This window comes from Carassius gibelio, chromosome A5 (assembly GCF_023724105.1).
Source record: "Carassius gibelio isolate Cgi1373 ecotype wild population from Czech Republic chromosome A5, carGib1.2-hapl.c, whole genome shotgun sequence".
Taxonomy (NCBI): Eukaryota; Metazoa; Chordata; class Actinopteri; order Cypriniformes; family Cyprinidae; genus Carassius; species Carassius gibelio.
In genome coordinates this window covers 16,388,383-16,603,151 of record NC_068375.1, presented here as the reverse complement: position 1 = coordinate 16,603,151, position 214,769 = coordinate 16,388,383, and the positions used below count along the sequence as shown (strand labels likewise).

At 37.3% G+C, this 214,769-nt stretch overlaps 15 protein-coding genes, 2 long non-coding RNA genes and 1 pseudogene across 46 annotated transcripts; 7 read left to right on the top strand and 11 right to left on the bottom strand.

The window, feature by feature from the left end:
- Positions 1-16,080: 16,080 nt before the first annotated feature.
- Positions 16,081-18,113, bottom strand: LOC127987880 (uncharacterized). The gene is made up of 3 exons (XR_008161460.1): positions 17,756-18,113; positions 17,194-17,260; positions 16,081-17,023 (listed from the first exon to the last, which is right to left on the bottom strand). It is a non-coding gene; the product is annotated as an uncharacterized LOC127987880 (long non-coding RNA).
- Positions 18,114-20,163: 2,050 nt separating this feature from the next.
- LOC127998275 (lysosome membrane protein 2) lies at positions 20,164-33,998 on the top strand. Its single transcript, XM_052592097.1, has 13 exons — positions 20,164-21,125; positions 24,397-24,557; positions 25,484-25,631; positions 25,758-25,952; positions 26,457-26,548; positions 27,033-27,152; positions 27,229-27,407; positions 29,019-29,137; positions 29,486-29,559; positions 29,655-29,706; positions 29,791-29,943; positions 30,460-30,507; positions 30,835-33,998. The coding sequence occupies exons 1-13, from the start codon at positions 21,003-21,005 to the stop codon at positions 30,964-30,966; spliced, it is 1,596 nt and encodes a 531-aa protein (XP_052448057.1). The 5' UTR covers positions 20,164-21,002; the 3' UTR covers positions 30,967-33,998.
- A 4,744-nt stretch (positions 33,999-38,742) lies between these two features.
- On the bottom strand, positions 38,743-50,926 carry LOC127998259 (serine/threonine-protein phosphatase with EF-hands 2-like). The gene is made up of 19 exons (XM_052592095.1): positions 50,380-50,926; positions 49,506-49,562; positions 49,349-49,366; positions 49,196-49,204; positions 48,697-48,824; positions 47,330-47,384; positions 47,060-47,235; positions 46,853-46,967; positions 46,722-46,768; positions 46,448-46,614; positions 45,574-45,610; positions 44,149-44,298; positions 43,713-44,060; positions 42,566-42,751; positions 41,088-41,230; positions 40,807-40,913; positions 40,538-40,701; positions 40,356-40,443; positions 38,743-39,450 (listed from the first exon to the last, which is right to left on the bottom strand). Exons 2-19 carry the CDS (start codon positions 49,555-49,557, stop codon positions 39,110-39,112), a joined length of 2,331 nt encoding a protein of 776 aa, XP_052448055.1. The 5' UTR covers positions 49,558-49,562; positions 50,380-50,926; the 3' UTR covers positions 38,743-39,109.
- Positions 50,927-51,189: 263 nt separating this feature from the next.
- Positions 51,190-54,645, bottom strand: LOC127998243 (N-acylethanolamine-hydrolyzing acid amidase). Its single transcript, XM_052592094.1, has 11 exons — positions 54,383-54,645; positions 54,040-54,204; positions 53,796-53,919; positions 53,637-53,727; positions 53,476-53,552; positions 53,172-53,344; positions 52,946-53,008; positions 52,792-52,858; positions 52,545-52,573; positions 51,949-52,015; positions 51,190-51,550 (listed from the first exon to the last, which is right to left on the bottom strand). Exons 1-11 carry the CDS (start codon positions 54,556-54,558, stop codon positions 51,539-51,541), a joined length of 1,044 nt encoding a protein of 347 aa, XP_052448054.1. The 5' UTR covers positions 54,559-54,645; the 3' UTR covers positions 51,190-51,538.
- Positions 54,646-55,126: 481 nt separating this feature from the next.
- LOC127998187 (flavin reductase (NADPH)) lies at positions 55,127-57,687 on the top strand. 5 transcript variants are annotated; one of them, XM_052592092.1, is made up of 5 exons: positions 55,127-55,231; positions 55,702-55,863; positions 56,600-56,801; positions 56,906-57,070; positions 57,339-57,687. In XM_052592092.1, exons 2-5 carry the CDS (start codon positions 55,726-55,728, stop codon positions 57,494-57,496), a joined length of 663 nt encoding a protein of 220 aa, XP_052448052.1. In that variant the 5' UTR covers positions 55,127-55,231; positions 55,702-55,725; the 3' UTR covers positions 57,497-57,687. The 5 variants fall into 5 exon arrangements, with proteins under 5 accessions (XP_052448052.1, XP_052448051.1, XP_052448053.1 ...); XM_052592091.1 differs by having other exon boundaries at positions 55,131-55,231; positions 55,699-55,863; XM_052592093.1 differs by lacking the exon at positions 55,127-55,231 and adding an exon at positions 55,413-55,544.
- Positions 57,688-59,730: 2,043 nt separating this feature from the next.
- LOC127998171 (long-chain-fatty-acid--CoA ligase ACSBG2) lies at positions 59,731-69,528 on the bottom strand. The gene is made up of 15 exons (XM_052592088.1): positions 69,417-69,528; positions 67,068-67,152; positions 66,826-66,923; positions 65,934-66,211; positions 65,737-65,825; positions 65,474-65,594; positions 65,017-65,097; positions 64,586-64,735; positions 64,278-64,445; positions 64,007-64,188; positions 63,692-63,925; positions 62,689-62,906; positions 62,253-62,392; positions 61,668-61,911; positions 59,731-61,354 (listed from the first exon to the last, which is right to left on the bottom strand). Exons 2-15 carry the CDS (start codon positions 67,136-67,138, stop codon positions 61,278-61,280), a joined length of 2,151 nt encoding a protein of 716 aa, XP_052448048.1. The 5' UTR covers positions 67,139-67,152; positions 69,417-69,528; the 3' UTR covers positions 59,731-61,277.
- A 1,324-nt stretch (positions 69,529-70,852) lies between these two features.
- LOC127998097 (uncharacterized HIT-like protein Synpcc7942_1390) lies at positions 70,853-73,535 on the bottom strand. Of its 5 annotated transcripts, XR_008170960.1 has the most exons (7): positions 73,379-73,535; positions 73,083-73,220; positions 72,819-72,923; positions 72,657-72,729; positions 71,873-71,929; positions 71,314-71,442; positions 70,853-71,218 (listed from the first exon to the last, which is right to left on the bottom strand). XR_008170960.1 is itself a non-coding variant. In XM_052592086.1 (5 exons), the coding sequence occupies exons 1-5, from the start codon at positions 73,490-73,492 to the stop codon at positions 71,127-71,129; spliced, it is 588 nt and encodes a 195-aa protein (XP_052448046.1). In that variant the 5' UTR covers positions 73,493-73,535; the 3' UTR covers positions 70,853-71,126. The 5 variants fall into 5 exon arrangements, 3 of the variants coding, with proteins under 3 accessions (XP_052448046.1, XP_052448045.1, XP_052448044.1); XR_008170954.1 differs by having other exon boundaries at positions 73,083-73,535; XM_052592086.1 differs by lacking the exons at positions 71,314-71,442; positions 71,873-71,929 and having other exon boundaries at positions 73,083-73,272; positions 73,365-73,535.
- A 1,622-nt stretch (positions 73,536-75,157) lies between these two features.
- Positions 75,158-116,750, bottom strand: emb (embigin). Of its 7 annotated transcripts, XM_052592083.1 has the most exons (11): positions 86,504-86,651; positions 86,348-86,417; positions 83,942-84,058; positions 82,027-82,062; positions 80,019-80,078; positions 79,120-79,309; positions 78,878-78,960; positions 78,652-78,785; positions 76,317-76,605; positions 76,193-76,226; positions 75,158-76,067 (listed from the first exon to the last, which is right to left on the bottom strand). In XM_052592083.1, exons 3-11 carry the CDS (start codon positions 83,973-83,975, stop codon positions 76,007-76,009), a joined length of 921 nt encoding a protein of 306 aa, XP_052448043.1. In that variant the 5' UTR covers positions 83,976-84,058; positions 86,348-86,417; positions 86,504-86,651; the 3' UTR covers positions 75,158-76,006. The 7 variants fall into 7 exon arrangements, with proteins under 7 accessions (XP_052448043.1, XP_052448042.1, XP_052448041.1 ...); XM_052592082.1 differs by having other exon boundaries at positions 86,348-86,581; XM_052592081.1 differs by lacking the exons at positions 80,019-80,078; positions 82,027-82,062; positions 83,942-84,058; positions 86,348-86,417; positions 86,504-86,651 and adding exons at positions 106,775-106,834; positions 116,563-116,750 and having other exon boundaries at positions 75,163-76,067.
- LOC127998160 (uncharacterized) lies at positions 94,550-96,693 on the top strand. The gene is made up of 3 exons (XR_008171016.1): positions 94,550-94,638; positions 94,809-96,113; positions 96,264-96,693. It is a non-coding gene; the product is annotated as an uncharacterized LOC127998160 (long non-coding RNA).
- On the bottom strand, positions 98,725-100,369 carry LOC127998144 (uncharacterized HIT-like protein Synpcc7942_1390; annotated as a pseudogene).
- Positions 116,751-132,679: 15,929 nt separating the features above from the next.
- On the top strand, positions 132,680-135,216 carry cplx4b (complexin 4b). Its single transcript, XM_052592075.1, has 3 exons — positions 132,680-132,895; positions 133,325-133,412; positions 134,632-135,216. The coding sequence occupies exons 1-3, from the start codon at positions 132,831-132,833 to the stop codon at positions 134,860-134,862; spliced, it is 384 nt and encodes a 127-aa protein (XP_052448035.1). The 5' UTR covers positions 132,680-132,830; the 3' UTR covers positions 134,863-135,216.
- On the bottom strand, positions 135,170-147,550 carry LOC127997969 (mucosa-associated lymphoid tissue lymphoma translocation protein 1). 3 transcript variants are annotated; one of them, XM_052592072.1, is made up of 18 exons: positions 147,370-147,550; positions 146,366-146,590; positions 146,101-146,267; positions 145,665-145,786; positions 145,444-145,591; positions 145,165-145,343; positions 144,794-144,893; positions 143,267-143,341; positions 142,577-142,600; positions 142,469-142,492; positions 142,158-142,361; positions 140,606-140,783; positions 140,439-140,510; positions 140,217-140,344; positions 139,845-139,994; positions 139,491-139,648; positions 138,725-138,850; positions 135,170-136,949 (listed from the first exon to the last, which is right to left on the bottom strand). In XM_052592072.1, the coding sequence occupies exons 2-18, from the start codon at positions 146,512-146,514 to the stop codon at positions 136,491-136,493; spliced, it is 2,463 nt and encodes an 820-aa protein (XP_052448032.1). In that variant the 5' UTR covers positions 146,515-146,590; positions 147,370-147,550; the 3' UTR covers positions 135,170-136,490. The 3 variants fall into 3 exon arrangements, with proteins under 3 accessions (XP_052448032.1, XP_052448034.1, XP_052448033.1); XM_052592074.1 differs by lacking the exon at positions 147,370-147,550 and having other exon boundaries at positions 146,371-146,499; XM_052592073.1 differs by lacking the exon at positions 143,267-143,341 and having other exon boundaries at positions 135,708-136,949; positions 147,370-147,549.
- A 1,368-nt stretch (positions 147,551-148,918) lies between these two features.
- Positions 148,919-158,116, top strand: prlrb (prolactin receptor b). Of its 2 annotated transcripts, none has more exons than XM_052592069.1 (9): positions 148,919-149,124; positions 150,899-150,989; positions 151,161-151,293; positions 151,929-152,098; positions 153,225-153,406; positions 154,120-154,261; positions 154,477-154,576; positions 154,987-155,056; positions 155,383-158,116. In XM_052592069.1, exons 2-9 carry the CDS (start codon positions 150,899-150,901, stop codon positions 156,046-156,048), a joined length of 1,554 nt encoding a protein of 517 aa, XP_052448029.1. In that variant the 5' UTR covers positions 148,919-149,124; the 3' UTR covers positions 156,049-158,116. The 2 variants fall into 2 exon arrangements, with proteins under 2 accessions (XP_052448029.1, XP_052448031.1); XM_052592071.1 differs by having other exon boundaries at positions 148,920-149,124; positions 150,918-150,989.
- Positions 158,117-159,056: 940 nt separating this feature from the next.
- On the bottom strand, positions 159,057-167,593 carry LOC127997847 (selenocysteine insertion sequence-binding protein 2). Of its 9 annotated transcripts, XM_052592063.1 has the most exons (19): positions 167,487-167,593; positions 167,277-167,407; positions 166,737-166,823; positions 165,312-165,486; positions 165,162-165,231; positions 164,865-165,082; positions 164,677-164,758; positions 164,171-164,286; positions 163,951-164,088; positions 163,690-163,725; positions 163,479-163,574; positions 163,230-163,353; positions 162,975-163,138; positions 162,638-162,794; positions 162,370-162,544; positions 161,136-161,356; positions 160,892-161,046; positions 160,649-160,805; positions 159,057-160,209 (listed from the first exon to the last, which is right to left on the bottom strand). In XM_052592063.1, exons 3-19 carry the CDS (start codon positions 166,754-166,756, stop codon positions 160,088-160,090), a joined length of 2,226 nt encoding a protein of 741 aa, XP_052448023.1. In that variant the 5' UTR covers positions 166,757-166,823; positions 167,277-167,407; positions 167,487-167,593; the 3' UTR covers positions 159,057-160,087. The 9 variants fall into 9 exon arrangements, with proteins under 9 accessions (XP_052448023.1, XP_052448019.1, XP_052448026.1 ...); XM_052592059.1 differs by lacking the exon at positions 167,277-167,407 and having other exon boundaries at positions 167,446-167,591; XM_052592066.1 differs by having other exon boundaries at positions 162,370-162,541; positions 167,277-167,588.
- Positions 167,594-168,343: 750 nt separating this feature from the next.
- mfsd10 (major facilitator superfamily domain containing 10) lies at positions 168,344-174,303 on the bottom strand. Of its 2 annotated transcripts, none has more exons than XM_052592057.1 (13): positions 174,209-174,303; positions 173,292-173,518; positions 172,405-172,501; positions 172,187-172,290; positions 171,488-171,646; positions 171,197-171,385; positions 170,773-170,881; positions 170,553-170,664; positions 169,915-170,023; positions 169,694-169,784; positions 169,544-169,591; positions 169,057-169,146; positions 168,344-168,870 (listed from the first exon to the last, which is right to left on the bottom strand). In XM_052592057.1, exons 2-13 carry the CDS (start codon positions 173,436-173,438, stop codon positions 168,767-168,769), a joined length of 1,359 nt encoding a protein of 452 aa, XP_052448017.1. In that variant the 5' UTR covers positions 173,439-173,518; positions 174,209-174,303; the 3' UTR covers positions 168,344-168,766. The 2 variants fall into 2 exon arrangements, with proteins under 2 accessions (XP_052448017.1, XP_052448018.1); XM_052592058.1 differs by having other exon boundaries at positions 174,137-174,258.
- Positions 174,304-176,320: 2,017 nt separating this feature from the next.
- LOC127997795 (4-hydroxybenzoate polyprenyltransferase, mitochondrial) lies at positions 176,321-180,647 on the top strand. Of its 2 annotated transcripts, none has more exons than XM_052592055.1 (8): positions 176,321-176,435; positions 176,627-177,121; positions 177,212-177,378; positions 177,620-177,741; positions 178,738-178,823; positions 178,921-179,054; positions 179,142-179,330; positions 180,275-180,647. In XM_052592055.1, the coding sequence occupies exons 2-8, from the start codon at positions 176,815-176,817 to the stop codon at positions 180,413-180,415; spliced, it is 1,146 nt and encodes a 381-aa protein (XP_052448015.1). In that variant the 5' UTR covers positions 176,321-176,435; positions 176,627-176,814; the 3' UTR covers positions 180,416-180,647. The 2 variants fall into 2 exon arrangements, with proteins under 2 accessions (XP_052448015.1, XP_052448016.1); XM_052592056.1 differs by having other exon boundaries at positions 176,377-176,435; positions 176,713-177,121.
- Positions 180,463-196,820, bottom strand: gldc (glycine dehydrogenase (decarboxylating)). Its single transcript, XM_052592050.1, has 25 exons — positions 196,407-196,820; positions 196,109-196,187; positions 191,105-191,240; positions 190,637-190,801; positions 190,387-190,464; positions 189,784-189,931; positions 187,550-187,746; positions 187,367-187,463; positions 187,182-187,287; positions 186,951-187,090; positions 186,776-186,856; positions 186,586-186,683; positions 186,344-186,428; positions 186,213-186,254; positions 185,949-186,091; positions 185,562-185,637; positions 183,930-184,055; positions 183,327-183,476; positions 182,916-183,028; positions 182,684-182,822; positions 181,917-182,028; positions 181,745-181,840; positions 181,486-181,658; positions 181,066-181,146; positions 180,463-180,984 (listed from the first exon to the last, which is right to left on the bottom strand). The coding sequence occupies exons 1-25, from the start codon at positions 196,680-196,682 to the stop codon at positions 180,847-180,849; spliced, it is 3,075 nt and encodes a 1,024-aa protein (XP_052448010.1). The 5' UTR covers positions 196,683-196,820; the 3' UTR covers positions 180,463-180,846.
- mboat4 (membrane bound O-acyltransferase domain containing 4) lies at positions 195,088-202,025 on the top strand. Of its 3 annotated transcripts, XM_052592054.1 has the most exons (4): positions 195,088-195,781; positions 200,504-200,534; positions 200,611-200,835; positions 200,913-202,025. In XM_052592054.1, exons 3-4 carry the CDS (start codon positions 200,657-200,659, stop codon positions 201,844-201,846), a joined length of 1,113 nt encoding a protein of 370 aa, XP_052448014.1. In that variant the 5' UTR covers positions 195,088-195,781; positions 200,504-200,534; positions 200,611-200,656; the 3' UTR covers positions 201,847-202,025. The 3 variants fall into 3 exon arrangements, with proteins under 3 accessions (XP_052448014.1, XP_052448013.1, XP_052448012.1); XM_052592053.1 differs by lacking the exon at positions 200,504-200,534; XM_052592052.1 differs by lacking the exon at positions 195,088-195,781 and having other exon boundaries at positions 199,985-200,534.
- Positions 202,026-214,769: the final 12,744 nt, after the last annotated feature.

Genomic DNA, 214,769 nt, shown 5'->3' with positions numbered 1-214,769 from the left:
GCATGCATGTGTGAAGTGATGTTTAATAAAACAACATAAGGGAAAGTCGTTTAAAGAGTTTAATGAACAGCTCTCCCTTTAGAGCATGATGATGTGGAGCTTGCTGTGTTTGAGCCACTGATCCTGTTCTTCCGTGCATCCTCAGAGAAGACCGTGCTGAGAAACTACACACGGGAGATGAATAACTGATGTTTTCTCCTTTTGTGGTCTTGGGAAATGTAAGCAGAGTATCTGTAATGGTATTACGATATATTGTGTAGTGTCTGATCACCCACCAGATAGAAATTTGACATTACGATAGGAATACTGTGTTCAACTTGATGTTGTGAGCTGTCTCATCCCTTTGGAATGGGATCAGAACCAAAATCAGAAACGTGCTCAGCAGGAGAAGAAATCACTTGATTGCGATGGATGTTTTACAGTCTTCAGAGTTGAGATTTCACATTGTGCTCTTCTTGATGGTCCATTTTCTTTGTTGGTATGATTATGGACAGTTCTCATTTCATGCACATATCAGGATCCAGGACATACAGCACCTGATCAAATAGCTATTGAAAAAGTTGAATACATTTGTATGCATTCTCTATAATGTTCATTACAATTAATATTTCATGTTGCATTTGCCAAACATTTTTTTTGCTTTTTCTTCACTCATATTTAAAGCTGTTGTAAGAGATTTCTTCACCACTATAGCAGCAACATTTGGAATTGCAAAACAATGACCCTTTCTAAACAGGTTTTGCAAATACTCCCGCCGTGGACTCTTTTCACATTTCCCTGGTTCTCAGAAGAGGAAGTGATCATTGTTGAGTCAGTCATACATATAGTCATGAAGACAAATGTAATTTTTAGTGTTCCCATTTGCTCAGAAAATGAAAAAAAAGAGGGTGGCGGAGATCCACTGTTTAATTTCCATTACTTTCCAAGAGAAGAAAAATATACAAAAATGTATTACGCTGGTCAGAAGAGGAAAAGGTGTCAAATATACCATCACTACCTAAGCAACTTAGAAACCCCATTGCAACACTTTTAGTTTTAGTGATTTAATACAAGGGTAAAAAAAACAATGTAAAGCAAAAAGCCGTGGTTTACAGTTAATTTATAACAGCTAAGGGGCATGGTTAGGCACGACGTCAAGCATAGTACCTAAACCCCCCTAACTGTTATAAATTCACTGTAAACCACAGCTTCAGTGAGGTTATTGTTTTTATAAAATGGTTATTCCATAATATACATAGTAAGGTTTCACAGAATAAAACAGAGAAAATAAAGTGTAATGATATATATGTAAAAACATTCTTCCACCAAACAATGTAGTTCCTCAGGAACAGTAGTAGTTCCAACAAAGTGGTTGCTGAGCAACACAGAGAAGTAAACAAAGGTGGCCCAACCAATCAGAATTAATGACCGGGACTATCTGTTTTATAAATGGTATTTTAAAATGTCCACTGCATGACAATATTTAAATATATATTTTAAAAAAAAAACTGCAAAAGATTCAAAATATTCTGAATTGTAAAATTGTAAAAAAATGTGTCATTTCATAAAATGTGGCCTACTTCAGTCATCTTTGTCAGCTAATAGGGGTGTTTTATAAGTGGTAAAAAAACAAAGTCACTTTAACATGATTAGATTTTTTTTTTACGTGTTAAAAAAAAAAAAAAGTTTTATACAATAATATGTGATTACCTCTGGTGTCATACCGCTCTCAATATGGTTTGAGTTTGTGCTTAACACATTGAACTCAAGCTTGACTTTGGTTCTGCTTTGAGTAACACACTTGATTTTTACTCGGTCTCTTCTGTGGAATTGCACTGAACAAGCGCGATTCAGCTACCCAAAAGACTGTAGGGTCCTCTAAGAATCGTGCTTGTTCAGTGCAATTCCACAGAAGAGCTCTATGTGGACTGTTGGGTAACCATCTCTAAAATCATCCAGGACTGGAAACAAAATGCACCATTTGCGACTGTCTAATGACCCAGATAACTTAGGTTCCTTTTTCGGGAACTCGAGCTGCGTCGAAAAACGCTTTGGGGAACGTCCCTGACGAGACCGACTCTGAATATCGTGTGCAATCTGTCCAATGGACGGGCGTGACATCACGGAGCGGGGTGACGTAGCGACCAGGAAGCTATATAAGCACATGCCGTGCAGCTGGCTTCAGCTTCGCTCTGTCAGCAAGCGCTCTGTGTGTGCATGTTAAAAAGTCTGTCCCGTTGGTCCTATTTATAGTTGTCTGTCTCTTAGCCGTTAAAAGATCGCTAATACAGCTCAATAATGCCAAAAGCAAAGCAAAAGACCAAGTATTTAAAGGGCGATTCCAAGCCACGTTACAGATTGTGTGTTCCTCCCTGCTCTCGCTACATTACGAGCGGGGATACACACAGTCTGTGCGTGTCTTGCCTGGGATCGAAGCACGCTGAGTCGGCTCTCGAGGGGGCCGACTGTCCGCATTGCGAGCGATTGCCAATGCGGACGCTTCGATCCCGGAGGGCTCTCTTTGAGGAGGGAGCCTTCACCAGCGTTCCTCGCGGTGCTGGCCCCGCTTCTGCCGAGGCAGAGCGGCTGCTGCACTCGTGGGGTTCGCAGGTGGATCTGTCAGAGGGAATGGAGACGGGCCAGTCCTTATCTCCTTCCTCATCTGCCAGATCAGGCGCCCAAACTCTGGGTTCGGAAGCACGCTCGTCGGTTTCTTCCCCCCAGGGTGAGGGATCAGCTCTTCGCCTCTCTTCCTCCGAGGAGGTTGATGTGGAGACTGTTGCTGGGGATTCGCCACCCCTGTCGCCCCAGTATGAGGAGCTGTTGGAGGTGGTTACACGTGCAGTTGATAGATTAAAAATCGAATGGCCTGCTGAGAAACATACTGAGCCGCAGAAAAGCAAGCTAGATGAACGCTTTCTGCGGCCGAGGCAACCACCTCCACGCCGGAGTCTACCATTTTTTCCCGATCTCCATGATGAGTTATCGAGATCGTGGAAGCACCCGTATTCGACCCGCCTCTTTGGCCCCGATTCACTATATTATGGCAACGTGATGGGGCTGGGAGAGCGGGGTTATAGGACGTTGCCACGGGTTGAACAGACGCTCGCGGGCTATCTGTCACCCGGCTTGGCATCGTCCCTAAAGGCTCCGGCGTTGCCCACTAAGCCGCTGCGAGTTACATCATCGCTTGTGGGCAAAGGTTATGTGGCAGCAGGTCAGGCTGGGGCTTGCCTTCACACCATGGCAGTCCTTCAAGCTTATCAGGCCGACCTGCTGGGAGATATCGATGAGGGAGAGGGGATTAAGTCTGAAGATATCGAAGAGCTTAGAAAGACCGCTGATCTCTCCCTCCGCGCCACTAAAGAGACCGCTCGCGCGATTGGGCGGTCTATGGCAGCCTTAGTGGCCGCGGAGAGGCATTTGTGGCTGACCCTGTCAGAGATAAAAGAACGAGACAGGGTCTGCCTCCTGGACGCCCCGCTTCAAGCCTCGGGCCTGTTTGGCGACACAGTCAACACTGTCGTCGACAGGTTCCAGGAGGCACGCAAACAGGCGGCGGCGTTCCAGAATTTCCTCCCTCGTCGCTCTCGTGGTGCATCTGGGCGGGAGATCACCACGCCACATACCGGCTCCTCATACCGGGAAGCGCAAAAACAGAGTGTCGCCGCTCGTGTTCCCCCACGTCGGGACCGAGGGCCCCAGCGACGCGCTGAGTCGGGGACTTCCAGAGCTAAAAAGCCCGATTTAAGAACAGTTATCGCCCGGAAGTCCTCGACGAAAAGATCCTGACATCAGGGTCCAGAGGGTAGCCCCTACTGGGGTAGAGCGCGGTCCACCTCAGTATACGGTGCCCGCCTCACCTCAGTGCCCTCAGGAGGTCGGTCTGCCAACCCTGCCAGAGCTTCAGGGCGCAGCGGCCTCCAGCGATCACTGCTCCCAGTTATTTCCGCCCGTGAGCGCAGCGGACCTGGGATGCTCGCCGCCCCTTCGGGGGCCTCTTACACCAGAGGTCAGTCTCGAGAGACTGATTCCCTTAGTAGATTATTTAGCAGCGTGGAAGCTACTGCCAAATGTATCTCATTGGGTCCTGCGTACAATAGAAAAAGGCTATTGCATTCAGTTCGGTCATCCACCACCGAAGTTCAACGGGGTTACACCGACTGTGGTCGGCCCCCGGCAGGCTCTGGTTATGGAACAAGAAGTGAATACCCTATTAAGGAAGGAGGCCATCGAGGTGGTCCCTCCTCTAGACAGGGAATCCGGATTTTACAGCCGGTATTTCATAGTTCCAAAGAAGGATGGGGGGTTGCGCCCGATCTTAGACTTACGTCACCTGAACCGCTCAGTTATGTCACTGAAGTTCAAAATGCTCACTGTCAAGCAGGTTGTAGCTCAAATCAGATCCGAGGACTGGTTTGTCACCATAGATCTCAAAGACGCATACTTCCACATATCCATCCTTCCACAACACAGGAAGTATCTGAGGTTCGCTTTCGGGGTCAAAGCCTATCAATATCGAGTACTTCCCTTCGGCCTTGCACTCTCACCCCGCACGTTCACGAAATGTGTAGATGCGGCTCTGGTATCCCTCCGTATGCAGGGCATCCGCATTCTAAATTATATCGACGATTGGTTGATCCTAGCTCAATCAGAGCAAATGGCGGTTCGACATCGAGATGTCGTTCTCGCACACATGGGGGAGCTGGGTTTGAGACTAAATGCCAAGAAGAGTGTACTTTCTCCAGTTCAGAGAACCACCTATCTAGGCGTAGTGTGGGATTCGACCACGATGCAGGCACGTCTGTCTCCTGCTCGGATCGACTCGATCCTCACGTCAGTCGAGAGAGTCAAAGAAGGCCAGTCACTCACTGTCAAACAATTCCAGAGATTGTTAGGGCTCATGGCAGCTGCGTCCAACGTGATACCCTTTGGCCTGCTGCACATGAGACCCCTACAGTGGTGGCTCAAGTCCAAGGGCTTTTCCCCGAGGGGAAATCCACTTCGAGTTATCAAGGTCACGCGGCGATGCCTTCGTGCCTTAGACATGTGGAAGAAACCTTGGTTCTTGAATCAGGGCCCGGTGCTGGGAGCTCTTCGTCGCCGTGTAACGCTAGCGACAGACGCGTCCCTCACCGGTTGGGGTGCGGTCATGAGTGGCCACCCTGCCCACGGTCTGTGGAGTGGTCGCCATCTGACATGGCACATCAATTGCCTAGAGATGTTAGCAGTCTATCGAGCATTAAAATATTTCCTCCCAGACCTGAGAGGTCACCATGTGTTGGTGCGCCCCGACAACACATCAGTGGTCTCTTATATCAATCACCAGGGGGGTCTGCGTTCACGCCCCTTGTACAAGCTGGCATACCAGATCCTTCTCTGGTCCCAGGGCAAACTCCTCTCGATCAGAGCAGTGTATATTCCTGGGAGATTGAATGTGGGAGCAGACATACTGTCGAGGCAGGGGCCGAGGCCCGGGGAATGGATGCTTCACCCCGAGGTGGTGAAGCAGATATGGAGAGTGTTTGGCAAAGCTCAGGTGGACCTCTTTGCGACTCAAGAGACATCGCAATGTCCCCTCTGGTTCTCTCTAGTTCATCCAGCTCCTCTGGGACTGGACGCTATGGTACAGACCTGGCCGAGGCTTCGTCTGTACGCTTTTCCCCCTATCGCTCTGCTCCCGGGAGTTCTGGCGAGAGTACGCCAGGACGGGGTCCGTCTGTTGTTAGTAGCCCCGTTCTGGCCGGGCCGAATATGGTTCTCAGATCTAGTCTCGCTCCTCGACGGCTCTCCGTGGGAGATACCGATCAGGAAAGACCTACTCTCACAAGCGCAGGGCACGATAATCCACCCTCGCCTGGAAGTGTTCAAGCTGTGGGTGTGGCCCCTGAGGGGGCACAACTGTTAGCAGCTGGTCTCTCAACCGAGGTTGTTGAGACCCTCCTCCAGTCCAGAGCTCCCTCTACGAGGAAACTGTACGCCCTGAAGTGGAAACTCTTCACTTCATGGTGCAGAGATCGCCACCTTGACCCTGTTAACTGCCCAGTTGGTACAGTTCTGGAGTTTTTACAAGCTAGGCTCTCTGCAGCGTTATCCCACTCCACCTTAAAGGTGTACGTGGCGGCCATAGCTGCTTTCCATGTCCCTTTCAATGATCAGTCAGTGGGTAGACACCCCCTAGTTACACGTTTCCTCCGCGGTGCGCTGAGGCTAAGACCTCCAGTACGGTCCCTTGTTCCCCCCTGGGATTTGGTTGTGGTTCTAGAGGCTCTTTGTAAAGCTCCATTCGAGCCAATACAAGATATCTCAGATAGACATCTGACACTCAAAACTGCCCTGCTACTGGCAATCACCTCACTAAAAAGAGTTGGAGATCTCCAGGCCCTTTCGGTGGCCCCTACTTATCTAGACTTTGCCCCTGGTATGGCCAAAGCATTCTTATACCCTCGAGCGGGTTATGTTCCAAAGGTTCCCTCTGTTACACCACAGCCTATCGTACTGCAGGCCTTTTGTCCTCCTCCCTTTCGGGAGCCAGACCAAGAGAAGCTAAACTGTATGTGTCCAGTGCGAGCACTCGACGCATACGTCCACAGAGCTGCCCTGTGGAGAAAATCCGACCAATTGCTTGTTTGCTACGGTCCTACTAACAAGGGTTCTCCTGCCACCAAGCAGACCCTTAGCCGTTGGATAGTCGAGGCTATCAACGTCTCTTATGAGTCCTCTGGTCTTCCCCCTCCTTTGGGGGCCAAGGCTCACTCTACTCGGGGTATGGCGGCCTCCAAGGCCTTCTCAGCAGGTGTGTCCCTCGTGGACATCTGCAACGCTGCGGGGTGGTCCACGCCTTCTACATTCGTCAGATTCTACGATCTTGATATGCGAGCCGCTCCGGGCTCTTCTGTTCTCTCGCCTCAGCTGTGCTCTTCGGATACACACTAGGCAGGGATTTGGTAGTCTGGCAGCGTGGGCACCTCGTTCCCCAAAGCGTTTTTCGACGCAGCTCGAGTTCCCGAAAAGGAACGCCTCAAGGTTACGTATGTAACCCTAGTTCCTTGAGGGAACGAGACGCTGCGTCGCAGAGCCATACTCCCGGCACCCCTGCCGGCGCTTGCTTCCCTACTCGAAGCTGAAGCCAGCTGCACGGCATGTGCTTATATAGCTTCCTGGTCGCTATGTCACCCCGCTCCGTGACGTCACGCCCGTCCATTGGACAGATTGCACACGATATTCAGAGTCGGTCTCGTCAGGGACGTTCCCCAAAGCGTTTTTCGACGCAGCGTCTCGTTCCCTCAAGGAACTAGGGTTACATACGTAACCTTGAGGCGTTTTTCTTCTCAGATCCCTGAGATATAGAATTCTTAGCTGTTCCTTAAACCTGAAGACAATGACAAGAATTGTGTTCATTGCTTTTATGCAGTATCAGATGAGCTTTATCCGATTTACTTAAGATTTACTTTTGTATGCTAAATGTGTCTATAGGGAAAAGAAAGAAATATATATATTTTTTTCTGTATGTTGTATGATTCCAAATAAATAAATAAATAACGTGAATATGCTATGTTGTATTTGTTTGTTAAAATGTTGTTGCTAATTTTGATTGAAGCAATAACAATAAAAAAAAAACATTCTCCAAGCCTGAGTTGACAAAGAAAGTTGATGATCAGCATCATGGTACCAACAAAGTCGGATTGGAGAGGTTTGGTTCTGTCAACTCAAAACTAATCCTGTAACTCTGAATTTGTTCAGCTACCATCATGGAACAGGCCTCTCAGTTTCTATGGCAGCACAACAGACAGAGCTCTGGTTCTTGTAGTTCTTTAGTGACTCCACTGAAGATGAGAGTGTTTAAGCCACAAGAGGGAGCTTTGTGATAACTGATTACAGATGAAATCGCACAATTTGATCAAACCCTTATTACAGAACAAACTTTTGAATTCCTGAATTTGTATCTACAAACCACTACCTTTGTTCTCACTGAAATTGTTCACTCTAATTTCACTTTTTAAATGTATTTTTGAATGTTTATCCTATGAGTGCCCTGAAAAGTTTATATAAATGTAGCATTTGTTTATTTTCATTAATATTAACAGTCTTTTACAATATCCCTAAAACAATGGCCCTTTTATACTTGTATTTTTTGAAGTGCAAAGAACAGGAAGAGAAGGCAGTGGAACTTGTGAGTAAAGAGATGTTTTTGACATTTGTAAATAGTTTTGCATCGATTAGCTTGCTCGAATTACTCTCTGCATGAATGATTTGTGTTAGCAGGATGTGGAAACAGCAACAGTGAGATTCTGCTAAGGAACCTTCTGTTGGCTCCATTGTGTTCCAATCTCCCAAATGTCATTAAACCAATGATCCATCAGCTCAGTCAAACTTGACAAAATAAGTAAAAAAAAATATTTCACAGTAACTATGTTGAAACTGGGCACATGATAATGGTAAGTAAACACTTACGAGGGGACAGTTAACGACTGTGGGGATGCTCAGAGGATGTCCTTTTTTTCAGGCAGTGCAATGATGTTTATGGAACAACTGTGGAAAAATACTGTCTGGCAGGTTTTTCCAAACATTACAATGATGTCCTCAGCATGAGGAGATCTAAACATTCCCTTTTTAGAGTAATTAAAATCTTTAGAAGTGGCTCTACATTGGATACTTGGGAAAAGTAGCACTGTTAGAAATCAACATACAATTCTGGCAATGTGTCAGCTTATGTTTTGAAATATGGAAATAAGTGCATTAAGTGTTTAGGGAGTGGAGAATCCTCTCTAAGAACGAGTAACAGGAATCAGAGATCTGGCAGGAGGCCAGAGCCCTTAAGCAGAATGTTTTATATGTTTTTATCCCTAATGGTATCTGTTTGCCTAGATGAAAGGATCTTCTCACACATAGCTGTTTCAATCTGAAACGTCACTTAGAGCTATTCTTATACTAAATGTAAAATTATGCACAAATTACTTTGATTTTCTTTTTTCTGTGGATAACAAAAGAAGATATGTTGTGTCTCAGTGTTTTTGATGTTGTTGTTTTAGGCCTCATTGACTTTCTTCTTCAGAGTTCATCAGAAGAAAGAAAATCCTTCAGGTTTGGATCATCAGCGAGCCCTACTTGGAGGATTAATGGCAGAATTTTCATTTTTCAAATTGTATTTTTGTATTGCAAATTGTATTTACCCTCAGGCCATCCAAGGTGTTGAGGAATTTTTCCTCTCCATCGGATTTGGGGAAATTTAGCATTAAATCACTTGCTTACAATGGATCCTCTCCAGTGAATGGGTGCCATCAGAATGAGAGTCCAGACAGCTGATAAAAACATCACAATAATCCACACGACTCCAGTCCACCACTTAATGCCTTGTGAAGTGAAAAGCTGCATTTTTGTAAGAAATAAATAAAACAATGAAGGCACTTTAACTTTAAACTGTTGCTTCAGCCAAAATACTAAAAGTCCATAATCCTCAATAATGAAAAAGTTCATCCCCTGTCGTTTTCTCACATTGAAATCCATCAACATATTGGTTTAGAACTGTTTTGGACAGTTTTGTCTGTAAACTGTGCTTGATCTGTTAACATTTCAGACAAGATTACTTTTTTTACTGGAGAAAGCAATATTATGAATAAAGGACTTGTGAAGTAAAAAGCTGAGTGCTTATATTAAACAAGTCATTAATTGATGGACTAGAGACGTGTGGATTACATGCAGATGTTTTTATCAGCTGTTTTTACTCTGTTCTGACGGCACCCATTCACTGCAGAGAATCCACTGGTGAGCAAGTGATGCAATTATACATTTCTCCAAATTTCTTCTGATAAAAAAAAACATATTTGGATGGCCTGAGAGTGAGTAAATTCTAATCAAATGTATATACAGTATTTTTTAGGGTGAACTATTCCTTTAAATTACAATATGCTTCCAGTAACTGATAAGGAAGTTGACAACAATTTTAAGGTTCATCAAACTCCCTTTCCTTTCCCAACCAAAATGAGTGAGTAATGTAAGCTTGTCTTGACATCTGCAATAATCTGACGCTACAATGGAAGCTCTTTTAAATATTTGTAAGTGTAAACAGAAAGTAAAGTTAAATGCTGTGTATTTGTTCTGCACGCACTTACAGCAGAACAGACTTCTCAGGCTGTTCAGAATTAACATGATGGCGTGACTGATTCCAGGAATCCGTGTGTTTTGAGGGTGTAGCCCGGTGACTCCTATACAGCCAGCAAGGACTTGAACCTTAGAGCAAATCCCTTTCATTCCATAGTTTATTCATCTGTTTGAACTTACACTCCTTCAGCTATGAATATAATTATATACATGTGAATATAATGAATACAGCAAGTACATTACACTACTGATCAGTAAGGGTTTTTGATATTCAGCAAAGATGCATTAACTCGAAAGTGACAGTAAATTTATGCATTTAGCAATGATTTTATCCAAAGCAACTTACAGTACAGTCAGGCTAATATTCTTTACCTAACATGTGTTCCCTGGGAATTGAACCCACAACCTTTTGCACTGCTAATGCAATGCTCTACCACTTGAGCCACAGGAACAGTATAAAGTGAGGACATTTATAATGTAACAAAAGATTTATATTTTAAACAAACTTGCATCATGGTTTCCACAAAAATATTAAGCAGCACAACAGTTTTCTGAAGGATTACTCAAAGATCATGTGATGCTGAAGCCTGGAGTATGGCTGCTGAAAAGTCAGCAGTGACATCACAGGAATAAATGACATTTTAAAATATGATGCAACACAAAACTCTTGTTTTAATCTGTAATAATATTTCACAATGTGTACTGTAGTTTTGAACAAATAAATGCAGCCTTGGTGAGCCTCCTTTCAAATCATGACCACAAACTTTTGAATGGTATTCATTAAATTGCCCATAGTGATTAATTATGTTTTGAATCGCGGGAGTCAAATATGTAAAATGTCTTTAAATGAGAAGTGCTGGAGCAGCAAGAGCAGGAATTTGACTATATGTGAGAGTTTTCCCCTGAGTGGGAAGCTTCTTTCATTTGCTCGGACTTAGAAGAAATAAGCCGAACAGAAACAGTGCTAATTGTTTACAGAGTCATTTTCCCCAGGGTTCACGGCTGCGGCTGAGACAGTTAAGAGTGGGCCGCTCACAGGGGCAATGGAATTTCCTCAGAGCCAAACCCTATGAAAAGTATTTATCAGAGCATGTGATGTGCCACAAACTGGGGAGCTCCAGCTTCCCACAAAGGACCAATGCCTTATGTAAGTTTTGAGACAAAACACAAAAGGAGGAATTCTCCCTTTGATGCTCTGTGTGTTAAACGGAGAGCCAGTGTAGAATAGATACCAAACTGCAGTTTAACCTGTTTCACTTTTTTATGTTCACAGAGGCTCCATTTATTTGAGCAAGAATATTTTAATGTATTTTTTCCACGATGACAAAGCAGTCATTACTGCGATCTTCAGAAATCATTCTCTCCTGCTACTCTGTCCTTGAAAGTTGTTTGCTAGTTTGATACAGGATAACACAAATCATCAGGGAAGGTTTAGCAGGCAATCGACACAAAGACAAAGAAAGGAAACATTAAGGATGGGAACATACAGTTTATTTATTTATTTTTTTTCAAATGAAAAAGTCAAACGGTCCTCCCAGAAATGTCTTTTCCAGACATTCAAGGTAGAGGAATTGTTCTATTGTTTTCGGTTTTATAAACATATAAAGTACATCTCTCCTCTGGGGAGCATTCAAATACTTTAAACAGAACTTGTGCACTATTTATACTTTACTTCAAATCGGTAACTCTACCATCAGTGATTGTTGAAAGATGTTCATAATAGGTTATTCAAGTATATTTTACAAGAAAATTTTGTTTCATTTTTTATACCTTCATTTTTCACATTTAATTTGATGCGTTAACTTGCCATTTCTTTGTAATTGTTTAATTTACTAATAATTTCTGAACAGAAAAATGTACACACTTTTTCTTTTTTTTTTCTTTTTTTTTTGCATGAGTAAATATGACTTTAATACTGAAAGACCAACCTGATAGTTTTACACCAAGTCATCTGGACCTGTGGTCTGTCCACATCCACCTAATCCCATCATTCCTTCTGTTCAAACAATGGTTCGTTTTAGTTGTGTAACTTCTCTCTCAGCTGTGAGACTAGATTCACTATACAAAGAACAATAAAAGACTATACAAAATCAAATGGTAGGCCAATATTTTAAAGCCCATGTTGCCATTTTATTGATATATTAAGGAATAATTTATTGCAATGCTTAGTGAAATTGCTTCCCTCTGATATTAATTCTGTTTTCCATCCTATTTCTCATTTTTGTGACAAGCTCAAATGACCCGTGTTGTTAAAGGGGCCGTTTGTGGCCTCAGTGAGCTGCAGAATAGAATCTCGGTAATATAAATTTGGCATTCTTTTCGTCCCATTGTACTTAAGAGGCAACATTAATCGCATTTCCTGAAAAGGTCTGGCTCTTCTCACTACTCCCACAGTCATTCCTTAACTGTGCTCTGCACCAGCCCATCCTGGACCGTGCCAAGAGCCTGTTAGGAGCACATTGTACCATCCTGTACAGAGCTATATTTCCACCCTGGATCCCAATGGGAAATCCTGTGTGATTGATGAGACTTCAAATAGTGTTTTATGTGGTAGTAGTAAAACAACTGAGCATATAAACACTGAAAACAATGGGAAAGATAATGTATATAACACAGATAAGGTTAATAGTTTTTTATGGTAGATTAAATGACACATTTGCATGATACCAGGCTTCCTTGTTATTTGCAAACCAAATGATCTGAGTGGAGGAACTAGTTTCCACAACCACCGTTTTTTTTTTTTTTTTTTTTTTTTTATAGTTTCCCTGACACTTATGTTCTTTACGACTGTCCAGCTGTCAGGTGGCCACTGTCTCGTTTACAGGCAGTTTTCCAACCTTCATAAATAATTCATCTAATGGTACAAAGTGCACCTTTTTATGTAACACAGACGAGCAAAACTGTACACTAAATAAACTGGCTAAAGAGATATTTAACGTCAAAAATGAAAATTCTTGTTGTCATGTACTCACCCTCATGTCATGCCAAACCTTTAAATATGGAGGCCAGTTTCTGCTGCACAATTCAGAGAACAAAAAGTCAAAAAATTGCAAGATATAAACTTTATTCTAAAGAAAATTACATTTTGAAGAATGTTTCAACCAGCCCCATTTCACAGGGAAAATATACCTGTTTTATGAGGTGGTGATTTTGTATGAATTTGAATCATACAAAACCATATGATTTTTAGAGGGAAAAAATTTCAACCCTAAAATATACGAATTAGCCACATATTCACCATAATCTAAAACAGCTACAAATTGCTGTGAGACTGTGCTGTTTAAACTGCTTTTGTTCATTCAATGTAAGATATAGAGTCTAAAACAATATTAGATATTTTTCTGCACACAAATACTAGAATATATATATACACACACACACACACACAGAGAGAGAGAGAGAGAGAGAGAGCTGGGTAGTAACGGATTACATGTACATTACATTACAGATTCCAAATCTCAAATACTTGTAATTAGAGTAAACTACTTTTTAAAATACTCGTAATCTACAGTTAGACTACAGACTACAGTTACATATTATTTACACAATGGTCATAAGTTGTTCACAATTATTGATTCTCTTAAGTTTCCTTTTTTAACGTTTATATTTTTTCTAAAAAACCTGCTGCTTATACAGTATACGTTCGTGATTCTTCTAGTTTTTCAAGGTGGAGAGGGGGAGGGGTGTCAGAATCACGCTCAGATGAAATCAGCAACAAGATCATGGAAAATAGCTGGGAAAGCAGCCTTTAATCACTGGATCTACAGACATGATTTAATTGTAAAGAAAGACACTGTTCAGTGTAATCTCTGCCTGCCACGGATTCATTTGCTGTCCATGGAAATCTTTGACCTAGCATGTTATTGCTGGGAATTTCATGTTCTTTAATATATTTTTGTAATGTAGTTTTTTCTTCGTTGTTACTACCTTATGCACATATTCATATTTGACCTAGCAGTGATATTGCTGTTAATTTTTAATGTTTTTCAATATTGTTTTTTGTAATGTAGCTGTTTTTCTAAATGTACTTCTAAGTAAATATGCTTCAAAATCATAAGATGTGATTTTGTTTTATTCAGTGTTACTAGCAAACACTACCAGCAAGGTTAGTGTTACTATTTTTTCAAGTATTAACTGTCCATACATTACACTTGAAAAAGAAGCTATTGTGGCTCTTGTTGGTGAATGAAATATATATTTTTGGAATATATTTTTGTCTTTTTATCATATTTTCAAGTTTAGTTTATTTATATAGCACCATTTAAAACAGCAGTAGCTGACCAATGTGCTTTACAGCATCAGAATAAAATAAATAGTTAATAGAACATCAAAATGGCAAAAATAAAATCACAGCTTAAAACCAAAATTACATCCACATTTAAAATATATAACAAAATTTAAGAAATAAAACCAGAATTGTCATTAAAAATCGAGGGACATTGAAAGCAATGGAGAAGTAATGTGTTTTGAGTAAAGATTATGACATGAGATTTTTATCTGTCAAAATAGCACAAGATTAGGCTAATTCAGTATATGAGATATCAAATAAGGGTAAACACAAATGTAATCTAAATGTAATCCAAAAGTAATCAGATTAGGTTACCAAAAATGTGTAATCTAAGAGATTATATTACAAATTTTGTCAATTCATAAGTAATCTACCCAGCTCTGTGTGTGTGTGTATGTGTGTGTGTGTGTATATATATATACATATAAATAAATATATATATATATATATATATATATATATATATATATATATAAAGTCATACAGATTTATATCTTGTGGTGAACTATCCCTTTAAGGTGAAGCAATAGCTTTTCACCATTTCAGGTAGGCGTACAAAAGATTAAGGAGGATCTCCAAGAGCTGGACTATAAGCACTCTGCTTTAAAGTCTAGTTTATGAGGCATTATTTAAGTGTTGTTCCTTCCCTGTTGTTCAAACTTGTCCTGCTTTTTTTTCCATATGCAGACGTGCAGCACCCAGTGAAATATATAAATGCATCGTTGTGAAAGGAGGGGCAGACAGAGAATGTGACTGTCTCACTCTTGTGCCAGAGGTCATGTCAACAGACCAACAATCACAAGCTCTGTATCTTCACTGAAGAGGATATACGTAAGGAAATTATGTTCGGCCATAATCCATAGCGGAACATATTTAAACTCCTCTTTACATAAAAGACCTTTGTATTTTCTGAATAGTTGTATTATTCACATTTTGCATTTGTACAGTTCAGGTTCCAACAAAAATGTTTTGAGCTTCGTCCACAAGTGGGTTTCGCAAAAAGAGCAGCTTGAATAATGTGAGAAATTGCATCAAAAATATATGTTGTCTGCTGCATTGCATGATTGCAACACGCAGTGTAAAAAGTGGTAAAGTGGACAAAAAAATAAAACACTGCTCTCTGCTAATCATATTTATGAAGTAAAGAAACGTGGATGCACTGTTACACAAATCAGATTTTACAACGTCATATAGTGCAACTTTGCAGGTAATTAGTGATTTATTTATCCATTCCAGTTAAACACTTAAGATATGGGATGGCTTTGCTTGCTACTGCTCAGCACAAAGAAATCTTTTATTAAAGCGATTTTAGATAAAGTTTAGTTATAGTCAGCATGCCAAAACCTACTGACTTACAAAAGGAAACTTTGATTCAGCTTTTGCAAGACAATCACGATTTTGTGATGTATTTGTTATTCTTTCTTTTCTACTTCAATCTGTGGTCATTTTGAAACATGTAGAAAATGTAGAAACAACACTAAACAAATAAATAAGTAATGTTTTCCTAACACTCTCAAACCCTTCCTTTTCCTGCACTCAACAGGATGCAACTGAAAGCAGTTTGCGTCATTGACACACACGACATGTACAGGAGTCTTCAGACAGGCAAGGATGAGCATGAATACATGAAAATAGATTTAAAATACAAAATACTGTGTGGAAAAATTTATTTAAATACAAATACAGTGTTTTGTATTTTGAAAATACTATAATTGCATGTGAAATTGGCCATCCAGTGTAGGCATCCCTGTAAACTGAAATCTATCTGGACCTGAAAACAACCGAACATTTAGATGTGTACTACTGCTTAGAAACTTGTGTCTTCATTTTACATATACCTCTTCCCTTCCCTGCCCTGTAGGAAACACAAACCATTTTTGATTTATTTCATGTAAAGTTTATTTTGTTGTATATATAGTTTATTCAAATTAGAAAGTTTATGTAAAATGTAAATATTAAAATTAGAATTCGTTTAAATAGCATTTAACACTATTTGTTCAGTTTTTTTTTTATATATAAAACCAAAAGTTAAAAAAATAAAGAAACAAACAAAAACAAACAACAACATGTACATAAGTATTCACAGCCTTTGCTCAATACTTCGTTGAAGCATTTTTAGCACCAAATTAGAGCCTCAAGTCTTTTTGAGTATGATGCTATAAGCTTGGCACACCTTGGGCAATTTCTCCCATTCTTCCCCGTTCAATTGGGTTCAAGTCTGGGCTCTGGCTCGGCCACTCAAGGACATTCACAGAGTCGCCTGTAGCCACTCCTTTGTTATCTTGGCTGTGTGCTTAGAGTCATTGTCCTGTTGGAAGATGAACCTTCACCCCAGTCTGAGGTCGTGAGTGCTCTGTAGCAGGTTTTTATCAAGGATGTCTCTGTACATTGCTGCATTTTTATCTTTCCCTCGATCATGACCAGTGTCCCACTCCCTGCCGCTGAAAAACATCCCCACAGCATGACACTGCCACCACCATATTTCACTGTAGTGTAGGTTTGGGTCTGACTACTCTACCGTTCAGGCCTGATTGGTGGAGTGCTGCAGAAATGGTTGTTCTTGGAATGTTCTCCTCTCTCCACAGAGAAACGCTGGAGTGACCATCAGGTTCTTGGTCATGTTCCTGACTGAGGCCCTTCTCCCATTGACCTCCCCTGAAAAAACAACAACCGATTGACTATCAAAACTGATTGGCTAATGCAGTAGTTTTATTGTTTCATGTTAACTGAAGGCAAATCTGAATGATGCGCTATTTTAACTTTAATAAACAAGTATAATTGACCATGACATCCACACCTTCTCTTATTTCAGAAAAGACACTCACCCAATGCTGAATGGATCTGTACAGCTGCAGCTCACATGATGAGTGTTGGGGTTGGGGGATGTCTGAACTGGTGACACACAAAATCAGCACTCTGATTAAGACATTGACTGGCACAAATATTTTATGTATTTTGAAAATACAAAAAAAAAAAAAAAAAAAAAAACTCATTACTTTCCCCCAAAGGCTTTAAAATTACAAAATTATATTTTGTATTTCAGATATGTATTTTAAACACATATATCTGAATATAGCATTCCTGCAGACAGACACGTAAAAAAATGCTTCTTTAGTTGATAAAAAATAAAAATAAATTGCAACTTTTTATTTTAAAATTGAGTAAAAACCCAAATAAAATTAAAAAATTGTTAAATTTGTCAGGTTTAGGCAAGGAGGAACTCAAGTGCAGACTGGGATCTCAAAACAAAGGGTTTATTAAATACAAAAAGGGGAAAACAAAACCCACGAGGGGGAAAACACGGAGCAAGGTAAAGACTAAATAACTAAAACAGGACTGGACTGACAAGATAAACAAGGACTCTAAATACTAACTATAAACACTCACGGTAATACAAGGACTTCAGCGGGTACAGCACAATCTCACACACAATCACAATTGTAGAACACCGTTGAGGTACAATCACAATGACAAATCTTAGGGAACAATTCTCATCAGAGGTACAATGAACCGACGCAAGACAGAGCACACTAGGAAAGCTAAATAGGGGAACAATCAAGACACGACAGGTGGCACAGATGGGACAATCAAGACACGACTAGGTTAACAAGGGGGGCGGGGCAAGGGAACGAGACAACACAAGCACATGGCCCAAAGGCAAGGCCATGTGCTTGTACACAAAACACGGGTCTGTCATGATCCTGCCTCAAGACTAGGAAAAATCAAGGACACGAGGGCAGAATCATGACAAAATTAATATATAAAATCGCACGAGATAAAAATTCACAATTACCTTATTTTTTTATTCTGTGATGTAAAAAAAAAAGCTGTGTTGGAACTTTTAATTTATTTTTTATTCTGTATCAGAAATTGTTTTCCATATATATATATATATATATATATATATATATATATATTAGCATAAATATTATAGTTTAATAAATACATTTCTTGCATTTGAATGATCGTTGTGGATAATAAGAAACTGAATTAACTGATTACATATGTTTCGGCATAGTCCATTGAAAAGATTGCTGAAACTAAATCTACATTTGCTATAATGCATTAGTGCTGTCAAACTATTAATTGCAGTTAATCACACCCAAAATAAAAAATGATGTTTACATAATAGGCCTATATGTAAGTGTGCTGTGTGTATTTATTATGTATATATTAATACACACACAAACATGTATTTCAGAAAAATAGGTTATGTTTATTTAATAAATATATGTATTTTTAATAGAAATTATATGAGTATAAATATAGACATGTAAATACATGTAAATATTTTCAAAATATGTACTGTATTTGTGTGTATTCATATATACGTAATACATATAAACAGTACACACACATATATTACATATATAAAAACTTTTATTTTGTATACGATTAATCATGATTAATCATTTGACAGGACTAGAAGAGATATAGACTTCTGGTGCTTATAAAGGTTTGTTTTCACTTCTCTTATTTTCACAGATGGTTTCTGGCCTGAGCATCCTTAACTCCACAAGAGAGCTTTGATAAAAGTCACATCAACTCACTTGAAGTACAGGCAAGTTTTTCATCAGGTTTGACATCTTACAGCTGACTTTGTCTTTTATCAGTAAATTCACAACAGTTCAAGAGTAAGTACAATTAAAGTAAAGCCATAAAGTTTATGATTTTACTATATCACAGGCAGATGGTTTTATTTGTCAAACACAGGTCATTCAATAAATTAATCTTTCTGAGAACTGCATTCATTGACTAGTTAACCAGTGAGGGTATTTCTTTCTTTCTTTTTTTATCGGAATTCTGTTACATTTGTAAAAGAGAGCTTAACTTAACCCTGGTTGATGCAGGCATTTTGATAGGCTAGAGGAGGGTTAATCTTAAGAATACAATTTCTTTATAGACTTTATGGTTTCAAGAAGAATCTTTAACATTCATAACATTCATGGAACCTTTCCATTGTACAAATACGAAAAAAAATGCATATATCTAAATGTTCTTCACACTAAGACCATACTTTTAAGAGCTGGCTTTATATATATATATATATATATATATATATATATATATATATATGTATATCCCTGCAAATACTATGTTCAATTGTCTTACAACTCTGGCATCGACTCACCATGTTTAAAACATGGCAGTCTTGCGTAAGAAAGCCAATGTATGTTTATATCTGTTACATGTTATAATAAAGTAGTTGTCTCTGAGTTATTTTCCAGTCCTTTTAAGGGTTATAATGGGTAATTCAGTTTCCCCTAGTTTTCTTCAAGTCTTTAATTATTCCAGTGATGCAATCAGCAACTTTGGAAACTACACCCATTTCCAGTGAATTACACTGACACTGATAAGCTTATTTGGCTTTGTTATATAAAATCAACAACAGAAAAAAAATTTAAATGCATACTAAACATGGCCAAACCTTTGGGGTTATGATTTAGGGTAGCCTATAGGTAAAATATTACCAGCTTGATCACCAAATCATAACTAATCATCGTAGTGCCAAAAGGTTCCACAATTCTTACAAGGAGCTTTATTTTCTGTGGTAGTGAAAATCAAACTCATGCGCTGGATTAGACCAGCAGATTTCCAGCGTGCTTCAGTGCTGCAGGCGCCCTTTAAATAAACTCCGCCCCGAAATCGGTCGATCAAATTCGGCATCACACTCCGGAGCCCTCAGCCAATCACGTTCGTCCGGGGGTGGTCTTAGAACGGTGGTCCGGGAAGACGTCATCCAATAGAATCGCGAGCTCCTCGGACAAAAAGGATGCGACCGTCATCGCTAACCGCGCGAGCCGCCCATTATTCATGTTCATTCACACGAGATTTAAGGAGACACGACAGTAGATAGCGGACCTAACGGTCTCGCCTCTGATGTCTCTTAAAAACACAAAAAAAAAACGCCCCGCTGAGTTGTACCGTCTCTTCCAGTGGCTTCGTCAGCGCAGTTTTATTGTTTTTGAGACAAGTTTATACATTTTAACCGCACATATATCCCCCCCAAAAAACCTTAATGTACTATATATTAATACATTAAATGCACTGCTAGAGTGTTTAGGATTAGGCCAGATACGAAGTTGTACAGCTTTACATCGAAACGTGAATTATATCTGACGTTCTGCAGTTTAGCTGTTAGCATAACACTTATTTGTTTGTTTGTTTTTCTCAGCCTGTAACGTTAGGTTGCTAAGCAGCATATTTATTTTGTCGCTCTGACATGCAGCACATAAATCCGTTTTGAAAACCCCTTTAATTTGTGACCTCAGCTCAGAGGGAGGGGTTACACGCCCCTCTGTCTAAAAACGGTTTCTCTTGCTTGGCTGTCTTATTTGAACTATTGAGGGAGGAGGAGAAGACACCCGGTCCTCTGCGTTTAGAGCCGATAGTCTCTTATCTCCGCATCCGAGAAACACTCCCGTTAATCGCGCATCACCGGGATCGTGTGTCGGACCTCCGAAGATAGACAGAAGGGGGGAAAAGACTCTGGCTTTGAGACTATCCGAAAAACGGAAAGATAACGGGAGTTTCTCGAGTAGAAGTTCGGAACAAGAGAAAAACAGATAGAAAGGCAGAACAGTATTATTATCCCCCCTTCAAACCATCCAGTTTGAAAGATTAAAAAACAAAAATGACTAGAAGATCTTGTGCCATTTACGCCACCGGAATCGTGTGCGCTCATTTGCTCATTTTGGGAATCGCCCTTCTGGTGGCTCAAGTCTTCCAAACAATGATTCAAGAACGGATAAAAAAGGTAAGTCTTTCATAAAGTGTTTAATGCCACGAAAATCGCGCGTTCTGTTAAAACCCGGCTTTTAAAGTGATTCCGGGCTGCTGCTGTTGTCCTACACAAGGCTTCTGTGTTTGAGCATCACGCGGAGTTACTAAGGTCACTTGTAATGTAAGCATTGCTAAATCATACAACAAACGAGTCTAATAATGTCATATCAATCTCTGGACTGGTTCTGTTCGCGGAAGGCAAGTTCATGTTCTTCCTCTCGGTCAGATTCAGACTACACCATTTCATGTTATGGACACTCAAAACATGTCATTTGGCGATTTAATGCCCCCTCTCCAGGTGGACATGATGTTAAATTACCGTGATGTAATAAACGTGTTTTTGTTAGTAATCCTGATGATTAAAGTTAGCTGTATGTGACTGCAAAACCTATCATCATATTGCGGAAAAGACCTTTCCCCCCGTCTCTCTCTCTCTCTCTCTCTCTCTCTCTCTCTCTCTCTCTCTCTCTCACCTCAGCAGAGTTGTTGTCTGTGTGTATGAATGAAATGCTTCCGTTGCACGATGCCGGAGGAGTGCATCCCTCTTGTTTAATGTAATGTAACGCGGAAGGTTGTTGATTCGCATCGCATGTTAAATGCAGGGGCTGTGGTGTTGTGGTGTGAGCTGTATGTGTGGCTGTGGGGGAGGGTCTCCGTCGCTTCTCCTTGGAAATCTGACCTCCACCCTCAGTATTTTTAACCAAGTGTAGTATTCAGTGTTCGGTGTAAGGTATTCCTTTAACCTGGGATTCATCGGTGGGTGTTAACATCGCTGGAAATGTTTAGCCCTGTATTGACAGTTGATCCAGAGCCTTATAACTGACCTTCACGATAAACTATTTCACCTTTAATATTCAGCAAGTCATGTCTGGCACTCAAACATCTCACATGTTCTTTAGACAAGAGCCCTTTTTCAAGCCCTCGGGTGATCTGTGTGTGTTTTTGAGTTGGGCGTGGAGTGGGTGGCATGTTTCAGGAGCTCCTATATACATGTGAAGCAGTATGTAGCTCTGAGGCAGTTTTTCTTAAGAGCGTTTCATCTCTTTTGACAGGTGAAACTTCCCCTTAGCTCAGGTTAAAATACAGGCTTTGACATAATGTATTCATTCCTTGCTGTGAAATAATGTTTGCACTTAATTCATTCAAATCTGCCTTTCTGCAGTGTAAGGACTTTGGTACAACATGGTCAGTTATGTAAATAAAGAAAACCTTTCCAGTTGCTCCTACCATCATAAGCAGAAGACCGGATCTGGTTATCTGCTTTATTGGCATTTTGTAATGTTAACAACTACTTCCCCGTAAAGGACAAATGATCTCACTGTATAAATACAAACATTTAATGTTTTTCTTACCTTGGCAGGAGTTGCTGGATCAAGGCTTTGACCATTTTGACTAGTTTGATGTCCACTGGGACCTTCAAAGATCTCTCTTCTCAAGGTTGCTGAACACAGCAGTTGTGTTTGGAGGTTGCTGCAGTAGTTTGTTTTCTGTAATCATTTTTTAAATAATTCGTACTAATATTCCAAAGAATAGTTGTAAGAAAATCTGTAAAGAATGTACTGTAGTCATGTACACTACCATTCAAAAGTTTATGGTCAGTCAGATTTATTTTACATTATGACAAAAGATTGCTCTTTCAGACAAATTTTCTTTCTATTCATCAAAGAGGTATGAAAAACATGACTTCCACAAAAATATCAAGCAGCATATAATTTTTCAACATCGATAATAAGAATCAGCATAAAATAATGAGTTGTGAAGGATCATGTGACACTGAAGACTGGAGGAATGGCTGCTGAATTTAGTTTTGTCCTCACATCACAGTTTTTAAAATATTATTTCACAATATTACTGTATAGCCTGTTTGGTTTAATAAATATAACTTTGAAGAGCATTAGAGACTTAAACTTTTAAAAAAATCTTACCGACTCCAACTTGGCGTACTTGGTAAGGTGTGGGCTGGTGGTTTCAGCCAGTGGAACTTGAGCTGGTGTCTATAAGCTAAAATACATAGCTTTTTTTAAGAACAAAATCATTCATTTTCAACCAGATATAATTAACAACTTAAAATTAAGCAGAAATGAAAGAAAAATGCCCTGACTTACCTCCTGAGAAAGATTAGAAAAGAGAGTCAGTGTGTGACGCAACATAATCTTACTTTAAAGAAAAGCTTTATTCTGATTTCGCTACACATGATTGAACGAGTTGAATAGCTGCACATTTTTTTTACTGGTACTTTACTTTGTAGTAAAGCTCAGGGTTACTCCTAATGACAGAGAACCCATTCAGAGCTTACATGTGAAAAGATAAAAAGAAAAAAGACTGGTTTACTCTTAAATTATATGACCTGTTTGAACAAAGACATTTTTTGGGGGGGGGGGGGGGGGGGTCATAAATTAATGTGTCGTTTGTCATGAATCGACTGGTTTCAGATCATAACGCAGATCACATGTAATAACGACTGATTTTAAAACAAACAAAACTACTATTTCAAATCACTTTCCTGAAAGCACCTTTCAGATGCCGAAGGTCCAGTGTAGATCGGGGATGTCTGTTGTTTTGAAGCCGCTGTTCTGCTACACTGCTGAAGTCATGGCTTTTGATGTCAGATAGTGTTATCTGCATTCTGCAGTCAGACCTTCTGGTTGTTATGAGTTTGTCACGAGTCACCCTTTGGAGACTCGTTTTGTCTATTACAACACAATTTTGTGCTGTCACATAGCCATTAATGACGTTATTCTGAAAATAGTTTGTCATTTCAAAATGAACCTGAAATGTTCATGTTCCTCTTTCTGAGTTCAGATCACGACAGTCAAGAAGTGAGAAGTGTGACTGCTGAAACTGCTTTCTGATGGAAAATTCAAATAGCAGAGAAATGTGTTTGTGCTGCTCTCGTGTGTCGTGGATGGCTGATATTGATGTTTTTCTTCCTCTTTTATAACTCTGAATCAGCTTGTACTGTCTGCTGAGGTCTTTCCTCTTTTTTTCCCCTCATCCCAGCACTCGCTTTACTTCATGTCTGCAGTATTTCTGTCATAGCAGGTCATTGACACTTCACCTAAATCTTTTTCTTTAGTCAGCATTCAGCTTTTGTGTTCTTTCTTCCCTAAATTATATTGAAACTCAGCTTAAACACTGAGTTTAGCCTTTTTAAACAGACAGCATTTCCTGGTCTTTTGGTTAATAATTTAAATTATTATTATTATCTCTCTCTTGACCGCTGACTCTGACTGTTTCATTCACAGGAGATCACACTGGCTGAGAACAGTAGAGTACTGGACGGCTGGATAAATCCACCACCACCTGTTTACATGCAGTATTTCTTCTTCAATGTTTCCAATCCAGATGAGTTTTTGGCTGGAAAGGAAAAGCCCAAAGTCACTCAAATAGGACCATATACCTACAGGTGATTTACCAGTCTTTAAATATAATAAAAATGCAGATATTCATGTTCATTTTCAGGCTTTTGGGACACTTGAAGTGTTTCGTTTTCTAAACGATAATGTATGATGTCAGCGGCACTCAAGTCTAGAAATGACTCATTCTGTTCGTATAAAACAGGAAACTTTTACCTACCTGCTTCAAACTAAATGTCAAATATTTGTTAAAATTATATTTTTTGCAAACTAAGTGTTTTTTACATTACATTTACATGCATGAAAAAAAACTAATCTTTTACGTGAGCATCTAAGTGCATCATAATAATAATAATAAAAAAAAAATGATAAACCTTCACGTTTTCTGTTCTCTTATCATTCTCCCGTCCTAGCTTTTTAGTATTTTACAATGACTGAAACCTTATATAACAGGCACTTCTAACGTTTATTGCCATGTTATGATAAATCGCCTGTTGTATTCCTCAACTGTAAGTGGCTTTGTATAAAAGTGTCTGGCAAATGAATATAAATGTAAAAAAAAAAAAAAAAAATTCAGTGACAGTAAAGACATGAGTAATGATAGAAAAGATTCCTATTTCAAAGAAATGCTTGCAGTGAAAGAATCCTGGAAACAAACTGTCATTGTGTCCACAAAAATATTAAGCAGCGAAACTCTTTTCTGCATTGAAGATAATAAGAAATGATGACTGAGCACCAATTGGGGATATTAGCATAATTTCTGAAGGATCATGTGACACCGAAGCCTGGAGTAATGGCTGCTGAAAATTTTACTTCGAGAAATGAATTACATTTTAATATATATATATTTTACAGTAGTAGTGTAATTTTACAGTTTTACTGTATTTTTGATCAAATACATGCAGGCTTGGTGAGCATAAGAGACAGTTGCCCATTTTCGTTGTAAATTAAATAAAATTCTTCTTTCTGTTATCAGGGAATATCGACCAAGGGAAAATGTCACTTTCCTAGAGAATGGGACGAAAATCTTTGCCACAAATCCCAAAAGCTTTGTGTTTCTCCGTGACATGTCAGTGGGAGATCCTGAGGTTGACCGTGTGACAACAGTTAACATTCCATTCATTGTAAGTGGGGTTTTGTCATTGGCACTGACAAATTTAGTCAGCCCAAATGCCCACAGCACTTGTTTAATTGATTTAACTGATCCAAATGCAAAGAATTTGCTCTGAATTCTTTCCCTCTTGTTTCAGGCCGTGATGAACGAGTTAAACTCCTACCCCTTCTTTCTGAGGTCGTTTGTGTCTATGTGGATGAGATCCTTGGGCATCGAGGTGTTTATGAATCGTACAGTTCATGAGGTCCTGTGGGGTTTCAAAGATCCACTGCTGTCCAAAATCCACACCATGAGTCCAGACGTGGATGAGCATTTCGGCCTTATGTACAATGTGAGAATCTGCCGTTTTGTCATATTCAGTGCTTAAGTCAGTCTAAATGGAGATTATATGTGTTCTAAATGGGTCATATATCTGTGCAACCAACACAAAGTAGCACACACAACCTCTAAAGTACATATGTGATCAGAACAGGATAGGTCAGTGAGGTTATCATGACCCTGTCCGTCATAAACTGCAGATGTTGACCAGTGCATCAGGCTTGACACAGTGGCCTGGTTTACTCTAATGGGTTTTAGACTTTCTTCAGGGATTATATGTGTAGAAGATTTAGGACAGATATTAAATATCTGCAGTTTGTGCAATAGTAGGTGTAATGTCAGTGCCTCGAACCATTAATAAAACATTTAGACTTTGCATTAATATCATGGCCGTCAAACAACTTACTTTCCTACTTTCTGATGATTTCTAGACATCTTTACCCTTATGTGACTTTTCTTATTATTTTCTGCTCATGGTTATAACATTATATTAAATACAATTGATGTGCTGAAACAGAAAAATGGAACCCATGAGGGTGAATTCGTCTTCCACACTGGAGAGAAGAACTACATGGACTACGGCAAGATTGACACGTGGAATGGCATCAGGTACCTCAGTGCTTGCGTAATCCGCATTGCCTTACTGACATAGTGACAATTCTTTGGAAATTGGGCTAAACACAGCATGCCTGCATTAGATGCTAGATAAGATGAGTCAATAGTATAAAGTCTAGGAACAAAGCTCCTGTGCTTCTCAGTTACCCCATATCCTGATTTAAATTGACCCATATCCCAATAAATACAACTACAAAACACTTTGCAGATATATATACAATGGGCCAAAAGTTTGGAATAATGGCAATTTTTTGTTGTTGTTGTTGCTGGAAATCATGATTTGTTTTTCAGGATCCTTTGTTGAATAGAATTCTCAAAAGAATAGCATTTATTTTAAAAAGAAATCTCTTATAAACCATTATAAATGTTTTCACAGTCACTTTTAGTCAATTTAATTGTGCTCATTTTCTCTCTCTCCTTTTCTATTCTAACCTGTGGCAGAAAGAATGGTCTCATCTTTTCATTTTCTCATTAACAGTCAGATGAACTGGTGGTCGTCTAACCAGAGCAACATGATCAATGGTACCGATGGCAGTGTCTTCCACACCTTCCTGTCCAGGAAAGAGCTCCTCTACATCTTTGCTGCTGATCTTTGCCGGTAAGCAACATGTTTTAACACTTACCATGTACTTGGTTACTTGTACATGGTTACTTATGTTCTTTATTACATGCAGATCCATTCATTTGGGTTACGTGGCTGACACAGAAGTGAAGGGCATCCCTGCCTTCCGCTTCGCCCCTCCTTCAGATGTGCTCGCGCCCCCGGATGAGAACCCCAGTAACGCTGGCTTCTGTGTGCCTGCTGGAGATTGTCTAGGAAAAGGAGTCCTCAAAGTCAGCGTCTGTCGGCAAGGTGAGCCTGTTCTGGGTCACACCACACCTTAGCTTCAGGGCCGTCGTGTTCGTTGGAGCAGGTTTTTACAGTGGGAAAGATGTGGGATGTTTTTTTTAATTACATAGGGAAAATAGAGTAACTTCTTAAATAAGGCAATTTGTTGTACAACGTAGAGTAATCTAAGTGTGCTAAAGGTTTTGGTGCCCTGAATAACTGGTCCAGACTGAGATTAAACCAACAGATCAAGCGTGTGCTTTCAGTATTGAATTTTAGGGTTTCCCATTACTGATAGGTGGCCTCGTAACCCGAGTTCAAGTTAAATCAGTGTGCTTTTGTTTGCTCACTCTTGGACTATGAAAGGGAAATCAGAGTTCAGCGCTTAATGAATAACGTTTAGTGCAGTTTTATGGCTCAAGCACTTGATTTGCTGTAGGTGTTCTCAGACAGATTACTCTATCTCAGCCTCGATTGTTTCCGCCATAAACTAGCAGGCTTTTATTATTACTGAACAGAAGTAAACTCTCACTTTTATCATGTGAGGGCTCATGATAGGAAACAGCTGTCGAAGTTTGCACATACTTTGATTAGTCAGCATTCCTAGAAGGGTTCAAGACGGTTCATTAGTGGTTACATTTAAAGTGTTATTAAGGAATGGGGTACTGGATATAAATCAGAGATATGTTACATATTATTCTTAGGTAATGATTGTCTAAGCACTTAACAGTATTTTGTGTTCGTGATGGAAGTTCAGGTACTAGCTGTCTTGTTATTGAGTATGTGCTTTAAAAAGAGGATGTTTTAATTTTCTGTTAGTGTGCATAAAAAACCCCAAAAGTCCCAGAAAATGCCTCATTGTCATTATTTTATAGAATGGAAAATGTCAAGAAACATAAGAAGTCAAATCGGAAAACTGCAAATTTGCAGTCTGAACAGTCACCTGCTCCAGTGATGCTTTTTTTTTTTACTTTTTTGATCATTTACATGTCTTAATGACTTACAAACATAAGCATTTGTATTTGGAGAAATATATTTACTTTACCGTTCAAAGGTTTGGGGTCAGTAAGATTTCGTTTTATAGAAATTAGTACATTCATTCAGCAAGAACACATTCAGTTGTTACAATGTTACAAAAGATTTCTATATTAATAAAATGTTGTTCTTTTAAACTTTCTATTCATTAATAATAATAATAAAAAATGTAAGAAAGCGTAAGGAATAGGGAATAATTTATACATTTTTAAACATATTTAAGTATAAAATATGCTATCATTTGCCATCATTTTTAAGTATATGAATTTATAGATGTCGTGGAGTTATGTTATAGCTAAAAATTTGCTAACAAATTTGTTGTAAATTGAACATATAAATCTTATTTTTCTGTCTTTTGTCACACATTTTTTTTGTGTGTGGCATGGCCAGGGAAAAATCTGAACTACTGGCTTAGTTGGACAAGCATAAAACATTTTTTTTTATGATCTTTATGACCAGACGTTAGAAATGCCGTAGCTGATAAATAAGTCGTAAAGAATTATTTCATATTCATAGAGCTTTCCTAGATGGTTGCACTGCATGTGAGTGATAACTAATCTGAATTAAGGAACAGCAACTAATTCCCCCTTCATTATACAGGTGCACCCATTGTTGTGTCATTCCCTCATTTCTACCAAGCTGATAAGAAGTACATCAGTGCCATTGATGGAATGAATCCAAACGAGGAAGACCATGAAACGTATCTCGACATCAACCCGGTAAGCAGTGCAGAATTTTTTTGATTTTCACAGCGACAGCACTGATCTGTTTGTGCTCTTGTGGTTTATAATCTGAAAGTTTTACACACCCGTACTTACCATAACAGGAAAAAATAAGGTGATTCACTCTGGTAACAACCACAAGTGAATGTGAATGTGAAACCAAACCTACTTAACTCTCCCTAAAGTCCCAGCCATTGTTTCTGTAGCATGTCGTGACGGAAAATATACTCATTTAGTTGCTGTTTGATGGATGGTTTCGGGTGGAACAGATCATAGAGACTGTGTAATGTGGTGAACATTGGTTGACTTTGAATAGTGAATTAACCCTTTGGCTCTCTTCTGCAGACCACGGGGGTTCCCATTCGTGCCTGTAAGAGAGCTCAGCTCAATGTCATACTGAAGAGAGTCCCTGGCTTTCCGTGAGTAAAATTGCCCTCACGAAAACTATTAAAGAATGTTCTGGAATGGGGAAAAAAACGGCTAATGAGACTTTTTTCCATTTTTTCCTTTTCAGCAAAACAAAAAACCTGAATGAGACAATTTTCCCCATCATGTATGTCAACGAGGTGAGCTTTCATGTCATCCTTGCTTCCTTCAGAAAATAAATTTTTCTCTTCAGAGAGGTCATTTGTTTTCTGCTGAATTTTCAGACCGCAACTATCGACGATGATTCTGCAGCCCAGATGAGGACGCTCCTGCTGATTGTAACAATGGTGTCCAACTTCCCAGTCATCATTGTGGGACTGGGGGTCATTTTACTTGTGGTCCTGATCTTCCTCGTCTGCAGGAACCGCCAGAGAAAGGTAAATACAATTTACGACCTCATCAGCTTATATATTGCTTAATTAAAGAGTAGAAATGTCGTTTGTAGCTCAATGATACCTTTCCATGGGATGATATTAATGGAGTAACAGTTAATATTTTCTAGAAATGCCGGTCTGGAAAAGCCTTTAATATCCCATCAAACCTTACACACCCTAGACTAAAGTCAGTTAAATGAGTCACTCACCTTGACGGCTCTAACCCTAGCTTTAATACCCGTGCATGCACCTGCATGAGGGAATGCATGTGCTCTAGTGAATGTATTACTTTATATAATGTGTTCAGTTTTTTTTTTTCGATTATACAGTATTTATCAGTTGGGTTGGTCAACCATTGTTATGGTTCAGTGGGAAAAACTTTGGTTTTTCTCATTTATATACTAATGTTCAAAAGTTCCTTTATAGAATTTATGACTTGAGATCTATCATTGTTGCACAATGCTGTTATGCTTTCATTTCCAGTAACATTTTTCCTCCCCTTTTTTTGTTCCAATTCAGAATGAAGTAAAACGCATTGATTTTACTGAAGCTTTTCATTCTTTTGCTGTAAGTCTTCATTTTCCCTTATACACACATTTTGATTTCATTTTGTTCAAATTTGCTTGTTGTATCATTGTATTTGGTTATTTTGAGCATTATGAGTGACCATTTAAGTTTTGTATGAATACCTTGTTTGTTGTTTTTAAATAACTTCTATTTCTGCAAGTCATCTTCATTGCTTTTCCTGCATGATGATTGTAATGAACATCTGCAGTCTCTCACAGCATTAGAGTAGATGTTTAGCTACATAGTCCATAGTGCTACGTGGTTTCATGTTGACATCCACATGTTTTTACCAATGCACACGCTAATGGTCCTGCATGTTCTGTACAGACGGCGAAAGACGAAACGGCTTACACTCAAGTGAGCAACCAAGCAGAGGATTCCCCAGAGAACCGGAACAATCAGCCGTTGAGGAACGGATCTTATATCGCCATGTCCCCAGTAGAGGGGCAAAAGTGTTGATGAAGAAGACTGGTGGAGTCTCACCTGAGGACATCACGGCGATCCTCCTCACCCTTTTTATATGTTAGTTTTCACTGTGCGATTCGTTTTCGGGGGCCAGGCCCCGCACGCTCACCACCGTTTGCCGAGGGTCACTTATTTGACTCGTGACTTCTTTCTTTCCTTGAGCATGGCCTTTTAAACTGCCATATCGTCAATCAAAACGTATATAAGCTCAAAGCACCCACTTCAGTTTCGAACAACCGTCTCTGGCTTTCCAGAGGCTTCTGTTGCCTAGTCCCGAGAGGCCTGAAACACACTATCTTGCCTTTTGAAAATACATATATGCATCGCATGCTAACAGAGTCCATAGTTCCTGAAGGGTCATAAACCCTTTCAGCATGAGAGAGCTTTAAAGGGTTAAAACCCTGTGCTTTTAAAGTGTTTCAGATCTCTTCCCACACTACTGTATACAGGTCTACACAGGCAGACCTTGAACTAACACGGCTCTTCATACGTCAAACCCTATGATAATGAATGGATATCGGTTTACCTCCTCTAAGAGTATTGGAGAGCTGAAATATCTAATATGCTAACAAAACACTGGGTCTTATCCAGAATGTGTGTGTGTGTGTGTGAGTGAGAGAGAGTTTGTGTGTGTAATTATATGTGTGTGTATCTCTGCAGGCATGTCAGTGCTTGCATGTTTTCGTCACACTGTGGTGAACTGCTCTGGTGGGTCACCGTCCACCGCTTGGCACGATGCAGTGTCGACAAGTGGAAACTAGTGACTTCAGCGGTTCTCTCCATTTCACAGTATTTTAGTCACATTTATTCTGACGCCAGAAACATTTCAGTAATGATGGCTGTTAAAAGAGTTCAGACAGTCTCCTTTAAAGCATCGTAGCTTTTAACACACATGTAGAACACTTACAAAGTGAGACTTGAATTTTTCTGCCTTACAAATACTTACGAACACAATGTGATTCTGCCGCATAGAAGTAGTGGGTTTATGGTGGAACTAGTCGAAATGTCAGACAGATATCAGCGAATCAGTGGCGACTACAGGGAACTACATCCCTCACTTTTCACAGCAAAACACATCTGTTCTGTAATCTCGAGAGCACAACTACAGTCTGCTGAGCCCACAGTCTAATCAAAGAGGAAGGGGGGTTAAAGGTCAAAAGTTTTTTGAGGGGTTATCGGTGAAGTTTGCACATTTTTTCTGTGCTCTAACCCTCAGTGGGCGAAAGAGACTCTAGCACTTGAATCACTGCTTGTGTCTATTGAAATTTATTAACCGTTTTGCTTTTTTTGGAGCCTTCTCTATTGCTAAAATATGAATCGAGGCCATATCTTAAATCAACTTGAACAGGATGTGGCAAAATATCACTAAAGACGAGTCGTCGCCTGCATCTCTGTTTGTCCAAATGAATCTGTCTGGTTATCAGTCTGAAGGTGCCAGAACCCGTGTGTGCAGTTACACTCGGTTGTTTTAAAGTCGTATGTTTCTGTAAATCATTCCTGTTTTGGTGACACTTGCTGGAATGATTGACGTTTGTTAACTTTTACTTGATGTAAACCATCTGTTACTTATTGCGTCCGTGTTTTTTCGTGGATTGCAGTGCACATTGTTGCATATTTGCCTGTGCCATGGAATTAGCTAATCTTGAAGATTTAGTGCAAGATTTAAACTGGAAACACTGTGTATTTGCAGTGTCTGTCTTATGCAGCTGTATGTGAACAAAACATTGAGGGAAAGGATTTCAAGCTTTAGTGTAATGAACTTCCAGTCCGTTACAGCGGCTCTTTGAGTTTGGTCATCAGTGCAAATAGTATATAAAGTACCTGCGCCTGAGCCATTACTATAGTTTCCTGATTCCTTATGGTGACTTTTGCCCCTATATGCTTAACCAAAGATTACATTGGTTTGGTAGATAACTGGTCCACACAGAGAGCTGTAGTGCCATCGATTTCCCATTTACCGGAGCATTAGAACCTCATTGCATACAGGGGCAAATAAAGAAAACAAACAATTGAAAAAGTCACGAAATATTTTCCAGAGCATACTATGTGAGTTTGTAATAATGTGATACAGCAAAGAACTTAAGATGTAAAGTGTTGCCACACGTGCAAAGAAACTCTCAGTATTATGTATTGACACAGCAATACAATATGTAAGAAGCAAATTTTATAATAAAGTAAAAAGGTTTTGTAATCAGACAGATAAATATTTATGTATTCATATGTTCAATGGTATGTACATTATCTGAATTTTTAAGGTATTTTCTTTGGTCTCGTTCATTTCTGTATTTTGTAATTATTTTGTAATATTACAAGTGGGGTCATGACATTTTTTTTCCCCTTAAGATTTATGAAGTAGAACCAAGTGAATATTGTCCTAAATTGGAGATGGAACAATGTATGTGGTTGTAAAAACTGTTAACTTTGATGGAGAAAGGCTTGTGTTGTATCTGTGGGATGTGAGCCTATCGTGTGTAATGATCTCCTGTTGTACAACTATCTCAAGCTTTCAACACACTGTTTGTCCAACTGGAATATCAAAGGGAAGGCTGAGTGTCTTCGAGTTCCACTGGGGAAGATTGCCATAGTGCCATGTCGGGTACAAGGGAAATTTCCAATTGCAATCGAACCTTTTTTTTCTTAGATGAATGATGCCCTCCTTCAGGGATGAGCTTTTAGTGCCATATCATCCTTGTTTATTTCACTTGCTTTAGAAGCAACACGGTTAAGCAGTGTAGCCATTGTTATTTGTTTTATTTCCCCCCTCGGCCTTCATTTCAGGGCTGCTAAATGCCCTCACAACAACTTTTGAGGGTGGGCTTAAAAACACTGAACACTTCATAAAGTCCTTCTGAGATGCATTGTGGTTTTTGCTGCTGAGAATGACAATCCTTATGCATATTAGGTGCAAATTCATTTCAAGTAAAATTCATGTTTAGTTTTGATAATTTACTCCGCACAAATCTTTCTACAATGCTTTTGTAAACATTTTTAGTGTTATTTGCAAAAAAAATAAAATGTTGAAATTTTGTCTGCTTTCCTGTCTGATTCATTTACAGAAAGAGGGACCTTAATAAATATACAAAATTTGTATAAAAATATATATTATTTATATCATATATAAAAAAATATATAATTTATTTGTTCAAAGTAAAAACTGTTATACTGTAAAATATTATATATGTGTGTGTATTAATTTCCATATACTGTATATATTTTCTGCAGACATTCTAGTCACACGATCCTCCAGAAATCATACTAATTGCTGCTCAGAATATATATAAGAGAAACTATCATCAATGTTCAAAACAGCCGGGCTGCTAAATATTTTTGTGAAATGTGTTTATTTAAAAAAAAAAAATAGAAATCATGCCTAAGTGAAAAAGCATAAATCAATACATATATAATCCAGTGTCATACTGAAGTCTACAAAAGCCTCTACTATTAACGTTCTAGGGTTTGGACTGACATCGTGGTGAGAAAGTAAAGACAATAACGATTAATATTCATTTTTTGGTTGATCTCTTTAATGAGGAAAAGCATGGCCAAATTATTCAAATCAGCATTAGCTGGAGATTTCATTTGTTGTTAATGTGACCTTTCACCAAACCCCAGATGAAGGACTTGATCGTTTTGTCCCTCGCGAGTCGACACCTGATGGCCTTATTCAAGGTCTTTAGTTTCAGATGAAATGAAGCAACACTTCTCCTGACTCCTGCGTCAGTCGAGTAACCTAGATGTAAAAAGTTCTTGGCCGTTAACACAACCAACCCATTTGGCCACAACTACAGAAAAATGTTGAAACTGTGGTGATAACCTCTGATAAGAAAGTGAGGTACAGTGGGAGGTCTGACGAAACCTGACGGAAAAACGAGCTTTCCGTGATATGCAGTGACTCACAGCAGACATGTGAAGACTAGCGCTGTTTGATAAGCTTTAACGTTACTTGTCCATGTCTTCACCACCCACCCACACACACAGTCCCTCTTCATGTTCATAACAAAAGTACCGAGTGCGAACAAGCAGACTCTAAACCTGTTTTTATACAGTCTATGGTCTAACTTCGTCTGAAACCACAGTCTTTGGGTCATTATACGAAAACGTGCCATTTCCCACTTTTAATGTTTGATTTTCAAATTTCTGTTTTGAAAATCTTTAAGCCCCTTTTTGGATTAAGTAGATCCTTACCTCTCAGGAAAATGTGGCGTGCCATCTCAGGCTATCTTATTTTTTTCATTTTTTTCATTTAACTAATTTAAATGTGTGTTTTTGGTCAACCCTGTTACCAACATATTAATTACTTTTTGAAAAGGTTTTAAATACATGTATAGAACAAATCTGATATACTGTGGAAGATATACTCCCCCTTGTTACATTAAGAGTGTTTGTGAATTGAGAATATTGAAAGTTTTATTTTTTTAAGGGGATGAATACGTTCATTTCCAAATTACACTCTCCCAGCATCTTCTGTTTTAAGAAAAATGTATGGAAACAAAAATTAAACACCTCAATTCAATTTTGAGTGGATTATTAGCCTCTCTTACTAAACATTTACAATTAATTGATTACATTTTTATTTACATTTTTTAAGTTATATTAGAATATTATACAAGTAACAGGGTTGACACATCAGTTACAGGGTTGACAACAGCTACCGTATTGATTATACTGCTTGTTTGAGTTACAATTATGGTTGTAATGGAGTCTTAATTGGACATTCATAAACCTTTAATTCAACATGACTAATCAGCATATTATGTACACGGCTCTATTGAGATATTTTAGCATAAAAATGATGAAAAACCGAAACTTATCTGTTTGCATGAACTTTAACTTTAAAATGTTTTAACTGTTGCCCCGCCTTCTACTTCTCAAACCTCATACTTTCTATGATATTGTGCTGAGAAAACACAGATTTACCCATTCTGTGTTGGTAGTGGCGTGTACCACAGTTTGCTTTGCCAATTGAGAAACTTGATTGGTAAACGGTTTGCCAGAATATACCCTGACCCAGATCTATCCCGTTAGTGAAGCATTGGTTTCCACACTGGTTTCATTAAATAAATAAATAAAGGAAATTATTATTTTAAAAGATTCACGAATAAGAATCATCTGTTCACGAATTGGATCGTGAACTTGCATTACCGAGCCAAAGATGATACTGAACATTTCGAATGAATAAAGAAGTTCATCTGTAAACCACATAAAGCTATTGTTTGACTTCATAAACCTTTATTTTATGCATGCTTCGTATGGATCTGTTGACTGAATGCATAGTGTGATTTCTAGGAGAATGTTTGTGTCGTTATGTGCTTGTAACGGGAAAAAATCAGTCGCGGTATTGTTTGAAATCCCCAAACTTAAATATTAAATTAATAAATTACATCAAAATAAAAGTAATCACTGGTAATCTAAAATAGTTTTCAGATGTTACTGTAATCTGATTACCCCTTATTTAAAATGTAATTTTAACGAAATACAGTTACTCATATTTTGTATTTTACATACGTAACGCTGTTACATGTATTTCGTTACACCCCAGCCCTGATTATTTATGATTGTGTAGCATACTGTAAATGTAAGTAGTTCACATGCCATCAAATAATCATACAAGTCACACAAGCTTGATTTATTTTTTGACAAGAAAACTTTTTCAAACTATTTGGATGGAGTGCATGTATGGAGAGTATCCCAAATGCAAACTGAAAAGCTTGTTAATTTATTGACTTCTCATAATAAAAAAAATAATGACTTTTGATTTATAAAGCACATTTATAAAACCCAATGCACTTGTGTGTATCAGTATAGATCAGTAACCTCAACATATTTTAGCCTATCTATCAGTAGAATAAATAAAAAAACATGATTTTTAGGGATAAAAACTGTAAAAACATGTATATTATGTATACTATTTGTAAGAAAAGTATGTCTGTTAAAATTCTCAGTCATCCAGGTCATAGTTATCCAAGAAGGGTTGGCTCAGGGGTGACAACCCCACAGAGGTTAAATGCCTGGCACTCCCCATCAGTCATTTAGAAATGAAGAAACCCCTTGGATGAGAGGCAATAGCTTCAAATATGGACGTACCTAGTCCAGTTGCCCTTGATTTAACCCTTCTTGTGTATACAACATGGGTAAGACACACAAAAGCGTACTTGGGTCAACCCTCTTACCCTGGAATGGTTACAGGGTTGACGGTAACAGGGTTGACGAAAAAGGTTATTGCCGGCCATTACTAGCCATGAGGTATAGGTAATGACACTACATTACGTGCCTTAATGAGAGGCTTAAATATTATCATATATGTAAATTTTTAAATATGTACAAAAAACTTTTTAACATATGCTTTTCTGGTAACAGGGCTGACACAATGAGCGTGTCCCTGTCTTTCAGACATTACATAACCTCAAAGAAAATTCATTAAAAAGAAGAGAACACTTACTTGTCTTCTACCATCAACTTCATGAAAGTCAGATAATGTCACTTCCTGGAACTGATGCAACTTTTGGAACAGTCCATTATCTTTAAAGAGGTGTTTTTATAAAAAGTAACAGGGTTGACGAGAACCTAGGGACCCGACTAAATTGTGTGTTTTTTTATTTTATTTGACACGTTAAGAATAAAATCCATTTATGACTAATGAACTGACACTTAAGGCTTTATACAAGTATATGTTTTTTTATGATAGTTTGACTTTTTTGGCCTCGATAGCAAGTAGAAGTAGAAAAATCTTACTGAGGGACAGGCCATTTTCAACATTTCTTCAAGATGCTTTGTACAAAAATGTGATTAAAATCCTTTAAAAACCAAAGAAACAGAAAATAATTTATTCTTATATTATGAGACATTATGGAAACTAAAATATAAAATATTCCATTTCTTTTATGTTTTATTAAGATTTACAGAGCTTTTTTTTCCTGAGGGACACAAAATGGCACGTTTTCGTATAATGACCCCTTTACACAGACACCTCCTAGTGGTGAATCGCAGTTAGGTCTATTCATAATCAGGAAATACCGCTAAATAGTTTATCTGAGACTCAGATGTGGGTTGAGTGGAAAAAACCTTATTATATGGCGTTTGTAACCATATATGACGTAAAATGTATGAGCAGAGCTGGGTCCCTTACTGATAACAAGTTAGGCCTACATGAAAAAAACAGTAGTTAGTAACATAATCCGGTATGTTACATAGGCAATATTAGGTAATACCAGACTACTTTTTGATTACTTCGATTACTTTTGACCTATAGCTCGTTTATCACATTGATTTAGGACAACCGTGTAAAAAAGCAAAGAGAAAGAAAATGTATTCCATGTGTTGTTATTAACAACATGAACTGCAATAAATGTTAGGCCTACATTAGGACTACATCAAGGTTTCCTAGAGTATGCGTGTATGATTTATATAGGCTATATATATATATATATATATATATATATATATATATATATATATATATATATATATATATATATATATAAAATATGTATGTATGTGTTTGGGAATGGATTTTAGGTCATAGAATGCTTAAGAAACATGCAAATAGGCTATACTCCGTCTATCCTATGTTATTTTTAATAACAAAACCCTACCAAAATCCTTCAGTCAGTGTGTGAGAAAGGACAGCACCAGTCTGTTTTTTGGGTGGTCTGTTTTCTAGGACAATGCCTTTTATTTGCTTACAGCAACAGATCACAGAGCTCGATGTCAACATACCTCTTATTATAAACACACTTGCTCTTAAAACCCACAGAAAAGTTGCAGAAAAAGACGTTTTCAAACATTTACTTGCACATTCACACAGACAATAGAACAAATAGATTATGTCCAACATTTAGTCTATATAGTCATGTCATGGAGTATTATCAAGATACTGATCGCTGATTTTGATACAGAATATGTTAATAAATTTGTCAGAGACAATGAAGGCAAACACTAGAAGCCTTTTTATCTTATTTTAGGGGAGATAAAACCAAATGCATAAATCTTTGAAATATCAGATAACATTTATTATTAAGCACTGAACATAGGTGTATTCTAAACCTGCACCATTAATTATTTTTGGTTAAGAGAGGAGCATTAAAGTCTAAAAGGTTTAATCTGGCGTCAGGGTTAAATACCAAGGGAAGGTTATAATTTATAACAGATCTTCAGTCTGTGAAGCTGGATTGTCTACAGTCTGCGAGGTTAGACATTGTGAAATCTGTGGAGCTGTAGAGTCGGCTGTCTGTGGGGTTTCCATCTCCTGAGGAAGGCTCTGAGTGTCCTGCTTGAGCTTTAGTAGACTTTGACCCCTCTCGAGTCTGCTTTTGTCTACTAGCCGGAAAGCCTCCATAAACTCATCAATGTCAATGCTACCGTCATTATTTGTGTCGGTGCTGATAACCAGCCCGTTGATGACCTCGTCAGAGATCTCCATTTTCAGATAGGCACTGAGCAGCTTCAACGTCTGACGGAAATCCTCAAAAGTGATGAGACCTGGGAGAAACGCAAACACAGGTCATGGGAGTGTAATATTCAAAGCCATCCAGTTACATTTTGTCTGTTCTCAGCAGGAATTATCTTCAACAGGGAAATCACTGCGCAATCACTTGACCATTCGCCAGGAGTCTGATTGGCTGACCTGTCACAATGCTAAATCTGTCCTCTTTGCTCTGCGATGTATTTTTCACTAAGGTGAGAGCACCATGGCTCGTCGGATGTAGCAACAGTAACTAAGGGGGGCAGGTCTTTGCAAAAGGTCAATTGACAATTCTTATTTTAGTAAAATATTGCAGTGGAAGAATACTCCATCCCTCCCCTTCAACCAATGAGAATTAGCAAACAACAATGATCTCTTTCTCATTCAAGAAGCCATTTCACTCAGAAATATAGGCCACAATATATGTAAAATGGGTCATTTTTATGAGTTTATGTCTTTTTGAACATTTATTTAAAAAATACAGTAACACTTTAGTATAGGGTCCAATTCACACTAATAACTAGTTGCTTATTAGCATGTCTATTATTAACATATTGGCTGTTTATTAGTGCTTATAAAGTTCATATAATGCATGACATCCATAATCCTACCCAATACCCTAAACTTAACAAATACCTTATAAACTACTAATAAGCAGCAAATAAGGAGTTAATTGAGGCAAAAGTCATAGTTAATGGTTAGTTAATAGTGAGAATAAATGAGTGGGAATAAATGAGTAAATAAATGACTGAGAAACGTCTGGCATATACGTCACCAGAGAGAAGTCTGTTGTTTTCACTGGAAGATGACATTTATGTTGATCAAAAAAGCATTAAAAATGAAACCTACATGGATGAATCATTCACAGTATGATCTATAATGATAAAGAGCTATTATTATTATCTGCATATATTTTTCATACCTGAATTATCGGTGTCCACTATTCTGAAAATGGTCTCTAGTGTGGAGCGATGTCTATAAAGTGTCTCCAGCATAGTCTGTTCAATGTGCTGTAGACAGAACGGAGGATAGCAGTTACTGCAACATATTCACAGCCATTCTGCATTACAAACACAGCAGACGTGATCAAAAGAGCTGCTTTACCTGGGATCTGGGCTTTTTTAGGGCGAGATCACGGAACCAGCCTTGATAGTCCAGCTTTCCTTCTTTGGTGCTGGACAGTAGCTGAGGATGAAGCACTTGCCAAGGCAGATCCAGGTGAAGAACTCGCTCGATTGCACTCGCCCAGTCATTCAAACAGATCAGTCCTGTTGGGTCGAAGATCATTTATTTAGTTAAGAAGTGGTAGTGATATCATCATAACAATAGGTGTCAGAATATTGAATGCACATTTTATAGATAGTTGTGCTTACCTGTGTTCTCCTTGTCAATCTCTTGAAAGGCACTGAGGAGATCTGACTTGTGCACAAACAGTAGCTCTCGTAGGGCTTTGAAAGCTGTATGCTCTGTGCGTTTTACACTGAAAGAACACCAAGGAGCCAGAAAAATGACAATGAATCTCGAACACAACATCTGCTGTAGTTTTTGCACCAAATCCTACATCAGTACCAGACAATACATTTCAAATTGTGAATGAAAATCCTTCCTCTAGTTCAGTCTAGTTCAAACGGCTGATGGTATCATGTCGATTTACCTTTGTGGAAAGCTCAGTCCTCGGGTCATATGGGTGACCTGATACTGAACGAAGTAGGGCACGAGATCTGGACCCAGTCTGACGAAGGCTCCTCTGTTACTGCCAGCCTCATAGTAGTTAGAGGCTGAAAAAATGGTCAGGACCTGAAAAAAACATGGAGGGACAACCATAATCAACCTAATCAAATCAACCTTAAAGGGATCCTCCACCCCAAAATGAAAATGTTGTCATTAATCACTTAACCCCAAACCCATAAAAGCTTTGTTCGTCTTCGGAGAACAATTTAAAACATTTGGGATGAAAACCGGGAGGCTTGTGACTGTCCCATAGACTGCCAAGTAAGTTACACTGACAAGCTCTAGAAAAGTATGAAAGACATCATCAGAATAGTCCATCTGCCATCAGTGGTTCAGCCGCTGTTTCTACGTGTATTTAGCTTTGATTTGAAAGAAAACAGAGCATCCTTGTGACGCAGCTGATACAGAAGAGCATACGCAGCATACAGTGATGTGGAGAGACACAGAGACTGTCGACAAAGGAATTGTTGAATAAAGTCATTACTTTTGTTTTCTTCACTTACAATAAGTATTCTCGTCGCTTCACAACATTACGGTTGAACCACTGATGACAGATGGACTATTCTGACCATGTCTTTCATACTTTTATGGACCTTGACAGTGTAACTTATTGGCCGGCTATGGGACAGTCACAAACCTCCCGTTTTTTTCATCCAAAATATTGTGCTACGAAGAAAAAAAAACAAAGCTTTTATGGGATTTTTTAAAACATATGACAATTATCTTGATGTTCTCCTAAAAGAAAGGGAAAAATTTCTAAGGAGAACTCCTGATTTCCTGCTTATTAATAGTTAGCGAGATAGTTGTTAAGTTTAGGTACAGGGTAGGATTAAGGGGCCTAAAGTACGGTTATGCAGAATAAGCCATTGATATATGCTTTATACTGTAGGTACTAATAAAGGCCAGTATGTTAGTAATATGCACACAAAGAAGCAGGTAGTTTATAGTGAAAATTGGTTCTTAAAAGAAAGTGTTACATTGAACTCTTTATCTCTCTTTATATTCTTTTCAAATTGATTTTTTAGGAGAAGCTTTTGAGATGCTTATTATGCTTATAATACATACTGTACAGTAAATGAGAAGTAGCATTCCTTGAGATATGAAAGGGCAACCTCTGCAGATTAATTTTACTCTGAGCTCGGCTAGAGAATAACTACTTTACTCACGGGTGTCCTAAAAACACAGTGTCCTAAAAACTGCTTTAAATTAACATGAGCTAAAATTAACATAAGTACATGAAATGGCTTCAAATGAGTATGTTCATATAAATTCAGTCATTGCCTTACACACATCTAAAAACTATCAGAAATAACTCCGCTTTAATATTAGCCAAACTGACATTATCATTATTATTTTCTTCTCAAAAGTCTGTCTGAGGGCTCATGTCACTGCATTCCTCACCTTACGATTGTGGCAAAACTCGTATCCGTCCTGTTTGCACTCGTGTGAGCGGATGATGAGCTGGAGATTGTGCCTGTTCAGAAAGTCTTCTGTGACATCAGGACCCCAATAACAGCCTCCACCACGGACCTCATTGGGAATGCAACCGTCCTGAGACATGGGGTCACTCCACAGCAGGTCCAAAATCTGATGGCACACAAGAGGAAAATGTAAAACTATTTGCTTTGCATTTAAAGCAAACGTTCCAGATTAAATGGCAAATGTATCCCACTAGTCTCATGTTACATTTTTCTTGTGAATATACTTCAAGAACTTACTTCTATTTTTTGTGTGTGTGTGGGGGGGGGAGGGGGGGGGTTGCATTTTAACATTTATTTAGTCTTTTCCAAAAGTTTCCATACATTAAGCGCAGTACTCCAAATTCAGTTTGTGTGTTTATACACTGAGGGATGAGTTGAAATGAATGCTGCAAAACTATACATGTATTGTGTTGGTACAGTTGTTCTTGACCAAGAGCCGGAGTCCACAAATTAACCTAAAATTATTTTAAATAGTCTTAATATTAAAAAAGCTCAGACAACTACAAAAATCAAGCTATTTCGTTTTGTAATTTCTCTCCTCAAAAACTTTATTATTTTAAGAATTATTAAAAAAAAAATTTTGACATGGAAAAGTCATATAAATTAATAAATCTTGGGCCTTTTATACATTTTATAAACATGTTTATTACAAATTTTTCTAGTTACACTCTTAAAAACAAGGATTCTTTATTGGCATCTATGCTTGAAGAACCTTTAACATCCATGAAATCTTTCCTTTCCACAAAAGTTTTTTATTCTTTATTTTTACAGTGGTGAAAAGTTATTTTAGGAAATGTTTACTGAACCAATAATGTTTCTTCAATGAAAAAAAAAAAAAATCTAACTTTTATTTTGAAGAGAGTATGCCAGGCTCAAAAAATATTTCATCAGGTAGAAATTTTGAGCAAAAATATTTAATTATTTTTATAAAAAATGTAAAAACTCTGTATCCTTAATACTTTAATATCCTAAATCCCTAAAGTATTAAGTATTAAACACTGTTCAGTAAATCACAAACAACTGGAAAAGTCATTAGGCCATAGTTACGGATACTGGTAGTAGCCCACCTGTTTCCACTCATCATTGCTGTTGTCGGTGAACTGTGATGAGTCTGGTTCAGAGTCAGGCGACAGAGCAGTGCTCAGTATACTGTGAGACTTGCTGAAGCTGGACAGACTAAACTCTGCTTGTCTACGACGAACCTCAAACTCCCCCTCAAGCGTCCGAGCCATGGTGCTTGAGAAGTCTTGAAGGGAGCGTCTCTGAAAACTGTCCCGAGCACCAAACGGTTTGGGAAAGGTCAGCGAGCCCATTGTATTCTTACAGAGGACCGTCTCAGGTAAACGCTCTGAATTCGCATATACATTAATACGTGATGGAGTCTTCTTCTTAGGAGGCCTCAGAGAAGACACATACTATAGAAGTACAATATTTTTTAACATCAGTTATAAAAGAGGAGATGTTCATGCTTTTAACAACATGTTAACCGTTCGTTGGACTCACTCTGTGTCTGTCCACTCGAGCTATCAGAGCGAGATCAGTGGTGTCTGAGACTCCTCCGTGGACTATCAGCACCCGCTGGTCGATTACTGTCACTAAAGGCAGCCAGCTGAAGATCTTCTGGAGCAGCTTGAGAATACGCCTCCCATGCAGCTTAATGTGATTGAACAGATGAGAGATTTGAGGAAACAAAGCACATCAAATAAACTGCCCCATAATGTGAAGGTTAGAGCAGAAACAAGGCAAAAGAACAGAGCAGAACACATTACTGATTATGTAATGAGATATTATCATATTGCAGCAGAGTTATTATCATTGATTACAATTTAAACTATAATAAACATAAACACTTGAAATAAAATTCATTGAAAAAAATCTTTCATTTTATTGCAAAGGCAATGTTACTCTTCTTTTTTTTTTTGGAGTAAATAAAAACTTAATAAAAACTACATAGACAAAAAAAAATAATAAATATTGAAAAATGTAATATATTTCAAAATATGAACAAAGCTATAATCAATGCCACTGACCTTAAATCTGCCAAAAAATAAATAAAAATTGACGAAAGATTGTCCTATTGCTTAACCTGCATTTTCTTTACTTGAAACCTCTATATATAACACATTTTAAAAGTAATTTTAATGCATTAATTATGCCTTTTAATACACCTTATAATGCCCTGATAGAATGATCTCATGAATAAACATTATAATACTCATCATTGAAAGTATCATGCATTAAAACACATTATACTAGATAAACAAACCTTCAAAAATTATAATGCATTTTAACTTTGGTTCAAATTATTTATGAAAAGATATAATGTATAACAACAACATACATTATGAATACTTTTATAATGAATAATACATAAAGGCTTTGCCAATTTTCTTTTAGAATACTAGTATAAATACAGTACAAATGACTCATAACTGTATATTATTTCCCACTAATCACATTTCAATCAAACGTTTATTTGATTTCCAGCTAATTAACAGCCAGAAGTTCTTTAAAATTCTAATATAATACCTTTCCAATGGTATGAAAATAACTCTGTATCCGTTTATTCAATTTCCTTCTAAGGTGTCATAATATGCAGTCAAAGGTTTGTTAATTTCTAATCTAGTTAGTTAACAGCCACCGGTGAGAGAGAGCACATGAAGTCTTGAAGCCTGCTTGTTGTAATCCTCTTACCGAGGACTGACCCACATTAACTGTGTAAATAACTGCAGGATAACTGACCAGAGTGTCCTCTTTTAAACTGTAAGTCTGAGCTGGCCACTTTCTGTTAATAGGTGCTGTTCTTAGAAGGAAATCCCTTACTGTTTCATAACAGAGATAAACGGCTAACACCACATGCTAAACAAACTCTGAGGAATTACCGTGCACAGACATTAGATGTAACGTTAGGCCTAATTAATGGCCTACCTTGTATTTGCTCAGTACTTCTTTGGTGAAGCCATACCTTTGAAGAGAAAACAACATGTTTTCACAAAAACAGAATTCAAAGTGGAAGTTTTTCTTGTAGAAAAAGGGAAATAAATCAGAGCATTTGATTCAGATGAAAACAGAATCTTTAGTCTTATTCATTTTCTTATAGGTCTGATGTTAAGTGTTGATTATCATATTATAGTATCACCTTGTGACCGATCCTCACAAATATTAGTACGCTGACTCATCTAGACCAGTGATTCTCGAAATGTTTGACTCCAAGGGTCTCCTTTGTCCATGACAGTATTCAAAGGGCGCTCTTTCTAATCTGATATGTACCTCTGGTACTTCTGTTGTACACCGTAAAAAAGTTTCGAAAAACTAAATTATTCTTAAATATTTATTTGAAGTCAATAAAAGATTACTGGAGTATATTTAACATGACAACACTATTACAATGTGTTTCTTTGTAATTAATTGTGAAATTTACTAGGAATTTCTGACTGAAAATTAAAAAAAAAAAAAAAAACATTTTTAGATTATTTTTAGTGTGTTTTTTCTAGCATTTTAATTAAGATTATGTTAACATAAAAGTTTAACTTTATTGTGGACCCCTGGAAGTCTGCTTATGCCCCCTAGTGGTTACTAGAGTGGCTTATATGAAACTATTTAGTAATTCGGAGTCTATAAAACATGCATGTATGGAACGGCAGTGGAGAAGTAAACAGACTCTTAATAAAGTACTGGTATCGTTTGCTTTAAACTTACTAAGCTTGGATACTGCAAAATACAAGTACTGTCCAAAGTTTTAAGAGTATCTTATATAGTGTGTTAGTGAATACATGTGTTCAGCACATACTGTATCCATTACCTCAGATTAATGATGTGATCTTCATGGTTTCCTCGATTAAGATAAACATCTCCAGGATACACAAGCAGGAAAGCAAACAATATGAGCAGAATCTCCATGGAGTCTTTGCCTCGGTCTACAAAGTCTCCGTTGAAAACATAAGGTTTCTCCAGTGACGGCATTCCATTCTGGAAAAATAAACACCCCCCAAATCCATAGGAACAGATATATTAAAGCCATGCTTTATCAGGCTAACACAATACTGTAGCTGAGAGTAAAATAAATGAATGCCAACCTTGTAAAATATTAGTAGCAGGTCTTCTAATTGCCCATGTAGATCACCTGTAATAAAGTTAATCATTTTATTTAAAAGGGGCATTGAATAGTGTTTTAATAACAAATAAAAAATGTGTCAGCCACTCTCACCACAAATGGTTATTTCTTTGCTATGGCATGTAGAGACTCGATTGATATTTGGCAACACTCTGAGCAACCTCCATGTTTCCAGAAGAAGCTGAAGAACGTAACGAGAGTGAAGCTGCTGCTTGGAGAAACCAGAAATATGAATGGTTAAAGGCATCTGATTATCTTATACATAAACATATATTTCATGCATCCTCGTGGAACACCTACTTGTTTGTTTTTAAAGGCCTCTACAAGATCAGCCACCTGGTCCATATCTAAAGGAAAGGTTAGTCGTGGGCCAGCGTAAATGTCTGGGACATCAATATTGGTGAAGCTGAAGTATCTCTCCCACTCTGCATCTCTGCAAACCTCATTTTCTCGGAAGATGTGTGAGATCAGTTTTCCTACATGATAAAACATAAAGCATGTGTTCAGCATGGATACATTTCTGGGGAAGGTTTTATATGTTATGTGTTTATATGCAGAAGCTTTGATTACGTTCACTGCTTGATCGAGTGAAGTTATCCATCAGGTAACCAAGAAAATTGTATAACTGTGTGAGAAAGTGAGAAAGAAATGTATTTGTCATATATTACATTCGTTCACCGTTTTCACAGTTAAATTAAGTAAATTCATTCAAAAATTCCAAGCTTGCATGTTTTGGATAGACTATCCATGTTTTGATATTTTTGTCAACCCTGTTACAGACACAAGCATTACTGTATACAAACGTTTTGATAAGAACTATGCAATAGTTTTTTTCACATATGTATGTGTGCAGCATTTGGTTCTAGGAATTTCAAATTTTTGATTTTTTGAAAATATATTTATATTTGTCATTCGGATTACCAAGAATATACTCGTTTATTTTGGAGGGTGACCACGTCAAATAAGAGAGATATTTAAAAAAGTGCTTTAAAATAAAACATAAAAAAAGTTACAATGGAAAAACCTGAAAAGTCTGAATCAAATATAGTTTTTAACATTTTTATAAAATGAATGACGTTGACGTAAACAGGATTGACTTCAGTCTGACCTTAAGGTCAGTAACAGGGATGACAGGACACACATTCTTCAGCATACAATGCACATATTTGTTTGCATAATATTGTAAAGTTTTACTGTTTTGTATTGCATTATATTGTGTGATATATTGGGTTACATATATATATATATATACATACTGTTATATTGGGGAGGGCCTTACTGCTCTTGTTTGTCATTGCATTTACATGGATGCATTAGTGACAATGAGTTATGGGAAAAAATATTTTTACTCTATCTCATCATCTTAAACCAGTTATTAACAACACATTTTTGCCTTCATTTTGCTAAATAAGAGTCCTGCTGGAAAAGAAAAATCATAGTGAGGGACAAGCCAAAACCCCTATCCTTAATTAGTACAAATGCTATTTAGATTATTTAAAATAATATTTCATTGACTTTTTTGATGTTATGTTGATGTAATATTTTTGAAAGAATACATGGTATTGTTATGCTTTTAAATCACAATAATTTTTGTTGTTGTTGTTATATTAATTCTATGCTTGATTATTTCATAGGGACGCAAAAGGCACCCATTTCGTGGAATGACCAAAAATAACTAGAGGTTTGTCAAAGTACAGTAAACAGTAAATAGATTTGCACTACAAACCAGTGTTTTTTTTTTTTTTTGGATTATGATAATGAATTCAAATAATATGATAACAAATACCTGTTTGCAATATCATGCAGCAAAATAGACTGTTTTTGTACAGGTAAAAAAAACAGCTCCACAGCATGACACCGTAAGCCTCACACATTCAAGTTCCAAATGGCCTCACCTGCTCTCGTGTTAAAAATAGCGTTGAGAATGGATTTCTTACTTTGATCTGGTCTTGTAGGTCTGCGTACTCCATGGACTGGAAGATGTTCCAGGTGTATCTGCGTCTCATTTCCATGCGAGCCGCATACTGTCGGTACCAGCGCTGGATCAGCACAGCTGCCTTTATTGCTTTCAAGAGAATGCAAAAGAGCTCAGAAAGGGTTTTTCCTTTTGGTTTAACTAAATATAATTAAACCATTTTGTTATAAGTGCAATAGTATTCATGTCGAGCTTCTAGATTTACACCCAGTAGAGTATCATTTGAGATATTATTATTTATACACACACACAATAAAATGGTGTAAGATTAGATTTTTGCAAAGTAAATTTCACAAAATTACCAAGAAACAGTAGTTAATATATTTAAAGATTTAAATAGTAGGCTGTTTTCTTTTCCTTATAAGACAAATTTTTACTGTACTGTAAGTCTTATAACTGTACAGGATGTGCTACCCAAAACAGATATCACAGTAGTCATAAAAAAGATGAGTTTTGCTTACTTATGGCCGCTGTAGATTTGCATGAAAAGAAGAAAGGTTGAGAAAGTAAATTAGTTAGCCTACTTATATATTGACATTGCACAGAATTAATTGACAACCATGTTGTCATAAATAAGGTTTTACACAAGCTTTGCTGCACTGGTAAAAACTCACCTGGGATGGCATGTCCATCTGTTTTAAGAAGAAGAAGTCTTTAGGTCAAGTTATATTCACACTAAACAGTCTTCGACTAAACAAAACTCACACAAACATACATATATTCTTTGAATTACACGAGCCATTCATATAAATGTTATTGTAAACATTTTACCTTTATCAAATCGTCTGTTGAATTTGCTGGTTTTTGTGGCACCACACCCCATAGCTTCTGATGAAGGTAGAAAATGTCAAGTCAAGCACTTTTATTAAGCACTTGTATGACACTTTATGAATCAAGCACATTGAATCGTATTTTATATATTTATTTAATACAAATTGCATTACAAAAGTATAAATGCACAATATAAAAAAAAAATGTAAAAAAAAAATACTTTTTTCGATAGTACACAATTTACACAATACATTATTATATTATATAATATATTATTACATACTATAGATCAGACCAAAAAAAAAAGAAATACTCTGGTAAATCATATCAGAGATTTGATGATAATAAAAAAACTGTACAATATTTCAAGTTTGTTGCATGAACACCAAATGTCATGTTGTTTCACACGTTAATGAGATCCAGAGAGCGAGTTACTCTGGCTTCATTGTTCTCTCGCACTGGCTTCAATCTTCTTTACAGAGCAGACGACGTCAACACACACCTGTGACTCTGTGAAAGACCCTGCCTCACTCTAAATCACCCAGACATCTGTTATTCATTCATAGTGTTTAAGTTTAAGAACCTGAGTAGTTATCTCACAACTTTTTAGTTAAGTGGAATAAGTGCTACTGCTATATGAAAAATATTCTATTAATTATACATTTATAATTTTTCTTTGTTAGTAACATAATTTAACACATACAAAATCTTGCCTATTTAAAAAAAAATGGTTAAAGATTTCATTATAGATGACCATTAAATTAGTCATAGTACTTTGGTACCTTTTCTGGGCATTTCCTTGAATTGAAATGTACTGATGTAACTGATGTAAATAGTTTCAGCAAAACTCTGTCTTTAATAGTCCAAATCTCACCTGGTGGGTTTCTCTTTAATCAAGGAAATCCCAAAAGATTGATTTCCACAACATATCATCCAAAGGAATGTATCCACCTGGAGAACCCCATCGGTGCTTGAGTTAGTCAATGCAAATAGTAAAAATGGAAATAAATCAGCTTGTGAAGACACAAAGAAAGCAAAGTCACACACTTCCCCATGTCCCCCGAGAAACCTTCAATGTCCTGAGCAAAAATCCATTATTTCATTCAAAAATAAGAGAAGATCTTGTGTCAAACTCCCGGGGCCTTCAGTAGGTGTGTGTTTGTTTCTCTGCGTCTTAACAGTCTTCATCTGTGTAGCTGAATTAAGTCAACTAGCCCTAAAGGGATTAGGGCTAATAGCTTGATTCGACTTGACTGGACTTTGTAGGAAATAGCACTTTCAAAGGAAACAGATGGAGCAGTCTGGGGTATATTTTTAGCAATAGTCAAAAAAAAAAAAAAAACACTATATGTATATATTCTGTACATTTCCTACCATAAATGTATCAAAACTTAATTTTTGATAAGTAATATACATTGCTAAGAATTCATCTGGACATCTTAAAAGATGAGTTTCTTAGTATTTAGATTTTTTTTTTTGCACCCTCAGATTCCAGATTTTCAAATATACAATCCTAAGGAACCATACATCAATAGAAAGTTTATTTATTCAGCTTTATAATAAATAAATCTCAATTTTGAAAAATGTACACTTAAGACTGGTTTTGTGGTCCAGGGTCACATGTTACAGAAGCATACATTTGTGTGTTGAAAAAACAGAGCAAATACTGAAATGTGTCACAGTATTTCTAAAATGTAAGTCACTTAATATTAACTTCTTGTTTATTAAACATTTATTAAAATCAGTCCTACATTTACAATCTTTTTTTTTTTTGGAATGATACTTTCCAAATAGACCTGTTTAAGTAATCTGATTCTTTTTTATTTATTTTTACTTTTCCTATTGCAACAGGCTATAGGTTTTATCACAAAAAAATGTCAGTTTTTTTTCCCCAATATTGAGCAGCCCTCCATTTCAGATATTAAAATACGACTCATTCCATTGTGAAATGCAGAAGAGAAGAAGAATTTGTTGCACAGAACTAAGCTGGGTGAAAAGTCTGGCGGAGCTGGTCAAGAGAACGTCTCATTCCTTCACACGCACGTCTGTGAACAGAAAGGAAAGACCATTAACTGTATTTATGAAGAAAAGAAAATCTGAAAAAGATAATGTCAGTAAGCCACAGTTCCTAGACTAATGATTGCAAGATACAGAAGTTTCCAAAGCATAGAAAAGATTCCTGTGCTTGCTCCTTGCAACAGCTGACAGACTGATGTCAGCTGAGGGTTGCAAAACCCCTTAATGTCAAAATGATATCAGAGAAGCTATAGCAAACTCTTACATTAGGAGAGAAATATTGCTTCATTCAACAAAAACACTTATGTTAACAAACCAGCCAACTAGACTTCATGAAAGAATACCACATGACACGATGGTGGTACCATATGTAAAGTGAATCTTATGTTTTATGTTTTAAAAATCATGTATTAATGTTTGTTCTTACATCTCTGACAACTGTTGTATACTTCTCAGGAGTGCCGGCACTCATGACGGTCGTATAAACAGTGCTCCTGGAAGGAAGATCATACTCACATTAAAAAGCTTTATTACAGAAAGCTAAAGACACCTCTTTCATAAACACTTAACCACCCAACAACTTTAAACTAATGCACAAACATCAGTGTACAAAATGATTTTCAGGAAAAATAGTACTCGGATATATAAATAGATATAGAGATGAGTTAAGAATCAGTGTTGAGTTGTTGGGCACCAGACATGAAAGAGGGCGAGAGTTCAACAGAGATCAATGCTTGGACTGTTCAGATTTACAGCTGATTGGCTTCAACAACAGAGTCTCTGTGAAATATTAAGTGTGAATAGTAGTGTGAAGTCTTCAAATGACGGGTTTCTGCAAACTCTCCAGGAAAATCCTAAATTCTGCATTGCGATGATTGTTAGATTATAATATTATAACTTCAGTGAGGAAGTATGATCAGATTTGAACGACCACATACGAGAAATGAGCACTCTATGTGAGACCGCTACACAATCATAAAATATCACGTGATAGGTGAAATGCTGCATTACTGTCCTCCTTACCGTTTACATACTGGATGCACCGATAAAACCTGTAACAGTGAAAATGAAAATGAATAAGTCAATAAATTATGTAATAAGAGTGCATGCTTTCACAAACCTGGAAATCTCCAGAATCCAGAAATTACTTCTATACTGAAAACATTTAAAATTGCGATAATAACATTTTGTAGTATTAACAGAGTGGGACAGAAATAAATGCCATAATCTATGACAATAACAGGCAGCAAAAATGGATTTGTCCATATACCTTATACAGAGAATCCATACTAATATGGTTTTGACCAGTGGCATTCAAAGCTTTCATGGCCACATCTCTGTAAAAAAGTCCAGGGGATGTTAAAACCATCTGTGAAATAATCACCTCACATTATGTTATTGATAAAAATGTACTGTGTGCTTGCCTTCGGTCATCCTGTTTAGGGGCGGGAAGCCAGTGGTCATAATTGGTTTCAACTCTATACCAGCTAAAACAAGCAACAGTAAAAATCACAGGTTTAGTAATGTAAAACGCTTCAGGAAATACTAGCATTATATGAACGAGAGCCTACTGTTGCATCATCATCACTTTTTGGCTTTCATTACAACAATTGTAAATTTTGTCATTTAAAAACAATGGTTTCTGCATACTTTCCCTGAAGTGGATCCAGAGGCCAGATGTCGGCTGACCCGCTCCGGTCTCTGGTGATGACCATACCCTCACCATCATGAACACCACCCAAAATGTAATAAACATCTGTGATGATCGGCACCTTGGCCAGTCTCACTGCTGCATCCTGGAAATCCACAGCTGCTTCCAGAGTCTAAAGAGAATCAGTGATATACAGATTCATTTAATGCGATAAAGTCTCTTAACAGCCAATTAGTAATTATTGCACCAGTACTTTGATATACTGAATTTTATTTTTTATTTTATATACATTGGTTCCCTTACCTCTCGCACTAGCCAGCTAACTGGAGAACTTTTTAATAAAACTGCTGAAATTACATTCTCCCACCAATGTCCCTTACCTGTAAAAAAATATATATGTAAATTAAAACCACAAAACATCCACTACACATCTCCCTTTTTTTTTTTTTTTTTTATCAACCTACTGCGTTGGTTGCCAGACACTGTGAACTTGTTGGGGCTTTGTCCTGTCCACAGCCCAACATAACCAGCAAAAGTGGTTCCTCTGTATGCCACCTGAAGAAAAACTACTTTCAGATTCAAGAGAATAATGTAATGAAATATAATATAATAAACACTATTACCTTTCCATTTTTAATAAAAAGTACATCTAGAGTAAGATTTCTGAGCACACTGTGGGGATAATCCAGGTTTCTGCCATGGTAAATATTGCCCTTTGTATCCTGAGTTACAATACTGGTGCAAAAGCTAAAAAAAAAGCAAAGCAACCACAATGAATGCTGAAAACAAATTGACAACTAATACGCTTCAAGTGAGGTACTGTAGGCTACTAAAAAGTGTAGAAAAACAGTCAACCTATATACTTACGCAGATACTTCATAGGCAAAGTTCAACAGCACAATATCTACAATGTCAGCGCCATAGAAGGATGCCATGCCCCGTATTTCTCCAGCATAGGGCAGTGGGATGTATTTCTCCAGAGCCTTCACTATAGGTTTAACTGCTTCATGAACCCATTTGGGAACAGTTGAGCTGCAAGGGAATGTGTTTAGGACGTAAGTGTGCTGTGGATCAGTGATGACAAACAATGAATAAATGTACACTAAAGATTTACAAAGTTCAAGAACATGATTTATTTAAGGTAAGATAGCAAAGGAAAGCAAGGTTTTCTCGTGATGTGCGCTCGGTGTTCAGACTGTCTGAATCTTACTCGATCACTTCAGACGCAGCTTTTCTCAAGAAGTCGATGTCATACAGGTTCTTCAGAGGAGCCCATCGCTGAAAGTCAGGCACGTCCAGACTGATGTTGACCACTGGAGGAGAGAAATCAGCTGTCGACACGCAGAAAACTGTCACGCCGAGAAACACACAGATCTGTAGCTTCATGGTGAATAATGAACACTAACTGTCCTTGTGATGGTGACATTTGAATATGCGAAACCAAAGACTTCACACCGTTTCAAACTTCTGCATTTGAAAACAAGGAACTGAAATGATTGTGGCAGTCATATTAACCACCAGAGGGAGTCGAGTTAAGACTTCTGCGCTTCACTAAAGTCCCACAGTGTGAAATCATATTCAACTGTTCAATAAAGCTTTGCTGTCAATAAAGATTGTGTTAATGAAGTTTGGTCCCTCCGATTAATGTGTTTCCAAATACTGGAATCATTTCGGACAATATTCGCCTTGATTTGGCAAGGCGTACGTTATATTTGAAGATTATAATTGGATCCTCATTTACAGATTTCTGTGGTCACAGTCTGAGGAAACGGGGTATTTTTTTGTGCACAACAGCACATAAAAATCTATTTTTGCTGCAACTTGCACTTTTAAAACTTTGTTTTAAAAGGAAACCAAACGTTTTCTTATAATGTCATGTATTAATAATGTATGAAGGTTTTTTTTTTTAGAGAAACATGAATTTGGACCTGATAGGACGCATACTCGTGCGCATGCGCACTCGTGTCCACATCTGTGAAAGTTAATAAACTGCACGCATGGGTTTACTGTTGCTGCGTTGCCAGAACTTGTCACCCACACAAGCACGAGCGATTTCAGAGTGAGTTTGGTAGTTGTTTGGCATATATTTACTGATGTGTCTTTTTTGCGATTCATGTTGGATGAACACTGGGGTCTTTACACATGTTGCTGATCAGCTAGATGCGGCACTGTTTTTTTTTTTAAAGGTGTTTTGTGTGTTGACGACAGGTGTAAATGCTTTATTTGGTGATGCTCACATGTTTCAGACCATTTACAAATATCTATCCTCGGCTAAAAACACACTTTCGGTTTGAATGTGTCCTCAGATGCATTTCATGTTGTTGTCGTTGAGGAGGAGTCTTGAGATAACAAATGTCATTTCCGGACATTTGGTAAGCAGGTTATATCACAAGCAGGAGATCATTCAAACAAAACTAACTTTTTGCGAAGTTACACGCAAATCCAGAAACCCTCTTCATATTTTTAGCCCTTTCTCTGCGGTTTTGTGCAAACGAGTGTGTTATAGCAGCACATTTTCTTGTTTAGCAGGAATATAGGGTTCTGTCCGGAGTAATGATGAAGATTGCAGTAGTTGGCGCGACTGGTCAAACCGGGCAGCAGCTGGTCAATCAGGCTCTTCAGCAGGGACACTGCGTCACTGCCCTCGTCAGAAACCCGGCGAAACTGACGCTAACGCACGAGAACCTCAAGGTAAATAGTAGTAGGAAGGTTTATGCTCATAGTATATATTGTTATTCTTTTTGAAAATGCATGGTGAAATTAAGAAATACTTTAATTTGTACTGTTACATTGATCATGAATTTGTTCCCAGGTGCAATTGGTTGGACTGCAGATTCACAATAAAAAAGGCTATGCATCTAAATTCATTTGGCAAAGTCCTTTATGACAAAATGAATCTTTCATGTGAAGTATGAGTAAAATAGTCTGAGTTATTCATTAGCTCTTGGTTTTTCTTATCTAGCTGACTCAAGTCTGCACATTGCTTAAATGACTGTTTACTTTAGGATTGGAATAAAATTAACCAGTTCTTAGTCACCAAGGTGACTGTTTTAATGCATAACTTATATGCAAGTTTTTGTTTTATCTTTTATTATAGTTGTTATATGAGTTTTTGTACAGTGTCATTGAAGAAGACGGCTACAATTTAGCATAACGGTCACAAGGGTGGCATAAAATCTTAATGTGTTTCGTTTATGGGCTGATATCATCACATGATTTGCTTGCTCCACACTTTTGGGCAGGAAGTCAAGATTTTTAAGGACAATTCCAAATGAGTTCAACGTACTGTAGATTACATTTCATGTGTTCCAGTCCAGGTGATGCACATTTTGTCACTCAGATTTTCAGTATTCACTTAGAAGCTGTATACCACTAGGATCCAGCCTCATAACCTTGTATTGTTTAACCGCATGCCTTCGTGTGATAGGTGGTTGAAGCAGACATTTTCTCAGAAGACAGCCTGAAACTGCACTTCAAAGGTCAGGATGCTGTCTTGTCCTGTCTTGGCTTTCCAATCTCATTTTTACATGGAGTCACTGGCTACACTCAGTCTATGAAGGCAGCATTGAATGCTATGCGTGAAGTCAAAGTCAATCGAATCATCACCATGACCTCGTGGTACACTGACCGTAAGTGCAGTGTTTTTATTATGGATAGGTATACAAAACAAAAAGTCTTTTTGTCTGATCGTTTGTCTGGTGTAGTAATTGGATTGCTATGGCACTCTTCACAGCAAATTCAGGCTCCAATTCTTCCTATTTCATCCGCTTCATGTTGCTTCCCATGATCAGAAGTGTTCTGAACAACATGTATGAAATGGAAAACCTTCTTAAGCAGACTGAAGACATCAACTGGACTGTTGTCCGGCCGCCTGGTCTCAAGAATACACCAACAACAGGTGAGATTTATTAATAAAACATCAAATCCAATTTAAATAGTTGGGTTTATGATACATTTTAGTGCTTTAGTATTTTTATATACATGTAATACTATAATACATTTTAGTGCGTTCTTCAGTTGTTGTTCGATTTTTACATTTATTACTATGCAAACTGCTTATTGACAAATAAATCATTTTTGGAGGTTTTCTTTTGCTGCGAAGCCATTAGGTTTCCACACATTTCAGTGCTTTAAATTTGTGGTAATTTGTCTTGTTGTTTTCAAAGCCAATGAGTTCCTCACTCATGAAGGTTATTATGTCCCTGATGAAAATGGTGCGCCAATCGGCCAGTCTGTGTCACGAGGAGATGTGGCTCGTTTCATGCTCTCTCTACTCAATAACAATGCTTGGATGAAGAAAGCTGTTGCTATCGCCACCAAATGAGGAAAAAATATATGAAAAAAAGCTTGTAAAAACATTAAAATGAAGTTGAAGAGCAAGGAAATGACAATACACTGCATGTGCTCTTTACTTCTCAAATATACTGTGTATGAAATGTGAAATTACATTTAAACAGCCGTATTTGTAACAAATAAATTCACTCATTTATAATCATTAATAATATCAATATCAATGTTGATTTCCTGCATGACAAAAAAAAAAAACACATCAAGCCTTATTTCTTTTTGTGATGTCCTTTCCAACAATATATAACTGACAAAACATTATAAACATCATTAGGAAAAGTTTATTGACTTGCTATGCTATAATCCTGTATAACAGAACGTCTGTTGTTATTGAATTTTATATTATCATTTTTTTTTTTACTTTTTTATGTTCATATATGTATTACATATCTGTAGATTTATTTACAGTACACTACATTCAGATTTTACAGTTTATATGGATTTTATGCAGTTACACTACATGAATAAGTGGATGCTCAGGTTAAAATCATGACTATATTTAAATGTTATACAAAAGGTATTTAACATTCAAATATATGTTAAATAGTACACCAGCACACTGATTTTTGCCCACTATTAACCATATAGTTGTAATCTAATGAACTACTTGCTGAAATAGACTACAACAACATAACACAATATATTTAGAGAGAACCTGTAGTTCCTGACACAAACCACTATAAGGCTTTCACTGTGCCCGAAGACACTGGGTTTGGTGAAGCAGCCAGTTCAGCATGGACACACACAAATCTGATTTTTGGAAACAAATACTTGTTGAATGATGACCTTTTCTGCTGTTATTGCTGAATGTTTGTTGTTGAGCAAGTGAATTCATTAAATTGTCCTTTAAGATGCAGTCTGCCATTAACTTTATGCAACTGATGTCTTATGACCACACGAGTGCAGTGTTGGACTGTTTTTAATAAACCACTTGTATACCCTGCATATACCTTGAGAGTATATGCATCAAGGCCTACATTAAATGTCATAAGTTAATGGAGTAAAAAATGACCAATAAAATTAAGAAAATAATTTTTTGTGTCATCATTCATATTTTGACAATAAATGTATTTTTAAAAATTAGAGGAAGAAAAGCTTTTACATTTTAATAGAGCAGCCTGAACATTCTGCTAAAGATTAACTTTTTTTGATGCACAAAAGTTAAAAATAATTCTTACTGGTTTCGAACGACATGAGAATAAATGATTACAGAATTTTTATTTCAGGGTCAACTATCCCTTTAAGACTTGTGTAAGATTTCAGTAAATAGATATGTGGTAATTTTGTAAGTAAATGAGCTAAACAAACGAAAGTCATTTTTGGGGACAAAGTTTTTAGGCTGGTCTGGCTATGTTGCAAGAGTTAAAGGCAACCAGCTCACTCCCATGAGAGGAAGTTCCAGAGCGATCCAGAGCCAGTCTGTTCAGTTACTAAAACTGCTCAGGTCACATGAGTGAAGTATGCAACCTTTGACCTAATTAGTATTATATTAGTATTAAATTAATTTAAAACACAAAGACTTAAGACGGTGAGAATGGATGTAGTTGAATATCGTGTGTAAGTCCGGTTTCTGATGTCATCTACTGCCCAGGGAATATAATGAATGAAAAGGTTTCATTTCCAGCACTTTTATTACTGCTGAAGTTGTGTAAGGTGAATGGACGACTTAATTTGATTGAATGTACTGTACGTAGATAGTCATCTGAGGACTTTGTCCTAAATGGACAGATATCATGTTTGATCATCAGAAGAGCAATAACCAGGCTGAGAAAAATGATTAATATGATAAATTAATGTTGAATGGATAAGTTAAATAATTGGGGGACATGATAATTATTTATATTTACATATTAAAATATTGAGGGAAAAAATAAGGTTACTAAAACACAATACGAATCCAAAGTCGTACAGCACATTTTTTTAATTTGAAAAGTTTATTATTTTATTTACCAGCCAGGTCATGGTAAATTATTATGAATATATGAATAATGATTCAAATAATTTCAAATAATTTAAAAGAATATAAAAAAAAAATAGCTACCCCAGGTACAAAATTAAAAATAAATGAATTAATAATTTTTTTAGCTTAAAAATAGCTTTGATGCTTTTGTCCCGTGCATCCGATGGGCCCTTTTCTAAATAAATGGTCACATGATAAAAATTATGCACTACCTGCTTTCGTGATTCCCTTTTGCAGTGAGATTTCCAAAGTGTTTTGACATTTGCATTTATTCATTTAGCAAACACTGCTTTACAAGGCGTCATAAAAATGAAGACTATAGTGATTCATTTTAAAGAGGCAAAAACACATATTACGAGTGCTGATACAAAGTTTCAGACAGTGTTCAGAATAGTACAAGCTTGGAAGAAAAAGTGTGTGTTTGGGGGGGGGGGGGGGCTTTTATGAACAGTGAAAAGAAACAGTAGTTGCATAAAAATAGGCAGAATAATGATTAAGAGCTGTAAATTTACTTCGATGTCATTGTATATCCAAAAACTAATCTCTCAGCTACTTTGCATACTTCACATATCTTCTGTATCAGAGGAGATACTTTACTTACGGTTCATTGGCTTCAACAGCTGCATGTGACACCAGATATGTTCAATTGTTATAAAAGAACTTCCAACAATTGGTAATGCAGAACACAAACAAGATCAGTCTCAATGAAACTGTCTGAAAAAAGTGAACAAAAGAAAACGCTTTTATGAAGGGATGAGGTTTCTTGCTTGTATTTCTGGATAACTTCAAAACTGGTTCGAAGACAATATAAACAATCCCTGAGGGGCGGGGTGGGGTTAAACCACAGTGCCTACAGTGTTGTGCCTCATCAGAGAGATGATTTTTGTTTTGTTTGGGAACAGACGCACACAGGCATATCATCACGAGGTTTCCCTGTGCCTACTCACACTACCAAATATCCCAGAAATGTAGATAAAGAAAAAAAAATAGATTATCACATGGAGTATCAATGGAGTTTAATAGTTATTAATAATAATTTATTATTTACTTCTATACTTCAAAACAATCTCCGTTCTCATGAATATTCAGGGTGCTCTGTGGATGGGCACTGTTGCACATTAAATTTATTCTGCCAGTGATGTATACAGGAAGTATGGAATCCTGTTTTCACCTTTTTATCTCACTTTTTTTTTTTTTTTTTTTTAAATGCAAAATATAATTCTGAGTTTTTATCTCACAATTCAGTTTTTTTTTCCAATACTCAATGTGCTGGGTGAATTGTGAACAGCAAGAGAACAAACAATTGTCCCACATTTCTTTACAGTTACGCTGTAACTGTCTGAAGTACTAACAATACTCAATATGCAAGCAACAGCAGGTCTATTATCCTCTACAGATCATATGAGACTCAATCTAAACCTATTTTCAATCTAAAACTTTGTCTATTTAGACAAATTGACTTCACATGCCGGTTGTAACAACAGTAATATGCACAGTAATTGCATAGTAATATCATTTACATACAATCAACTCTGATTTCATATATTGTACAGAATATACAGAACCAGTTATAATGACAAATAGCTATAAAACTGATCAATTGCAACTTTGCCGAAGCTAACAAATCTATTGGTATAAAATAATGTAAAGTCTGACTTAGACCAATGAGATGTTATAATAGTGAGGTCCACTGGAAGCCCTGGAGTGAGCAAAATACAGATTACTGATCAGTGGCAAAAGAATATGATCCCGTTGTAGTCTGCAATTGAATTCCCACAGTTTCATTTTGGTTCTTCTGTTATTCACTATAAAATTTGTTTATTTCTTCTTGATACATTTTACTGACAACAGGCCTTTTGAGCTTCATGGTTGGACCTGAGGAAAAAAAAGAAGAAAACAATCCTTCACATTCACATCTAATAGATCCATCAGCCAGTTTACTATAATTATGAATTAAGGAATGTGGTTAAGCAGCATGGCAGCAGGTTCTGTAAAGACCTTTCATTAAAACGTGAGACCAACTGACACAAATGCTTCTCATAGTTGTGTCACACTGACAGATGCAAGTGCGTCTGCAGCATTTTACAAGAATTTAATAATGATGGACATCTATACATTAGATTCAGTTTGTCAAGAAACTCTCCAGTTCTGTTTAATATCCATGTCTATATAAAGAAATAACACTCACCAAGTTCTCCGCCAGACACGGAGAAGTCTCTTGAGAGGATGGTCCACTTTTGGACTCTCTGGGCATTGGATGTGGCGTTGGCATTTACGCAGTCTATGCCTTCCTGGATGACTTTGTAAATGGCCGGTTCTTTTTTGTTAATGATTTCTGAGACTTTGCTGGCAATTACACCATGCTGCCGACAAAACTCCACCGCTAATGGAGTCAGCTCATCTGTGGGGTCTCCATTGTCATCAACGTTACACTAAAAATAAAACACATTCCTTCTGAAAAATGGCACATTAGCTAAGTTTTTTTGGTGGTATAAATGTAAACATTTGGTAAAATGTACACATTTATTGGTCTCATTAAAAGAACAGTTCACACAAATATGAAAATATGCTTAAAAAATATTCCCCCTCATGCCAACCAAAGTATAGGTGAGGTTGTTTCCTCACTGGAACTGATTTGGAGAAATTTAGCATTACATCACCTGCTCACCAATGGATCCCCTGTGATCCTCAATAATGCTAAATTTCTCCCAATTAAAAAATTAAGAAACGAGTGTAATTTTATTTTTCTTTTATTAAGTAAATGTAGACTCACCTTGAGTGTGAGTAGCATAGAGAGAAACTTCTTTTTGTCCCCAACCAGCATGGCATTGCTGACGATTGACACCTCCTCCTTTAGGGCATCCTCAATGGGGACGGGTGGTACATTTTCTCCACCAGCAGTAATGATTAATTCTGCAAAAATAAGGTAATTAGATATACACATGTATAAATTAATATTGGTTGTTACACTGTATGCATTTATCTTAGATACATTTCTGCTCACAGTAATACTGTATGAAAGTTGTCCAAAGGTAGAGAAAACGACAATCTACCAATTACCTAAAGAAATCTATACCAATCATAGAATCACACTGAGCAAACTGTACCAAAATAGCTCTTAAGAGCCTGCTCACTGCCATGAAGCACTGCAACTGAACTGCAATTTAAGCACTGCAATTGAATATAATCTACAACATGTGTATTTCTACCTTTTATCCTGCCGGTGATGTACAGAAAGTCATCTTTGTCGTGTTTGCCCAGGTCTCCTGAGTGAAGCCACCCGTCTGCATCCAGTGCCTCCTCAGTCTTGTCTGGCATGTTCAGGTATCCCATAAACACATGCCTCCCCCAGAAACAGATCTCACCGGTTCCATCTGTATCCGGCTTGTCTAACTTAGTTTTGCAGCCAGTCAACACTTTACCACAACTGAAGGAGAACAGAACATGATAAAGCTTTTTTCAGAAGTAACAATGACTTTCAGCCAATTGGTGGATGTTTGAAGTCATGCTCACACGCGTGGAATTCATCACTTTAACATGGACATGTTGGAGGAATATGTCAAACTTTTTCTTGGTCCTTTTTGAAGAGTAAGAAGATTTTCTCTCTTTCTGTTCCAGCTCATTCACTGTGAAATAAATTTTCTATAGAATCCTCTCCATGTATTGACACTTTTGGCCTAAAGACTTTATTTTCTTTGACTTTTGAATAATTTTGAGTTTTGGGAATAATATGACTTTTTTTTTTTTTTAAATGTATTTGTATGTTTCTAAGTTTTTAATATAAATTTAACATTGCCATGTTCATGCTATTATAGTATTATTATTATTATTATTATTAGCTTCTTTTGTGTTCAACAGAAGGAATAATCTCATGCAGTTTTGAAACAACTTGAATATGATGATGACAGATTTTTTTCAATTTTGGGTCAACTATCCCTTTAAGTTTACAATTAATATTTGGGGCTACTTTAACTAGAAAACCAAAACAATCAAACAGTGCCTTTAGAATCATTTAAAGGCATAGTTCATCCAATGCTAATGTTTACTAAAAACCGTGTCATTCCAAACCCACAAGCAGTTATTTTCCTTTATGAACACAAAAATTGTTTCTCTGAAGTGAAGTGAGTATATCAACACAAATTCCTTTAAGGCATCCATGTAATTTCAAATACTGCATGTGTGTTAATATAGAAAGCACATCGCGCCTCTGACCTCATAATGTGATAACCCTCGGCACAGGAGACGGAGTGAGGTCCAGTGCTCTCGCTCATGCCGTACAGCTCAAAGATGGTGATGTAAAGACTCATGAAGTACTCCAGTGTGTCTTTGGTGATGGGAGCTGCACCTGTGTAACAGGCCTTACAGCGGTCGAGGCCCAGAGCTTTTCTTACATTCTTGAAAACAAGGGCATTCGCCAACGTGAAGCCCCACGGCACTGAGGAATCACTGTAAAGAAATCAAATGAACTTTGGGATTCTTTCAAAAGATTCAATTTATGATTGACTCCATGGTTCCTTTAAAACGCACCCATTCATGGCATTATAGCTAGCTTGAAGTCCGATCCCCTTGGCCCAGTCTCCAATCTTTTTCTTCGTAACGGACGACTTTGCACCAGCAGATTTCATTGCTTCCTGCATTTTTTCCCAAACTCGGGGAACTCCCAAAAAGCTTGTGGGACGCACATCTCTCAGAGTGTTGGCCAAGGAGCCCTACAGTGATTTAGACAAAGATATATATATATTTCCAAAAGTAAACAGTGTAAGCATCTTAAAATTCAGCATAAAAGCTGGATTTTAACCTTCAGGGCATCTGGCTCGGCGAAATTGGTTATGGCGGCAAACCTCATACAGATCCACATGTCATGGACCTGGGCTGCCACGTGACTCAAGGGCAAGTAGCTCACGATTTCCTCCTCAGCCATATTCAGATTGGTCATGAGACCTGCTGCAGTGGCTGTCCAAGTGATCTGGATGGAGGAGGGATGAATTTAAGAGACACCACTAATTATCCCATCAAAATAAAAAATATTAACGTGGTTAATTAAATTTGGCATTGGGCGTAAGTGCTGAGAAAGTCACTTTATTTGACACTTTAAGTTGTACTCACATTATCTTGGCTGAGCATGACCCCTTTGGGATTCCCTGTGGTGCCTGATGTGTAGATTAATGTGCAGCACTCGTTGGCCTTTTGACTGTCTATCAGCGCATCCAGCTCGGCTTCAGAGACACTCTCCCCCAACTTCATAAATTCAGCCCACTGAGAGAACATCAAATGAAAACACATCAGGAGCACTGTTTGATTAGTTGACGTATTGAAAATGCATTGCTGTTAAGATTAATTTTACTTGACTGGCTTTTTGTGAAAAACAAAACAAAAAACATACTGAACATACTGATACTTCCTCATTTGGGAACAAACATTACTCACCTGTAATTATCCGTGAACCTGCATTATCTTTATTCTCTTACATGTATATGTTTTGTGCAACCATTTGGTATTCAGAGGCATTTTTATTTTATTATTTGGCAAAAACTTACTGTATAGACATTTGGTAACTTCTGCTCCAGTTCACCCTTGTACTGAACAATAGCCTTCAGATGTGGCAGCTGATCTCTGACCTGTGAGAACAGTGAAAGAAAACTGATCAGTATTTTATAAGAAGATTCAGCCATTCGTTTACATATTATTGTTCTTTTTTTAATTACATTTTCATAATGATACATTAGGGTTAATATTTAATGCTTAAAATCAGTATTAATTCACAGACATTTCACTCACTAACATCAGTGAGGATTAATAAATGCTTCAAAAGTATTGCTCATGTTAGCTGTTGTCAAATAACTATTGTCAACGTTCAGAACCTTTATATATTTCTATACTAGCAATTCTGGATGATTTTTTTATTGCATTACTTCTCATATTCATGTCTTTCTACAGTAGGTTGAATCTTGCATTGATAATCTACTAAATGAAAGCGGTTCATTTTTAAACTACCTGGAGGATTTTGATCAGTTGTTTGTTGTTTTCGACCACCAGAACATTGGCTTCACAGTTATCAGCGACATACTGGCAGGCCTCTGGAGAGTTAGTTGTGTATATCCCAGTGGCCAGTCCCCTGAGACAAAACAAGATATGTGTTGAGAAATCTAGACAAAGCTATCCCACATTCCATCAAAACGTTTTCTAAAGTCTTTTCCTCATTCTCTAACTTCAAGTAGATTAACTATTAAAAGATTAAATGAATTCTCAGTCAATACCCTGCTAGGATACATCCGACGTCTGCTATAAACCATTCAGGAGAGTTGAAGCCCAGAATGCCGACTCCATGGAATCGCTCCAGGCCAAGCTAGAGTACACACAGAGCACAGTGACTGAATATGCAAACACAATTCTTCACCTAAAGCTCATTCATTCAAAAATTAATTTTAAAAGATGAAAAGATGTGAAGTCATACGCTCAGAAAGCTTTTGGCTGCCGCTCTTGCATGTTGATAGTACTCCTTATAGGTCAGAGTGACCCATGTTCCTTCCTTCTTTGCACGGAGGGCAGGATAGTCTCCGTACTTCTGCACTGTACCCAGGAACATCTGATGGATGGTCATCGGAGGTTCTGAGCCGAGTCCCGATGTCTCCATCCTCAGTTTGACAGGCTTGTCTCTGGCCGCGCTCCACAGCTCCTGAGCTGGAGCGAGTCGCACACCTCCAGTCGTCAGTGGTATAGCAGGATTATTGCCTTTTTGATCGGGACAGCAAGGACACACAGGAGACATGATTCTATTTTAAAAAGGGCTTCTGAAAGGTATTGCAAATTTACAAATGAAGCTTCTGCACGCTCTTTAAGCAAGAAGAGATCAGTCCATTCAGGCACCTGCCCTCGTCTGCTGTCACACACGGAGGAACAAACAGCTTATCAAGAGTACACAAATAGGTCAGGTTACTGACAGGGTATGGTGTGTGTTTCTCACCAATCAGGTTCCACGTGTGTAACAGGTTAAAAATATGAACAGAACAATTCAAATTATTACTAATTATTACTAGGATGGTATATTTGCATACTGTGGACTTCAAATCTACAGACTGCACACTGAAAAAAATTACATTTTAAAGAAGAAAGACTTAATTAGTACTTTTTTGTAAAACACACTCAACTAAACATTATGTACAACTTTGAATTTTTTTTTTTTTTTTTGCTGCAGCAACATTTATAAATTATATTATTCTTTATGTTATATAATTCTTGTTTTATTTGTGTTTGTGAATAATCTATTCAGAAACTCTTCAGAATTTATGCAAAATAGTTGTATTTTTGATATGCAAACATATTGTGAACATGCATGTGAAGACTACCTGTGTTTCTCTTCATTACAGAGAATGAACAATCTCCATTGGGTTGGTCTTTGGAGTCATGAAGGTTTACGGTCTGATATTCACCAGTTTTAGAAGAACTAGCAAGACAGACAAATGATACATGATAACATAAAATATACATCGATAAAAAAATACAATAAAAAAGTCAAATAATCAAGTACCAAAATATTGGACGAGGACAGAAATGACATATTTCATTGATTAAGTCTAAGTCTACATACCCTTGACTATCATTTCCGGAGACAGGAATTTCCTTGGAATCACTCTGTGATATACACTCATCGGCAGACATTGTATAGTTTGAGTCTTAAATGACAACAAAATAAAATGTTATTACAAAAGCTTGAGTTCACAAAGTAGCGACCAAATACAACAAAGAAAAAGCTATAATATAAATGAAAATATTATATGTCTAATGTCTTCTATTCAGTCAAAAGACTCCAACACCAGTGGATTCAGAATGTAATTTATCTTTTATATGTACCCCCTGCTCTTGCAAAATACTAAGCAATATGTGCCAGTGGATAGAGTGCCAGATGATGAAAGCAGCAGACGAGAGGTTACAGTCAATGACTAACCTTTCACCAACATTAGGAAATTCAGATTAAAGCACTATTACGTTAAATAGTCTAATGTGCAAATCTTTAAATTTAGAATTATACGTGAAAAAAAAATACATGTGTTTGCACACGTTTAGTCTTACAAAATATCTGCATTTGAAGTTTGTATAAGTATGCCATCTAGAGGATGTCTAAGTAATTATTACAATTTAAGGGATAGCTCACCCAAAAAATTTAATTCTGTCATCATTTAATCCCGCTTCACTTGTTCCAAATCTGTATGAATTTCTTTCTTCCGGTGAACATAAAGAAGATATTTTGAAGAATGTTGGTAACCAACCTGTTGACGGTAACCAGTGACTTCAATAGCACCCCCCCCCCCCCCCACACACACACACACAATGGAAGTCAGTGGCTACCAGCAACAGTTTAGTTACCAACATTCTTCAAGATATCTTCATGAAAATCATACAGGTTTGGAACAACTTCAGGTTTAGTAAAAAGACGATGACAGACTTTTGGTTAAACAATTCCTTTAAGTTGAGTAGATTGGACATTGCATTTTTAGAAGACACACACACACACACACACACATACTGTACGTACATACAGTGTGTGTGTGTGTGTGTGTGTGTGTGTGTGTGTGATTGTGATATATTGGGCCAGTGAGCGAAAAAGAAAAAGAAAAAAAAGATACAAAGATAAATAATAATTAATGGCATTTTCTTGAAATGTTACAATTCCATAACAGTTAATTCAAAGAAAACGAATAATTATTTTTTCTTTTTTTTCTGTAAAATCCTGGGAATTACGCCTCAAGCAGAAGTTCATAACTTGACTACTCAAGATTGCAAAAGGACAAAGTTCATGATAATTACAACACAAGTGTGGACACATCATGATCTGTGCCCAACTGAACTTGCCCACAGATGAGAAAAACCCTGAGAATGACACAGTTCATTACTGACAAGGACAATGAAATATTCCTAACTAATCTTCTGAAATAATTTAATGGTTTTAAGGCATTGGATCCTAATCTGTATTTAAAGGTATGGGAGTGGAGGTGTCAGGTTCAATATTCATTAATCCACATGCGCAGCTTTTCACAAAACACCATGATATTGTTCTACTGAATCAAAAAATTATGCATAAATAATAATAATAATAATAATAATAGTAAAACAATAATAATAATCACAGGAAATGGAAATGCACTTGCTTGGAAATAAGCTATCATGTTAATAATATGATAATTCTGCAACAGTTTGATAACATAGTGACACATAACCACCTTATGACAAAGAAGGAAAGGAGAGAGCCTTATTTTTTTCTTTCTTTCAAGAGTATGCAGAGAATGGGGCTAGCTATCACACTTTCTTAATCCTGTGAATATTTCTTAGGCTGGATTTCATTTTAAAGTCAGTTTCTGTATAGGCACACCTTAATGTTTTGACAAGAAAAAAATATATTGGACATCTACACTGTTACAGCAAAACAAAACATGTACCACAGATACAGTAGGCATAGTGTCACACTATATTGGGTAACGCACAGTGACCATCAAATTATGTAGATAAAAACTATGAATAATATAACAAACAGGTATCAAAACAGTTTTGGCCCACAGATAATCTCATTAGAACATTTTATCTAGCCTATTTATAATATGTAAAAAGCATTTGACAATTGCCTCAACCAGACATTTGAAAATATTTACCTTCTGAAAAATAAATTAAATTAAGTATACCTTGTAACAATTATGCTATATTAAGCATGAATACATTTCACTCAAAATATCACCCAGGCTACGTTCAATTGAACACCTAAATAGTAACCTGAATAATCACTAGAAATCTATAAATATTAGCCTGTGACGGTTTAGCTCAAGAACACTTGCAGAATAAAAGGAAATGTCATTCGTATGATGAGTTTGGAAACATATAATCTTTCTAACATAGGCTATACATTTACTGATGTAAAAAAAAGGGGGGGGGGGGGAAGCTGACTTACATGTTCCCAAGGTTTTTTTCTTCTTTTTTCTCCCGTCAGTGCTTGTTGTTGAAGGCTAGGAAGGTGTGTAGTTTCCGAGCAGGTGTGGATGAAACACAGATTTTGCCCTATGCACAGCTACATGTTTCTCATGTGAAGTAAGAACTTAAATAGTGTGTCTACAATTCCATTCAAAGCCTCACATCATGTCACGTGACGCGCGGAGCAGGTGACAGAACTTCATTCTAGTAAACAAACGATTTCATCGTCACAGCACCATAAAAATACATAAATAAAAAATAACTGTCAACGAAATTTAATGTTGACGTTTAGTAAGTTCTTCCTTTTTTAACAACACACACAAAACATGTGAATGTCTTTCGCAGACCTCAAACTGAAATTAAAGAAATTTGATAATATCTGGCGTGTCATGTAAATATTTTACAGCTGATATTTCACTACAATTTGCATTCTAAAATAACTTCCTATTCAACGTGCATTGTATAGCATTTGCACGAATGCTTGCCAGACAACAGCAGATTTCTGTAGGTATTAATATTCATTCGTTCATGTTTGCAGACCTGCCTCTGTTATAGTGATAGTGAGACAAGTTCAATTCAGTTGTTTATTGATCAACACGTTGTTCATTCAGATTGTTACCTAAGCTCCAAGTCCACAAATAGATAGTGTGAAAGACCAGAGAGGCTTTCCAGCAGATAAGACAGTTGTAGACATTTACTGTACCATTTTGCAACCTTCATCTAGTAAAAATCCATATGCCAGATTACAATATTACATATTTACCACCGTTCCAGAAATAACAATGTTTTGTTAAATGTAGATCGAATTAATGTTTTACTCTGTGGTAATATGTTTTAAACTAAATTAGTAAAGGCTCAAAGCTGTTTGTTTCAATTATTAAGATTACTATTTTTCTGAATTATATTTTTCCTTCTAGTCAGCACAGACATGATTTGATGCCTGAACTGAATGGATGCTTCTGATGTTTCAGCAAATAGGATTAAAGTTCAGTTAATATATAAACAGTCACGAGTGACCCAAAGAAACCGGCCTCCTGGCCACCAAGGTCCCCTGATCACACCACCTGTCACCAGTGAACAGCTCTACAGGATGACCTTAACTGAGGCCTTCAGATTGTAGTTTTTATTTCAGCACATCGTTCAAATGTGTCTTGATGGTATAAACAAATTGATGTGTACTTCAAATCATGTACAGTATTCAATAATTTGTATGCAACCTGTCCCATTTATGCAAGAATGTTCTTTTCAAGGAATTTGTTCAGCTTCCATTTCATGATTAAAACCCATTGTGCATTGTTACTTCCTTATTTATATACTTCCTATTATTCTTTTCAGTACATTATACGCTGAACATGTAGCACCCATTACGCTGAACACGTAGTACCCATTGTGCCCATATTAACCTGTGAAACTTGCAAGCTCGCCAGAATATTTTTATTAACCAATGATGACAGTAAACAACAGTAAAGGTAACCCAACCCAGTTAAGTGCAGTTTACCCAACAGCTTGTTAACATTAATTGCAGAATGAAAGCCAAACTCTTGTAATGAATAAAAAAAACAGTATTACACTTTATTTGACAAACATTTTTTGATAATATCCAACAAATTTCCATTTTGTACTGTTTATCCATTATTCTCATATCTTCCAAAAATGCAGAGCATTACTTTTATTCTGACAGTAGGTCCATCTATCCTGGAGGCCACTTCATTTGCCGTCCCCCGAGAACATGAATGTGAAGGTGATACACAGACTGCGCCCCATTTTTACCATCATTGATGACTGTAAAATAATAAGAACAGATAATTAAGTATTATATATATATATATATATATATATATATATATATATATATATATATATACACACACACTCACCTAAAGGATTATTAGGAACACCTGTTAAATTTCTCATTAATGCAATTATCTAATCAACCAATCACATGGCAGTTGCTTCAATGCATTTAGGGGTGTGGTCCTGGTCAAGACAATCTCCTGAACTCCAACCTAAATGTCAGAATGGGAAAGAAAGGTGATTTAAGCAATTTTGAGCATGGCATGGCTTTTGGTGCCAGTCGGGCCAGTCTGAGTACTTCACAATTTGCTCAGTTACTGGGATTTTCATGCACAACCATTTAGAGTTTACAAAGAATGGTGTGAACAGGGAAAAACATCCAGTATGCGGCAGTCCTGTGGGCGAAAATGCCTTGTTGATGCTAGAGGTCAGAGTAGAATGGGCCGACTGATTCAATCTGATAGAAGAGCAACTTTGACTGAAATAACCACTCGTTACAACCGAGGTGTGCAGCAAAGCATCTGTGAAGCCACAACACGCACAACCTTGAGGAGGATGGGCTACATCAGCAGAAGACCCCACCAGGTACCACTCATCTCCATTACAAATAGGAAAAAGAGGCTACAATTTGCACAAGCTCACCAAAATTGGACAGTTGAAGACTGGAAAAATGCTGCCTGGTCTTTTGAGTCTCGATTTCTGTTGAGACATTCAGATGATAGAGTCAGAATTTGGCGTAAACAGAATGAGAACATGGATCCATCATGCCTTGTTAACACTAGGCTGGCTGGTGGTGGTGGTGTAATGGTGTGGGGGAAGTTTTCTTGGCACACTTTAGACCCCTTAGTGCCAATTGGGCATCGTTTAAATGCCAAGTTCTACCTGAGCATTGTTTCTGACCATGTCCATCCCTTTATGACCACCATGTACCCATCCTCTGATGGCTACTTCCAGCAGGATAATGCACAATGTCACAAAGCTTGAATCATTTCAAACTGATTTCTTGAACATGACAATGACTTCACAGTACTAAAATGACCCCCACAGTCACCAGATCTCAACCCAATAGAGCATCTTTGGGATGTGGTGGGACAGGAGCTTCATGCCCTGGATGTGCATCCCACAAATCTCCATCAGATCAAGATGCTATCCTATCAATATGGGCCTACATTTCTAAAGAATGCTTTCAGCACCTTGTTTAATCAATGCTACGTACAATTAAGGCAGTTCTGAAGGCGAAAGGGGGTCAAACACACTATTAGTATGGTGTTCCTAATAATCCTTTAGGTGAATGTATGTGTGTGTGTGTGTGTGTGTGTTTGCTTGCTCTTTCTCCCGGACTATTATTTTATATGTCAAGCTTTAATATAGTATTTATATAGATGCTAAATGAACCCAATTTTAAAACAAAGGATATTTTACTCACCAACTCTGTATCCTTCGTCCAGTCCTTCTTTCTTTGCTATGTTTTTGGCCACTATCAAAAGATGACCCAGAAGCTGGATGGAAAAGGTCAAGATCTTAGAGGTGCGTCATCCTCTGTAATTATTAAAGCTAGAAACTAATCAAAAGTGTATGGCAGACAAACCGATGCATCATCATCGTGTGCTTCACTGATCTTGGGAATGGGAATCCTTGGAATAACCAGGAAGTGCACAGGAGCCTGGGGATTTACATCTCTGAAAGCTAGACACTGCAACATTACACGTGTTATATTACATGCAAACTGACATGCAATGTTCATTTATAATATGCATGAAACTTAACAAAAAGTCTGAATTACGATGAATATTTCATTATGTTACTTAATATATTAAGCAAAAGTCCTAAAGGCTTGTGGTCTGTAACACACCTTGTCATCCTCGTGAATTATATCTGCAGGGATAGTTTTGTCAACTATTTTAGAAAATATAGTGGGTTCAGGTTTCCCGTATTTCTTGCTGGCCTCCTTTGCCAAGCGAACCTCATCGCGTGTGGACGAGCAGAAGGTCTGATATAAACAAGCAAACAAACAAAACCTCAGCAAAAGCATTTCTGAACGTCTAAAACATGTGCAGAGCAGATGAAGGATTCTGCGCGCTTTAAATTCAGAGCATTCACAGACCGCGCTAAACTCTGACAGCGCGAGCATTACATAGAAATAAACACCTTCACGGGTAAGACACGCCGTAAATGATGTCCAAGGGGCAAAACCTGCCGGGTAAATAAAATACAGCGGGTCGTCATTACACTGTTTAATGAAAAACGGCGTCTATTTTCCATGAAAATCCCTCTCTCACGTGCTGCTGCTGAGGTTTTGTTTACATCCGATTCTCAAAAGTTATGTGGTTTTCAAAATAAAAGTCTCCAAACTACTCAGGGTTCTTAATTATGCACATTATGCCCTTTAACATCTTAGTGAGATTTATAATTTGTGTATTAAATAAGCATAATATGCTTTCATTCAAATGCATATTGAACATTACAATTTTGCATACAAATACAAAACTTGTGGTAGTGCAGTGTTTCTAAACCAGGGGACCCCCAATAAATCTTATACTACATCATAGGGAAATAGCAACTAGCTGAGCCACTGCTGTAGTGCTCAGGCTCTTGTGGCCAGCGGTATATCAGAAATTAACCAACGATTTTCTTCAAATTTCAGCACAATTGCTCAATAAACAAAAGTAAATATTAAGTGACTTAGATTTTAGACACAACAATTCTTGTTTTTGTTGTATCTCGATAATGAAAATAGTTCCAAATGAAGCCACAGCAGAACTGGGGCCTGTTCTCCGTACATTACTAACTCAGTTTGCTGGATTTGACTGTTGATGATTTGGCATGGTCTTGGATTCATTGGTTCTTCGAAGCTCATCCATTGCAAACTCAAATTTTATTGATACTGATTTAATTTGTTTGGTAACAGCCATATTGCAAACTCAAATTTTGTTGATACTGATTTCATTTGATTGGTAACAGCCATAGTGTCTGTTTGAATTTACTGATGTGAGAAATGTAAATGTAAGACACAAAAGTTGATGCATACATTTAGTTAGATTAGAAAAAAACATCAATAAAAGGTAAAAAATCTATTTAAACTTATTGGAAAGGTTAATTTCTGTTGCTCCTGCTGACTAGCCACATCACAATATGAATAATATCAAAAGTTTTGGGAGTCAGCTGTCCACAGTAGTCTTAAACCTGCCAAGGTACCAGCACAGTGACATGCTCAGCAGAATATTGTCTAATTATCGTTATCAACAAAAGTCCAGAAAACATCCAGATACAATTTAATTTTGGTCATCGCACACCCATAGTTTGAAGTTTAAATCCATGACAGTATGCTGGAAATAAGTGCATGCTGTTAGACCTCACAGGTGCCAAACTGGAAGATCCATGCTGCTTTGGTCACACATAGTTTCACATGGTCCCCGATTGGTTCCTCAGGGACAAAATGAGCAAGAGAGGCCTCTTTGATCAGGTCGAGGTGTCACTGAGAGCCTGTTTGCATGGACAGGGGTGCAGGCGATGTATCAAGGTTAGTGGTTCTGTAAACTTTAGATTTTTTTTCAATAGTTCCAGAATTGTACCCAGGTCAGGTTAAGAGCAGATTTCTATTGAAATGATCCATTGTTTTCACAGTTGTAGGACACAGACATGCATCAACATGTATGCTTTTTTAAAAACTAAATATGTTTTGATCTGCCCAGGTTTTTGGAGTGAAGAGGACGTGAGGAGGCCTATTGTGTCTCATGGTGTCATCACAGACTAGCAGGAAGAACTTATGCTAGTGCACAGAAAGTATGCGTCTGTATGAGGGAATCACAGATGGAGACATTGTGGGCTTGAGTGATGTCATTCTTAAACTGCTGCTGCAGTTTTTATTGAACAAACCACAGTTTTGAAATTGTTCTTCATGTCAATAAACAATATATGGAGTTGCATGTTATTTTTTTTTTCATTTAAGTTCAAGAACTTGTGTTTAAAGAAGATTTTGTGCTCAAAATAGAACTGAGAATTAATATTACAAATTTTTTGTTGAAGAATCAAATCAGTCATATTTGTATTTAAAGGAATCAGGAAACAAAGAAAATTGTCATTTACTCGCCCTCATGTCATTCCAAACCAATACGATTTTTGTTCATCTTTGAAACACAGATGAAGGCCATTTTTAGCTTTGCTTTTTCTTTTCCTCAATTGAAGCCCAAGCAAAAAAAGCTTTCATGCATTACAAAGTACAAAAAGATATCATAAAAGTAATCTGTATGAATGAAGCAGTTTGTCCAAGTCTTCTGAAGAGATATGACTACTTCATAACCTCATTGGTTCTTGTGTGCCAAGCTCAACTTCCTTTGACCTTTGTGTATGTGTGATCAATGTTTATATATTAATATATATAGCCGAAATGAAAACTTTTCGTTATATGAAGCAATTTAATACTTTAATAAAGTCTTCAGAAAGAGAATCAGTTTTATCTTTAGTTGACCTTTATTATTAATTGACTTCCAAAAGGTCATATGAACACTTAAACCTTAGTAATAACACTACTGTATATTGAAGAAAACATGCTTTATATTTTTATGATGGTACACTGAGAATGTAATTACACACACACACACACACACACACACACACACACAGTGTGTGTGCACAGTGTGCGCGTGTGTGTTTGTGTGTGTTTATGTATGTGGCTGTGGCAGAATTAGTTTAGGAAAAAAGATTGCTTATTGCCTTATGTGATTCAGGCCACATTACATAATCAAATTTTTTTTTTCATCTGTTAAAATGAAAACATCAGGGCTGCAGTTTTCTTTGTCTTGCTGTGTTGTTCACTCCATTGTTCTCATCACCAGCGCTAGAAAGAACATTAGCATCATCACTGCCAAGGTCTGAAAAACCTTCAAGCAAGTCTAACTTAATTTTTAGGAAATATATTCAGTGAATCTTTAAAATCATATGAACTGATCTGAACACACTTACAGTTTGCTGGTTTGTTCTGAGCAGACATCATTCTCTGCAAATCAATAAATTATTTGTTAATTTTCAATGGTGACAGATCTGAATATGCATGATTATTCCTCATATTCATTAAAGTTTACTGTACCTCCTGCAGAAGAGTTGTCCTGTTGTGGCTTTTTGCATTTTTCCCAAAGCAAAATCAGCGTGACCAGGACAATGACTTCAACCACTATGGCAATGAAGGGTTTGAGAGGCTCAGTATAAGACAAGACCTTCAGCTTGACGTAAGACTCCCTGGGTTTGATATCAAACTCAGCGCTGCATATGTACTTTCCAGAATCTTCTTCAGTCAGATTCAGAACAGTCAGTTTTGTATCACTTCCATTAATAACGATCTTGTAGTTCTGAGGGTTTGCAGTAACATTGATGAGGACCTGTGAAGGAAAAAACACTGATATGAATGTTGTTACTGTTAAAAGTGTAACTATTAACAATCTTTTTGAGTAAATGAAATGAAATTTGTAGCTGGAAAACTTGAAAAAACAAAAGGTGTTTACTTATGCACTATTCTATGATGTTGAAAGTGTGGAATTTTGATCTGTGTCCCGAAAGACGCACTATACACTGTGTACTCATACACTATGTTCTTATGCACTATGTACTCAACCATGTAGTTTAGGAATTATCTTGTCATTCATAATTGGAGTCTGATAGCCCCTCCCCCTTCACAATGTAATTAAAGCTGCAACAGTTGAGTGCAAAGTCTCCAACATTCCAATCTTCGTTTTTTTTTTTTTTTTTTTTTTTTTTTTTTAGTTTTTTAAGTGCATCATCTGGGTGTTTAAAGTGCACATTTACTTTTTGGATTTTTTAAATTTTCATTGTGAACACACTACTCACACTATTTATAACTACAAAACATCATAGAATAGTGCATTAGTACAATATTTGGGATGCACATTAACAAAACAATACTAACAATTACTTGAACTACAAAATAAAAGCTTTAGGACTAAATAAGCAAATATCAATTAATATTTTAAAAATAACACTGGATATGATAGCCCCTTTACTGTGAGATGACGTCAAATTTAAAGGGTTAGTTCACCCAGTAATCAAAATTATGTCATTAATAACTCACCCTCATGTCGTTCCAAACCCGTAACACCTCCGTTCATCTTTTGAACACAGTTTAAGATATTTTAGATTTAGTCTGAGAGCTCTCAGTCCTTCCATTGAAACTGTGTGTAACCAGACCATCTTGAACCAGTTCATCAAATCGAACTGAATCGTTTTAATCAGTTCGTGTCTCCAATATGCATTAATCCATAAATGACTTAATCTGTTAACTTTTTTAATGTGGCTGACACTCCCTCTGAGTTCAAACAAACCAATATCCCGGAGTAATTCATTTACTCAACAATACACTGACTGAACTGCTGTGAAGAGAGAACTGAAGATGAACACCGAGCCGAGCCAGATAACAAACAAAAGATTGATTTGTTCTTGAGTCAAGAACCGGTTGCATCGGTTTTTGGTTTTCTTAAGAAAACGGTTATCCAGTTCTTTTGCGCTCGAAGTAATGGCATCATTGGCGATGATTGCCCTTGATTCAAGCCTTCGGTTTACCCGCACCCATAACATTAGCACAGAATCAGTTCAGAATCAATCATCAAAAGAACCAGTTCAGTTCAGACGCTCTGTGTGTCGGTCTGTTTCACGCTGTATCACACATGCTCAGTATCATCAGCTCCTCGGTTCTCGAATCGGACGCGTCTGACAGAAACGGTTCTTGACTTGAGAACGAATCAATCTTTCTTTCATTATCTGGCTCGGCTCGGTGTTCATCTACAGTTCTCTCTTCACAGCAGTTCAGTCAGTGTACTGTTTGAGTAAATGAATTACTCCGGGATATTGGTTTGTTTGAACTCAGAGGGAGTGTCAGCCACATTAAAAAGTTAACAGCTTAAGTCATTTGTGGATTAAAGCATATTGGAGACGTGAACCGTTTAAAACTATTCAGTTCGATTTGGTGAACTGGTTCAAGAAGATCCGGTTACATCAAGTGATTCGTTCGCGAACCGAATATCATACGCAGTAGTGAACGCGCTCACAACAGACTCGGAAGAGAAGACCATGCTGAATAAAGTCGTAATTTTTGCTATTTTTGGACCAAAATGTATTTTCGATGCTTCAAAATATTCTAACTGACCCTCTGATGTCACATGGACTACTTTTATGATGTTTTTCTTACCTTTCTGGAGATGGACAGTATACCGTACACACAGTTTCAATGGAGGGACTGAAAGCTCTCGGACTAAATCTAAAATATCTTAAACTGTGTTCTGAAGATGAACGGAGGTCTAACTGGTTTGGAACGACATGAGGGTCAGTTATTATGACATCATTTTGATTATTGGGTGAACTAACCCTTTAAGTATAATCTTAATACAATCCCATGTTCCTCATTTCTCGTTCACCTTTTCGGTGTCGTTTGCCTTGTACCAGTTCCAAGTGTTTGGTGTGTGTTTGAGTTTGAGTTTACATTCAAGTACAACTGAATCTCCGATGTAGCTCACTACAGGCTTGTTTCTTGTGCCTTTTATTGCAGGAACTTTAGATAAAAAAAGCAAAATGGATATATGATGGATATTATTGTATAAACCAATTAAAACAACACAATGTGTACATAAAATGACAACATACCATCTAATACAAATGTAACTTTTGCCTCATTTTCTCTGAAGTTGCAGGAATAGTTTCCCAGGTCTCTGGCCTCTATACTGAAACTATGAAAAAGGTTAAACAACTTAAAGCAGTGTTAAGTCATTGTTTAGTAATACTGAATTTCTTGTTTTACTCCTATAACATGTCTTATTACTTATTTGCATTTTTCACATTTACTAAAAATGACACATGATTATTTTCTTGAATAAACAACCACTTACGTCCTTTTAAGGATATACTGTTCATTGTTTCTATTTACAGATTCTTCAGAGTTTTCAATTTCTTGTCCATCTTTAGTCCAATAGCCAGTAATGTTTGGAGGGTTATTTGGTATATCAATAAGGTTACATAAAAGCTCGATTTTTTGGGGTGTCAGGATTGCAAGCTCTTCAATAATGACTTGATTTTGACCTGTATTCCGAGAAATTATAGCCCAATCAGCAAAACAAACTTCTGCAGTTATGTACAATTCAATGGATTGTCATTGTTTATCTTATTACAAAATCATAAATGCACATTTTTTTTTTATTATAATTCCAACAAAAATTAAAATTTGCTGAACATTTACTCATGGTCATCCAAAGTTAAGATGAGTTTGTTCCTTTGTCAAAACAGATTTGGAAAAATGTAGCATTATCACTTACTCATCAATGAATGCTCTGCAGTGAATGGGTGTCGTCAGAATAAGAGTCCAAACTGCTGGTTAGAGGACTCATATTTTAGCCAGAAGCAACAGTTTAAAGTCAAACACATCTTAATGATGGATTTGTTTATTATAAACATGCAAGTTTTCACTTCACAAAATGTTAACTGATGGACTGGAGTCATGTGGATTACATGTGGATTATTGTGATGTTTTTATCAGCTGTCTGGACTCTGACGGCACCTGTTGTTCTGACAGCACCCATTCACTGCAGAGATCGGATCCACTGGTGAGCAAGTGATGCAATGATACATTTCTCCAAATCTGTTCTGATTTAGAAACAAACTCAGCTACATCTTAGATGGCCTGAGGGTGAGCACATTTTCAGCAAATTTTCATATTTTATTAATTTGTACTTATAAATGATGTCAACTGCATACTTGTCCAGGGTAATAAGATATTACAAGGTAACCATACCTATGGATACAGCTTTCTGTCTTGTAATTACAGGATCAGACTGTGGGGAAGGGGATGACTCTAAAAAAATAAAGAACAAGAAAATAAAAAGACATGCCATTGGACTTAGCACTGAATAAACAACACTACCAACTCACCATTCTGCTAGAGAGTAGTGTATGAAGGTAAGATGACGTCATAAAGAATTTGCATAGGCAGGGTAGTATTTGTGGAAGTGTACATAAGACTGTAAGCATAAATTAAGTTTGCATGCATAAGAGAAGCTTTGTAAAGGTGTAAATCGAGTTTCAAAGCGTAAGAAAAAATTATTTGCAGCATTTTAGTGTTACGTGTAAACTGCAGCTTCATGCTAACGCAAAATAAATATGATGTGCATGCTTCTGATAGGGTTGGGTACCGAAACCCGGTACCAATATGACACCGATCTACCTATGGACCCGGTATACACTGAACCGAATAAGAACTCAGATTTCGTTGCCTCATTTTGGTGCCTCTTAAATGCCTGAGTTCTCGGTTGAAATATTTGTCCTGATTCACTGAAATGCACACAAGAAGCATGAGCGAAGCTAGGCTTTTTTAGCGGGGCTATAGCATTTAGCTCCATAAACTGTACACAAATTTGCGATCGCTTCAGAATCAGTCCACTTAAATTTGATATGAAAACGGCGGCAGACCGGTCTCCTCCCCATCTTTCAGTGCGCTCTTAAATTTACAAACCGCTGCAGAGCAGCGCGAGTGAACTCAAACACAAACAGAGGACACAAGGTATGTGTTTATCAATACATTGTTAGAATATCTGTATCTGTGCAGTTCTTTGTCATAAATACAGTTTACAAAAGGTCACGAGGGAGCAATTGGTTTCTCATCCATTATAAAAATTTCCCTCTGTTCACTGCTTCATCACCCCACAGTCTTAGAGTAAGGGAAGCTTGGGAAATGAGGGAATCCAAGGAGCGAGTGAATGCTATGGATTTATTTTAAATCTTTTTAATGTTCTTTAGTGTACTGTTTGAGTAAATGAATTACTCCGGGAAAGTGGTTTGTTTGAACTCAGAGGGAGTGTCAGTCACATTAAAAAAATTAAGAGCTTAAGTCATCTGTGGATTAATGCTTATTGGAGACGTGAACCGTTTAAAACTATTCAGTTCGATTTGGTGAACTGGTTCAAGAAGATCCAGTTACATCGAACGCGCTCACAACAGACCCGGAAGAGAAGACAATGCTGAATAAAGTCGTAGTTTTTGAGTTATTAATGACATCATTTTAATATTTGGGTGAACTAACCCTTTAAGTACAAATTTTCAGTACTCTTTCCACCACTGATAATTTAATAAAAAAAACATGAAATTACATCTATGTACATCCACTAGATGGCTGCAATTATCACTCGGTGACTCATTAGATTCATGTGGAGACATTGAAACATCATCATTATAACAAAGATGTTATACAATAAGAAAATCAATGAATGTTTTTCAAAGTGTAACCTTTTTTTGTACTAAAGTACCATTTTTGCAGTGATGTTACAATATTCTGACAAATTATGTAACAGAGAGGATTTTTTTTATATACAGATGTTTATGTTGTAATATTCATGTCATTATACAGATCTGTGTCCTCATGAACCATCATGACAGATCACCAGAGTTACACATTGTGGATGTTTTAAATAATCCTGAACATCACAAAAGAGTTAATGGCACACAGTCATTTTTGCAATGGACTACAATAAGCTTTTTATTTATTTTTCTTATTTATTTGTTTATTTATTTATTTATTTATCTATTTTTATTTAAATTTCATCATAAACTGCAGAAATAGCAGTGTATTAGCAGCATGAGGACCAACACATAAATGATGCTGGGTGAAGATGAACGATAGCAAAATATGGACGTGAATTATCAGCAAAGAGACAAATGTGTGATCCTCGGGATCCTTGCAGACGAACAAACTACTACAACACTATTCATATTTAATAAATCAAATGTAAATCAGTACAGCACAATACCTTGAGTAAGTCCAGAGTGGATGAAGGATATCAGCACTAAACGCAGAAGAAACAGATATGAATCATTTCCATTGGTTCAACACAATGCAGATCACAGAAACATGTCTAGAGTTTCAACTGAAAGTGTTTCTCTGTTTTGATGCTCCATGAGAAGCAATGGTGATACATAATAAAATATAAAGAGAAAAAATGTAGAACACAAATAATTGGTTATTGTCCAGCAGTGTATTTGATTTAACCAATTAAAAGAGATTGATTATTAAAAATAATAACATGATCATTAGATTAATTTATACTATTTATATAAGTACTATTTATATAATTCATGTAGTAAAACACTTGTACACTAAAACACACATTACAAGCAAATATGAACATTAATGTGATGATTGTTTCTCATCACTGATTCTTCAGTGGAAAGGAGACCAAACCACATCTCAGGTCAAAGCATTTCTGAGACACAGCCTCACTTCCAGTGTGACTCGGAAAACATCAACTCCACCCTCCACCCACATGTTGTGTGTTCAGGACATTTTTAACCAGAGAGAATTTATTTATTTATTTATTTTCAAAAATACAAGTTAATGTTATCACATTGGTCTGACTTTGAGCTTCACAACAGTTTTGGGAAAATTTTCCCCCACCTTGTTACACTTGTGGTGTTCCGGGTCAAAAATGACTGGGCTACAAAATAGCTTATAAATCTCTCATTATGCTCTATGTCACTAAATATTAAATTCAATATTTTTGTCAGCTTGTGTTCTTTCAACTGGGACAGACTTTGTATTACAACTGATCGATTGCAGGCATCGTTGATCTGAGCCTAAAGCACATTATAGTGTGATAAACAGTGCACATTATTTTCATATTTTATTGCTTAATGACAAAATTATCCACAAATAATGCCTTTTTCTCTCAAAAACTGAGATGTATGAGCTCACGATTAATAACACCTAATCAATCAGTTCCAAAAACAAATACAAATTCTGTCCTAATTGAAGGAAAACAAGCTGACACAAATACTGAATACAATATTTGGTGATAATACAGAATCATTTACAAGCAATTTTTGAAAGGTCTGCCTTTTTAAAATTGTTAAAGGGTTTCAGCAGAACAAGGGTCAATTGTGACACTATAGCGGCTGTGAAAAAAAATGTAACACTAAGGTTGTTTTCACAAGAAGTATATTTAATTAAACCAAACTCAGTTCATATAAAGTAAACCAGAAAGTGAACCAGCGGCATATTATTATATTAAGTATATTAAGAAACAATAAATATGTTGTTCAAAATGAAGACCGAACACACTTTCTGAGTTTCAAGTGTTAGTGGAACATGTTCACATGTTAATGATGAACTACAGCTGTGGTTTTTCATGATTCAGATTGGATGAACTAGCTGTGGTTTCTCTGCTAAGTGACGGAGAACTGAGTTCCCACATCTGCTATGATGTTGAGACAAACCGTTTATAAATAAGAGAAAAAGTGTCTCAGAAAACAGAAGTTCGTTCCGAGAAACATTTGAGCATCATTTTTTTTTGGCAGATGTGATGTGTTTGATAGATTTTCAGAATTAAAAGTGATAGAGAAATGTATGTGTTTTGGTCACTGTTCTCAAAACTCATATTAAACAAATACATCTGATTTACCTAAAACTTCCTGAAATAGGAAGAATGTGTATAATACCATGTCCACAGAGACTCCATCTTTCACACGAAGCACAGATAAATAAATGCTCTCTGAAACTCTGTATCAGATCCACACGTAACATATCATCACATTAATCTGAACAATAAGAAGACACAAACAGCAAGACTGTGGATTCATAGACCCTGCTACACACAGCACATTCAATAATCTTCAGCTGAATACTGTATTAAAATCAGAAGATAGTGTAGAATATAATGAAATACTCACAGAGTACAAGAGACAGTGCACGTCTGGACCCCATATTGACACAGTTACAGACTGTTTCAACAAAATCAGACGCTTCCTGGTTTTCACACTTCAAGAAGAGATGAGGGAGGAGAGAAACTACACAGAAATACATGAAATAAGAAGAAAACTAAGTGCATTAAAGTTGTTTTTCTCCTTGAAAAGAGAAAGTCTTCAGTAATAGTTCTCACACTGCTTTGTTTTGCTCGTTCACACTGCCAAAGCCTCACAGATTATGGACAGATCAGAAAATACCAAGTAAACCATGAGATGACTTCTAATGTAGTCCTGCTCATGTAAGGCCCGCTTTTATCTGAGCTATTCTCTCATCAACAATTACAGCGGCTCGATTAATGACAACTAAACTACTTTTACACAATGATCGATGTAATGAATAATTAATCCAATGTATCTGTCTTTTAAATTCTGGCATTATCTGAATATTTTAGTGCATTAAAAACATGATTTCTCTAACATGAGGTGTTAAAAATCTGAAAATACTGTTGTCACGAAAGTATTGTTGTATAAATCACCATTAGGGCTGGGATAAACTATTATTTTTTAAACGATTAATCTAGCGATTATTTTTTCGATGCATCGATTAATCTAACGATTAATTTTTCCAGACAGATTTGATTTCGATTATCTCCCCATTAATAGACTACTAACAATTTATACATGTTGATTTACATATCTGAATGAAAAATATATGAATTCCTTAAGATTGCAATATATGTTTATTGCTCTTAAAATTACAATATAAAAGACTGACTAAGAATGCATAACTTTGCACTTGTATAGAGATAGCATTCAATAAAACCTTGAAGCCTTGAAAACAATAGCTTACTGAAACAAGCTTACTGAACACATAGGGCCTAGCTTACTGAAGAAAAAAGTTCTTCTTTCAGATGAAAATAACAACAACTTGATGTCTAGCATTCAATAAAAAGGTCACCCAAAATACTTGTTTAGAGCAATTGAAAGAATACAGTAACCAATGTAAACTTGAGGGCTTTAAGCTAATACAGAGAGTGCTTTTCCAAATAAAAAAATAAAATAAATAAATAATAGTGGGAGCCAGCAGCCTGTCATGGAGAAAATAAAAATCTCTGAATGCTCCACGTGAAACTTTGGTATTCCGCCCTTTTTCTATCGTGTCTAATGATTTTGGTTAATATGCACGAGGGAGAGAGAGCGAGAGCGAGAGAGCAAAACAGCGCTCGTGTAGTTTTGAAGACTGTGAGTGCGCGAGCGCGCGTGAAACTTTGGTGTTTCGCCCTATTTATATCGTGTTTAATGATTTTGATTAATATGCCAAGGGAGAGAGAAAGCAAGAAGCGCTCGTGTTTTTTAAAGACTGCTGTTCTCATTAATGAAACATTCGTAAATATACGAGTAAATATCTGAGTGATTTGCGCGTAAAGAGAACTTCCCGAAAACTCTTCTCCTCATGGGCGTAGGTTTGGTCTCAGCTTTGGTGGGGACACCCGGGGAAACCCCCCCCCCCGCCCCCCCGAATATCACAATACAGAAGTGAATCTACTTCGTCTCATTATATTGTATCCTGACCCCAGGCCCGGCTGCAGGATGAAATTACTGAGGGGGCATGTGAAATTGTTAAGGGGGCTTAACTTTATTACACCATCAATGATTAATACACACTGAGATCTCGCTTTGCAACGACAGATTTTTAAATACAGCGCTCCCTAAAACACTCCATATGCAACTGCAGGTAACCAGAGACTAGCAAATCTTAAACAGTGTAATGATGATAGATCATGTCCTATACCTTTTTAGAAGAGCTGCAGTCTCCTTGATTTGGCACTGAATCACACTTAAGTTTAAAACATTCTAACTGACTCCCGAGAGTAAGATTTTTCAAGGCGACAGTTATTTTAGAACGTTCTTCCTTAATGTTTCCATGGCAACGCGTCATATTTGTCACGTGAAACAACGCAGCCACAATAATAACACTGTATAACAGATGTAGGCATCCGAGGAGGCCAAGATGGCGCCATTCCAAGCAGACATGCTGCGTTCTTAATCCTCAGACATCATCGTGATTTACATGCAATAAGTGAGGAAAATTAAATTTCTCTTCTTATTCTGCTAATGATATTATGGATTAACATTAACTTTGTTTGAAAATTCGGTCATATGGGCAAACGCAAAGCGAAACATAACTTTGAAACGAGCATGGAGAAAAATGGAAATATCGCTCCATCCCAACTCTTCGCATCATGTCCCGATGAGGCAATGCTGACAGATTTGTCCAATGTTTCTACTGAATCCGTCGAATCAGAGAAAGTCTTAGCAACTCCTCTACCTTGTACTCCAGCTAAAAGCCCAGCTGCAAAAAAAGGAAAGATTACTTCTCCTGATTCTGACCTTAATAAGGTTATGGCCGCTATCCAGTCTCTCTCGGCAAAATGTGAAGTTATTTTCGAAAAGGTTTCTTCTATGGAGACAACGGTGAGAAACACTGATCATGCCATGGCTTTCATGAATGAAACTGTTGAAAAATTACTTAAAGATACCGCTAACCACAACGGGAGAATTGTTGCGCTGGAAAAGAAGACCATAGATCTGAGAGAGGAAAACAAACAACTCAAACTTCAACTACTGGAGGCGAATAGCTATCGACGAAGATGGGGGCTGAGACTGCAGGGGATGAAGGAGGAAGATCAACAGTAAAACACTCGGGATATGGTGATCAACATCCTTGGCAAGATCTCTCCGATAATTGCTGGAAAGCTACCAGAGGTGGTGGATTCCGTGCACAGAATTGGAAAGAGGAAAGACGGTAACAATGCGAGAAGCATAATCATTCAATTCAGCATGCGTCACTATCGTGATATCGTATGGAGAGATGCAAAAGGCTCCAAGTTTCTGGAGGACGCCCATCTCAGTCTAAAAGAAGATTTGTCACCTGATGAAAGAGCGGTTCGGGCCAAAGCTTGGCCTTTGGTTCAGAAAGCCAGAGAAGAAGGCAAAAGAGCGTCATTCATAGGTGCCTTTGCTTACATTGAAGGTAAAAGGGTTAATGTTGACGTTTAGTTTACACTGAGTGACAATGGACACAAACTGATAGTTGTTTGAAGTTCATTAGACATTTCATAATCCCTAACAACTCAAAATGTGATTGTTGTAATATTTGTTGACATCTTGTTGCATGTAAGATCCCGATGGGTCTATTTATTTCTTTGTTACGAGAAACTTAACCTTATTTGGGAGGTCCTTTTCTCTCTTATTTTTATTTATTTATTTTTTTCCCTCATTGTTCTTTCTGTTGGATGACAGCTTTTAATTTTGGGAGATTAGATCTTATTTCTCTTAATGTTAGAGGGCTAAGGGATATCGATAAAAGGAAGGCACTTTTTATTTTCGTTAAACAAAGGGAGGCTCAAATTATTTTGTTTCAGGAAACTCACTCTTGCGATAATGATATAAAGTTTTGGAAGTCACAGTGGGGTGATTCTGCTTTTTTTTGTCATGGAACAAACCATTCTGCAGGGGTCGCTATTTTCCTCAATAAATTGAAAGGTGATATAGTGGAGATAATTTATTCTGGTGAAGGGAGATGGATTATAATAATATTAAATATTGACAATACGAAATTTATCATTTGCAATGTTTACGGTCATAACAAAAACATCTTAAATGTATCTATGTTTAAAAAACTTACTTTGATACTTATAAATCTAAAAAGTAAACACACAGATGCTTATTTATTGATAGGAGGAGACTTTAACGAAGCCCCAAATGACTCTGTGGATAGATACCCCTCAAAGAACAGTACATTTAAGGTTTTTGAGTTGCTTTGTGATGACTTACAGGTCACTGATGTTTGGCGCTTTTTACATCCTCATGTTAAGGAATATACCTGGACAAATAATGCTCTTACTCATAAATCTCGAATTGATTTTTGGCTCCTTTCTACTAATGCAGTTCATTTTGTTTTGGATACTTTGATTACTTATGCTCCTTTATCTGATCACAAATTAATCTTAATTTCTTTAATTGGCTATACAAATAGTTGTAAAAGAATTCGTGGGTATTGGAAATTTAATAATAAGTTACTTTCAGATACAAAATTTGTAGATTGTGTTAAAAAAACTGCTTCTATTCTGGAGGATGAATCTATGAGCCATATCCAAAGATGGGAATTTTTCAAATTTAAAGTTAGACAACTGGCAATGCGTAGAGGTAAAGAACTTAAAAGGGTAAATTCCCAAAGATGTCAAGTTCTTCTTAATGATCTTGAAAAGTTATTGTCTAAAGAATATCTTAGCACAGAAGAGGAAACTTATTTATCTGATTTGCGAAATGAAATAGATGATCTTTACCTTGATTTAGCCAAAGGTGCCTTTATAAGATCCAGGGCTAAATGGTTGGAAATGGGTGAGAAAAATACGAGCTATTTCTTTTCTTTGGAAAAAAGAAATATAAAAAGAAACTCTGTAACGGCTTTAAGAATTGATGGTAATATTAACAAAAACCCCTCTGAAATAAATAATTATGTTTATTCTTTTTTTAATAAATTATATAGTTCAAATTATAATGTAAATTATGTGAATTCCTTTCTTCAAAAAATTAAACATTACATTCCAGTAATTTCAAATGAGTTTAAAACGGTTTGTGAAAAGGACCTTACTGTAACCGAACTTACTAACGCAATGAAGTCTATGAAGAATGGCAAATCCCCTGGCTCAGATGGCCTAACCATTGAGTTTTATGCACATTTTTGGTAAACTATCAAGATGCCACTACTTAGAATGTACAAAGATTGTATTATTAATGAAGAATTAAGTACTTCTATGAAACAAGGGCTCATCACCCTAATACCAAAACCAGATAAAGATCTTCTCTCACTTGACAATTGGAGGCCAATCACATTACTAAATTTAGATTATAAAATTATGTCATTAGTTTTTGCCAGAAGACTAAAAACTGGTTTGTCTGAAATAATTAATGAAACACAAACAGGTTTTATGCCTAAACGACATATAAGCTGTAATATAAGACTAATTTTAGATCTCATAGATTATTCACATCATATTAATTCGGATGCAATCATACTATTTCTAGACTTCTACAAAGCGTTCGACACTATTGAACATAAATTTCTTTTCTTGACATTAGAGTTGTTTGGCTTTGGTGATAACTTTATCAAATTTGTTAAAATGATATATAAGGACATCAATAGCTCGGTTCTTTTACAATTTGATACTTCTAATAGATTTCCTATTAGTAGGGGAGTGAGGCAAGGTTGTGGAATCTCTCCTTTTTTGTTTGTTTTAGTTGTGGAACTACTCTCTTTGAGTATTCGCAATAATCCTGATATTAAAGGGGTGTCCATTTTTGGCCGTGAGATAAAAATTTCACAACTTGCGGATGATACAACCCTGTTTTTAGAGGATACAAATCAGGTTGGTAAGGCTCTTGAAACAATTAATGCATTTTCAGAGGCTTCTGGTCTAACTTTAAATATTCCTAAATGCGAAATTCTTTGTTTATATGACTCTCTTGAAACTTCTGTGAATAATATACCCATTAAAGATAATGTTAAATATCTTGGTATTCATATCTCAAAAAAAATATCTCTTAGACAAGATTTGAATTTTCTTCCTAAAATAAAAAAAGCTAAAACAATATTTAACAATTGGCTTCAAAGAGATTTATCTTTTCTTGGTAGAGTTCTTTTAATAAAAGCTGAAGGTCTAGCTCGTTTTATATATCCATCTTTTTCATTATTTGTCCATGAAAATACCTGTAAACAGATTAATTGCTTATTATTTAAGTTTTTTTGGAAAAACAAACATCAGTATCTGAAGAAACAGGTTTTATGTGGTATAAAAGCTGAGGGAGGTTTTGAAATGCTTGATTTTTTCGATGTTAATAATACTTTCAAATTGAATTGGGTAAAGAGTTGTGTCAATTTTCCAGAGTCTATTTGGTATTTTATCCCACACAATATCTTTAAAAAGGTGGGTGGGTTTAATTTTTTGCTCACCTGTAATTTCTCTCCTTCTAAGCTCCCTATAAAACTTTCTAAATTCCACGAACAGGCGCTGTTGGCATGGAAACTTTGCTTCGTCCACAATTTTTCCCCACATAAAGTAAAGCTATGGAATAATGAAACTATTCTTGCAAAGAACAAGTCAATTTTTTTTAATAATTGGCATGAAAAGGGAATTGATTATCTTTGTGATTTGTTAGACCCACAAGGGAATTTTTATTCTTATAATGATTTCATGTCTAAACATAATTTCCCTGTCATTCATAAGGAATTTCTTACACTGGTAAAAGCTATACCAAATGGTCTTGTTCATCTAATGAAATGTCATTTATCATTTGAAGAGATTGTAAAGAGTGAACAGAAATTTCTGATTGAAGACAAGAGTATTTACGACCCAAAATGTAGTAATAAAATTATAAGAAATGTGTTTCAGTCAAGAAAACGAATTACCCCGAGGGGGAAATTTTTTTGGAATTCTCTGATAGAAAATATTAATTGGAAAAAAGCATGGCTCTTGCCTTACAAATTTTGTATCCCCAACAAGGTGAAAGAACTACACTTAAGAATTTTGCATAATATATATCCCACTAATGAAATCACATCTAAATTTGGTAATGTTAATTTGAAATGTAATTTCTGTAAAAGCAATACTGAGTCAATTGATCATCTTTTCTTTAATTGTTCCCTTGTTAATCAATTTTGGATGGAATTGTCAAAATTCCTTGTTTCAAAACTAAAATTAGATATTGATTTTGAAATGAGAGATGTAATTTGTTATTTTTCTCACTGTAATCATAAAATAGAATATATTGGAAACATTTTTATTCTATTGGCAAAATACTTTATTCATAAATGCAAATTTGCTCTAAGAGAACCCAAATTAAATAATTTTCTATGTGACTTCAACTACTTAATTAAGACACTGAAAATAATTAAAAACAAAAAAAGTGTAAAACTTTTGAAATTGTATGATGTTTTGTTGAGTGAATTGTAATTTGATGTAATACAAATTACCCCCTTCATTGTTTTCAATATTTAATATATTTACTGTCTTCCTTCGTTTTTTTTTTTTTTTACTGTCATCCACTGTCATTTCATTGTTGTAATTGTTCAATTTTATTGGTATGTGTTGTTTGATTGTTCATCAGCCAATAAAAAAAAAAAAAAAAAAAAAAAAAAAAAAACAGATGTAGGCATCCTTAATTTCGTTTTTCCTTTTTTATATGAAATATTCACAAACTTACTTACCATGTCATCAACTATCCTATATTCCGATTCTCAAATATGTGTAAGTGAGTGTGTTTGGTCGCTTAAAAATCTTTATAACAATAGAGTAAACTTTATAGTTAGCCTAACGTTACTTCCACTGTTTATCTGATATGAAAAACACACGTCGGCAAATTATATTTGAATAGATTGTTTTTGCTGCTTTCACAGACTCCAAATGAAGGCTATTGTTTTACCAGTGCTTATGTGTAGCCTATTTAAATGTATGAAATCTAAAATAAACATTATGAGGTTGAAAACACTCCATAGTTGTGATATATGACAGCGCTGAGCTCGTCCGTATCTGGCTCAGCGCCAACCAACGCGAAAGACGAACATTTTAAATCCCATGGGGATAAGGTTAAATTATTATTTAACTCAAAAGGTTGAACATTTTATTTTTAACCATGAATACAAAAATGAAACAGAGGGGGCACAAGTCAGATCTGAGGGGGCATTGACCCCTTTTGCCCCCTTGTGGCGCCGGGCCTGCCTGACCCCGATATACCATCCTGTATACTGTCCCTAAAGAGCTAGTATAACTGTATAGTCTAAAAAATGCACTCTCAAAAAATAAAAATAAAAACCTGAGACTGTGTAATGCTGAACAACCAAACGTTTTATTAACATAAATTATTATGTACATTAGTATTTACACTAACAAAAAAATACTCTGCCACAAGGAAACAAATCTAAATAAATATAATAACCCTTTTCTATTATAAACACTATTTACCCTCCAATACACTCACGTTTATGTTGACTGCAAGATTCCAGGCTTATTGACATTCAGTTACTTGCTAACGTAGCATTCTATCATCCTGGGTAACACATACTATCACCAGTTAATACTATTTTCCACAGTAGAATAAAACTGAATTTATTTTATTTTTTACTGGCCTTTTTATGCAAGTATAGGTCTCTGCAGGAAAGTAATGGGAGTTACGAGATCAAGGTGTTTTTACACCATGATACCTGATTAGTTGATGTAATAGTGACGTTAGGTTTAGGGGTGGGGTTGGGTAAGGGGGATCATTTAGATTGCATGATTCAGAAACACCCAGCAGTTTTAAAACACCCACATGGTGATAAACGCCCACTTTTACTCTGCAGAGACCTAAGTCACAGAGACAGCCCTGCCCAGATAGCAAACATATCCGGGCCTCATCTGGGCCAACTATGGCACATCTGGCTCAGTTCTGGCAGCGGCAGAGGTTATATGGGCCATCTCTGGCCCACACACATCAAGCCGGTTTTAGTTTGAGTTGTGGAATGCTGTTTATGGGCCAGATCTGGCCCGTGTGTGACAAACCGGCTTTAATTTGAGTCATGGCTTGCTGTGTGTGGGCCAGATATGGCCCGTGTGCAACAAACCGACTTTAGTTTGAGTTGTGGAATGCTGTTTATGGGCCAGATCTGGCCCGTGTGTGACAAACCGGCTCTAATTTGAGTCGTGGCTTGCTGTGTGTGGGCCAGATCTGGCCCATGTGTGACAAACCGGTTTTAGGTTGAGTTCTGGCTTGTTGTATGTGGGCCAGATATGGCCTATACCAGGTGACCAGATGTGCCATTTTCTGAAGACACGTCCTGGCAGATCACCTTACTTTACCAGTCAGTGGTTCTAAAACTATTTTGAGTACTGGACGCCCATAATATTTCAGGACACGTAATATAAATACATACACACATTTATTTGACCTACACGGATCTGTTATGAAGCTGCAATGTTATTTGATTTTTTTACATTTTTGTACCATGTCCTCTGGTGTGACACCATGTCCTTTGAACTTTTTTTGAACCACTACAAATGTTTTATGCTTTGTTGTGCATTAATATGACACCCCTAAATTATATATTTTTTTTATTAAAAAGTGCATGTTAAGCTACATAATCCAAGAAAATTTTGCAAATGTGTCTTGCTTGCCACTAATGACAGGTTAGCTTGGAATAGCAAGGTCATTAATTGACAGAAAAGGCTGAAACGTCCTTTGGTGTGATAAAAAAAAAAAAAAAAAGTCCTCCATTACTGTCACACCACAGGACAAAGTTTCTTTAAAAATAATTTTGAAGAATTAAATAATATTTGTTTAACTCCTTTTTTTATACTTTTAAATGCAATAATTACATTCATTAAATTAAGCTCTAATCATCAAAAAAAAAAAAATGAATCTTTAGAATATAGAAAAATTTCACTTTTTAATAAAAAAATTTACAAAAAATGAACTTTTTTCATGATATTCACATTTCTTCAAGATGCACCTTACACACACACACAGACACACACACACACACACACACACACACATACATACATGCCTGGCATTTTGCACTGGGCTATAGAACTACTAAATTTATTTTAAATTAGCAATATCATAATTGAATGACATTTTGAATTATGTAGTGATCTACTTCTATCCACCAAGCAATTGTATGTGAATGTGTGAGATTTATGGTCATGGTTATAGGGAAATAACAAGAAGAACAAAGTGCAGTAAACGGTAAAACTGTTTGCACTACAAACCAGTACGTTCATAATTAAGGCAATACATTAAAAATAACATGGTAAGATACAGCAGTTTGCAACAGTAAACAGCAAAACAAGCTGTTTGTACAGCTAATATAGCTGGAATGACAACGAAAGCCAGACACATTAAATCTACAAATGGCCGCGCCCCCTCTTACAGAAAAAAAAAAATAAGGGGCATATGTTTATTCATATGTTTATTTATGTAACGTAAGCGTGTGACTTTAAATTCGTGACGTGCTTTCATGGGCGTGCGCGCGGACCGGATGGAGTTGCCATGGAAACGGAGCGCAACACTGCAATTATCACGAGGAAACACCCCGTTTCTCGCTGATTTCACTGTTTTCAGGTGAGTTAAGTCCATAAAATCACACAAATATTACTTATAACTGTTGTTGACACTTCTCTTATTTGTATTTGACTCGCTTCTGTTGTTTATTTACTTTATAGGAATGGTTTAATGTCTTCGAAAAAGTCCGTTAGCATTTCTATAGATTCAATACGACGTATTGTAAGGTATGATAACTCTTTTTTGCTCTTATTTATGAAAGTTTGGGCTTTTAATCAAATCTTCATCTTTAGATGATAGCTTTTGACTGTTTTGTTGGTAATCTTTCAATGGATGATTGGAAATTGCTTAATTTATTTAACCTTAACATTTACACTTTACTGTTTATCGATGACGTCACGTTATCAAGGATCGAGAAAATTGGCAGAAAACTAAAGTTGTTTTGATCTTTTATGGTAAACATAAAACTGTTCTGCGATTTCAAGAGTGACAAAATAATCCTTCTACAACGGAAGGGAGTGTCCAAGATTTCAATATTTCTGAAGGGAGCTGCTGACAGAGATGTAGGAAGCGCTGAAAAGGTTAAGTAACCTAATCTGCATTTTTTTCACAACATATATCGCAATGAATCTGTTATTTTATTTAATTATTTTTTGCATTTCACCTGCTCTAGCTTGTTTCCATCTAATAAACCTGGAACTGCAGACTAAATATCGTTGGCTCTGTGTCAAATTGCTTGTTTTGTTCCTAGATTCTTCAGTGCTGATGGCCTGCTGCATCCAGCAGAGTCGGAGTGAACCTACTGTAAGACAACATCTCCAAGATGCTATTGACCACAAGACTAGTACAGTAAGTCAAACCTCAAATATACAGTACACTAGTGTTCAAAAGCTTGAACTTGATACAATTTGTAATAATTATCTTCTGCTCACCTCTGTAGTAATTATTTAATTAAAATATGTAAAAAGAGTAATATTGTGAAATATTATTACAATTTAAAATAGCTGTTTTCTATGTGAATATATAAACTAATTTATTCCTGTGATGTGCAGCTGTATTTTCAGCATCATTCCTCCAGTCTTCAGTGTCACATGGATCCCTCAGAAATGCTGATTTGCTGCTCAAGAAACTTATTATCAGCGTTGAAACAGTTGTGCTGATTCATTTTTTTTTTGTGGAAACCCTTAATTTTCAGGATTCACATATGAATACAAAGTTCAAAAGACCTGCATTTATTTGAAACAGATGATTTTGAACAATTTGATGCGTGTAACACTAACATTCAAATGTTTGGAGTCTATGTAACAACGAATTTCAGCACGTCTGTATTTTTACATTGATCATAATCAGAAATGTTTCTTGAGCAGTAAATCATCATATTAGAATGATTTCTGAAGATGTGTCACTGAAGACTGGAGTAATGATGCTGAAAATTCAGCTTTGATCAAAGGAATAAATGACATTTTAACATAATATTCACATAGAAAAGAGTTGTTTTGAATTGTAATAGTCACAGTGTTACTATTTTACTGTAATTCGATTCAATAAATGGAGCCGTGGTGAGCATAAGATATTTTTTATAAAGGCATAAAATATCTTACAGACCCCAAACTCTTGAATGGTTGTGTAAATTACAGTTATGATGTTCCTCCCAGTTTAATTTTATTAAAATGTATTAAATGTTACTCTGGCATATGCAGTCCATTCTATAGAGACTGTGTCTGTTCCCCAAAAACAGACAACAAATAATATGTTTATTAAGGGATCTAGAAAAATTATTTCAGTTTAAACCTACTAGATTAAAAATAGTACTCAATGTACTCCATTGATGAAATAGTAAAAAGTGCACATTGCCTGAAATGATATGAACAGCAGCTATGCTAATCTTTCTCCCTTTGCCTTCCTGTTTCTGCAAATGTCCATCCCAAGGTTATTAGAAACTGCACAGCACAGGACTTGCAGGACTTGTGAGGGCTTCAGATGATACCAGTACTCAAAAGACCTTAGATGATGGCAACTATAGATGAACATACAAACTACGGCCACTGCAAAAAAGGTAATGTTAATTTGAAAGAGCTGTGTCACAGTATCAAGGGCTCCCTTATCAGTTCTGCTTTCAGTACTGGAGAGTAAAAGATACATTTTTTTTGTTTGATGTTTTTATTAGTACATATACATTATCTTGCACATTTTATCTCCCCAACAGATTCTAATTTGAAATAAGTTTATAATGCATGTTCGCTACTCCCAATTCAGAAGACTGAATCAGCCTGTGTATCTGAATGTTTCTCATACTCACTCCTCTCTGCCGCGTCTGAATTTGGGATTTTCCTTAGCTGTCAGTTATAAACGTCAAAATTAAAAGAAATAAACATTTGAAATATATCAGTCTGTGTGTAATGAATAAATATAATATACAAGTTTCATTTTTTGAATGGAATTAGTGAAATAAATCAACTTTTTGATGATATTCTAATTATATGACCAACACCTGTATATCATTGCTCTTTTGTTGATTTTGATTGCTTCCATTGTCCTCATTTGTAAGTTGCTTTGGATAAAAGTGTCTGCTAAATGTAAATGTAATGTTAATGTGTATTTAACTATATTTATAAATATTTATCTGTATTTTTTATTTTGTAACAATGTAAATGTATTTGTTTTATATCTATACATGCAGTTGTATTCATGTATGTATATTTATTTGTCTAATTTTTATATTTTAATAAAGCAGTTTAGACTACATGAGTGTTTTCTTTATTCTGGATGAATTACATATTCTTTTGTGTCTAGAAAGGGTAAATATGGGCCATATCTAACCCAGAAGTCAGCCACAACTGGGACGGATCTGGGCCAAATCTCAGAAATGGCGTGGTTGACATCTGGGCCAGGTGTCGCCCATGCCATTTGTGAGATGCGGCATGGATCTGGTACAGTTGTGGCTGACTTCTGTCAGACAAAACTGGGCCAGATCTGGCCCAGATGTCACCCACACCATTTCTGAGATGTGGCCCAGATCTGGTTCAGTTGTGGCTGACATATGTCAGCCAGACTCAGGTTGAGTCATCGCCGTCATTCCGCGCGGTATGTGGGCCAGAAGAATATGGGAGATGTGGGTCAGAACTGGGCCACATGTCATTTGCTATCTGGGTGGTAACTTACCGATACCCCGCCACCAATCAAATTACAGCGTTTCTTGTACTGTCGTCTTGGCCGTTAGAATCGATCCAAATAGCAGTGAAAAGATATAAATAGCAGTTCAAAGGAGCTTGCTAAATATTGGTGGGCGCAAATTTGTCATCTCAAAATATTGATAGGGACTAGTACCTAGCGTCCCCCCCCAAACCTACGCCCATGCTTCTCCTGATTCACAAAAAATGGGACGTGTGCAAATTGCCATTGTTAATCTTGCAGAGACGGCGAGCTTGAGCGGGGAGTTCTTTGTCGTGAGTGAGCAGGAGTAAGTATTCTGATTAATTATTTTGTATAGTATTTTAAAATGTAACGCCAGTACGCCATATTAAGTTAATTGCCTGCGAGCTTCTCCACCTGTCTGTACGGTAATGCGACAGAGAGCCGAGTGGTTATGACGCAATCGTTAGCCTATTTTTTACAAAAACTGTTTATACGGGGCCATAATGTAACATAGAAGGTAACGGAGCCCTTTATACATTGTCGTGTACCTTTAGAAATAAATAATGGACAAACAGAGTCTTTAAACGCCTCAGATGTAAAGTTATTCGCTGTCAAAGTGACGCCAAAATGAATGGGAGTCAATGGGAATGCTAACGCAAGTGAAGTTCTGCTAAAAGATGGCAGCCCCCACCCGACTTCAACTTCCGGTCGAGTTCCTTGCCCCTTGAGAAAAACCCCTGGATTGGTTATCCGGCCATCGCGTATATTCAGCGCACATAAGGTAAACGTTTTGCAAACGTTTTTAAGACAAATAAAAACAGGTCGACGAATCGATGCGCATATTTTGCGTCGACGTCATCGATGACCTCGACGCGTTGTCCCAGCCCTAATCACCATATTTCATGTAGGAAGGACTTTGCAGCAGCAATAACCCAGACTGTTGCTATAGAAATATATGAACACATCTAAAAATGTAAAAAGTGAATTTTACGTCAAACATAAGTGATGCATACAGTCTACAAAATCATGATTCAGATCGGATGGACTGACAAATTATTTCTTCTCTAAAAGGAGTAATTACATGCCAGCGTTTACTTTTAGAAGTGAGCAGTGAAACCAGGAGACTCGGGTGAATCTTCAGCAGGATTCTTTATGGAGAACAAGAACTATTTTGATATGCCAATAAATCATGCCAATAAAGCAATATGTACTGAATAAAATTCAAATGTAAGAAAACAGAGACTCAATAATAAACTTAATGTGACATTAGACAGGTTTTCTAAGGAAAGTAAATTAAAAAGACATGCACATGTCGCTGTGAATCTTTTGCTCTTGTGCTAGTATTTTGAGGTTTATGAAACTACAGGTGCAGAATAAGAATGACTACCTTTCCTGCTGTGGTTAAAACTATAGCGCAGAAACAGAGCAGAAGTCAAACCACAGCCATCAGCTCAACCTTCATTCATTATGCCTCTTTTAACACTTTGCTTCTAAAATCAGCAACACACAAAAGATGTGTCTTCAGTAGAGCTAAAAAAAAAAAAAACTATGCAACACATGAAAATGTGAGGTGTATTGAAACTCTCAATTTAAATTTTTTATTACATGGCCTCATAAAAATTAGGCCCACAATAGAAACAATCCACAACATGTGACTTCCTCTACAAGTTCAATCTCCTACCAAACCACAACACTGAGAGAAGCATCTGCAGAGCTCACTTTGACTGTGAACATTGATGCTATGATTATATAGAGATGTTACCATTCTTTAAGGTTATCAAATCTCTGCAAACATAATTATAATAATTGAGACAAATCATTGCATATTTATAAATATGTACTTAAGAAACACTTGCAAGAAGATGTGACGGAAACAAACTACAAAGCCCAAAATGCAATGCATCAAGTGGGAGGAGAGAGTCAGCTGGAGGAAATGGAGAAATTAAATCCAATTAAATTAAATCCATATCCTCCAAAAATGCACAGCATTACTTTTATTCTGACAGTAGGTCCATCTATCCTGGAGGCCATTTCATTTGACGTCCTCCGAGAACATGAATGTGAAGGTGATACACAGACTGCGCCCCATTTTTTCCATCATTGATGACTGTAAAATAATAAGGATAGATAATTAAGTATAATTATATATATATATATATATATATATGTATGTGTGTGTGTGTGTGTTTGCTCTTTCTCCCTGACTATTATTTTATATGTCAAGCTTTAATATAGCAATAATAATACAGATAGACTCACCAACTCTGTATCCTTCGTCCAGTCCTTCTTTCTTTGCTATGTTTTTGGCCACTATCAAGAGATGACCCAGGAGCTGGATGGAAAAGGTCAAGATCTTAGAGGTGCGTCATCCTCTGTAATTTTTAAAGCCAGAAACTAATCAAAAGTGTATGGCAGACAAACCGATGCATCATCATCGTGTGCTTCACTGATCTTGGGAATGGGAATCCTTGGAATAACCAGGAAGTGCACAGGAGCCTTGGGATTTACATCTCTGAAAGCTAGACACTGCAACATTACACGTGTTATATTACATGCAAACTGACATGCACTGTTCATTTATTAAATGTATGAAACTTTACACAAAAGTCTGAATTAAGATAAATATTTCATAATATGTTACTTAATATATTAATCAAAAGTCCTAAAGGCTTGTGGTCTGTAACACACCTTGTCATCCTCCTGAATTATATCTGCAGGGATAGTTTTGTCAACTATTTTAGAAAATATAGTGGGTTCAGGTTTCCCGTATTTCTTGCTGGCCTCCTTTGCCAAGCGAACCTCATCTTCGTGTGGACGAGCAGAAGGTCTGATATAAACAAGCAAACAAACAAAACCTCAGCAAAAGCATTTCTGAACGTCTAAAACATGTGCAGAGCAGATGAAGGATTCTGCGCGCTTTAAATTCAGAGCATTCACAGACCGCGCTAAACTCTGACAGCGCGAGCATTACATAGAAATAAACACCTTCACGGGTAAGACACGCCGTAAATGATGTCCAAGGGGCAAAACCTGCCGGGTAAATAAAATACAGCGGGTCGTCATTGCACTGTTTCAGGACAAACGGCGTCTATTTTCCATGGAAATCCCCCTCTCACGTGCTGCTGCTGAGGTTTTGTTTACACCCGATTCTCAAAAGTTATGTGGTTTTCAAAATAAAAGTCTCCAAGCTACTCAGGGTCCAGTTATTTTAAAACAAGAACAAAGAAAAACTTAATAATTTTAGTTTTGCGATTTTTATTTATTTATTTTGAGATGAGATGTGCCCTTTAACATCTTTAAACATCTTACAATTTTTGTATTAACTAAGCATAACGTACTTTCGTTCTTATGCATATACTGAACATTATACAACTATGCATACAAATAAACAGAAAAATGACAAGAAAAGAAAAAAATAATTACATGGATCATATACAAATGAAAACACAGTGGTATTAAAATAAAAGCTCACAAACTCACAAAAAGTCTTTATACCTTTCATATTCAAGAGTTTCTAATACTATCAATGAGGAGCCTTACCTAAGTTTTAGTAACATTATGCATTCATGAATGTGAAATTTGGTCAGGTTAATACATTTAATAAAAATGAATGGTCATGCTTTTTAAGAATGTTCAATATATTTGGAAAATTCAAGTTTATTTTCCCACAGAAGTGAGAGAGGTCTAGAGGTTAAGCTTGAACACTGAATAATTGTATTGGTTCATCTCAAAATGGCTATTACAAAAATAGACGTTTAAATAACCATGTTTTAGTTTATCTTTTATTATTTCTTTAGTGCTGTCAAAGGATTAATCTCAATTGTACATAATATGTTTGTGTAATGTGTATATTTATTATCTATATATGAATACACAAAAAAAAACACAGAGCATGATGAGAGAGAGAGACAGAGATGGAGAGAGAGAGAGAGAGAGAGAGAGAGAGAGGAATACCGCAGAGGGCCACAGGAGAGGATGGGTCGAGCCCATGAGCTTCCAGATTGATGACAAACCTCAGTCAGATCTGGATCCCGCAGCAGCTCCCTGAGGTCACCTCACATTACATTCATGATGCACACAGTTTGTGTAAATGATTTTAATCATGACTGCAGGCAGTATATAAAAATGCAGCTGTTTTACAATGGAAAAATCTGTAATTGTCTTAATTATCTTTTCATGCTGCCTAGTGTGATATGTGCTTAATAGTGATGTCATTTCCTGCAGTTTGTTCTTCTTCAGGGTTCAGGCTGAGATCTCTGCTGATGTTCCTGATATCATGTTGGCTCCTGACTCAATGTGATTGTATACTTCAACTTATTTTATCTCAGTTACAGAGACAACACTTAAATTTAGGTTAATTAACTGTTTGCTATTAGAAATTAAATATAATTTGATTGTTAATGAAGTAAAGTATTTTCTGAGCACTGGTGTCTCATCACTTTGCTGGCACTTGTGGTAGTGCAGTGTTTCTCAACCAGGGGACCCCCAATAAATCTTAAAAAATGATTTAAATGTATATTAAATATTAAAATATTAATTCAAATTCCAATTATAAACAAAGCTTATTCACTTATACTACATCATAGGGAAATAGCAACTAACTGAGCCACTGCTGTAGTGCTCTTAATTGTGGCCGGCGGTATATCAGAAATTAAAGCTGCGATAGGGAACTTTTTGATGCTCTAGCGGTTAATAAACAGAACTGCTTGTGTCTTGCGGAAGAACATTGTAGCCGGAGCTACTTCTCTCTGTTTATGTCTATGAAGAATCACAAAGGTATTGGGTTACTCCGCCGTGGTATCCCCGAAGCAATCTAAAATAGTCCGAATATAAACACTTATTATAAGTGCACCCTAGTGATTCAGGACAAGCTAAAAACACAGTTTGGAAAATGGATTCATGGTGTACTCGCTTATTATATACATTTTTCTACATTTTGAACACAAACAAAGTTACGGACCGCAGCTCTGATTGGTTATTTTTTACCGGAAGCGATGGAGTTTCTGCAAATGGCAATAGGACCACTGGGAGGAGCCAGAGGAGCTTGATTTTTTCACAGATGATCTGTCTCATATTCTACTGTCAGGACATAATGACAGGTTTAACAAATATGTAAAAAATATTTTTTTTTTTTACAAAAGTTCCCTGCAGCACCTTTAACCACCGGTTTTCTTGAAATATCAGCACAATTCCTAATGTGATATTGTTTTAATGAACAGCTCAATAAACAAAAGTTAATATTAAGTGACTTAGATTTTAGACTGAACAATTCTTGTTTTTGTTGTATTTCGATAATGAAAATAGTTCCAAATGAAGCCACAGCAGAACTGGGGCCTGTTCTTCATACGTCTCTAACTCAGTTTGCTGGATTTGATTGTTGATGATTTGTCATGGTCTTGGATTGGTTGGTTCTTTGAAGCTCACCCAGGAGCTGCTGTCATAGCAACAGGTCTGTAAACTTAAACCTGCTCGGGATATTATTTATTTTAAAAAAATTATAATAATTTTAAAATGAATTTGAAAATATTGTATTGTTGTGTAATTATAATCCTTTAGACACAGCCAGTTTCACTCGCTGAAAGATTTATTCGTGTTAAAATAATAACTTTATAACTGTATTAGAGTCTTACACACATGCTGTACAGTTAATATGAGTTATACTTTAAGGGGATTGCTGACAGCTATTACAGGAAATGCAGATAACTTGATCTTGACCCTTAACAAACTATCACATAACAAATCTGCTTCAAAGAAAAAAATTACATAAATTGCTAATTACAACATTGAAATAAAACAAGTCTCTTTCATACATCGGTCCCAAAATGTACACAACTTTAGAAACAAAAAATCACATTGCTTGTTGAAGAATCAAATCAGTCATATTTGTATTTAAAGGAATCGGCCAAAAATGAAAATTGTCATTTACTCGCCCTCATGTCATTCTAAACCCATACGACTTTTTTTCATCTTTGAAACACAAACGAAGGCCATTTTTTATCTTTGCTTTTTCTGTTCCTTAATTGAAGTCCAAGCAAATAAAAGCTTTCATGCATTACAAAGTACAAAAAGATATCGTAAAAGTAATCTGTATGAATGAAGCAGTTTGCCCAAGTCTTCTGAAGAGATGCGACTGCTTTATAACCTCATTGGTTCTTGTGTGCCAAGCTGAACTTCCTTTGACCTTTGTGTATGTGTGATCAATGTTTATATATTAATATATATATATATATATATATATATATATATATATTAATATATATATATATATATATATATATATATATATATATATATTCGAAATGAAAACTTTTCATTATATGAAGCGATTTAATACTTTAATAAAGCTTTAAGAAAAAGAATCAGTTGTATCTTTAGTTGACCTTTATTATTAATTGACTTCCAAAAGGTCATATATACACTTAAACCTTAGTAATTACACTATTTTGAAGAAAACATGCTTTATATATCTTTAATATGTAATATATGTAATACTGTATATATTTTTATGTATGTGGCTGAGCCAGAATTACTTTAGGAAAAAAATATTGCTTATTGCTTTATGTGATTCAGGCCACATTACATAATCACATTATTTTTCTTCTGTTAAAATGAAAACATCAGGGCTGCAGTTTTCTTTGTCTTGCTGTGTTGTTCACTCCATTGTTCTCATCACCAGCGCTAGAAAGAACATTAGCATCATCACTTAATTTTTAGGAAATATATTCAGTGAATCTTTAAAATCATACGAACTGATCTGAACACACTTACAGTTTGCTGGTTTGTTCTGAGCAGACATCATTCTCTGCAAATCAATAAATCATTTGTTAATTTTCAATGGTGACAGATCTGAATATGCATGATTATACTTCATATTCATTAAAGTTTACTGTACCTCCTGCAGAAGAGTTGTCCTGTTGTGGCTTGTTGCATTTTTCCCAAAGCAAAATCAGCGTGACCAGGACAATGACTTCAACCACTATGGCAATGAAGGGTTTGAGAGGCTCAGTATAAGACAAGACCTTCAGCTTGACGTAAGACTCCCTGGGTTTGATATCAAACTCAGCGCTGCATATGTACTTTCCAGAATCTTCTTCAGTCAGATTCAGAACAGTCAGTTTTGTATCACTTCCATTAATAACGATCTTGTAGTTCTGAGGGTTTGCAGTAACATTGATAAGGACCTGTGTAGGGAAAAACACTGATATGAATGTTGTTACTGTTACTAGTCCAACTATTAACAATATTTTTGAGTAAATTAAATGAAATTATAGTAGCTGGAAAACTTGAAAAAACAAAAGGTGTTTACTTATGCACTATTCTATGATGTTGAAAGTGTGGAATGTTGATCTGTGTCCCGAGAGACGCACTATACACTGTGTACTCATACACTATGTACTGATGCACTATGTACTCAACCATGTAGTTTAGGAATTATCTTGTCATTCATAATTGGAGTCTGATAGCCCCTCCCCCTTCACAATGTAATTAAAGCTGCAACAGTTGAGTGCAAAGTCTCCAACATTCCAATCTTCGTTTTTTTCTGGTTATTTAAGTGCATCATCTGGGTGTTTAAAGTGCACATTTACTTTTTGGAATTTTCAGTGTGAACACACTACTCACACTATTTATAACTACAAAACATCATAGAATAGTGCATTAGTACATTATTTGGGATGCACCTTAACAAAACAATACTAACAATAACTGGAACTACAAAATAAAAGCTATAGGACTGAATAAGCAAATATCAATAAATATTTTAAAAATAACTCTGGATATGATAACCCCTTTATTGTGAGGTGACGTCTAATTTAAGTATAATCAATCCCATGTTCCTCATTTCTCGTTCACCTTTTCGGTGTCGTTTGCCTTGTACCAATTCCAAGTGTTTGGTGTGTGTTTCAGTTTGAGTTTACATTCAAGTACAACTGAATCTCCGATGTAGCTCACTACAGGTTTGTTTCTTGTGTCTTTTATTGCAGGAACTTGAGAAAAAAAGCAAAATACATCAGGTTAATGTAAAATCTAAATGATGGATATGACTGAAGAAACCATTTAAAACAACACAATGTGTACATAAAATGACAACATACCATCTAAAACAAATGTAACTTGTGCCTCATTTTCTCTGAAGTTGCAGGAATAGTTTCCCAGGTCTCTGGCCTCTATACTGAAACTATGAAAAAGGTTAAACAACTTAAAGCAGTGTTAAATCATTGTTTAGTAATACTGAATTGACTGAATACTTAATGTTACTCCTATAACATGTCTTATTTGCATTTTTCACATTTACTAAAAATGACACGATTATTTTCTTGAATAAACAACCACTTACGTCCTTTTAAGGATATACTGTTCATTGTTTCTATTTACAGATTCTTCAGAGTTTTCAATTTCTTGTCCATCTTTAGTCCAATAGCCAGTAATGTTTGGAGGGTTATTTGGTATATCAATTAGGTTACATAAAAGCTCTATTTTTTGGGGTGTCAGGATTGCAAGCTCTTCAATAATGACTTGATTTTGACCTGTATTCCGAGAAATTATAGCCCAATCAGCAAAACAAACTTCTGCAGATATGTACAATTCAATGGATTGTCTCTAGTAGATTAAGCTATTTTTGATTATCTTATTACAAAATCATAAATTCACATTTTAAAAGAATAATTCCCCCCAAAATGAAAATTTGCTAAACATTTACTCATTCTCAAGCCATCTAAGGTTTAGATGAGTTTGTTTCTTTGTCAAAACAGATTTGGAGAAAGGTAGCATTATCACTTAATCAATAAGTTATCCTCTGCTGTGAATGGGTGCTTTCAGAATAAGAGTCCAAACTGCTGATAAAAACATCACAATAATCCACAGGCCAAATAATCCACATGACTCCAGTCTCTCTATTAATGTTTTGTGAAGTGCAAAGCTGCTGTTTGTAAGAAAAACTCCATTATTAAGGGGTTTTAACTTCATATAGTCGGTTTTGGGTAAAATATGACTAATCTATCAATAATCATGCTTCTTCCAGTGGAAACTTTCCTATCGTCCTTGCATCAAAATCCACCAACAAATATTTTTAGATATGATTTAGCTGGAAACAGTCCTTGATCTTTGCGATGAGATTACTTTTTCAATGGAAAAAGAAATATGGTTAGAGGACTCATATTTTAGCCATAAGCAACAGTTTAAAGTCAAAAACATCTTAATGATGGATTTTTTTATTATAAACATGCAAGTTTTCACTTAAAAAGATGTTAACTGATGGACTGGAGTCATGTGGATTACATGTGGATTATTGTGATGTTTTTATCAGCTGTATGGACTCTGATGGCACCGGTTGTTCTGACGGCACCCATTGACTGCAGGCAGAGGTTGGATCCACTGATGAGCAAGTGATGCAATGATACATTTCTCCAAATCTGTTCTGATTTAGAAACAAACTCAACTACATCTTAGATGGCCAGAGGGTGAATACATTTTCACCAAATTGTAATCTTTTCTTAATTATGTAATAATTTTAGCATTTGTACTTATAAATGATGTCAACTGCATACTTGTCCAGGCTAATAAGATATTACAAGGTAACCATACCTTTGGATACAGCTTTCTGTGTTGTAATTCCAGGATCAGACTGTGGGGAAGGGGATGTTTCTAAAAAAATGAAAGAAGAAGAAAATAAAAATACATGCCATTTGACTTAGCACTGAATAAAAACACTACCAACTCACCATTCTGCTAGAGTGTAGTGATGTTACATTCAGACTGAAGCTTTGAAGATGGTATCAAAAAAACAACACATTTCACATTAGATGTGTTCGACATGGTGGTGGAGATGAAAACATAGCCGTCAAGCCTAACACTTTCTGCTCCCGTGACACTCTTGCGGTGTTTCTGTACTTTATCTCAGATTAAGTGAATTACATGCATTTTTATCAGATACACAGACGTTTCAGAAACATTTCCATGAGAAACAGAAAAAACTTTTTATACTGCTTAATACAGCGCTATCATAAGAATAAAGTTCAACAAAATCATTTACCATTTAAATCCTAATAATGTTGGGGTATATATGCTTTTATAATTGTATGATAAACGTGTCTCAATACAACAGTGCGACTACAATAGAAAAATACTTTTGCCGTTCTAAAAATAGATTTGTGGACATAATTTATACTGAAAAGGTTCGAATAACCCGAAACACACGAGATCTTGTTGTCATGTGGTGAATCTGGAGAAACTGCGCTGGCTGCCCCATCCACACGGAGACACATTTGGGAGAGTGAAACTGATATTTTCGAACTATTTTTTTTGCATTAGGGGCCATTGAAATGGATTTCAATACATTTATTCAAATTGAAAAATGCCTGACTACGCCACCTTTGGACTTTCACCCAAAGAATCGCAAACTTGTTACAAGCCCGATTCCAAATAAGTTGGGACACTGTTCAAATTTTGAGTAAAAAAGGAATGGAATAATTTACAGATTTCATAAACTTATATTTTATTCACAATAGAATATAGATAACATATCAAATGTTGAAAGTGAAACATTTTGAAATGCAAAATATTGGCTCATTCTGGATTTCATGAGAGCTACACATTCCAAAAAAGTTGGGACAGGTAGCAATAAGAGGCTGGAAAAGTTAAATGTACATATAAGGAACAACTGGAGGACACATATGCAACTTATTAGGTCAGTTGGCAACATAATTGGGTATAAAAAGTGACTCAGATTGGCAGTGTCTCTCAGAAGTCAAGTGGGGAAGAGGATCACCAATTTCCCAAATGCTGTGGCAAAAAATAGTGGACCAATATCAAAAAAGAGTTTCCCAGAGAGAAATTGCAAAGAGTTTGAAGTTATCATTATCTACACTGCATAATATCATCCAAAGGTTCAGAGAATCTGGAACAATCTCTGTGCGTAAGGGTCAAGGCTGGAAAACCATACTGGATGCCTTTGATCTTTGGGCCCTTAGACGGCACTGCATCACATACAGAAAGGAGATATGGAATGAGTACTGAGTATGGGGAAAAGCTCCTTTTTTCCTCTATACTGAAGCCTTATTTTCAATAATGCAGTGCAACTGCTCTGCCATTGGTTTAATCTGTAAACTTTTTTAAACCAATGACAGTGCTGCATAGCCACGCGAGCCTGTGAGCGAATGGCTATATAAGCAGGCAAATCGCCAGAAGAAATCAGGTCATATGACTGAAGCGACGACACTGAAGCCACAGCCTCGCGGCATGGCATATAACACAGTACTCATTCCGTATCTCAGGGAACCGAGGTTATGTTCATAACCAAGTACATTCCCTTTCGATACTTTACTCATACTGCGTTTGGGGAATGAATTCAACCGCATTGTGCCACAGTAGAGAATGACCAGACTTATCTTGAACACCTTGGGGTCCAGGGGATAAGTGAGAGGACTGGAGCCGTCGAATCCTTGATGCTACACTGCTAGAGGGAGCTAGCTCCCTGGAGGTGGCATGATGGAGTCTGATAGAGGCCGTCGTATCAAACCAAAAGGACCTGAGCGTGCAAGTTCAGAATGTCCAGGTTATAGAATCTGACAAAAGTGGATGGTGAGTACCAACCGCCCGCCTCACAGATGCCCTTGACAGAGACACATCTAGACAAGGCCCATGAAGAGGCCATCCCACAAGTGGAGTGGGCTCTTACTCCTATGGGGCACTTAAGGCCCTTAAGGCCCATAGAGGAGTAACATAAAGTGATAGTGTCGACTATCCAATGCGAAAGGCATTGCTTTGAGACAGAAGACCCCTTGGTGCAGTCACCAAACCAGACAAAAGCTGGTCAGATTGCCTGAACGACTGTGACCTCAATGTATATCCTCAAAGCCCTCACTGGGCAGAGTAAATCCAGCTCTCGCTCACCTTACAATGGAGGCAGAGCTGAGAGGGAAATTACCTGTGCTCTGAATGGTGTCAAGAGCACTTTAGGGATGTAACCATGCCTGGGTTTTAAAATAACCTTCGATTCATTGGGCCCAAACTCAAGAGATGCAGGGCTCACCAAGAGGGCCTGCAAATCACTGACATGCTTGACCAATGCTAGATCAAGTAGCAGAGCAGTTTTGAGTGTTTGGGGCCAAAGGTCAGTTGAACGCAGCGACTCAAAGGGAGGTCCTTTGAGTGCTCCAAGGACCGTGTGAAGATCCCAAGTGGGAAAGGTGAGAGGACGCGGGGTTCGATAAATGACGGTCGTAAACCTTACCATGTAGCAGATCTAAGTGAACCCGAACTTTATGACCTAATTGTCAACTACATCAGAAGTGATGAGTTAAAAGCTGCAGAAGATGAGGGCATGACTCAACTTCTCCTCCTTTCTGACCTACTTAATGACGTGCTATCAGCTCCAGGAACCAGAGCCGCTGAATTGGGTAATGTGGCACCTGTCTTGATGGGAGATTAACCAACACAGCAACAGGGTCACACTCCAACTGATGACGATGGAGAAGTTTGCACACAACCGTTACACATGGACAGAGACACTTGCACACAATCGTTACACATGGACAGAGACACTCACACACAATCATTACACATGGACAGAGAAACTCGCACACAATCGTTACGCATGAACAGAGAGACTGACATGCACTCATCATTTCAGGGCAGAGACACCTATGCACTTACCAGAGAAGCCACCTAATCAACGCCTGGTATGCCAGACCAAATTGGTGATGCTCCTTTGGGTAGGATGAACTTATCTAACATTTCTGACCATGTTCTAAGATTGTCTGATGTTTCAGCTTTGTTACCACGTAGAGAGTTTAAGTTGCATGGTGGTCAAATTTGTGATACAGGCTGTGACATGTCTTTCAATTGTCTCTGTAAGCAAATGGATCATGGGTAGCAGGAGGGTTTCAGTGAGTCTGAGATTATCAGAGCAGTCCTTAAGATAACAAAACCTGGTACATTCAGAGAGATGTTGGTTAATAAGGATGACCTCACTACTGATGGGTTGAAAAGATTTCTGCGCTCTCACATTAGAGACAAAAATGTAACTGAACTTTTTCAAGAGCTAACTAGTGCTAGACCCACAACAGTTTCATTACCGAATAATGGGCCTGAAGCAGCACATTCTTTTTGAGTCACAACAACCTGGTGTAGGTTTTAGCTATAACAAAGAGCTTGTTCAGGGCACTTTCATTCACACACTTTACCAGGGGTTAAATGAGAGGAACAGCCATGTCAGACGTGATCTTAAACCTTTTCTCTCAGACATGCAGGTTAGTGACTTGCTCTTTGGAAGAAATAACAAAATCAACAGCTGAAGAAGAAGGGCGATTGAAAAGACTGGGTTCAGTAGGTAAAAGCAGACCAGTTACTGTAAGTGCTGCTCAGCACTCTCAAAGTGAACTGAACACCCCAACAAAAGTTGACGCTGAGTTGCAAGCAAACCGTGATGCGATCAAAGAATTAACTGCTCAAGTTTCTTCTCTAACCAAGCATCTAGCCCAGATGTCCACCCCCACTGAGGCTGTGAAGCTGAAAGACTGCCACTCACCTACTGACCGCACACAACCACCATGGTCGGAGACCAGAGGTAGATGCAATGACTGTGTACAAAAAAAACAATACCAACTGTGTTCACTGCTTTGTTTGTGGCCAGGCAGGACATCGCGCCATTGGCTGTCTCCAACGAAGGTTGTCGGGAAACGGGAAGAGGTCACTGGAGAGGGGCAGCCAGTGATACAGGGGCAGCCCCGAGAAAAGGTCAAAACACCTAAACACTCACAGTCAAACTTAATTCTCAGGTTCCCCTTGATGGATGGGCAGAGATTGATCTTCAGATATGCAGCCAGCGTCATGGGCGCCTGACAATCAGAGTGCCACTACTTATCAGTCGTGACTGCAATTACCCTCTTTTAGGTAGTAATGTAATTGCGGAGATGATCAAAGCAAACATTGATCAGGACGATATTGTTAATGTAACTGAAATACTTAAAGAAGCTTTGAGTGTCAGTGACAGTACCTTGGAAGCATTAGTCTTCACTCTCCATACCATTAGACCCACGGAGATGCCACAGTGTAATGTACGCCTTGGCAAGAAAGGTGTAAATATCCCTTCAGGCAAGATCCATGAAGTCCAGTGTAGAATTCGAGGATGGAACAGTGGAGGTACGATGATGTTTCAGCCGAGCCCTGAGAATCATTGCCCGGAGGGTCTAGAATTGTTCCCAGCTTTAGTTGATGTTCCTGTTGGCTCATCCAAGCGCATCAAAATCCCGATTCAGAACTCGACAAAACATGACATCTATCTTGCAAAGAAAACCATTCTTGGTACTCTTGAAGATATACTTGATCTTAAACCAATCCCTCGTTCCTCCATAAACGGTGATCCAACGCCTCAGAATACAGCCCACTTGTGTGCAGCTCAATTGTGTACTCATGAGCAGACTTTGAGAAAAAAAGAAATGCATAAACCCACACACATGACCAAAGACAAATGGCATTCTCCTGTTGACTTGTCTCATCTAGCTGAGGAAGAGCAGGAGATTGCGAAATGTATGTTATTCGACCAGTCAGATGTCTTTGTTAAATATGACACTGATATTGGTTGCATTTCTGACTTACAACCTAAAATCTACTTAAAAGATGATACACCAGTCCAAAGGTCCTACAACGCAGTCCCAAAGCCCTTGTATAGAGAGGTTAAGGAACATGTTCAAAAGCTGCTAGATCATGGATGGATTAGAAAGTCTGTATCACCTTATTCCTCTCCCGTGGTCTGCGTAAGAAAAAAAGATATGAGCCTACGCCTTTGTGTTGATTTTCGTGGACTTAACAGCAAAACTATCCCCGACCGTCACCCCCTTCCATGTATTCAGGACCTATTAGATAGCCTAGGAGGTTACTCATGGTTTTCCATACTTGACCAGGGCAGTGCATATCACCAGGGCTTTGTTGAGGAGAACTCCAGGCACCTGACAGCTTTCAGCACACCTTGGGGATTGTATGAGTGGATCCGTCTTCCTTTTGGCCTTTCCAATGCGCCGGCAGCTTTCCAAAGATGTATAGAAGGTGTGTTGTGTGGTTGGAAACAGGTGGAACATCCTTCTATGGTCTCAGAATAAATTTCTGTCTATCGAATGGTTAACGTCCCCAGACAGTTGCATTTCGGAGCGGATTTGCTCTCGAGACAGAGCCTGGAGGAAAGGGAATGGAGGTTGCACCCCCAAACAGTGAGCTACATATGGCGAGTGTTTGGACAGGTGGTAGTGAACTTATTCGGTTCTCCCTATTCCCCCCATTGCCCCTGGGACTGGAAGGTCTAACCCAAGAAATCCTCAGAACCAGTTTGTATGCTTTTCCTCCGAATTTCAGTTTTGAAATCCGGGATACAGTTGGACAGAGTGGAAAAACTATTGTTGGTAGCTCCATGGTGGCCCACTCAGGCGTGCTTTGCAGAGCTGATCAGTTTGTTAGCGGGCTCTCCGTGGTAGATTCCCCTCAGATGGGACTTTCTTAAAGTATATGTGTATCACCTAATCACTCGAACATAGGTGGCATCTCAGTGGGCCGTCATCCCCTGGTTTCTCGATTTATGCTGGGTTGGTGACTGCTGCAGCCTTTCTGCCCTGTGTGAGTTCCATCATGGGATCTATCCTTTGTATTATGAGGGTTATCAGGATATCAGTTTGAGTCCCTGGAAACTGTGTCAAAAAAATTTATAAATATAAATCCTGACTGTAGAGACAATCCTACTGTTAGCTCTGTTAGTTTCGCTACAACCAAGGCCTGACTATGTCCCTAAGGTTGCTTTAAATCCTTTTCACTTCCAGCAGGTGGTCTTGGAGGCTTTTTTCCTCATAGAGGCAAGGTTAGGAGATCTAGGCCTTTTTCCTGTGAGGGAGCTAAGATCCATGTTGACAGCCCGATGACGTGAGTCCAACCAGCTGTTCATTTATTTTTGGAGTAAAAATAAAGGTTGTGCTGTCACAAAGCAACGCATTTTCCATTAGCTGGCGGAGGCTATATATTTAGCCTATGAGGTGTGCGGGTTCGCTTTGCCCTTAGAAATTTGAGCTCATTCCACGAGGTCGGTGTCTTCATTGCAAGCCTTCCTTAGTGGAACTTTTATGGGTTATATATGTGCTGTGGCAGGATTTACCTCACCAAGCACTTTTGTCAAATTTTAAAGCCTGGATGTGAGGACAGCTCCTGGCTCCTGGGTTCTTCCATTTGAGCAGATCCTTTCCTCGGATCCCAGCTACCTGTGGTACGTCAGGAGTGATGATTAGCGTGGCATGGGATTAATCAGTCTGTGGCACTGCTCAGATGTTACTGTATGAGAGCCCAGGTAGCTCTGATAGTGGCCTTCAGCTTTTATCCATTGTTGGGTCTAGCATAATCGCATCTCCCTCTTCACAATACCGCATAGATATTCTATGGGGTTTTAAAGTCAGGTGAGTTTGCTGGCCAAATAAGAACAGGGATACCATGGTCCTTAAACCAGGTACTGGAAGTCCTGTTGGAAAATTAAATCTGCATCTCTATGAAGTTCATCAGCAGCAGGAAGCATGAAGTGCTCTAAAACTTCCTGGTATATGGCTGTGTTGACCTTGGACCTCAGAAAACACAGTGGACCAACATCAGCAGTTGACATGGCACCGCAAACCATCACTGACTGTGGAAACTTTACACTGGACCTCAAGCAACATGGATTGTGTGCCTCTCCTCTCTTCCTCTAGCCCAGGGATAGGCAACTTCGGTCCTGGAGGGCCACTGTCCTGCAGAGTTTAGCTCCAACCTTAATTAAACACACCTGAACAAGGTGTTTTCGGGATTACTAGATAGATACAGGCAGGTGAGTTATTATGAGGGCTGAAGCTAAACTCTGCAGGATAGTGGCCCTCCAGGACCGGAGTTGCCTATCCCTGCTCTAGACTCTGGGACCCTGATATCCAAAGGAAATGCAAAATTTACTGTCATCAGAGAACATAACTTTGGACTACTCAGCTACAGTCCAGTCCTTTTTGAAGCGAGATGCTTCTGACTGTGTCTGTTGTTCAAGTGTGGCTTAACACAAGGAATCCGACAGCTGAAACCCATGTCTTTGTGTAGTGGTTCTTGACTCCAGCTGCAGTCCACTCTTTGTGAATCTCCCCCAAATTTTTGAATGGGTTTCGTTTCACAATCCTCTCCAGGGTGCGGTTATACCTATTGCTTGTACACTTATTTTCCTTCCTTTTGCCTCTCTATTAATGTGCTTGGACACAGAGCTCTGTGAACAGCCAGCCTCTTTTGCAATGACCTTTTGTGTCTTGCCCTCCTTTGCAAGGTGTCAATTGTCGTCTTTTGGATAAATGTCAACTCAGCAGTCTTCCCCATGATTGTGAAGCCTACAGAACTAGACTGAGAGACCATTTAAATGCTTTGCAGGTGTTTTGAGTTAATTAATTGATTAGATTGTGGCACTAGGTGTCTTCAATATTGAACTTTTTTACAATATTAATATTTTCTAAAATACTGAATTTGGGATTTTCCTTAGTTGTCAGTTATAAACATCAAAATTAAAAGAAATAAACATTACACACAGTCTGTGTGTAATGAATAAATATAATATAGCCTACAAGTTTCACTTTTTGAATGAAATTAATGAAATAATTAAACTTTTTGATGATATTTTGATTAAATGCCCAGCACCTGTATATTGTTCCAAGTTTGTTTGTATACCGCGTGCAAATCTGTTTTTACAACGGTAAAAGCAGTTTTTCTGTAGCAGTTGTACTGTTTTATTTAGTCACGTTTATCACACAATACTGAAAAAAGCACATATACCCCCCAACGGGAGCAGAAAGCGTCGGATTGATGGCTCCGTTTTCAACTCCGCCTCCGACGGCGCCGAAAGTCAGACAATAGCTGTGTCTCATTTAGAAGGTTGCGCCCTCCGAAGGTCGCATTCGAAGGCTGCATACGTCATCGTGGTTGTCTCATTTCAGAAAAGCAAGTAGCACACTCCGAATGAGACCTTCGAATGCGACCTTTTTTCACAGGAATTCGAAGGATACATGAGGTGTATCCTTCGCTGCTACAAATAACCCACAATCCCTTGCGTCGCCATAAATAACCGTTGTTTATTTGAAAAAATGGCGGCGGCAGATCTACACACAAGCGATGTGGTGTTTAAATGTAAGTACTTTAAAGTTCTTCATTTTTTAAAAGTTGAATTACAAGTGTGGTAAACATGATTACAAGTGTTTAGTGATTTTTTTTTTAACAGTTTAACAGTACTTCCTAGCAGGGCGAGAAATAATTATTATTTAACCCTTGTATTACATTAAATAAAAACATTTTCTTTTCAAATTACTTTCCAGATTTAGAAATAATTTCCTTAAAATTTTTTCTTAAACAAGTGTGAGAGCGCAACGACGTTATGTGTTGGCATAGCAACGTGATACTTCCTGTTTCGTTTTCCGTCCGTCCTACGAAGGCCGTCTCGTTTAATCCCAGGGTGAAGGACACTCCATATACGCATCCTAGAGAGGATTCGAACTCCAGAGGATGCGACCTCCAGAGGACGTGGCCTTCTAAATGAGACACAGCTACAATGTCTAACTTGCATGCATTGCTTCAAGTCAGATTTCGATCTGTTTGCGCGGCACTCAAGTCGAACACAGCTAGTATCTGGTTCAAACGAAGTTGACCTCAGCGCTGTTTCCTTTGTATTATATCACATTACAGTGTGTTAGCATTGTTTTTTTAATATTATTATTATTATTATTATTATTTTTATCATATCATATTGGCCATGATATATCGGACTAATTCAGAGTTAAAATAAACAGATCATAGATTTAATTTATAAATTTATATTTTAGTTATTTTAGTGCCGAAAGACTTTAACAGTAAAAAAATATTTATATAAAATATAATAAAACAAACAAACAAACAAATAATTTGTAGAACCAGATGGCTGTAATGGAACATTAAACTTTGGAAGGTGTTATTTGTTTTTATGACCACTAGATGGCCACAGCATAAACCTTTTTTTAAAAGCTTCGAGTAATGAACATTTTAATAAACATTTTCTCTGTACAATTGTGATGAAAACTTCAATGGCTCAGAACGATTCACTTCACCATGACTACTAGAGAAATTGGCCTAATCAAGGTTAAAACCTGGATTAGCCTACTCAGAAGCCTTAACTCAGTTTAACATTAAAAACATCAAAGAATGATTTTACAATTATTTAGAAACATTTTACAATAAATTAACCATTCCCCAGAAAAAAAACAAATCCCTGGGATTTAAATTCAGACTAAATGATATCAAGGTCAAAGCTTGAAAAAAACAACAACAAGGCCCCATAAATGTTGCACTACATTAAAGAGCAGAAATGCACATACCTGTGTTCATCCCATCACAGCAGATGAGAAGTAAGGTGAGTTGTATGACATTAGCCATGGAGAAGAGTGGTCTTTGCCCGGTGCGGTGCTGTGTGCAGCTAGGATGAAGCATCTCTTCTGCTGCGTCTTTTTCAGAAGCAAGTCACCACACACCAACTCCCCTCCCTTGTCCTCTCTTACTGCTGCCATGGTGACTGGATTCTGCTTGCTGCTACCCATTTTAAATTAATCATGAGTGTCAAGAGGCGGCCAAAGCTCCACTTTGAAAGACACGGTCATTCTAGTCACCACATTATTTTGTGGTGTGTGGATGTTTTGTACTCGTAATGGTAATAGCATGTAAAAAAAAAGTTAGTTTAGTAACTTAATCTAAATACTTTAGAATAGGCTACTTTGAAATACTTAAGCTTTATAACACAAAGGAACATTAACTGATGTCTTGTTTTTATGCTTTCTGACATCTACCAACCATAAGATTTGTTTTCTTTGCATTTTTATTTTTAAGAACATCAAATTTCCACAGAATGTTTTGTCATTTAAATCTTCCAATCAATATAAATTCAATTTGAACAATGAATGGGTTTCCGTGCTATTTCATGCTGCATGCCAAGCTTCAAAATGAATCCAGACACACCAAAAACACATAATAAAAGTAGCTAAAACAACTGGCACAGTCGTCCAAGTTATACAATATTTATTTAATAAATGGACCAAACTTTAAGTGAAAAAGAGTTGCAAAAGAATGGCTGAGTCAAAATTGACAGGGCTCGTTTGCTACGGTCACAAGCAATGTCGATATTAACAATGCTTTTGGAAACACACCTCAGAGCTTGCAAAATTTCAAAATCCCTGGTAGACCTTCGGGCTAGGTCTCTTTAGGTTTTGGTAGCCAAAATTTTATTTAACTAGACAGAGAAAAAAAAAATGGATGTAACTATTCAATAAACTTACGATGCGATAAAATTCACAATACAGATTACACCATACAATTTTCTTACAATTTATTTATTTATATTTTACAAAATGCTGCATATTTCTTTGTGAAATTGAAATATTAAATTAAAAATGAACTAAAGTAAGTAAAAAAAAAGAAATGTCCGATTTTACCATTGTGAATGAGACGTAAATGTCACTCTCTGACAGCAGGTGCCACTAATGTAACAGCAGGTATTTAAAGACTACTGCCACTTTAAGAATGAGTGCACGATTCCAATATAATAATGCATAGAGTATTTCCTTCTCCACTGTATAAGTTCACTTAAGACATAACCGACTGTGTTTATGAGAATACTTGCAGAGACAATTATTTTGAGAGAAATTTGTGTGCATGTGTTCATTCAGAGTATACGCGAAAGAGGAATCAGTTCTGTGTAAGCGCAGTGTCTGAAAAGCTGCTCTCAGCACATGCTTATTTGAGTGTGCACAACCTCCAAATTCGTGCAAAATGTTTTAAAATGTTTTAATCGGCAAGATTGAGAAATAAGTGCAGACGATCAACTTTGATCCGTTTCACCCCTAGTCTACAAGCATGTGAACAATATAAATCAAGTTAGGAATTTTACATCAATATTCAAGATAGCCCGACGTGCAGAGCGGTGATGTATTTTGGAGCCGGATTGGAAAACAAAATAGCCCCGGGACTGTCCATATCTGCTTCACCACCTTGGGGTGAAGCTTCCATTCCCTGGGCCTCAGCTCCTGCCTCGACAGTATGTCTGCTCCCATATTTAGTTTCACAGGAATATATACTGCTCTTAACGAGAGGAGTTTGCTCTGGGACTTGCTCACAGACCAAAGGCAGGGTGGCCACTCATAACCGCACCACAACCGGTGAGGAATGCATCCGTCGCTAGTATTACACGGTGACAAGGAGCTCCCAGCACCGGGCCCTGATTCAAGAACCAAGGTTTCTTCCACATGTCTAAGGCATGGTGGCAGCGTGACCTTGATAGTTCAAAGTGGATTGCCCCTCTGGGAAAATCCCTTGGTCTTGAGCCACCACTGTAGGGGTCTCATGTACAGCAGGCCAAGAGGTATCATGTTGGACGCAGCTGCCATCAGACCCAACAATCTCTGAAATTGTTTGACAGTGAGTGACTGGCCTTCTTTGACTCTCTCGACTGAGATGAGGATCGACTCGATACGAGCAAGGGACAATTGTGCCTGCATCGCGGTCGAATTCCATACTAAGCCTAGATAAGTGGTTCTCTAAACTGGAGAAAGTACATTCTTCTTGGCATTCAGTCTCAAACCCAGCTCCCCCATATGTGCGAGAACGCAACGATGCTGAGACGCAACCTTCTCTGACTGAGCTTAAATCAACCAATCGTCGATGTAGTTGAGAATGCGGATGTCCTGCATGCGCAGGGGGACCAGAGCCGCGTCTACACATTTTGTGAACGTGCGGGGTGAGAGTGCAAGGCCGCAGGGAAGTACTCGATATTGGCATGCTTCACCCCCGAAAGCGAACCTTAGAAACTTCCTGTGTTGTGGAAGGATGGATATGTGGAAGTATGCATCTTTGAGATCTATTGTGACAAACCAGTCCTCGGACCTGATCTGAGCTACAACATGCTTGATTGTGAGCATTTTGAACTTCAATCTCATTACTGATCGATTTAAGACTCGCAGATCTGTGATCGGACGCAACCCCCATGCTTCTTTGGAACTATGAAATACCGGCTGTAAAACCCGGACTCCCTGTCTTGAGAAGGGACCACCTCGATGGCCTCCTTCTCTAATAGGGTTATCACTTCCTGTTCCATAACCAGACCCTGCTTGGGGCCGACTATTGTCGGAGTAACTCCGTTGAACATCGGCGGTGCAGAGCCGAACTGAATATGGTAGCCTTTTTCTACTGTGTGCAGGACCCATTGAGATACATTTGGCAGTAGTTTCCAAGCTGCTAAATAATCTCTAAGCGAATCAGTCTCTTGAGACTGACCTCTGGTGTAAGAGGCCCCCGCAGGGGCGGCAAGCATCTCAGCTCCGCTACACGCACGGGCAGAAGATACTGAGAACGATGCTCGCTGGCATCAGGGCTTCTTAGCGTAGGGCTTCTTGGCTTCAATAACTGCCCTTAAATCTTGCTTGGCCATAGAAGACCTCAGCCGAGAGCGCGACACTCTGTTTTTGGGCCTCACGGTACGAGGAGCTAGGGTGCGGCTGGGGTACCTCCCGCCCAGATGCCCCGAGAGAGAGACGAGGGAGGAACTTATGGAATGCCGCCGCTTGTTTGCGGGCCTCCTGAAACCTGTCGACGACAGTGCTAACTGCGTCGCTGAACAGGCCAGAAGGCTGAATTGGGGCATCCATAAGGCAGACCCTGTCTCGCTCTTTCATTTTTGACAGGGAGTTTGGGTTCTACAGCCGGTATTTCACAGTTCCAAAGAAAGGCAGTTAGGCCTGCCTTTAGTGTTGAGTCTGTGACTTTATACCGATAACCTACATCGTTCAAAGCATATTCGGCTCGATCATCTGTCAGTGATGTCATCTCCCAACACAAGCACGCCCAGCCCCTGACACTGACAGGGCTGCGTTCAGTACCGGAAAAAAACCATGATGCAAATTTTTTTTTAAATGGAAACGGTGGTGCGTTGAACAATCTGTTCTGACAACGCAAGAGGTGCAACTATCGCAGCTGAGAATTGACAGGGCTCGTTTGCTACGGTCACAAGCAATGTCGATATTAACAATGCTTTTGGAAACACACCTCAGAGCTTGCAAAATTTCAAAATCCCTGGTAGACCTTCGGGCTAGGTCTCTTTAGGTTTTGGTAGCCAAAATTTTATTTAACTAGACAGAGAAAAAAAAAATGGATGTAACTATTCAATAAACTTACGATGCGATAAAATTCACAATACAGATTACACCATACAATTTTCTTACAATTTATTTATTTATATTTTACAAAATGCTGCATATTTCTTTGTGAAATTGAAATATTAAATTAAAAATGAACTAAAGTAAGTAAAAAAAAAGAAATGTCCGATTTTACCATTGTGAATGAGACGTAAATGTCACTCTCTGACAGCAGGTGCCACTAATGTAACAGCAGGTATTTAAAGACTACTGCCACTTTAAGAATGAGTGCACGATTCCAATATAATAATGCATAGAGTATTTCCTTCTCCACTGTATAAGTTCACTTAAGACATAACCGACTGTGTTTATGAGAATACTTGCAGAGACAATTATTTTGAGAGAAATTTGTGTGCATGTGTTCATTCAGAGTATACGCGAAAGAGGAATCAGTTCTGTGTAAGCGCAGTGTCTGAAAAGCTGCTCTCAGCACATGCTTATTTGAGTGTGCACAACCTCCAAATTCGTGCAAAATGTTTTAAAATGTTTTAATCGGCAAGATTGAGAAATAAGTGCAGACGATCAACTTTGATCCGTTTCACCCCTAGTCTACAAGCATGTGAACAATATAAATCAAGTTAGGAATTTTACATCAATATTCAAGATAGCCCGACGTGCAGAGCGGTGATGTATTTTGGAGCCGGATTGGAAAACAAAATAGCCCCGGGACTGTCCATATCTGCTTCACCACCTTGGGGTGAAGCTTCCATTCCCTGGGCCTCAGCCCCTGCCTCGACAGTATGTCTGCTCCCATATTTAGTTTCACAGGAATATATACTGCTCTTAACGAGAGGAGTTTGCTCTGGGACTTGCTCACAGACCAAAGGCAGGGTGGCCACTCATAACCGCACCACAACCGGTGAGGAATGCATCCGTCGCTAGTATTACACGGTGACAAGGAGCTCCCAGCACCGGGCCCTGATTCAAGAACCAAGGTTTCTTCCACATGTCTAAGGCATGGTGGCAGCGTGACCTTGATAGTTCAAAGTGGATTGCCCCTCTGGGAAAATCCCTTGGTCTTGAGCCACCACTGTAGGGGTCTCATGTACAGCAGGCCAAGAGGTATCATGTTGGACGCAGCTGCCATCAGACCCAACAATCTCTGAAATTGTTTGACAGTGAGTGACTGGCCTTCTTTGACTCTCTCGACTGAGATGAGGATCGACTCGATACGAGCAAGGGACAATTGTGCCTGCATCGCGGTCGAATTCCATACTAAGCCTAGATAAGTGGTTCTCTAAACTGGAGAAAGTACATTCTTCTTGGCATTCAGTCTCAAACCCAGCTCCCCCATATGTGCGAGAACGCAACGATGCTGAGACGCAACCTTCTCTGACTGAGCTTAAATCAACCAATCGTCGATGTAGTTGAGAATGCGGATGTCCTGCATGCGCAGGGGGACCAGAGCCGCGTCTACACATTTTGTGAACGTGCGGGGTGAGAGTGCAAGGCCGCAGGGAAGTACTCGATATTGGCATGCTTCACCCCCGAAAGCGAACCTTAGAAACTTCCTGTGTTGTGGAAGGATGGATATGTGGAAGTATGCATCTTTGAGATCTATTGTGACAAACCAGTCCTCGGACCTGATCTGAGCTACAACATGCTTGATTGTGAGCATTTTGAACTTCAATCTCATTACTGATCGATTTAAGACTCGCAGATCTGTGATCGGACGCAACCCCCATGCTTCTTTGGAACTATGAAATACCGGCTGTAAAACCCGGACTCCCTGTCTTGAGAAGGGACCACCTCGATGGCCTCCTTCTCTAATAGGGTTATCACTTCCTGTTCCATAACCAGACCCTGCTTGGGGCCGACTATTGTCGGAGTAACTCCGTTGAACATCGGCGGTGCAGAGCCGAACTGAATATGGTAGCCTTTTTCTACTGTGTGCAGGACCCATTGAGATACATTTGGCAGTAGTTTCCAAGCTGCTAAATAATCTCTAAGCGAATCAGTCTCTTGAGACTGACCTCTGGTGTAAGAGGCCCCCGCAGGGGCGGCAAGCATCTCAGCTCCGCTACACGCACGGGCAGAAGATACTGAGAACGATGCTCGCTGGCATCAGGGCTTCTTAGCGTAGGGCTTCTTGGCTTCAATAACTGCCCTTAAATCTTGCTTGGCCATAGAAGACCTCAGCCGAGAGCGCGACACTCTGTTTTTGGGCCTCACGGTACGAGGAGCTAGGGTGCGGCTGGGGTACCTCCCGCCCAGATGCCCCGAGAGAGAGACGAGGGAGGAACTTATGGAATGCCGCCGCTTGTTTGCGGGCCTCCTGAAACCTGTCGACGACAGTGCTAACTGCGTCGCTGAACAGGCCAGAAGGCTGAATTGGGGCATCCATAAGGCAGACCCTGTCTCGCTCTTTCATTTTTGACAGGGAGTTTGGGTTCTACAGCCGGTATTTCACAGTTCCAAAGAAAGGCAGTTAGGCCTGCCTTTAGTGTTGAGTCTGTGACTTTATACCGATAACCTACATCGTTCAAAGCATATTCGGCTCGATCATCTGTCAGTGATGTCATCTCCCAACACAAGCACGCCCAGCCCCTGACACTGACAGGGCTGCGTTCAGTACCGGAAAAAAACCATGATGCAAATTTTTTTTTAAATGGAAACGGTGGTGCGTTGAACAATCTGTTCTGACAACGCAAGAGGTGCAACTATCGCAGCTGAGAATTGACAGGGCTCGTTTGCTACGGTCACAAGCAATGTCGATATTAACAATGCTTTTGGAAACACACCTCAGAGCTTGCAAAATTTCAAAATCCCTGGTAGACCTTCGGGCTAGGTCTCTTTAGGTTTTGGTAGCCAAAATTTTATTTAACTAGACAGAGAAAAAAAAAATGGATGTAACTATTCAATAAACTTACGATGCGATAAAATTCACAATACAGATTACACCATACAATTTTCTTACAATTTATTTATTTATATTTTACAAAATGCTGCATATTTCTTTGTGAAATTGAAATATTAAATTAAAAATGAACTAAAGTAAGTAAAAAAAAAGAAATGTCCGATTTTACCATTGTGAATGAGACGTAAATGTCACTCTCTGACAGCAGGTGCCACTAATGTAACAGCAGGTATTTAAAGACTACTGCCACTTTAAGAATGAGTGCACGATTCCAATATAATAATGCATAGAGTATTTCCTTCTCCACTGTATAAGTTCACTTAAGACATAACCGACTGTGTTTATGAGAATACTTGCAGAGACAATTATTTTGAGAGAAATTTGTGTGCATGTGTTCATTCAGAGTATACGCGAAAGAGGAATCAGTTCTGTGTAAGCGCAGTGTCTGAAAAGCTGCTCTCAGCACATGCTTATTTGAGTGTGCACAACCTCCAAATTCGTGCAAAATGTTTTAAAATGTTTTAATCGGCAAGATTGAGAAATAAGTGCAGACGATCAACTTTGATCCGTTTCACCCCTAGTCTACAAGCATGTGAACAATATAAATCAAGTTAGGAATTTTACATCAATATTCAAGATAGCCCGACGTGCAGAGCGGTGATGTATTTTGGAGCCGGATTGGAAAACAAAATAGCCCCGGGACTGTCCATATCTGCTTCACCACCTTGGGGTGAAGCTTCCATTCCCTCGGCCTCAGCCCCTGCCTCGACAGTATGTCTGCTCCCATATTTAGTTTCACAGGAATATATACTGCTCTTAACGAGAGGAGTTTGCTCTGGGACTTGCTCACAGACCAAAGGCAGGGTGGCCACTCATAACCGCACCACAACCGGTGAGGAATGCATCCGTCGCTAGTATTACACGGTGACAAGGAGCTCCCAGCACCGGGCCCTGATTCAAGAACCAAGGTTTCTTCCACATGTCTAAGGCATGGTGGCAGCGTGACCTTGATAGTTCAAAGTGGATTGCCCCTCTGGGAAAATCCCTTGGTCTTGAGCCACCACTGTAGGGGTCTCATGTACAGCAGGCCAAGAGGTATCATGTTGGACGCAGCTGCCATCAGACCCAACAATCTCTGAAATTGTTTGACAGTGAGTGACTGGCCTTCTTTGACTCTCTCGACTGAGATGAGGATCGACTCGATACGAGCAAGGGACAATTGTGCCTGCATCGCGGTCGAATTCCATACTAAGCCTAGATAAGTGGTTCTCTAAACTGGAGAAAGTACATTCTTCTTGGCATTCAGTCTCAAACCCAGCTCCCCCATATGTGCGAGAACGCAACGATGCTGAGACGCAACCTTCTCTGACTGAGCTTAAATCAACCAATCGTCGATGTAGTTGAGAATGCGGATGTCCTGCATGCGCAGGGGGACCAGAGCCGCGTCTACACATTTTGTGAACGTGCGGGGTGAGAGTGCAAGGCCGCAGGGAAGTACTCGATATTGGCATGCTTCACCCCCGAAAGCGAACCTTAGAAACTTCCTGTGTTGTGGAAGGATGGATATGTGGAAGTATGCATCTTTGAGATCTATTGTGACAAACCAGTCCTCGGACCTGATCTGAGCTACAACATGCTTGATTGTGAGCATTTTGAACTTCAATCTCATTACTGATCGATTTAAGACTCGCAGATCTGTGATCGGACGCAACCCCCATGCTTCTTTGGAACTATGAAATACCGGCTGTAAAACCCGGACTCCCTGTCTTGAGAAGGGACCACCTCGATGGCCTCCTTCTCTAATAGGGTTATCACTTCCTGTTCCATAACCAGACCCTGCTTGGGGCCGACTATTGTCGGAGTAACTCCGTTGAACATCGGCGGTGCAGAGCCGAACTGAATATGGTAGCCTTTTTCTACTGTGTGCAGGACCCATTGAGATACATTTGGCAGTAGTTTCCAAGCTGCTAAATAATCTCTAAGCGAATCAGTCTCTTGAGACTGACCTCTGGTGTAAGAGGCCCCCGCAGGGGCGGCAAGCATCTCAGCTCCGCTACACGCACGGGCAGAAGATACTGAGAACGATGCTCGCTGGCATCAGGGCTTCTTAGCGTAGGGCTTCTTGGCTTCAATAACTGCCCTTAAATCTTGCTTGGCCATAGAAGACCTCAGCCGAGAGCGCGACACTCTGTTTTTGGGCCTCACGGTACGAGGAGCTAGGGTGCGGCTGGGGTACCTCCCGCCCAGATGCCCCGAGAGAGAGACGAGGGAGGAACTTATGGAATGCCGCCGCTTGTTTGCGGGCCTCCTGAAACCTGTCGACGACAGTGCTAACTGCGTCGCTGAACAGGCCAGAAGGCTGAATTGGGGCATCCATAAGGCAGACCCTGTCTCGCTCTTTCATTTTTGACAGGGAGTTTGGGTTCTACAGCCGGTATTTCACAGTTCCAAAGAAAGGCAGTTAGGCCTGCCTTTAGTGTTGAGTCTGTGACTTTATACCGATAACCTACATCGTTCAAAGCATATTCGGCTCGATCATCTGTCAGTGATGTCATCTCCCAACACAAGCACGCCCAGCCCCTGACACTGACAGGGCTGCGTTCAGTACCGGAAAAAAACCATGATGCAAATTTTTTTTTAAATGGAAACGGTGGTGCGTTGAACAATCTGTTCTGACAACGCAAGAGGTGCAACTATCGCAGCTGAGAATTGACAGGGCTCGTTTGCTACGGTCACAAGCAATGTCGATATTAACAATGCTTTTGGAAACACACCTCAGAGCTTGCAAAATTTCAAAATCCCTGGTAGACCTTCGGGCTAGGTCTCTTTAGGTTTTGGTAGCCAAAATTTTATTTAACTAGACAGAGAAAAAAAAAATGGATGTAACTATTCAATAAACTTACGATGCGATAAAATTCACAATACAGATTACACCATACAATTTTCTTACAATTTATTTATTTATATTTTACAAAATGCTGCATATTTCTTTGTGAAATTGAAATATTAAATTAAAAATGAACTAAAGTAAGTAAAAAAAAAGAAATGTCCGATTTTACCATTGTGAATGAGACGTAAATGTCACTCTCTGACAGCAGGTGCCACTAATGTAACAGCAGGTATTTAAAGACTACTGCCACTTTAAGAATGAGTGCACGATTCCAATATAATAATGCATAGAGTATTTCCTTCTCCACTGTATAAGTTCACTTAAGACATAACCGACTGTGTTTATGAGAATACTTGCAGAGACAATTATTTTGAGAGAAATTTGTGTGCATGTGTTCATTCAGAGTATACGCGAAAGAGGAATCAGTTCTGTGTAAGCGCAGTGTCTGAAAAGCTGCTCTCAGCACATGCTTATTTGAGTGTGCACAACCTCCAAATTCGTGCAAAATGTTTTAAAATGTTTTAATCGGCAAGATTGAGAAATAAGTGCAGACGATCAACTTTGATCCGTTTCACCCCTAGTCTACAAGCATGTGAACAATATAAATCAAGTTAGGAATTTTACATCAATATTCAAGATAGCCCGACGTGCAGAGCGGTGATGTATTTTGGAGCCGGATTGGAAAACAAAATAGCCCCGGGACTGTCCATATCTGCTTCACCACCTTGGGGTGAAGCTTCCATTCCCTCGGCCTCAGCCCCTGCCTCGACAGTATGTCTGCTCCCATATTTAGTTTCACAGGAATATATACTGCTCTTAACGAGAGGAGTTTGCTCTGGGACTTGCTCACAGACCAAAGGCAGGGTGGCCACTCATAACCGCACCACAACCGGTGAGGAATGCATCCGTCGCTAGTATTACACGGTGACAAGGAGCTCCCAGCACCGGGCCCTGATTCAAGAACCAAGGTTTCTTCCACATGTCTAAGGCATGGTGGCAGCGTGACCTTGATAGTTCAAAGTGGATTGCCCCTCTGGGAAAATCCCTTGGTCTTGAGCCACCACTGTAGGGGTCTCATGTACAGCAGGCCAAGAGGTATCATGTTGGACGCAGCTGCCATCAGACCCAACAATCTCTGAAATTGTTTGACAGTGAGTGACTGGCCTTCTTTGACTCTCTCGACTGAGATGAGGATCGACTCGATACGAGCAAGGGACAATTGTGCCTGCATCGCGGTCGAATTCCATACTAAGCCTAGATAAGTGGTTCTCTAAACTGGAGAAAGTACATTCTTCTTGGCATTCAGTCTCAAACCCAGCTCCCCCATATGTGCGAGAACGCAACGATGCTGAGACGCAACCTTCTCTGACTGAGCTTAAATCAACCAATCGTCGATGTAGTTGAGAATGCGGATGTCCTGCATGCGCAGGGGGACCAGAGCCGCGTCTACACATTTTGTGAACGTGCGGGGTGAGAGTGCAAGGCCGCAGGGAAGTACTCGATATTGGCATGCTTCACCCCCGAAAGCGAACCTTAGAAACTTCCTGTGTTGTGGAAGGATGGATATGTGGAAGTATGCATCTTTGAGATCTATTGTGACAAACCAGTCCTCGGACCTGATCTGAGCTACAACATGCTTGATTGTGAGCATTTTGAACTTCAATCTCATTACTGATCGATTTAAGACTCGCAGATCTGTGATCGGACGCAACCCCCATGCTTCTTTGGAACTATGAAATACCGGCTGTAAAACCCGGACTCCCTGTCTTGAGAAGGGACCACCTCGATGGCCTCCTTCTCTAATAGGGTTATCACTTCCTGTTCCATAACCAGACCCTGCTTGGGGCCGACTATTGTCGGAGTAACTCCGTTGAACATCGGCGGTGCAGAGCCGAACTGAATATGGTAGCCTTTTTCTACTGTGTGCAGGACCCATTGAGATACATTTGGCAGTAGTTTCCAAGCTGCTAAATAATCTCTAAGCGAATCAGTCTCTTGAGACTGACCTCTGGTGTAAGAGGCCCCCGCAGGGGCGGCAAGCATCTCAGCTCCGCTACACGCACGGGCAGAAGATACTGAGAACGATGCTCGCTGGCATCAGGGCTTCTTAGCGTAGGGCTTCTTGGCTTCAATAACTGCCCTTAAATCTTGCTTGGCCATAGAAGACCTCAGCCGAGAGCGCGACACTCTGTTTTTGGGCCTCACGGTACGAGGAGCTAGGGTGCGGCTGGGGTACCTCCCGCCCAGATGCCCCGAGAGAGAGACGAGGGAGGAACTTATGGAATGCCGCCGCTTGTTTGCGGGCCTCCTGAAACCTGTCGACGACAGTGCTAACTGCGTCGCTGAACAGGCCAGAAGGCTGAATTGGGGCATCCATAAGGCAGACCCTGTCTCGCTCTTTCATTTTTGACAGGGAGTTTGGGTTCTACAGCCGGTATTTCACAGTTCCAAAGAAAGGCAGTTAGGCCTGCCTTTAGTGTTGAGTCTGTGACTTTATACCGATAACCTACATCGTTCAAAGCATATTCGGCTCGATCATCTGTCAGTGATGTCATCTCCCAACACAAGCACGCCCAGCCCCTGACACTGACAGGGCTGCGTTCAGTACCGGAAAAAAACCATGATGCAAATTTTTTTTTAAATGGAAACGGTGGTGCGTTGAACAATCTGTTCTGACAACGCAAGAGGTGCAACTATCGCAGCTGAGAAGGCCATTCTTTGTACTCTTTTTCGAAGAATTTCAATGATGAAATCATTATAAATAGGCTACATGTGTAATACTGCAAAATACACTCAATACAGTCATTATCCTTGCCCTCCAGAATAAAACATAACATCCCAATCGAGTGAAGGGATTTGTGGAAACTGTGGTTCCTAATCATTGTGTTCCAACATTTGCCTGGCATTTCAGGATGAAAAGACAAACATTTCAGGTGAAGGATAATCCACTTCTTACCTCCGAGACTGTGTATGATCTATATGACGTTTGCCTATTATTTTTTATTGTGAGGGGAGTGTCGTCTTCTCAGCCTCATTGTTCCTTTGTGTCTATTTGTTCATCTCACTTCATTAAAACTGTTAACTCGCATCTGTTTCCTGACTTTCCTTCACTCCACCGTCACAATGGGTACATGGTGGTCATAAAGGGATGGACATGGTCAGAAATAATGCTCAGGTAGGCCGTGGCATTTAAACGATGCCCAATTGGCCTAAAGTGGCCTAAAGTGTGCCAAAAAACATCCCCCACACCATTACACCACCACCACCAGCCTGCACAGTGGTAACAAGACATGATGGATCCATGTTCTCATTCTGTTTACGCCAAATTTTTACTCTACCATCTGAATGTCTCAACAGAAATCGAGACTCATCAGACCAGGCAACATTTTCCAGTCTTCAACTGTCCAATTTTGGTGAGCTTGTGCAAATTGTAGCCTCTTTTTCCTATTTGTAGTGGAGATGAGTGGTACCAGGTGGGGTCTTCTGCTGATGTAGCCCATCCTCCTCAAGGTTGTGAGTGTTGTGGCTTCACAGATGCTTTGCTGCACACCTCGGTTGTTACGAGTGGTTATTTCAGTCAAAGTTGCTCTTCTATCAGATTGAATCAGTCGTCCCATTCTACTCTGACCTCTAGCATCAACAAGTCATTTTCGCCCACAGGACTGCCGCATACTGGATGTTTTTCCCTTTTCACACCATTCTTTGTAAACCCTAGAAATGGTTGTGATTGAAAATCCCAGTAACTGAGCAAATTGTGAAATACTCAGACTGGCCCGACTGGCACCAACAACCATGCCATGCTCAAAATTGCTTTAAATCACCTTTCTTTCCCATTTTGACATTCAGTTTGGAGTTCAGGAGATTGTCTTGACCAGGACCACACCCCTAAATGCATTGAAGCAACTGCCATGTGATTGGTTGATTGGATTATTGCATTAATGAGAAATTGAACAGGTGTTCCTAATAATCCTTTAGGTGAGTGTAATATTTACCATTATATAATCAGAGGGGTATATAAAAGTCTATGAAATTGTCACTCCTTAATACAATAGCTAAATATGTAAATAAGTATGGTATTTTTGTTAAGCAAACCTTCCTAAGGAAAGGGTTTGGGCCAGAAGACATTGAAATTAGGCAACTAAATGATATTTAGACAGACTTAAAGAAGTTCCAGATCTATACTTGTGCTCTTATTATTTAGTTATTTTGCCTTTAATGTAAATAAAAATGTACAAACAATATACTTGCTCTTGTGAATTTACAGTAAAGACCAAAAGTTTGGACACACCTTCTCATTCAAAGAGCTTACTTTATTTTCATGACTATGAAAATTGTAGAGTCACGCCGAAGGCATCGAGGGCTATTTGACCAAGAAGGAGAGTGATGGGGTGCTGCGCCAGATGACCTGGCCTCCACAGTCACCGGACCTGAACCCAATCGTGATGGTTTAGGGGTGAGCTGGACCGCAGACAGAAGGCAAAAGGGCCAACAAGTGCTAAGCATCTCTCGGGGAACTCCTTCAAGACTGTTGGAAGACCATTTCAGGTGACTACCTCTTGAAGCTCATCAAGAGAATGTCAAGAGTGTGCAAAGCAGTAATCAAAGCAAAAGGTGGCTACTTTGAAGAACCTACAATATGACATATTTTCAGTTGTTTCACACTTTTTTGTTTTGTTAATATGTGTTTCTGTTAATATAATTCCATATATAATTCCACGTGTTAATTCATAGTTTTGATGCCTTCAGTGTGAATCTACAATTTTCATAGTCATGAAAATAAAGAAAACTCTTTGAATGAGAAGGTGTGTCCAAACTTTTGGTCTGTACTGTCTATTGCTGTTAATTACATTGTGTGAGTTGTCTCTTTAATAGCGCGTGGTTTAAATACATGTTGCTGCTGATTGGGCTGCCATTTTTGACACACCCACCAAACAAGAGAAAAGTATCCCAAACCCAATGCTGCCAAATAATTTTCATGGGAAGCTGCTATAGGGAAGGTCAATTTGTTGCTAAAAGTTACAGAATGACGTTGTGACACCATCACATAATCAGGACACAAAATTGTCACTGCATCAAATCTCAGCAAAAATATATCTTTTATATAGGCCTCTGTTAATTTCGATTTGTTCGTAAAATAATATATATGCATAATAGCCCATACTATAAAGATATAAATAACTGTATTTTAAATTACATTTGCATTGTATTTTTTGTTTTCTGGTTACAAGGTTACAATGGATAATGGATAACAGATAAAGTCCTGGAAAATTACTACTTGTTAAGTGATCACCAATTACAGGTACAAGCTACTAACAAGGTGTATCATAATGAGTGTGTTTGACTTGACGCAGGGCTGTGCAGACCAATCGGTGTTTGACATCAAAGCACAGCGAGAGCGATGCGAAATCACACACTTCTGTCTGCAATCTATTAGCTCTGTGGAGCGCAATTTCAAGTCGAACACATCTAATTATTGCCCAAACCCCGTTGAGCACTGTTTCCAGGAAACATGTCATTCAAACCAGAAACCGCTGCCCCAGGTTTCAGCGGAAATTCCAATAATAAAGGAATTGCAATTCCATTTGAGTTTTGGCAGACTACATGGGAGATGCAGAGAGAATGAAAAAGCAGACGGGGTAATTAATATTACATGCTCATAACTCGTAAGACTGCTGCAAATGGACCACATATATTTCTATTTTTAACAAATCTAGCGAGTCAATGATTCAATGACCCATTCATGAAGAGAGTCACTTGCTTTGTTCCTAAATGAATCAGCAGTTTGAATGAATTGATTTAAATAATGATTCAGTGACAAAGACAGTGACTTCAGTTTTATTTTATTAAGTATAAATTGAGTCATTTAAATAGTTTAGTATTTCTATATTCAAAACTTTAAATTAAAACATTAATTTCATAATGTTGTTATCATGAAATGCATAAATACACATCTAAATATTCCTTAATGCAACATTTGTGCTCTTCTGTGCCATCAAAAGAGGAATTGTTGACGCTGATTTCATTTGACTAATATATTAATATATTAAACACAAAGGGGTAATTAATGTTTCTTACATTATAACATGTTTTAAGAAGGTTTAAAGAAAATATGAAATAAGTTTACTGTTGTTATAGATTATAAAGGGTTTTATTAGACATTTGAAAGGTCATCTAAAATGACTTATTGTCTCCTCCCGCTTTCCATGTTATAGTCCCCCCAGTCAATTTTTGCCATTTCCACCAATGAAAAAAAAGACATAAAGTGTCCGGCACAAATAATATAATTTTCTGTGAAAGTAGCTTTTACACTACAAAGCTTTGACAGAGTTGCAAATGATGAACAAAAGATTAATTAATCTATTTTCTGACGATGGAAATAAAGGGCTCAGACCAGCTGATGGAATTTGGCAGAAACTGGTTCCTCTTTTTTTGGCCGGGGTCATTGCCAGGATGTCCTTGATGATGCAACTGCAAGGCTGTCACACAGAAAAGCCTCTCATTGGATTTATTCTGATAGACCAATCCTGAAGCTAGAATAAAGCTTGATTAAAAAAAAAGAAAAAATAAGAGAGAAAGCAGTAGAGTATTTTTCTTTTGGATATAGCATCAGTTCACATTCATTGTGATCAGCCAATTGAAGAAACAGGAACAACTAGCAAAATGGCCCAAGATGGAATGTCCAGAGAAGAATATGAGGAGTATCAGAAGCAGATGGTGGAGGAAAAGTAAGTTTGGATCTCTCTTATAAACACTGGCTATTCTAGCCCATTTCAGACAAGAGGTTTTTCATAATTTTATAAACTCAATAAGTTTTAATCTCAAATGGAACGAACTGAAATGTATCAGCTAATAACATTCAAAACATTCCATTTATTTACAAATTGTTTAGTGTCAAGTCTATCTTTCACATGATACTCAGATAAAGTCTACTGTACAATACATTGTTTGAGCTGTGAAAGAAACAGTGTCCCTGTATTTCCCCTATTGTAAATAAATATGTTTAATGGCATGTACCCTGATGCTGGGCTGTTTTCTGATAACACTGTTGTCACAGTTCTTGGCTGCCGCTGGTTTCACTTTCCTGTTCATTATCTATTCCTGTTGTTTTTGTGATTCTCATCTTCTGTACATTGCCTGCTTCTTTGGGAATAAAGGATGGAGAGAGATGCAGAGTTCAACACAAAAAAGGCAGAAAGGGCTTGTCTGAGGACTTGTTTAAGAGACAAATATCGACTTCCAAAGGTGAGAGTCGCATGATCAGATAACTGAATCCCTTTCAGTAATGCTGAATTGAATTATTCCTGTCCCCGATTGACTGTGCTTAAGCAGCACATGAATAGCATCAGTTTGCAGAGATGGTTAAACTGTCAAGCGTGAAGGTTGCAGTGCAGCTTGTGGCAGGAGATTAAGGCATAAAACAGTAAACTAAAATAGTGACTCTGGATGTTCAGGGCTTAAGGCCCACAGTGATTAATCTCTAAAGTGAGCTTTAAAAGCATTGCTGTAGAGTTTACAAACGGTGTGTTTCAGTAGCAGTTTAATGTTGAGAGACATTTGTTGAAGTCTAGATTCATCAATAAGGAAACTTATGCCAGACATACTAAAGAGGAGGAAGAGGGTTTATAAGATTTTAGTATTTTACATGACCTTTCTAGGTCTAGAAATTTACAGACTATTAAAATTTTGCCAAGCTAGAACCACATATTCAGGATTTTTTCTGAAATGGAAAAAAATAATAAAAGTTATTATTATTATTATCGTCAAAAAAATTATATATATATATATATATATATATATATATATATATATATATATATATATATATATATATATATATATATATATAAAATAATTATTTTTTATTTTTTAACCTGAAATTACCTGGGACAAATGGTTTAATTTCCTCTTTTATTATTATTATTAATATTCTACACAGTAATATATAAAATAATCTCAGATTTTTAAGAAATTATTAATTATACACAATTAATTAATAAATTAATTAAAATCATTACACTGCAGCAAGGCTTTCTTATCGATATTTGAATGAATGACTTGTTATTTTTCATTGTCCCCAATTAAACTTGCTAAACTAAGTAAAGAAGTGTCTCAGGTATTTGTATACAAGATTATATACTAAACTACATTAATGTTTTTCAAACCATTATAATATTTTTGCATTGCTCGAACAATTTAACATTTGAATCATTTAAAAAAGAAAACATATTGAGGATTATATCAGTATCTTGAGAGACAATGTCACCATTTATTAAAGTAGCTTATATTAAAGTAGCTAATAATATCACCTCCACATACCCTGCTTTATTTATAAAAGTCATACTTGAGGCTTTCTTTAAAGCATGTAATGTAGTTCCTAGTATATAATAGTACATATATAAGCAAACAAGTGCTATTAGATTTGAATTGTTAGCTTTGATTGACGTGCTGATTGTTTTTCTAGAGTGAACAGGATGAGATTATGATTCAGCAGGCCGGAGATGACATTGACGTGCCAGAAGAAATGATCAAGATGGTGGATGGAGAAGTGCCGCAGGAGGAGGAGGAAAAGGAGTCCATCATGGGTCAAATGCAGAACCTTCAGAACATGGATATGGGGCAGCTCAAAGAAAAGGCTCAGGCCACGTTTGTGGAGATGAAATCCAAGGCTGAGGAGAAGTGCACTGTCATGTAATGTGACGAGGAAGTCAAAGTCATCTAATGTTGATGACTTGCATTTGCTTTTGCAGTGAAACTATTAATTTTCGTTTTCCTGAGAAATATTGATCACACTTTAAGAGATGGATGTCATTGTTCAGAAATGGATTTGTGAATTTATTCGAAGTTCTTTCAGTTGGTTTCTTGTTTTCCTTTTTAATCAAATTCATTGTTTTTATTTAGTTCCTTTTTTTAATCAAACTGTTATTGACCTTTTCATTGAGTAATCTTGAATTACAAAGTCAGATTGATCACCAATATCTACATGCTAAAAGACAATGACATTTGATTCATGCACTTTATTTAAAAATAAAGTTTTTTTTTAAACATGTCTTTAAAACCCATAGGAAAAAGAGATGTTTTGAGATGTAATGAGGTGAAAGAATTTGTAACATAAATGATCATTTAAAATGACTAAATACTATTTTCTTTACACTAAATAATCGTAATAAGTTAGTCATGTGAAAGAATGAAAACTGGTAGAAAGGAGACCTAACTTGTCATTTTTGCACTGCTTCAATCACCAAATGTAATCAATCACAAAAAGAATATGATCAATTTATGAAAGAATTTCTTATAGTTGATGTAAAGACTGGACATTAATTTTTAGATTGTATTTTTTACATGGAAAAAAAACACAGCCTTGAACTGTAATTTACTAATCCCACAGTCCTTAAAACAAGAACAGTACTCCACCCAAAATGAAGCTTTTCTCAGACTTTTTAAACTTTTTGACGAAGTGGATGCTTCAAAAAGCAAACACTACTAATCCACGCGACCCCAGTTGATGAATCAGTGTTCTCTGAAGTTAAACTATACATGTGTGAGAAAAAAAATACATATTTATTCATTTTTTAAACTATAACCAACAGCTTTCATTCAATTGAGATAAAACATCAGTGTGTTTATACATCACATAAGCTCTCTGAAGCTTGTGCGAGAACTGCTGGTCCCGTGTACTTCATAAACCTGCATGTAGCTGTAGTCGTATAGATTAACATGATGTTCAATTTGTGTGGTTTTTGAAGCACCAACTTTGGCGGTCCCATACACTTGCATTATATGGACTCACAGAGCTGGATTATTTTTCTAAAATCTGCAGTGTACATCTGAAGGAAGTAACTCAAATACATCTGGAAATGGTAAATGATGAGAGACTTTCATCCTCATGCCATCCCAGATGCATATAAGGTTAATGACAGCCTTTTAGACAACTTTGACTTTTTTTTTTGTCAGAGTCCATGCTTCAAAACAAGGCAAACATGACTTTAATCCATACGACCACAGTTGAGGAATCAATGTTCTCTGAAGCAAAACAACACATGCATGTGAGAAAAACACTAAATATTTACTAACTTCCATAACTGGGGCTGTATGGATAACCATCAAGTTCAATATGTGTGGTTTTGAAGTGACAACTTTGGTGATTGCATACACTTGCATTATATAGACTCACAAAGATGGATTTAAAAAAGAATAATAATAATCTTTGTGTTCATCAGTTGAAAGAATGTCATACACATCTGGGATGGGTACATGATGAGAGAATTTTCATATTTGTGTGAAGTATCCCTTCAATCATCTGTTTAGCACTTGTGTACTCACTCAGGAATGGTTATAGAGTTGCAAACTATTCATGAATTCACTCTGCATGTCGTCAATGTCATCAGTGGTCTCAATGGGAATACTTGGTGGGTTCAGGAAGGGCGAGCATGGCAGGTTCTCATATTGATATGTATGGTCACCGAACAATTGATAGTCCCCATAACCCCCCACAGCTCCGTGGAGGGGCTCGCAGACGTTGAGGTAAGGGGTGGCGTACTGCTGGGGGATGCAGGGGTCCTGGCTGTGGAAGCGGCGGTCAGACGCAGGGCTGTGGCTGGGGCTGGTCGACGGACTGTGGGGGATGAAACACGTCAGCTGACAGCTGTTCTTCCTGGTGGGACGGTTGAGATCCAGTTTGGCGGTGAGGGGCTTGCCGATGCTAACGTCCATGTTCCACTGGACCAGTTCATCTAGGGAGTTAAACTGGACTTGTAGGCAGACAGTGAAAGCGAGTTCCTCCTGTAAATCAGAAAGAAAAGCATGAGAAGGAAAAACGATTTTTTATTAATTTAAACGTATTGTAAATCAGATCTACAGTATTGTTCAAAATAATAGCAGTACAATGTGACTAACCAGAATAATCAAGGTTTTTAGTATATTTTTTATTGCTACATGGCAAACAAGTTACCAGTAGGTTCAGTAGATTGTCAGAAAACAAACAAGACCCAGCATTCATGATATGCACGCTCTTAAGGCTGTGCAGTTGGGCAATTAGTTAAAAGGGGTGTGTTCAAAAAAATAGCAGTGTCTACCTTTGACTGTACAAACTCAAAACTATTTTGTACAAACATTTTTTTTTTCTGGGATTTAGCAATCCTGTGAATCACTAAACTAATATTTAGTTGTATGACCACAGTTTTTTAAAACTGCTTGACATCTGTGTGGCATGGAGTCAACCAACTTGTGGCACCTCTCAGCTGTTATTCCACTCCATGATTCTTTAACAACATTCCACAATTCATTCACATTTCTTGGTTTTGCTTCAGAAACAGCATTTTTGATATCACCCCACAAGTTCTCAATTGGATTAAGGTCTGGAGATTGGGCTGGCCACTCCATAACATTAATTTTGTTGGTTTGGAACCAAGACTTTGCCCGTTTACTAGTTTGTTTTGGGTCATTGTCTTGTTGAAACAACCATTTCAAGGGCATGTCCTCTTCAGCATAGGGCAACATGACCTCTTCAAGTATTTTAACATATGCAAACTGATCCATGATCCCTGGTATGCGATAAATAGGCCCAACACCATAGTAGGAGAAACATGCCCATATCATGATGCTTGCACCTCCATGCTTCACTGTCTTCACTGTGTACTGTGGCTTGAATTCAGAGTTTGGGGGTCGTCTCACAAACTGCCTGTGGCCCTTGGACCCAAAAAGAACAATTTTACTCTCATCAGTCCACAAAATGTTCCTCCATTTCTCTTTAGGCCAGTTGATGTGTTCTTTGGCAAATTGTAACCTCTTCTGCACATGCCTTTTTTTTAACAGAGGGACTTTGCGGGGGATTCTTGAAAATAGATTAGCTTCACACAGACGTCTTCTAACTGTCACAGTACTTACAGGTAACTCCAGACTGTCTTTGATCATCCTGGAGGTGATCATTGGCTGAGCCTTTGCCATTCTGGTTATTCTTCTATCCATTTTGATGGTTGTCTTCCGTTTTCTTCCACGTCTCTCTGGTTTTGCTCTCCATTTTAAGGCATTGGAGATCATTTTAGCTGAACAGCCTATCATTTTTTGCACCTCTTTATAGGTTTTCCCCTCTCTAATCAACTTTTTAATCAAAGTACGCTGTTCTTCTGAACAATGTCTTGAACGACCCATTTTCCTCAGCTTTCAAATGCATGTTCAACAAGTGTTGGCTTCATCCTTAAATAGGGGCCACCTGATTCACACCTGTTTCTTCACAAAATTGATGACCTCAGTGATTGAATGCCACACTGATATTTTTTTGAACACACCCCTTTCAACTAATTCAACTAATTGCCCAATTGCACAGCCTTAAGAGCGTGCATATCATGAATGCTGGGTCTCATTTGTTTTCTGAGAATCTACTGAACCTACTGGTAACTTGTTTGCCACGTAGCAATAAAAAAATATACGAAAAACCTTGATTATTCTGGTTAGTCACATTGTACTGCTATTATTTTGAACAATACTGTAGATCTAGCTAAAGAACTATTGTGAATAAGTCTTTTTGGATTTTGATGTGTTGATGAAGGGAGCTGTACCTTGAGTTTCTGCAGTGAGCTGAGTCTAGTGTAGAGGCAGTGATGAGGAAGACTGCCTGAAAGTAAGAAGCTTCCCGTTTCCTCCAGAGTTTCTTTATTCATCAGCTTAGGATCCACATCCAGGTCCTTAAAAATCAGGTAATAGGAAAAACACTATTTATTGCAATCATGTTAGTTTTATATATATATATATATATATATATATATATATATATATATATATATATACATTATGGAATATTGACACAAATGCTATTAGTCCCATTAAATGTATAGCTAAGTAATTAGACAGATTAGTATTAGTATTAGACAGATATACTGTTCAAAGGTTTGAATTTTTAATGTTTTTGAAAGAAGCCTCATTTGGTCACCAAGGCTGCATTTATATGATCGCAATATAGAGTAAAAACTATAGCTAATACTAAATATTATTTCAATTACTGATGGCAAAGCTGAATTTTCAGCATCATTACTCATAAAACATTACTTATTTCAACTATGCTGAAAACAGTTAGTGCTGCTTTATATTTGTTTGGAAAATGTGATTCATGCTTTGATGAATATAGAGTTCAATGGAACAGCATTTTTAAATAGAAATTGTGTGTAACAAATGTCTTTAGATCAATTTAATGTGTCCTTGCAGAATAAACTGATTATTTTTAATTTCATTTTGTTGTTGACCCCACATCTTTTAATGGTAGTGTTTATGATTAAATAATGAGAAACTGCATTTTCTTTCTCCAAAATAACAAAAAAGATCACTAACCCAAGGGAGGTTAGTTATGTGTGCCTGACACGATAGCATCTCCTCTGACTTTTTCACAATGCTGGTGTAGATGACCAGCACGTTAGAAAACTCAGCAGCAAAGTCCATTTTTATCTGGACTCCACACTCGAAGTCAAGAAGTTTACTCTCTGGCAGTTCTGGGTTGAAACACAGAAGCAAAAAAAATTTGACAAATGCTGAAAACATTTTTTATTTCCAGTATTGTTTCACTTATTGAGGACTGATTGTCATGATGAAATGAGATGAAGTGAAAACCATTTTTTGGGGGGCATTGTAAACAATAACAAGTATGCAGTAGTAAGTTGCACAATATTTTGAAGTAGTTGTCAATACCATGTGCTTTAGACCAGAGCAGGTTCTGTGCCTCGGCTGCATCGGAGTAGTCCCTGGGGCGGATGGGATCAGTGAGGGAACGTCTCTCTGACAGACTGCTGCGGATCTCTAGAGCCTGCTTACCCTTAGTGGGGTCAAACTGACCCATATCTACAAACAATCAGACAAGCAACCAAACACGAGTTCGATTAAATATTAATTGAAATTAATATTGTAAAAGATTACCATCATTAGTAGAAGTAGTAGTCAATCACAGTGAGTAAGTACACTTTTCAAATTAGTCAATCATATGTTTGAGCTAAATGGACCGGCATTTTACTAATGGAAGTTGTAATGCTTCATTTAAATTCAACATGCTCAAGGTTCCCTCACCTTCAGCCACTCTGTCCAGCAGAACAGTTATCTTCTCATCCTCTAGGAGGCGCTCCTTCAGGAATTTAATAAAGACTCCATTGGTGAATCCACTTGAACTCAATTCAAAAGCCTCAGCATCTTGGCAACTTCAGAAAAATAGTATATCATAACATGTCAGATAGATCATGAAATGTATTTTATCATGTTATTTCTGGATGAAAAAGATCACTAGACACTCACGTTGCATATCCGAACACAATATTGGCTGTAACTTGGAGCACAACGTTTGGCATGGCATCATCATGTACATTTCTGAAGCAATAAATTGGTTTTAGAATGATAGTAACCAATGTATGAAATACCAGTGTGGATATGATTTGTCATCCTGCATTTTAAAAACCCCACACCTTTTCCTGCACATGTCCAGGAGGAAGACGTTGAGTCCGGTCTCCTTCTCCTGCATCAGTTTCAGGATGCTCTGGACACAGAGACAGTTGCCTGAGCGGTATGGGTTTGGGGCATCAACAGGCACCATGAAGCTGTTCCCAAAGTTCTCATAACCATGACCAGCATAATACAACAAACCTACAGGGAAGAGCAATCGTCACAGAGTCATTTCAATCAGAAAAATAAATGTGTCATTCCTAAACTGTACGAATGTTATTTTCCATACAATGAAAGTGGATGGTGAATCACACATTCACTATAATTATAAGAATTCTGAACTTCAAAAATGAAGTTGCTATTTGCTGAAAATAATATTTCCCTTCCCTGGGGATCTCAGTTTGAACTTATGTACATATTGGGCATGTGACAGAATCTAATTTATGTTTCTCAATGAGTGCTGAAACATTTATCACAGTATACGGTATTGTATTGAATTACTAAAAAACAGACTGAAAAGATAAACATACTTCCGTGTTACCGTATTAAAAGCAAGTTTAACAACTTAAAAAACTTGAACATTTAAATACAATAAAAGATTGCACAATAAATAAAATTGTGTAAAGTAAACAAACAGATTAAAGTGTAAGCAATATCAAGATCTTTTCTGGGCTTGCATGATTTAGTCCAGTAAAAAAAAAAATGACTGAAAATTAATATTAAGTATTTAATAAATATTACAAATTTTCATGTAGCTCATTTGCGGGTTTTATCTTTTATGCAGCATAGACACAGTGGTGGAAAAGAAGCTAATTTGAATACTAAAAAATAAAAATTAAATATAATAAGGTATCTAGTGTTATCCTGAGTATTTGAAGTACCACTGTAATAATATCAAGCGGTTTCATTACTGCAATATCTGCACTTCTAGTACATACTCAAACATGACGCCTTAAAATGTGTTTTGCCTGGTTTGCCATTTAAAGATGTCCAAAGGATGTGCCATTACCGTAGTTCTCATGTGCTACCGATAGGAACATACCAAGTTTTTAAATGTGAAAGCTCAAATTATATGGTACTTTAATGAAGGTTTTTGACCTTTTCAGAGGCAGACAGCCATGGTCCTGGTTCCATTCTGTTTTATGGAAATGAGATGCATGATCTCCTTTAGTGCCCAATAGTGGATATAAAGTAAAATGGGTTTGGATTGATATGAGAGTGAGTAAATGGTGAGAAAATAACTGATACTTTCTAATCACCCCTGAAGTCAGTATTCAACCAAGTACACTCTTAAAAATAAATACTGTTTATTGGCATCTACAGGTCCAAGAAGAACCTCCATGGAACCTTTCCATCACACAGTAAGGGTCTTTATAGTGGAAAAATGTTATTTTAAAAACTGTTCACTGCAAGGTTCTTTGGAGAACTACAGACAGTGCTTCTATGGCATCACTGTGAAAACTTCCTTTTGGAACATTTTTTTCAAATGTGTAGTTAGTTGCAGTTTTACATGATGCAAAATAGCTATATAGTTTATACGAGACAGTAGAATGAACTACTTGGAAGCCACAGTACCATACACTCCCTTATGAAGCAGGGACAAGAACTCCTCCACGGCGTTCCTCATCTCGGACTCGGTTAGATCCAGCAGAGACACCACTTTGAAGTTCAGTTGCCGCAGCAGATTGGTGAGGTCATACACGTCAACCATGGGTGCTTTCAGCTGTGGGTGGTTTCGATATGTAAGGTTACCAATCAGAAGAGCCACTTTGTCTGTAGCTGAAGGGAGAAAACAATTATTCACAGTGAAAACAAAAAACAGCCGGTTTGATTTCTCGTGTGTATTCAAGTTAAGTTAATTCATAGACATGTTTTGGTCTACTCACCGTAAGGTTTCTCAAGACTGTGATCTGATGGGAAAAAGCCATAATCATTCACTGACTCAATAAAAGCCAGAAATATTCAAAACTACATGTGACTGGAACATAACTTACCCCTATCAACAGGCAAAAAGTCATCTATAAAAGAGAAATATATATTAGGTATATTAGAAATATAGGCATAGTTGAGCGAACATGATTATGACAGTAATGAAGAGAAAAGAAAGCTTATAGATCACAAGAGGAAACTATTTTTTTAAGAACGAAAACCTGTTTGAGGTATAACTAACCCCATCCTGCCACAATTAACCCTTACCGCCATTTAGTAAAAATATTTCATCATGTTCTCAAACTGCAATCATTACAACTGCAATGGAAAGGCTCTCTTTGTTTAGTTTTTTTGTGACGGTCATGCATAGCTGCATTATGGAAGGCATCAGATCTATCAAAGTGTCTTCCACCACCTCTATCAGCAGAGTAAATCAAGAGAGTAGGTGAAAAATGTTTAAAGGAGTGCTCTGGGTTCAAAACAAGCTCAACTGTGGCAAGCCGTCACCTATCAGAGAAAGATCATGTTGACAGTAATGCTTTCGCTTTATTTGGGGTAATCTCACTTTATGCTGGTGATGGGGTTTAACTTGTTTTGAACCTGGAACGTTTGTTAGTTTTCAAAGCATGCATTAATCAGTATGACAGTATGATGATTTAGTATGGCATGAACTTGATTCAGATTCCACAAAGGGGCTGATACTGAAAGTACCTACAGTAGATGTTAGAAAGGTGCTACTACATTTTAGAAAATACCTTCAGAGCACTCCATTGCTCCTGAAATTTCATGAGATATTCTTGGCTCTTTCGTTTCAGATTGGCAAGGATTTTCTTGAAGAAGAATAAGGGGTTGGACCACAAAATGAGTAAATCAAATAAAAAATCTAAAGAATTTTAACACTATATTTACCAAAAACATGAAATGCTATCAGCATTCAACAGCATAATGTAGATTTGTATGGCAATGTACTTCAGTCTTAAATTGCCATGCAAATACCTTTAGAGGTCCCACATAGAGGTCATTGTCTCTGCACTAGAGTTGGATACACTGGATACTTCACATTGCAAAGACCATTTCTTGACATCGGATCGTTATAATTCTGCAGTTATGCATGTTAAGATTTACTCACTGTAAACATTAAATACTAGAATACACTACACAACATTTGTAGAGATTTGCAGTCTGGATGGAGTCAACACTAGTTTCCTAAAGTCACAGCAAGTCTGCAGATTTTGGGCAGTCAGAGATGACTGATTTTTACAGAAGATTTCATTGAATATGATGGGTACAGACTCTTGATTCTTAAAGAGTTAGTTCAGCCAAAAATGAAAATAAAGCCATAAATAATTCACCCTTAAAGTCATCCTAGGTGTATATGACTTTCTTCTTTATCTTCGAAGTTATTTTAATGTACTTATGATGTGCTTTCTATTAAACATCTCATGGACCGATGCAGTGCAACACCTGCTGAGTTGCACCAAACAGATTGAAAGATCAAAGACACATTTTAAAATAACTTTGACTAGATTCATATGAAAGAAGAAAGTCATTTACACCTATGATGACTTCAAGGTGAGTAATATATGGGCTTATTTTCATTTTTGTGTGAACTAACACTTTAAGCTTTAGACATTGATTCCATACAATCAGAAGATTTCAAATGTGTATTATACTTTATTTTGGGCTGACTTTACAACACATTGTTTTCATTTGTCATCATCTCCTAGCAATGAGGAGCATTTGCATAAATTTGTGTTCGGACTTGAAAGTCTGGTGGTGTATGATCCTCAGTTAATTAGTGTAAAAGTGTGTACATGTGTAAAATGCATAGCGTTTTAAAATCTGTTGTAACTTCATAAATCGTGTAGTGTATTCCAGCCTTAAAGGGATAGTTCACCCAAAAATGAAAATTCTTTTGATAATTTACTCAACCTCAAGTTGTTCCAAATCTGTAGCAGTTTCTGTATGAGTCTTCTGCTGAACACAAAAAAGATACTCTGAAGAATATGTGTAATGAAACAGTTGCAGGTTCCCATTGACTTTCATTGCATTGAAAAAAAACCTATGGAGTTCAATGGTGAACTGTTTGGTTACCCACATTTTTCTAAATCTCTTCTTCTGCAAAGGAAAGAAACTCATACAGGTTTGGAACAATTTGAGGGTAAGTAAATGATGAGAGCATTTTTTATTTTTTTTATCCCTTTTGTTCTGTTCCTAAAACTGATTTGATCAGAAAACATCTAGCCACAGATTAAATATAAAGCATAAGACTTGATGCATACCAACGACAACAACATTAACTTCATTGCTCCATGTCCGTTCATTGTTGCAAAAGATCTCGCAGCGATATCTTCCCTGGTGCTCTGGCAACAAATTCTTGACCTAGTTTAATCCAAAACATTATTCTGTCACTCTCACTACATTTTCAAAGTTGTAAATAATACAAAGATATTGGAGAATATTTTACAAAAAAGTACAATTTCAGTCATTCTACTTCAGAATTGCATGTGTTACTTGCCATTTCTTTGTAATAATTTGTGAAATTTGCTAGCATCTTTTTTAATCTACTGCATCCAAATGGTCTCAGAAACAAAATATAATCTGAACAATACTGAATTGTGCAATACTGAGTGTCATCTGTTGGTTCTCTTACAGTGTACTTCCTCTTAGTGGCTTTTTTGATCGGCACTCCATTTCTGTACCATTGATATTGTGGTAGGGGTCTTCCAATAGCTCCACACTCCAGATAGAGCAGATCTCCCACCAGCAGCCTTTGAGCTTGAGGCTGGATCAGCACCCTCGGCCTTCCCTCTAAAGCCAGAGACACTAATCCTGAACAAAGAGCATCAGTTTGATATCAATGACATATCGCGCCAATCATGACAATTCAGCCAAATTTCATACTTGTCTCTGCTGATCAGAAATGACTTGCCATATCTTGGTGGAACATCAAGGACATCCACTTGGGCCCAGTTACTGAACTCATACTCGTTTCCACAGTTGACCCGACAAATGTAAAATCCTGCATCTTTGAGGCGGACTGGACTGAATACCAGGTCTGGAGAGGAGCTGTTATGTACCTGAAGGGTTATATAAGGTCCAACATGACTGAAAGTCATGTTGCTTACTTGCAATATTTAAACATTTACACACCTCTTCCGTTTTCTTAAACCACTGGAACTGCACACATGAAGCACCAACAGCATAACAACTGAGACGAAGGTTGTGTCCGGTAATGACAGCCACTGACTGTGGCTGGACGAGGATTTGAATTCCTGTGAGATCAGGAAACATCTAACAATCAACCACTGAAACTGGCCTATAAATGCAATTTAATCATTTCATTAAAATTTTTTGCATATCTAAATCAATTCCACAGAAAATTCAGTTTTCTTTGACAAAGAGTATAGATTTGTTAGGTTGCAGATTTTTTATGGGCCCAAGAGGAACATTACTTTTTCAAACATGCATCAATGTCATGTTTCAATTTTGCTTGAAAAAAAAAATCAACATTAGATAATGTGATGCAGCATTGCACTGTTGAAACATACACACTTTCTTTAACATGTTAACACTGAGACTGCTATACCTGGAGGTTTCAGGCACTGCAGGGCATCCGTATGACCCATGATCTGTAAAAACTCCACCAGTTCACCCACCATACATCCTTGACCTCCAATGAGTTTGAGCAGACTGCGGGAAGGACTTCCATCCGCCTCCAAAGCCTTCAGAGAACACATATCCATATCATCCAGACTGTGCAAGTGAAAGGTAGAAGACAGTAAGAAAAAGACCGAGTTTCTTAGTATCCATTATACATTAAAAGGAAAAGTGAAATGAGAAAAAATTGTTACCTCACTTTGAATCGCTTGTCACTTTTCACGATTTCCCCCAGTTTTCGCCATCCCTTATTGTTGGCCTTGTCAAGAGACTCACAGAGTCTCTTCAACACAGATTCTTTCAAGAAATTTATGTTCAAAGAGTTGTCATTCAAATCTGACATGACTGAAGAAAACAGCTCATACACAAGTGTGATTGGTTGACCTGCTGAACTCTGATGTAAATGTTCAGCAAAGCACCTGCAAAATGGGACAGTGAAGAAATATTTTAATCGGTGTCCTGAGGTGTCACTTAAAAGCTACTGGATAAATGATGTAAAACTAAATAATTAATAATTATTCAAAATAATAATAATTAATGCCACAATGACTGCAAACTGTCTGCAAAATTGAAATTGATAAAAAAAAAAAAAATCTTTATCTGGAAACCCTGATGGGGACTAACTAATATTTAGCCTAAAAACAAATGCCTGTGAAAAATGTTCACATACACGCTAGGTAAAATTGTATGACATTTTACATTTAAAGGGTCAGTTAAGTTAAATAAAGTTCACTCAAAATCTAAATTCTGTCATGATTTTCTCACCTTCATTTTGTTTCAAACCTGACAGACTTCATATTTTACGTGGTTTACAAATTAATGAGTCGTTATAATGACAGCCCGAGTCATCAACATTTAGGCTACTTACACAGTATGGCAAATTTGCAGTGGAAGACTGAAAATTTCATTCTTCCTAATATGCTCTTTCATGTTCCACAGAAGAAAGTAAGTCAAACGGCTTAGGAATGACAAGAAGATAAGTAAATGAAGGAAGCATTATCGGGTTTTGGTGAACTACCTTTAAGACACTCGCTATAGTTTCCCTTTTTGCAGTTTTTGTCAACAACCGAGTACGAGTATTAAATGTCTGTAAAGTATTCAAATTAAAAAGAAAAAAGTATTCGAATTCAAACAAGTAGAGTTAAAACAGATCAGAATTCACCATCAAGACAAAAGTAATATCAGAGTGTAAACATACCGTGGACGGATCAGACGTTGACATGTATCCCATTATTAAGCAATACATTAATTCTTCGCTACACTGACTGATGTGGGGGAACTCCAACTTTCAAACCATACGTATGTGTGTGTGTATGCATCACTTCCTGATGTCTAACAAAGAGGAAGGTGTTCATCTCGTCTCTCCTGAGCAGCTCAACGAGGTCTCAAACGGAAGTAGCAAGTTCTTATAGTCAAATCAGATACTCGCTATGAGAAAAGCCATGTTTTTCAATTATTACTTCACCAGAAAATTATTTTTGTTGATTAATGGCCAGATCACAAACAGTTATATACCTACAGTAGGTAACCTACTAATGATGTAAAGTTTTAAGTAGCTACTCGATCTCTCTCTCACACACACACATATTTGTTTCTAACACATGTTCTTTTGACGTGTCCATTCATCCAAAAAAAAAAAAAAAATATATATATATATATATATATATATATATATATATATCAAGGAAAGTGCCCACCCACTGTTCAAAACTATATGAAAATGTCTGTTTTTCCTGATTTACTGGATAAGGATTAATGTTAAATGTATTTTTATAAATATTTTGAAAATATATATCTGATTCTGTTAATTCTTATGGAGTTATAAGATTTTGTTAATTTACTCTTTTTTTCTAGGTCTAAAAATCACACATTTAAAATGTAGTTTCTTCATATGTCCTGTTTTTTCAAGATAGTGAGCTAATTTTTAACAACTGTTGTTGAGGGGCTGAATTAAAATAAAAAATAACTTGATTATATAAAAAGGTTGTTTTGCCTTATTTTTAAATCATTTTAAGTTGTCTTGGGGTCCCTTTGGGAGTTTGCTGAGGCCTCTAGAGGGCCCCAGGCCCCTGGTTGAAAACCACTAGTCCTATCATCCAGACAGAGCACTCTAGCAACACCCTAAAAGAATGCAAAGCAACCAGTCAGAGCCTCAGGGGCAAACACTCACCTCCAACACATTATCTATTTCTGTCTGTTTGTAGGCCTTTATCTTTTGGTCTTTCTGTCTGACTGCTTTAGACCAATATAACTTCAAAACATTTTTATAACTAAAGTTAATAAATAGAGACTGATAGCACACATATACAGAGATGACTATTTGACACCTGCGATGTAGATATTTTTTTGTGTTTGCACGTCTGCAATAAGTCTGTAGGACATTTCCTGTCAGACACTGAATAGACATCTAAAAAATGTCTAAGATGTTTATGATTCATTATGTGTGTCAAACTGACATCTTTAGGACATTTATCAAATATTTTGTTCACATCAGATGAAGCGACCTTTAACAGACATCTTGCAGACGCACGTGTTCTATTTATTTTGGTTCAGACATTCCACTATTTTCAAACTTCCAAACAAGGCTTTATTAGACGAACACCAAAGTTTTATTAGATGCACTTTACTCATCTTGTGTACAGTTGCTCTGTGTCATTGGCAGGTAATGTGTGTGTGTGTGTGAGTGCGTGCGTGCGTGCGTGTGATGCAACGTCATCGCCTGTATGCCACTCCTCGAGACTCTCCTTGCAGCTTTAGTGCTGTTTGTGTGCAACTAGAGACTCAGAAGCACTGCGGTGTCAAACAGGGTGACTTTTCATTTGGCCTTTCCCTCTCTCATAGTGCGCGGCGCGCTTTTTGGGGGGACATCACATCGGAAAAACTGTTTTCGATCCAAAATGCAGCACGTGAGTGGAATACTGGAAAATCACAGGTGAAGCAGTAGCAGATCAAGGTGAGTCTCCGTCAAAAGCGACGACTCTATTACAAATTATTCTTTTGTGATGCCGGGTATACTTGCTTAATATTTATCTTATAGGCCTATAACTATGCATATATTTATATATATTATATATAATATATATATATATATATATATATATATATATTTTTTTTTTTTTTTTTTTTTTTTTTGCGTCCAATAATACCGCAATCGAAACCGGGATTCATTTATAATGTATACAAGGATTATTAAATAGCGTCAAACAGTATGAGTCATTCAGATATGCATTATATTTGTAATTCTTTAATATTGGATCTTATGGTCTATCTTATATATATATATATATATATATATATATATATATATATATATATATATATATATAATATTATTATTATTATTATTATTTTTATTATTATTTTCATGTAAAGAAGGTTAGAGGTTTAATGATAGGCAGATCTATTGTTCAACAGTCAAAAAATGACATAAACTCTTCTATCTCTTGTACCTCAGCTGGGTTGACCTGAGATCACAGTTTGGCTGTCTGACCTGCCTTGTCATGGCTTACTGAAGCAAAATGTGTTTGTTTATGGCTATTACACCAGTGAGAATGCTGTGGCAAAAATTGGCCCCTGGAGGAATGTCAGAAGGAGACAGTAGTTTGTGTAGACTCAGTAATTAGTCTAGTTTGTTGTGCCTTAGTAATATTATGAATATGAGATATTTTGAATAACAGATTTTTAGAGAAGACTTGCTTTTGTGGTGATTGATTGACATGACTTTACACATTTAGTTGAATCCCATATGATACCGGGCCTCAGCTGCCATCTCTTTTTATTCCACATTGATCACCTTATATGTATTTGATAAGAATGTGTAGGAATGTATATTATTTAAAATATGTATTATTATTCATCAGCTGTGTTGACAAACTTGCTGCTGTTAAAATGAAAATAATTATTTGAAGTGGTCTGGCACCGAAATAGTTAATGGCAAATGTTCTGAGGTCATTTAAACCTGGACTTTAACCCACTTCCTTCTCAATAAGTACATATAATGCCGATGGCATGTTCATAGAAACTGAAACAAGTAAATGTAAAATGAAAAATATAGATGCAATATAAAGATTGTAGCAAAGTGTTTCTAAAATGATCCAAAAACATAAAGCACATTGATTGCCCTTTATGTCTGTGTCTCATCCATTTCCAAGGCAGTATCTTTCCATTAAGTCAGCTCTCTGCACCTGTGTTTGGCGTGCTCAAATCTTTTGTTGATGCCTTGTGTTCATAACCTTGTACATTACCATGCTGTGAGAAATAACCATTATTCAGGACTGTGTTAGACACTTCTGTGATCATGATGTGCTGAACAGAGAACTTCATTGTTTAACTCAAAAATAAAATAAAATTAAATTCAATGTGACTTAGTGTTTGTGATTGTTCTCCTTTCATAATCAAAATGACACATTTTATAATTTTACTTTGCCGAGATAAAAAATCCAGACCAAAAACAATTCACTGTGTATTTACTTTACTGATCACGTTTAGAACATAGTCATGAAATCAGATAAGAAGCGTCTTTTTTTAATCTTGGCATAGAGTAAACTCCATGCAAAATTGCATACAATTTTGTACACATGATGACCTTTCAGCTGCTGTGATGAGTGAAGGTGTTTACACATGCTAAGTGGTTGTTTTGCATGTCTAGATTGATGTTTAAAGTAGAAACAAGCTCTACAGGTGGTACTTAACGTGCTTGTTGTGGACATCTTATTGACTTTTGGTAGATGTTTGTTTCTCGTGCAGGAAAAATGTGGAGAGATGCAGAACAGGCGCTGACTCTGATGTTTCTCCTCTCGTGGATCTCACACAGCATGTGTAAGTGAGGGAGGTACAGCTTTAAAATTCTAAGATTACATTCAGACAGTTGCCATTGTGTTCTCCTGTCTTTTTTTTCATTTGGAGGCCTGTTTGAAATATCACTTTATCTAGTCCTATTATTCTTACAGATATCTTATAATATACTCTTCAATTACAATACCTTTCCAGGTCATTCTCCCCCAGGGAGGCCCAGAATAACAAGATGCCGGTCGCCTGAGAAAGAGACTTTTACTTGCTGGTGGGAGCCTGGATCAACAGGTGGATTGCCCTCCAGCTATCACCTGTATTACAGAAAAGAGAGGTGAGTGCAGCCTGCATCACTATTCAGCATCATTCATCTTGCTGTCAAAAAAGTATATTTGAATTATTATTTTTTTTCCCTATATCAAAGCATGGGTAGCTTTTCTTAATTAAATATTAAAAGAAGTCACTTGTGCTCACCAAGGCTGCATTTATTTGATCAAAAATACAGTAAAAACGGTAATATTAGTGCAATTTTCTTTTTCTAGTTTCTTATATTTTAGATATTTAACCTATTTTAAAATGTCATTGATTCCTGTGATGGCAAAGCTGGATTTTCAGCAGCCGTTACTCCAGTCTTCAGCGTTATATGATCCTTCAGAGTTCATTTTGTTCAGAATTTTTGGATGAATGGAAACGTCAAAAGAACATGTGTTAGAAACAAAAATCTTTTGTAACAATTTAAATGTCTTTAATGCCCCTTTTTATGACTATAATGCATCTTTGCTAAATAAAAGTATTAATTTCTTCCAAAAGCAAAGATTTTAATGGCAGTTCAGATCTTCATCTTGTATTATATTCAAAATATTTTTTCTAATTCCTATCCCACACGCGTTTACTAATAAACACACCAAACCTATAAATATCAGGTTTTGGTTCATCTGTTAATTTGTCATTCATCTTAAACTTTTTCAGCTCTTTGGAAGTCTCTGAATGTCCGGATTATCATAAGGCAGGGAACAATTCGTGTTATTTTGATAAGCGCCACACGTCTCTTTGGATCACATACAACATCACAGTGGTGGCCTCCAATGCACTGGGAGAAGCCTATTCAGAATCTGTAGAAGTTGATGTTATGGATATCGGTGAGTTCATTTAATGTGTTTACAAAACATTCAAATGCATCCAGAATCGCTTTTGTTTTTATATGCCCCTAGTGTATACTGACCATGCATGAATGGCTAATGATGTTTTACTACAGAGGCCAATTTCAGCGTTGTTTTGACAACAGCCACAGTGCAGTGAGCTGCCTGCTAAATATAGTGTATATAAAGATTTCCTACCACTTCATAACGGCACGCACAGCACAATCAGCAAAGGCTTTCAGTTAGATCGTCATACTAGAACAAAACCGATTACACTGCATGTAAAGTTATACAGTTCAGTTACTGCTAGAAACGTGTGCACACTGGGCTCTTCCATGAGTTAAACGATGATGATTTTATGCATCTAAATGGAATGGAAAAGTACTAGATGGCACTAAACAGAGGCAGCTCTGAACAGAATGAGGATGATCAGGTTTGTGTCTTGTATTCTGGAGAACTCAAGCCATGTATTGAATATCCCACTGCACATGATTGAATGTGCTGCTGGCATATGGTTGATGTACTAATTTTTAAAAAATGCATTAAGAGCATAAATTCACTACTGTTTAAAGGCTGGACTCATTATAAATGTTCATTAAGGATGCATTTATTTGATACAAATACAATTAAACAGTAATATTGTGAAATATCGTTACAATTTAAAAGAACAGTTTTCTATTATAATACATTTTTAGAAATGTAATTTATTCCAGTGTTGCTCCAGTGTCACATGATTCTTTAGAAATCTTTTTAAGAAACATTCTGACTTGGGGCTCAAGAAACTGTTGAAAAAATATCATGCTGATTAATATTTTTGTGGCAACTGTAATAAATTTTTTCTTGATTCTTTAATGAACAACATAGAACGACTTTATAAATGTCTTTATAAATGTCACTTTTGAGCAATTCATGTGTTCTTACTGAAGAAAAAGTATTCTTCTCTTTCCAAGAAAAAAAAAACATACTAATCTTGAATATTTAAACAGTATATGAAGAATAGTCAAGTATCCATTTAGACCACATTCAGTTTATTTCCTTTTTTATTTCATATATTGTTGACACTTACTGGTACATTATTTCTGAGAAGTTGATTGTCATTTAAGATGATTCATCTTCTGCCACACAGTGCAGTCTCACCCTCCAGAGAACGTAAATGTGACTCTCATGCAGACCGCGAACAGTCCCTATTTCCTGGTGCAGTGGCAGCCTCCACATGACGCAGACACACGTTCAGGCTGGGTAACAATCAAATATGAAGTTCGCTTAAAAATTGAGAACAGAGGACATGAGGAGGACAGCAAATGGGAGGTGAGATTTAAATAGTTTCAAGGTCATCAAGGTTCTTAAAAATGTTCTTTTAGTTTGTTATTTTATTTTATTTTTTAAATCAAAACATTTTAAGTCCAAGGCTTTCGACTGGGGGTCCATATATAAATAATATGTGACCCTGGACCACAAAACCAGTCTTAAGTCGCTGTGGTATATTTTTAGCAATAGCCCAAAACAATGTTTTGCTTTTATGCCCAAAATCAATATGATATTGAGTAAAGATCATGTTCCATGAAGATAATTTGTAAATTTCCTACCGTAAATATATCAAAACTTAATTTATGATAAGTAATAGGCATTGCTAATAACTTCATTTGGACAAATTTAAAGGCGATTTTCTTAATATTTAGATTTTATTTTGTGCACCCTCAGATTCCAGATATTCAAATAGTTGTATCTCGGCCAAATGTTGTCCGATCATAACAAATTATAAATCAATGTAAAGCTTGCTTATTCAGTTTCGAAAAATGTACACTTAATACTGGTTTTGTGGTCCAGGGTCACACATATAAAATATTCCATATACTGTATTTATACAAATTTGCTTTAAAATGTTTTTATTAATTATCAATGTATTATAATGAAAAAAATCTGTATTGGGAGCCTGTGAGTTGACTAGTTTTTGCATTTAAAAGTTTGATACCGTGTAAAATAATTATGATTGAGACATAGTTTTAATTCTTGTGTTTTAGTCATATAGTGCTGGAAAACAATTGGAGTTTAGCATCTACAGTCCACAGCCAGGAGCATATTACATCGTTCAGGTGCGCTGTAAACTAGACCAAGGTCTCTGGAGTGAATGGAGCCCCTCTGCTTTCATCCAGATTCCAGACAGTAAGATGAGACCAGCACCAGCAACTCAATCTTTCACACCTCCAGCCATTGTGCTGCATTACTCAGCATTTTTAGCCTTACATAACAGTAGCGGATACATATACCAAATACATTTGTAATTCTGCCTTTAGATCCATTTAAAGCCATTATACAGTAAAGCATTAAAAGATGAATTTAAACAAGCTTAAACAGGCTTTGTGTTTCTCGCATTGCAGATACATCTGACACACAGAATGCATTTATGATCATTGCTGTCACACTAATGGTCATCATTTTCCTGCTGACTGCAGGAGTGCTGACAGTCAAGATGAAACCGTAAGCATGACATCCCACCTCATCACAATGTCAAAAGAATTTACTCTGATTATTTCTTTCAAAATCAGTATTCTGTAACCTAATATGTGACACAGATTAATATATTAATATTAACATTAACACTGTGTGCACGTTATTTTTTAATACAATAAAAATGTCCTTCTTATTTATTAGCAGTTATATGTGCAAAACTGTTGTAAAAATGCAATACTTGACAGAAGGGTAAAACAACTTGCACTATAAACCAGTATTCTTATGATTAAAATAATACGTTTTTATTATAATCACTTTAAATAAATAGCAAATAAGCAGCATAATATACTGTTGTTTCACATCAAAAAAACAAAAAAAACTGGAATAAGATGGATAACACCATAAAGTTAATTCTGTATTTCTGTATTCTTCTCTAGGGTGAAGCATTTTTTACTGCCACCAGTTCCAGAACCGAAGATCAGTGGCTTAGACACTCGGCTCCTTAAGGTACAGCAGACACTACCATAATTCATGCATTTCTAAAGTAGTTTTAATAAGATGTGTAGTAGTGAAGTTTTTTTTTTTTTTTTTTTTACAGGATAATAGGATAATAGTAAAATTAAAAAAATATTCTTTAGAATTAAATGGATAGTTTTTCCTGTGGAACATAAAAGTAGATTACATTGTGACAATTTCTTTAAACAATCTTCTGAAATGTTCTGTCATTGTCCATAAATAGGAGGGAGTTTTTAAACATTTCCAACAGACAATGAATTGACCCCACAAAACTGCAGTTACAGATTACAAAGGGTATTTTACTTCTCATTTCACAGAGTGGTAAGTCCGAGGAAATATTCAGTGCTCTGATTACTCCGGGATATCCCCAAATAGCTCAGAGATCAGACCGTCAAGTGGACTACCTCGTGGTCTCTGACTATGACGAGGAAATGGATTTTAATGGCAAAGCTCATCTTGAGTGCCAAAAGGGAAAAAACTGTCTCACAGAAACTGCACAAAAGGTCTCTCAAAACAGCATCCAGATCACGTTGAACAGCAGTCAGGATCTAAGCACCACCCTGAGCGAACACGTCTACCCTGGGACCGTCTCCAATCAGCTAAGTGCCACCAGCAGTGTCCTTGGAGAGCCACGACAACTACTTCAGCTTAATTGCAATGGCTCACCAGAGAAAGCTCAGGATCAAAACGCTCTAATGAGCTCCGGTAGCAAATGTGAGATCGTCAGCATCCACCCTGCTGGACTTATGGGGTATGTTGAGGTTGATGAGGAGAAACGAGACCAGACACCTCTGGCAGGGGAGGACTACAGCATGGTCACTGACGTTATCAGTGATAATATCCTTGTACTACAAGACAGCATCCCCATACAGGGTCACAAAGAGGTCAAATGTGACAAAACATTTAAAGCCGAGGAAACAGGAGGGGTTTTCGAACCTCTGGGATACTTGGAAACCCTGACAACATTTTTAAGGGGATCTTGACTGTTTTCTTGCGACTTAAACTTCAGAGGTTTGGGATTGTTTTGTGTCTTAGTGTCCTACTCCAACTGTCAAGCACTTTGTTAGTAGAGATGGGAGAAGGGTTCTTTCGGCAATCAGGGGTGCGTTTCCCATACAATGACATGCTGCTAAACTACCTGAATACAAAGAATCGCTGGAGAAATTAACTAGCTATTCATAATTGATCCACAAAACTGCTTCTTTATCATTTTAACCACATTGGCTCAACAATGTTTTTACTGAAGTCACGCAGGTGGTGGAGTAATTACTTTTGCTAATCAATCATTTTGGATCAAATTAATGTCAGATTATTGATGTAAATCACAAACATGGCATATGAGGACTACAAAAATGTTGTGAGCCATTTTTTTTAGTGTCATTTGCAGCTTCCCCTGGGCACTAGAGCACAATCACATTCTTCAAAAACTGCACTTTCATTCTCTTGACAAAATAATATATATATATATTATATATAATGGAATGAAGGAGATACAGATTGTACTGTTAGCTTGCTTATTTTCTCAAGAGCATGATCTTTTAAAGTCCATATGTCATAGAAACTATGGTTGTAACTACAGGTCGAGAACTGTATTTCTAAACACAGAACTTTGCGATGCTATCTTTGAATGTTCGTTGGGACTGTGGTTTCAGAAACAGCTAATTTATTGAACAATGTTGGGAGCAGTGGAACTTGTAACCATATTTGGTTAATGATGCCTTTGCGAAACGCACCTGTGTTACCTTGTGTCTGTCAATCTGCACAACTACAGGTACAGTTTGCACAACTACAGAACAGTTTCTAACCAACAGAAAGCTGCAGTAAAGAGTCGAAAATTCGTTTAAAAGGCAGCATCATTCCAAACCGTTACACATCGACCAAAAGCTGTTAAAAAATACCCCACTAAAGATCATTAGAGTAATTGTTAAACCTTTCAGAATGTTTCTACAACCTTCTACCTCATAGCAGACACACAAAACATCCCACTGCGGTTTCTGACACTTTCTCCAGAAACCTGGCACTTTTCTAAATCCTTGCTGCTTCTGATCTTTCAAAGTTTGATTATTATTAAGAGTTTTCATAGTTAATTGGAAACATATTTTAAAATACAGAAAAGCTAATTTTGTATATTTCTTAACAGTGATACTATGAATATAATAAGTGTGAGATTTCTTTGGTCAAAACATCTAATGATGACGATACAGTGTATTTATTGAACTATATATCCACTAATTACATGTCACTCAATCCATTTTATTTATACTTGATTTAATCTTGATTTATAACACTGGTATGATGTTAAAATAGTCTTCAATATTTACTCATTTTTGCATATACAGACAGCATCACTGAATGCATCCTTCTGAACTGAACTTGGACACTCGTAAAGGCAGTATCTATCTAAGACTAATGTCATAAAACTCTGGTGCACAAGGTCTGGCAAAGCCTAGCTACTGTCAAAGCTTAACCAAACACAAGGGCAGTGACTTTTTTCCACTTTATATAGAGCGCCTCAGAGAAGCTAGTTACATTGGCAGACATAGATGGGTCAGCTGGTCTCATCATGGAACATTTATGGTCTGCAGTGCAGCAGTAAAGAGTTACTTTAAGTCAAACATTGACTTAACACTATACAAGGACAAACATTTGGTTCGGCATGAAAGAAAATGCTAGAACTGTTGTGCAGCTTTTCTGTGTAGTGTAAATTATAATGCTCGCCATTTGTTTTATATCACCCATTGTGGTACATTGTATGTGTTTTGTTTTTTATGTAACAATGTGATGCTTAAGACATACAATTCTTAAAGAGATTTAATATTTAGTTATGTAAAACCTGTTAGCACGGGGGTGCATTGGTGTTTCTCTTGTTCATCACATTCTTTCACTGACAGTGGCATGTGTTATTTATCCACAGCTGGACAATGTCCAGAGGAAATCACTAAAAGGTTATGGTTTTTATTTTTGACCATCACATTTCAGTTGTGCAATTTTTTTTATTAAGCTAAATAAAAAAATGTATTGAGCTAAAATAAAGAGTTCTATAAACAAAAAGTCAAACATTTTCTTAAATCATAGATGAACAAATCCTGAAAGCAGCATTTTCAGAGAACTGGTTCAACCAACAAGTGGTTTATTCTAGATCCGTTAACAGTCTTTTCACATTATCAAGCAGCCGGTAAGTAAAAGCATACATTTTTCCACTTTTTGTGGTGGTTAGATGTGATGGTATGTTTTATCTGCTAATGGAATTTAAAGGGATAGTTCACCCAAAAATGAAAATTCGGTGATCATTTACTCATGCTCATCTCATTTCAAACATATAAGACATCTAAAGACACCATATAAGTAATGCATATGGATTGAGCACTTTACTGTATTTATGTGCAGTGTTTGTTTGAATAAAAGCATAAATCAAATCGGTTCATTATGTAAAGTGACCATGGCTCTTTACGAGACTTGTATTAGATTGCTCTATTCTTGTGGATTTCTTTTACAATCTGAATCGTAACATGCATGGGGGAAAGGACATTCAATTCTAAGGTTTTGAAGATGATGATAATAATAATAATAATAGTCTTATGGGTTTCCTTTAATGAAATAGTTCACTCAAATGTCATAATGGTTCACTCAAATGTCATAAATAGTTCACTCATTCACTCATTATGTCTCAAGTTGTTTCAGACCTGAACTAGTTTCTTGAACACAAAATATTTTGAAGACTGTTGGTAACCAAACAGATGCTGGTTCCCATTAACTTTGTACCATATTACAGAAAAATGTATGATGTCAATGAGCACCAGAAACTATTTGGTTGCCAACATTCTTCAAAATATCTTGTTTTGAGTTCAGCAGAAGAAGAGCTCGAGGGTCAGTAAATGATGACAGAATTTTCATTTTTGATGTGTGAACTATCCCTTTAAGCACTGCAGACTGATTTCTGCTTTCTATTAATTAATTTAAAATGGCATTTCAAGGATGGACACTCAGACAGTTTTGACACAAGATCACTTATTGCAATCAATTTATTGCAAATACTAAAGAAAACCTTCACAATCACAAAGTTGTTTTTGGTCCCATAGTCAACATTCTGAAAATACACAAAAGGAGGGGAAAAGGTTTATATGTGAAAATGATTTGATACTGCTTAGTGAAGTTTTGAATGATTAGCTCTATGCTCCAAGTATATGCCATGAAGCACTGCGTACAACACAACTGCATAACACACACATTCCCTATTAACGGCATAAAGGCATAGAGCTAAACGAACACTGAGAATCTGAAGGAGAACCACCTCAAGCACTGAGTATTAATAGTTCAGCTAGTGTTGAGGAACAGCCAGAGGAGAGTTATAAATTAAAATCCAGGACTATGATTAGGTAAGTGATGTTTAATAAGTTCTAGGAAGGAGAGGTATTCCCACAAACAGTTCACGGTCGTAACAATCATTTGCTTTATGAGCCTTCACAACTAACGGCACCCTGCCGATAATGACGACACGTGGGCTGCAAACACAGTGGTCATGATCAGTAAAACTGTGCATCCAACTGGAGAAAGAAAACATTTTCTTGATTTACATATTTACAAGTGTAATCATGTACATAAATTAAGTCATTCAGATTGCTTCTATCATTTCATCAAACTACTAGACTTATTTTAATAGAAATAGAGGGATATTAGTAGTTATTTGCAAAAATATTCACCATTCAGACTGTGGAAACATCAAACTGTGCTATCTTTACGAAAATATTTTTAGTCGAGGGCTGTTCTCTATTTTCAGCTGTATTGCCTCTTGATTTAATACACCATTCCAGATAACAGGAATATGTTTATATTTGTTAATAAAATCCTCTAGACAGGCACATTTGGTACTTTAAGCTATTCCTGACTTATTTCACAGGGTGCTGAGGGCTCACGCGGCGTTGGAAACACTGTAGCGATTGGTTTCCGTGTCGCAGAAGTTTGACCTGAGCGCTGCTAACAAACAAAAACAGACATTTTGCCTCATCCGTCGGTGTACTTCCATCAAATTCCTTCAAGGTCATCCAGCAGTTGCTCTGAACCGATAGAAATGGATGAAAACTGGTCCTCAAAATTCAGGAAAGGGTGGTTGTAATCTTTTTCGAGCATTTTCTTCCATATTTTAACTGAGAAAAAACACAAGCAGAATTCATAAGTGAGTGGATAATTCTTTAAAATGATAATTGTAGCGGATTATTCAATCAATTTTGTGACTGGCATTTAATTAAACTTTATGTAAAACGATGTATTTTTTTCCCCAAGATTCACTGATGAGCAAAACTTCAAAAGAACAGAATTTTGAGACGCCTCTACTGTCACTTCTGATCAGATTTTTTCTTCTAGCTCATGTTATACATATTGACAAACCAGCAAACAGATTTAATTTTAGTCTATACATGCATGGCTAACCTACCTATAAACAAAGCAGCTAAGTTACACATTGACATATTTAACAGTTAATGGAGTCGTTTAACAGAATAGTTAACTAAAAGGATAGTGAAATTGCAGTATTGCATGCAAAAGCAATAAATTCATGCTATTTTTAGGTCTTTATTTAGGACGTACTGTACTCCGGCTCTTCAGTTCCAGACGGTTCTCTTGATGGCTCCACCTCCTGCTGCTCCTCCTGCTCTTCTGGGGAAGCAGCCTCCAGATTAGCAATCATCACCTCATAGGCCTTCCTGGCATCAGCAGATAGCTCAATCATTTTGTGATAGTGATCCTGTGGCCATCAAATAAAGAGAAATCGGCAAAGTGCACAGAACTAGATATTTAACACAACTATAACCAGAAACTTCTGCTACTTACCTGTGCGCCATCATAGTTAAAGATGCCCACCAAGCTGACGGGGACAGCTTTATTAACACAGCGGCCCAGCGCCTTCCGAGACAAGGCAAACACAAATGGGATGCCTTGATCCCGGCATGTGTCGATGATCGTGTGAAGAGCCTCATCTAGACCGCCTACATTAACACAACAGGCCCCTCATCAGCAACAATTACAGCAGCAATATGAATGGAAATGTGAGCTCTGTGCTGTAAACTCACGTTACCTTTGGACTGAATACGTTCACAGTTGGGCGAGATGATAACACACTTGACCTTCCTGAGTTTGAGGTGTTTCAGCACCTCTCGTAGGCCCATGACCAGCCTGCGCTTCATCCTGGCCTTCATGGGGTCTTTCTGAAAAAGACGATCCTGAAACCTCACCAGCTCCTTCAGTAAGCTGCTCACACATTCATCTACATCTTTTCTAAGCACCTGGTTGCAGTAGCTGTAAAATTAGCACAAAGAAATACATTGTCTATAAATATAAAAAAACTAATAATATATATTATTATTATTATATATTAATAAATTAATGTTATTGCTTCTCAAATTTACTTTCTGTCACTTGAAAATTAGGTATTTAAGGGTTACCACTTCCCAAAATGAAATTGTTTCTTTAATCACTTACCCCCATGTGGTTCCATCCAAACCCGTAAAAACTTAGTTTGTCTTCGGAACATAAAAGAAAGATATTTTTGATTCAATGTGACAGCTCTCTGACCCTCCAATAGACTGCAATGTAATTAACATGATCAACGTCCAGAAATGTAGCAATGAGATCTGTAAAATAGTCCATGTGACATCAGGGGTTCAACCGTAATTTTACGAAGCTACGAGAATACTTTTTATACGCAAAGGAAACATAAATAATGACTTTATTCAACAATTCGTCTCCTCCGCGGCACTGTAGTAGTGGAGAGTATCACTGAACGTAAACAGTGTATGCTGTTGTGTGTCAGCTGCGCCACGCAGATACATTGTTTTTGTTCAAATCAAAGCGAAAATAAACATAGAAAACGAGATCCGTGTGGCGCAGATGACACACTACGTTCAGTGGATATTTTCCAAAACGGTGCTACAGTGCCACAGAGGAGACAAATGGTTTAATAAAGTCTTTCATTTTTGTTTTCTTTGCGTATAAAAACTGTTCTCGTAGCTTCATACAATTACGGTTGAACAGCTGATGTCAAATGGACTATTTTACCAATCTCATTTCTATGCATCCTGATGTTGATCGTGTTAATTACATTGCAGTCTACGGGAAGGTCAGAGAGCTGTCAAAATGAATCAAAAATATCTTCATTTGTGTTCCAAAGACGAACTAAGTTTTTACAGGTTTGGAACAGCATGGGGGTAAAGTGATTAAAGACAACATTTTCAGTTGCTCAAATTCAAGCCTGTTTGGGAACAATATGCATGTATAAAAAAAAAAAAAAAAAAAAAAAAAGAATTTCCTACTCTCTGAACTTCCTGCTGTGGATTTTGGGAAGATTGGGATTGGAATTGGGATTCCAGGATTTTAGCGTTGTGTTTTCTGGCACGACGTCATCCAACTCGTGATGAGATGGTGAACCAGGCTGGCCACTCTCTGACTCCTCAGTCTCAATGAGTCCAACTTCCTCATCCATGTCTGCTACCAAGATAGACAACACTAAAATATTTAATATTCTGATCAACCACAGCAATTGCCAACAACGACATGTTAATATATCACAGTGTTTCATACTTGTGTGAAGATGTTGGTCATGGTCAGCGAGGCTGGTTTCAGAAGGATTCTCACTATTAGTAGTTTCGTTTTCACCAGCCTCAGTGGCCACCCGGGCCGGGTCTCTCTCCTCCAGCAGGCGGTTCTGTTTTCTTTCCTCTCTCTCCCGAAGAATGACCTCAATTGTTCAAATCGCAAAACATCTTTTAGAATGCTGATCAAAAACAGATCCCAAATTCACAAGAATAAAAGGTTTCAAAGGTAAGTGTAATTTCTGCATCAGATATAAATGCCACTCCAGTTGTGTTTGAGGACACAACATTCACACACCACAACTTTAAGTGGACATTGGACTCACTCTTTTGAGTGGTGTTGGTTTTTTAGCCTTGGGAACTTCTCGCTGTTTTCCCTTCTTCACTAATGGACAGGTGGAGTCCAGCGGGTTGTGCGGGGTCTTCTCTTGCTGCCATGGCTTTTTCTGAACTGAAGGTTCTTTGTGGACTGCAGGCAAAGCTCCTCCAACTAACACACCAGCAATGTTAATGGTTTTATTACACACAGTGAGTACCATCATAGTTTCCTAAAAAGATCTTTCCATATTTCAGCCAAATACCTGAAAGTGTTAGTGGTCGCTGGTCTTGTCTGGATTTTTGAGACTGTTGTTTCTGCTCAAGAACGGTCAGCATGTTTCCAAGGTCAAGCTTTACAGGAACTTTTGACTTCTTCTGACTAGTCTGCTGAGATAAGATGGGATTAGAAGCAATTAAAATGTGTGGCCATCTCATTTCTTAGACAAAATATTTAGTCATTCATTTTACATAGATTTGGTGGAGTCTGAACATCACACGGGAAATATACCAACCTGTGTCTTCTTAGTGTCACTGGAGGCAGAAGTGGGTGTAGTGGCTTTACGTAGGGACGATCCCTCTTTTTGTGCTGCTAAATGTCCTTTGAGTTCCTGAATCCATATAATTAAAGATGGTAAAAGTAACAGGTGCATATTTCGGTCTTTGATATTCAAATATTTTCTGTGAACTGCTGGCATGGTGCTCAGGCCTAAATAATAAACTCACAGATGCATGTGACAGGTCTGGAAACTCCTCTTCATCCTACAAAATAAATACAACACACAACATTACACTTCTATTAATGTCAGGTGACTACTGAATATAATAGAATTAGAAAAAAAATGAACAATTATAAAAAGAATAAGTGCAAAACAGTAAATTAGCCTTTAAAATAGCTTTAGTTTACAATAACTGATTTATGCGGAAATGTATTTCCAACAAACAAACAATTTAAAAACTCCTAAAATCAAATTGCACAGATTGTACCTCAAACTTCGGAGGCTCCTGCTGTATCAGATGTTCCTCGAGTATCTCCTCTGCGTTCTCAGATGAGGTTTTGGATTTCTTCTTTTTCTTCCTCTTCTTCTTCTCTGTCTGCTCAACAGGCTGTGTAGTTAAATCATCCTGGACACAGTTTAAAAAAAAAAAAAAGAGGTTTTTACTTGTCTACTTTGTATAAATGCTTGTCACGGGGGCAGCAGTTTACCTCTGACAATCTGTTGGCTTTGGGGCTTTTCTGGATGACTCTGGGAGGCTGAGAAGCGATGTTTGCCCAGGACTGAGCAGAAGATCCGGTGGGATTGAATTCTGCACTGTCCCAATCTAAATCAAATTGAGGTTTAAACAATTCGATGCATTTAATTCATTCAGTATTGATTTTTAACTTAAAAACCTAATTTAAAAAGATTCACAATCCACTTCTGTAATATGATGCATTTCCCAGTGAAACTGAATATTCCATAAGAAAAAAACAACAAAATAATTGTTAAGCCCTAAAATATTTTATTTGTCTTTTTTTTTTTTTTTTTTTTTAAGAAAAGATGCTTCAACATCTTTCTCTGAGCAAAATGACTAAAGCACCTGATATCGTAATTACAACTTCCCAACTCATAAACACGAGGACTTGAACCTACCATAAGACAAAGATAGAAATGTATTAAGAAAGAAAATCTGGTCTATTTTGATTTCTGAAGCATGTTTGCACATCTTGACCTGCTGTGACAGCTGATGGCATGTCACACTTTCCACTGGACGGGACTTGCTGTGTCGACTTGGTTCTTCGTTTTGGTGCATTCTAATAAGAATAAAAACCAAACGTTGCCGAGATTCATTAAGGAAACAGCTCGTGCTTTAACAGAACATTGTGTTCTCTGGCTCAAATCACCAGGCATGAACGTTACCTTACAAATGGGTGCTGGTGATCTCTGACACTCTGCTGGCACGACTGCAGCAGCACAAACAGATGGTTCCTGGTGCAGGGAAGCTGCTGTCGGGTTGCTGGGTGTGATATCACCCAATTCAGGGAAATCGGCAAGTTTCATTTCAAATGTGCTAAAACATGTAATGGCTGATTTGTCTCTCTCTGCAGGGTTTGGGGAAGGTTTGATCCCTCTCTCACCTAGAAGCAGAACCAAATCAACCAATTACAATTTAACCAGGAAATTACTATTAAAAGTCTTCTTAAAAGGAATAAACACCTCTGTCTTTTGATCTCCTACTGATCCTTTTGTCCTGAGAGGAAGGTTCAGCTCTGCTGTCCTTCAATAACTAAAAGATTGAAAAAGGCTTTCAAAAATGCAACGGTAATAAAGATTTAAATAATCCGAATAGCCATACTAGGATCAGACCTTTCCAGTTTGCTTGTTTGAATCATTATTTAGTCTACTGCGGGTTTTGAGGTCAGTGCTGCTCTTGTAGATGTTTGTCCTTGGTGCCATGGCATACTGATCATCGTCTGATCTCTGCCTCCTCTTGAACCAGTCCTCGGGTGAAGACAGGCACGCTTTGTTTTTATATGGAGCTCTGAGTACAATAAATTCTAAAGTTAAAAACTGAAAATCATACGACGAGTCAAAACGAGACGAGTACAGATTTCTTTAGTTCTCCAATGCAATGCAATGCACAGTGGCCTGAAAAAGCATTTGGATAATTAAAAGGAACTGATATACTGTTCAAAATTAATACATGTATTGTTACGCTTTCTTGCTGTCAAATGCTAGTGGAAAATAATCAGTCATTAAGTTCACCCAAAGGTGAAAATTGTGTCATCATTTACTCATCCTCATGTCGTTTCCAAACCGATATGACTTTGGTAAACAGAAACACAAGTTAGGCTATTTTGAAGGAAACCTGAGATGTTTCTGTCCCTCGACTGGCTTACAGTAAAATAACTCTTGTAAAGAGATATGATCACTTTACATGATGAATAGGTTTAATTTAGGCTTTTTTAAATTGACATCTAAACAATGATCAACATACATGAAGCACACATTTGGTAAATATGGAAATGCACAAAGAACTTGGACTAAACCTTTCAACTCATTTAGATACTTTTTTATGGTGCCTCTATGGCCTTTTTCGATCTAAGCTTTGGTTGCCCAGACTTTTAACAGAGGGACAGAAACCTCTAATGTTTCATAAAAAAAATAGTTGACCAAAGTCTTATTGGTTTGGAACGACATAGGTGAGTAAAAAATGACCATTTTCTTTTTGCCGTGAACTATCCCTCAGATTTGATGAACTACACCTGTGATTACTTTGATTGGACACCTGTTTGAACTTGATGAGCTGGTTTAATGTTACTTTAAAAAATTGCTCAAGAAAACACGGAGCCATACCATAGTCAAAAATTATGAATTTGTTCCCACAACTTATTAATTCATGGCCATACTAATAATTATACCCCCCCCCCCCCCCCCCCTTGTGTTTATTTAAATCATGTCCATGATTTTACCAGAACAAGGGAACAAATTAATAAGTTATTATTATAGGTCACTATATCTTGTTACTTCCCCCTTGCTTGACATGTATGGGTCTCCAAGGGAAAGTGTAGTTAGGTCTGAAAAAAATGTCATTCGATCACATCTGCAGAAAGCACTTGGTTTGATAGTTTGATATATAATGATATATAAAAACATTCATGCATTTTTAGTACCCCAACACTTCTTGGGGCCACTGATCACAAATCTATATAAATTAATGAATAATTTCTCAATGCCTGCCTGCTCTGACTGGTTAATAAAATCAAATTCCACACAGTCAGTTATTTTTACCTTTTCAAATGATCCTCCATTTTGTGTTGCTGTGGAAGGCTATGAATCAAACAAATTCAGAGGCTCCAAAACCCCAGCCTTCATTATCTGTGAGCTCAGAGACAGGTTCAAAGATCAGACCGGTGACATAACAACATGCATGAGCTGAAATCAAGATGAATAAATCAAATAAACACTTTGGAAAAAAAAAAAAAAAAACAATCACTGTATGGAGTGCACAAATCTGCGTTTAAACAAACGATGCTGAATGACAAATCATGACGCAGCAAACAAATTAAACTAGTCATGATCACTCTTATGTCATAATCCACTCAACCAAAGTCACTTTCAGGGCCAGTCGGTTAAAACACGGTTTAATATTGTCTATACACAGACGTTTATTATTTTTTAGAGATCATAAGTAAATGTATATAAGGTTTTGTGCAGGACTGGTGTCTTAAAATAGATGATACTGGATAGAAACGGTTAGCAGCAGCCAGCTACTACAACATCAAGCAAACTTCTTTAATTCAAACTTAGACACATGAGATTCAAGCTTACATGCGAAATAAGATGACAGAGGGCCACTGTGTCGCATGTTTAGCTGTCGACAGCTTTCAGGAGCTCTTCTGTGTCAGATGGGATTTCTAGATAGCTCGTGTAGCTAGTGTATGCACAGTCATGATGATGAACTATATAGAAATTCAGCAAACAGTAAAATATTTCATACCTTCCGGTCTTTAACAAACTCCATTTTAAGAAGACGCATACCGTTTACATCCGGTTCCGATATAAAACTGGTAACTTAGGCCAAATAATTAAAGATTGAGCTCAAAGTTTACAACGAGAGCAGTCAGTGCGGGGGACTTTTATTTTGAAGGTGGTTTGAGAGACAGTCATTAGGACTGCAGTGTGTGATTTTCAGCCAATATGATTTAAAATGTAGTTGATTATACTTTACATTATTTAAAGTTGCACGGAAAAAAAAACTATTTTGTTCATTTTTTATTTTTAGATTTTTGTTTTCTTTTCTTTTTTTTATTCTTAACAGAAATATGGACAATATAACTTCATGCATGTACCTAATTTTGTACATTCATGAATGTAAATATATGAAATGTGAACAATAGTTTCATGTGTTTAAGCAAGAATTTGATTTGTATTTAGAGTTTTATTGTCTGTTACTAAGAAGACGATCAAAACATCTGCAGAAAATAAATATATTGGAAATTGTGAATAAAAGTGGGTTTTACAATAAAATATTATTTCAGCCTTTCCATTTCAATATTTCATGTATAATACAATGTTATTTGTTGCTTCTATGTAAGAGTGAAATTATCTTAATGAAAATTGTTTTGACACCATTGTTCCCCCACATTCACTCTTAATGTGTTTTCGTTTATACCCTGTTCTCCCCTATTAGGTTAATTCCTAATAATCTTACTTTTTTCTCTTAATAAAAACTAATATAATTGCTTCCCACTGTACTTTGGCTTGGCAGTTAAATGTAGGAATTGTTGTGTTTTTATTTATACTTGTATGTTGAATTGGAATTAATAAATGTAAAAAATAAACATATTAAAATCATGCAAGTTAATATAAACTGAAAGATAAATAAAACATTCCAGTAGACATTAATCTCCATTATTTATTCATCTTTTTTAGTAATTTGATTGAAAAGATATGTTCAGTATCCACATATTTTTATATATAGATACACACAAAAATATACCAGTGCATATGCCAAACATGTAATGTCATTTTTATAAAACAGTACCACTGACACAGAGGCATAAACAAATGCATATATGTTGAGTTAATTAAGTGTTGTAAAAAAAACACACAAAAAAAAAAACATGTGACATATGTCTTACTATTTACAGTCTTTTTTTTCATTTAAGTAAACAAATTTCCATAAGCACAAGTACTTTTTATTGTTTTTCACTGTAAACACTTTCAGAGGAACTTTCTTGAGTGGACTTTAATGCTTTCAATAAGGAAAATGAGGTCTGACCTCATATGACACAAGAGTGAATCCTAAACTCTAAATCTCATTCCTCCTTCTGTCTCCTCATCCGGCTCAGTAAAATCAGAGGCACTATGAAGAATGTTGAACTGATTATAAAACATAATTCTGCTCCAGCCAACCAGTACACTGAAAAAAAAAAGTTAAATAATGTTAAGATTTGCTGGAAACTACAATAAAAAAAGGTACAGACTCATTTAAATGATTTCCATACAATTGCAGATTACTGTTAGGGTTGTTAACATAAATGCAAATAATTAGTTAAACTTTCTAATATTACATATAATTTAATCTTTTTTCCTTTTCTTTTTTTACCTGAAGAAGCCACAGTAGGGCCCAGTGCTCGAGCTAAAGCTCCAAGACTCCGAAGGATTCCCATTACTGTCCCCTTCTGACTAGCTGAGCCTAAAAAACAAACACTGACATCAATAACACAACACACATTCAAACTAAAAGAGGTGTGAGAGATGTTACCATCACTATTAAAGGGACAGTTCACTTAACAATAAAACTTCTGGCATATATATTTATTTATTTATTTATCTATTTATCTATCTATTCATTTTTTATTATTATTTAAAAAAATAATTGTAATAATCAAAACTGATTATCACAAATCACAGTTCTTAAAAATTTCCTCTTTTGTGTACCATAGTAGAAAGCAAGTCAATTTTCATTTTTATGAACTATCCTTTTAAATAATGTTTTTTTTTTTTTTTTTTTTTAGAGAAAGGTTTACTTAACCCATTAAAATAGATCTCAGACAAAACTAGACACAGAAAAAATGTTAAATAAATCCCACCGTGTCCAGACACTTGTGTTGAAAGACATGGAACAACAATAGCAGCAGCTGGAAAAAAATTACAAATTCAAATACTAACACAAAAAATAAGTAAATATTTAGATGATAATAATAATGCATTTGTATACTGACAGATGCATACTTGCTTACCAAAAGAGTACAAAAATAATCCAGAATAAAGCATTGTCAAATTCCATGCTATTCCAATGAGCAAGAATGCTGGTATAAGTGATATAATTGCCTGAAATACACATATATGAAAGCAAATATGTAGTCACAATGTGCAGGCCTTTCAGTAGTTAATCATTAAATCATATTCAGAGTTCCAAGAAAATTGCAAGAAAATTTCAGTAATGCATGAAAGAGTTTACCACGCTAACAGTCTGGATCTGATGACCTGGTTTGATCCTGCGGGCATATCCGCCCTGGATCACTGCCATGGTAATGCCGATGAAAAAGAACATCTTCCCCTGCTCCATGCTATGAAAGAAGAAGACATAGTTTTATTAAAAAAATCTCAGGCAAGACCACAGGATTCAGCTGCTCCATGACACACACACACACACACACACACACAATGATCCCAGTATCTCACGGTTCTGATTAAGCAAAAGACATGTGTGCAAGAGTGAATTGGTCAATTGAAATCATATATCATCCTAGCGGCAGCTACACTTTACTTCAACCTTTGTCCTCTTTAGTTGTTTATGATTTATAATAAATTTTCCAAAACTTCCTTGTTCCTCATGCAAATAAACTCAAAAGATGTCACATTTTCATGAGTCACATCTCATGGCTTAAGTTGGCCTCTGTTTGAACTTGAAATCAATTAGCTCGATTTGCCACAGACAGTTTAGCAGTTGGAGACAATGGTGTGCTTTATAATGTTACAAACTGAATGCTGTTGTGCAGGCAACTGATGTGTAGAAGCAGTAACCAAAGCCTATTGTAGCTGTTTTTTTTAAAGGCTGTTGGAAGTTGTTGTGTTAGCTATGGATTCAGGCCTTACCTGGAAAACTGGAAGCGCTGATGTGTCAGAAAACTCAAGGTGAATTCCAACCCAGAGAAGAGAAACAGATATGTGAAGTAAACCAATCCAAGCGCCTTGAGATTTAGCATTTCTATTGTGGAAAAAAAAGTAAAATAATCATCATGATCAATTGCTGTGACAGATATTCATCCTGGTCAAATTTAAGACATTTGCGTTGACTGAAAGTTTATAGCCTTACTTTGCTCAGATGGTGGATTCTTTGTTCTTGTGAGGGCCGTGAAATTGAAAAGTGCAACAGGGTGAAGAAGATCTCCAGAGTGTTGAATACCTGAAGACTCTGATGCACCCTGAGTCGTGAAAAACATTCATTACGTTTCTAATTAAAGACAATTCTATTAACAATTAAAACTAAGTTGAAGTCTGTTCAGGAAGTGATTACATTAAAAGTCACAAAGTATCGAAACTAGCAACAAATCTTGTTTTCTCTATCCTATTAATTCATTTCATGCTAGCTTTAAATGTCACTTAAATTTCTATGCACATTTGAATAATGCGTTCACTGACAATTACATACTTACAGTACATTATTACAACATAACTGAGCAGCATTATTTTAATCACTTATTATTAAAAGTTAGCTTCTGGTTGTTGCATACGGTCACCTTGCTGTCTTTTTGTAAAGTCTCTGGCAGCATGAAGAATATAAAAAGCAGGTCTGCTAAAGAAAAAAGGACAGCCAGCCAGGCGGGGCCTTGATAAAACACCTCAGCATCTTTGAGCCTCAGAGCAAAGTATGCTCCCATTAATGGACCCAGTGTGAACCCCAAGGAGAAAGCAACACCAATCATTGCCTGACAACAGAAGAGAACAAACCCAGTCAATCTTCAAATGACTCCAAAGATAAAAGCTCAAATGTAAAACATTCATTTCAGATAATGATGACCCTAACTCACCATTCCCTTGTTTCTTGCTTTAGGGCAAGGCAGGTCTGCCACAATAGCAGTGCACAGGCTGACATTACCCTTACAAATTCCTCCAACCACTCGAGACAGCAGAAAAATTGTAAAACTGTGAGAAAAAGCCCACAGAACGTAGGATCCCACAAGACCTACCTGGAAAACAAGGAAAATAGTACTCAGATCTACTAGGTCTAGAAAATATGAAATCCAGATTCTGCCATGAAATAAAAAAAAATTAAACAAAAAAGGGAATTGCAACTTTTTAATCTGCTAATTCGACTTCGTTTCTAACAAATCTGAGTTTATATCTTGAAAATTGAAAGAAAAAAGTCAGAATTACGAGATAAAATGTCACAATTAAATGTTTTTATTTTTTATAATTTTTTATTCCATGGCAGAAACAAGTTTCCATAAGAAAAGGCATAGAAACACATTAAAGGAAATGTTTTAATTAAATTTTCTGTTTTACTAAATACCTTATTTAGTACCCCTAGAAAAGCTAATAATTAATAAAATCATACAAATGAATAAATCATGCCATGTGATTTTTACCAAAAAGAAAACCATGTACTCAAATATTAACTTAAAATCTCAGAGGGTATTTACTTTAGGTCAAAGAGGTTTGACTGACAAAACGGTTTGGGAGTCCCTGCCCTACAATGATCTAGTTTTGTCAGTGTGGTCTACACTTACGGTTGTTAACAGCAGCAGTGGTTTTCTTCCATAAACATCTGAAAGAGCCCCAGTAATGGGTGACGACAGAAATTGTAGCAGAGAGTAGAGAGAGCCTATCAGACCTAAGACACCAGAGACGAAGACAATCAATAAACCTGTCTTCAATACAAAGGTCAGTTTGAATTATGTGCTGCATTTGAAGAAACCCCGAACTTCAGTCAGAGTAACGAAGTTACCTCCAAAAAGAACACTGTTATATTTAGTTTCCATAGGAACTCCAACCGCCCCTCTGAACCAGTCCACTACGCTCCGTAACGACTGATACACACCGTCCTGTAAGATGCAACATCAAAATCAGAAGTGAAATCTATTTATATACATACACAAACACACATTAAAAAAATTGTAGTATTCCTGTTGCTTTCCATTACAAATATATAAAATATATAAGACATTATGTCTTATACATAAAAATATATCAGAACTAAGTCAATTTATGCTTAATATAGGACAAGAAAGTGGGGTAAAAAATTATATTTAATTAAGTTTATTTTTCTTAATCCAATTACAATTTTTCTTTTGCATTATCTCTTATAAAGAAAATGTAGTTTGATGTAAAAACATTTTTTAGATATTAAACCTGGAAACCAAGCCAAAATGCTGTGTAAGAAACCCATTTTTTCAGTGCACGTTATTATGTTTCCATTCTACAGCTGCTATCCAGTGGAGAAAAATGTTAACGGAGTAGAGAAATGTTACACAATGCCAAGTATAACAGTAATTGGAATAGTTCAATGAGTGTGCACTAGATGAAAAAGTGAATGAAGCCATTGTCAGCTTCATTTAATGAGAAAGAACAGCTCAGAGCTTGAAGGCTTTCCACAGACATATATCTTGAACAAAGCATATATTCATTCAGTATGTGATTACTTCAGTCACTGCTGCCTTTTGTACAGGAAACGTTCCTTTCTATAAGGTAACAACAATTAGATGCATGCATGACTAATCTAGGCCAGATACAACAGCATTTCTTGTTGAACAAACTAAACAAACCAGTTAAACATATTTTGAGTTTTTATAACAACAACATATCCAAATTATAACCATAAAAATATGATCTCACCCCAGTTTGACTGTAGTGGTCCAAGATTGAGGGGAGCAGAGGAAGTATTAACGTGAAGCCCAGCAAGTCAAGCAGCAGTGCCAAGAAAACCACCTTGATGACTCTGGAGGAGCGCACGTCCTCAGATGTAGTTTCGTCACCTGCCATTTCTCCACTCCAGTCTCCCAAAGGTTTTCTTGATAGCTGAGAACTCTTAAAGCATCTCCTGTGGTCACTGAACTGAATCACTGAACAAAAACAAATCAGCATAGTGAACAAAAGTATAACATTTGTCCTAACTCAATTTCAAAAGTACCAAAAATTGCACTGGTATGGTAACGTTTTCTTTAACATGGTACTGTGTATTTGCACCATGGTATTCTTTACAGTCATGTATATATCATAGATTTAGGAGTCATAAAGTACAATGTTTACCACATTTACATTTTTTTAATATATAAATTAAAAATCTAGGTTTTGCTTGAAGGTTTTCATGTTACAGTACAATTACACAAAAAGTACTGGTCAATCTTAATTAACAACATGTACCCTACTTCGAGTTAAAGTTTAGTTTATGGTTAGTTGCTCCTAATTACTCTAAGCAGCCTTCATGTAACGTGTAAACCAAAGTGTTACCAAAACGTATTGATAAATAATTAAGTTTATTCTTAATTAGTCAATGACTGACACTAAAGAACTAAACTATAGCTTTAACATACTTAAACACCAAAACTTAACAATCATGCACAGGGCAGATGGTCGTGTAAACGATACTGCCCATACAGTAACATGAATCTAGTCTCCTTAGAGTCATTGGGACATCACGCAACTCTCAAATCAACTGTAATAAACTCTATGACACTTGCCCGTCTGTGCCTCATTTAAGTCGAATATTTTCTTCGATTAGACTCGACTGAACAGTTCACTTGATTTCCTACCTGGTGCTCGGAGTGCGCAAAAGTTCCCAGAAGATGCTGCTACTTCCCCACACACTCCCCATCATGAACACACACCAGGAAGAGGTGTCTCATTTCACCAGTATGGCAAGCCGTTTTAGCTTAAAATCTTCCCAGCGTTACTAGTCGTTATTGCATTTTTACTAGTAACAATTAAATTAGAGAGCCCTACAACTGAATCCTTACTAGTAACAATTTAAATTTGAGAGCTCTCTAATTTTATTCTTACTGGTAAAAATGCAATTATAGAGCTCTATAATTAAATTTTACTATAAAATAACACATTAAAGGTATGTTTAATTACGGAGCTCAACTGTTATTTAACTTTTACTAGTAAGAATTAGAATTAGAGCTATTTAATTCCATTACATAATTTGAGAGTGCTCTAAATATAATTCTTACTAATAAAAACTGAATTAGATAGCTCTCTAATTGGAATTCTTACTAGTAAAAACCGAGCACCAACCTCCCGCTCTCTCTCATGAGGCCAATAAGGAAGTGACTAAAACTGCAATGCATCGACTGACCGCTTGAGGCTGGCTGCAAAAGGGAGTCAGTCCCATAGACTCCCAATGTTAAAATGCCCAACTTTACAGCAGGAAAAAACATGTTTACAGCCTGGTGCAAAAAAATTATTTTGGTCTACATAGCTAATTTTGCCCTTCATGACAACTGTGAGGGGGGTGAATTTTTTATAACTAATCCATTTAAATTATATTAAGACTTAAAGTTCTGCATAATTAAGGGCGTAGACACTTGAGTGACAGGTGGATTGCCGCTGCTGACACTGCCATTGTGCTAGGTGGGTGTGGCTTCAGCAACTAGCTCCCGCCTTTTGCCCATTTTTGATTGTCCGGGAGAGTCGCGTGGTGACAAGCACAAATTGGTACAAGTACAAATTGCATTAAAGAGCTCTGTAATTGTAATTCTTACTGGTAAGAATGCAATTGCAGTGCTCTCTAATTAAATTAAAGAGTTCTATAATTGGAATTGTAACTAAAATTGATTTAGAGCATTTTGATTTTGGCATTGTTACTAGTAAGAATTTAAATGTAGAGCTCTCTAAATGAATTGTTACTAGTAAAATGCAATTCCGACGAGTAACGCTGGGAATATTTTAAGCTAAAATGGCTTGCCACACTTCAGCGACGAGTGACTTGTGGAGCAATGAGCTGATTTCTGGAACATGTGTAGACAAAGTTACAAATTCCTCATCTGTCAGAACAGATAATCATAGAACATGCACATTCAAAAACAAACAGCCTAATGTGTGAATTTATTTGTTAATTTCACATTTTAACATCACTGGTTTGACAACCCACATTGTAGTGGTTTCCATTGACCACACGATGGAGTTAATTTATAATGTTATAAGCAAATTGTGTGTATGTATCATTAATGCGACAGAACGGCCTACTTTAATGCATGGATCTGATATAATGATAATGATATAATGCCCCAACAGCTCACCGGACGTTCAGTTAAGACATAACAGATTATATTTGTGTGAACACTTAAGTAAGTCTGTGTATAGCTATCGGGATCGCGCGCTGAAGTGCCTTTATGTGGAAAGGTAGGCTAACGTTACTCCTCTCAAAAAACGTACAAATAAAGGTAATTAAACATCTAAAATTATTATTATTATTATTGGACAACTGAGATCGCTAGACGAGGGCTTAGTGAACTCATTTTTGTAAAAACATCAAAACCGACTAAAATCAACATTTTTCTTCTTCTTTTCTTTTATTTTGCCTGTGATGTTCAGAGAATATAGTGACCGCCAGGAAAATAATTAATATAAATTGAGTGTTACATTTATGGGAAAGAATTGTCATTTCATTTAAACCTAACCTAATTTTATTTAAACCTAATACTTATCACTTATTGAATAAAATAGTATAAAACAAAGCCCACCCAACGTTAAAAGCACACAAATTATTTTTTTCTTTGTCTTCATTATTTTATAATAGCATCTGTATATATTCCTGTACACGTCATCTTAAATATGTGCTCACAAATACAGAATAACACGAAAGACGGCATGTACAGTAGAATAAATGAGGATTCAAACCAGCAAACGTTTCACAGTCACAGGCGGAACCATACAGAAGAACAAACGCTTCAGGGGGAACACGACGACGGCGCACACAACATGAAGGACAAGAGGACTTCAAAATTGTTCAGCTGTCACTGAAATTCAATATTTCAGGTAATCGACACTACTGGTCTTTCATTTTTATTCGTATATTACATATTGGCGAGGCTTGTTGCTGCTTGTAACACCGTTAGTCAATCAGGAGCGTTTCAATGGTCATAGCAAGTTTTGACTACACTGGCACATAGCAAGTGTTCAGTTTAACAGATGCAGCATAATATTTGATATCTTATATTTGTGTTTAGTTTCACTACACGTACAGGATACTGGCACAAGATTCACTCAAGTTGGCATTTTCATCACTCGTCAGTAATCTGTTCCCTGCTGTCAGTGTTGTCAGGTTCACTGTTCCCTGATTTGCACTTGAATGCAAGTACACAATGAAGCGTGACATCTCTTGCTGAAAGCTGGTCATGACAGCTCAGCAGACAAGATGATGTCGTGCACCAGACTACTGGCACTGCTTGAGCCGCATGCATTGAAGAGGAGTCTACCACAGATCTGCGCTGCCCATCTTTCAGGTTTTAGAAGACAGCATGGAAACATCGCCAGAGCCTTCTGTCAGCCTGGATCTGGCTTTAACAAAACTGATGACCACAGGCAGAGAATATGGCCTCCTTCACTGGCAGGTCACAGCTGTGGCAGAAGGTTTTTCAGCCTCACTCCTGCTGGGATTGTGAACTCAGCCCCAGCTTCTGTTCAGCCGTACCTCAGATTGATGAGGCTGGACAAACCCATAGGTGAGCTCATGTGAAACATAGATGTAATGTGTTGTTATCCAAATTACAAGTTGTTGTTTGTTTCTGTGACATTTCAATGTGTTCTTGTAGGAACGTGGCTGCTTTATCTTCCTTGTACGTGGAGTATTGGGTTGGCGGCCGACCCAGGATGCCTTCCTGATCTGCGCATGCTTGCGCTCTTCGGTGTAGGAGCTTTACTTATGAGAGGAGCAGGATGCACAATCAATGACATGTGGGACAAAGACTTTGACGTGAAGGTAAGAGTACATATGTAGAAGAAGATGGATTGTTTCCTCATCATGTTATTCTCTTAGTCCTCCCAGAAAGTCAACTTGTGCTTTTTTTTATCACTTTAATCAGGCTGAATCTTTAAAAAGTGGGTCGAATGAATGTGTACAGTTAGATGGTTAGCAAGGTTCAGGACAAAAAAAGGCACTTGGGATGGATATGTTCTTGGCTGCTGGAATCTGATGTTGGGATATGGCATATTTGTGATAGGTGTCAAGGACAGCCACTCGGCCCATTGCATCAGGGGAGATCACACAGTTTCAGGCCCTGGTTTTCCTTGGAGGCCAGCTGAGTTTAGCACTGGGGGTTCTGCTCTGCCTCAATTACTACAGGTGCTTTCTATTTTACAGTATTTTCACACAATATTTTGGTCACACATAAGTTTAAGGACCAATTCTTACAGTTAACTTATTATTTACAACTGATACCTCAAAAACTCCTAATTTGAGTAAGGTAAACATTAAGTTTAGGAATAAGGTATAAGATCTAAAATATGGTCATGCAGACTAAGGAATTAATATGTGCTTTATATATACTAATAAACAGCCAATATGATAGTAATATGTATGTAATAAGCAGCTACTTTGTAGTGAGAATTGGTCCCTAAACTAAAGTGTTAACAGTATTTTGCAAATATTTGGGACTGGAGTAGTATTTGAACTTTCAAGTTGATATTATATTAAAGTGCACCTATTTTGCTATTTTTAAGGTTCCTAATATTGCTTTTGGAATCTCCTACAACAGGTTTACATGCATGCAAGTTCAAACAACCCTTTCGTTTTATCGAAAATGCATCACCTCATTTTCCAACGATTCATTCGAAGCAGTTCTCTCTAAATCCCTCCTTTACGTGAGCCTGATCTGCTAAGATTGGTCAGAAGTCCCAGTCTGTTGTGATTGGAGTGGAGCCAGCTGGTCCAAATAAATGGTTCCAGTGTTAAACTCCCCAAAATTAGAGAAGCAGTTGTCAGTAAAATTACGTGTTTGAGGGCAGGGTCAAATTGTTTGCTGACAGCCAACAAAGAATATAGGCGGGTATTATGCAATATGCAGACTCGTTTAGTCTTTTCTGACTCGATTCTTTCTTTTTGGATAACTTTATTGTGCACTTTGGGTTTTACAACTTTGCAGATCATTCACCTACAGCTACACACTGCATGAAAGGCCATATTGGAAATTGCATAATAGGGGTACTTTAATGTTTATTTTGTTGCTATATCTTTAATCTTTAGTATATCTTAAGTCTTTAGATAAAGATTAAGAGACGATTGCAATTTCCGTTTCATGCCGTCTTTAATTTTTCTAACTGATAAACTGTGTTCCTCTAGCATTGCTCTTGGAGCCGCTTCTTTGTCGCTGGTGGTCACATACCCTCTCATGAAGAGAATCACATACTGGCCACAGTTTGTTTTAGGTGTGTTACTATTAATGTACTAAATATTTCTATACCAATTTCTCAAACCCTTCCAAAACAATGTTGAAAGTGTTTCTGTTAATTTTTCTCTCTGTAGGTCTCACTTTTAATTGGGGTGCTCTTCTGGGTTGGTCTGCTGTGAAGGGATCATGTGATTGGTCGGTGTGTTTACCTCTCTATGTATCTGGTGTCATGTGGACATTGATTTATGACACAATCTATGCCCATCAGGTACAGTATCTGATTAGTTAATATCAAACCAAACATTATTGTTTGCATAATGTATATTTGGTGATCCATTTTTTTCTTCTCAAGTAGGACAAAGATGATGATTTAAAAGTGGGTGTGAAGTCCACAGCTCTGAGGTTTCAGGAGAACACCAAACTGTGGCTGAGTGGCTTCACTGGGGCGATGCTGTCAGGGCTGGTTCTAGCAGGAGCTAATGCTGACCAGACTTTGCCCTACTATTGTGCAGTGTCTGCAGTGGCCATTCATCTAGCACATCAGGTGAGCAAGATAAACTGTACTTGATAGTTGTAGCCTGCCTTGGGTTACAAGAATACAAATTAAGCTTTTTGAAGAAAAAAACGTTGGCTTATCAGTGGGTTTAAAGGGTTTTATTATGCTATTTTACAAAGTCTTGATTTTGTTTTTGGGGGTATACTAGAACAGGCTCTCATACACATTATTTTTAACATATTCTACATTATTACGATACCTCTCTCCCCAGTCTGGCATGAATGGCTCAAACAGTCCCTGTATCAAATGAAGGCCTGCCTTCTGGAATACAAGATGTGCTCTGATTGGTTGGCTGGGCCAGTGTGTGTTATGATTGACAGCACTCGGCACCTGGTCGGGAAATGTGCTAATTTTACACATTATGACTACTGTGAGGGGGATTATTATTTTTTTAAACCTTAAATTATATTAAGCCTTAAAGTTCTACATAATTAAGGGCATGGCCGCCAGTGTGACAGATGGATTGCCGCTGTTTTTATTCAGTCTATATTCAAAACCAAATCAATTTGAGTGGATGTTTGTAACAACTCTAAGCTCGTCTGTGTTGGGAACACTAGCGCGTCTCCTACATAGCGATAACACTCGTTGTCTTCTCTAGTGCTGCTCAACCAGGTCTTGTGCCATTCGTCAATCTTTGTGATATTACAAACCCCGGAAAATGAGTTTTATTCCAACCATGAGTTTTTGAAAAGTGATTTCTGTTAAATAAAAGGTCTCCTTTTGAATTGGACTTTGATCTTCTTAACTTTGCAGATTTTTTTATGCTCAAACAGCAACATTACAGACTAAAGTTGAATAAAGTATAATAGCACCCCTTTAATTAAAATTAAATGATTAAACACCAGATTAATTGCATATCAATATTTGATGGAAAATAATGAATTTATAAAATAAATGGTTACTATGACAATCATTTATTCTGTGTGCCACAGATCTACGCCGTGGACATCAACAGACCTGAGGACTGCTGGAAAAAGTTTGCTTCAAACCGAAACCTTGGACTGCTTTTATTTTTAGGAATCGTGACTGGAAACTTATGGAAAATGAGAAATGACCATCAGTGTGAAACATAACTTAACTCCAATAATACCATTGATGGAAACACATGTTAACCAGTAAATATTCTTAAAATATTTATTGAATTGTTACGAACAGGCTCGATTTCTTAATAAGAAAACTTACATCCATAAAATTAATGTTAACATTGAGAACATTGCCAGTAAGTTATGCCCACAAACTGACAAAAAAAAAAGAAAAAAACTTTTATACAGTAAATAAAAATATAAAACCAACAACAAGGCCAATTACAGTATCTGAATCAGATTTGGATCATTTTAGTAGAGTAACAGAGAAGTAGAGACCAGCTATTTGTGCATTGTATGCAAAAGGAAATATGAAGCACCATGTACATTACGAAGAGACCGTAATCACAGGGAAGAATAAATAATCATATTTGATGGGAATGGTTCATTTGGATGAAGAAGCATTTCATTGAGTAATGAGGTCATGACGAAGCCCTTTCTTCATATGGCGACTCGTAGACGTCCATGGGTGGACATGTGCAGACGAGATGTTGGTCTCCGTAGATGTCATCGATCCTTGAAATTGTGGGCCAGAACTTGGTCTCTGGTCTCACGAAAGGCTGAAATAACAGGGTTGAGTGAATAAAAACATTTACTTTACGCAAGGTTTATATATTTTTATATTGATGCAAGACACACACCATGGGGAAAGCAGCATACTCTCTGGAGTAAGGTCTGTCCCATGTGGTGGAGGTAATACAGGCCAGTGAGTGAGGAGCCATCTTTGGAAAACATCAAAGGACAAGTTAGAGGAACTACAGAAAGATCCAGATTCAATAAAAGTTCAGTCCTAGAATTAATGTGATTACTGCATAAACTCAAAAAGCTATTACTGAAAGTCTATAGGGTTTAAAAGCAGAAATGAGAAGCTTGTGTTTTTGATAAAAGTGCTTCTATTAATTCTTCTGGGCATAAAATATGACAAGGAATACAAATAGTTCTATGCTCCATAGACTTCCAGCATGTGTGCATTATTATACACATGATTAAAGCTGCACCGATGCTGCAGATAAGGAATGTTCCGGGTTCAAGTAAAGTTAGTTAAGCTTTAAAACGCTCACCTTGAGAGGATTAACCCTGGAGTCCATCCGGCCCTCTTCGATGTCTGCAATTTCCTGCCGGATGGCCAGCAGCGAGTCACAGAAGCGGTCGAGCTCGGCCTTGTCCTCAGACTCCGTGGGTTCGATCATCAGAGTACCAGCCACAGGCCATGACATGGTCGGTGCATGAAAGCCTGTCATAAAAGATGGTGGTGAATCAATAAATTAATCAAACATATTTAAAGCCAAACATTTACTTTATAGATGTTTTTCCACTTACCATAATCTTGCAGTCTTTTAGCTACATCAACTGCTTCAATGTTTGCCGACTTTTTGAAAGGCCGCACATCCAAAATAAATTCATGAGCAATGAATCCTGCAAATGCAAAATAAATGTGAGGTATTTCGATTAATTTAACACCAAAAAATAAACTAAATTCAATAAAGCAAACCTTTAGAGCCCCTGAAAAGAATTTTGTAGTGGTTTTCCAGTCTTTTAGCCATGTAATTAGCGTTAAGGATGGCCACCTCTGTAGCATGAGCAAGACCCTTTGAACCCATCATCTGTTAAATGGAAAATAAATCAAATATTAGATGAATAAATTGGGGATGCATGATTTATTGGTACCTTATTAGATTATATTATTTTCTATAAGTATTGGCTTTATAATGGATATTTCCTAATTTTTACATTTAGATGACCTTTGCCCTAAACTAAACTCAGTTCACTCTAAATGAAAAACTTCTCATTAACTCACCCTTTATTGGTTTCAAATCTTTAGTAGTACAAATCTTCCCAAGCACAAAATATATTCTGAAGAATGTAAATAACCAAACAGTTGACAGTAGCCATTAACTTCCATAGGTTTTTTTTTCTCCATAATATGGAAGTCAGTGGCTACCATCAACAATATCATCTTTTGTGTTGAACTCAACAACTTGTGTAGATTTTAACAACTTGAGGGTGATAAATGACAATTTGCATTGGATCTTTGGTCAACTATTCCTTTAAAGTTACTCTTTAAATCCACCAATAATTTTACAAATGTAAAATGAAACCTCATTTTACAAATGAGGTTTGCTCACTTGGCAAACCTCAAAATGAATATCTCTTGTTCATACTGTACCATTTAATGTTGTGTGTCTGAAATGATTTAAGTGTTTTATTTTCAGATATTCAGCAATTCAGATAAACAAAAGGTAAGATGTGAGTGTTGACCTTAATGTAAGCCCATGAGATGGGCAGGATGGCGCTGGAGCCCCAGGGAGCTGCACTGATGGTGCCCAGAGAACTTGCATTACTGGACTGCATGCTCACCACTGGATGACTGGGAAGGAAGGGAGCGAGATGCTGTTTCCTGTCAAAAAAAGCCATATGGTAAGCTAAAGTCAACAGTTCAACCTTTCTGAAAGATTCAGTAGAGCAGGTCTGCTCACTTCAAAACACTTACACTCCTATTGGTCCCATCCCAGGACCGCCACCACCGTGAGGAATGCAGAAAGTTTTATGGAGATTCAGGTGAGACACATCTGAGCCATAGTCTCCTGGCCGACATAATCCAACCTGAATCAGAACAACATGAAAACGCTATAAGAACATGCACACTTAATGTAAAAAGCTTACATCACTGTGAATACAGCTCTCTGAAAACACTTCTTGTTTCTAAACCGGTTAGCATTTATTTGAATTAATTCAGAAATATGGTGCATGGTTCATTCGTACAGCACCTACAACTGTTAATGTAAAAATGAGGGAGTTAACATTAACCAAGATTAATAAATTCTGGAAAATGTAGTGTTTATTGATAGTCGATTTTAATTTTGCCATATTCTAAAGCGTTACGGTTCGTTCTTCGTCTGACCTGTGCGTTCATGTTGGCACCATCCAGGTACACCTGTCCGCCGTTCTGATGGATGAGCTCACACACTTCACTCACGTTCTCCTCAAACACACCATTAGTGGAGGGGTATGTGATCATAATGGCAGCCAAGTTGGCCTTATGTTTGTCCACCTGACAAAAACCAAGAAAACATGGTTGATTCAGTGAAGTCTATTTTTAAAGGTGATGTAATTGTTTTAATGTTAAAAACACTTTCTCCCATCTACAACCAAGCTATTTATAGGTTGATTCCCTCCAAAACCTACAGTATAAACACTGAGCTTTCAAAACATAGCTGTTCGTTTGAGCATCATTACACCGCAGCAACATGAGAGTTTGGACTACTCTGCTCAATCAATGGCAGTAAGGACATGAGTTCAGGAAAACAGTTTTTATCCTAGTCATTATTTTTATAATTTCGTTTGGTGCTGCTAGTGAGGCAGAAATTTCACCCTTCACCTTTGCCACCTACAAGATAATGTTATCATAGACAAGGGTATCCATGTAAATGGCTCTCTAACAGAAGATAAAGGCTTCCTGTTGACAAAAGATACTAAATGTGACATTTTAAATCACTGTACATACCATGGCTTTCAGGTGAGACACATCAATGTTGCCATCTTTATCCACCTCCACCACCTGAACCTTCATGCCTGCCATCTGAGCGCTGGCAGGATTGGTTCCATGAGCAGATTTGGGAATCAGACAAACCTGATAAATCCAACAGATTTGATATAGAAGATTACATGGACAAAACAAGCATACATGCATACAAAATATGCCATTCATGGTTATGTCTCCCCCAAGTGTGTAAACAGAGTCTCCCAGGCACCATCAAAACATTTAGAGAGGTCTGCTCGGATCAGCTCAACCAGTAGCGAGAGTTTGGGGCATTGCTACTGTAGCGGACTGATCCAGAGGGTGTTTAGCCAGTGTGGGACAATAGCTGGCACGTTGCATGGGAAAATAACATTTATTTTTCCATTGCAGAAGGAGCATCTGCAGTGGTTACTGCTTTGTAATTTCACATGGTGACACTAATAGCACAGAAACTGTATTCATCTTTAACATGCACACAATCTAACGTTTTTGTTGTCTTAGTTATACACTAGGGCCTGGTTTCACAGACAGAGTTTAGCTAAAACCAGGATTAGACCTGTCCAATTAGGACAGGTAAGTACCTTTTATAAACATGCCTTACGAAAAGCATTACTGGTGTACATCTGTACACTGGTGACAAAACAATGCCACTAATTTATTTTAAGAAATGTCAGTGGAAGTTTCTCAGACATGAATTATAGTCTTAAACGAAGCTTAACCCTTGTCTGTGAAACCCAGGGAATATATTAAACACTACGCTTGGCAAGATGTGATCTCACATTTGAGTTTACACATATTCTGCTAATTACTTTCATCAAAACAAATTTTGGTCTGTTACTCCTGAAGCTTTTATACAGTAGCTCATATGGACTACTTTCATGGAGCCATGTGTTTAGGTCTACTTTTATTATTAATCCTTTTGTGTTCCAGAGATATACAAATTGGCATGAGGCTGCCAAATTGGCATTTGGCAATTTTTCATTTGGGTGTATTAAATTTTAATTGAACATCTCCAATTCTACTTTAAATGTCAAATAAAATGTCACGGACTATATGACACACATTCAGAACCAAGGACACAACACTTAGCATTATGCAATTTTCAATCGGTCACCATGAACAAACTTATCATCCAAGGACTGTATATCTTAATCTCCAAATATGGAGTCTTGCACTAAAGTTGAATCCTGTAACAGGGTGGTTGTTTTCTTGACTATATCCTCAACTATGGCAGTTTGAACTTTGGCTGTTTTAAGAGCTGCATCCGCTATCTAAGATCTGCTTATTAGCAAGATGATGAAAATAAAAAAATAAAAAACCTTCTTGTCGCTGACCTTATTTCCACTCTTCACTAACAATTTACCACTTTTCCAACTATTTTCTCTCAGGTATAAAACACAACCGTTTTCCACTTTTTTTATGGAGGACATTCAAGAAACATCAGATAGTTGTTAAGTTAATGGAGTGTTATTAGATTAAGATTAGGAAAAGTCACAAGGGTCAATTTGATACTTCAAAGATCACGTATGTTTTTAAATGGCCCCAAGGTAAAACAGTCTTGAAGTTAAATGAAAGGAGACTTTGCTACAGAGTGTTGAACTGCAGGATGATACTCACTGTTCTGTGAGATTCTCCTTTGGAATTTAGATAAGCTTTGATTGCAGCCAAGCCAGCATATTCCCCCTGCGCACCACTATGGGACAAAGAGAAAAAAAAAAATCTAAATCATGTATATGTAACCTTTCTGCCTGAGCACAGCAGAGTTCAAAGATTGCTTCAAAAGGCCCTTGTCCAAGAGTACAGTATGCTAATGATCCTGATAAAGTGTCAACAATGCAGAATGTATAAATGCCTACACACCCCCAAAACTTATCAGCACCAGAAACCTGAATGAAACAATGCGTCATGTTGAAATTTGACTTGTCAACTACAAGAACACTGTTGACAGATTAAAATAAATTAAGTTTTTGATCTTGTAACAACAATATCAGGCAGGACACTTGCCTATTTGGTTGAAAGGAGATCTTATCATATCCTGTAATCTCACAAAGGTCTCTCTCCAACTGTCTGAAGAGCTGCTGATAACCTTCAGCCTGATCCAGTGGCACGAAAGGGTGGATGTTTGCAAATTCTCTCCAGGTGATTGGCTGTTGTGGAAAGGTTACAGTGAAACAGTGAAAAGATCAGACTGGTTGAAATGAGGCAATGTCAGAGATACCATTTTGCATACAGCAATACAAAGGAAAGAGCAAATTAATACCGACTCACCATGAGCTCTGAGGAACTGTTCAGCTTCATTGTGCACGAACCCTGGATTCAACAGCAGAGTTTACTTTTAAAGTTTGCATGTTAAATCATTACAGTGGATAAACGCCAAAGTAAACGGATTCTTTACTTACCAAAGGAATCATACTGTGTACGAGGGAAATATCCTTATTTTCCAGGCGCTTCATGTAACGTACAATATTGGTCTCTGAGTGATAGCTGAAATTGAAGTGATAGATTACAGTTATTATTGTGCTGTTTTTCAATAGATCTATACACGTAGATGAACAAGAGCCAGCTTTTCTGATTTTGAAGCAAGTTTCATTGATAAACATCTGTTAGAAACAACAACTGGCATTAAAACTGGCAGACAAACCTGTTAAACACTGTATGGGTAAGAAATTTGCTGGTTCTCTTGAAAGGGCTTGCCAGCAATCCTTTTGTTCGTTCACTCATTTTCTCAGCAATAAGCTCCTGATAAATGTCAAAAAGATCTCATTGGGGCAAGGAGACTAGATGATTTTTAAAGAATAACTGAAATCTTTTGGATTTAGGCAAGAACTTACAGCTGAGGATTCACAACCGAAGATCCAGAGCAGATCGTCCAAGTCTCTCTCGGTGACCGTTTCGTCCAGAGACACTCCAAGCTAAAACCACATCAATAAACTTTAGTAAAGTAATGGTAAAAGTTTCAAAGAAAGTGCAAACTTGTTCATATTTTAAAAAAAAAACGGGCCTCACCAGCCCATCACTGTACACTCGTAAGTTGATCTCCCGCAGCATAGCTTTTTCTAAGATGTCCTTTCCGGCCACGCCACAGTTGATCTTCAGCGTGTCAAAGAAGTTCTCATGTTGGAGTTTGTGCCCTGCTCTTTTCAACCCTATTATAACAATGAGAAACAATCAGCATCACAACATTTCTTATTAAATTCTTCTTAAAAGAAGAAAGTAAACAGGAGTCGAACAACTTGCCCTCCGCCAGAATCAATGTTGCATTATGGGTTCTCTCTGCAATGTGCCTCAATCCTTGAGGGCCATGATACAAGGCATACATGGCAGCCATGTTTGCAAGAAGAGCCTAAATAAAACAATAAAATTGAGTACAGACATTTAACTTCACAAATATCTAAAGTATTTTCAGATTTGTGAAGCTCTACCTGAGCAGTGCAGATGTTGCTGGTGGCTTTGTCCCTGCGGATGTGCTGCTCTCTGGTCTGGAGAGCTAGACGATAAACCTCTTTACCAGCTGCATCTCTGTAACACAAAACATTTGTCAGCTGATACCAGCACAGATGAAGCAAAGTTCACTGAAGCCTTGAGACAATAAATTACAGAGTCACCTGGTCACTCCGACCATCCTTCCTGGCATCATCCGTACCAGATTTTCTTTGACTGCAAAAAATGCAGCATGAGGCCCACCATAGCAGAGAGGCACCCCAAAGCGCTGAGAGCTGCCCAAGGTGATGTCCACTCCAAACTCACCCGGAGGACGCAACACACAGAGCGCCAGCAAGTCTGTGGCACAGCAAGCCAGTGCCTTTGAAAAAAATAAGTAAAAACAATAAAAATCAGATCTGGTGCTTTGAACATGACCAAATCGGCTATTGCAATAGATATGTGCACAAAAACTAGTAACGGATTCTGTTGTTGCAATTAAGCAAACACTTGTATAGTTTGCTTCGCCCAAAAATGACTTATCAATTTACTCACCCTCAAGTCATTCTAAACCTGTATGACTTTTTTTTTTCTCCATGTACCCAATCTCACTTCCATATTAAAACTTTCCATGAAGATAAGACACACCAGGTTTCACATCAGTGATGAGAGCCCTTACACGATTTAGTAGTTCAAAAAGAACAGTGTGTTCTTTCCCCTTTCATGTCTCTCAGAAAAATAAATAAAAATACAAGTCTAACAGGTTTGGAGTGGCATGGGGTGAATAAATTAATTCGGAATAAATGGTTCGAGTAAAACCCGATTGATGGGTAGTTGACAAATAGGCAGTAAAAGACCATTTTTGAAGAAATCCAAAACTGCTGAAAATTATAACATTTTGTAATTATTATATCTCCCCTATTGCAATTGTCACAAATTTTTTTCTTCTTTAAGATATTTTGAGATGAAAACAGATCTGTGGTTACGTCACACCATAGCACAGAAATTCTAGTTATTAAATTATTTCGATTTCATTTTGAACGTAAAAAGGAGAAAGAAATTTTAATTTAAATACAAACAATAGCAACATGTTTTTTTAAACAAAACAATAAAATAAAAAAAACCCTCTCAATTAGTATCTTAATGAAATTCTTCTAATTTTCTGTCTATATTTCCGTGTCCTCTCTTTTCCACTAATTGTTTTCCCTCAATCTTTCTATTTAAAAACAGGATGACATTTTAGACTTATTTTCATGACTTTTTCTAACATCAGAAAATAGTTTAAATGTAATTATTAAAAAAATATATATAAAAAAATATGAATAAAAATGAATTAAACCAGTCTTATTTAATATGTTTAAAATCTTTTTAAAGAGACCTTGTCCTCTGGTGTGACATCTTTGTCCTGTGGTGTAACAGTACAGGCGTCCCACCAGAGGACATTTTCTGTCAATTAATGACTGCCATCAGCAGTTAGCATTTGCATAATTTTCCATGATTATGTAGTTTAACATACAGTTTAGCTGACCATATGCACATTTCATGGGCTTGACAGGGGGCTTTCTTTAACACGATCATGAATTGAGTCCTTCAACGTAGTAAAGTTTTCTTTGGAATTGGCCAATTGAAAATCATGATATGGTGTCGCACCAGAGGACATGGTTTCCTGAGAGTCAAAATGCATCAATTCCTATGCTTTCAGAAACATATGGATGAAAAGCAAATGTGCGCTATGCAGAACCTGATTTTACCAAGTGAGACATGTTCCTGGGACAACATCGTTGTTGACCCTGGAACAACATTGTGATTAACCAATCAGATTTGAAGAACCAGTTTATAGATTTTGTGAAGTTTACGCTTAAAATCAGTGTTTGGTGCTTGTACATCAGTGTCATTCATCTATCATATCCTCTGATTTTAGGGATTACTCATGGTTAAGGTTAAGTTTAGGTGTAGGGATATGGTTAAGAATATATTTTTGGAGTAAAATGTTGTTCCAGGGTCAACAAAATATGAACTTGGCAAAATCAGGACGTGCACTGCTATTTACTAAAATAGACACACTTGTAAAATTATGCCGGAGGTATTAATTTTATGCTTTTCTTTTTAATTTATAAAAGTTGTAATTTATTGAACAATGCTTGGGACAGTCACACCATGGGACAATTTGATTTGCCTCAAAAAAAAAAAAAAAAACATTTGAATGAAACTGCAGCTTTTATAAATAACAGTTCCATGTAGGACAAATAAATGTTTAATGATTTACTGCATTTTTAAAAACAACAATATTAATTATATTCATTTATATCTTGTGGGACAGTGAAAATGCCACGTCACATCAACAACCCATATGCAAAAACTGGTATCAGCAAAGTGCAGATGTGAATTTTATAATAACAGCGAGGTGAGAGGTACATACTCCACCCTTGTGAGCCCGATCAACAAGTGCAGTGAAATCTTCCACTCTGCCCTCAGTGTCTGGATACTGGAAGAGCACCCCGCTAACATCCTTCCCACTGAAGTCCATCTCATGAGGAAGCTTTAGAACGGTCTTCACACCAATGTAACTAAAGGATACAAATTTTAAATCAATACAGACAGATAGAGAGATAGAGACGGAGACATAGCCAGAAGGACAGATAGAGAGAGAGAGACAAAGACAGATGTTAGAGAGACAGACAGACAGACACAAGGATAGACTGATGGACAAAAGATTGACGCAGACAAAGGGTCAGAGGCACAGACCGATGGATAGAAGGATGGTCAGAGAGATTATTAGATGTACAGACAGACAGTCATACACAGGCAGACAGAGAGAGAAAAAAAACAGAGACATGGATAGAAAAATAGAGATAAAAAGAAAGACACACAGACAGACGGATTGATATATGGATGACAGACAGGTAGACTGACAAACAGATGGAGAGACAGAGACGTATAGATGGATAGATAGCTAGAGAGATACAAAGACGGGTGGACAAAGTTATATTGTTTTATTTTATATGTTGGTGTACTTCCTTACTTGGCTCTGGTTTGCACAACTGCAATAGTCTGTGGATGGCAGCGTGGGTCAATGTAGAAAATTCTTCTTTTGTTTTGTCTTTGAAAAGGAAAAGGTGAGTGTTAATTAGCACTCCCAGCCCTGGGGACACACCATCCTGCACACCAAAGACCTGAATGAGCTGGTTCAGGTGTTGGCTAACAGACTTAATGTCTCTTTGATCAGTGGAATCCTGTTCTTCACAGATGTTTCCAGCAGTTAGTACACTGACCTGTTGCAGAGCTGCATGGCCTCAGCAGCAGCAGTACCTTCATCCAGCAGTGACGCATTGGCTACTGACATTCCCGTGATATCACAGACCATGGTCTGATAATTGAGCAAGCTCTCCAGGCGCCCCTGAGAGACCTCAGGCTGGTAGGGGGTGTACTGGGTCACCCTAGAGAACACAAATCACTGAAGCCTAAACCAAAGACCTTCAGCCCCAGTCACAAGATTTATCTTATGCTGTGCTCGCTACTAATAGTTTATGTGATAAAATAATCAAAATGCAATTAGCTTTTTGACTAAAACTGTACAGACCATGAGAAACTAATATACAAGGTTTCAGCTCGAGGCTGTAAATATTTAGTCCCTTGATTGAAACAATGAGTTGATGTTTGTCTAAAAAAAATTTCATTGGTCCATTTTTTTTTATTTTGGGCCAGCAGAAGGTGAAATTCAAACTGCAAGAGATACATACCATCCCGAATTCTCTAGCAGGTTTCTTTGTATGACTGGTGGGACGGAGCAGTTATAATAACCCATTCCAATATAGGACCTCCACATCTTGTTCCTTGAAGCAATCTTTTGGAGCGAATCAAGAATTTCGTTCTCACCTGCAGTCATAAAGCATGAAGATGAGAATGATTTTGCAATACTTATTTTCCATGGCCATATCTATTAATTTATTATTATTATACTTTTAATTCATTATTATATACGGTTAGCCTATATGAATAATGATAAAATTATAAAATGATAAAAATTATAATAGCCTTATATGCACATAAATGCATAAAAGACACAATCAACGGACTGTGGGATGGATAAAAATATTTTATCAATGTCTGATAATCTCAGGTTGCTCTGGTCACACGGGTTTGTTTATGCATTTAACTCGTGGCCACGACAAAACGAAACGAAAAAGACTCAAGTTTTATCTTACAATGACAGTCATATATTAATTTATGCCAGGAGTTGTGTAAAAGGAAAGCGAAGTCGAGACTGATATGAAACTTGATTCGTAGACCTCTTTAATTATGTAATTTATAGTTTATGAAGTGAATTGCATTTTTTCAAATTAAAACTAGCAGTAAATACTGAACTAATGTGAACAACGCTTCTGTGCACTGACATCCTCCACAAATTAAGAGATTTTAAACAATCAGTTAATACACATGCAGTTAACCAAATGAAACAATACACATTTTAATCGAGAGAAATAAACAGCAGATGTTCATGTCAACAACTTCTTTAACTTGAGCAAACTAGGGATGTCACTTTTTATTCGATATTCGAATATGCATTCAAACATGACGTGAAATATCCGTAATCAAACTAAAAATAAAATATCCGGTTTTTAAAATGCCATGTGTAGCGCATTTTTTACGGTCTATCATTAGACCTTTTGTTTTTTATTTTATTCTTTGTCATCTTACCCAGTAGAGGGCACTCTAGACGTATTGTAGCATAGGCACATGACCAAATCAAGCGAATAATCAGGGGGGCAGCGTTTCATATTTTTTTGAAGCACCCCTGGGCGCCGCCCTTGGCTAGCGGACCCCCACCTGCTTTTAGCATTCCATTGAATCCCATTCATTTTGGCGTCACTTTGACAGCGAATAACTTTACATCTGAGGCGTTTAAAGACTCCATTTGTCCATTAATTATTTCTAAAGAAACACAAAAATGTATAAAAGGCTCCATTACCTTGTATCTTACATTATGGTCCCGTGGAAGCAGTTTTTGTAAAAAATAGGCTAACGATTGCGTCATAACCAGCGACTCTCTGTCGCACAGTAGAGAAATTACCGAGGAAAAGCTCGCAGACAATCTTTTACTGTCCATGAGGCTATCGGGGGACGTGGAGGCATGAAGTCAAGGGAGATAATTAATCAGAATACTTACCAAATTTGCTCCTGTTCATGCTCGCCTTCTCTGGAAGATTCGGTGGGTGATTCAGATTTCTCTGGGCACAGCGATTACAAGATTTACAGGTTGCTCACGTGACATCTACGTCAACAAGCTCAGTTTGAGTCTGCACAGTACGCCCGACCCCCAGGAAGTAAGTGCTTCTAATTGACTTCACTTGTCTCCATTGAATCCAATGGGGTCGCTGTGTCCATTTCTTTTACGGTCTATGCTCATAATGGAAGCTACGCGGTCGCCACACACACACGCTCATTTTTTCCAGGCGCGTCCATACGGAGTTAAAAACATCAACTTTTCAGAGAGCCGCAAGCGCACCGCAGGTCATGTGACAAGAACTAACCAATAAGCTTCATCCTTTCCCGTAACAACGTTGAAAGCTCAGCCAAGATGAAGGAGCAGCTGAACATAGCTATATATGGATTGGCATTTTGAAATAAATGTAGTAGCAGAGCTACTGCAAGTGATTTTCAGTGCTGCAAATCCATTTATCCTTTGCTGAAATTTCCGCGTCTTCATGGAGAGAGCAGGTCATGGTTGCTTAGCAACAGCAGACGCCTCAGGAGTGCAACTACCCGAGTGCTTTGGAGAAGGAGAAAGCTTTTTTAGGTGCTATATTTTAATTGCTAATTAAGTAAATAAAGTAAATAAAACAAAAACATGAATGTTTTAATGCTATTGAATAAGAAGAAACGATCCACTCGCAAGCCTCTGCTCATCATGACAGTACCCGGACCAGTGAGCTGCGTCTCGGGCAGATGACATCACTTCCAGGGAGGCATGTTGTACACGCCCCCATGCCTTGACTCCACCCCCACATCAAAACAGTGCCACAAAGCGAGACGTGCAGAAAAATTAAGCGCAAAGGGAAAAAAAAAAACAGTATCGCAAGCTCAAACTAGACTGACATGCAAAATAAAAGCAGTGTTGCAAATAAATAAAAAGATATGGCCATAGAAATTAAGTATTGCAAAATCATTGCTTTTGCGCAATTCCATTTATGTTTTGCAATTCTTTATTTTTGTTTGCAAAAAGCTAAATTATTTTCCTCAATACTTTACTCAAATTTTTTTTTTTGTGTATATATACGCATTATTTTGACTCCATATAAAACACCCTAGATTAATAAAACTGTGCTCACATGCTTACGGAGTAGTTTTGCATTTACCATATTTTTCGGACTATAAGTCGCACTGGACTATAAGTCGCATTTATTTAGAACCAAGAGAAAACATTACCGTCTACTGCCGCGAGAGGGCGCTCTATGATTTCAGTGTAGACTCCAGGAGCACTGAGCAGCATAGAGCGCCCTCTGGTGGCTGTAGACGGTAATGTTTTCTCTTGGTTCATTTCTCTTAGTTCATTTCTCTTGGTTCATGTCAAATTAATTTTGATAAATAAGTCGCACCTGACTATAAGTCGCAGGACCAGCCATACTATGAAAAAAAGTGCAACTTATAGTCCGGAAAATACGGTATATTGCGAGTCATTTATATAGTAATGAAAGGATTGGTCTGATTTGACAGTAAATAATAGGGGTGCTCCGATCACGATCGGCCGATCGTTAATGCGCATCTCGTTAGTAAAGCCGGTTCTCTAATCAGCGGTTAATTCCATCAGGTGTGTGATTTCACATAGAGCAGCTGTTACTACACAGAGCCGTTGTTAACTGAGAAGATGCTCCAAAAAACGCTGAAAATGAAGTGGATTTGCGCATCTTCTCTATTAACAACGGCTCTGTGTAGTAACAGCTGCTCTATGTGAAATCACGAACCTGATGGAATTAACCGCTGATTAGAAAACCGGCTTTACTGACGAGATGCGCATAACGATCGGCCGATCGTGATCGGAGCACCCCTAGTAAATAACCTGTATTGTTTGTGTTGCATCAAATTAAATTCATCTTCTGTTTCGCAAGTGACTCAGGAGTTGATATTTTTAGGAAGCTTCTCAAATGACTCGCAAGTGCAAAACAATTGCTTTAGAAATCTTTACAAATATTGGCAAATACACCTGGCATTTAAACACACACCCTAGGAAAACATCACACGGCATGACCTACATTGATCTGATGAATAATACAAGAGCACACGATCTCACGGATTAATATATGCATTAACCAATTTCGCAATTCTTAACGCAGTAGAAAAAAGGTAAGTAAGGCACATATGGGACATTTCCTGATGGCTAGGTAACTAGTTTAATAGCTTGAGGGCTCTGGAGCCGGTTCATACAGAAACACTCGAATTCCCGAGGCATTGTGCTGCAGCTTAGCAGCATGGCAAGTGAACAGGCCAAAGATAATGCTGTAGTAAAAACAGCTAGAGAGGGGGTTAAGAAATACACATTACTGACATGTCTGGGGGGTGTTATTAAGACAAGTTTTACGCTTAATATGTGCACGGGAATGAGGCAGCAGCTGTCTGAGGTCTTGATGTATAGCCTAGCGTTTAAATTTGTTTTAAAAGGTACTCTTTTTTTAACATGACCATTTTGAGCAATAAAAAAAAATATATTAATAAAACTACAAAAGGGAAAGATCAGAGATCTCATTAAGCAGTGATGATTTGCAGACCGAGTTCTGTGCAGCTGAACCAGCAGAATCCAGTCCAGCCCTCCCATCAGCTTCAGCATGGCTTGCTTCATTAAAGACACACAAAAGCAGATGAGAAAACTGACCCCTGCCATACGTCAAACATTAGACTAACTATAATAAATTATTTATTTAATGACAATATTCCTTTTAAAACGCTCATCGTGCCATACACACTATAGTTTGTGGAGGGGGAAAACGGTCTTGTGACTTGACAAAGGGTTGGTGAAATGTTGTCAGAAGACTATAGCTCGAGACTTTAAACATCTGCATAAATATATATATAAAAAAACGTGTTTTACATTTTAAGATTCTTGTTAAAAACGTGTTTTACACCCTTTTTCCTAGAATACGTTTTTTAAATAATGATCACTTTATAATAGCAAAAGCAAATGAAAGGTCCGCCTGTTATTAATTGTTAATGCAATTCAATTTTGAATCTTTAGGGAAAGTTGCATGTTGAGCGGCGCACGCGAGATGTAATGCTACTGCTAACCAGATCAAACTGGCCGTGTGACGCTGAACTTTACACTCTAATTGTCAGCGGCAGGAGATTGGTGCTGCTCGTCGGGCTCCGCAAAAACAACTCCAAATATGTTCAAAGGAAGACTTAACGGAGAAAAACACTCCAGTAAGGTCTGTTGGCACACAAAGAGCGTGTAACCTACATTTCTCGCTCAGATGGACTCCTTTGTCAGAATCTGGTTAGTTAGAAAACCCTAATTCGACAGATTTCGTAAAACAAAATATATAGAATTGTTAAAAATGCTTAATGGAATGAATAATTCCAGTGTTCTAAAATATGACTCCAGACACAGTTTTCAAATACCGCTGAAATGACGTTTGCAGTTTGTCTTATACGGAGTCGTCGCTGCAAATAACGTTATATGATGAATTCATAACAACAAACGACACGTGTTTCCTGGGTCTGCGGCTGCTGAGAGAAGTAAAAGAGCAACTCACACACAGGATCGTCCATTTTCAAACTTCTTCCCAGGCGGATGGATGGGGGAACGGTGTTTTCTATAAGCTGAGCAATTGACTGAAATCAACAGAAAAGTTAAACTGTTAACGTTACTTGGTTTATTTTTTATCATCAACATCATCAGCGTCGTCGTCAGCGAAAATCGTTGCAGTATTTCTTTGCAAAATTGATTCAAAGTTTACAATACGAGTAAAATGCTGACATGAAGCGTTCAAATATGGCATATTAGTGTATAAACATTGCATTTAATAAAAACTTAACGTTTTTTTTTTTTACCTCAAGTCCAAGGGTATTAAGCATCTCTCTTTTGTCTTTGTCACCCGGTCCAATGTGTCTTTCAGAAAAATCATCATGTCTCGGCAGGATTCGTTCAATCTTTCTAGACCACAAAACTTGTGAGGTGCCCATACACCGCACATTTGCAGACACGTCTGCGGTTAAACGCTGAAGTTTATTAAAAACATCCCCTTTATTGCTCATATTCCTAAACGGCGCGCGAGCGTTCATCAACCTGCTGATGACAACACGCCAGGCTTTAGCGCAGCTCTGCATGTTCTTCACTTGTGATTGACGAAAATCGTACGGGAGAATCCTTCAGCCAGACAGCGTTTGACCCACTAAATGTCTGGGAAATTCCTTTAAAGTGACTATTTTATAACGTACGCCTCCTCGTTGAACAGGGAGCAGCCAATCGATAAGGGAACTCTCTCTGACGCAGAGACAAGCCCCACTCGCTCAGGTTCCGCCGTAATTTGAATGTGCCGAAGGGGGTGTGTGGGACACGGTTTAGAGCTTCCTTAGTCACATTTGTTAATATATACATATATATATATATATATATATATATATATATATATATATATATATATATATATATATATATATATATATATATATATATATATACATACATATAAACATATACATATATATACATACATATATACATATATATACATATACATATATATACATATATATATATATATATATATATATATATATATATATATATACACATATATATATACATATATATATATACATATATATATATATATATATACATATACATATATATACATATACATATATATACATATACATATATATACATATATATATATATATGTATATGTATATATATATATATATATATATATATATATACGTGCTGGTCATATAATTAGAATATCATCAAAAAGTTGATTTATTTTAATAATTCCATTCAAAAAGTGAAACTTTTAGGCTATATTATATTCATTCATTACACACAGACTGATATATTTCAAATGTTAATTTTGATGATTATAACTGACAACTAACGAAAATCACAAATTCAGTCTCTCAGAAAATTTGAATATAAATTAAAACCAATACAAAGAAAGGATTTTTAGAAATCTTGGCTAGCTAAAAAGTATGCGCATGTACAGCACTCAATACTTAGTTGGGGCTCCTTTTGCCTGAATTACTGCAGCAATGCGGCATGGCATGGAGTCAATCAGTCTGTGGCACTGCTCAGGTGTTATGAGAGCCCAGGTTGCTCTGATAGTAGCCTTCAGCTCTTCTGCATTTTTGGATCTGGCATATCGCATCTTACTCTTCACAATACACCATAGATTTTCTATGGGGTTAAGGTCCGGCAAGTTTGCTGGCCAATTAAGAACAGGGATACCATGGTCCTTAAACCAGGTACTCGAAGCTTTGGCACTGTGTGCTGGGGCCAAGTCCTGTTGGAAAATGAAATCTGCATCTCCATACAGTTGGTCAGCAGCAGGAAGCATGAAGTGCTCTTAAACATCCTGGTATATGGCTGCGTTGACCTTGGACCTCAGAAAACAGTGCACAAACAACAGCAGATGACAGGAACTGCAAACCATCACTGACTGTGGAAACTATACATTAGACCTCAAGCAACATGGATTGTGTGCCTATCCACTCTTCCTCCAGACTCTGGGACCCTGATATCCAAAGGAAATGCTAAATTTACTTTCATCAGATAACATAACTTTGGATTACGGTTATGCATTAACTTTGGAGCGAGACGCTTCTGACGCTGTCTGTTGTTCAAGAGTGGCTTGACACAAGGAATCCAACAGCTGAAACCCATGTCTTGCATACGTCTTTGTGTATTGGTTCTTGAAGCACTGATTCCAGCTGCAGTCCACTCTTTGTGAATCTCCCCCACATTTTTGAAAGGGTTTTGTTTCACAATCCTCTCCAGGGTGCGGTTATCCCTATTGCTTGTACACTTTTTTTTCTACCACATCTTTTCCTTCCCTTCGCCCCTCTATTAATGTGCTTGGACACAGAGCTCTGTGAACAGCCAGCCTCTTTTGCAATGACCTTTTGTGTCTTGCCTCCTTTGCAAGGTGTCAGTGGTCATCTTTTGGACAGCTGTCAATTCAGCAGTCTTCCCCATGATTGTGAAGCCTACAGAACTAGACTGTGAGATCATTTAAATGCTTTGCAGGTGTTTTGAGTTAATACTCTGATTAGAGTGTGGCACCAGTTGTCTTCAATATTGAACCTTTTCACAATATTCACATTTTCTGAGATACTGAATTTGTGATTTTCCTTAGTTGTCAGTTGTAAACATAAAAATGAAAAGAAATAAACATTTGAAATATATCAGTCTGTGTGTAATGAATAAATATAGAAGTTTCACTTTTTGAATGGAATTAGTGAAACCAGCTTTTTGATGATATTCTAATTATATGACCAGCACCTGTACATATATATATATATTTATATGGTGAGGGGTGGTGCTCTCAACTGAGGCGGCAAAGTCCTTAAAAAATCAAACCAAATATAAATTCCTGTCCCAGTCACGTGTTCTTTGTTAAATAAACATTACACTACCAGATAAATTACACACTTAAGTTCCCTACATACAATAGGACATCTAAGGCACATAGGGTTGTGGATGGAGATGTTTTTTTTTTTTTTTTTTTGAGTGTGGGGAATACATCTATCTATAGGCCTATGTGACATTCTGTCTTTCTGTCTTTCATTCTTTCTGTCTGTCTGTCTTTCTATCTATCTGTCATTCCATCTGTCTGTTTTCTATCTATCTGTCTGTCTATCTGTCTTTCTCTCTTTCTTTCTGTCTGTCTGTCTGTCTGACTTTCTGTCTATCTTTCTATCTGTCTGTCTGTCTGGCTCACTTTCGATCTGTCTGTCTGTCTTTCAATCTATCTATCTATCTATCTATCTATCTATCTATCTATCTATCTATCTATCTATCTATCTATCTATCTGTCTACCTGTCTGTTTGTCTATCTATCTGTCTATCTATCTATCTATCTATCTATCTATCTATCTATCTATCTATCTATCTATCTATCTATCTATCTATCTATCTATCTATCTATCTATCTATCTATCTGTTTGTCTGTCTGTCTGTCTGTCTGTCTATCTGTCTTTCTCTCTTTCTTTCTGTCTGTCTGTCTGTCTGTCTGACTGACATTCTGTCTGTATTTTTTATCTGTCTTTCTGTCTCTTTCTGTCTGTCTGTCTTTCTGACTTTCTGTCTATCTATCTTTCTATCTGTCTGTCTGTCTGGCTCACTTTCTATCTTTTCTGTCTGTCTGTCTGTCTATCTATCTATCTATCTATCTATCTATCTATCTATCTATCTATCTATCTATCTATCTATCTATCTATCTATCTGTTTTTCTGTCTGTCTGTCTATCTCTTTGTATCTATCTGTCTGTCTGTCTTTCTCTCTGTCTGTCTGTCTTTCTATCTGTCTGTCTTTCTGTCTGTCTATCTGTCATTATATCTGTCTGTCTGTCATTCTATCTGTCTGTCTGTCTTTCTGTCTGTCTGTCTGTCTTTCTATTTGTTCTTTCTGTCTGTCTATCTGTCATTCTATCTGTCTGTCATTGCATCTGTCTTTCTTTCTATCTGTCTGTCTTTCTGTCACTTTCTGTCTGTCTGTCTGTCTGTCTGTCTTTCTTTCTACCTGTCTATCTGTCTGTCTTTCTATCTGTTGGTCTGTCTGTCTGTCTTTCTGCCTGTTGTGTGTGTAAAAAGTGTTTCCATTATTCTGTTTGAGAGGATTGTTTACTCATAACTTGGTTGGCACTCTTTCAGATTCTATTTAGGAAATAAGTACACAGCTGTGACATACTGAATATCTGTCTATCTATGCACGTCTGGAATCCAGAAACACAATTTACTCTGAAATTCAAATAAGTCAGCCATACTGTACATATTTATAATAGGCTATCTCTTTTACTCACACACATTAGCCTACTAGAAGAGTTCTGGGCTGGTGATGGATCTCTTTTGGCTATTTTGTGATGGAAACCCACAGCTGTTTTACCAGTTTGTGAACATGCCATTTGCATTTCTGTTTTATTGTTTAGCCAGGCAAGGACATCTCTCAGTAATCAACAGGTACAGTATGACAACATAATCCTTGTGTCCGTTTTCTTAGATCATTTATGAAATTACATTTATCTCCTCTTGTAAGGTATGTCTATTTGACACTGGGAGGATTCATCTTTGCTATTCTAACAATGGGTTCATACAGCTTATTGCTGTTCTTCAGTGCCGTCCTTCTCCTGCTGCTGATATATTGTCTACACCCAACGCATATTCATCATTGGACACTGGGACTGCAGATGTGTTGGCAAACCGTCTGGCACTTGTACATCCAGTACCAGTTATACTGGCTTCAAGAGACACCAGACTCCAGGTATTTCTCTAAAATTATGAATTGTATAAATTTACTTAATTTGAACCTATTGTGAGCTCTCGTTTTATTCCTAACAGGCTATTACTGGCCATATCTGCTCTAATGTTGATGACACAGAGGGTTTCTTCTCTATCTCTTGATCTGCAGGAGGGAACAATCACTAGTTCTTTTCAAAACAGCAGTCAAGATCTGTCTGTCCTTATACCATTTCTAAGCTACTCGCTTAATTTTCCTGCACTTCTTGGAGGGCCACTTTGCAGTTTTAACACTTTCGTGCAGTCTGTTAGGAAAATGAGTGTGACTCCACCTTTGACTCCATATTTAAGGAGACTTACTTCAAAGATATTGCAAGTTATAATTTTGGTGTGGATTAAATATCCTCTCAAGGAGCTCTTAAAATCAATCACATTTAGAGTAAACAGCCCTTGCGTTTGTCAAAACATAATATGGATCTGGATCCTGTCACTGCTACTTAAGATGAACTATTATGCACACTGGAAGGTCAGTGAATGTGTTAACAATGCTGCAGGCATAGGTTTCCATGGGTACAGTCACAGTGGAAAAAAATCATGGGATGGGTTTTCTGATGGCAGTCCATGGGTGACTGAAGCATTGAGTCGTCCTTCAGCATTTGCACGCCAGTGGAACAGAACCACGGCAGTGTGGCTTCGAAGAATGGTCTTCAAAAGATCCAACAGATCTCCACTGTTTATGACCTTTTTGTTTTCAGCATGGTGGCATGGCCTTCATCCAGGTCAGATTCTGGGCTTTATCATCTGGTCTGTCACCGTGCAAGGGGACTATAAAATGCATCACTTCTTGCATCCAATGCTTACCTCCAAGTGGAGGAAATGGCTGTATGTGTGTTTAAACTGGGCTTTTACTCAACTGACCATTTCATGTGTTGTTGTCTGTGTGGAGCTCCAGAGCTTGGAGTCAGTGAAACTGCTCTGGTGTTCATATATCGCTGTGCTTCCACTACTGAGTGTTCTAATAATTATAATCCTGTGAGAAATTCACAGAAGCAGCATTAACTATACAAATGTAATACAAATATGTCATCAAATATCTAATTAAATATAGTAAACATGAAAGCTTAACCACGCTTGCATGATTAGCAAGAATATTTGAGCTTATACCATATATTTAATGTGCTCTGTATGCATCAGTCTGTATGTCTATATATAAATAAAAGCCTAAATTAAATATGTTTATCATTTGACATTTTTGTTTCTTTTCATAAACCCTGAAATTAAACTGCTAGATTCATACAGAATACTTTTTTTTTTTTAAACAGGTAAACATTTTGGTTGTATGAACTTTTAATGGATTGACAAAAATGAGAGAATATTAAAAATAACTTGAAGACATAAAGATGATGACAGAAGTTTCATATTCGGGTTAATTACCCCTTTGATGACTAATAAACCATGGACCAAAATGGACAATAAAAGAATACCACTTAGGCTTTTTCTTTCTTTTTTGGATCTTGGCACCGTTTACTATAACAGTGTAGTGAGATATTATGCTTTTTCCACACAGTTTGTCAGGATTTTGTCCAACACGTTTCAAAGAATAAAGAAAGACATTAGGGTAATTGAAGACAGTTTGTTTTTTAAACCAACACACAAAACCTTTACATTCATTATTCAGAAACGAAAAACAAAGAATGAAATCATAAAGTTTTATATAAACCCGATTCCAAAAAAGTTGGGTCACTGTACAAATTGTGAATAAAAAAGGAATGGAATAATTTACAAATCTCATAAACTTATATTTTATTCACAATAGAATATAGATAAAATATCAGATGTTGAAAGTGAGACATTTTGAAATTTCATGCCAAATATTGGGCTCATTTTGGATTTCATGAGAGCTACACATTCCAAAAAAGTTGAGACAGGTAGCAATAAGAGGCCGGAAAAGTTAAATGTACGTATAAGGAACAGCTGGAGGACCATTTTTCAACTTATTAGGTTAATAGGCAACATGATTGGGTATAAAAAGAGCCTCTCAGAGTGGCAATGTCTCTCAGAAGTCAAGATGGGCAGAGGATCACCAATTCCCCCAATGCTGCGGCGAAAAATAGTGGAGCAATATCAGAAAGGAGTTTTTCAGAGAAAAAATGCAAAGAGTTTGAAGTTATCATCATCTACAGTGCATAATATCATCCAAAGATTCAGAGAATCTGGAACAATATCTGTGCGTAAGGGTCAAGGCCAGAAAACCATACTGGATACCCGTGATCTTTGGGACGGCACTGCATCACATACAGGAATGCTACTGTAATGGAAATCACAACATGGACTCAGGAATACTTCTAGAAAACATTGTTGTTGAACACAGTCCACCGTGCCATTCGCCATTGCCGGCTAAAACTCTATACAGTAGGTCAAAAAAGAAGACATATCTAAACATGATCCAGAAGCGCAGGCATTTTCTCGCGGCCAAGGCTCATTTAAAATGGACTGTGGCAAAGTGGAAAGCTGTTCTGTAGTCAGACGAATCAAAATTTGAAGTTCTTTTTGTAAAACTGGGACGCCATGTCATCCGGACTAAAGAGGACAAGGACAACACAAGTTGTTATCTGCGCTCAGTTCAGAAGCCTGCATCTCTGATGGTATGTGGTTTCATGAATGCGTGTGGCATGGGCAGCTTACACATCTGAAAAGGCACCATCAATGCTGAAAGGTATATCCAAGTTATCCTCCCATCCAGATGTTGTCTCTTTCAGGGAATACCTTGCATTTTCCAACATGACAATGCCAGACCACATACTGCATCAATTACAACATCATGGCTGCGTAGAAGGATCCTAGTACTGAAATGGCCAGCCTGCAGTCCAGATATTTCACCCATCGAAAGGATTTGGTGCATCATAAAGAGGAAGATGAGACAAAGAAGACCTAAGACAGTTGAGCAACTAGAAGCCTGTATTAGACAAGAATGGGACAACATTCCTATTCCTAAACTTGAACAGCTTGTCTCCTCAGTCCCCAGATGTTTGCAGACTGTTATAAAAAGAAGAATGGATGCCACACAGTGATAAACATGGCCTTGTCCCAACTTTTTTGAGATGTGTTAATGACATGAAATTTAAAATCAACTTATTTTTCCCATAAAATTATACATTTTTTCAATTTAAACCTTTAATATGTCATCTTTGTTGTATTCTGAATAAAATATTGAAACTTCCACAACATTGCATTCTGTTTTTATTCACAATTTGTACAGTGTCCCAGTGTTTTTTGGAATCAGGTTTGTACAACAGTTCGTCCTTGTTCTCAAATCTGATTGGTTAAGAACTATGATATATTGTACTGGTATCCTACAGAAATGCCCTTTCACTGTTTCTCTGCTTCCAGTATTTCTCACAGCAAGTGTCATGATGGACACCCAAATCCACAAAAATGATCAAATATAGTTTTTGTGTCACGTAATGTAGTTTTAAGAACGGGGCAGTATGATTAGCCTAATGTGTGACAGTAGTTCACTCAGTCAAAAATGTTTGGAGGGGCATGGTTTGTGGGGGAAAAATGATTATTTACAGGGTTTTATTGCTGTTATGCAATATTAGAATGCTGTTACTGCACGGGATTGTAGATGATAAAGGTGGTGTCTTGACATGCAAAAGACTGCTTGTTTTCAGAGTTGCAATGAGTTCAACCTCTGTAGGTGGTTTTTATTCAGGTAGTTCTCAAGGTCTGTGCAGGCTAGCTATTAGAGGTTTTCAAAAAGACAGTTATGATTTTATGTTTGTTTGGTAAAAGAGAAAGAATTAGGCAAATTGGTCTTAAATGTTATTAACAGCATTTCACTGCACGCTCAGTATTCTGAATTAAGGTTGATCTAGCCTAAAGTCAACTTTGACTTAACTGTGGTTGTAGAATTCTACCTACATAACATAACACAGCACAGGTCTATGATAATAGTAACCTAATGTCTTAATAAATGCATAATAAATGCATCAAAACTATCATATTGTATTATTTGTCTGATGGTGTTTGATTATTTTATCCATCCATAACCAATAGAAATACTAACTTTTATATTTTATCATAGACTTATTAGTGTCCCACATTATCAACACTTCTGTCCCACATTAAGAAGCTGCAGATTTTCTCAGACGACTTGTACTAAGAGCACAAATATGTCTATCATTTCTTTTATGAAAGTGCTATCTGCATTTTCTCTTTTGATTTATTTAGAACACATCCTGGGTTTTTTGAAATGGTATTAGGTGTGGGTTTAATATTTTGGCTACACATTGCAATATGTCACATAAATTAGTAATGCAGAAAATGTCCCACATTAGGGCAATTCACCCTACGTTTATAATTCTGTGAAACTTTTTTGGATCTTGATAACATTAGGTTAATATTGTGTTTTAATATGGGTGAAAATATCACCACTGCATCTGCTTTATTATTCTCTTAGAATTTTCATGTTCCCTTCCTTAAATTGGTTCTTGTAGCAATAGTAACTACAAATTAACCATGCTTTGATACTTTAAATTGCTTCAAATAATAATTTATGAAGTAAGTAATTCAGATAATATTATTGTGGTTACAAAAACAGACCTTAGCTAACAATAACCTTTAAAATGCCATAAAATACATTAAATAAAAACAATGAGGCAATAATGAGTTTGTTAATTAATAAAAAGCATATGCTTTCACTGAATAACACTGTTAAAATACATAATGTAATACAAAATAAACAATTTATGTACCTTACATAGGCTATTATATTATTACAAATGGCTGCAAAGGGTGCCAAAAGCCTGAGAATTGCTGTTGTAACAGGATGATCAAATCCTTGTCATGAGTCCGGACCCGGTGTTCCACCCTCTCACCACCAGAGGGCACCATTTCCCATGATCCCGGACTCATTTACCTTTACTCCACACACCTGGTCACAATCTGTTCACACACACACACACACACACACACACACACACACACACACACACACACACACACACACACACACATCTGTTGCCAATTATCACTATCGGCATATATTGACTATATATTCTCTTCTATGGCAAGCCTTTGTAACATTTAATCTATAAACTGTACTAGTATCTTTTTTCATGTTACTAGTACTTATTTTTTAGACACTAGTATCTTTTCCATTAAGCACTAGTACTTATTTATTAGGTACTAGTGGTTATTCATTAACTACTAGTGCTTATTCTTTAGGTACTAGTGTTTATTTTTTAGGTACTAGTGTCTTTTGTAAAGTGACTAGTACTTAATCATTAGATACTAGTACTTATTCCAATAGTGACTAGTATTTAATTGAACTGTTCGTGTTAACAAAAATTGAACTAGTACTTAGTTACTTAGTTATTTATTAGTAACTTTTTAGACCAGAGATATCCTAAACTTAATAGATACTAGTACTTTTTAAATTTGCATTTCTGCCCAGTATCTTAATTGTATGTTGAATATTAATGAGCCAGCAACATATAGGAGAGAGATTAAAAAGGAAACATAAAAAAGGAGATGGACGTACTTTTTTTTAGAAAACCAAATAGAAAAGAAACGATTATTTGTACACAAGCACACAGAAAACGTATTTTGTCAGTTTTTTAACTGTAATTTCGTAAATATAGTAGCCTAATGTGTTTGTTGGTCTTTGAGTGACCTCTGCTGGCAGGATGGAGATACGACACCAATTGCATTAGCTGTTATTTTCCTATTTTTCCTCCAGTAAAAACAATACATATCATACATGAGCTGTATGTTAACTTTATTATATATTTTTTTCATATACAGTAATGCCCAAAAATATGGACACCCTTGGTAAATATGATCAAAGAAGGCTGTGAAAATTAATCTGCATTGTTAATCTTTTTTGATCTTTTATTTCGAAAATTCACAAAAATCTAACGTTTCATTGGATAATAAGAATGGAGGGAAATATTATTATGAAATAAGTGTTTGTCTCTAATACACATTGGCCACAATTAAGAACACCCCTAGAAATTCTTATGAGTAAAATAACTCTAAAGTATATTCCCAGTCATATTCACAATTTTGAGCACTCCAGCATTATTATAAACATGAAATGATCCAGCCATTGCTTCCTGTTTCACAGAAATATAAAGAGGAGGGAAAACAATGCCCAAATGCACTTAATCATCCATCACAATGAGAAAAACCAAAGAATATATTTCTGATGTGCAGCAAAAGATAATTGAGCTTCACAAATTAGAAAGTGATTTTAACAAATGAGCTAGAGCAGTGAAAATTCCCATTTCCAACATCAGGGCAATAATTAAGAATTTCCAATCAACAGAAAATGTTATGAATCTGCCTGGAAGAGGTCGTGTGTCTATATCGTCCTAATGCACGGTGAGGAGGTCAGTTTGAGTGGCTAAAGACTCTCCAAGGATCACAGCTGGAGAATTGCAGAAAATAGTTGAGCCACGGGCTCAGAAAACCTTAAAGAAAAATTGTCAAACAGAACCTACATCACCACATGTTGTTTAGGAGGGTTACAAGAAAATTATCCTAGCTCATCCAAAAACAAGGTAAAGCATATTAATTTATAAGACATGACTGGAACTTCAAATGGGACTGGCTTCCATGGTCAGATGAAAATAAAAAATGAGCTGTTTAGCAGCAAACACCCAAGATGGCTTTGGTGAACACAGAGATAAAAAGTAACCCATGTGTACAATGAAATATACTGCTGTATTTTTGATGTTGTGGGGCTATATTTCTGCTGAAGGTCCTGGACATCTTGTTTAAATACATGGCTTTGATTATATCAAATACTAAAATATAAAAAATCAAAAAGTGACTGACTCTGTTAGAAATCTTATAATGAACATTTTTGGATCTTCAAACCATACAATAATCCAAACACAAACCTCAAAAACAACACAAAAATGGGTCACTGGGCACAAAACCAAGCTTCTGCTTTAGCCCTTCCAGTCCTCTGATCTGAACCCTAGAGAAAATGAGAGGAGTGAACTGAAGAAGGAGAAGCACCAACATGGAGCTGGGAATCTAAAGGATCTGGAGAGATTCTGGATGAAGGAATGGTCTCTGATCTTTTGTCAGGTGTTCTCTAACCTCATCAGGCATTATAGGAGAAAATTTAGACCTGTTAAACTGGAAAATGGAGGTTTAAAAAATAATTCAATAAAAAGGTGTCCTTAATTGTGGCCAATGTGTATTAGAGAAAATCATTTATTTCATAATGATATTTCCCCCATTTCAAATTATTATTATTCAATGAAAGGTTAGAATTTTTTTGCATTTTTTAAATAAAAGATCAAAAGGATTAACAATGCAGATTAATTTTCACAGCCTTCTTTGATCATATTTACCAAGGGTGTCCATATTGCCAATTTTAACCTCAAATTTCTTAATTATTTTAGCTAGTTTTACTCAAATTAGGGTTTTGCAAGCAATAATGAGTACTCAATGAATTTATTTTTAATTCGTACTGGTTGCCGGAGGGCGCCCTCCCGCAGAAACTCCACAAGTGAGACTCACTATGGAAAGCCTTTTTAACAATGAATCTATAGGCTGTACTAGCATCTTTTTTTCAAGTTACTAGTACTTATTTTTTAGATACTATTATCTTTTCCATTAAGTACTACTACTTATTCATTAGGTACTATAGCTCATTTTATTAGGTACTAGTGCTTATTCTTTAGGTACTAGTGCTTATTCTTTAGGTACTAGTGTCTTTTGTAAAGTTACTTGTACTTATTCATTAGATACTAGTACTTAATCATTAGATACTAGTACTTAATCATTAGATACTAGTACTTATTCATTAGATACTAGTGCTTATTTATAGGTACTAGTACTTATTCATTAGATACTAGTACTTATTTATTAGGTAATAGTATTTATTAATTATATACTAGTACTTATTCATTAGATACTAGTGCTTATTTATAGGTACTAGTACTTATTCATTAGATACTAGTACTTAATCATTAGATAGTAGTACTTAATAATTAGATACTAGTACTTAATCATTAGATACTAGTACTTATTCATTAGATACTAGTGCTTATTTATAGGTACTAGTACTTATTCATTAGATACTAGTGCTTATTTATAGGTACTAGTACTTATTCATTAGATACTAGTACTTATTTATTAGGTAATAGTATTTATTAATTAGATACTAGTACTTATTCATTAGATACTAGTACTTATTTATTAGGTACTAGTATTTATTAATTAGATACTAGTACTTATTAATTAAATACTAGTGCTTCTTATTAGATACTAGTATTTATTTATTAGACACTAGTACTTATTCATTAGATACTAGTACTTAATTCAATAGTGACTAGTAACTTTTATATTGTTACTAGTAACAAATTTAATTTTTTTGCTATTGACTTCTATGGGGATCCGTCATTGAGATATCAACTATTGAGTTTTGACTAGTATGTATTCCACTAGGGACTAGTACTTAATTTTTTTGTACTAGTAGTTATTCATTAGGTACTAGTGTGTATTTTTTAGATATTAGTACTCATTCATTAGATACTACTACCTATTAAATAGACACTAGTACTTATTCATTAGATACTAGTACTTATTATTAGATACAAGTACTTATCAATTAGATACTAGTACTTATTATTAGATACTAGTACTTCTTCATTAGGTACTAGTGCTTATTTATTTAAAACTAGTTCTCATTCATTAGATACTAGTACCTATTAAATAGATACTAGTACTTATTTAATAGATACTAGTACACATTTATTTTATACTAGTACTTATTCTAAATGTTACTAGTATGATTTTTTATTTTACTAGTAATTTTTTTGTTGAACTCTACTGTAGCCATTTAGACTAGTCATAACATAAGATGAGTAAAAAAGCAGATTTGACTAGTAAGATAAGAATAGTTACTAGTCGTGATTAAAAAACTTACTAGTGTCTAAAGAATAAGAACTAGTACCTAATGAATAAGTACCAGTATCTAAAAAATAAGTACTAGTATCTAATGAATACTTACTAGTAACATTTAAATAGATACTAGATACAATTGCAATAATTACTAGTCAGAAATTAAAAGATGATATCAAAAACAGAATAACTCCGAGTCCCTGTTAGTTTGGAGATATCTCCGGCGACGAGTATGAATTAAAAATAAATTCACTGAGTACTCATTATTGCTTGCAAAACCCTAATTTGAGTAAATTTGAGGTAAAAATTTGCAATTCCTTACGTTCTTCTCTGGGGTAAAGAAGTGTGCATTTTTTGCAGCTATATTTATTATTATATTTATTATTATGTAGGCTAGTCAATTTTGTATATTATAGTGAAATAGTGTCATTACAAAGGTAATGTTCCTTATTTTGTTTAGTGCTTTTATTTAGAAAAATAACAACTATAACAATTATTAGTGTATTATATATATATATATATATATATATATATATATATATGTGTGTGTGTGTGTGTGTGTGTGTGTGTGTGTGTGTGTGTGTGTATATATATACAACATTGGGCAAAATTGTGCAGCCCTTCAAGTACAGCAAACCTGGTGTTTTATTGTAATAATTTTTTATTAATAACTTTTGGCCTTCTTTTCAAATAAAGAAAATGTTTGTCTGAAAACCACAAGGTTTGGATTTTGGGTGCCCTGTACCAAATATTAAAAACATTCAGTGTCTGCCGCACCAGTGTGTCCTTTACATAATATTAATGTAAAAAAAAATCAGTGACTGCAGCACCAGCGTGTCCTTTACAGAACATGAATGTAAAAACATTCAGTGTCTGTAGCACCAGTGTGTCCTTTACAGAACATGAATGTAAAAACATTCAGTGACTGCAGCACCAGTGTGTCCTCTACAGAAGATGAATTTAGAAATATTCAGTGACTGCAGCACCAGTGTGTCCTCTACAGAACATGAATGTAGAAACATTCATTGTCTGTAGCACCAGTGTGTCCTTTACAGAACATGAATGTATAAATATTCAGTGACTGCAGCACCAGTGTGTCCTTTACAGAACATGAATGTAGAAATATTCAGTGTCTGTAGCACCAGTGTGTCCTTTACAGAACATGAATGTAGAAATATTCAGTGTCTGTAGCACCAGTGTGTCCTTTACAGAACATGAATGTAGAAATATTCAGTGACTGCAGCACCAGTGTGTCCTTTACAGAACATGGATGTAGAAATATTCAGTGTCTGTAGCACCAGTGTGTCCTTTACAGAACATGGATGTAGAAATATTCAGTGTCTGTAGCACCAGTGTGTCCTCTACAGAACATGAATGTAGAAATATTCAGTGTCTGTAGCACCAGTGTGTCCTTTACAGAACATGGATGTAGAAATATTCAGTGTCTGTAGCACCAGTGTGTCCTTTACAGAACATGAATGTAGAAATATTCAGTGTCTGTAGCACCAGTGTGTCCTTTACAGAACATGGATGTAGAAATATTCAGTGTCTGTAGCACCAGTGTGTCCTCTACAGAACATGGATGTAGAAATATTCAGTGTCTGTAGCACCAGTGTGTCCTTTACAGAACATGGATGTAGAAATATTCAGTGTCTGCAGCACCAGTGTGTCCTCTACAGAACATGAATGTAGAAACATGCATTGACTGTAGCACCAGTGTGTCCTTTACAGAACATGGATGTAGAAATATTCAGTGACTGCAGCACCAGTGTGTCCTTTACAGAACATGAATGTAGAAATATTCAGTGACTGCAGCACCAGTGTGTCCTCTACAGAACATGAATGTAGAAATATTCAATGACTGCAGCACCAGTGTGTCCTTTACAGAACATGAATGTAGAAACATTCATTGTCTGTAGCACCAGTGTGTCCTCTACAGAACATGAATGTAGAAATATTCAGTGACTGCAGCACCAGTGTGTCCTCTACAGAACATGAATGTAGAAATATTCAGTGACTGCAGCACCAGTGTGTCCTTTACAGAACATGGATGTAGAAATATTCAGTGACTGCAGCACCAGTGTGTCCTTTACAGAACATGAATGTAGAAATATTCAGTGTCTGCAGCACCAGTGTGTCCTCTACAGAACATGAATGTAGAAATATTCAGTGTCTGCAGCACCAGTGTGTCCTTTACAGAACATGAATGTAGAAATATTCAATGACTGCAGCACCAGTGTGTCCTTTACAGAACATGAATGTAGAAATATTCAGTGTCTGTAGCACCAGTGTGTCCTTTACAGAACATGAATGTAGAAATATTCAGTGTCTGTAGCACCAGTGTGTCCTTTACAGAACATGAATGTAGAAATATTCAGTGTCTGTAGCACCAGTGTGTCCTTTACAGAACATGAATGTAGAAATATTCAGTGACTGCAGCACCAGTGTGTCCTTTACAGAACATGAATGTAGAAATATTCAGTGACTGCAGCACCAGTGTGTCCTTTACAGAACATGAATCTAGAAATATTCAGTGACTGCAGCACCAGTGTGTCCTTTACAGAACATGGATGTAGAAATATTCAGTGACTGCAGCACCAGTGTGTCCTCTACAGAACATGGATGTAGAAATATTCAGTGTCTGTAGCACCAGTGTGTCCTTTACAGAACATGGATGTAGAAATATTCAATGACTGCAGCACCAGTGTGTCCTCTACAGAACATGAATGTAGAAATATTCAGTGTCTGTAGCACCAGTGTGTCCTTTACAGAACATGAATGTAGAAATATTCAATGACTGCAGCACCAGTGTGTCCTTTACAGAACATGAATGTAGAAATATTCAGTGTCTGTAGCACCAGTGTGTCCTCTACAGAACATGAATGTAGAAATATTCAGTGTCTGTAGCACCAGTGTGTCCTCTACAGAACATGAATGTAGAAATATTCAATGACTGCAGCACCAGTGTGTCCTTTACAGAACATGGATGTAGAAATATTCAGTGACTGCAGCACCAGTGTGTCCTCTACAGAACATGAATGTAGAAATATTCAGTGACTGCAGCACCAGTGTGTCCTTTACAGAACATGGATGTAGCCTTTACAGAACATGAATGTAGAAATATTCAGTGACTGCAGCACCAGTGTGTCCTTTACAGAACATGGATGTAGAAATATTCAATGACTGCAGCACCAGTGTGTCCTTTACAGAACATGAATGTAGAAATATTCAATGACTGCAGCACCAGTGTGTCCTTTACAGAACATGAATGTAGAAATATTCAGTGTCTGTAGCACCAGTGTGTCCTTTACAGAACATGAATGTAGAAATATTCAGTGACTGCAGCACCAGTGTGTCCTTTACAGAACATGAATGTAGAAATATTCAGTGACTGCAGCACCAGTGTGTCCTTTACAGAACATGAATGTAGAAATATTCAGTGTCTGTAGCACCAGTGTGTCCTTTACAGAACATGAATGTAGAAATATTCAGTGTCTGTAGCACCAGTGTGTCCTTTACAGAACATGAATGTAGAAATATTCAGTGTCTGTAGCACCAGTGTGTCCTTTACAGAACATGAATGTAGAAATATTCAGTGACTGCAGCACCAGTGTGTCCTTTACAGAACATGAATGTAGAAATATTCAGTGACTGCAGCACCAGTGTGTCCTCTACAGAACATGACTGTAGAAATATTCAGTGTCTGTAGCACCAGTGTGTCCTCTACAGAACATGACTGTAGAAATATTCAGTGTCTGTAGCACCAGTGTGTCCTTTACAGAACATGAATGTAGAAATATTCAGTGACTGCAGCACCAGTGTGTCCTTTACAGAACATGAATGTAGAAATATTCAGTGACTGCAGCACCAGTGTGTCCTCTACAGAACATGAATGTAGAAATATTCAGTGTCTGTAGCACTAGTGTGTCCTCTACAGAACATGAATGTAGAAATATTCAGTGTCTGTAGCACCAGTGTGTCCTTTACAGAACATGAATGTAGAAATATTCAGTGTCTGCAGCACCAGTGTGTCCTTTACAGAACATGAATGTAGAAATATTCAGTGTCTGTAGCACTAGTGTGTCCTCTACAGAACATGAATGTAGAAATATTCAGTGACTGCAGCACCAGTGTGTCCTTTACAGAACATGAATGTAGAAATATTCAGTGTCTGCAGCACCAGTGTGTCCTCTACAGAACATGAATGTAGAAATATTCAGTGACTGCAGCACCAGTGTGTCCTCTACAGAACATGAATGTAGAAATATTCAGTGACTGCAGCACCAGTGTGTCCTCTACAGAACATGAATGTAGAAATATTCAGTGTCTGTAGCACTAGTGTGTCCTTTACAGAACATGAATGTAGAAATATTCAGTGACTGCAGCACCAGTGTGTCCTTTACAGAACATGAATGTAGAAATATTCAGTGACTGCAGCACCAGTGTGTCCTCTACAGAACATGAATGTAGAAATATTCAGTGTCTGTAGCACCAGTGTGTCCTCTACAGAACATGAATGTAGAAATATTCAGTGACTGCAGCACCAGTGTGTCCTTTACAGAACATGAATGTAGAAATATTCAGTGTCTGCAGCACCAGTGTGTCCTTTACAGAACATGAATGTAGAAATATTCAGTGACTGCAGCACCAGTGTGTCCTCTACAGAACATGAATGTAGAAATATTCAGTGACTGCAGCACCAGTGTGTCCTCTACAGAACATGAATGTAGAAATATTCAGTGACTGCAGCACCAGTGTGTCCTCTACAGAACATGAATGTAGAAATATTCAGTGACTGCAGCACCAGTGTGTCCTTTACAGAACATGAATGTAGAAATATTCAGTGTCTGTAGCACCAGTGTGTCCTCTACAGAACATGAATGTAGAAATATTCAGTGACTGCAGCACCAGTGTGTCCTTTACAGAACATGAATGTAGAAATATTCAGTGTCTGCAGCACCAGTGTGTCCTTTACAGAACATGAATGTAGAAATATTCAGTGACTGCAGCACCAGTGTGTCCTGTAGAGAATAT

What these genes read in the sequence shown, in the direction of transcription:
- LOC127998275 (XM_052592097.1), top strand. Translation starts at nt 21,003, where the DNA reads ATGACTAGAAGATCTTGTGCCATTTACGCCACCGGAATCGTGTGCGCT. An exon ending in GCAGGAACCGCCAGAGAAAG is followed by an intron (nt 29,944 to 30,459) that starts GTAAATACAATT and finishes GTTCCAATTCAG; the next exon opens with AATGAAGTAAAACGCATTGA. An exon ending in AAGCTTTTCATTCTTTTGCT is followed by an intron (nt 30,508 to 30,834) that starts GTAAGTCTTCAT and finishes TGTTCTGTACAG; the next exon opens with ACGGCGAAAGACGAAACGGC.
- LOC127998259 (XM_052592095.1), bottom strand. Translation starts at nt 49,557, where the DNA reads ATGGGGTGTGGTGCCACAAAAACCAGCAAATTCAACAGACGATTTGAT. An exon ending in CACTCGATCAAGCAGTGAAC is followed by an intron (nt 47,236 to 47,329) that starts GTAATCAAAGCT and finishes TTTATCATGTAG; the next exon opens with GAAAACTGATCTCACACATC. An exon ending in AAGTACTGAGCAAATACAAG is followed by an intron (nt 44,299 to 45,573) that starts GTAGGCCATTAA and finishes AATCACATTAAG; the next exon opens with CTGCATGGGAGGCGTATTCT.
- LOC127998243 (XM_052592094.1), bottom strand. Translation starts at nt 54,558, where the DNA reads ATGAAGCTACAGATCTGTGTGTTTCTCGGCGTGACAGTTTTCTGCGTG. An exon ending in TTTTTATTAAAAATGGAAAG is followed by an intron (nt 53,728 to 53,795) that starts GTAATAGTGTTT and finishes GTTTTTCTTCAG; the next exon opens with GTGGCATACAGAGGAACCAC. An exon ending in GTGCATCCAGTATGTAAACG is followed by an intron (nt 52,016 to 52,544) that starts GTAAGGAGGACA and finishes TCTTCCTTCCAG; the next exon opens with GAGCACTGTTTATACGACCG.
- LOC127998187 (XM_052592093.1), top strand. Translation starts at nt 55,467, where the DNA reads ATGTGTCCTCAGATGCATTTCATGTTGTTGTCGTTGAGGAGGAGTCTT. An exon ending in ATGTCATTTCCGGACATTTG is followed by an intron (nt 55,545 to 55,701) that starts GTAAGCAGGTTA and finishes CTTGTTTAGCAG; the next exon opens with GAATATAGGGTTCTGTCCGG. An exon ending in GACCTCGTGGTACACTGACC is followed by an intron (nt 56,802 to 56,905) that starts GTAAGTGCAGTG and finishes CACTCTTCACAG; the next exon opens with CAAATTCAGGCTCCAATTCT.
- LOC127998171 (XM_052592088.1), bottom strand. Translation starts at nt 67,138, where the DNA reads ATGTCTGCCGATGAGTGTATATCACAGAGTGATTCCAAGGAAATTCCT. An exon ending in CAGCCAAAAGCTTTCTGAGC is followed by an intron (nt 65,826 to 65,933) that starts GTATGACTTCAC and finishes TGTGTACTCTAG; the next exon opens with CTTGGCCTGGAGCGATTCCA. An exon ending in CGTGTCTGGCGGAGAACTTG is followed by an intron (nt 61,355 to 61,667) that starts GTGAGTGTTATT and finishes TTTTTTCCTCAG; the next exon opens with GTCCAACCATGAAGCTCAAA.
- LOC127998097 (XM_052592086.1), bottom strand. Translation starts at nt 73,492, where the DNA reads ATGGAAAATAGACGCCGTTTTTCATTAAACAGTGTAATGACGACCCGC. An exon ending in GTGAAGGTGTTTATTTCTAT is followed by an intron (nt 73,273 to 73,364) that starts GTAATGCTCGCG and finishes CACATGTTTTAG; the next exon opens with ACGTTCAGAAATGCTTTTGC. An exon ending in GGACGAAGGATACAGAGTTG is followed by an intron (nt 71,219 to 72,656) that starts GTGAGTAAAATA and finishes ATTATTTTACAG; the next exon opens with TCATCAATGATGGTAAAAAT.
- emb (XM_052592081.1), bottom strand. Translation starts at nt 116,674, where the DNA reads ATGCTTCATCCTAGCTGCACACAGCACCGCACCGGGCAAAGACCACTC. An exon ending in AGTTACATTTGTATTAGATG is followed by an intron (nt 78,786 to 78,877) that starts GTATGTTGTCAT and finishes TTTTATCTAAAG; the next exon opens with TTCCTGCAATAAAAGGCACA. An exon ending in AGGCAAACGACACCGAAAAG is followed by an intron (nt 76,606 to 78,651) that starts GTGAACGAGAAA and finishes TTTCCTTCACAG; the next exon opens with GTCCTCATCAATGTTACTGC.
- cplx4b (XM_052592075.1), top strand. Translation starts at nt 132,831, where the DNA reads ATGGCCCAAGATGGAATGTCCAGAGAAGAATATGAGGAGTATCAGAAG. An exon ending in AAGCAGATGGTGGAGGAAAA is followed by an intron (nt 132,896 to 133,324) that starts GTAAGTTTGGAT and finishes TTGGGAATAAAG; the next exon opens with GATGGAGAGAGATGCAGAGT. An exon ending in ACAAATATCGACTTCCAAAG is followed by an intron (nt 133,413 to 134,631) that starts GTGAGAGTCGCA and finishes TTGTTTTTCTAG; the next exon opens with AGTGAACAGGATGAGATTAT.
- LOC127997969 (XM_052592072.1), bottom strand. Translation starts at nt 146,514, where the DNA reads ATGTCAGATTTGAATGACAACTCTTTGAACATAAATTTCTTGAAAGAA. An exon ending in CTGGACATGTGCAGGAAAAG is followed by an intron (nt 140,511 to 140,605) that starts GTGTGGGGTTTT and finishes TTATTGCTTCAG; the next exon opens with AAATGTACATGATGATGCCA. An exon ending in GCTGGACAGAGTGGCTGAAG is followed by an intron (nt 139,995 to 140,216) that starts GTGAGGGAACCT and finishes GATTGTTTGTAG; the next exon opens with ATATGGGTCAGTTTGACCCC.
- prlrb (XM_052592069.1), top strand. Translation starts at nt 150,899, where the DNA reads ATGTTTGTTTCTCGTGCAGGAAAAATGTGGAGAGATGCAGAACAGGCG. An exon ending in GTGGATCTCACACAGCATGT is followed by an intron (nt 150,990 to 151,160) that starts GTAAGTGAGGGA and finishes ATACCTTTCCAG; the next exon opens with GTCATTCTCCCCCAGGGAGG. An exon ending in AGTTGATGTTATGGATATCG is followed by an intron (nt 152,099 to 153,224) that starts GTGAGTTCATTT and finishes TCTGCCACACAG; the next exon opens with TGCAGTCTCACCCTCCAGAG.
- LOC127997847 (XM_052592063.1), bottom strand. Translation starts at nt 166,756, where the DNA reads ATGGAGGATCATTTGAAAAG. An exon ending in GCCATCAGCTGTCACAGCAG is followed by an intron (nt 164,287 to 164,676) that starts GTCAAGATGTGC and finishes AATTTGATTTAG; the next exon opens with ATTGGGACAGTGCAGAATTC. An exon ending in GTGACACTAAGAAGACACAG is followed by an intron (nt 163,354 to 163,478) that starts GTTGGTATATTT and finishes ATCTTATCTCAG; the next exon opens with CAGACTAGTCAGAAGAAGTC.
- mfsd10 (XM_052592057.1), bottom strand. Translation starts at nt 173,438, where the DNA reads ATGGCAGGTGACGAAACTACATCTGAGGACGTGCGCTCCTCCAGAGTC. An exon ending in AGATCCAGACTGTTAGCGTG is followed by an intron (nt 169,785 to 169,914) that starts GTAAACTCTTTC and finishes TGTGTATTTCAG; the next exon opens with GCAATTATATCACTTATACC. An exon ending in AACACAAGTGTCTGGACACG is followed by an intron (nt 169,147 to 169,543) that starts GTGGGATTTATT and finishes TTTGTTTTTTAG; the next exon opens with GCTCAGCTAGTCAGAAGGGG.
- LOC127997795 (XM_052592055.1), top strand. Translation starts at nt 176,815, where the DNA reads ATGATGTCGTGCACCAGACTACTGGCACTGCTTGAGCCGCATGCATTG. An exon ending in ACAAAGACTTTGACGTGAAG is followed by an intron (nt 177,379 to 177,619) that starts GTAAGAGTACAT and finishes TATTTGTGATAG; the next exon opens with GTGTCAAGGACAGCCACTCG. An exon ending in ACACAATCTATGCCCATCAG is followed by an intron (nt 179,055 to 179,141) that starts GTACAGTATCTG and finishes CTTCTCAAGTAG; the next exon opens with GACAAAGATGATGATTTAAA.
- gldc (XM_052592050.1), bottom strand. Translation starts at nt 196,682, where the DNA reads ATGCAGAGCTGCGCTAAAGCCTGGCGTGTTGTCATCAGCAGGTTGATG. An exon ending in GCCATGCAGCTCTGCAACAG is followed by an intron (nt 190,465 to 190,636) that starts GTCAGTGTACTA and finishes TCCTTTTCAAAG; the next exon opens with ACAAAACAAAAGAAGAATTT. An exon ending in GTTGTGCAAACCAGAGCCAA is followed by an intron (nt 189,932 to 190,386) that starts GTAAGGAAGTAC and finishes TGTATCCTTTAG; the next exon opens with TTACATTGGTGTGAAGACCG.
- mboat4 (XM_052592052.1), top strand. Translation starts at nt 200,413, where the DNA reads ATGGATCTCTTTTGGCTATTTTGTGATGGAAACCCACAGCTGTTTTAC. An exon ending in CATCTCTCAGTAATCAACAG is followed by an intron (nt 200,535 to 200,610) that starts GTACAGTATGAC and finishes TCCTCTTGTAAG; the next exon opens with GTATGTCTATTTGACACTGG. An exon ending in CAAGAGACACCAGACTCCAG is followed by an intron (nt 200,836 to 200,912) that starts GTATTTCTCTAA and finishes TATTCCTAACAG; the next exon opens with GCTATTACTGGCCATATCTG.